The sequence below is a fragment of the Tenrec ecaudatus genome, chromosome 13 (assembly GCF_050624435.1).
Source record: "Tenrec ecaudatus isolate mTenEca1 chromosome 13, mTenEca1.hap1, whole genome shotgun sequence".
NCBI lineage: Eukaryota > Metazoa > Chordata > Mammalia > Afrosoricida > Tenrecidae > Tenrec > Tenrec ecaudatus.
The window spans coordinates 51,293,288-51,573,478 of NC_134542.1; the positions used below are offsets into that span (position 1 = coordinate 51,293,288).

Sequence of the window (280,191 nt, forward strand, 5' to 3'; positions counted from 1 at the left end):
CTGGTATCTCTAATCTCATTATTGGTCCTGAGGGGTCTATCTGTCCTGGATTCCCTGCGTTTCCAGCTCTTATCTGTACCAGTGTATATTCTCTGATCTAGCCGGATTTGTAAGGTAGAATTGGGATTGTGATAGTGGGGGGAAGGAAGTATCAAAGAACTAGAGGAGAGTTATATGTTTTATCAGTGCTATCCTGCACCCTGACTGGCTCATCTCCTCCCCACAATTCTTATGTAAGATGTGCAGTTGCCTACAGATGGGCTTTGGGTTTCCACTCCACACTCCCCCTCATCCACAATGATGTAATTTTTTGTTCTTTGATGCCTGAGACTTGATCCCTTCGACACCTTGTGATCACACAGATTGGTGTGCTTCTTTCATGTGGGCTTTGCTGTTTCTCAGCTAGATGGCTGCTTGTTTATCTTCAAGCCTTAAGACCCCAGATGCTATATCTTTTGATAGCCAGGCACCATCAGCTTTCTTCACTGCTTTGCTTATGCGCCCGCTTTGTCATCAGTGAGCGTGTCAGTAAGGTGAGCATCAAGGAATGCCAGTTTAATAGATCAAAGTGTTCTTTCATTGAGGGAGTACTTGAGTAGGGAGTCAATGCCCATCTACTAGCTTCATACTAAATGTATAAATATATGCACATATATTTATTTCCCCATCCTCATATATAAATTTATTTATGTATGTACATCCCTGTATTGAGACTCTATAAATGCCCTTTGCCTTTTTCTGCTCTTCTGATCAAAGATATTTCTTCCAAGGATCCAGGTAGTGAGAGTGAGAAACTACTGAAGCATGAGATTCAGAAACAATGTAACCTCAGTGGATCCTCCCTTTTCATCTACAAGGGATTTTAGCACACTCTTTTGTTTTGCCTTGTTGTGCCCTGAACTCTAGTAATTTATCTATTTCTCAATGTTTGCGATCTGAAATGTACTAAGTAGATTATATTTTATCTATTTCCAAATTTATAAAGTTGCTTGATTTACGGCCCTCGTGAGACTAGGAATTTTAGATAACATTTGGTCTACTTCTTCAATTTACAGCTGAGAGAACGTAAGCATGGAAGTATTACATGGCCTTTATTATTATATCAGTTTCAGGAATTACAATGTAATCATTATTCTATTCTATATATTTACAATCTTACCAGAAATGACAAAGAATTTCAAATTTATAACTTTATTCTTTGGTCCTGTTTAATATGTGTAATTACTTAAAATTACACACATGTTCTTTAAAGTCCATGTATGCACTTAAATAAGTACTTGTAAAACTACACTACAAACACACTCACAGGCTTAGTTTATGATACATACTTGTATGATAATTACATATATGTTAATTGTTTAAGGGGAAAAAAAGAAAGTACAGGATAATGTTTCTAAATCTAATTGTGGAAGACCAATTGGAAAATAACATCTGAGTAACAGAGTCCCAACTCTAGAAGAGGTAGATAATAGAATTAATTGTGATGGATGAAGTTATTAGTTTTGCATGGTCATTTATGAAGAAACACGTTAGAAAAAAAATGTCCCTTAATGCTTTGTGAGCTATAATTCAACACACACACACACATACACACACACACACACACCCATCTCTAACTTTGCATTCATTGAGCAGAATTCTGTATTCAGCCTTCCTTCAAATCGCAGGCAGTTCTGGTTGGCAAGTTCTAACAGAACACAGTCAAGGTGAAAAGCAGCCAGCCTCTACTGGTAACAATGTATTCACACAGCATATGCTCTCTTGTCTGTTCAGGCTGCTTCTTGCTCTTGTCTCAGAACCAGAAAGGAGTGCTGCTTTCCGAGGGTGTGCTATTTGAGAAAGAAAGTAACCTAACACTAACTGCAGGCGGGGTTAGAGTGATGTAACAGGAAGCGCTGATGTTTCCCTTCTGTTGCTGATCATTTACAATCTGACAACACTTCCAATCGACTCAGAACAGCCCTCTGTCCCAAGCGGAGTGTCACCTCCTGCTTTGGAATCCTCAGGCTCTGCTGACTGGAACCCACTCCGCCTGCAGGAGCACACTGTAAGGTTTTCACTCCTTCCCACCTTGCCTGCGGGAAATCTCGTCCACGGACTCCGAGACATTCAATTCCATCCTGACACAATTTCACAAAGAATCTCTTTAGGAGCTCTGCTGGGTAAGTGCACTATATAAAATAGATATATTTTTAGTTTTGGATATGTTATCATGTCACAGTCTAATAATGTTTTTACTATTGAATTTAGTTACTAATGAATTTAGACATTGCAATAATGTTGAAACATGTTTGCATTTATTTTACATGTTAAGGAATTATCTTAGCCCAAAATGTACATAAAGTGTCTTACTATTATTACAAAAAAATTAAAATCCCATACTTTATTTTCCGCGGTAGTCTGGAAAATAGATAACAAAGTAAAAACAACTTAAATGGATTAAAATGCATACTTCTCAGTGACTATCTTAATCAGGGGGTAGTATCTTATATATTAGCCTCATTGTTAACTAAACTTTAATTCTGACACCTGGGAAGACTTGTAGGAAGACTTTGGAAGTTTGGTTTTTGTTTTTGTTTGTGTGTGTTCTGGGAAGGTTTTTTAACACTTTCCATGGAATTTATCAATATTTTAAGAAAAGGATGAAAGAAAAACTACTTCTGGGATCTCAGAGGTTCCCTGCCTTTGTGGGTGAACACAATAGTGAGTTAGAGGGAAAGTAATCACTTTGGATTCATTTTATTTGACTTCTAGTTGTGATTCATCTCTATGCACATCTCCACTGAACTAGTGGAATTTTCACTGTTCATTGTGCCAGATGGTTTTAAGACTCTCTGTTGCTAGCCCTGGGTTATTTCCACTGTATTGGATGAGGAGACGAATTTCAAACAAAACTACAGCTGGAGTTGAGAAAATGTAGAGGTTATTGTAATAATTCTTAATTCAGAGTCCTTTAGTGGGAGCATGTATTACTTTAATTTGGATGGGATCTCTCCGCAGGATTTGGAGGGTGTAATCTAGAGATAACTGTGGCCTGAGAAACAAAAGAGGTTTCTAAACAAATATATGAAAGTATTAAGAAATCAAAGTTAAAAAAATAATTCCTGGGATAAATGTAATTAAATGTTGATAAATGAAACATCTATTAATGCCCTTTCCAATAGTACAGAATTTCCTGAGTAATTTAGGAAAACCTATCTGCTTAATAAACTGTGGGTATTAAGATAATACCTATTGGTTGCTAAAGGATATTAGATGTCAGATTGGTTGTCTGATTGTTGGTATGTTGATTAACATATGTCTACACCATATATTTTCTTACCTACATTAAATATATTCACTGCGCAGGACTTTTTCAATGGAGCATCCTGTACTTAATCTCACCCATAATCTGGCATATTACCTAGTTGGTTGGTTAATTATCCTGAATAACTTCTTGATAATTTTGCACCAGAGATTTTATTTAATGGAAACCTAAAATAACTCATACTTTTGATTCTCTAAAAAACAAAATCAAGTCAGATGCCCTACATCCTTTCAAGCTGTACTTCTATTGAGTGCCCTGAAGCATGTGTGAAACTGGGCGAATGATTATAAAGTGCGATTTTGTAAATAGCTATTACATAATTGGAAGAAGAAATGCAATAAACATAGTTAACACTTCACCTAATATAATAGCTAAGTATAAAAAGAAATTAATTTAATTTTAATAAAGATTATTTTCTTAGAAATACTGATCAAATTAGTATGCTTTAGAATGAGGAACTCCCCAAAGTCTTTGTTTATTTAATTGCACGCTACTAAAAATATTTTTTGCATAATATGATTGACTATTCATGACTATGCTAATAATATGGTTTATAGTAGTGATTTTCAAATTGTAATTTGACAAACACTAGGCAATGAACACAGAGGGTGATTTAACAACGGCTTATTTCATGAGTAAAGCCTAGTAAATTTAAAGGTAGAATTTATATTATTATATCCTAAAATTTTGTCCACTTAACAAGATATTGTTAGAATATCTATACATGTATTAGGTCATTAAAAATTAATTTACTTTCTGTATGCTATTTCTCTATAGAATCATAAAGCTAAGACATTGAGTCAACAGCCAGTCTAAATATAGAAACTAAAGCAAATTCTTGGAAATTTATGAGTAATTGCATTGAGATATGTTTTATGTGACATTTTCAATTGCATATGTAAGGTAATCATATGTTCAATTGTGTAAGAGACACTCTCCTTTATTACTAGTTTATTTTAGCATATGTCAATATATTATTTGATTGCTTGAGTATGTATATTTTAGGAATATATAAACTATTCATTTATTTTAAAAAGTCAGAGTGAGAGAAAAAATTAGAACAGCCTATAATTTAAGATCTTATTTTAGAAAATGAATAATTAAGGTATATATGCTTCCGTATTAATGCTTTTACATTGACTTATGTTTTTATACCATTTTCCATGATTAACAGAATTTTAATGAAGGATAATATTCAAAGAGAAAATAAAATATTTTTATCTCATATGCTTTATATTAAAGTGGAAAATTTATTTGATAATGATAAAAACCTACACTGTAGACAATATGGTCATATATTCCTAATTTAGATCGTGTTATATAATCATCATAACAATGCATTGCTATCCTTTGTATCTGTATCATAGTAATTTTATCATAACTTAATTTTAATCAATTATCTAAGCAATATGTAGGAATATAAAAATAAATAATTAGCAAGAGATCAAAATTTGCTTTTACTAAGCAGAACTTATATTCTAGTTAGAACCTTGGATGTAACTCGAAAAATATTACTATGTTAAGAAATATAATGATTATGTTGTCAACTTGTCAGAAGTAAAGATGTTGAAAAGATCACTTCTTTAGCACTATTCCTTATTTTTTGCCTTTTTGGGATTTGACAAGTTTATAATCCATAAGCACACCCCATCACTGTACCACCATTAAAATGGGGTTGATGAAAGACACCCTAAGAAATGTGTAAGCTGCTCTCAGTTCTTGACTCAATCCAGGCTCCAGAGATGTGAGGGGGACCATGAAGACACAGCTACTTAAAACATTATCTGGGCAGCACAAGTGTTATTCTTTCAAGAGAGTTCTCAGAATGCACTATTAAATTATTGAGAGAAATGCTCTCATCTTTTGTGGGAAAATGTTCTGTTCTAAGTAGATGGAGAAGAAAATCACAATAAAACAGAAATATAAGATCGGATCTACATAGTAGTCATATGTATCAATTGTATTCTTACTTAGTCACGTGTAGAAAAACCGTCTCCACCAATTTCTGTCACCATCAGTAGTGACACATCTCAGAGGATCTGGACACTTCTTACACACCAATTTTAGGTCACCTGCCTATGTAGTGGTATATTACTAGGAAGATATATGGTCATAATTATTGTAAAGGTTAAAAAATGGTAAAATACATTTAATAATTAGACTCAGAGGATAAATACAGCACTTAAAGGACAAGAAAGCAGTAGAATTTATGGATTAAATATATTATATTTAAATGAACAAAGTCCTCTTAAGAACAAGAAATACATTTGTATACATTCTGTTGCAACCTAAATTTAATGGGCAAAATCCTCATTAAAGCCAGATTAGTAGATGTTTATGTCTAATCTATTATTATAATATTGTTCATTAAATCAGATTAGATAAGAGAACCACTGCGATTTTCTATATGTAAGTAATCTTAAAATTAAATTGTTTTTTCTTACTCTATTTGTTTATAAATATGATAAATTTTAAAACTCAATTAAATCATTCTATAGTTGAAATACATACATAATTAAATCACTATGAACTGTGTTAGAGTCTATATTTATTTATTTTCCTATATTATTATCAAATGACAAATGGCAAGTATTTTTCTAAACCATGTTTGCCCAATATTTTTTCAATTAGTCTGGTTTCCTAAAAGAGAGCATATTAAAAACAAGCAAATAAATATAAGTAAAACCAAAAGAGTATGTTTATTTTAATGATGTAAAACAGTTTATCTTTTCATTTCTTTTTAATTGTATTACATACATTTCAATTAATGTATAGCATTTTTTTGTTACTCCCAGAGCACCAAACCAATTCAATCCAGAAGCAGTCATACCGGATTATTTCTGTAATATTGAGGCTATAGGTTTACATTTTATTAAGGTTATTAGATGGAGCCAATTTCCTAGAACAGTTTTATTGTCCATCATATGGAACATGACTTCTTAAGTAATTAAGAAAAGTTTGATGCTAAAACTTTTGTATAAATCTTAGCTATTCTCTTTTCTACTATTCTATGAGGTTTAGGGTAACTTGATCTTAATTGTTTTTATCCATAAAAACAGAATGAATCATTGACATATAGTATGTGCTGTATTATTAAATAGCAATATATACCAAATAGTACTATATTAAACAGTTTTCTTTATAGCTTAGTCATATACTAATGAGCACAACTGGCTTAAATTTCTCAACTAATCTGTGACACATTTTCCCTGAAACCAAAGGCTGATTTCATAAATTTACAATAGAGTGTTAATTTGAACTCATGTTCATTAATTGATCTAAGATGTATTACTATGCAAACATGCTGTGCACAACTTTAATTATTCCTCCTTCTAAAAATACCTTAAAGGGGAATGGAACTTTGTAAAGTACAAGAGAAGCATATATAACGTTTGAACAGAAAACTAGAGCGGAGGATTAAAACAGTGGGGAGAAGATGCCCTCAATATAAAGCTGCGCCTTTCCTTCAGTTCTATAGTTATGGACAGATGTCAGGCGAAATGCAAGACTTGGGTTCACTTACTTAACGACAACTTTAAATGAGAGTAACCTAATTAGTATTAACCTCCCATCTATAGATTTCTTCTGGAAATTGTCCCTTTTAATGAAAACTTTCCATTGGTTTTCTATCTTTCAGTGGAAAAGGCATAACAATGCATTCCCTAAGGCAAGACATCCATCATCCTAAGCACGTGTCTTTAAAGTTCAGATATAATTTTTGTGTGAAGCCGTTGCCTTTTTGTAATTCGCTCCTGTGTGTGCATATGGGTACATTTCTCAGTTTCACTCATGTTTCTTTATTCCATAAAGAAATTGGACATATATCTTAACATCATTCATTTAAAAAAAACAATTATGTCACCTCTTTTCTATATAAAAAGGAGACCCCACCTTCTAAGGTGAGAATTGACACACTGTAGTAACACAAAACTGCACCTTACAAAGGGGTAGCTTGTTGCTGCTGACTTCATTGTTGAGAGTTTGGACAGTGTCAAATACTTTAACAATCACCTGCACATTGATCCAGCTCATCTTGCCAGCAGTCCTGGGAAAGAGCGTTTTCCTCAGTTGATGATGAGCTATGAAACGGAGACACAAAACTTAACTTCTAAGTAATGTGCTACTTAGTCACATGGCTACTAAGTGACAGTAACAGGACTTGAATTCTGGACAGCTGGCTCCAGAACTCGTGATATGAACCACTATGCTTTCTTTTTAAGGAGTGACTAGTAGCTAGCTGGTCCCTCACACAGGAAAATTCTTAAAGTGTACAGGACGCCATTAAATTGACACTAAAGAGACTTTTAACAGCTTAGTTCATGAGTTTATATGCTCAGCAAGATTTTCTTTAGAGCGTGACTTCTGTTTCCTACCTCTTTCTTATCAATTGGAGAACAAAAATATTAGTTTATGTAGCTAAAATATCATAGTTGCAATGTTAGTTAAATTACAGAAGTGCAGTCTAGTGGACTTTGGATTCAGAGTGCCCACAAACCAAAGACCAAACTCACTGCCATTGGTTTCTTCAATTCTGCCTCACAGGGACCTTCCATGACATGGTAGAACTGCCCCGGGGGAGTTTCTGAGGTGAATTCTTTATAGTAGTAGAAAGCCCAGTCTTTCTCCTGCATAATGGCTGCTGCTGATTTTAAACTATGAACTTGCAGTTAGCAGCCAAGATGCCCACAGACGAGCCCAAATTTACCATCTGTTAATTCCTTTCTGTCACCTTTCACATGGAAGTGGAAGTGGTACAGTTTTGTAGGGCTTTGTGAGGAATCGGAAATATACTGGCAGAGATAATACATTGGCATTTAGTACGCAATGACCGAATTTTAGTGACCATTCTAAATCCTTTACATACAGATGAGTTCATAATTGCTTCTATTAAATAGTTCCTCTCCAATAACCCACATTAACAGGTTATAACACAGCCTCTTCCTAAGAGAGGAAGACTAAGCATGGTTTGTGATAGCTGTGTTCCCAGTGCCTCATGTGGCGGGGACCCCCAACCATAACACTCTTTCCGTTGCTACCGGATCACTGTAATTTTGCTGTTGTTATGAATTGGGTGACCCCTGTGAAAGTAATCACATTTTTGCTATCCTTGAATCCATGACAACCCAATAAAACTATGGCTCTCAACTGCTATTTGTGTAGAACTTGAACACTTACACAGTATCTTTGTTTTAGCAATTATAAAAGGTATATTAAATAGAAATAGTTTTTTTCTTTACATAAATATCAATGAAATACATAGTTTGTCCCAAAATCACACAGTGATTATTCACAAGCTATGCCTTTAAAGTAGTTCCACGGTGGCTCTAATTCCTAAATATTGTATGCCACTTGATTGCATATTATATACTAATAGATCCCGATTATTAACATTATGCAAAATCAAATAGGGGTAGGGACTCATCAAATTTAAAATCAAACTCTGAGGGAGAAAGTAGAGCTTACCTGCTCATCACACACACGCACGCACACACACACACACGCACATACACATACACACAACCAAACTCACTGCCATTGAGTCAATTCCCAACTATAGGGACCCTATAAGACAAGTTAGAGCTAACCTCATGGGTTTGAATAATGGGAATAGAAAGTCTCATTTCAAATGGAGGGGTTTCGAACTGCTCAACTTGCAGTTAATTGAACCCTACCGTACCACTCAGGCTCCGTGCTAAGAGTCAGTCTCAGAAAACCTGTGTCATCCCTGTGCATTGACACAGACTCCACGTACGTGGGTATCAAAATAATCAATTAAATCTAATCACGTTGTGTGAATTTTGTGGACTGTGCTCTCTAGTAGGGATAAATTTGGATGTTTGTTGAGATATTTAAAAGTTTCACTTCAATAAAAATTGTACGAGCTAACAATGAAAAGAAAATTAAGAAAGATCAAATTAAACTCAACTTAGACACATCCAAGTCTTTATGTTTTTGTTTTATTTTTCAAATATCTTTCTCTCTAAATGTTCTTACTATTGCTTAAGGAGAGAAGCCTATGGGCTCTTAGCCGTGGTGGTGTATGTAGTAGGGCCCGCGTTGGGCTGCTGTCCTGATGGTCGGCAGTTTGAAACCACCAGCAGCGCTGCAGAGGAAAGATGGCTTTTGACTCCCGTCAACAAATCCATCAAGGATATCCTCTTATGTGTTATATTTCAAAAGGTGAAAGAGTTTATAACGTGGTAGTAAAAGCACATTCAACTAATAGTCTGTATTATCTCATCTAATTTGTTTTGTCTTATATTTTGTAAATTAGGAACCATATTGAGAATTCAGTAGAAACTATTCACCCTTTCTCCATACCAACCAACTAAATGCACCTCTAAATGCATATGGTGCTACATTTTGACTGTAGTTTTAAAGGATTCAGGGTATCTTTCTCACAAAGGCTTGGACTCTCAGTTTAATAACTTATGTTTAATTAATAGAAATGGCAACCATTCTTTAGGCTTAAATAAATTTATAAGTGTGCATTTCAGATACTTTTAGTAAGGACGCCAGGACGGCACATTGTAAAAGCAGACAGGACCGCAGAAACAGTGGGGTCTGTGAAGATTTTAATCTACCAGAGCGCTTGACAACAGGACCTCAGGATAAAGTGCTAAGAGTAGGTAGAATCTACAGCTGGTACTTTCCCATCCTCCTGTCTGCCTTTCTTTCCCACTTAGTTCCTTACCGTCATTTACTCAATCCCCCCTCCAATCTAGCTACATTCCAGCCTCACAAGGCTGAGTTAGCGCACTTTCCTATACAAAGTGCCATCCAAACCAAAAAACAAACTGGCTGCATTCAGTCAATACTGACTCATAGCAACGCTATAGGACAGGGTTGCCCTTGAGAGTTCCTGAGACATTTTCCTCTAACCAAATTAAAATCTTTCATCATTGTCCTGTATACTATTTGACTAAGAAAGCATTCTGATTTCTATCTACACTAGAGTGTGATATGGCCAGAGATGGTTACATTTAATTCCTGATCATGATTAAACATAGCACCGTGTGGAAGGCACGGGGCACTCTTGTTCTGCAGCACATGGCCTCTCTCTGAGTCCAAGTCCACTCACTGACACCTAGCTGCAATGAAAACATGAATAAGCAGTATGGTCTTTAGGTTAAGAAGCACCTAGCACTTAAGCCAGGCATTGTCTTAAGGGACGCTTTCCTGTGGACCACCTCATCTCCATATCAATGCCAAAAGGTGAATTCTGAATTCACTTTGCTAGTTGCAGTGCTACCAAGCTGCCTTAAGCAGGCTATTTCCTAAAATGGCAATAAAGAGCAGGTGTTTTGTGAATATTGCTGCGTGCGTGGCGTTTGGGGAAATCTCAGGCACTAGAGGAATATACACACATATGCACACAGTGAAGAAAAAAATCCAGACATAAAGAGCATTCTAATGGATCTTACTTAATTCACTATTTTTTATGTCTCGGTTAATAACGTTGGAATAGCTTTTTTTTTCAACCACCAGTGGCTTTTAATGTAGCTCTTAACTTTTCATACTTAAAATAAAAGGTTTTCTTTTTATCTGTAAACACCATGGTTTTGTTTTACGCGTTATTCATTTTCAGGATAAATGTGGTTATATAAATGGATAGATTTAAGAATGAACCTTTAAAGAATAGTTGGGTTCAATAATTTGAACAGAAAGACTTTTCAAAGGAGACCTGAGCAAATATTAAGTTCCAAAACAAACTGAGAGTGGGGAAGCCCATTTTTTTTGTGTGTAAATTTCGTTTCAATTTTTCAATTAATTGAGTGGCTCACAATAGTCACTTACCTTAATTATTCTTGTTCCAAAAAATTTTCACATTATGTTCCTTCGTATCATACTCTAAATTATTGCAAAGGATTTAGATTAAAAACTAATATATAACTGAGTAGACTCCCACTTACTTTCTTACCCTGTATTCTCTACTGTTTATATTTGAATTCTTACAGCATCTGAATAAGAAAAGTGCTGATTTTCCTTTCTGTGCATCTACGCCTGCTGTAGGATCCCTCGTGACATAATGGGCGATGACCAATTCGAAGCGCCAGCCTCTCAGCTAGAGAGAGAGCAGGCTTTCTGCTCCCACAATGGTTTATAGCCTCACAGCCCACCTGGGGCAGTTTGGGGCCTGGAGGGCGACTAAGGAGCTCTGGTTGTGTAGTGGTAACACTTAAAACCACAAGATTGGCAGCTCGAACCCACCAGCCGCTCCAGGGAGAAAAATTAGGTTTATTGTCCCAGTAAAGAGTCACAATCTTGGAAACCCGCGGGGACAGCTCTTCTCTGTCCTATAAAGTCACGCGGAGTCGGCATTGACCAGATAAAAGGGACTTTAGTTTTGCTGGTTTCTGTTTTAGCTCTTCCTCATAACGCTCACCGCTGTGCACAAGCACAGATCCTATAAGTTACACCTCGCTGTGTGGCTTATTTTCCGGCATCCCACTGACTTGGAAGGTTCACAAGTTCAGGGATTTGGTTTATTTTTGTTTTCCACTAAACACCTGGATTCATGCCTGTACATAACAGGTACCGATGTGTTGCAATGAAAGTAACTAAATGAACCCATGAATGTTCCTTTACACCAAGATCCAGGTCACAGGTGACTGAAGGTTGTCTTGAAGTGACTTCCACGTGCAGCCCACAATAGATGCTAGAGCTAAACTTGGAAGGGGTTAGAATCAATGCACAATGCCAAAGAGAAAACACTGAGAAACTAATGACCATTTGATTGTTCTTAGGCCAATCTAACATTTATCCCTGCACTACTTGAGTAAAAGAAAATAAGTTAATAAAGAGGCTTGATGCAAAGTACTTGGTCTTCGGGTTTCACTGAATTCCGAGGAGTGGCCTTTCAAACGAGGAGAAGTGAGAAGGCTCCCCAGTGCTTTCAAGCAAAATGTTGAAGCCTTGCTCCAATGGCCAAACAATGGCTGGGATTGGCAGGGCCTCTTGTTGAAACTGGCAGACTTGCCAACTGTTTCCTCCCAACAAAAGCCTTAATCCATCACCATCGCCTTTCAGGACAATGGCATTGAGCAGTCTATAGAAAGAAGAAGGGAGGAAAAAGCCTGAGCAGTTAATTTTTTTTTAAATCCCTTTAACAAAGCACTGAAGTCAACATGTTGCCAAACCCTTCTACCTTAGTGACCCGTGTGGAATGGAAGGGAGCACTGGCCTGTTTGAGTCCGTTCTCACAGTCAGGTCTGCGATGGAGTGCATCTCGGAGCCATGGTGGAAATCCATCTCGCGACGCCTTCCTCTCCCCCACCTCCAACTCTATTTTTCAAGCATGTTGACCTACTCTGAGAACTCTTTCCCCTCCCCTGCCCATAACAGGTCCAAAGTATGTCAGATGAAATCCCAACATCCTCACTTCTATGAAGTATTTTGGATGTTGGTTCTTCTGGAAGTCCACGGTGTATGCAATATTCTTTTGCCAACACCATGATTCAAGTGCATCACCTTTGCATGCTCCTCCTCTCTTGTCCATCTTTCACACATGTGAGCCAGTGGAACTAGTATAGCTTAATTCTCAAAGTGACACCTTTGATTTTCAGCACTTTGCACAGGGACTTTCACAGTACATTTTCCAGATATAATCTGATGTCTGATTTTGTGAGTTCTGTTTTCATTTTTTTCCACTAGCGTGCATTGTCAATCTAAATAAAAAGAAACACTTGACAATATCATTCTTTTCTTCATTTGTCCTGACACGGCTTGTTGATAAAGTTTCGAGACCGTGTGTTCTTAGGTTGAGCTGTGACCCATCTTGAAGGCTGTCATCTTTGACCTTCAACAGTAAGTGCTCCGGACCCTCGTTGTGTTCGGCATACAGAGTCATGTTCTCTACATAGTACAAGTGGTTCATGAGCCCTGAAGCCAAGTTCTTTGTATGGATCAGCTTCTCGAGCCATGTGCTCAACATACAGATTAAAAAGGTATAGTGAGAGGTTACAGCTCTTATCACACACCTTTCCTGATTTTGATCTGTGCAGTATCTTGCTCTGTTCAAATAACTTGGTCTATGAAAAAGTTTCACATAAGCATAATTAAATGTTCTGAAATCCCCATTCTTCCTAATGCCATTGTTTCTCATAATGCACACACTTAGAAACCTATGCCCAGCCAAGGAAATTCAGGTCAGCATTTTTCTGTTCGTTTCTATTTTCATCCAAGACTCACCTGGCATCATCAATCTTCTGAATCTGGCTTTAAATTTTTATAGCACTCTATTGATGTACATCTATAAATACTTTTTAATGATGTTAAGCAATTTTTTCTTGCATGTGGTATTAATAATCTTATTAAATAAAGTCCTTGTCCGGTTAACCATCCTTTTTGGGAGAATGAGCACAGATATGGATCTCTTTCTGTTTCTTGGCTAGGTAACTCTCTTAGAATTTTCTTGGTATAGGCGAGTGAGTGTTTCTCAGTCTATTTAATTTTAAAGTTTATTTTTAAATTAAATTATTTACTTGTGAATTCTGTGTAATTACCAAGAAGTCAACTCTATTTCCTAAGTGATGAGATGTATGGTTTATAATTTATCAAGCTATTACACGTTGATTTGTAAAATTTTAAGATCATTTTACAGTGTATGTCCATTCTTAATGGGCTCTCAGCAATGTGTAGATTGGGTAGTTTCTTAATTAGAATCAAAAGGCTTTCTAAATTTAAATATGTAGTTAGAGTACATAAAATTATTTGTTGAGAGCTTCGTAGTGGGTCTTGACAAAATTTGTGCTCTTGGTGGCTGGCACAAGTCAAACTCATAATAATGGACCATTTTCTAATTTAGATTACCCTTTTATTTTTCACTCATACCTCGCTACCATCGAATTAAACCTGACTCTCAGTGAAAGTAAAGGCTACGGTAGAACTTCCCCGTGGGTTCCAAAGATTGTAATTCTTTACTGGAGTAGAAAGCCCAGCCTTTGTCCCACAGAGCAAATGGTGGTTTTGAACTACTGAACTTGCAGTTACCAACTCAACGTGTAACCAATACAACAACCAGTTCTCCTTTGACTCATGTACATGACTGCATTTTCTTTTCTGAAAACAGAATGTCTATTATTCATCCACCTAGAAATACTACATCTGAGTTTTTCAACTTTATTTGTCCTCCCTTTTGAGTGTAAATATATCTCTCATTTTGGAAAATAATCATAATTTTCCTTTGAGGGAAATAATTGATTTCAAATCATGTTCATAATATTAAGAGAAAAAAAGCATATGATGACTCAAAGATAAGTTTACTTGTACTGGTACTTCAATATATTCTTTAACAACTGACTAGATTTTGACTCATATGCAGCACATGAAGTTGGGATTAAATAACTTCTTATCCTAAACAAAATATTACTCAACACATAAGCATTGCACCAAAGTTTACCATCACCCTTTTCTGCTCTTTAACTCTTCTTCCCCAACTTTATGCCTTTATTCGATATGGTCAATTATAGGACAGTGAACTTATAATAAAGCTAGTAACATAAAACAAAACATAATAAAATTCTTAACAAAAAACATAATTAGTTCAAAAACTAATCTACATTCAAAATCTTTTTGACTTATTGACAAATGTAACAAGAAAACTCCATGTTCTACAAAACATTATTTGTGTTCCAAATAGGTTATGATGAAAAGAGAAAAATAAGATAAACTTGAAGCCAAGACTAATTATAAATGGAGAAGAGACTGGCAATTTTCAAAGTGGATTCACTTGATGAATGGGAGGAGGGGCGGGAAGAGGAAACATTTTTAAAATAAACTTTACATAAATGAATATCTCAGTAAAATGTTCTATTTAAATTTTAAGGGCAAAGATGATTAGTTTTTCATAGTGAGCAGAGATTCTCCACACTGTCTCTGGCAAGTTTCATTTGTATTGATGCAAACAAAGACAAATGGGACGCCTTGTATTCCTGCTAAGAAAAATGAGGTGCCAAAATACTTGTGAGCTCTCATCGACATTCCACAGAAACAACATTATTCTTGAGAGGTTTTCCCAGATTTCCCCTGTAGGACACAGAAAGGTTCCTTTAGAGTCTGAATTCATACACGTTGCTTCTCTGGGGTAAATCCAGATCTCCAACCAGGGTCTTGTCGCAGTCTGGTCCCAGGGCCATGAGCAGATGGCCAGATGACAGTCTGGTCCCAGGGCCATGAGCACATGGCCAGGTGACAGTCTGGTTCCAGGGCCATGAGCAGATGGCCAGGTGACAGTCTGGTCCCAGGGCCATGAGCAGATGGCCAGGTGACAGTCTGGTCCCAGGGCCAGGTGATAAGTTTGGAGATGTCATCTCGAAGTGGGTGAAAATGAGAACAAAATGAACAGGAATGCAGAGGGAAGCACCAATCAAAAGAAATTTGGAAATTCAGGAAATTCCCCACTGAGAGAATAGACACAGACAACTGTAAGAATATAATTAATGAGTAATTATTGTGAGGGATTAAACAGATGGATTTAAAACCAGAGTAAAGGAAAATTAGAAAGTAACACAAACTTGAAAAGGAAATTGAAAGAATAGAGAAAAAAACAGGTTCTGTGAAAGGAGAGGTTCTAAAAGAAGATAAAATAATTCAATAAAACATCTTTTGTTAGCCAATAAGGTTGAGAAATAAAACTTTAGCCCTGAATCACATCAACTAAGACACAAGGGTGTTTTAGATTAAAGCCATGGGCAAAAATTACTTTGTAAATGCCTCTCAAATGTTTGGTTTAAGATTTAGTATGAGAACATTTGATCTGTTCTTTTGTTTGTGAATAGGATTGTGTATTCACTGCAAGACTGTTCCTTGTGCTAAATATTTAGAAGTGCTTTTAGAGAAGATGTGAAAAGCAAACACCATCACCGACTGGTAATCACCGCTGGCATGCTCTGAACCTTGTAGCCGATTGGTCAATACAAAGACTTGACTTTTAAGTGGAAGGTCTGGAGCACTGGCTGCTGACTGACTGTTATTTAGTTTCTGGATTCCTGGACTATTGCTTTCATGAATGTTCATTGGGGATCCTTGTAGATTTTAATAATTTCTCCATTTAGTATGATGTTGCTGATTAGTTAAATTATGAGGAGTTCAGTTTTCTCTAACATCAAGTGTCACACAAATTCAATCGATATGGCAAAGGCGTAAAAAAAGAAACTTTAATATCCAAAATGACATTTTTAATTTTTGACATTTTAAAAATATCTGGTGCACTAGCTTTGCCCACTGCAAAACGCCACGCGTGCTTTCTGGACGGCCACCTCACACGTGCTGACTGGTGAGCGAAGCACAATCCAATCCTTGGCCCGGGATCCTGCATCCCTTTCTCGTGTTGTCTATTGTTCCGTTGGTAAGGAGCTATTGTTTTCTTTTTGGCACTTTTATTTTATTTATTTAAATTTTCATGTGGCGCCCTTGCTCTTTTTCTTTGCCCCCTTGCTCCGTCCTTCCCCTCCCCCCTTTCCCATTTAACCATCAGCAAAGAAGGGAGTGTCATCTGCACATTGAAGCTGGTCAGTCGGTGATCCTGCAACCCAGTGCTGGTTCTTCTTCAGAGCCCAGCTTCTCTGATGATGAGCTCAGCATCCAGATTGAATAAAGATGGGGAAAGGACTCAATCCTGACTCACAGCCACCCTGGCAGTTTTAATGACTGCTTTATGGTCCGTGTGCAGGTTCTGCATGAGCACAATGATGTGTTTTGGAATCTCTACTCTTTGCAATGTTCGCCATACTTTGTTTTGATTCATGCAGTTGAATGACTTTTCATAGTCAACAAGACACAAGTCAGCATCTTTATGAGATTCTGTGCTTTCAGTCAAGATTCAACAGACATACTGCTTAACAAAACGTTAATGAAATAAAAACCCCAAAAGAACTAGTCGACATGCAACCATTTCAAGGGACAGCATCTGATGAAGAATCAGAGACACTGAGGGCAGTAGTCCAAGATTAATGGACGCTAGTTGAAATGTTCTGACGAGAGGCTGAGGCCTGGAAGCATGCTCACTCATCTGTGCCAAGACTTTGGGAGAGCGCGACATGGCCAACTGACTAGAAGGTGTCCGCTTCTGTGCTCGGTCCCAAAGAAGGAGACCCAACAGAATGCACGGATTATAGAACAATATCGTTAATATCGCACGCAATTAAAATGTGACTGAAGATCATCCAGTAATGGTTACAGGATATGGACAGGAAGCTGTCAGAGAGGTGGGCTCGATGCAGAAGAGGCCATGGAACAAGGGATATCAATGCTGAAGAGAGATGGATTGTGGCTCCAAGTAGAAAATACTAGAAAGATGTTCACTTGTACTTTACTGACCGTGTAAAGACATTTGTCTGTGTAGGCCACAACAAACTACGATGGCCTGGAGAAAAAAATGGGAATTCCAGAACACTTCATTGTCCTCTTTCAGAACCTGTACAAGCAGAGTTATGCAGATAGAACAGGAGAATACACCATGATTTAGAATAAAAAAGTGGATGTGTCAGGGTTGAGTCCTCTCACCATACTCGTTCAGTCTGTATGCTGATCAAATAATCAGAGAAGGTAGATTATATAAAGAAGAACATGCCATAAGTACTAAAGGAAGGTTTATTAATTTAAAAAACCTACTACATGCAGATGACACCACTTTGCTTTCTGGAATTAGGAGGACATGAAACACTTGCTGATAGATCAAGGATTGAAGCCTTCATTATTAATTACAACTCAATGTAAAAGAAACAAAAATCCCCACAGTCCAACCAATAGGTAACATGATAAATGGAGAAAGCATTGAATTGTCAAGGTTTTTGTCTGCTTGGATCCAGTCAATGCTAACGGACACAGCAGTCAAGACATCGATGGATACATTGCATTGGATAAATCTGCTCCACAAGATCTCTTTAAAATGTTGAAAAGCAAGAAAGTGACTTTGAGACTAAAGATATGCCAAATCTAAGCCATGGTATTTTCACTTATCTCATAAGTGTGTGAAAATTAGACACTGATGAATAAGGCTGGGGAGGAATAGATGCATTTGAATTATGGTTCTGGCAAAAAATATTGGCAATACCATGGACTGCCTAAAGAACAAACAGATCAGTCTTGGAACAAGTTCAGACATAATGCTCCTTAGAAGCAAGGATGGTGAGACTTCATCTCATGTAATTTGGACATGTTATCCGAAGAGACCAGTCTCTGGCAAAGGGCATCATGCGTGTAAGATGAAGGGGCCATCAACAAGGAGACCCCAACAAGCTGGATTAAGCCAGTGACTGCAGAACTGGAGGCAACATTCGAACAATTGTGAGGACCAGCATTATTCGGTCCTGTTTACAGAGGGCTCCTGGGAGCCAGAGCGGACTCGATGGCACCAACCACTAACACGCCTAGAAGCCAGCTTTGAAAGCCATTGTGCTTCTCTCCTGCCACCCGCCCCAGCAGTGAGCTACTGCCCTGCACGCATCACGCCTTAACTTAATCACCCTTAACGCTCCTTGATGACTTTGCCACACACTTGTTTCTAAACACTGCTCTTTCATTTTGCTGCTTTCATTCCTGTTTTTATGAAGTGCAATCATTCTCAGTACAGTGTCTGATGATCCCCTTCGTTCATTCAAATTTGTGTTTAGAAATGTGTCACTGTGTGTGTGGGTAGTGCGGTTGTTTTCTTTTCAGTTACAGTGCTCCGTTGTCTAAATGTACAATAAGACATTTCCTTTTATCGCTGAAAGATCTTAGGCTGATTCAGCCATTTTGCTATTATAAATGATGACGCCATTAACTTTTCTTTAAAACATAGGTATATTTTGCTACACATATGTCTGAGTTTCTTTAAGTAGTGTGTTTGTGGCTGGCATTGCTGGACCTTATCAATTCAAAGTGCTTGTTTTTATTTATACTCCTACTAACAGTGCATGAATATTTCCATTACATCACACCACTTTCAATATTTTGAGTTATTGACTCATGCTTTGTTAATTTTTACCAGTCTGGTGGGTGTAACTTAGTATCTCATTTTGGTTTTAGTTTTAATTTTCCTGATTATGAATCATAGCAAATTTTGTATGTAAAATAAATTAAATTACCCATGGAAACATTTGTTTCTAATTGGTAACAATGACTTTATATTGAAGAATATTGCTGAGCTCATTTTTGCTAATGATTATGTATTAGAACTACATGAATTTTGCATAAGTGGACCAGGGATGGAAAGAACATGTTTTGCTTCTAATACTTGAAATAACAAAATAGCATTTCTCATCATAGATAACACAGCTTAGAAATACCTGGAATTATACAAGCATACCTAATTTTTTTTGTACTTTGCTTTGTGCACTTTTCAGCTAATTGTATATTTTACTATTGATGGTTTGTGGCAACCTCGTGTTGAGCAAGTCTATCGATACCATTTTCCAAATGGCATGTGCTCACTTTGTGCCACTGGGTTAGATTTTGAACATTCTCACAATATTTTACACAGCTTTATAATGCTATTGAATACTCTGTAGACTACAGTATAATGCAAACATAACTTTAAATGTACTGGGAACTCATAACAATTTATGTGATTGGGTTTATTGATATATAATTTTACTTGTGGCTCTCTGAAGCTGTACCTTTAGCTTTCCATTACTCTTTATTCAAAATTCCATCATTACCTAGCAACATTCATTTGAAAATATAGAAGGATTTACAAACAATAAACTATTGCATTCACAATGCTGTGTGCTTACCTGCTGAACACACAGAATCATTTGTGCTAGCTATAAATGTCAGGAAAGGGCTATGATTTTCTCTTGTTACTGTAGTGCAAAATATTCCTTGCAAGATGGTATAGAAGTCCTTGGATTTTACATAATTCTTATTTTAACCACCATTGATTTCTCTTTTGCCATCAGCTAAATTTAACCAATATCTTTCTTCAAGGTCTGATTTCCACTTAATAATTATTTCGCTTTGTGTTCTTTGCTTTGTGTTCTCTTGCCTTCTCTACATCAATTGTTATCATTTGCCATGGTAACAGGACATCTAGAAGTTTCATGTATTCATTTTATTTGCCATATTTAATTTCCGGGTTTTAAAGATCTAGATAATTTGGATTGTATTTTGTAATAACTTCAACCAATGATGATACTTAAGAACTATATAAATTTGGAATTTTCTCAGATATCATGATCATTTTTACTAGGGCTTTTATTATTTTCTTTGTATACTCTCTTCTTGGATATATATTTCTTTTTAGTATATAGTTTGTAACTATAAATATTGACAATTTTTCAGAGGAGCGTGGCAATAGAGGACACACTGTCATGTTATGAACATTTGCCCGGCATTCACTATTTAAACCCACATCATCCAGTGAACTGCCTTTTAGCAGTCACCGTTGACAGTCCCGTTTCTGCTCATTGAAATCACCGAAAGTGTAGAAAGAATCCGTCTTAGCGTCTTCAGCCAAGATGAAAAATAATAAAAATTCTAGGCCCATGCGACAGCAAAGCAAACCAAGCAAACAAAAATGCTTCTAAAATAAGTTCTGTTTCTAGTGGTATTTTCTAGCAAGTTGGGAAAGTATTCAAAACAAGCTTCACCTTTGAGCCTTTGAAATTCCACATAGATGCCAGTAAGGCCTGTGACTGACAAAAGTTTTTCAATTTGACAAAATAGCTTGTAGAAAATCCCAGATTCTGAAAATGTACTCGGATTATGACCCGAGTCGTGGAATACATTAGACAATGTGTACTGTAACCAATGCGTATGAATATAGTATATGTGTCCTACAGTACTGAGAACATAAAACTGTAAAATGGTAACAAGACCAATTTCATTTACAAAGTATTTCAAAATGATTTTTAGTTCACAACATATTTTATTATAGAGATTACTTTTAATGATAAGCTCTTCTGAACTCTTCTTAATGTTTGTACTTTCATAAAAATTCCTGTTAACTTATAAGCATCATTGGCAGCAACCTCAAAGATTACTGTTAAGAGTAGTAGCACAGGGAAAGATATGACAAAATAATAATTTATAAATTATCAAGGGTTCATGAGGAAAAGGGAGTGGGGAGGGAGGGGCAAAAATGAGGAGCTGATGCCAGGGGCTTGGGTGGAGAGCAAATGTTTTGAGTATGATGAGGGCAATGAATGTACAGATGTGTTTTACCAATTGAGGTATGTGTGAGTTGTGATAAGAGTTGTATGAGCCCCTAATAAAATGATTTAATAAAAAGAGTAGTAGCAAATGGATGATCAATATGGATAAAATAGATTAAAAAGCCTTTCAAATCCTAATATGAGTTAAAGAAGAGAAATAAATCGCAAATACAATTAGACATTTTTAAAATGCTACAAGGCCAAAGACTATTTAACTGAAAAATGGTGTAAACTGAACAATAACGACATCTTGTTTTCAGCATCAGTTGGGAACCTAAGCAGAGGCACACAAGCCACACTGATATGCGTTAACTTTTCGTTTACAAGTACACGGGCTTAAAGAGCTGGAAGCACCGTGTGTTCTACGGCAAGTGAACTCTTCCTGTTGCCCTCTTTACCCTCCCCCTCTTTCTTTCACACAGATCTGACCACCTTTCCCCGCACGCTCTCTCTTACAGCTCTTCGTTTTGTGAACCAGCCATCTAGTCTCAGAATATGTTAAGATTTCTTCCGCACTTCAAGTGGCTCAGATGCCACTCTTCAAGGAGGCTTTCCTCGGCTCTTCTCTTTAAAACACTCCTCTGGCGTCATGTCTTTTCACTGCTTTACACTGTTCTGTTTTTTCTTTTAACACTCGTGACCCAAGGACTATATTTACTCATGGCATCGTTTAACATAAGTGAGCTCTATGGAGGCAGGGGCTGCCGTATTCCCAGCACCTGGACCACAGCGGGCATCTGCGTTCCCAGGGTCCAATTCTTCAACAAGGACCATCTGCCTCCACATTTGTGCCTTTTGAAACCCCCATTCATAAAATGTGTATCTACCAAGAGTAAAGTTCTTTTTAGAAACAGTTTGGTAACCATATAACTCACGTATCATACAATTCAATAGTTCGATCACATCAAAAACTCAATCACAGAGGAACTGTCCAATCATCACTACAAGCAGGTTTGCACCATTTTATTCCTCCTTATACTCATCATTATTGGTTCCCTATTTCCTCCAAGTCTCCCCTTCCAACCCCAAAGGAGCCATTCATCCAGTTACTGCCTCTACAGCTTGACCTCTCCTGGAGTTCAGATATATTACAACATTAAAAATAAACAGATAAAAGCTAACAGCTGTGCCAAAGTTCAACAGCTAGAGACCTCCACTGAAAATTAAGCAGAAAATATTAAAAACTGGAATAAATTTACAATGAATCATAAGGGGGAGCAAATGGTGTGGTACTAAATTTTAACCCAAGTGCATCTGCAATAATCCACTTTCCAGTACATCCTTCTGAAAGCAAGGCTGTTCACACCCCTGTGCTGTGCTCAGAGGGGATTCACCAGAGACTTAGTCCATGCACATTCCCCTTCACTTTTTTTTTAAGCTGAAACAACTGTAAAATGTGTCCGAAGGGAAATAAATGATGCAACACTACACTGTCACCAGCTCTGTCTGCCCTGATTGACTTTACCATGCCCTCTGTTCCACCAGGTTAGCAGGTTGTCACCTAAACAAACACATACAACTCTTGTCACTGCTTCCTAGTTGTGTCTGACTCCGAGTGGCCCTAGAGGACCGAGTCAAACTGCCCTGTACATTTCCCCAGGCGGCAGCCTTGATGGAGGTTGTCTACTGCATCTTCCAGACAAGAGCTGGTGGGTTCAAACCATTGACTGCTCCATTAGCCGCGGCCCCAAACCACTGTGCCACCTGAATGTACATGGCACATCTCCTCCCGACATCTTAATAACATGTAACACTCAAAATACAGACATTTATGAGCTTAACAAAGAAGTACATTATTTTATACCATTAAATTTGTCAGTTCTGTAAAACCCCACTAATGCCAAATTCACAGGAATGTTCTCTTATCATACAGGGCCCTACGATGACACACCTACCATTTGTGCTGCCACCTGTCAAAGCTTTGGATGGTTCCACTTTAAGGTATTTCATAACGAATAAAAGAAGAATCGTGACCTAATGACAGTACCACAAAGCCAAGGACACTATGAGGATGCTGATACTAGTAAAGAGGGGCTTCACAAAATATTATGTACTTCTGAATCAAAGAAAACCTTAAACCTTAAAGAGGAATCTAACCAAACGGATGCAGATGCAATTAGAGAGGTCTGGTCCGCTTTTCTCGATGCCCTGGTGGCAGAGGGGGTCACACATTGGGCTGCCGGCTGCACTGTCTGCAGTCGGAACCCACAAGTCGCTCCGGGGAAGAAAGATGAGACTTGCTACATCCGTAACGATGGATAGTCTCCTGCTTGCTTCGGCGGCACGTGTACTAAGATTTCTAGTCTCCTAGTTCGACTCCGTCCTACGGAGTTGCTATGAAACTGAATTGACTCGATGGCAGTAGTTTGGTTTTGTCAGGCTTTGGCTAAATCATTCCCTTGGGATGATGGGGATTTGGGTTTCGCTTCCTCCCCTACTCTCCTTCCCGTGGACAGGGAACTCTGGCGATTTGGGGCATTCACTCGTCTATGCTGACTCATAGCAGCCCCGCGTGATAAAATGGAGCTGCCCAATGATGCTTCCTTGGCTCGAATCTTTATGAGGGGAGACCGCCACTGGCATCTCTTCAGTTTATACCGCAAGAGCAGCGCACTGGGAGTATTCAATGTTTTATTAGATTTTAATAAGTATATAGATGGATGATGATGGAACCATGATAGATTTGCTTAATCACACTACATTTTTGTATATTGAAAACACAAAATTAGTTTTAAATATTTTGCAAGAACAGGACTAAATTAATCATTGAAATTAAACTACTACCTTCCTCAATGATGACCATCCTTCCACTATATTGGTTGTTAGTCGCGTGTGGTTCAGAGGCAATGGCAACTCATCACGACCCTATGAACAACAGAACAACACCTGCCCAGGCCTGCTCCATCCTGACGTAGTTGCTCTAGACGGCCTATTTTGCAGCCAGTGTGTAAGCTCCTTCCATTGGGCGTCCCTCTCTTCTCCGTGGAATCGCCTTCACCCTGGTGGCTTAGTGCTGACGAGCTGAGCTGCAAGGCCCATTTCAACCCACCAGCCTCGCCACAGAACAAGGAATCTCTGAATCTCCCAGGCATGGACCGTTCTACCCGGTCTTCTAGGGTCGCCATGAGTCTGCATGGACTCGATGGCCGCGTGCTGGGTTTGGGGGCTTCTGTGTTACTAAGCATGATGTTCTTCTCCAGGGACTGGTCTCTCCTGAGAGTAACTTCAAAGTCTGTGAGACAAAGTCTCACCGTCTCTGATTCTGAGCATTCTGGTTGTATTTCTTCCACCTGCGAATTTGTTGTTGTTGTGGTTCTCCTGGGAGTTCATGATATATTTACTATACTTCTCCAACACCATTAAATATCGGTTGTTCAGTTTTCCATAGCCATTGTCCAGCGTCCTCGTGCCTACGGAGCAATTGAAAATATCATGGCTGGGATCAGGAACACTTGTGTTCCCAAAGTGGCATCTTTGAGATGGCATAAGCCCTCCTATATGCCTGTAAAAGCTTTTGGAAAGTGTTGTCGTTAAAGCATAAACAAAGGAGGAGGACATGAGTGATGAGTTGTTTTAAAATGTTAAACGGCTGTAGCTACTATTTTTAGGATTTCCTCAAAAAGCTGTTTTCATTTCCATCCCGGACATGAAGTGTAAGCCTCCGGGACATTGGTGCTTCTAAAAAGACATCTTTTGTAGGCTGATGTGTCAAAAAGTTTTGTTACGAGGGTTCCTGTCCACACATTAAATGTGTTTATTCTGCAAATATTTATTTAACCATGTCTCAACAACCAGTGACTGGCTGCAGACAAGTTTTATCAGTCTCGGTGAATGAAAACAGTCGGGCACTTAAAAGCCAGGCAGAGAGTCAGCTCACAGGGAAATGTGACTGGCTGGGGACACCTACCAGGGGTTTTCTTGATAGGTTTTCTCAAAGGTAACAGGTGACTTGGGGGTCCAGAGAAAAGGCAGGGAAAATGTGAGCCAATATTTTTTTCCCATTGGCCCAATTCCTTCTTCTGGCTCGCCAGGGCTGTCCAATCTGAGTGTCATAGAAGAAGCCTTCCCCCATTCATCCCACAGCCCTGGTCATGCATATTCAGATTTCCAAGACCCAGGAACAAATTCTAAGTCACACAAATGGAGTTCCTCAAAGATGCCCAAACTGAATTATTTAGGATTAGAAATGCTGCCTTCAGAAGTCTATAGATGGGTGGAGAATGTAGATGGAAACAATTGCCCACACTTTCCTAATTTTGATAAACAAAGGGTTTTATGATTTTGTAGTCATACTTCTGGCCTTACCCTTACATATACCAGGGGACATAAAGGGGAAATTGTGCAATTATTTCACTTCTCTGACAAATTATCTATAAATTTATTTATCTACAAAATGAATTTATCTTTAACCATTCAAGTCTTTGATATAATAGCATAATATGATACGTACAGGCCAGTAAGGAATGTTATCTTATATCAAAGCTAGGTAACATGATTCTTTTTTCTGTTGTTAAGCAGTGATTTTTACATTCCAAAACCCCATTGCTAGACCCAAAAATAGATCCTCTGCCATTGTTCTTTTCCCTCAGCATGTCTTTGGAAACGCATCATTGTTCGGTCCTTTCATGTGTCGGCTTCCGTTGCGCATTATAGTTCACGTGAGTCACTGTTGCTTACAGCAAGGTTTCAACAGTCAAAATATCTGCTTATAGTTGACAGCTAGATTTTTCTTTTTGAACTTTTTTTATGTGAAGCTGTTCCAGGTTACCTTTTTATGAATTCAAAGTTTATCTTACTAGAAACGAGCTGCTTTCTGCATCCACTGTCTATGTGCATCAGCTATGCTTGTGTGGGTGCTGTTATAAAAAGGGTTAGACAAGATTCTTCCTAAGAGTCTTTCCTACTTAAACCTGGTCATAGATATTTGAGAGTTTGAAGGAGGTGAATTGGAACTGGATAGAAAACAAAAAATTTAAACTTTATGGCAAAACTTTTTTATTATCTGAAGCAGCACTGCTCCCTTTATAATTCTTTTTATTTTATTGAAAACAGTGTAAGGGGAAATAAACTCAAATTTCAGTAAGCAAAAGGCTGGAAAGTCATATATACAAAAATATATGAAACTGAGGACTGGAATTAGAGGTTGTATCATATTAGTCTAAAACATTAATGCTTTAATTTTATGCAGTTAAAGAGGCACGGGCCGTGATTGAACAGTGAGGATCTTGTCTTTTGTTAGACATAAGGCAAATGGCTAACCCCTATCGTGATCGTGTTCCCACTTTACTTATCTGTACAAGGAACGGCTACTCTGTACAAAGATTCCTCTGGCCTTTTTCAAGTGTGAGAGTCTGGAATCTCTGACTTCAATTATCTTAAATTTAAGAGTTGGAAATAAAATGTCATTTGACTTTTTAAAGAACAAATGATCTGATTTGTAGCCGTTCATTTCCTCTAACGTTGAATGCTTGCTGTTCCTTTACTTTTGTAATCATTTATAGACTCTGTAACTTGTCAGATGAGTAAGAAAATGGTAAGAGGAAAGTAAAAAGGGACTGTCTCTACTGAGATGGAATTTTGGTGATCAAGGGATATGTTTCTTGTTTTCCCGGAAGTTTAATATTCTTACTATCGAGCAAGAGCGACCATTTGCTGGAGAAAGACAGCATGCTGGTGAAAGTGGAGGAACAGCAGAAAAGAGGCAGGCCCTCCACAGGACGGGCTGACACAGTGCTGCAGCAATGGGCTCAGGCATAGGAACCATAGGACTGAACAGTGTTTCATAACTTCTAACAACAATAAGAGCATAAAAATAAGTACATATTCATATAAGAAGTCCTCATGTTACTGTAGATTAGGCACTGGGCTCAGAAAACCGCAAAATCTGTGGTTAGGGGGCATCTAACAACAATTGTTGGGCCATCCTGACAATATGACTGAACTAAGATAGTAATCCTGAGAGCTTGAAAATGTACATTTGCAAATTTATAATTGTTTAATAGCCCGAATTTCACATTAAAATCTCCATCCAATTAAAATAGAATGGCAGATATGAACATTTTCCCCAAATGTAGAGGTACTATATCAGCCGCTAAATAGCTTGTCCTGGCTAGTCATGATTTAAACACAAAGTTAATCATGGACACCATTGCTTTGGACTCCAGTCCATTTTTCGTTGTGGCGATCACCGTGTCGTAATTTACTGGGTTGGACTGCAGGGTTACTTAGTTAGTTGTGACTTAGATTGTATTAAATTTAGGGGATCATTTTGTGGACGATTAGTATCTTTTTAATTTTTAGTTTTATATCTGTGTATAAAGAAATTCTATCTATTGAGAACTTACTTTGCATCTACCATAAGAATTGGGTTTCTTTTCTCTCCCAAATGCTCTACATCTGGCAGGGAGGTGGGGAGAGTGCCTGGGTTAAGTCAGACTTTGGCAACAAAGAGGAGGAGGATTTTCCCAGGAAACAGTTTGATGAATGCTTCATTAAATCATAGTGACTCCCTTTGGATAGAACGGTGGGAAGTAAATGAAAATAAATCTTTTAAAAGAAAAAAAAAGAATGAGTAGGTTTTACATTGAGCTGATGAATTTTAAGGTTCACAATATCTTACTTAGATAGCGCCTTTGAAAGGCCTGGTACACAACTTTATAGTTGTGATGTTTTTATTTTTCTTCAAGAGGACTTCCTGGGGTTGGTTGGTTTTCAGCAATCCATGAGCACAGCATGGGATTCCCAGACTTGTCAGTGATTTGGTAACTACATCCCATCAGGCAAAGTGCCAAGGAGAACAAGAATCGAGGCAGATGTTGGTGGCTAATACATGAGATGGGTCACCGGGAACTGGCCAGGCTTCTCATCATATTTCTGCCTCATAAAATTTTGGCCCAGGCAAGTCACACAGAGTTTGGTTGCCTCATCTTTACAATAGGAGAGAGAGAAAACTACATCGATGGATAGAGCTCTCTACGTACTTTCTGAGTCCACACTAAATATTACTCTTTCTAGCTTCACTGGCTCACGCTTTTATACCAATGAAAGCTGTCTTTGGTCCTTTAATTTGCATGCACACATTTCTTTTACCAGATACATCAAAGAAGTATCTATGGGTAACTATTTTAAACCTCTGGGAAATATTCCCAATAGGTCCCTTCTTATCAGAGTATCTCAATAAACGTGTGTTGTTGACTGTTTTAAGATACTCCAGAAAAAAATTAAGCTTTTAATGCCTAAGGTGTGCTTAATAGATCAATTTCATGATCTATTTCATGAACTTACTACCCTTCAAAATTTTCTAGCACAGTGTAACTATTGCTTAGAATTTTAAAAAGACATGCTTCCTCTGGTATGGCAGGCATAATTGATGGCTAATAAGTTTTATTCAATAAATCAAAATATGTACTTTTCTAAATGGAGCGTCCAAAATATCTATACTCGTATTAGTGTGTAGAGAAGAATATTCAATAAAATCAAAACAATGGATTCAAAAACAGGAGGTTAATATAATAGAGGAGAAATGAGAATTTAAGTTAGATCACGTGCATGTAGTTTTTATTTAGTCTAATTTTAGAAGAAGAAAGGGCTCAGAGTCTTTTCAATGATATCAAAGTTGTCTGCACAAGAAGTGAGGTGATCATGATGAAGCATCTGCTGTGGTAAAGACTGGTAAAAGAAGTCCTCGGGGCCAAAATAGCTCAAGCGTTCAGCTGCTGACCAAGGTGTCAGTGGTTGAAAAGCACTAGGTGTTTGCAGAAGAAAGAGGCGGCCAATCTGCCCCTGTAAAGATGCCTAGGCTTGGAAACCCTATTGGGAAGCTCTATACCGCCTTGTCATTGCTATTGTTATTAGGTGCTGTGTGGTCGGTTCTGAGCCATAGCGTGCCTGTGAACGGCAGAATGAAATGCTGTCCCCTCCGGCACCATCCCTGCAAGAGTTCCCATCTTTGAGCTGATTGTTGCAGTCACCGTGTCCATCCATCTCATTGAGGGCCTTCCTCTTTTTCTCTGCCCGGCTACTGTACCAAGAGTGATATTCTTCTCCAGAGACTGCTCTCTCCTGACAACATGTCCAAAGCATGTGACATATGTCCCCATCTTTACCTCTAAGGAGCATTCTGGCTATACTTCTTTCTGGACAGGTTTGTGCTTTGGGCAGTCAGTCCATGGTACTTTCAATATTCTTTGCCAGCACCTATGTATTTGACATGTTATCAGGTGGAACGAGCGCCTGGGAGAGGACATCATGCGAAGCCTGGAAAACTCTCCAGGCGGTAATTTGATGCAGGGCCCACAGTAACGGGCCCAGACATAGAGAAGACCACAGGGATGGCGAGAACTAGAATAGAAACCAATTGGTGGGTACAGAATAAAAAGAAATCTCTACAGAGATATTAACTCAAGGTAGATCCTACATTCATTCTGATTCCTTATCATAACCAATCAAAGCAGACATAGGGGTTAGAATTTATAACATGTTTGGTGGAGATATACAGGCCAATCGATGTGTAAGAGCTCATATGTTGGTCTCCCCAAATTCATATCCTTTCCATATGCATAACATCTTCACCCCTCATATCACCCCAAAAGTCTTAAATTCACTTCAAGTCCCAAATCTCATCTTCTGAATCATCTACATCAAATATAGGTGAGACTTCAGGCATAGTCCACCCTGAGTCAAAGTTTCTCTACATCACCAAACCTTTAAAATATACACTATCAGTTTTGTGCTTTCCCAAGCATTGACATTGCAATTGGAGATATTTAAAGGAAGAAGGGATAACTGGTTCCCAACAAGTCTGAAACACAGATACACTGACATATTCTATGAAAAAATCACAAACTCACAAAGCTTAAAAATAGCCCTCTCTTCTCTGAGCCCATCAAGGCCAGCCTTACCCCTCTGATCTCGGTGGTAGCCTGCCCTCTGCGTTCTGCCTTCCTCCCTGGCGCAGTGCGAGGGTACTTCTGCTGTCCTGATTTGGGTCAGCCCATTGCCCTAGTCCATCGAGTGGCATCTCCACCTCTTTGGATCCAGTAGAAACTTTCTGCTCCGTAAGTACCGAAACCTTACCCCCTTAGCTTGGGATGGCCCCACCCCCTGGCTCATTTTAAAAATGGGTATGATTCTTTGAAATCTACAAGACTATGGCCCCCTCCTTTGAGTTCCTAAAGTTGCTCCACCCTTTTAACCTGACGGCCTAATTCCCGTGCTCCTTCAGTAGTTCCGCTAATCCCTAAGCTGGTCCGGAGATGCACCTCTTCCTTTCTCGGAAGAGAACAGGTAACTTCTGTGGCCTGCTTCCTGTCTAAAGAATTCCACGAGGCAAGCCACAGTCTTTCTTGTTTTCCATTTCTTCAGACCCTTCAGTCTAAAATGATAGATTTTTCACTATTGTACTTGGTAAAATCCATCAGTCATAGGCTTACTGTCTTTAACAAAGAATTGGGTACCTCTCTTCTCCTACGAAACATGCTCTTAGTTTGCACAATAGAATTTTCAAAGTATTTAAGTTCTGTTTCACATAATTAATTTTTAAATCCATCTCTTTTCCTTTTGTATATTACTCTAAGTAGCAAGGAGAAACCATTAGCTTTCTATTTACTCTTTTATGAGGATATTTATATATATAAGTATATATTATTTTATTATTTTTCTTATACAAAATGAGTTATAATATCACTCATTTCATTATTCAATCCACTTTTTACCAGAAAAGTAGCCTTGTCAATTACCCATGATTTGATTACAGGAGGATAAATAGGGCCTGGGATAATAGTTTATCTCAATTTTATATATATATCACATGGTCATATGCTGTTGGTGCTCCTACTAAGCAGTTAAATAGAATATTTGGCAAGCAATGGTCAGCGGATACCCAAAAATCTCCCTTTGTATTGTTTATGATAATAAATTGTACAGTGGTAAAGAAAATTTCCTTGCAACTAAAGCTGTATAACTCTATATATGATTATGTTATAGAGGTGTCACTAAGAAATAATGTACTTTATTTCTTTTTATAATAAAGAACATTACATATTTGCAAGCAAGTAAGGAATTGTCAGAATTTATGTTGTCATAATATGTGGAAAAATTCCATATTTTCCCAAAATGGAATAACATAAAATAAGCCACCAGATAGACAAAGAATGCCTATAGAAAATGGGTTTATTAGATTCCAAAAGAGCCTTGATGTAGATAGAGGTTAACCATACCACCAAAAGACCAGCAGTCACCTCCCCCAGCCCTTCTAGAAGAAAGATGTGCAGTCTGAGTCTACAAAGATCCATGGCCTTGGGAACCTCATAGGGCAGTACTACTCTATCCTCAGGATCACTGCATAGAATCAACAGCAATAACCGGAGGGTTTAAATCTGATTCCAAAATATTTTTTCTGTGGAGACAGACTCAGGTGCACCATTAAAAATTAATGGTCTACATCTCAACCAGAGTCCATTTGGTCCCTGTTAGATTCTAAACAGATCTAAAATGAATTAGAATAGTCAATGGAATATGGATTTCCCCATCTCCATAGGAAAACCTTACATGAAAGAAAATCAAACAACATTGTTTTCCACTGTGTCTTCCAGGGAAAGCTTTCTGATTCTTTCCATGTAAACTCGTTCCCCTTGATGGAATGTATCCTTTTTGATACAATATTTTCTCTCCTGCAATATGCAGATGTCACTATGTGCATGACACACTAAAATTGTTGAGCTCGTTAGGCCACTATCCATTTGCTCCGGCAGCGTGGTAGATCAGGGCTAGGCAAATGGCGCCTCGAGCCAGATGAGCCCCATCCTATTAGCCTCTTTCCATCCGTACCTGTGGCTCTGAAGCAAAATTGAAAATGAAAATAAACGGATCCTAGTTTCATTTATAGAAGTTTAAAGGATATTATTCAGATAACGGTGATTTCATTCATGGAAATACATTTATGGTTCTCAAGCAAGCTTTCAGTTGTTGTTGGGATGGGCTCTTCCGTCCCAAACGTTGGCCGACTCTCATCACAGATAATCCACATTTCCTTAACTTCCATGAAGCGCTTCCAAAAGTCAATTTTCATTTCCAGGTACAAATAAATGGCCAGATAGGCAAAACATACCATCGACTGACTTGATGCATTATATAGATCCAGAAAATATATTTAATAATATGTCAGTCCTATGGCTCATAGTTATTTAAAAGAAATGAAAACAGTTTTGCATTTATAGATTCCCTTTAAAGCAGCAGTTCTCACTCTTCTTTTTTTAATTAATAAATTATTTTATTGGGGACTCTTACAACTCTTTTCACAATCTATATATACATCCATTGTGTCAAGCACATTTGTACATATGTTGCCATCATCATTTTCAATACATTTTCTTTCTTTTTTTAACAATTTATTGGGGCTCATACAACTCTTATCACAGTTCATACATATACATACATCAATTGTATAAAGCACAACTGTACAGTCTTTGCCCTAATCATTTTTTTCTCCTCTTTTCTTTTTCTTAATGCCGCGATCCTTTACTACAGTTCAAGTCATGGTGACCCCCAACCATAAAATGATTTCCATTGCTCCTTCATAACTGTCATTTTGCTACTGTTAAGAATTGAGCGACCCCTGTGAAAGGGTAGGTCGACCCCCAAGGGGTTGCGACCCACAGGTTGAGAACTGCTGCTTTAAAGCGACTACATTGCTACGAAAGTAGTGGAGAAATGCCTTGGACTTATGAAAACCAAAGGGTGTGACTTACACAGAAAATACGGTCATTTGCCGTATTTTGGCACGCAGTTCCTGCTGTGGCTAAAAGTATTTCGCTCTCAGACTACTGTAGATGTGAGACATATGAAAACCCAACAAAAATACTTGCAGTTTTCAATGCACTGAATCTTAAGCATCTCTGTCAATGAGAAACAGATCCCATTTCAAGAAAAGTAAAACTATGATTCAATGAGTTTGGAAAATCGACTTGCCAACAATTAAGCAAGACTTAAGAACTACTCTTAGATTTTTAAGTTTACATGAAATCAAAATCATGAGATGAGACTTCAAAACTTCTTCCAAATGTTCTGCCTAATGTCAACGATTCCCTTGACTGTAAGATAAGTGAATTTGAATAGCCAATTCTTAATTCAAATCACTAATAATTATTTCACTTAAATATGCACATTTTAAATCAAGTTTGAATAGTTTTAATCAGGATTTAAGCATTATATTCCTAATTATGTATCAATTACAGATATATGTATATATATTCAAGTAGATGTATTATGTTTAATCTTATTTGTACTATAAACTTGTTTTTCACATTTATTTTTTAATTAGTAACAAATTGTAACTTTAAATCCATTGGGATTTTATTTTACACAATTAGTTATTTCCTGAAAAATGTTTATTATTCTCTGTTTACTCTAAATTTTTCCAAAGCCTTCGGGCAAGTCAATAAAGGGTCCAGAGAAACAGCCATGACCATAAAGACCTCCAAGCCATTGGAAGCACACAACCCCAATGTACTGGAGAATAAATATCCTGTAATTAAAAAAGTGTTGGAAATCATAGCACATGTTAGAGTTCATATTTGCAGTCCCAGTAAAAATTCCCTCAGCCATATTCTATTACTGTAGGTGTCTAATTTCCTTTACAAGAGAAAGCAGATGATTGGATGATAGTGTAAGAACAAACATCTCAGATTTGGCATGCTGTTTGAGAGGATACTGGGTGGGAGACAATGTATCAATTTCCACAGACATGCATATAATTTTGAAGCATACTGACTTAATTTGAAAGTTATCTGAGTGAAAATGAGGAAAAAGTAGTGCATTTGTTCACATAAGTATAGTAAGTCCAAAAGAATGAGTCTTCTTATTTCCTGGTTCCCCGTTTGTGGCGGCTAGTTTGGAAAGGTCTGTCTCTCAGAGGCCGAATCCCTCTTCTATTCCATTCTACCAGTATTTTATACTCCGAAGGCTTTGCAGGTCAAGTTTACCTCTGAAAAATTTTAGTAGTGTCAATAAATAATATTTCTTCATAAGGAAGAGTCATGCGTTTCTATATGGTCCTATCTAACTATCGCAGCATGAATTGTCATTTCTTTTCTCTCTATTGGGGCTAAAGAGCTAAATTTCTTGGCTAGCTTGGTGTCGCTTTGGGCCACGAGTTTCTATTGCCGTCTTCCAGAGTAGATCTAGAGCATTGCAGCTCTAGAACATGTCTTCTTCTTTCAGTTTGTATACCAACGCAAACATTTTGGAGATGAAACACTGAGAAGAGGCACATTAAAAGACTGGTCAAAAAAAGGGGGGGGAACAAATGGTCTTCGAGCTGCGACGGGCACCCTCCCCCTCATATCTGCAGTAACATGCAGTTACTGACGGCTGGATAGAGTAATCACAAAAAGCCCAGGCAGATCCCTTGGGCTTATTATACACAATATTCACTTTTTCAGTCCAATTTAACTTTAACCCTTGTTCTTCCGGGCATTTCATTATATGTTAAACTTGGGAACAATGCATAATTACTGCAAAATTCTTAAAATTCGACAGATGTGATAAATATTCTCTTTCACAAAACCCCAAATTGGCACCTAGTCTTATGTCTAGATTCAAGAAACCAACCCATTTGAACTCATGTTTTAATCCATTCTCTATTCAATTTGTCATTGAGTTATTTTTTAACTGCGAGTATGTAATATCCTAGGTTATTTTCTAGTGCAGGAGAACTGCCCTGAGGATTTCTGTTATGTAGTCGTGGTACAAACCTTATTCAAATTAGCATGGTTGACATTTGTATTGAGGAAAAATGGTTTTATCAACTAACTTGATGAATGTCGGGTCAGTATCCAGACATAACAAGGACTCTTGCACACTGCCTTGGAGTAGATGGAGACTCACATCGACCAAGGCACAAGTGTGTACTTTGAGACTGTGCACCTACTCTTTATTCAGCGCATCTCGGGATTCCTTGTTTACTGTTGAGATAGTTGGGGATTAGGTCAACTAGATACTCCTGGTGAGGACAGGAGTGGAGGCCGACCTATCAATCTGGTTGCAACCTGGTGCCATTTCCTTGGGAATGTGGCCCTTTGCGTAAGAGAGAGACTGAATCGAGCCAAATTCTCATTGGCCCTCGCCTTCTATGGGAGTTGGGCCTTGTGTGTGGGTTCCTTGATGTCCCGAGTCACCCACCGGTCCCAACAGCCTGTGGTGCATTCATATGGCTGACAATGGAGTCATTTACTTCTGCCTCCACCTGCTTCCCCTTCCTCACCTTACACAGCTACACGGGTCAGGAAAGGCCTGATTTGCACCAGACTGAACTAACTGGAGGAGCCCTGGTGGCACAGTAGATAAATAGTGGTGGCATAATGGTTACACATTGAGCTGGTAACTGCAGGTCAACAGTTCAAAACCACCAGCCACTCCACAGGAGAAAGACAGGCTTTCTTAAAGAGTTACAGTCTCAGAAACTCAAAGAGATAGTTCTACCTGCCCCATAGGGTCACTATTAGTCGGGGCATTAACTTGTTGGCAGTGAGTTTGGTGTTGTTTTTCTTTCTTTCTTTTTTTTCCTGAAGTTACCTGTTTCTACAACTATATTAGCCATTGCTCAATATAAATTTATGGTAAACATAAACACACACAGATTCGCTGGTTTTGTTTCTCTAGAGAACTCCACCCAACACAATGGATTTCACTCTTGACGTCACAAACACGACTTACTTGGTGCTACAGTCTTAAGAGAATGCCTAGGCAACACGTTTCAATATCAGAAATATATATATATATATATATATATATATATATATATATATATATGCTTTGATTTAACAAACATGTTTCTAATCTCTTTCTCACTGCCTTACTCTCCATCCATTGGCTCAGAACATTTTTCTCTCTGGCCTCAATATCTACAACTGCAAATTAAAGGCACTGTAACAACTTGATCTTGCTTGTATTCTAACAAGGAACATTTAAACACAATACACAAATCATCCTTAAACAAAAGTCAAACCTATTGTCATTGTGTAGATTCGGACACATTGACCCAAGAGGACAGGGTAGAAATTCCCATTGAGGTTTCTAGGGAAACCTTATCTTTCCAGGATCAGAAAATCTGATCTGGGGCGAACAAGTTTTCATCACAAGAATAATTAAGGAAGAGTTTATTTGGATGCATTTGGTTAAAAAACATCTTTAACTAGGATGGGAACAATAATAGGTTTCATAGTGTTTAAATGCGAACCTATCTTCTGATTTCCTATGAGTCACCTGGAAATACTAAAGTTATTTTCAGACGGGAAAAATGAATAGAGCCAGTCCCACATGGGAGGTCTTGCTGATGATTTGGTAACCATAGTATTAATCTATTCCTGGCATAGATGATTCTACCTTTGAAAGGTAATCTGTCAGTTCTTGTAGGCGTTCATGGTTAAACCATCCAGAATTTTCAAATGCCCTTTAATGTTCTTCTCAAGAAAATTTTTAATGACTACCAAGCCTCTATTTTTTTCAAAACTCTTACAAAGTATTCAACTTTCAGTATGCTGTCTACATAGCATCAAATGCCAGAGTTGTGTTGTTCATTTTGTATAAATAAACCAAAACTAGTACAACGTTTATGTTATAAATCTTCTGTTCTTGACACGATCCTGCCTTGGCTCTTCTCCTCCGATCTCTTACAGGTACACTGTAAAATTCTCTTTCTTAAATATAAAGTAAACATACTTCTTCACAAGTTTAGACTTTCTATTAAATTGTAATGTAAAATTGTAATGTGAGTCTTAATGACTTATTTTTATCCCAGTAATAACTTATTCCTTAACTAGATCTAACACGTAACTTCAATGCGTTCTTTTAATAGGCTTTTCTCTTGTTTTGTTCTCTTTTTTGGTCAACCCTGAGCTTCACTGAAACTATAGACAAACAGATGACAGCTCACAAAGGCACCGTGCTCTACAATTATCTCTATTGCTGCCAAAGAAATCTAGCAATCAATCAGCAAAAAATTAATTTTGTGTTTTCTGGGAAATTAAACTCCTGGACGGATGAATAGAAAGTGGGAACAAAGCTTAAACAGTTCTCTAGCTGCCTTACATGGAAACAAACACACATGAGATAAACACCTATCCGGATAGAAGCTCTTCAGAGTTCGCTTTCAGTAGTCTCCGCTTCACAGAAACAATAAACTCATGATGCACGCATCATTTTTTGTCTCTTTTTGGTAGATATTGGTTATTTTTTAGGCCAGAGATGCATTAATGACGATTGCTCTGGCCGTAAAAAAAATAAACTGTATGTCGGTGCTTCCATAGATTTGTCTTCAACTTCTGTGGGTCCTCACACAGTCGGCATAACGATGAAATTGCTCCTCATGTATGAGCTCCCAGCATGATACCATAAGCCGCAAATCTGTATATGTAACTTAAGTTGTGAGAAAAGAAAGGTTGTGTTTTCCATTACTTATTACCTTGGCTGCCAATAACAATTCATACCTTGCTAAATGGTCTATGCCTTAGACTCGAAACCACAAATTTGGCAGTTTAAATCCACCAGCTGTCCGACGGAAAATATATAAGGTTTTCTGCTCTCCGAACTGCACCATCTTGGAACCCTGACGAGTAATTCATTCCGTCCAGTAGGATCACTGTCTGGTGAAATCGACCCCATGGCAGTTGGTTCTGGGAGAAATGTAAATGTGCACTTTAAATGACTTTATCAAGACATGTTGTTCACATGGGTTTTACAAATTATTATGTATTTTAAAAAATTGAATTACTACTGTATTTAAGCATGGCTGATTAATTTTGAGAAACTCAGGTAAACTCTTTTGTTGAAAATGTGCTACTTGACTTTCCCAAGCAAATAGATTCATAAGAAATCCTCATACCCTAATAAAAATTGGAAGAAAATTCGCTTTCCTCCCGCTGTTTGACTATAAAGTCTTAAGGATTTGCACACAAAATATTTGCTATGCTGTTTCAGTTTAGATAGGATGCTTTCCATTACTTCTACTGGGTGATAACAATTCATAATATTCAATATTAAAATTTTGCCATTATACTTTTAACTAAGATTGAGTACTTACTGCACCTCACCCTGGAGAAAATAAAAATCCTCAGAACTGTGTAGATAAACAACATCATTATAATAAATAAGAGAGAAAATGAAGTGTTCAATGATTTCATTCTACATAGATCCACAATGAATGTCTGCTATGGATTCAATTGGATCCTCCCAAAATTAGTGTCCCAAATCCTAACACCTGTACCTCATGCTATAACACTTTCTGGCCATGGCTTGTTAAGCTCACAGTATAGTATTGGTGTAAGGTGTGTCGTAAACCCATCTCTCTTTTTTTAGTGATAATAGAGCAGATTGAGCAGCACAGTGAGCGAGCAAGCTGAGATGAGGTTAAGTTACAGGTGAAGCCACATGAACTTATGTGAGGAGTACAAGTTGAAAAGAGATAAAAAAAATTTTTTAAACTTCCTCTAGAGTCAAAATCTTCCCCTAGAGTTGAAACCCTGAATTAGGACTTCAGGTTACTTGTGAGAAAATACATTTTTATTTTATTTTTTTTGCTAAAGCTGCCCACTTGTCCTACTTTTTGTAACCGCAACATTATTCACCTGAGACAATCACCAGAGGAGCAATCCGTACTCAAGAATTCAAAGGCCACATTACATTTGGGGAAATATGCTGCAGAAGACCTCTTTAAAATCTTGGAAAGATAAGCCAGCACTTTGATAACTAAGACGATCTAACCTAACCCACGGTCTTTTCAGTCACCTCCTTTGCAGGCCATCTTTCGTTGGTGAAAAAAAAGGCAGACAAAAGAGGGATTGGTGGGTTTGGACTGGGATGTTGATGAAGAACGGTGAATATGTGTGAACTGTCCAGAGAACGAACAACCTCGTTCTAGAAGAAATGCTGCCAGAATGGTTCCTTTGCATCAAAGATGTCAAGAATTGGTTTACTCACTTGGAGACATCATATTTGTTAACAAGTATGAGGAAAACCTCCGTGAAATGGATGTGCACCTTTGAGGAAGAGAAAATAGAGAAAAAAGACTCAAACATAGCAACCATGAAGATGGCATTTAGAGCAGGGCAATGCTGCGTTCTACTTTACATAGTTTGCCTTGAATCATCAACTCTTTGCGGTAACTAAAAACATATGCTTATTGAATTTAGTTTTTTTTTCTTTCTCAACTTTGAGGTAAAGCACATATCCCTTCTATTGTGTAGGATGGATTACTTATGCTGCTATGCATGCTGTTTCCTCCTGTGTCTCAGGAATTTTTATATCCCTGGTGTCTTGTATATATTCAAACTCTTCTACTAAAATGGATGCTCCTGTCAATATTTAAAGAAGCTCAAGTCACTCTCATCTAAAATTAAAACGCTTCCTTCTACAGGTCTCCAACATCTTCCACTATCGTTTCCACTTTCTCTTTGCCAGAAAAATTTTACTTAAAAGAATTCTTTATTATCATTATTTTCTTCCTTCACTCCTTAACATATTTGCATCTGAGTTTGTTCTCTTGAGCTAGACCAAACCTTTCTTATCAATTATTTGAAACAGATCTATCCATGTTGTAAGAGGAAAGTCCGCACATTCAAATGTATTTTATAGAGACCCCTTACTGTTTTCAACAGGACAAAGCAAGATGCAGACAGATCACACAGACGAGGCATAATGGTGTCCAAGTGATTCATGGTCTTGCAGCTTCATTACAAACTATAGGGAAAAAATGGAAAATGTCACAAAATCCTGGTTGGTGGCAAATCAGGTCAACACTATCCAAAAGTGGGACCATGATTCCACCTACATAAGCAATTACAGGTTTACAAGAATGGTTCTGGGACTCTCCAATCATTGTCTCTGATATTTGAGGGTATAACTAATGACCATGTGGTCTGACACCCCCATTTTTTAAGGGCACACTTGGCTAAGTTCCATGAGCTGACAATGCAGAATGACCATATTGGGACAGAGAAGTTCCTATGGCTTTCTGAGATTTTAAATCTTCATGAGGACTGACTGCTTCATCTTTCTCCTATGGAGCTGCTGGTGAGTTTGAGCTATGGACCTTCAGGTTAGCAACCCAGCATTAAACCACTACATAACTAGGTTCCCAGACTGGCTGGGTGAGTCCTAATATACATTCAAACACACCCTACTTCTGCTTCATGGTCAGATGGGACTAAACAGAAGCTGAATATACATTGTTGTGGAGGGGAAACGACCCAAAATTCAATTATATTTTATAGACACCATTTAATCACGTCTAAAACAGAACCAAGACAATACAAAGACCAAAAAATGAATCATTTGCATTGGGGAAACATTGGGCATTTGAGTCAGCATGTGAATGACCTCATAACAGTGTCAAGTCCCTACATCACTGTTGTTTAGTGTCCTTTATTCAATTCCAATTTACGGTGGCCATCTGTACAGCAGGACACACTGACAGGTACTGTGTTATCCTTACAATTGCTGTGTTTGTTGCTCAGCTGTCACTGTGTCAACCCATGCCATTAAGCACCTTCCTTAGTTTTTGTTTTTTTTTTTAATCATTTTGTTAGGGGCTCATACAACTCTTATCACAACCCATACATACATCAATTGTGTAAGGCACATTTGTTCATTCATTGCCCTCATCATTCTCCAAACATTTGCTCTCAACTTAAGGTCCTGGCATCAGCTCCTCATTTTCCCCTCCCTCCATTCTTCCCCCTCCCTCATGAACCCTTAAAAATTTATAAATTATTATTTTGTCATATCTTGCTCTGTCTGACGTCTCCCTTCACCCACTATTCTGTTGTCCATCCTCCAGGGAGGAGGTCACATGTAGATCCTTGTAATTGGTTCCCCCTTTCCAACCCACCCTCCCTCTAAGGTCCCAGTATCGCCACTCACACCACTAGTCCTGAAGGGATCATACGCCCTGGGTTCTCTGTGTTTCTGGTTCTTATCTGTACCATTGTACATCCTCTGGTCTAGCCAGACTTGCAAGGTAGAATTGGGATCATGATAGTTGGGGGCGGGGGGTGGGGGTGGGCAAGCTCTTAGGAACTAGAGGAAAGTTGTATTTTTCATCGTTGGTACGTCACACCCTGTCTGGCTTGTCTCCTCCCTGAGACCTCTCTGCAAGGGAATCTCCAGTGGCCTATAAATGGGCTCTGGGTATCGACTCCGCACTCCCCACCTCATTCACTATGGTAAGATGTTTTGTTCTGATGATGCCTGATACCTGATCCCTTCAACACCTTGTAATCGCACAGGCTGGTGTGCTTTTTCCATGTGGGCTATGTTGCTTCTGAGCTAGATGGCCGCTTGTTTACCTTCAAGCCTTTAAGACCCCATACGCTATATATATTTTTATAGCCAGGCACCATCAGCTTTCTTCACCATATTTGCTTATGTACCCATTTATCTTCAGCGGTTGTGTCGGGAAGGTAAGCATTATAGAATGCTAATTTAATAGAAGAAAGTATTCTTGAATTGAGGGAGTACTTGAGTGGAGGCCCAATGTCCTTCTGCTACCTTAATACTAAACCTACAAATTTATGCACATAGATCTATTTCCTCATCCTCATATATAAATATATTTGCATATATACATGTCTTCATCTAGACCTCTATAAATGACCTTTGCCTCCCAGCTCTTTCCTCTATTTCCCTTGACTTTCCTCCTGTCCCACTATCATTCTCAGTTCCCACCAGGGTTTCAGCAATTCCTCTTTGATACATTACTATTGATCATGCCCTACCAGGCCTCCCACACCCTCCTCACCACCAATTTGGATCTCTTGTTCTTCCCTTGTCTCTGGATTTGTTAACACCACTTCCTTTCCTCCCACCTTCCCCTCTCCCATTTCCCCCTGGAACTGTCGGTCCCGTTGTTTTCTCCTCCAGATTGTTCATCCAGTCTATCTTATTTAGACAGACCTGCAGAGACAACAATATGCACAAAAACAAGACAGAGCAAAACCAAGCAACAATATACAACAAAAAAACAACAACAAACCAATGACAAAACAAAACAAAGCACAACAAGAAAGAAAAGCCTGCAGCCAGTCCAAGGATCATTTGTTGGCCTTTAGGAGTGTTTTCATCTTTTTCATTGCTTTCTACTTCCAAGCATGATAGACTTTTCCAGGGAGTAGTCTCTCCTGACAACACACCTAAAGCCTATCAGATAGTCCTCATCCTTGCTTCTAAGGGTCTTTCTAGCTGTGCTTCTTACAAGGCTGATTTGTTTGGTCTTTTGGTAGTCTGTGGTATTTTCAATATTTTTCACCAGCACCTCAATGCAAATGCATCAATTTCCTGTCTATTTCCCATATTAATTGGCCAATTTTCACATGTATACGAGAAGATTGAAGATACCATGGTACACGTTAATGTTCAGAGTAACAGCCTTCCTCTTCAACAGACTGGGCAGCAGATTTACACAGTAAAGTGTGTCACTGGAGCTCGTGACTGCTGCTTTCCTGTGCACAAATTGTGGACCCAACCAAGATGAAATTCTTGACAATTTCCATCTTTTCTCTTAGTGTCATTTGGATTTTGTTATCTCTTGGTCTAGTTGTAAAGTTTGTTGTGTTGTAATGTTGAAATCCATATGCAGGCTGCAGTCCTTCAGCTACAATAGCAACTGTGTCAAGTCTTTGATTTTAGCAAGGTTAAATGTGCACATCGAAACTTACTAAACCTTCCTGCCATCCTGATGTGCGTTTGTTCATATAATGAAGTTTCTCAGGTTACTTTATTAGCATATGGGTTGAACACGAATGCTGAAAGGATTCAGGCCTGAAACACCACTTTCCTGATTTAATGTTCAGAATACTGTATCTTACTCTAATGCAAAAATTAGCAAACTAAATTTTTCGGTAAATCATTTTATCTCAGTACTATCCATAGTTGGTTATGTTCCACATAATCGAATGCCTTTATATATTCAATAAAATGCAAATAAACGCTTTTCTGATATTCTATTTTCCATCTAAGGTCAGCACTAATATTCTGTGTTGCACACCCTCTTCTGACGCTGGGATTGATTTCTGGCTGCTCTGTGCTGTTGATGTCTTGCTGCAACCATCATGAATCATCTTCAGCAAAGTTTTACTTATATGTGATATTAATGATATTGCTTAAATATTATCCTCATCCTTTTTTGTGATCCAAGTGTTCTTTTTATCTCCCCTGATTTTTAATGATCATTTGGTTTCTTCTGGTAGCATGTTCTTAATGTCACCCCACAGCTCCTCAAGTCTCTGTCTTTAGTGTTCAATTAATCAAACCTATTTTTGAGCTATTCTCAAAATTCAGGCATGATATGTTCAAGGTTATATATATATTAGAAGTGAAAGAAAAGATCTTATTGAGGGAAAAGTACTCCCGGACAGATTCCACAACCCAACAATTGTAGGTTAGAGAAGTCGTGCCTGGTGTTAGGGTGACAGGATATATATATATAGCTTAAAGTCATGTGGGCAGGTATGGAAAGTCATGTGGGCAGGTAATGCGATTGCAAGTTTCAGGTCATGAGATGACCTGTCAGTAAATCATCTTGTTCTCAGCAAACGTGCTTCCTGCAGCGCTAGGGAGAGGAGGCTGTACCCTGCCTGGGAGGTGAGCTCTGTGACATTCTGGAGGCAGGTACTGTGAAGTTCCGCAGGTCATTTGTCTTCTTGAGAGGCTCCTACAGGGGGCTGCCTGGTCCAGGCCTGGCCCAAAGTCTTAATAATTGTGATGACGGGCGTCGTGATCTATCTTTAACAACTTTCTGCTGAGGTTGGGTGACCAGGGGGTCGAAAATTAAGAGCTGGGATGTCTGGGGCCCAGGCCTGTTGGAAGCAGACTATAAGAGTGAGGTAAAATCTGGTAGAAGGTTAGGTTGGAGATGGCTTTCATCTGTTCCTCAGCCCCGCTTGGTGGTCCACGTGGAGATGAGAGACTGGAGGAGAGGAGAGAGTGGGAGGGGAAGGAGGACAAGGGGAAAGGATTGAGGACTTGGGGAGAAAGGACGGGAAGAACGGAGAGACTCAAGGTCATATTTTGCCTCTCATGAACTTTTTCAAATTTTCAACTGCAACTTCAACTTGAATTTCCATATGAGCAATTGGTGGTCATTGGCAACCCGTGGCCTTGTTTTCACTGCTAATGAGTTGCTCCACCATTCCTTCCCAAAGATGGAGTCAAGTTGATTTCTGTGTATTCCCACTGGAGAAGTGAACATGCAGAGTTACCATTTATGTGTGATTTAAAAAAGGCCTTTACCATGAAGAAGGAGTTGCGAAGAAGTTGGTCTTGCAAAAATCATGTGATCACCAGCATCATTTCTACTGCCAAGCCATATTCCCTAACTACTAGTATTCCTTCCTTTTTGTTTCCAAATTTTGCATTCCAATTACCAAGTATTATAAATGCCTCTTGGTTGCATGTTTGATCAATTTCAGACTGAAGAAGTTGGTAGAATTCTTCAAGTTTCTCATCAGTAGCTTTAGTGATTGGTGTATACATTTGAATAATAGTTGTATTAATTTGACTTCTTTATATGAGCATCGATATAAATAAGACAAGGAAAACAAAGGGAACTGTCACAAAATCATGATGGTACATCAATTTATCATGGACTGGAATACAGAGAGGGAACAGAACCTCGAGTGGGTTATATTCATGTTGTAAATTAGACTTTACTAGACTTTACTGGTGCAGTGCAGGACACTCAGATCACCTTGGTTGGGGTATGACCATGACCATGTAGTCTAATCCATCAAAGGAATGCTGAAAAAAGTTCCGCAAGATACACTTCCCCTTCCTGGGTTAGCCAGGGAATTCATAGCAAATACTCTCCGCCTGAGGGAGGACAAAACCTTTTACAGGTCTGTCTGGTCAGTGGTCAGAAGAATTCAACAGAACTTGAATCTACTTGGAGGCTCAAAATAGATTTAGCCTTCTGCAAATGTGGTGCTCAGAATTTAATCTCTATTACAATGCCAAGGCCAAAAATGGAGTTAAAGCTCTCACTGTGGTCCGAGGCCTTCCGCACACCAATTGCTTACAATTTAAGCTCTAATACACAGGGAAAAGGCCAAAATACTGAACAATGCACAAGGTCCTGCTTAGTTGGCCCTTGCCTACTGCTTTCTGTCCTCCTGGGTCTCTGACAGGAGATATTTGCACACTCTTGTCCAGCACCCCACTCCACTATCTTTGCCCAGTTAGCTACATACACTTCAGATGTCCCTAAGCATTCTGATTAGAACTCCAAGTTAAGTCTGCTTTATGTCTCCTCTTCCCTGATAGGAGTTGTCTTCATTTGTAATGTTGAATTTATTAATTTGATTATATAATTAAGGGTTATCCTTCCTTTTATTATTTTGTAAATCCTATGTGCAATCTCCTTTTTAAACATTTTTTTCATCATTATTTTTCCAGCACAGAGCCAAATGTCAGGCACTCAAATGTCTTTATCCAGACTCAAGATGACTCCACGTTTTGTGGTGTAGAAATGCCTGCTCCCATGAGGTTTTCAAGGCTGTCTATGTTCAAATCACCAGCATTTATTATTGCTAGTAGTAGAGTGAGTAACCGTTTAAATTCAGAGTCTCCTACTTGAGACTGGTACTTAAGAAAGGAAAAGAAAATGCTTATTTCCTGACAGATTCTTGGCTCACAGTAATATCTCCTTTATTGGTAAGAGAAAAATCTTGACATTTTACTAAGGTTATTCTCTGAATCAAAACAAGTAAGTTTTGAAAAGCTGATCCCCAGGAGAGAAAAAAAGACAAAGTTGTAAACACTTTCCCAGGAGGATCAAGGCTATTATCCATCATTATTTTGTAAACAGAGTCAATTAAAGGCATTAACATGTAAAACATTTCTTCACAAAGTGCTCACTGGGACGGTTGGAATCTTGGCAGAATCGGAGGAGGTGGGGGAATAAATGGGAAGGGAAGGGAAAGACTTTAGACCTTTAACAGCCAAGAGTGTGAATACTTTATGTCTCTGAATTTGTTCATGCGCTCTTTAAAAAGCAACTGCTTCTGAACCTGTGCTTTTCAATTACTTGAAAAATTGTGCTTCTTATTTACTGTATAGAGGGCAAAGCAAAGTAGTCAGATATAATAGGTTAAAGAAAAACCAACTTTAGATAAATGAATTTCCTTGGTCAAGCGATTCTTTAGTTGTCTCGGGGGTGTAACCATACTAAACCACGATACAATGATTTTAAATTACTTAATTTTCTTCTATTAAATTTTAAGGGAATGTTTTCTGAGATGTGAGAATTTGTACCCAGAATGTGACAGAGCCCGTGTTTCATGGCCCTGTATTTTTACAACACAAAGAAAAGGAAAACAAAGAAACAGAAAAACTCACAAAATTTTTCAAAAGAATCAAAACATAGGCATATAGACACACATACACACACGCACACACACGCACACACGCACGCACGTGCACACACACACGCACGCACAGACACACACACACACACGCAAAATTCCATAAATTCTTTTCCCAGGCAAGGAATCATAAGTATCTCTCAATTAGAGGGTGGTTGGAACTTAAAATCACTAAACTGTCCTCAAGTTTATCCACCACAGGCTTTTCTTACAGCTTCTAGTCTATCTCCAATTATTACCACTGCTGTGACTGCATAATGTATCGGACACCTTGAGTTTTACCAGATTTGTTCCTAGTCCAGAATCAAGCAAATAAAAGCCAAGTACTGATAAGCAAATGCAGAATGTTCTTTACCGTATGTTTGAGACAAAGCATAAAGCGTCTCAGCAGCCACTCCTTGGAAGAAAGATGAAACTGTCTTCTCCCATAAAGATTTACAGCCTCAGACACTTTCTATTGGTTCACTCACTCAAACAAACAAACAAAAACCCCTCACTGCTATCAAGTCAACGCTAGCTCATAGCGAACCCTTGTGGGTTTTATGTTTCTAAGAGTAGAAAGCCCAGTCTTTCCCCATCAGAGCTGCTGGTGGTTTCAAGCTGCCAACCATGCAGGTCACAGCCTAACACGTAACCCCTACATCACCAGGCTCCTCTATTTGGTGATTAGGAGTCCGAGTTAACTCCATGGCAGTGGGTGCCCTCCCCTCCCCACCCCACCCCACCCCATAGGACTCTTGCCTTCAAGACCTGAAGAGAAGAAGGGAGAGAAGAGCGATGGTCTTTATTGCAGCTCCTAGAGGAGATGGAAGGACCCTAGTGGCTACATTTCAGCTGCTAAGAGTGTGGAGGTTCAAACTGCTCAGCCACTACACAGGCAAAAGGCCTGGCAATCTGCCTTCATAAAGATTTACGACTCTGTTCACTGCTCCCAGTCGATTCTGACTCACAGAGACCCCACAGGACAAAGTAGAACTACCCAACAGTGGGTTCCAACAGTGTAAAGCTTCACGGAAATAGAAAGCCTTATCTTTTTTCCTAAGAGTGGCTGGTGGTTTGGAACTGCGGTCCTTTCAGTTAGCAGCCCAAGTCAAAACCCACAATGCCACCTGGGCCCCTTCCCTTCAAAAGTCCATACAGCCTTGGGACAGCCAATGGGACAGGGTTCTATAGCGTTACTGAGTTGCAATCAACTCAACAGTACACGAGAGACACCTTGTAACCATGCAAAACTCACCAGCGCTGTATGTACAGAATGAAGGCGCTTTGATAGCTACACGTCGGAGGAAGTGCCCACACCCACTTATATCATGATGTCTTTGCCAACAAAATCTTCCTTAATACTAGGGTGGGAAAGATGGCATTGTTATTATGCACATACAATATTACTCACAGGAAATTTGAAAGACGGCTACTTGGCCCACTGACTAAAGAGATCCCTATTTGTACCTACCCAATAAAGATGAACCAATATAATATTCAAATTATGGTACAATATCATTAATGTCACATGTAAGAAAAATTTTGCTGAAGATTATCCAACAACAGTTGCAGCAGTACTTTGACAGGGAGCTTCCAGTATTCAAGTCTAATTCAGAAGAGGTTGCATACCAAGGAATACCTTTGCTGAAGTCTGATGGATCTTGGCTGAAAGCAGAGAAACCTAGAAAGATGTTTGCTTGTGTTTTATCGACTAAGCTAAGGCATTTGACTGTGTGGCTCATAATAAACTCTGGATAACCTTGAGAATGGAATGGGAATTCCAGAACACTTCATTGTGCTCATGTAGAAACTACACATGGATCAAGAGTCAGTTGTGCAAAGAGAACAAGGTTATACTACTTAGTTTAAAATCAGGAAATGTGTGTATGAAGGTTATACCCTATCACCATCTTACTAGATATCTATGCTGAGCAAAAAAGCAGAGAAGTTGGATTAAGGCTGATTTACAACGTACTTGCTAGATGCTTGCTGAAAGTGAGGAGGATTTGAAGCTCTTGCTGAGAGAAGTCCCGGGTAGCAGCCTTCAGTATGGATACAACTCAATGTAAAGAAAACCAAGAGCTGAATCATAAGTGAATCAGTAAGTAACACCATGATAAACAGGGAAAAAAAAGAGGTTGAAGTTATCAAAGATTTCATCTTGCTTGGCTCCATAATCAAGATTCCTGAAATCAGCTTTTAAGAGATTAAACTGGGAAGTGCATTAAGTAAGTATCATGCACAAGATCTCTGTAAAGTGTTGAAAGGCAGAATTGTTATTTTTGAGGACTAAAGTATACTTTAATCGTTAGCCGAAGCTATAGTATTTTCAATTGTCTCAGATACATAAGTAAGATCAAAGAAGAATCGATGCATTTGAATTATGGTACTGTTGAAGAATATTGAAATTACCAGGGACTGCCAAAGGATTAAACAGGTCTTTCTTGGAAAAAGTACAGCCAAAATGGTGTTCTTAGATGCAAGGTTATGAGACTTCATCTCCTGTACTTTGGACATATTATCAGGAAAGCCTGATGCCTAGATAGAGAAGTACATCGTGCTTGCTAAAGTATTGGGGCAATGAAAAAGAGGAAGACTTTGGACAAGATGGATCGACACAGTGGCTGATCGATGGGCTCGAACGCCCGCACAATTGGGAGGATGGCAATGTTTCTTTTGGTTGCATACAGGGCCACTGTGATTCAGAACTAACTCAATGCCTCCTAACAAAAACAACAGTTTTACTCGAAATTTGTGTAAGTCCTGTAGTTGGCAGCAATAAAAGTAAGCCAAGACATTCCGATGATAAACCATAGGAAAGAGGAATTTATTAAGCTCCTATCAGTTCCCAGACACTGGGACAAGTTTGTACCAAGGTTATTTTATTTAAGTCCCACAATATGCTTTTGATACATTCATTATTCCCATCTGACAGCTAAAGTCTTCAGAGTAGATTTCTGACTAAACCCTTAAAGTAAGCACTGTAGTTGGTATCCAAAATCTGAGCTATTCGATTTAAAAATCGGTGTTACTTGGTGAGTGGTGTCTGAGATCTTAAAAGTCTGAGAGCTCCTAATATGAAACTGTTGGTCTCTTCCTGTCTGGAGCAAAGCACAGTGAAAGAAACCAAACACTCAAAGCAGAAAACAGCCCTCACAGGAACCACAGCCTCTTCCAGCCTGAGATCAGACAAACTAGCTGTTTCCTGGCTACCAACACTGAGAGGGGCACATAGGAAGGTCCTGGCTGGACTGGAAAGCCTCTGGTGGGCTAGGGGCTACACGCTCCGCTGCGAACCCATCAGCCTCTCTGCCAGAGAGAAATGAGGTTTTCTGCCACAGTAAAGACTTACAGCCACCCAAACAGGTCTCTTCGGCCTGTAGAGTCACTAGGAGTCATAATTGACGGCAGTAAGTGGGCGTGTGCTTGTAACAGGAGAAAACTGTAGAACAAAACTCAAATTAGTAAAATTTTAAAAAAATTTAAAGAACCACGCTTACAGGATTTATGGCGACTAGCCAAGTCCCTGGGACTGTCCATCTAAGACACTCTTTCAATGTGGAACTGAAACAGATCCTGGTTGTCAACTCTCGGCTGATTATTCGCATGGTCTATCAAATCTGCAGTAACACCCATAAAGAATGCGCTTCTCTGAAAGAGCAACTACAAGAGTCGGAATCGTTAACATTGATCCCAAAGCAAAGATGAGAAAGCAAGAAAGGGGCAGGGCGGTTGGAGGCGTGAAAAAAGGTAGAAATGATGAGAATGCTGATACGTTACATTGCAGGGGTTGGAACCAATGTCAAAGAACCATTTGTGTATGCATCACTGAAGCGGGATCTCAATTGTTGCATTCACCTAAAACAGTAAAACATTACAGAACACAAACCTGTGCTCTCTGCCCTGCTTCTTGCTTTCTCCTGCTTCTCTATCTTTTGTCGTTTGGGGCTTTTTTCCGTTTCACGTCTCCTACTGTGATGTTTTAAATCTGTTATCTCCTGCCAAAGGCAGGGTGCAGTTCAGATAGGCAGATTGACTCCTGCTCCAATAAGCAGCGTATGATTTGTCCAATCATAACCTCCACCAAAGCATCCATCAGACTTGGTTTATTTTTACTGACTTTCATCTTATTCTCTCTGCCTCACCAACTCCCCACCCCCCACCCCAGCTCCCTGACCCCTGACCTCTTTTCTTTTTAGATTGTCAATGTTATCGCTGCTCAGAAACACTTTTCCAAAAGAAAGCTCTTCCCTAGGAAAGGCAGGCACACAGCCCGTGGTAAACTTGAGGCAGTTTAGGGATGTACCCAGCAATGCCTGGGATGCGTCTTGAGATGACTTTGACAGACTTTTGGATGTTGCGATTGTCTTCGTTGCCACAGAAGATTGATTTTGTCGGACCTGGAGTCCCATTCAATATGACCATTTGATGATATTCTTCCAGGCTAATGTAACTTAAAAAGCAAGCACGAGAAGAAAGGCAGAACCAAGCAGTGTTGATTTCTAGAGACAGTTCTTAAAGTAAAAAGTTTCTGTTATTATAGATGCCTACCGCGAGATCGAGATGCACCTTTTTATAACATGCCTCGGGTTTGGAGGTTGGGCTGATTTAAATCTGGTGCCACTTTTGCTCCCTCCTGGTATTTTGCATTTTGATGAAAACGCGCTATAAGCTTTCATAAAGGCGGCGGGGAAGGGAGGGGGGCAGTCGGGTTAGAAAAATGTGTCACTGCTGCTGTCCGGGCCTGTGAACCGGGTCAAGCGGGACATAGCATTTCTTCCTTCACACATCCTGGTCCGGGGAAGCCTGAGAACCCGAAAAAAGTGCTTGGCACAACAGTTTCGCAGGAAAGAAAGCTATTTTAAAAGTCTTTTGGGAACATGTTTGTGAAACAGGAAAAAACATACAATTGAGTTGATAATAGCACTCCATAAAGGCTCGCTTCAGGGAGATGGGTTTGCCATAGCCTTTTCACAGGGAACGTGTTGTTCTTAAGCGGCGGTTCTCACTTAAGCAAAGCTTCATTCGGTGAGGAGCGCCTTCCTGTGCGACTTCTTTTGCACTGGAAAATCTATTTTTAAACAACAACCCAGACTTAGTGACAGGAGTAAATAATTTAAAATAAACTCTGTTTGGTGTGTGCACAATTAAAGCACATCACGGAGCGCATCACGGGTTGGTGTGCCTAGCAGACAGCTGGAGTCCTGCATCCAGGCTCCCACCCAGGATGTCCCCGAGGCCCCCCAGTCCTCACAAAGGGTCCCTTCCCCCGAGCTCCCCCAAGCGTCGCTCATTCCGCTTCATTTTGGGCGACCTCCAGACTTCCCAGATTCATGCTTTGCACCATCCACACTTTTGGTGATGGATGGATGCTTACAGTTGCGTCTTCTCCTTCCAAATGGCGCCCCATCAGCAAAGGGCGGTTCTGAAAGCTTTCTTCGTGTCCCTGTCATGAGATCAATTCTCCTGTGAGGGGGCGGTCCCCCTCCTTCCTGAGGCCCATTTTGAGGGCTTTCTAGCCTGAAGCGCTCATCTGCTGGCCCTGTTGCTGGCACTGCTGGCCTGCAATCCATAAGGTTTTCAGGAACCATTCTCTCCTCCTAACTTGTTCTTCGTGGAAGGTTTGCTGAAGCATGCTCACCGTGGGGGGGGAGGGGAGCATGTGAGTGTTTAAAATACTGGCCACCTGGCTTCTGGCGTCACTGTCGACCCAGTACTGAGAGGTGAGTGGGGAGAGCAATGTTACGGGGTATAAATCTTATTTCGTGAAATACTAGAAAACTCCATAGAAGAAACGTACCAGACATTTGATGATGTACAACTATTTAACTTAAAAATCCCAGCAGAATTGTGCGTGTTTCCAATTATATTGTGGAGGAAGAGCGGATATTTGTGGACATTGACTTCTGACTTTGTGAAAGGAAAGTAGGTGTAAAGCCCTAAGTGCAAAGCGCTGGAAGGATGTGTTTTGTTGCTGTGCTCTCTGAGCAATTAATTCTTTCCATATTAGATCTCCTGGAGAGAAAATGTTCCATCAAGTTCAAAGCATTTTTCCCAACCCCCCTCCACCTTTTACTAATTGCCTGAGACTTGGCCACTTGCCTCCTTCAAATGAAAGAAGCTTGACCAAAATCACCGGAAAATGACTAATTATGCCCACAATAGGAAAATTATTCTGATTAAGTACTTCAGACCATAAAATTAAGTTCCAAATGTAACTACAAAATTACCTCTCATTATTAATTATCCAACTATTCAAAGTGAACTGCTCCGTAGGTTAGTAAGTAAGCATAGAGTGATATAGATATATGGGATGATAAATGATCCAATATACTGTTAATAAAGGCTTTTATCAAGCAAACAGGCCCCCTACTGTCTAATCAATTTAACTCATAATGACTCTATCTGAACTTTATGAACCTCCCCTATAGGAGGGAGAAGGACTGTCCCTTTTCATAAAAGGTTGGAACTTTTATGAAAGCTGACTGTCACAGTGTTCTCCAGTACAATGGAAGGTGAGTTCAGATTGCCAACTTTTAAACTTTGTAGCCAAGATCTTTAAGCCCTGTCCCCTCAGGGCGTTTTATCCAAAGACAAAAGGAAAACCCAAACAAACCAACTCACTGTCATGGAGTGGATGCTGTCACTCTTTACAGGGGTAGAAAACCCCTTGTCTTTCTCACAAGGGCTCATTATTGATGATTTAAAACTAATGTCAAATTGGTGGGTTTTATATTGTTTTCAGTAGATTAGCGTGATGTGCTTTTTAAGGTATTTTATTATTTGATTTGACTATCTGATTATAATATAGTTTTTTTTAAATTATTAGAGCTTTACTTTATGTAGGCTCCATAGTGACAAAACCCATCCACTGCCATCAAGTTGATTCTGTGTCATAGACTCGTAATGGCTCCTTCAGGTCTGCAGGGCTGTGAATATGTATGGAAACAGATTGTTGCCTCTTTCTTCCCGGGAGGGAGCAACTGGTGCGTTTGAACCACTGGGCTTTTTGTTAGCAGCCTAATGCTCAACCCACCGCACCACCAACGACCCTTCACTACTGCAGTTAGAAATGTGCAATTAGATTGACATCATATCTGGAAATAGACTTGCTACCACTGACTTTATTTTTTGTCATTGATCTTACATGGCAATAAAAAACAACCATATTATTTCTGCAGATGATTAAAAAATTCAACATGTATTGGACAACCTCCTTAATATCTAGGGTCAATATTTTTTAGAGTGCTATTGAAGTTTGCAAATACATATCTCCTTACTTATCAATTTTCTTGGTTTCTGATATGTTGTATCTATAATAATATTTTTTAAACTTCATTGTTTTGTGCATTAATGACGTATCTCCGTCAGTAACGTAGAACATGGTTCGGTGAGAAAGTTCTGCTGGCTAGGATGGTTAGTTGTGTGTCAATTTGATTGGGGACAGTGTTCTTAGTGAGCTGACAGAGATGGGTGATGTAATTTGGTACTTACGTAAGGATAGTCATTGTACATTTTGTGTTCTGATGCGGTCGTCCTCTATTGTCATATAACATGATTTTTGCATAACGATCTGGACTTTGGAACCTAACTGTGCTGTTCAGTGATGAGTGGGTTTAATGTAAAGCCTGTACTTTGTTTTTAGCAGATGTCATCCTCTCTCCTTTTGACACCAATCACACCCATGTGACGGAGTAGAACTGTCCCAGGGGACCTCAGCTATATCCAGTGTTTCTACTAGTTGGGCTTAAACTGTGGGTTGGGTTTAGAGTGCCTGTTGCCTAACCATTGCTCTACCAGGCCTCCTAAAACCTGTATAAGTTTGTTCATATTTCTAAAATGATTTATGTTATCAAAATAGGTAACCTGTTGAGTTCCATGAGCTTATGAACATTAGGTCTTTTTGCTTTCCTAATAGGCTTTGGAATTAGTCACAATTTTGCACATCAAAACTGCACTTACAGAAGTTGACTAACATGTATGCCTAAGTTTTACAAAATGTACGTTGTCTTTGTAATCAACCAGTACAATGGCGACTGCTTTCAGTGCATCTTGATCTTCTTTCAGTATTAAGGGTTGTTGCTCATCTGCTGCCTCCTGAAATGGTGAAACATCGACTTGTTCTTTTTAGTACAGTGACTCTGTGTGTGTCCTTTCCATCTTCTTTGGATGCTTTCTGCATCCTTCAATAGTTTGCCCATGAAAATTCACTGCCGTGGAGTCAATGCTGACTCACATCAACCCCGTGAGGGTCTCCAAGATTGTAACTCTTTATAGGAGTAGAAAGCCAGTCATTTCCTGAGGAGCTGATGGTGGTTTTGAACTACTATTCATGTAGATTGCTGCCCAGTGTGTAACCACTACACCATCAGGGCTCCTGATTTGCCCATCGAATCTTTCAATATTGCGACTCTAGCCTTGAGCTTTTTTCTTCAGTCCTTTCAGTTTTCTGTCAGTTTGTCACACTGTGGTGGCTTGTGTGATGCTGGAAGCTATGTTCTGGTACCCTAAATGCCAACATAGTTACCCAAGGGAACAGGTTTCAGCAGAGCTTCTAGACAAAGAACTGACAAGGAGTAAGGAATTGGCTGCCCACTGCAGAGGAAGTAGCCACTAAAACCTTAAATATTAGTCAGTACGATGATATTAATCACCGGTTTTCATATCTTGTAGAAATCATATAGTTACTATAATTAAAGTCAGTTGTTGAAAGAATACTTTCTAAGGTTTACAACAATATTGATTGATTTAAACGTTGACTTAAATATTGGCTTAAATATATGAGGCAACTCATAAGACGTTGATGAATTAAATACAATGTTCTTTTTATTATGACATTGATTAGTTGGTTAGGTTTATGCATTGTTGAATTTAAATAATTTATTAGCATGCCCTGTGATTTCTATCACACTACACTTTAATAACACTTTCAGTTAACTTATCTTCTGTTCAATTCACATAAGATAAAAATTTGTGTATCTAAAATTCAGAAACCCTGGGGGTGTTCATCCTAGAAATATTCCAACAAGGATGACATGAAGTTTGCCTTAAGCTAGATGTACTTATCAGATTCCATTCTGTGAAATCTGACAAGGAATCTTATGAAGAAGTAGATTTGCTTTGCGAATGTGAATTTTCTGGAAAGGAGCAGGAAACTTTGCCCTAATGACCTTTCAAAAGTAAGACTAGTGCGAAAGGAGAAAGGACATACGGAGATGCAATAAAGATAAGTGGTTCACTGAGAAGAGGGAATTTGGATAATTTCCCTGCAGTTTCTGTGTAAAAGAGTAAAATTAACCTAGTCAAATTGTCTATGGTTTCACTGTCTTAGATTGGAACACGAACTCCTTTGGGCTATTGGTAAGAAGACATAAGGAAGGCACTCCTGAGCCAGAGAAAATCGTGTCAGGGGATGCTTGGTTGCAAGGATATTTGGGGTTTGGGTTGCTTGAAAGAAATATATTTTACTAAATAGTAAGCATTGTTTTTACTCACTTTGAACTCTATGCAATACTCAAATTTTCTATACCTTACTCCTTTGTTTTCTGAATGAGACACCTGCATATAATGTATCCAGATTCCATGAGTGACAGAGTGAAGACTGAAGTTAGAATGAACTTCGTGTCTTAAATATGGACGAATGAGATCACCCCTCCTTCAAACCCTTTGCACACCTTCTCGGGGTTGTACTGAAAAGCAATGGAATAGCCTTAAATCAGAATGAGAGTCTTACCCTCCAACCTCATAAATATTTCCATTGAGAACAGAATTTTTAATAGCAAGTCTATCTTCTGATGAAACAAGGTGAACATACATGCTTCCAATACATATAGTAGTATGATCAATTTATGGAAGTATTTCTTAATTTAAAAATGTCTTTAGAGGTGTTTCAAAAAAAGAGAAGTGTTTCAGAGTGAGATATATATGATATATAGCAATCCTATAGGCTAGAGTAGAAAAGTACCACAGTGATTCCAAGGCTGTGATTTTCATGGAAGCAGACTGCTGGATATTCCTCCAGTGGAGCCAATTTGAACTGCCAAATGTATTGCTTTAACCACAGCACCATCAGGCATGGTTTTAATTGTGCACCTTTTCAGAATGACAAGCCTGAGCCATGAAGCCATTTATTGATGGAAGTAAAAGAAAAAAACCTAGAAAATATCAGAACATCATTAAAATTAAAAGAAGAAGTTATATATATATATATAATTTGGAGACTATATATATAAGTATTTGGAGACTAAAAGTAAAGGGGAGGTAGAATACCTGAGTCAGCAAAGTATCAATGTGCCCAGCTGTTTTTAAGTTTTAGTTACTGAGTAATGGATGCCGTTGTCTGAGCCTCCACCTCTACCCCAACAATGGAACAATCTATTCCGCACAATGTAGAAACATATGACCATTTGTTGTACAGATTTGGAATATATAATTTAGAAAAGAATGCTTATTCCTTACTCTTATTCAAGGGCGATGTGGTCTATCCCTTATTCATTGCTCAATATGCCTTAAGTGACAGAGTCAGTATTAGATAAGAAGCACCCCAGTTTTGTTCGTATAAAAGTGCAGGATACCAAATGGCAATTGAGCTATGTGTGGGAAATACTTCAGCTACCCAACTCTCTAGTGACTGGATAGATCAAGGGAAAAAAGAATATGGCTCACGGCCTACACAAATCTAAGATATTTTGGAAACGGAGGATTGAAAAATGAAAGTTTTTTCCCCTTAATCTTAGGCTGAACACACATTTCATAATATCAGGGTAGTGAACTCAACTAAAAATAAGGATTATTTCAAGAAAAATTAATTCATGGAGATTTGTATAAGGATAATAAAAATTTGAGAAAATAAAGGGTATATACTTAAATATACAAAATTTGTATTTTTTTTCAGATTTGATTTAAAAGTTAATGTTAATTCAGTCACGCTTAGTCACAATTTTATTATATAGTAAAATATACTTTGATACTAAACAGTAAACCAAGGATATTGTCCCTATAAAACTGTGAATTTAGAACTGTAGATGCATTAAAAACAAAAATCAACCTGGTGGCCTAGTGGTTATGTATTAGGCTGCTAACTATAAGGTCAATAGTTCAAAACCACTAACTCCTTCAAGGGAAAAAGATGAGGCTTTATACTCCGGCAAAGAGTTATAGTCTCTAAAACTTCCAGGGGCAATTCTAACTTGTCCTATAGAAGCAACATTGACTGGATGGCCGTGAGTTTGTTTTGTTGCTCTATGTTAAATTTAGGAAAGAAATCGGAATAGTTTCCACACAGACCTGAGTGACTACACCTAGTCCCCTTTAGTCTTTTCTAACCCTATGCAGCAGAGTGGGTGGGGGTTTCAAGGGGGTAAGACATCCTGGCTGTGTACCGGTGCTTCTTTCTCCCAGAGGGCATTGGGTGGTTATGAGCTGCTAGCCCACAACAAGCTCCTGGCCTCTGGTGCCAGCCTTGCTCCCCTTCTTGAGTAGCTGTGTGTTCCCCAAAGTATTTGAAATTCTTCTTTCACCAGTCCTTTCTCTAACGAAATGGAACCATTTCACCTCAATGTTAAAGATTCTTTGGGCCAAAGCTTAGGGAATGTTTCTATTAAAAGTTCATTTGCATTCTATGGATGCAGTAAGGACTATTGTGCTTATTTTTCAGTAGCAGAAACAAATATTATACTATGTTCAGTCTTGAGAACTAGAATTGTGGTATTTATAATCAATGAATTAAGAAGTTAGTACTGCCACTGTGATGAAAAACTTCTCTAGGAACAGAGTTAGCGTCTTCCCAGTTTTTTAAGGAATCCCTTTTCTACCAAGCCATCTAATCACATTGGGAAAAAATCCACTGGCAGATCTAATCACTCAGTATGTCTTCTTAATTTACTAGGTCTTTCCTCAAAATTTAATTGGAAATACTTCCAGAGTAGGAACAGACTATGAGAAATAGACTGTCTGCTCCAAAGGCATTAGGCACTAAAAAACTTATGAATAGCAGTGGAACCTTGCCAGAGACTGAAAACCTCATAAATTGCAATGGAACCCTGTCAGATACAGCGCCAGAAGATGGGCCTCTCAGGTCAGAGGCTCTCACAACATGACTGAGTCAGAGCTGCCCTCTCAAAGCACAGCCCATTCACGGGACTTTCATTCACCGATGGGGAAAGACTCAAAACAAGACGAAACAGCTGTACACATCTAAAAATAATCAGAACTCGTATTGTAGGAAGTATGGAATAGTATCACTCACCATCCAAAAAGGACATACCAAGATCTGTCTTGAAGCACAATGCTATCAGTTAAAGGATAGTATCTATACACGTGCAAAAGAATGCAGTTAGTTCAAGTATTATTCAGATTTATGCACCGACCACTAAAGCTGAAAGAATTCTACCAAAGTCTCCAGTCTCATATTGATCAAATATGCGATCAAGATGCATTGATAATAATTCGCAATTGAAACATAAAAGTTGAAACAAAGAGGAAGGAATAGTAGTTGGAAAATATGACCTTGGTAATAGAAATGAAGGGGAAGATCACATTGTAGGATTTTGCAAGAGCAGTGGCTTGGATGTGCCTGATGGATACACAGAAACCAACTCTCCTATATCTCTTGGAAGGGAAGATGGAGAAGCTCGGCACACCCCAAACAAGGCCAGGAGTTGATTGTGGAATAATTCATCAATTTCTTAAGCTCAAGTTGAAGCTAAAGAAAAGTAAAACAAGTGTAGGAGAGCCAAAAGACAATATTGAGTATATTCCACCCAAATTTAGAGATCATCTCCAGAACATATTTGACCCACTGAGCACTGATGACAGGAGATCTGAGGAGCTGGGCTACGATGTTAAAGACGTCATAGATGAAAATGGCAAATGCTATTTAAAAGACAGGAAAGAAAGAGAAAACCCTGGTGGATGTCTGAAGAGACTGACATTTGCTTTGAATTGGAGAGTAGCAAAGGCAACGGGAAGAAATGGTGAAGTAGAAGAGCCGAACAGAGAAAGGCAAAGGGCAGCTCAGGAAGACAAAATGAATTATTCTAATTAAAAGTGCAATGACTTTGAGCTAGAACACCAAAAAGTGATTTTCCTAGACTCATAATTATTTACTGGTATAGAAAGCCCCATCATTCTCCCACGAAATGGCTAGTGGTTTCGAACTGCAGACTGCAGGTCACATCCCAGCTTTTCCAGGGAATGGTCTCTCCAGATAACATATCCTAAGTACATGAGATGAAGTCTCACTCACAACTCTCTCTCTCTCTCGCTCTCTCTCTCTCTCTCTCTTACCTTTGCTCCCTCTGTCTTTGTGTCTCTCTCTTTTCCATTTCATAGAAGAAAGCATACTAGGTAAGCAACAAAAATAAGTATTAGTGTTAAGTGTTGGGCTTAGGAAAGATCAAAATATGTTTTGAAGCACTTTATCAATTTTTGAGCCCATTCACATACTAAGAGTAATTTAATCTTGATTCATATGTAAGTCATCAAAGCATGATTTTGTAAAAATATGATTCCTAATGCAATAAGATTTTTATGTTCTTACTTGGCTATTGAAACATACACTTTAATGCACAAGTTATGAACTACTAATTTTTAAAACTACTAATTTGTATCTTCCAAATCCTATATAGTAAACTGTGCTTTATTTAATATCCAATAATTACAGAGGTTAAATAAAGAATAGGACCTTCTTTGGTATGAAAATGGATATACCGATACATTTGTTGTTTTGTTTTTCAATATTCAATAATCCAGATTCAGCACTGTCTAAAAATTACTCATAAGTAAAATGGCAATGAATTCATTGTTATAATTGGTGTTCTTGATTTTAATTTTAAGATCTGGAAATAATGTTCTGATATATTTATCTATGTATTCATTGATATAATCAACATTTATTAACAGCCGATCTCAAAGGATGCCAAGATCAATCAGATATAGTTGCTGTCTTTGAGAAGCATTATCACTGAAGGAAGTGTGCATTCATTAATATACTAATAATATGCTCAATAAATGATCAGCTGAGTATGTGTTCCTAATTTAAGTATAACTTAAAAGTCACTTTTATATTCTAGTTCTTTTAAACATTCTTAAAATATTTAAACTGCCCAATTTCTCAAACATCTTAGATAAATGAAAAATTTTTTAAGTAATTTTTTTCTATCAGAGAATAACAAATATTATGACGAAATTATAACTATATATTACGACTCCTATATCTGTAAAAAGTGTTTATTCATTTAACTGGCTTGCAATATTTTTGTAGCTTTTGGAACAGAAATTGCTAGAAAGGGAATCATATTTGTAAAGGTCAGTAAAAGTGAGGAAGACTCTCAATGACACAGTAGGCACACAGCAGGCACATACCATCAGTTGTGAGACACAGTCTACACAGTTCCAGGCAACCTTTATGCTTGGCATAAAGAAGATAGCATAAAACAGGGCGATGGATTGACACAGGGGCTGCAACAATGGACTGAAAGCAATGACTATGAAACACTAGCCAGTGTAACATTCTTTTGTACATAGGACTCCTCTGAGTGAGGATAGATTCATTGGCACTTAACAACAATCACAACAAAATAAGGAAACAGACCCCTACATCTTTTCCTGTTTCTATTCTTCCAAAAACTAACAAAACAAAACTCGCAGCCAACAAATCGATGCCAAATTGATAGCAGCCCTATAAGACAGGGTAGAGCTGCCCCTGTGGGTTTCTGATACTGGGACCACTGTGTGAATAAAAAGGTTTGTCTTTTTCCCAGGGAGTAATTTCAAACTGCAAACCTTGTGGTTAGTAACCCACAACATAACCACTCCACCACTGGACTGCTAGGAGATAATTAATGGAACTTTTGCCCTGTATGTGTGTGTATTTCCTAATTTATATTTTGGTAAAATACCTGATTTAAATATTTCATAATTTCTGTTAAAAAGAATATAATTATGCTTAAAATTCAGCAATTTTGTATGTAAAGACCATGTTCATTTTCAAAATTGTTCATCATAAGAAATATATTTATGAAGGGGCTCCAAAAAGTTCATGGAAAAGTTCCCCTATCTTTTAATCACATTTGTCCATGAACTTTTTGCAGCCCCCTCATATTTCTAAAACACATATGTGCTTACTATATAGCTTTGGTTAATGCTGAAGTATTATTTGTAATGAAGGTACTAATATGTAACAATTCAAATATAGCTTAAATTAAACAATTAAAAAATTCTAATGTCTACATAAAATATCATCTTGGAATTATGTAGTCTGACACTTTCAGTTTATCTTATAATTTTGGCTCATAAAACTAATACTAAATTACTATTTTAATCAATCTTCAGGTCATGACCTCTGGATTTAAGAGATTCTTCAAAACAATGTCAAATATGATCCAAGATAAAATGTGATTTGAGTCTGGAGACAATTGTACATGTAAGTATTGGAAAATGAGATTTCCTCATGGCAAAATGTAATATAAAATAAAACATCAACTCATTAATTACTTAATTGCAGAAACTGTGATTCATTGTTTGTCTTCTATTCAAAGGCTACATGCTACATTTTCTTACATGCTACATTTTTCATTTCATTTTAAATTAATACATTTCCTTCTGATTTTTGGGTTATAGTTTTCTTTTAAGGTCACTAAGAAGAACTCCGTGAAAGTGATAGAAGAAAACCCTAACACACAGTTTGTACACAAAGAAAACTGCTTCTAGGTAAGCCATGATGCTGACAAACACCGGCCGCGATTGCACGTGCTCAGTGCTGCCTCGGCTGCTGACCTGGCCATCAGTAGTTCAATTCATGAGCCCTGCATCAGTGGTGCTCCTGGTGCTCCCTGGGTAGGATTTTAAAAATATCAAGAACACAGCATATGAAATTGAATGTTTAAATTCTTACTCTAACATTAGTACTGTTGCAAAAATTATGACAAGCTTTTAAGCAGGATTAACCCTGTTTATAGTTCAAATATCTGACGATATAATGTTTATGTCTCCTGTGGAAAATATTTTGATTCACAGTCAATTAAGTGAGGTTGTATTTTTATGGCTATATGACAGTTCATCTCCCACCTGCGAGTACCGAGTACTGGCCTGAAGACTATTACCCATGGTACGCCATGCTTCAAGATGAAATGTCATTTGTCATTAGAAATACATATTCACAGTATATAATGACATACCATTTTGTGATGAATCACGGTGCTTTAATGATGTTCAATTTGTAACAATGAAAATACATCCTGCCTATCAGATATTTACGTGATGATCATAACAGTAGTAAAGTTACAGTTATGAAGTAGCAATGAAAATGATGTTGTGGTTGGGGGTCATCGCAACATGAGGAACTGTATCACAGGGTCGTGGTGTGATGAAAGTCGAGAACCACTGTTCTAGCCCTTTAATTCTAAAAGATGAAAATCCTTGAGGTGTGTGCCCTTTCACTCCCTATGAAGTCCATGAGTATCCGCATGTGGGCGGACCCGCCTGGAGAAGATAGAGGGGCAGCATCTTGGTTCCTAAGACCATCAGAAATAGGTGTTTTCAGATGGTCTTAGACGACCCCTGTGAAAAGGTCATTTGACCTCCAAAAGGGTCGTGACCCACAGCTTGAGAACCACTGGGCTAGAGGATAATATCACTTGCAGGCTGTTTTTCATTACCTCAAAATTGTATCTCCCATTAGAAATCTTTAAACAGAAATACTTTCATTAGGTGTTGTCCATCTACTGAATCCTCCTTTCAAGAATGTAGATGACCTAGGGGATTTTGCATATCCCAATTAAAACAAACAAAATAGAGCATTGATACTATGCAGTGAAGAATAATTTCTAATAAAGTATAAAGACATTTTTATGACATAGGAATGTGGATTCTCAAGGAACTGACATGAGAAAAATGAAGTCTTTAAATTACTAAGGGGCCATAAGATTAAAATTACTTTGTATAATAATAAAAAGCTTTATATTAATGTTCTTTCAAAACATTAATTTTTCTGTTTATGTAGAAACTTTTATTTTGATATTTTAATCACTTATCTCATTTTTGTAAAGGCAAATAAATACAGATGTTTTCCAATTACTTGAATATATATAAAAGGGGCTTTCCTATGTGTGAGGTTACTTAAATTTAGATGAAAATTTATTAATATTTTTAATATTTCAAACCATGATGCCATATGTCTTATGTATAAGAGTGCTAATCCAATCCTTAATATAAAATTTTGTTTCATTTTAAATTACATTTTCTGTTTAGACCCACTTATATGCTTTTAGTAAATATTGATGAATTTTTTCTTTTTCATTTTCTATTGCAGTTTGGTTTATATAGTATACTTTCTTTTGGCTTCAATGATGAAGAAAAAGTTTATCTTGAATTTTCTGTTTCTCTTGCCTATTTTTACGGTAAGCATACATTTTCTAATATATCTCCTGATTTATTTTGATTTCTGTTTTTAACTTCCAGTATGCTTCCAATGGCTAATGATTGCTAAAATTGTGTGGAGTCTTTGATGCATACATTAATTATACTTTACAATTTTGATGTGGCAGCTTTAATCTACTTCTTTCAGTGAATACGGGTTCTACCGGGTCATGGAGCAGAATGTGAGTGAATATATTATTCACTCTCTGCTGTGGAGTCAGTTCTGATTCATAGCAAGCATGCAGGGCTGAGTAGACCGCCTCTGTGGGTGCCCAAGGCTGTAGGAGAAGAAAACCTCTTCTTCCCACTCATGTGTCATAGTCATATACAACAGCTAAAACATCTCCAACAGAACCTGACTAATTTGCTTTAGGTTATTAAAAGAACAGATTCCATCCTACTGATATTTCTTTGATTAAAACATATTGACCCGAATGTAATTCCAAACTCTGCATAGTGTTTTCAATTATTTCTATACCCATACAGTCAAAACGTGTTACCTGTCACTCTGGGCCTGTGCTGGGGCTCAGTTGAGACAGTGTCTGTGAGTGTGTTTTCCTGCTCGGGAGCACACCTCTCTCTCTGCCTGTGAGGATGGGGCTGGAGGTAAAGGGTCCATAATGGAGGGCTCAAGTCAATGGTTTTACTAGAGGAGTTATATGCCTTATAAATGTAATTTTTATTTGTAGAGAGGTGCTATTTTACTCAGAGTTTTCCTTATTTCACACGAGAAACCGAGAGACATAATCTCCGCTGCCTTTGCGCCAGCCAATCGTTTTCATGCACCTTTTCCAAACAAAGCCCCAGAGTCACACCAGAAAAGTCAAGAAAAACACAGAAAACCTAAATGAGAGGGAGAAAAGTGAGACTGCATTCCTGGCAGCGTTTGTAGTTGAAAACATTCTCAAGTCTAGAAGCCGCCCAAATTCTGCACTTCTTAGATGCTATCTTACGTCAATAGAGGGGAACTCAGGGAGTAGGACTCCTGGAGCTTTAGCTCAGACCCTCCACTGAGCCTGCCAATGAACTACAGAGCCCAACCCTGCCTGCCCCCCCTCAAATTCGGTAACAGGTTAACAATCTGATTATTGTAATTGAATCAGAATAGAAGCAACCATCACCGCTTGTGTTGCACTTAGTGATTCACCGAAGGGAAAAGATCTTTAATTTACGCAACTGTAGTAAGTTCCCCTGTTCAGCAGAGCAAGTATTGCATTTTTAAAATACTAATTTTGCTTCTGTAAATCTCCATTTATTGTACAATAGAAGCGCTGCATAAACGTTTTCTTAGGACAGTAAGCCTGAGTGGACACGTGAAGATCACATGGTGGCTAGGCGATGGGGTATATTTTGACAGGCATTATGTACACTTTACCACGTCCAACTCCTGCTGGAGCGTTAAGAATAGGGGCAGGGTGATAATAGAAGGAACACGCTATGGAAGCTTGAAGGGGCTTCAGGCTAGTGGTCCAAGCACTTTTGCCAGCTATTCTGCTGGGGAAGTTGAGGCTAACTGCTCCCATGAATACTTGCAGCCCCAGAATCAATTCTATCACACTGGGTTGGATGGGGTGGGAATCAGTAGAAATGGAAGTGAAAATTATATATAACTCTGTGCTATTAAATTAGAATGGTGCACATATATAGCTAACCCCAAACCTTTAGTAATGATGAAGCAATACGATTCTTATTTACCAACCGTAAATGAACTTGCTATTATTTTGCTTGTCTAAATACCATGGGAAAATGGTAATACTCTTTTGAGTATTTTCAATGTACAGAAAACACTTTCCCTTTTTAAAATGTTTTCCCTTTTTATCTTCATTTCATTTCTATACCACTTTACAATTAGTAAGTAGAGATTTACAGAGGTTGAATAGCTTGCCTCCATTCACAGAGCAGGCAAGAAACTAGAGGTGGATTTTGAATACACTTCTGTCTGCATTCCAGAACACATTGAACTCTCTACTGGAGTTGTCTCCTAGGCTGATTCAGTGTCCAGCTCCAACATTGATGAGGGATGTCTCGTTGGTAGCTAGAAATTTGGCAAGGTGGAAATATTGATAGCATGAACATGAACAAACACTACAGATGAGGATTTTTCAGAAAACCACTTTGCCAGGAAAACACGCCATTTTACTTGCTGCTTTCCACTGTGACAGACTACCTTGAAAAAGATATTTTCACAATTCTGAACTTCTGTTTTTAAATCTTTTAGATTCTTGTCAGAGCACAATCAAAAGAGCTACAAAAGCATGAAGGAGGCATACTTCAGTTGGGCGTTACTCAAAATAAAATCATGACAGCTCAGTATGAATGTTACCAAAAAATTATGCAAGACCCCGTTCACCAAACTGAAGGTAAGTATGACTATTTAATCCGTAAATACATTTTGATGTATTGTAAAAATAAAACAATCTCAGTACATCTTTATGGGTTCTTAAGCTATATGCTAAGGATAAATATTAGTTTTACTAGTACATGAGTATTAATTCATTTGTTTTGAAGAATATTTAAGAAAATACATCATTTAATCCACTCTTTAAACAAAAGCTCATAAATAATATGATATGTAACAGTGAGCCTTTTAGTAACATTATTTTTATCACTTAAAATTACCCAAAAGTATGCTTCTTTAGTTAAAGCAATTGTGGACATTAGGGAATATGAATATATTTTTTTCACAAGCTGGTTATCTAGAACTCTGCATAGCAAACTAATGAAAATACATAATTTTGAATAGCACATTCTTTGTTTAAAGCCACTCAGTGCTTCTGTTTCCATAAGGCATTATTTTCATTGTTTTGTAACATTTATTGAGGACCTACTACTGCATTTTGCCTGGATTTCAAAGATAGAAAGATAAGTAAAAGAAATATAATTTCCTGGTATAGCAAAAAGAAAACATACAATTTTTTTAAAAAGATAGATATTAGAGTCTGATTATTGACAGGATACCTTTACAATAATTGTGGGAACAGTTTTTAGAAAAAATTTAAATTAAAAAAACAATAGTACTGTAACCAATGCTATTTAAATGAAATTTTAAAGATAGATTATTATTATTTGTGATTAGTATTATTTACAAATGTTGGTCAACTAATCAAAATCTAAGTTTTACTGAACAAACTCATGGTTTTTTTAAAAAGCTATTTGTGTTATATTTGTTCCAATACTATTCCTGTAAGATATTTTTTAGTTAAAACTATTTTTAAAATGATTCTCCAAAATGGCTATTCTCATATAGGTCAATACGTACTTTACTATATATTATAACTTAAAATATTTGTTTACAAATTCTGTATTAATGCACATCAGTTTTCCCATCAATCCATTTAATTCTATGTGTCACTGTTTCAGTAGCACTGGTGGTGTTGGAGGTTGGGGTGCTCAGCACATTGTCAATTCTGCCAACTCACCAACTGCTCCACAGTAGAAACGTGATGCTATTTACGCCCTGGAAAATGTACAGTCCCTTAAAAATGATGTTTTAAAGAATGTATATGTGTGTTCTGTAACATCATTGCAAATGATAGAGAAAGAAAATATATACCTATATACTTGAGTATAAGCCAAGTTTTTCAGCACATTTTTATGCAAACTCTGGTAAAATTAGGTGCCTCGGTGAATATGCAGGCGGACTAACACTCAAGTATATACGGTCCTTTCAGTCTTAAAACCCTATAGGCTAAGTGTGGTTAACTCAATGACAGTGGGTTTGGGTTTGTCATTATTTTATTGAATTAACAACTTGCTAGTCATTTAGAAGTATTTAAAAGTAACTTTCAAATTAACTTAACTATAGGAGTCTATATAGAAGAGTTTGATGATACCGTAATTCCATAGTCAAATAAGTTTAGGATCATGGTGTAACAAATTGTCTTGAAGTTTCTTAACACTTTCCATAATTCTAATACTCCAGCAAATTGGTGCTAAAAATCTGCCTTTATTTTAACTTAAGGTTTCCGAGTCTATTTGACCCCACAAATGTTTTTAAGGGACTACTTATCTATAATTAAGGTAAATTCGTAAAGATGCTTGATTTGCTGAACAAATTTATTGTTAAGAATTAACATTTAAGCTACATTGGCTAGATAAAAAGAGCCCAAGTAGTGTAGAATGTTCTCACCATGGGCTGGTAACCATAGGGAAAATGAACTGCTCCCAGGGACGTGCTATCCTCCTTAAGAGTTTCGGTCTCAGTGACCCACAGGGACAGTTGACTTTGCCCCACAAGGTTGCTATGAGTTGGAATTAACTTGATGACAGTACGTTTGTTTGTTTTTATGAGAAAGAATATAAATTATGGTCCATGCAATATTTCCCTATTCAATTCCAATGATATAAAATTAGTGGTAAAACAAAATATTTGGGGAAAATTGGAGAAAGAATTCTATAGTGTTTTTGCCACTGATAAAGAATAAGCTGAAAATGAACGAAAGATTGGAATACATGAATTCATTAATAAATAGTCTAAATTTAAGGAATGTGTTGGTTAGTTTCTCTAGAGAAGCAAAACCAGTGACACTTGTATGTGTGGCATATCAAAAGAAATGTACCTCAGGAAATAATTCACACAGTTGAAGAAACAGGTTAGTCTAGTCTGATTTTAGTTAGGCTTCTCTTTAACTCACGGAGACTGAGTAACAGGAAGTAAGATGCTGAAGCCAGAAAGCATGGTGCACAGGCTGATGGATGATCAAAATTCAGCCAAATGAATTGAGAGCCAATGGTGACTCCAGGGCTCGGCAGGAGACACAATAGGAGATGGAGGAACGATAGGCAAGATCCAGCTCCGGAAGAAGATGAAGAACCAAATTAGATTTGACTCTGCTCAGTCTCTCTTTCTTATACAAAATGGCTTATGACACCAAGGAGATGTCATCAGTCTGTGACATAATTGATAAAAATTAAGCTCCGCCCAGGAGTGTCTAGTTGACATAATCCCTAACCATCACAGATAATCCCTTGTCAACTTGACACTTGTATGTAAGTCTTGAACCCAATAACCACCAAAATCATGCTTGTGCCTAGCATGATACAATTAACATACAATATAGGCATAGCATGAGTGTTGTATATAGAAAGACCTTTCTATCAAGATTATATCAAGAAATGGCTTACCTAGTTGTACAAATAGTTAAGTATAGTCTGGTTCAAGCCAGGCTTCTGACTCATGGCAGCTGATGAACAGGAAGCAGGAGAATGAAGCAGAGACAGCAGACGGGTGCACACAGAGGTCCAAAGGCAGCTGAATGAATGGACCAGAGGAAGTGACTGACTGCTCCTGGGATCAGCAGGTGGCACAGCAGGAGACCTAGGAGCCAGGCCAAGCTGAGGAAGCAGAGACATCAGGGGACATGGACTGGTGAATGGGGAAGACCAGCGTCAGCAGAAGGAGTCCACCACTGAAGGCTTCTGAATCAGCAGGTGATGCAACAGGAGACCAAGGAATCAGATTCAAGATCTAGCTCCAGCAGAAGGTGAAGGGTCAAGGATGATTTGACTCTGCTTGGTCGCCTTCTGTTATGCAAAAAGGCTTATGCCACCAAGGAGTTTTCATCAGACTGCAATGCAGTTGATAGGTTGAGCTCTACCGCTACCTTTACCCAGGAGTGTCCAGTTGACAGATGCTTAATCATCATAAGGTAGAACTGGTTTTCTAGATTTGAATTAATTTTGTTTCTAGACTTCATAGAAGTCAAAAAAAGAATTTCAATATTTTAATTATAATTATTGCCAATCACTTGTTTTTTCTTTTAGATAAACTGTTCATCTAAGGAAGTTGTTCTTGTTGTTGTTAAGTGCCACTGGGTTGGTTCCGACCCATAGCAAACTGATGTACCATAGAACAAAACACTGCACAGTCCTCCCTCCTCACAATGTCCCTATGCTTGAGTCCATTGCTGCAGTCCCTTGACCATCCATCTTGTTGGAGGAGGGCCTTCTTCATTCTTGCTGTTGCCCCTCTAATTCACCAAGCACGAGGTCCTTCTCCAGAGACTGATCTCCCCTGACTGTGAGCTCAAATATATAAGATGAAGTCCCACCATCTATGCTTCTAAGAACAACCGTGCTCTTATAGATTTGAAGTCCAGGCTGCTTTCAATATTCTTTGCTAGCACATAATTCACTGATTTTCTTTTATCTTTTTTATTCAATGTCCAACTTTCGCATGCATATGAAGTGATTAAAAATACCATGGCCTGGGTCAGGTGCACCTTATTTCTCAAAGTAATAACCTTGCTTTTCAACAGTCTAAAGAGGTCTTGTGGGGTGAAGGGAGACATTGGACAGTGCAAGACATGGAAAAATAATCATAATTTATAAATTATCAAGAGTTCAAGAAGGAGGGAGGGAGGGAGAGAGGGGGAGAAAGGGGGAAAATGAAGAGCTGATTCCAAGGGCTCAAGTAGTAACAAAATGTTTTGATAATGATGAGGGAAACAAATGTACTAGACATGATGGATGGATGGATTATGATGAGTTGTATGAGCCCCCAATAAAATGATTATTTTTAAAAGGAGGTCTTGTACAACAGATTTGCCCAAGACAACACATCTTTTCATCTCTTGACTGCTGCTTCCATGAGCATTGCTTGTGGATTCAAGCAAGACAAAATCCTTGACCACTGTAGGAATAATTACCAGTCGTGATTTCTAATCTCATATTTATGTATAAATGCCCTTATAGGGTCTCCAAGGCTGCAATCTTTACAGAGACGGGATGTGAATCTTTCTCCTGTGCAGATGCCGATGAATTCAAAGAGATGGCTCTTCAATTAGCAGCTGTGTTCTCGAATCCTGGGCTACCAGGGCCTCTTGTTTTAATAACAACTGAAGAAGCAAACTCACTGTCCTTGAGCTGATGCAGACACTTAGCTGACTGCTGACCTTGCAGCTGGGACCTTAAATTCATAATTACTTCGTCAATAGGGCTCCTGGATTTTAATAAAAGCTAGGTGAAAGATCCAAGTACTTACTATGGATTCTACACCATATCTGTATTTTGAGTAGGAAGTCTATTTTTAGCCTTCATGAAACCACTCATAAAACTTTTATATCTTCCTGTATAGGTAGAGAGAGCGGTATAGTTATTCTTAACAAACGTTTTACCTCTCCCCTCTCAGGTCTGTACTGCAACAGAACCTGGGATGGATGGCTGTGTTGGAATGATGTTGCAGCCGGAACTGAATCAATGCAGCGCTGTCCTGACTACTTTCAGGACTTTGACCCTTCAGGTGAAAGCAGTATTTTACATGCAAATGTCCTAGACATCTACTCAATAAACCCTAGGTTAATTAAACGATCCTCTCCCTCTTTCTGCTTTTCAATAAAGAGAAAGTAACAAAGATTTGTGACCCAGATGGAAACTGGTTTAGACATCCAGCAAGTAATAGAACATGGACAGATTACACCCAGTGTAACCTTAACACCCACGAGAGACTGAAGGTAAGTACTCACGTGGATGAAATTTAAGGTGCACGCACTAGCTACTTAAAACGTCATTTGCCCAATACGGTATTGGAAAAATTTAGCCAGCATTCCATTCCTTTCTTTGTAAAGATGGTTCACAATGTATTTTTAGAACAATGGAATGGAAAAACAAACAAACCAAACAGCTTTAACAAAAGCAAAAGGAAGCAAGCCTGTCATGTAGTAGTATATTTACAAGTCAATGTCTCAGTGTTGAGGTATTAAATTTTACAAAGAAAACATATTCTAAACGGATGAGAAGAAGCCAAAGAACTTTTTATTTGAGGTTGAATTTCTAAAATTGCCTTCAGGAATTGGACTCAGGTAAACAAGGTTATCCCAGGAGGGCTTTATTAAGGTCAAAGTTGCGATTGTAAGGACAATGTCATTTATTTAAATATAGATTTGCACACACACATATATTATAGTTGCTACAGTGGTCAAAACTTTGAGTCTGACATATGACTTCAAGTTTCCCTTCCCTTATCAGTTGTCTGATCTGTGGAAGCTGTTTCACTCCTTCTAGTTGAGTCTAGCCCCTCCATATAGAATGGGGTTAACAATAGGATCCACCCTTAAGTCCCTAAGGTCAAGGGCTGACACAATACAAACAAAATACATTGAAGATCGCCACCACAGAGTAAGCCTGTGATATTAATAGTCATACTTAATATTATTCATGTATCCTCCACTTTCATCAGTGAAGCATTTAAAAAGTATTATAATAATATTAATAAAACTCATAGTAAATTATAAATAAACAGAATATAGGCAAAAATGTAAAAGTAGGAGATAGAACACATTTGTGCAGATCAGTTACCACATGTTTTTAAAAACATATTTAAAGGAATGTGTGTTTCTGAACAAATAGTATTATAAGTACTTATCATATGAGCTTTCATTTTTGTTTATGTAAATAAATTGTGCTTGATTTGTACAAATTATAGACTGCAATGAATTTGTTTTACCTGACTATCATTGGACATGGATTATCCATTTCATCACTACTTATCTCGCTTGGCATATTCTTTTATTTCAAGTAAGTACATTTAAATTATTTTAAATTTTTACAAATGATCTTTAGTGAATGCAGCATTGTATGCATGTCTGTATCATGTGCCAGTAAAATGGGCAAGGTGTAGATGAGTTATGATGCTTAATAACAATGGAATGTTAAACTAAATTAGCCTTACCTTTGCTTTGTAAAGATGTGGAGAGGAGGTTAATGAACCGAATATTACAAGATTAATAGATACATAAGAATGAAGTTATGTCATAATAAATATATTACTCATAATGGAACCAACACCAATGAAGTCTATATGCCTTTGCTATGAAAATTGAACTCTCAGATGATTGTTAGTTGCTGTGGACTCTGTTTTGAGTCATGACGGCCTCACATGCGCAGAGGAGAACACTGACCTTTTAGAAGCAGGTCACCAGCCCTGTCTTCAAAATTACCTGTTGGTGGATCCCATCACCAACCTTTTAAGTAGAAGTCTTCATGCTTAACCATTTTTATATCAAGGGACTTCATCAAGCACTATGTCATTTGTTAGGTGATTGCCATCGAGTCCATATCTGACTGGAGGACTCAGGCAGCACAGTTGTACCCTGACACACATGGGGTTGCCATGAGTTAGAGTCAGCTGGTTGAACTGATTTATTGTAATGCCTATAAGAATGGTTTTTATACCCTATAATTTAATAATATTCTCCTGGACTGACTCTATGTAATCGAGTAGAATTTCCCCATAGAGTTTTCTAAGATGTAATCTTTTCTTGGAGTGGATTAGTAAATTGTTTCCCCGTTAAATTTTGGGGTAGGTTAATACCTTCAGTCCTTTGGTAATCCGCCAAGCACTAAACCAGGTGTCTTGCCGTCAACTGCCATAAACTTCCTTAATTGAAGTTTCAACTTCGTGGTCAATTTAACTATTAGTTGTACATGTCAACTATTGAAACCGGGATTTTGAAGGAAAAGACCAGTGGCATGCTAAATATATAACTGAAAATGTAATGAGAATATAATCTAGAAGATTTATTTCTGGCTTTGAGGGTCATAATTAATATGGTTTAATTATACTTTCTAGTCTTACTAACATGTACATTTCTGTTTGTTTGTTTTGCATTTGGAAGCCAGCTCTGGTTTCTTCTCAATCAATCAATAAGTTATCTTTAAATTTATAGAAAAGTATGCATTGTTTTATCTACTGCCTTAACATGGTTTTCATAATCCATGCCTCCAAATTGTAGAAAGAAGTATGAAAATAGTAAATGGCTACATTTTATTGTACATCACCACCATCACTGTCACTATCAGTGCTAGAGTCGTATGTCACCACCATCAAGGTCATGGACCATACTGGACATGGCCAGCGAGAGAACGATGTGCAATATTAACACAACAGAATCATCTAAACCCAAATTAACGTTAGGTACATATATATCTGGATCCCTCAGAGTTCAACAAATATATAAAGTAATTAATTGCCTCCAAAATCTGTACATTATTTGAACCCCAATTTTTAGTTAATGAAATTGCATATGTAGTACACATGTACAGTTATTTACACACACAGGATAATTCCAGTGTATCAAATATTAGAAATATTTTTACATGAGGATGATTTTGTGACTAAGGATAAAATTGTTTAGCTGGTCTGACACCATTTGTCATATCAAAATCATTTTTCTCTTTTTTAATAACGGTATTTTATTATATTTTCTATGTTGCCACAAACTTTTAAATAAAAATTGTTAATGGCTAAATAGCATTTTATTTGGTAGGTTTCGTAAAGATTATTAAGCATTCCTCTAGTTTATTCAACGCTAACATCGCCGCCATTGCTTCTTCTTTTTTTGTTTTTTCCCCTTTTGTGGCTGAAGCACTGGGCTCAGACGTAACCGGCTGTGAGGACGCTGCAGGCGCAGGCGGTGTTTATTAGGCTGTACATAAGCTTGCTCTGAGGGGTGGCTCAATGGCACCCACCGCCAACGACATTAATAAAAAACACAGCAGTGGATGCTTTCAGTCATAATTCTTTTCACATGCCCCCCATTGTTTAGTCTACATTCCCCGTATTTAGGGTTTACTTGGTCAAAGTATATAGATCATCTCAAAAGTATCTCAAAGTCAACAGGTTTAAAATCAAATTCATAATCTCTACCCTTTCCTATCTCAAAGTTGTGTTTCTTCCAGAGTGATCCATTGTAGCCAATAAAATAGTCAGCAGCCCAGTCATAGTAGCTAGAATTTAGGAGTCATCTGGGCACCTGTTTCTCACTCTTCCTCCATATGTATCTGACCACGTGCCTTGTGTCCTTTGCCTCCTGAAACCCCTCGAATGTGCCTACGCCCCTACCTGCCACCACACTTGTTCTAGCTGGATTTGTATTTCTATTTAGTAAAACATGTTCACCTTCTGTTTAGTACAGACGAAATAATAGTTTCAAAGATTAAGTGAACATACAGACATTATTTACTGAATGGTTGTAAGTTTTAGTCCACCCAAAGGGACCTTAGAAGAATGGTCTGGCAAACTGCGGTCCAAAGAACCAGCCCTGGAGGACTCACAGAGCACAGTTGTACCCTGACACACATGGGTTGCCATGAGTTATATTCAACTGGTTGAACTGATTTATTGCAATACCTATAAGAATGATTTTTTTACCCTATAATTTAAGAATCTTCTCCCTGTCACTTCTTTCCCTGCCCTCTGGTCTTGTGAAATATACGCATCTCTCAGATCTAGTCTTTGGCATCATTTTCACGGTTAAATCTTCCTGAATTCCAAATTGCAGTGCCTCTGAATCTCAACCAATTGTACTGGATACAGTACGAACTTTCAATTACCACTTGGGAGAGTGACACCTCTGTGGAGATAGAGCTGATGTAGCCAGAGCTCCTACTTTGCACTTAGTAAGCCAAACTTTCCTAGCTCATTCCATTTCTGAAGAACATGAATAAGGAGGAAGACTATGGATATATATAGTTACATTGTTAGAAAATCGGTAGTCAGAGAAAGAGCAACGCTCTTCCATAATTCCTAGTCCTCTGGCCCAAACAAGATTTAATTTAGCCAAGATGTAAGTAAGTAAAGTCAGATGTAAAATTAGCAAAGTTTCATGTGAAAAAGTCCAAGATTTAATGGAACAAAAGCTCACTGTAAACTAATGAGGCAATCGTGTGAGTGCCAGATGAAAACAATACTGCAAGCCACACTACCAATAAATGCACAGCATCCAGATCTGCTAACCGCTGCTCCTTGGGAGAAAGAGAAGGCTTTCCTTGCAGAAAGCTACAGTCTTGGAAACTCACAGGGCCAGTTCTACCCCGCCTTAAAGGCCCTAAGGGTCACGCTGCGTGGGCATCGACTTGTTGCCAGTGAGTTTGGAGTTTTATTTATCCAAGTCCTGATCACTAATCAGGCTTCTCATTCATTTGGTACATTACAGATTGACTCTGTAAGAGAAAAACTAAATGTTGAAAATAATAACTACAAGAGTAGTAAAGGTACCAGTCATGTTAGGCCTAAAAAGAGAAAACATCAGGGGAGAGTAGAGGACTTTGAAATCCAGATGACTGTAATTGAGAAGACGTAGTATAAAGACTGGAAGTTGGTATCCTTAATGGTACTGTTGCGTACGTACTAGACAATGAACCACAAGTCCAGCAGTTCAAAATCACCAGCTTCTCCACAGGAGCAAGAGGAGGCCGCGCACCTGGGAAAGATTTTCAGGCTTTAAAACCCAACGTAGAGTTCTGATGAGTTGGACTCAACTTGACAACAGTGGGTTTTGTTGTTGTTATTTTAAAAATCATTTTATTGGATGCTCTTACAGCTCTTATCACAATCCACACTTACATCAATTGTGGCAAGCACATTTGTATATATGTTGCCATTTTTCTTTACAAAATATTTGCTTTCTACTTGGTATCAATCTAAACAAAATGGCATCAACCACCAATTGACTGATGAGCTTCTTGTCATTGAGGATTTCAGACAATGATTAGCTTTCAAACTATTAGAAGTACTGAAGAAGAGGATTCCTTTACTGAGTTCGTAGTTGGGCCTGAGGACCCCAGTGATTTTTCCAAGCCTAAGATTCTATGACTGAATCAGTACTTTAATAAAGAATACTAGAAAAAGTGAGTTATTTTTGCTTCAATGTGTAATTTCAGCAACAGGGAAACAGGAATTTTGGAAAGCATCATGGAGGCTGAAAACAATCTAACTGTACTTATGATCATTTAAGAACTAAAATCTGAAAACAATCTAACTGTACTTATGATCATTTTGGAACTAAAATCTGATTCAATATGCTTATACCTGTATTTATTTGTTTATTAAAATAAAGATAATTCAATATTATATGATTCTACTTTTATATCAAGACAAAATAAGTAGAACATCTAAGGTTCAATGGTAGTTACTAAAAATAGGTAGAAGAGGGAGGCACATTTAGTCTAGAATGCAGACACTTGTTATTTTTGGTGATGAGAAATTTTCACAGAATGTGGGTATAATGAGCGCATCATGATCAAAGCAACCATGCCAACCGTAACCAACAAATGAGGGTATGGTTACCGATGTAGTTGTCTAGGGATGTATGGGTAGGCACAGATGGGTATATATGTGATGTATAGCCCCACAGCCGTCAAGTTGGTTCTAACTCATAATGACCCTACATAGGGTCTGTGATGCTGTAAATCTTTTTATGAGATCAAATAGCTTCATCTTTCTTCCATGAACCCCTAATAGTGCTATTGGTAAACATTCAACTACTAAAAGAAAGGTCAGCAGTTCAAACCCACCAGCCACTCTGAAAAAGACAATTGAAGCTATCTGCCGTGAGAAAGAGTTGCAGGTTCACAGTCTCTGTATAGGGTTGCTCTGATTCTTTTTTTAAAAATATTTGTCTGAAATGTCTATAACCTCGCCCCGGAGAGGGTGCAGAGCGAGGCCTCAAACCGTTTCACAACTATTCTTGCAAGGCCAGTAGGAATGCACAGGGTCACTCCAGACCCAGGCATGCTGGAGGCTTGCGGGCTCTGATTCTTAATGAACTTGATGAGAGTGAATTTGTTTGGTTTTCTCCAGCAGAGTGAGTGGTGGGTTGAACCAGTTACCTTGCAGTTAGTCCAATGATTACCTGAAAGAGGCACCAGAGCCCAATAGAAATGTATGTATGATCATTCATAAAGGATACAGTACAGCCATTTCTCAGGTATAACCAAAAACCTCGTGGCGATGACTTTCTGGGTTTGTGGGCATGGGTACTTGACCTCATGGAGCAAATTAGTCAAGTGTCAGCACAAAGTGGACAGCCTGTGTCTGATTGCAGTGAGTAGCACCTAATGTCTTGGAAGCATAGGAACAGCCATCTCAGATACAACCAGTGGCCTCTACTCGGTAGGAGCAAAATGAAAGACATAAAGCAAAGGCTTGGAGAAGAAACCAGTCTGTTTAGAGTAGTTAGACTGTTAGACTAAGTGCCTGGGTAAACCTCCACCCGAGCTACCTTGGGACCCAAAGAACTAGATTTACCACTGCTGACAATTATGATAGGGGCCCCAAGATTTGGGCCCAGATAGCATGATAGGAAAATGAGGAACAGAACTCCAGTCTTATCAATGTACTGGACCAGTTCGGACGGGAGGACTCCCTGAAGCAATCGCCCTGGGAGATCCCTCCCCTCTTGACTGAAGCCTTTCCCCGAGTCAAGTTCAGGGACATAACACAGTGGCCCCAAAGATGAAGACTTCTCCCGATGGGGACAGCCCTTCACTAAAAAGCCATGGTAAAGGTGCAGGGAAACCAAAGTACTAGAAACAGAATAACCAGAAAGTGTTTACTAGGAAGTTGGAACACTGTTAAAAAAAATGTAAGCAATGCCACTGAACAACTTGTGCAGTAATTGTCAAATGGGAATTTAATCTGCTGTATACATTTTCACTGAAAATGAATAAGAATTATGTTATAAATAAAAAAGATCTCCAGCTTTTAGCAATGCTTCCGTAGAGTGGTTTCTGACTTGTAGTGACACCTTGTGCTTCAGAGTAGAACTGGTCCCGGGGGTTTTCCTGACCGCAATCCCCAGGGAGCGAGGCCGGCCCACTTTTCCTCTGCAGCAGCGCTGGCTAGTGCGAGGCGCCTACTGCAAGGCTAGCAGTGAAACTCTTATTGCTTCCCCACTCCCGAGACCAAGTCAACCCAAATCCATGGGAATTTTAATTCTAATTGAAGGCTTGACTTTTAAAACTTCAGAGTTAATTTATGTTTCTTATGAAAATCACTTACACATTGGGCTGTGTGTTTATACTCTGTGTACATTAGCTTTAAGGTACATGGTACAGCCCAAGAACAAAAAACGTTTTCTTGGTGTCTTGGTTTGTATGGGTGTTCCTGTGTTTGTGATGCTGATTCAGAAAAAATTGCATTAAATAGGCCACATCAGCTCTACTTGCTTATATATGGTTTTCCACTATATTTTCAGCTCCTCAATTATACTAACATACTCAGTTATCTTCCTAGTTTCAAACATGACAACAATTGAAACCCAAAAATTACAGAATAAGACAAAAAAGGTAAGAAATATTTGAAAAAGAATTGGGTATTAAGGGGCTTCCAAAGGAAGCTGACTACGGACCCATGGTGGCTAATTGGTTATGCATTGAGTTGCCCATCATGAGGTCATGGGGTTCAAATCGCCTTTCACTCTGAAGCCTTTAAAAGATTTAAAGGTTTGGAACCCCAAAGTGGCAGTTCCTCTCTGTCTAACTATACATTAGACTCTATTAGATAGCGGCGGGGTTTTTTCCTTTTGTTGTGTGAGGCTCTGCAATACACACAGAGACAGAAATATGGACACTGCAAAGCCATAAAATGGTTTGAGAAGAGTGAAAAAAAAGAAAATTGTAAAGGCACATACATATAGGGAAGATGTGAGGGCAATTTAAAGTGTCGGAAATATAAGACTTCATGACAATTTTCATAAATATTTTAAAGATCTAAATTTTCCTTCAAATTATACAGTAAACATTTCCAAACACTTTTTAATATATAAAAGACAGTGGAAAATTCATGTTAAATGTTTGAGCCATAGGGTTGACTGCAAGCTTCTTCATAAGAAAAGACATCTACCTTTTCTGTTAAGCATTTCTGTGCACAGTTGGAAAAGTTGTACCATCTTAATGTGGAACATTTTCAATGTAATGAAGATGTTTGAACTCTATCAGACCCATTTGGGGTTTCGAGACATTTGATTGCTATGGATTGTACCAAACTCACTACCAGCTAATCAATTATGACTGACGGCAACCTTACAGGGCAGAGTGGAACTTCTCTGATGGGTTTCTGAAGCCATAAATCTTTATGGGACCAGAAAAGCACAGTACCTTCTTGCTTATACAGTAACTCTCGCTTCTGGCTGCTTTTTAAGATAACAGCTTGGAACTGGCTTCTATTCAGGTCCTAATAACGATGAGTGGTACTTGGAGAAAATTCCAAGTTCATGTAATTTGCACTGTTCAAATGTATCTGCAGATCAAAGAACACTATGCGAAGTATATCTTGACCTAAATATTTAGTACAACACAAACGAATTTAGATAATATCAGCATGCATTTTCCTTTCTCAGGCTGGCTAATACTATACTAAAATATCCTGAATTTTTATGGGCAAGGAGAGTGACGAGTGCTAAATGGCATATGATCTGTATCTCAAAAGCTAGAGCTGCGAGGGGCAAAGTGGTGCTGTTCTTGTCAAATATACCCAAAAACGAGTCTAAAATTCGAGTCACCAAAATGTGTGTCAGCTAGTGTTATCATTCCAAAAGAGAGACCGGGAATTTTGTATTTTCACAAATACTGTCCTCATATTTCAGATAATGGATCCGCTTGTGGTTTAGAAAAGGAGGGAGAAGAAACGGGTTTTTAAAATGCAGACCATTCTATACAAGCAATGATATCGCTTTATTTACTATTGTTACATTGATTCTAAAAGGACATACACGTTGCATTATGGAAAGACATGCATTAGTCTGGCTAATGAGGAACTAAGGGAACATTTTCAGCTAAAGGAAAATTAACTTGGCTGAAGGGGAAGACGGCATATAAGAAGAAGGAAAGGAAAGGAAACTTGCAGTTCTCAACTGGTTACATTATGTTGTGAGGCTGGCGAAGAGCTGCATTGCTACAGCACCGCTGGCAGCACATGTCCGTTACCTCCTCGGTGGAAAAAGAAGCAGCATTTGCTCCCGTGAAGATTTACACATTGGAAAACCTTTCATCGGCTCGCTACGAGTTTGAAGCAACTCAATGGAGGAGGGCAGGGTAATGAAAATACTGAAAGTGCTCCCCTCTATATTAATACTAAAATACTAATGATTTTAATAGGGAATTCGTATGCCTAGTCATGATATTTGAATGCACAATATAATACAAAGGTTAAAAGATATAATAGATTCAAGTCTTGCCATCAGCACTTACTAATAGTATAGACTTGGCATAATTCTGCTTTCCAGTAAGTCTCAGTTTCTATTTCCCCAACAGTTTTATTGGCAATTAATTTACATATCACATAATGTAAGAGTTCAATCATAAGTTTCTGTATGATTGATAACAAGGTTGCTTGAAATGACCAGGGACACTGTACCAACATCTCTGGATCTGAGCAGTCTCTAATTTTATCATCAGGCTACACTTACGGATTTTTCTAACATAGTCTCATATAATAGTCATCCAAGAAAATTGCAACAACATATTTTTGTGCACCTACAAAAAAATCTTTGAGAACACAAATATTATTCTTGAGGGTATGATTCTTGAGGATAATACTCTTATTAGAGGAAGCACTTAAAATGGAGCCTTCACCAAGTAAAAATTATAAACCATATCAAACCATGAACTCAAACATCTCTTTTCTACTTATATCCTAAGTAATTCCTTTCTATGGTTCCTCTTCAAAGTATGTTGAAATGTAATGGTTAATGTAAAATCACGTTTAGATAGTTAATGACTATAAAAATTATTTTCCAAACAACATAGAAATAACTCAGAGCAGCTGATGTTTTGCATAAAATCAGTGTGTAGAAAGAGTATATGAACAACTTATTTCCAAACCTTCACCCAGTTCCCCATAATTGTTTTCTTGCTTAGTCTTTGGTAGAGGAAAATTATTTTTAAATAAAAGTCACTGACACACTGTAATAAAAATCAAAAGCCATCCAAAAGTTGATTTAGGGTACTGTTTGTTATTTTTTATTTAGAGAAAGAAAAGTCTGCTACTCACCCATGCTTTAAATTAGAAACAGGAACATTAAATACTATTCACCAGACATGCTTCAGCTTTCTTTTAGAGTCGATTAGAGGAAAGAATCAGGGCAGGAGATAAAAGGAAAAGCAAGAGAGGGAGAGAGACCTAACAGTGGGGTTTGCCAAACCCTGAGAGAAAAATGACTCTTACTCATAATCATCCTTGGGAAAATAAAGCAAAATGCTTTAGATAAAATTAAATAAATAAACTTTACTGGAATTAGTTATAAATTATATTTTAATTTCTGTTTAAGATCTGAGACCCTAGCAACATCTCATGATTACTTCCAACCAAGACAAAGAGCTCAGTCTTCCCACACTTAAAAGAAAATGTATACCTCCAAATTTGTATGGCGTGGTGGTGGCATATTTTAAAAAGCAACATGTCTTTTCTGATCACATCTCAGACACTGATACAAGCTGAATATTTACAACTATGTAGACTAATGATATCCTTTCTAGGTAGTTGTAAGGTCCAGGTTATTCGTAAGGCTTCCTCCAAGGCTGATGCTTGGTTCTTCGTATAGCCCAAGTTTTTGTATTATGTTCTCAGCATGCAGATTAAATGAATGTGGGAAAAGATAGACTTCTAAGGCTGCCAGTCCTGATTTTAAACCACATCCTCGCACGGTTCTTTTAAAATAACCACTTCTGGGTTTATACACAGGTTCCATGTGAGCACAATTAAGTGTTGTAGATTTCCTAGTCTATGGAGTGGTCCCCATCACTTGTTATGAAACCCACAATTGCATGTCTTTGCACGGTCAACACTGGTAAACATGACAACCTGGCTTGCAGACAGTGAAGAGGACTTGAAATTTCATGCCCGGTCAAGCACTACAGCCATCAGTACGGATTGTACGTCAGTAAAAAGAAACCGAAAAGCCTCATTACTGGACCAATGAGCAACCCCTGATAAGTGAGGAAAATATGGAATCTATCAAGTGAGTTGATTTTCTTGGACTCACAATCAGTTCTCCTGCAAGCAGCAGTCGAGAACGGAAGAGTGTACTCCATCGGGCGAATCAGTTGCACCAAACCGTTTCAAGTGCAAAGATGTCGCTTTGAAGACCAATTTGCACTTGATTGAATCCATGATATTTTCTGTTGCCTCAGATGCATGGGAAATGTGGACAATGACTACAGAAGAATTGATGCCTCCGAATCATGGTGTTTTCAAAGAGTATTTCATATATTGTCAGAAGAATTAGCAAATCTTTTATTGGCACAAATACAACCAGAGGGTCCCTTAGAAGCAAAGATGGCAAGACTTCGTCTCACCTACTTCAGACAAACTATTATGAAAGATCAATTCCTGGACTCGGACATCATGCTTTGTAAAATAGGGGATCTGTGAAAAGGTCGTAGGCCCTAAATGAAATAAATTGACCATTTATCGCACCCATCGCACCAATAGGTTTACACATAGCAACAATTCTTATAAGGCTCAGAGTTTGCAATCGGATTTTACAAGGGGTTGCTGTTGAAAATTCTTACAATTCAAAAATTTTTTTTAAAAGTTTTATCCACATGGTAGGCCAAACAGTTTCTCAATTTAAGTTACCAAAAGAATACGTCAATGCTTGTACTGCCTTCCAGGACATAGGATCAAGATGTAACCTTTAAGCTTAGATCACATTTGGCTACATTTATACAATACTATTAACTTTTCATTTTTTTCTTATTATTTCTCTTGAATTAAGCTCCAGATTTTTTAATATAGTATGATTTTCTTCTAAAAATTCTATGATCAATCTTTAAATCAGTTCTATACATGTTGAGAAGCTAGCTCATTAGAAAAATCTTAAGATAAAACTTACAGAATAAAGAATTTTGCTCTACAAATCATACTCTAAAAGTAACGGGTTGGGAAAGCACTCACTGCACTTAATGTTTGATTAATGTGTCAGGCTGCAAACCAAAAGATTGTAGGCTTAAGTGCACTCAGAGATCCCTGAAACAGCTCAATGATCCGGCTTCCAAAAATCAGACGCGGAAAACCACATGGAAGCACAATTCCACTATGACCTGCACGGGTCACCAGGGGTCAGAGCAGGCTGAAGGCAACCACTTTGGTTTCTTTGCTTGTTTTTTACTGACATGCGGCTACTTTCTGATTATCCAAATGAGACCGCTGCCTCGGCTGCTTTATAAATGGAGGGTAATCGTTTCTTTGTCCTTCTCATACTCAAAGAAACTGGTGTCAAGCGTAGACACTAAAATGATGCACGAAAAAATCATCTGAAAAGACTATGAAATGGATACCATTCAGATCTGCAAACCACATTTTCGATTTTGTGGTTATACACCTATAGAAAAGAATATTTTAAAATTCAAAGATGGGGAGGGGACAGTTCTTTTGTAAAATATTCTCTAAGCTTCTAAAATAATTACTTTAATACTGTGAGTAAAGTATGGATATTTAAGAATGTAGAGTGAGTAAATTCATTGCAGATTAATTTTCGGAAAAAGATATTGTAGTTTCACTTCAACAAACCACTGTGTTTACCAATGACACATTTTGGGGTTTCATTTACAAGTTGATTGTATTTGTATCCATCCTCTTACATATGTTAATGAGTATGCTTAGAAAGAAACTATGCATTGCTAGAAACCTGAGCCCTTCCTACCACTAGACATTGATGGAAACCATATGTCAGATACATCTGTCTGAATGTGTTTAAATTGCACAGGGCCTAGGGGCAGAAATGGAAGAAACTAAAACAATAAAGTAATATTTTAGACAGTAGGATGTAGTTGCACAACACAAAGTAAAATGCCTTGGCAGTGGCCCGATATTCTACAACAACTGGACAGCTAACCTGGGTCTCAGAATTTCCAAAGTGGGGTCTTTGGTTTGAACGATAGGAGGTGGATTATCGAGGTTGACCATTTTAATTGGCTCATTTTGTCAGACACTCACAATAAGCCCTTATGTTTATGGAATGAAATGATTCCATGTGCTCTCTTTAGGTATTTGCTTAGTTTGGTATTAAATATCCCATTAATTATAAATGCATTTCCTCCTATCATTTCAAAACTTTGCCCATAGTATAGCATTGTTTGGGTCTAAAAGAAGAAAATACTATCTCTTTCCTTTTATCATATAAAAAGAGAAGTCTTTTTTCCCTTCATTTGTGTGTGACTGCACTTATAAGAAAGCAGACACCAGCAGGTCAATTTTAGGTCTAACTTCCCATTCAGGTTGAAATAGCAGCAAGGTCATCAGAAAAGAGAAGTTTTGAGAGGAACAGAAATGAGGACACTATAATGAAGAGCAGAAAGTTTAAATGTACAAATGGGAAATTTTACAAGTTTTAATTAATTACAGTTAACATCATACATCACTTCATCCTAATCTTTTCGCATGAGACTGTGAAAATAATCATTGTAATTACGCTATAAAAATCCATTGCTGTTATGTTCCTCAGACCTTTCATCTGGATATTTTCGAAGCATTCTTTAACATTTGTTTTTCTTCCTCCCAATTTATTCCCTACAAGTGTTTTGCATTTGTTATCGAAGCAGATCTTCCTGTCCTGGGTCATAATTGCAGACTTGTGAAAGAACCTTGTTTATATATGTCTTGACCAATGACTCGGAACATAAATGTGTTCAGGAAAACGGGGCAGCATGGCCCAATTAAGGAAGACTTTGTTTTTCCCACAATGGTGGCTCACCTACTTGGGTCACTTCTGCCACTAAAAGCAATGTTTGCATGCAGGGAAAAGCAGTTCTCCCCAAATGTCACAGGGCATTTCACAAACACACGGCAAGCTCAAAGCAGTCATGTTAAGATAAAGTCATTTGGCTGAATTTCATACGTTCCTAACACTCATCATAGAAGGGTGGTTTCTTACACGAAATAAAGCACACCTAATATATATTATTGAAAGTGATATTCTCTCCCAGGCTTTTTCTCCTCTTTATCGCTTCTCTTCACTGCCAGTGAACTCAGAGCAATCATGTCATTGCTGTGTCACGTTAGCGAAAACAGGACCATATCTCTGCATATCCTTTGCATTTCCTAAATTAACAACACCTGTCTTCTGTAGGGCCTTTCCTGCCTCTCATGACTCCCCAAGCACAGCAAAAAGTGAATAACCCTACTATGAAAATATCAGCAGCTCCTTGTTGTGTTTTATTTGGACTCCAGCTATATTTCCACCAATGCATATAAGTATATGTATTCATTTACTCATCTACTGCCATCCAAAGTTCTATCTGATAGTGATGTTTTCCATGATTTTTTTTTCTTAAAAGATGTCCCTCAAACTAACTAGTTCCATGTGTATGGACAATCCATAAATGATGAGTGAATTAACTTGTAAATACTAGAGCTATATATAGAATTACTGGAAGAAAATTCATATCATAAAGACTAAATTCCACATTGCATTTTTAAAGTAGAAAACCTTATCTTCTCATCCCAATTATAATATTATGTGCAGACTCTATTGATAAAGGAGTACAGTGAAATTTTTCATAAATATCCTCTAAGTTTCCAAACCAGAAGTCTCTGGTAGAATGGTACAGGGGAATTATCTAGGTTGACCATATACTTATGGGATAATATAGTAAAGTACTCATCATAGGAGTTATGTCTCTTTAACAAAATGAGCTCTTAAAACAAAATATTTCTCCTTAAATATTGGTTGGGTTGTGACATTAAATATCCTGTTTCAAAGGATTCCATTTCCTGGTAAGCTTCCAAGAAAGGTGTCATGGGTGTCTTGGATGAGTGTGGACAAGGTGGTCGTCTGCCTTGATTTGATCCTGCAGTAGGAGTAAGGCAACTATGTACCAACGACCTTCTTGAGCATGGAATCATTCTGAAAGGAGGCAATGTTCATAATAATTTACAGCTTTCTGAAAGCTACTTCTATTTGCATTCCATCAAGCCAATGACTTTGTATTATGAAGAACTCCACCGTAAGGTGATGCCATTTTATACTGTTTCCATGGTGCAGATGAGTAAACTATTTGTTAAGTTGCTAACCACATGGCATCAGATGTTACCCACCAGTCACATGGAAGGAGACGAGGCTTTCTGTGCTTGTAAAGATGTACAGGCTCAAAAACCAAAGGAGCAGTTCTACTCTGTCCCACAGGTTTGGTGTGCATCAGAATTGACTCCATGGCAGTGACTGAGTCACATGGTTTGAGTGCCTGGTACATGATGGAATACTAAAAATGAGGCTGTTTGCTCCCATAAAGGTTTACAGCCTCAGAAAGCCTATGCAGAATGGCTTTGAGTCGGCACTCACTAGATGGCAGTGGGCCCACTTTAGTTTTGGTATGGTTGGGCCAACTGAAAATATACAGGAAAGTGAAAAAAAATTTTTTTCATTAATTTCTATGTCTACATGCTATCAGAAAATCTATTCTGTACAAAATATTATCTTTCTCATGGTTGCTCTGCCTAACCACCACAAAAATGAAACACTCAGGCTATGTAAATGAAGCAACCTTATTAGTCTGAAGAAAATACCATTATGTTTGCTAGAATCTGACTAAATATACATTTTAAGTTAGCTAGCTGCATGAGTTTTCAATCAGTTATCTAACTTCACTAAGTCTCAATTTGCGTAGTTTCAAGACAAATATAAGTATTTTGCAGAAAGATAAACAGAAAAAAATTATGTAGAGGCTTTATACAGAAAATTTTTCATACCTATGTATGCTTAATATATTGATGCAATTAATTTGTCTCTATGTTTTAAGAAATTATACATTTTTCATGATTAAAATATTAGCACATTAGCTTTCTGGAGCTGTTATGAATTTGAAATGAATCATATTTGAATAATTAATAATAAAAATACGATGATGTAATTACACGTTGGTTCTCTTGTCTTTTAGGAGCCTAAGTTGCCAGAGGATTACCTTGCACAAAAATCTGTTCTTCTCCTTTATTTGTAACTCCATTGTCACCATCATCCATCTCACTGCAATAGCCAACAATCAGGCCTTGGTGGCTCGGAATCCTGTAAGTCACCCACAGCTCTACTCTCAGGTTAAATGGACAGAGGCAACGCCTCGCTATTGGTACTGAGCATACAATTAATACACTCTCAGGTATATTTTAAGTTCTAACTGGTATGGAATATATGTAGCTATTTTTTGTCGAGCAAGATGAGTATCTCCCAACATTTTCAAAGATATAAAGCTTTGACAGGAATAAAAGTCTTTGGTTTTGTTTTGTTTTTAGTGTACTCTAGGCATATATCCATCTCGTGTTATGGGTAGACAGTCCTGCAGAGAGTAAGACACTAGGGTTGTGACTATATAACATTAATGCAACAGCAGTTTTAGAAACAGATCAAAGCCAGTAATGAAAACTCTTTAATTTAAAAAAACTGTTTTAGTATCAAATTGTTAAAGTCTGTAAAATGAAAAAAAGAGAAATGAATTGTACCCTGTTTTATATTTAAGTTGGTTAAGGTAAAATTTCAGAGGGATCTAGCCAGTGCTCATTATTTAAAGACATTGAAAAACTGTTTCCTTCCAGTCTATTGGAAAGCAGTTTTTTGTTAAGATGAGCATCAAAAGATTCACAAAAATAATCATAGAACTGTTCATAGCATAAAGACCACTTTTTTTAATGAGTTAATTTATATTTACATAAAGTTATGTATGCTACATGCAATTCATCAACTATATTTCAGTCAAAATATTTGTGTGTATAGCTTAACACACATGCTAACTTAAAAATCATGCTGACACAATGTTTGTAGTATACATATACAGATGCACATACATACTTATATATACATATCTGTGTACATATGCAATATATATAGTATTATTCTTGAAGGTTAAGATAGCTAGTTACTGAAACCAAAGAAGGGAAGGAATTTTCACTGATGGGTCCATAAAAAATACTCAATTATGTTTTATGTATTTTTAGAGCTTTTTCCAAATTCTCTGCATTGTTTGCACATGTGTATCCCAACTGCTTAGTCTTGTATAAAATCATCAGGACAAGAAACATACTGGAATATAAAAATATAAAAAGCTGACCGATGTCCTGATTTTAGACAAATCTCTAAAAGGCAAGGAGATGCACACTTTAGTCAGAAACTGCAAAGCAACACATTTTAATGTATTTACATACAGTGGTATTTTGTTTATCACACAAATTGCAAACGTGGTTGTAAGTATTTTTAAATATTTCTGTGGAGAAATGTATTGTCTGTTTATACCACTGGTGCCCTATTGCATATTTTTAATGCATTCATTAAACTCTTTTTATCATAACCGTTTATAGATTTTTAAAAGGTATTATAATCCCAGAGAGAAGAATGCCTAAAAATATCTTAAAATATTACATGATGTCAAAAAGTATTGGTACAGGGTTACAGTTCATTCATACCCAGGTTTGTTCCAAGCAAAACACGTTTAAACAGGAGTCTGGTCAGTGGATGGCTGCAAATAGATTCTCTCAATAACGTGCTTATCATCGTTACTCTAAGGTGCCTTTACAAAAAAGAAAAGGTCCAGTCAAAACACTGGCTTCTTAGGGGACTGACTGGACCAGTTCAAGTCAAGGCAGCTAGGTCAGCTCAGAGGTTAATGAAACTGTGGTTTGGTTTTTCAGGGGGGATAAGGGGGCTCATAGCAATTATTCTGAGATATTTAATTTTCAAGGGACACAGAATAATCTTCGGGGCTTACTATGAAGACGTTTTTAGAAACTGAAAACTGCACTGGTGAGAGCAAGGCCAGCAAACTTGTGCTAAGGCTATTTCCCCTGCTCATTCTGCAAGAGTAGCCTAGGTTATCCTGCAAAATGCCACTGGGAATCCTATCCCAGCCACTCTGCAGCCCTGGTCCTGCCCCTTCAGAACTCTTTTTATTCTCAAACTCCAAGGAATACTTCAAAGGAACCCAATTTGACTCCCTCGAGCATAGCCAAGTGCGATTGGGACATATTGTAAATGGAAGAGTGCAGCATTGTTGGCAGAGAGATGGAGAGATGGGAACACGGGCCTTAGAACTGGACACACCTAGATGAAACATGTCCTGAGAATCAATACCTTGCATTGTGATATTTTTTTATGTAATATGATTTCTATGGTTTTGTGCAAGAGAGAGAGAGAGAGAAACAGAGCTTTCTACTCCCATTAATAGAGTCTTGGATACTCACAGGGCAGCTCCACTCTGTCCTGTAGGGTCACCATGAGTCGGCATCGACCTGATGGCGATGAGTTTTGTTTGATTTTCCTGTGGTTTTGTAGCAATACTTTTGTCTTACTTCTCATGTACAGATGAGATTTGAACTGAAGTCTATCGTTTCTCTACACTGCATTTGAATAGCACATTTCTACCTTTGAGAGCACTTTGTTAATATAATGCTGTATTTGACATCAAGGTGTTCGATTAGGCTGGGTTATCTAGAGCCACAGAGCCAGTGGCATTCATATATGCATAAGAAAGAACTTTATATCAAGGGAACAGCCCAGCCGGGTCCAAATCATGTCCATATAGGTCAGATGCTCGCTGGTGGCCTCTTCAGACGCACACAGCGGTAGGTCAGTGAAGCGGGATGGCAAAGCAGGAAGCTGGGAGATGATGGGCTGGGAGGTGCAGGTCAAGAGAATCCAGAGTTGGCAAAACCCTGAAGGCCCCCTGGGGCATCAGGCCACACGAGCGACCAGCCCAGAAGGTCAAAAGAGGGAGCCCAGTTCTCCACAAGAACCCTTCTAAATAGACATCATTAAACTGTGACCGGATCCATAGGTTGAACTCCACCCATATTTCCTTATAGATGCACCAAGTTGACAGAAAAGGTATCCATCACAGGTGTGTCATTCAAAAATCTAATACTATACATTACTCAGATGCATTTACTAAAGAAAGAGGCTTTATTTATATCCATCAGAAGACAACATGTATCATGATGGAAACAGAATTGGAACGGCAGGACTAATTTTGGGGTGTAGTTTGGATTGCTAGTTCATGAACATTAGAAACTCATTTAACTTCTCCAATTTTATCTATTAAATACTTAAATAGTAGTAATGCGCATTTTAAAAAATTATTTTAAGAATTATGTAAGATCATATCTGTAAAAATATTTTCAAAGCTAACTTCCAGGCAAACATTCTCATTACCATTCTATGATAACTCGGGATTTACTTTCTAATCTGCTTCATTGTCGATTTTCTAGTTAATAAAAGAATTCATTAGAAATGCTTCTTGATATTTTTAAGTCCCAGATGTAATCAAACATAATTGAGAAGCTTTTAAATGATTACTTTGGTTGAGGAGTAAATTATGTCTCTTACTACTTGGATTTTCTTTACTTAATGTTTGAAAATTTTGCTTCTTATCTTCTTCAAGTAAAGAAGAGAAAGTGAGGATAAGAGGAAGGGAAACTACAAAATATCCTTCTATTTTCCTCTATGAAATGCTTGAGACTAATATTTGAACAGCACAGGGGTGGGTCTACAGAGTAATACTTTATAAATATTCTCACTGGTGTTTTAGAATCTGCAGGATTGCCTGTCATTTCAGCACTTTTAATGAATTGCTCAATAAAAAGGGTCTATATTAACATATTTTAAATAAATATAAGTGTACATGAAATCATGTGTGAAATTTTACACTTCCAATGAAATAATCATTAAAAATGAGGAAAATTATTATACATCTACTAAATATAATATATTTGAATTTATAAAAATCAAAGCCACTCCAAGCAAAATAAACTTGGCTGCATATATTTATTATATAAAAAGTATATAAGCCACTAGGTGTTTCTATGTTTTTGTGTTCCCATGCACATATATATTTAAATATGTTTTATACCTTTTAGGTATCCACTTCTCAGGCACATTTTTGACTCTTTGGAGTCTGTGGTTGACATCGTAGTGACACCACTAGATATCTATGACAACTAGAATTTTATAAACCTGAATCTTTGATGTAAAAAGTTGGTATAGAAGAGCAAAAATTCCTGGTCCCTATACAACTAAAATTAGTAGAACTGTTGATTTATATGTGAACTCATAGCAACTAAATATCAAATGCTGTTTCATCCCCTTGCAGGTTAGTTGTAAAGTGTCCCAGTTCATTCATCACTACCTGATGGGCTGCAATTACTTTTGGATGCTCTGTGAAGGCATTCACCTGCACACCCTCATCGTGGTGGCTGTGTTTGCAGAGAAGCAGCACCTGATGTGGTATTATTTTCTTGGATGGGGTAAGTGCCTTTACATATCTGCTACTTCACCTAATGCGAGATGTTTTTGAAGGACTCAAGTTTCCTGACACAATTGATCACTGAAGACAAATGTGTGCATGGGCAAATGTGGTCTTAAAGGTTTGAAGGTAAACAAACAGCCATCGAACTTGGAAGCAACAAAGCCCACATGGAAGAAGCACACCAGCCTGTGTGATCACAAGGGGTTGAAGGGAGCAGGTATCAAGCACCAAAGAACAAAAAATTATATCATCATGAATGAGGCGGGGGGGTGCGGCATGGGGACCCAACACCCATCTTTAGACAACTGGATGTCCCTTGAAAGGGGTAGTGGGGGGAGATGAGTCACTCGGGGTGCAGTATAGCATCGATGAAACACACAACTTTCCTCTGGTCCTTAAATGCTTCCTTCCCCACCCCACGTCACTATCATGATCCCAGTTCTACCTTACAAACCTTGTTAGACCAGAGCATGTACAATGGTGCAGATAGGAACTGGAAACACAGGGAATCCAAGACAGATGAACCCCTCAGGACCATTGGTGAAAGTGGCAATCCGGAATGGTGGAGGGAAGTGTGGGTAGAAAGGGAGAACTGACTACAAGGATCTACATATATTCTCCTCTCTGGGGGATGATGGATAACAGAAAAGTGGGTGAAGGGAGATGTCAGGCAGTGTAAGATATGATAAAATAATAATTTATAAATTATCAAGAGTTCATGAGGGAGGGGCAGTGGGAATAGAGGGGGGGGGAAGAAAAATGAGGAGCTGATTCCAAGAGCCCAAGTGGAAAGCAAATTTTTTTAGAATGATGAGGGCAACGAATGTATAAGTGTGATTTACACAATGGATATATGTATGGAGTGTGATCACAGTTGTATGAGCCCCCAATAAAATGATTTTTTTTAAAATAGAACTATTGCTATTAAGTTTTAAAGAAAATCAGGCATTTAATTTTTGCTTACGATTGTAAACTGAGATGCTTAAAGCAGATGAATTTTCACACATTCCACACATTATTTTCATTAATTGCAGGTCGGTTAGTAAAACAATGGGTTTTCCTATGAATTAATTCAATTAATTAATGAATCTTGACTGGATATGGAATAATTCAAAAAGTTGAATTTGATACATGAGGAAAAGATATAGCCTTTTGCACTGTTCTGAATCACCTTTTTCTTCACATATATAATAAGGGCCTTGACTAAACAGACAATGGAAGATAAATAACCAACAACAAAATTAGCTTAAGGAAAGCACTTGTTTTCCAAAGTGTTTTATTTTTATGTTGCATATAGGAACCAATGAATGAATAAAGGTATACGAAAGGTAGTTTCCCCACCCAGCTAAGGGCCACAGTACTGCTCATGAAGCAGAGATCTACTGCTAGCATCAAAGCGCAAAACATAATAGAAAATATAATAGGAGGAAAATAAATACAAGATGATTAGTTTCTAAAAATAAAACTGAAATGTCATCCATCTCTCTCCAGAGATATAGGTATACAATATAGATATATGGATTCAAAGATATATATATATATATATATACACACACATAAGCACACACTTGTTTGCAAATTTAGACTACCTTTAAGAATTTCATTTGTGTGAAAGACATGATTTAGGATGTTCAAAGCTAGGCTGAATCTTTGGTACAGGAACGATGTCTGCTTTCTCTCTTGTCCTCAGATAACGGCATCACTGTGCACTTTGCCTTTGACCATAAAGCTTCATAGTTAAGCTTCTCATTTCTGATCACCTCTCAAACGGTGACCCATTTCTCCCCACGGAGAAGTAATTTCCTCTAAGCCTGAGCGCTTAAATAGCACACTTAAGGGTTTAGACTGGGGATTCAGACCACCTGGTGCAAAATGACTTCGATTAGAACAGATGTCACACTTGCACAACAACGAAAACGTTGCCCCCTGGTAATTCATCAGAGCTGACTGTTTGACTAATACAGGTAACATTTACCTAACAAATAAAAGGATGTTTCCAAAAGGTTGTGAAAAAAATTCCCTTATCTTTCCGTTTCATTTTCCACAAACTTTTAAAAGGGCCCTCATGTATATTGAGCGGTTATTTTTTGTTCCTGCAATATATTTTATTTTCATGTTTCATGAAATATTTAGTGTTTCATCCATAAGGACATTCATTTGATACTTTTTTATTGATATTTATAGGATTCCCAATGATTCCTGCTTGTATTCATGCTGTTGCCAGAAGTCAATATTATAATGACAAGTAAGATAATTTCTCTTTATGATTTCTATTGACACTAAGTAAAAGGAAAATCTTCACCATCATTTCCCTGTGTTTCCCCCTAGCTGCTGGATCAGTTCCGATACCCACCTCCTTTACATTATCCACGGCCCAATTTGTGCTGCATTACTGGTATGTACGTTCACTTCTCATGGACTGTTAGAGCGCAGGCCGTAAGTGTCCAGTTTTGCCATGCGATACTTCAATTAGCGTTAGTATTCATTATGTATCAGAAGATAGCGGTGCTGTGTGTCTCAGCGATAGCTCAAAACTCCGTGCTGTTTGTCTTTTTCAGACTCTTTTTGTAAAGTCCCTTGCTTATTTTACTGTACTCGCAATGGAGCAGGGGTTCATGTCAGAAAGAGGTCAGCCCTTCTCCGAGGTGGCATGCTTGCTCAGAAGATAAGCTGTGGAAGCAGGCCGCCCGGGTTTGACGCTGCCCTCGCCGCTTCATGTGCAATCTTCGTGCATACGAGTAACTTCTCAGTTTCTTAGCCCTGTTTCCGTTCCTTTAATGGGGATTGAAGGATTTTGTGTGTGAAAAGGGCTTACCCTGGCATGTAACACGTGCTCAGCAAGCGCCCAATGCCTGCTTTATGCAGATGGACACCAGAGAGCCCGTTCAAAGATCAGCACATGGCATTGGTTACGCCCGTGGAAATGTTTAATATACCCATGACCATCGTAAGACGTTCAAAGGCAGAAGCACCTCCTTGGTTCCTCTCATACGATGAACGTGGGGGACACGCTGTGTACGTTGTGTCGTGAGACTGTCTGACTCTGCGTTCTCTGTCGTCAGAGAGCCAGTTTGCAGCCTGGCTCAACCACTGTTGGCGGGGTATGTGAGGAAAACATCTGGTGGGTTTTGTTCTGAACTCGGTGGCTTTGTTTTCTCATCTTCAATCATGGATCAACAAGAATAAATACCCCGGTGCATGTTCTAGAGATCTGATAAGATAGGTCTTGGCAAATTATTAGTACATGACTAGAGTTTCTTTTCGTGCAATCTCGGGGTGATACCGTGATTCTGTACTGAGGAGGTCTCAACAGAGTCGGATACACTATGTATCTGCGCTGCGCAAAACTTTTAGCAAAACACAAGACACAATTGTATGATGGATCTGACTGTAGAAGGAAGAACGTGATGCAGGGCCCTCGATCAAAGGTTCTGGAAGTCAGCAGAAGCATGAGCAAGTGAACAGGTGAAGAGCATTTAAGTCAAGCTTGGCACTTCAACCCAGTGGCTGCTGCCCGGGAGAAAGATGACGCTGTCCGCCATCAAGATGCACCATCCTGAAAGGCTGTCTGGGGACACTGGCGTCAGAACTGACTCCGTAGCAGTAGGCATGTTCTTTCAGTCACTAACAAAACCTGGCTCTATCAACTGTGGGAGGGAAGAATAAATGGGTAAAATATCATATGGATCTAAATCCCATCACGCTGCTCAATAAGAAAGGAAGTAAAATGTTACATGATTTGAATTTTTTTCCTCCTTGGCCTGAACAAGTGCCGCCCCTTTCCATCACGTTGTTTCTGACTCATAGTAACCTTAGAGGACAGACTAGAGTTCCTTTTGGGGCCTTCTGACACTTTGGGTCTTTCCAGACACAGACAACTTCATCTTTCCCCCACAGAGCAGTGGGTGTCTTTGAACCACTGGCTTTGTGGTTAGCAGCCCAACACTTACTGCACTGAGGGACCAGGGCAGCTTTGGAAAATATAAGAAGTCTTTTTTTTTTTTAACTAAAGTAAATTTTGACAAAAGCAGAAATTTAAGTTCCGGACCCTTTACTTTCCCCAGCCAGAATCCTGGGAAGGAACCCTAGCCACTGTCCATGTGACCACAGATTTTTGTGCAATTTTAGTAAGTAATATATTTCAATTGTGTTCAGTTTTTTTCCTCAGACTTCCTCTTTGCAACAGTTCCCTTTTGGTTGTGTGGCTTTAGCATTTTGCTATGGCTCGGGGGAAGTTAAGAGAAAATGCATTTACTGTAGGGCCGTTCTGTTTACAGGCAAATGATCACTGACTGTTCTTGTACACAGATTTCTTCCAGGCCTCCTCCCTCCCTGCACTGATTCACCCTCATTCCTTGCATGACCCAGAACGGATGACCCAGCACCCGCTCATGCTTGCTAACTCCCTGAATTTTGTAGATCTGAGGGGAAGGGAATCAAATTTAAAATATAGAGAGCCAGAACTGGTTTGATGGGAACATTTTGCAAATTTTACAACTCTATTAGAAAAAAATATTTTAATGTGTTATCAGGAGAAGGACACCATATTTGGTAATGTAGTGAGTCAATGAAAAAGAAGTTGACGTTGGGTTTCGATAAGAGTTGTATGAGCCCTCAATAAAATGATTGAAAACAAAAGAAGTTGATGCAAAAAGGCTGTAACAATAGCCTCAAATACAGCCACGGTTGTGAGGATGGTGGAACAAGAGTAGAACTACCTGTGACAACACCAAGATGACAACAGAAGAAACTGTATAAGGATTTTCCTAAAGACATGACAGTCCTAAAGCATTGCATTATTTTATCCAATAAAAAATATGAAATGAATTGAACTCTACCTTTCCATCAGTATGAAAAATAATTCTGAACAACTGTTGGTGGAACATTTGCAGTATGTTTCTATAAAAAGAATTGAGAATTTTTCCTAGCAGTGCAAACGAGCAAATATGCATCCAAGTCTACGGGCGACATTTGCCGGGCTCCTGGTGGAGGAAGTCTCTGGTGAACCCCGCTGGCCTTAGTCCAGGGCTGTGAATAACCTGGCTGCCAGTCATTGCTACCATAAAGGCAATTGTGGCAGACGTCCTTGCGTTTGATGCCTTAGATTTGATCAACCTTTTGAGCCATTTCACCCTTATTTTTGATTGAGGTTGTTTCCTGTTTTATGTAGTTGTTGTTCTTGGTTTTTTGCTTTGTTTTGCTTTTATTGTGGTTGTTTGCTTCCTGCTTGTGTTTTGTATGATTTTCCATATGTAAATCCAGGATAGATGGCTCTATAAATACAACAGCAGGATCAGTAATTACAGAGGGGCCTGGCAGGGGTGGGGTTGCGGGAAATGGCGAGCTAACAACATTGAGCACCTGAAGAAAATGCTCCGCAATCGATGTGGTGGTAAGTGTGCATCTCTTGTTAATGTGATTGAGTGACTAAATTGTATGACAAGTGAAGTACATGCTAATAAAACCTTTTTAAAAACTCACCAAAAGAGGAAAAGTGTGTAGAACACTGCCAAGCAGTTCAGTAATGTTTTCCCTAAATTTAGTGATGTGTTATCAACTTTTCCAATTTTTAATTTGCTGTGGTTTCTTATTTTCTAAAAAGATTCCCCTTTGAAACAAAGGTTGCGTTTATAATCTTATATTTTTCTTAAAGCAGATTTCCTTCTCCAAAATGTTTTTAGCATCTTGAATCCACCCCGGGTATTTGGCCCACATAGCTGCCTCCTCGCAATGGCAGCTGTAGAGAGATGCAAGGCTGGATGTCAGGGCTCTGGAAATACAAATGTGGGTGAAACACAGTTTGGAATCCCTTCCTGCGTGACTTAGATAACTTCTTGAATATTCTTAAGGCTATAAGTAGGGTCATTTTGAGTCATGATCGACAGTGAGTTAATATTTCTTTACATGTAAAATGTGAACCCACAGAGTGGGTTAGAAAGGAGGTAGGAGGAGACACACACAGGAGGTGGCAATGGGCCTTTCCCAGACATAATATATTTTCCTTTGGGGATGTTAAAATTCACCAAAACATGCTCCTAAACTTGCTGTCTCCGTTGCCTGAAACACTCTTTCTCACTTCATTCTGGTCCCCATATACCTCACCAGAGCCTTTTTTTCTGAGGAAGCGTTCATTCGCCTTCAATGCTTGGAATTCACCGCTTTTCGGATCGTGCCTCGCCCCCGACGTATGGCGTGGGAAAAGGTGCATGCTTGGCGGGACTCTTGTCTAGGATGGTGACACGACCAATATTGTTCACTTCGAAATCAGTGGTGATGCTGACTCACGGTGGAGGTGGAGGGATAGCTGTGTTGCCTTGGTCCCCTAGCTATGGCACGTGCTGAGTGAAAAGAATGGTTGCATAGTTTGCTCAGGTACTTTTGCTGCACTAAAGGCACCCAGGTGGCGTCATTGGTTATGCGTTGAGCTGCAAACTGCAAAGTCAGCAGTTACACCACCGCGGCTCCGTGGAAAGAGGACTGGACTTTCCACTCCACTCAAGAGCTGTCATCTGGGAAGCCCGCGGGATAGTTCCGTCATGAGTCAGCATCAACTCCATGGCAATTTTTTCCCCTATAAAATAATAACACCCACTATTTTCAGATACCAGCATTTAAAATTGGCTTCCTCCCCTATAAAATAACAACACCCACTATTTTCAGATACCAGCATTTAAAATTGGCTTCCTCGTTGCTTTTAATTTGGGTCAAAAATATAACCTGAATACATAATATTGTATTTGCATTATTAAGTACTTTTTAAAGAAAAAAACTTCAAATAAACCAGCTGTTCATTTCAAAATTGATTTGTCTGAAGAAATATACAGCTTTTCCAATTGTTTTTATTCTCGCACTAATATTCAGATGATTATTGGTTGTTGTTCTGTGTTTTCCTTTCAAAAGAAGCTCATAACCCCTAACCCCACCCACCCCACCTTTCACAGGAGCGTGTTTTAAACTCTCTTTAGAATGTGGAAATAAATCTTAAGCCTACACAATTATTTAGAAGTAAAGCCTGACAGTTGCACTGTGGCCGTTTAACTGATAGTCTTCTTGCCATCTTCAAGATTCAGAAATTATGCTCGCCATCATTATTTTTTGGATTACTGATACTTACATTTCCCCATTTTTCTTACTTTTTTGGGGTATTACCCAATCTTTTTATTTTTTAAATACAATAGTATGGCTGGTATGACCTCTTTAACTAAGAGGGATTCACCAGGCCTGAGAGGTGGTTATATAATTAACCTATGTCAACTGAGAATTGTAATTCAGTACGGGTGTAGTGTGGAGAAGCAGCACAGCGATGACAGGTGGCTAAAACAGCTCCAAGCCAAAGACTTCTCTATCCCTGAGATTCCTTGCAACTGCATGGCGACACAATGCTAGGAAGTGCACACACCATATTCAAATCCTAGTGGAAATGCTGCATGGATATCGTTCAAGCACGAAAAGTGGCAAGTAAAATCCATTCTTTGAAGAGGAGTGGGCAGAGAGAGTAATACTTAAGCTTTAGTCAATAAAATGACTATTAAAGCTGATAAATACCTGCTAGGTGTTTCCATAAAGTAACTATCAACAGGTATTTGGCTCATCTTTGCATTCACAATCATTACAATTTCAAATTGTGGGACAATTTCTCTAACAGCTGGGCCTCATTTCTTTGAAGTATTGGTGTGTTTGTGGAAAGTAGTTATAGGTTTTCCTGGTTTGGGTTGTAAAGCAGATTAGGAAATGTAAATTCTTTTGACTATTTAAAACTATTTCATTGAATTTTACTTTCATATTTATGGCTCTTGGTGGGTATAATTTTTTATTTTCTTGTCTATTTTAATACTTCAAAGTGAGGTGTCAGATGTAGGTTTCCAAAAGATATCTCATTTTTTTCTAACTGTTTTATTGGCATATATCATATTACTCAAAATCTCAATAGCTAGGCACTATCTAGTTTCTGTACCACACTTTGCTATAGCACCCATATCTTCAACAGGGCAATATCATAAGTACTCATTGTTCTTAGATGGGGGCTAGAATTAAGAGCAAGTGCCAAATCCATTCATGTATCCGTGGTCTACATATGTCTCTAGTTCACTTTCAAGACATCATTGTCATTTTGTGTTAGAAAGAGAACATTGTCAATCATCCCCTTCCACTGCATCACCTCCCTTGCCATCAGATCAGTGCTGACTTACAGGGACCGCATAGGGCAGGATAGAACTGACCTTGTGAGTTTTCTAGCCTGCAATTATCCACAAATAGAAAGCTTCATCCTTCCCCTGTGGAGCTTGCTGGTAGTTTTGAACTGCTGACCTTGAAGTTAGGAGCCCAGTGGTTAACCACTACACATTGACAGTGTCATTGTGTAGTTAAGCCAATAGTATAGAATTTAAAATATAGTTGAGAAAGGGAATATAGTTGAGAAAATACCATATAAAACATAGTTGAGAAAGTACCATGTAATGGTACTTCAATGATTTGTCTTTGTTGTCTGTGCTCAGATGGTACCTTTCAGAGGAATAATTTATATCTGACATTATCAATGTCATAGAATAAGACAAACAAAAATTACCTAATTTTATATTTGTTTCTGAACTATAAATATTCAAGGAGTTCTGCTTTAAAATGTGTAATATTCAAGTATAGAATATAATTTAAAATTCATCAATTTTCATTTGAAATAAATGAAAATATTTCAAGATATTAAGGTAAAATAATAGTATCAGCATAATTCTTTTTTAAAGATGCCTTAGGTGGAAATAGGATTAGAGAATTATGTACAAATCAATCCAGGACATCTTTTCATAGAATAGCTAACATAAGTATTAATCTCATTTTTAATTCTAGTTTTGAGTTTCATACTTTAAGTCAGATTTTCTTTTAATATGCTTTCATTTAGAACTCTCATAAAATGAGAATTGAAATGGCAACTTTGCTCTTGTTCCCTTTAGCATTTAGCTGATCATTGTACTTCTCCCCTGAGACTGTTAAGTAGTCTACACTACAAATGTGCAAGCAGAAGCAGATAAAAGAGCATTTCTGTCTCCCCTTCTCTGAGTTGAAAGTGTTCGTCACTTAATCAAAAAACACTTCAAACACTGGGGGTGCTTAGACAAGGACATGCTGTAACCAGGGAGTGACAGCTGATAAACTGATGAGCCAGGCTTCATTCGGACACCTGTTGATAAGACTATTGCAGATCTGTCGTTAGCAAAGGCATTCCCGCGCCTGCAAACTTTGTTTCCATGACGTCACCTTCAGGATTCATGTAATATACATTATTAAAGCGAATGTTTCATTGAAGTGTCTAAGAACAGGACTGGCTTATTTTTATGCTCCACTTATTTTGATAAGGCGTGCTTTATAAGAGCAACTGCCTGATATTGGCTCACTGTTTTCTATATTAAAAAATTTGTAACCATGTAAATTACATGGTTTCATGTAATTTGCAGTTTTCAGATGATCAAACAAGGGACAGTTCCTTCAAGTTGGGGCAGGTAATAATTAACCTTTAGCAACTCTCCTGTACTTAATGTTGGGAACCCTAAGGAAAGCGCCTCTGCTGGCACAAGGGTTAAGTACTTGGTTGCTAACAGGAAGGTCAGCATTCAAAGCCGCCAGTGACTGCTCCCTGAGAGATTGAAGTCTGGGGTAGCCCAGGGGCCAGCATCAAGTCGATGGCATACAACAACAGTCCCATGGAAGGCATGGACAAATGATAGAGCGGGAGATGCTAGACTTACATGGAGATAGAGAGAAGTAATAACTGAGAGGAGAGGAGGTGGGGAGCGGGCCGTCTGAGCAGAACACTGCCAGTTTCCTAGATGTCTGCACACAACAGATCTGAAGTTTTAAGTCTCTCCTCCAAGAGGCAGGCTACACCTGGAGAGCAAGTCTTCGAGCGCTGTAAACACGTGACTAGAGGTGGTCAGCCACAGAAGGCCTGGAGAGGACCAAAAAGGTCTACATTGTAAGATCATCTCTGCTGAATACCAATGGCTTAATTGTGTAACATAGTCTTGTCAGAGAACAAAGACAATTACAGTATTATCTTAAGAAGTTGTTATGAGAATTATAAACAGAAAGTGAGAGCTTATAAAAATGGTATATTAATGTACAAACTTAGTAAGTACCTAATTTAGATACAGAAGCGATGCTTAATACTTTTTAACATTTGTTATGAATTATTATTTGAGTGAAAGATCATCAAAAGCTCTAGTTTCGGGGTATGCAACAAAATCCAAAATTTGTATTAAACTGAAGTGATAAAAATTATCTCAAAATAAGGTATAGCAGTTTAAAATAATAATTATTTCTCAATGGGCTTCATCACATATCCATTCAACTTATGTATTTGTGAATAAATGAATAAATGAAAACTTCAGAAATACCAGTTAGCGTCTTACACAAATGTACCCTTTAGTAGAATACATTCTTGAACATAAAAAAGTGCTCTAAGGTTTATGGAAATTTGAGGTCCTTCAATAAGGATTTAGAATATGGAATATGAAATGAATTTTGTTTTCCTTCCAGATTAATCTCTTTTTCCTATTGAATATTGTCCGGGTTCTCATCACCAAGTTAAAAGTGACTCACCAAGCAGAATCTCACCTCTACATGAAAGCGGTGAGAGCTACGCTTATCCTGGTGCCGCTGCTGGGCATTGAATTTGTGCTGCTCCCGTGGCGACCTGAGGGAAGGACTGCGGAAGAGGTCTACGATTACATCATGCACATCCTTATGCACTATCAGGTACAGCTCGCTTGATGTCAGGACAAGCTGGTGGGAAATTTGCATACATCTTTGATTTTAGTGTTTACCAGATATGCAGTAGCTTGTTTACAAAGATGCATCTTTTTCCATTTGGAATCAGATCGTTCTGTTCTTATGTTACAGGGTCTTCTGGTCTCTACGATTTTCTGCTTCTTTAATGGAGAGGTATGGGAATTTATTTTACCTTTTTATCATTTTATATGTGCAATGTAATTTTTGTTCTTAATGAAGAGAAATAACATCATAAAACAGTATGGAATTTCTCCAGTTAAAATTTCAAAAGAAAAAACACCCACCATATCTCTTTCATAGGTGCAACTCAATTAGGTTTTTGCATACCTTTTCAATTAATATTATTAACTATAAACTTTGTCATAAGCACATTTCTTGGCAACCCTAAATCTCATAAAACATGCACTGTAATAGGAATGAGAATCAGCTAATTGCTCCTTTCTTCTTTCTTGACCACCCTACCACAGAGGAGGCAGCCTTGGAAACACTTTTCCAATGCATGAGACAGGATTTAAATGATGAACATTATACAGCATGGAAATGCATTACACTAGGAAAAAAGAGGAGAATAGAATTCATAACATGATGATGTACCCATAACTATTTCTTGATTTATATCAAAGGCTTTCCTAATTCAGAAGTGTCAAATGGATGCCATTCTTCTTATCCATATGAAGGGTGCTATAGCTCATGTGCTGTCCCTGGGGGATGTAAGCAGTTTATGCTTGTCTACTAAGTGAGAGATTTTCCTCCAAAACCCATCTAGTGAGACCCCAAGAGAAAAATCTGGCAATCTGCTTCCAATAAGACTAAAGCCAAGAAAACCTGGCTCTCTAACAAGTGAGATCAGTATGGCTCAGAATCCACTGGACATGCAAGAATTTTGGTTTTGTCCTGGTTTGAGTTTCAGGTTCAGGTTTTTGCTTTGTTTGATTTGGGTTTCAGGTTTTGGTTGTTTTATAGCTCTTACTCTGAGCTGCATTGATTTACCTCTTTATTTGCTATTAAACTGCTAGACAAATATAAACCTATAGGAGAGTTTGGGTGGAATTCACAGTTCAGGAATTCAAACAACTGAATGAAACACAGACCCTTGCTAACCATGACGTTATCACTAAGCCTCAGATTAAAAAATAAATACACGGAATTAGTCTGCATATATTCATGAGGAACATTCCTATAAAGCGCATTAACGTTGAGAGTTATGCACAGTATGTCACACTATGGAATATTATTTTAATGAAAGATAAGGCTTTCTACTTCTGTAAAGAGTTACAAATTCAGAAAACACAGAAATTTACCCAGTCCTATAAGGTTGTTATGAATCAGAAAAAACTCAAAGGTGGTGACATTGGTTTTAAGAAATATTTTAGTTCTTGCTCTTAGCATATAATAAAATATGCTTTACATTTTAATATAAAAATTTTAAATATAAGGAAAGAAGTGTCAAATGCATTACACTGTATTTCATACATTTAGGTAGTGCATTTGTGATTAGTCTGTAATACAAATGAGTAGAGGAACTGCTTTCCTGAAGTTACTGAGAAATGTAGGCCAAAAAATGTTATATTCATATTGGGAAAATCTTCTGCAAAAGACTACGTTAAAGTGTAAAAAAACCATTAGGTCATTTACAACCTTCTAGTTTTCCAGTTCCTGAGTTCAATAATCCATAGGCATGACCACACAAAATTTATAAAGAATATTCATGAATAAAGAGTTTATTATGGAAGTTAACAGGTTGCAAAGCAAGTGAGAAATGCTTAGGATATAATTTGTTCATCGGGACTTATTACATAGTTCTTTCAGAGCTACTAAAAAATGTCCAAGAGGAGGCCCATGCTGATGTAAATCTCAACACAGGACCTTCAGCTTAAACTCTGTGGATCACACGACCCGGCTCACTGAATTAACTGCCCAGAGACACCCCACTCCAGTGAGTCCCAACCAGGGAAGCATTCAGCTCCACCTCCATGGGTCAGCAAGCTTATCTCCACCAATAAAATATCCAGAGGCACCCTATTCAACCAACCCCCCCCCACCCCCCCAGCTCCAAAGCATTAAGCTTTCCTTGTTCCCTGGGCTGATTGGTCCACTGCTCTGTCTCATGCTCTGGCTCCATCTGCATGGGCATCTGGCTCTGCTGCATCTCTGATGTCACAGCTGCTTTCTGGATCAAGGGGGTTCATTATGCACAGATCTCATACATAATGAGATACACTCCACTCCTGGTTTTTCCTAGTAATGAGATCTCCTCCTGCTTCTCAGGGGGCTTATACTCCCCACCCACCCCCCACCCCCAGCAGGATGACTTTCTAATGAAGCCTGTTTACAATTACTCAGAGGTGAATCCTATCACTGTCTTCCCCCACTTCTCCAAACCCAGTTGCCAAACACATGTGAAAACTGGATGTTTAATAAACACGACTGTAGGAAAATTGATGGCATTGGCAGATGATATGGAATATGGAATGGAAGAACAAACAAATCTCTCATGAAAAAAATATAGCGGGATTGGTACTTACAAGCCAGTATGATAATACTTCTCATGTAATTTGGACATGGTATCAAAAGTAACAATCCCAGAATAAGACATCATGCTTGGCAAAGCATAGATTCATGAAATAGAGGAAGATATACTATGGGATAGACTGGCATCATGACTACATAAAAGGACTTACACATTGCAGGAGTTGTGAGGAGAGTGCAGGACCAGGCAGGGGTTTGTTCTGTCATACATGGGGTTATTCTGAGTTGGAACCAATTTGACAGCGCCTGACAACACCTAAAAATAACATGAGTGAAAAATAATTTACCTAACAATTAGGAAGAAATAAGGAATATATTGTTGTTATGATATAAAGATCAAATAGCATTTAGTGTACACATATACAAGTATATTATTGTATAAATGACATTAGATAATCCAATGTGCTGCCTATTGATAATCCAATATCAATAGAGTATTATCAAATTTGAACTACTTGTGTGGTATAAGAATGATACATTAGTAAAACTGCTCAATTGAATATATATGTTCAATATGTGTATTGAATATATATATATACATATATTACACCTCTGTACATACAGGAATCAATTTGGTACACCTCTGTGTGTACAGGAATCAATTTTTTAATACCAGTTAAGTTTTAATACCAGTTAGTGATTATAACACAATCACTAAAAAAATATTTTGTGATAGGAGACACTATAGAAAAAAGACACTGACACAGAGAAGCATTTAAACCCAAAGACACCACTTTCTTCCAGGCACTGATAACAACAGGCAATGTGCTGAGTTTCCTGGGGTCCCAGTGTCCACTTACTAGGGCAATAAAACATGCTCCTTAAAAGCCTCACCAGGACTGACGGGCAATAGAGAAGCTTAGGTTGTTGGCATTGCTCTTCAACTTCAGCGGCCATTGATTGCTGGTTGCCGCCTGGAGACTCCATGTACGCCGAGATGAACTACACGCCATCGGGGCTTCACGGCTGTCACCGTTCAGAAATAGATTGCCATTGCTTTCTTCTGAGGTGCCTGTGGTTACCCACTTTTCAGCTGCAGGCCAAACAATTAACTGTTTATACCTCTAAGATAACTCCTATCATCATTAGATAATCAGTGTATTATGGAGTATGTATTAGATTTATCAAATAATACACGAACAAATTAGAATATAATCATTTTGGAATCAAAATCTCAAATTGGCCCTTTTTCACTAGAAAGTATGTCTAAGAAATAACTAAGCCAATGCCTAGAATTCTAGTTAAACTCTATCTGTGTAAGCACTGGAGATCCAAAACTCTGATCAGCTGCCATGCTGAGAACATTTGGCATTAAAAATTACAATAACACAAAATCCTCCAGCCAGACTGTTGCCAAATCTTTCTGTTCGTCACATCTCTGTCTGTCCCCATTTTCTCATCCCCAGAGATACAATTCTTGTTTATGTATGATTCATTTCTCAGCTTAAGAAATACTATAATCCCTCCCTTTTTGTCCTTGTGCCTCTTAGTTTTCCCACTCTCTCTTTTCCCCACGCAGCTGCCAAATACATTTTGTGCTGTTCCAACTATGTCATGAACTCCTTAAAATCTTTCCCTTAGTTCCTTTCTTGCTTACCACATTCGGTCAACTATCTGTATTTCACTTAATGTCTCTGCTTTTTTAAAGCAATGCCTTCCCGTTATATTCCTCCGTAGTCGTAAACCAGTGGCTGGACTAGCAGGGAGGCACTTTAGTCATGGCTTTAGTCCACAAAGATAAATATGTACATTGTGGCCATGGACTAGAGACTCCCATCACCAGGAAGGTCCTACCCTCATCCCCTCCCTGCATTTAACAGCGCCGGAAAACAGATGTTTTCATGTAGTCAATGCAAAGAGTTTTGTTACATCAACTAAACCCATACTTCATAATATGACACGGACATATATTTTTGCCAAGGCTCTGTGTATTTATTTAATTTAAAAATCAGTTAGCTTAAGGAGAATAGCTCCTTTCCAGATGTTAGTGGACATAAACAGCTGTAATGTTGGATTCTATAGCTTCTTCCTGTGGTTGATATATAATGTCCATGCATAAAACACTGAAATACCTTTTCTTATCTTTATGGGATCAAGATATCTCCCCTTCCATTGGGAATTGTCCATTGCATCCTATTACCTTTCCCCTCCTCACAGTTAGTGTTTATGAATAGCGCACATGTTCTGTTCCACAAGTGTGACATTGCATTAGAGGAAGCAAATGAACGACACGGATCTTAGAGAGAAAAATCTAAACTAACAAAAGTCTACACGGTTTTAGGTCCCTAATTGACATTATTTAAATTTTAGTAAATAACTACTTGCAGTCCAGCAAATGGGCTCACCGTGGTTTCTCTGATGATTTGGGTGCAGAGAAGAAATAGGATGCCGACCTCAATCAAAGTAGATATTTCAAGAACAAACAAAATGTCAAAAGCCAATTTGGCTTTTAGAATTGAATTTAAGCTTTCCTTTTGAAGACTAAAAATATCTGAGAAAGACCTTCCTGTGAACATTCTTCCTGATATTTACACAGGATCTTTCTCCCTAGCTATTTGCAGGCAGCAACTATATAGTTTCTGTTTTAGTCATTCCATAATTTAGTGACATAATTCATAATTTATTTACATAATAAAGTTATTCTTGAAGCCAAATCATTATGTTTTAATAACATACTTTTAAAATGACTAAAGGAAAAATGCTAACTAAAACTTCTAACAATTCCTTTTGAGTTCTAACTAAGGAAGTCCACTGGATATCTTTTGGACTCTTCCTTTTTTCCTACCTGCTGAAAGGAGACAGTAAAACTTTGTATTCATTGAAAGTGACAGAGCATATGAGAATCTGACAGATCGGAAATGTCCCACATTGTTGTAGGTATTCTGAAAATACCTATTTGCTTATCAAATTCACTGCTATCCAGTTGATTTCAACTCATAGGAATTCTATAGTAAAGTATTGAACTGTGGATTTCCAAGATTGTAACTCTTTACAGAAGAAAACCTCTTCCTTCTCCCTTAGAGTGGCTGGTGGCTTCGAATGGATGACCTTGTGGTTAGCAGCCTAACGTGTCACCTTACTACACCACCACGGCTCCTCCTCTATGGGATAGCTATGTTTCCTTTCCATCTGAGACAAGTAAACGATTTAAAAACAAACAAACAAAACCCTCACATTAGCCAGGCCTATTGGGGGGCCTACTATTGCTTTAAACACATGTACATAGTGTAGAAACTTTTAAAAAAATGAATGTAACTAGTAGAAAGGTGATTATTTCATGCTCCGTGGACAGCAGTTCAAAACCACTAGGAGCTCCTCAGGAGAAAAGTGGACTTTCTACTCCTGCAAACAGTCCTGGGAACCCACAGTGAGAACACTGTTAAGTCAGCATCTACTGAATTGCAGTGAGTTTGGTTTTAATGTTTGTAATATGAGACGGCTTCAGAAATGGAAATGTTCCATTGTCTCTTAATTCTATATTATTTTTAAAATCCCCCTTATACTTAAATTATCGGAAAATAGTCTTAGATGCTCAGGCTTCCTTTGGGGAAGCAATCATGTGGTCAAAAGACAGCACACATGCTATGGGAGAGACGTTGTCAACATGGAGGCGGAGATTTCCAAAGCAGTCAGCTAACTCCGGAGACGGGAAATTCCCCAGTTACTCCCTTGAGATACACTTGAAAAGTCGTGCTTGCTTTCCACTTGTTGAATATTAGGCATTGGTTTAGGACCCTATGTTCAGTTAAAACCAAAGTCAGGGGAGATGACCTGCCTCGGTTACACTCCATTACTAACTTGATGCGATGCAATCCTCCTCGGTAGTACACGAAACAAGTCTGTAAAACCTGACCTGATCAAAATTACAGCCAAGGGGTAAATTTCTTGAAATAATATTTAAACCTTAAACCAAAAATGTCGCCAGAAGTCTTCATAAAACAAAAAGATAGTTTACTGAGTCCAAAGTGTCTGCCTGAAGCAGCACACTCCTTTAGGACATATCTATATCAGATACAATGGACGGCAGCAACTGAAGAGTAGCTGGGAATGTAAGGGGCCAGTGAATCGATGTCAAGAGATGGGAGGCATCTCAGAGAAGAGGGTGAGAATGGTTACATAATAGAAGAATGCAAGCATGTCCGTGAATTGTAATCGAACTGACAGATGCTTTTCTGTGTGCATTCTCAACAACAATGAAGTAAATAAAATTAAATGTGCATATAACTGACTGCTATCAAGTCCATGCTGAGGCGCACACACACATATATGAAAAAGTTGGGGTCACTGAGAGTCAGAATTGACTCCATAACCAACAGCAATGATAGTTCTCATCCAAAATCATGGCTTCCCATGGAGTGACTAGAAATTAGAGTCATTAAATGTCAAGTTATTTTTGCATGGGGTGAGGAGTAGGAGGGGGTCCAGATACAATACAATAGAAGGATGGTAATTTTAGTAAAGAGTTTTTTCCACAATACTGATCCATTTGTAATTATTTTTTCAATAACTTTTTCCCTGGTCAGTACAGTTCAGGAGGACTAAACCTCTGCTTTGTCTCCAGTCTGATTGCCCCTGCTGCTACTGTGAATAATGATGATTTAATAATTCATGAGCATAGTTTTTTTCTTTCATTCCCTTTTATTTCCTACTCTCACTAATTACTTTCTCATTCTCCTAATAAATGTATTAATATAAAATTAGGTGTTGGACAAACAATCTTGTAAATGGGGATCTGTTATAACTATTTGTTTAATAGTAATGTATACCTATTCATACATTATTAAGACTTCAAAGACATGGCATGAACAGAATTTCCAATGGCATCTGAAAATACAGCGTAATTGCAATGCATCTGCTAATATGATTTACTCATTTTAATGTTTTAAACGGAATAAAAAGAAATTAGCAAGTTAACAGCAAGGATTTCATAGTTATTATGCTATTAAGTTCAGCATCTTCGTGTCAATTAATGGATCATTCTTATTCTTTTTGCTTCTCTTTGATGGATAGGTTCAGGCCATTTTAAGAAGAAACTGGAACCAATACAGAATCCAATTTGGAAGCAGTCTTTCCCAGACAGAGGGCCTTCGCAGTGCATCTTACACAGTGTCAACAATCAGTGATGGTCAAGGATACAGTCAAGACTATTCCAGTGAATATTTAAATGGGAAAAGCATCCATGATATGGAAAATGTTGTTTTAAAGCCAGAAAATTTTTATGCTTGAAATAGATGGACCAGTGCGTAAATGTTTTGTACCACTAGCTCAAGGCCTTGATTTCATGACTTTATATGGAAATTTCAATATCAAACAAATTTATTGAATGCCACACATACAAACAAACCTAGGAATTCAGTCTTGTACTGGTAAAAGTTCAACAGCTATGTGGGAGGAAAAAAAAACACCAAAAAACCCAATACATTAAATTGTAGCATTTCCATGGTGTAAATACTTCCACCATGGGCAAATTCAAGCAACCAGCTTGAAACTACTGAAGGTGGAATTTTGAAGAAATGAACACATCCACTTCTGTGAGCTTGTTTGAACTAGCTCTAGCGCATCAACAAATTAATTCACAGATAAGATTGCAAAAGTTCATAACACACATTGGATATGATTCTACTCTAGTTTAAATATGGAGTTAAAATTAGCTAAACAATTGAACAGCAACAAGTTATCCCATATTCATTGGTAGACTTGATGTTGGGGTTTTTTTGCCTAAAAGACTTTCTGACCCTTTTTATAATCAAGTTTACAATGCAACAAATAAAACACCAATGAGTTCAGATGGTTTATCTGATATTTTCCAAGAAAAGCAACCAAGCAGAATTGCTATAGGCCATTCATTTACTGCTCCATCACAATTATAAACTGCGCCATGTCTGTCTTTGTGATTTGGTGATCAGGACGCATGAGATGCATATTTACATCTGTATCACCAAGGAGATGTCTTGGTTGATGCTATAAAACTCCTTATCAGCTACTTCCCTGTCCTACTACACAGATGGGAGGGAATCTATAAATAGAAACTTTACCTTCTCCGTTTCTGCTGTGTAAACATATTTAACATCATTTTATATGAAGGAAAATCAATGAAGACTTTCTTATCTACTTGGAACTTTGTGAAAAATTTGTTGTGAAAATGAACTTGTAAATACTGTTACTCAATTTTACGGTCTTCAGTCAAATGCATACCATCTAAGACAGGATTTTTCTAAGTGAATACATACTGCAATAATGTACGCATTTCAATATCTGATACTGTATTTGAGCTGATTTTATAACAAAATAGGATTTATAATTCTATATTTGGTGAGTATTTTGAAGACAATCAGATACCAGCATCAGAAGTTTGAAATCTAAGTGAAATGAAATATCTATGATAACATATACAATATTTATTTTTAAACATGAGATCATTTTTAAAATATACTAAACTTGTTAATTGACTTACTGACTCACACTTTTATAATAGGTGTGATTTTTTTCTCTTTTATTTTGACGATGAACTTGCATTCTAATCCAGAAAAGGTAAATAACTCGGGATCTGACTTCATTAAAAATACTACTTTACTGGCCTTTAGTATACACACACACACACACACACACACACACAGAGAAATACCATTTTAGAAATGTTCCAGTTTAACTTTAAAAAATAGAGAAACACTATCTATGGATATCAGTTACAATGTTTACATTTTGAGGTTTTTCAGAAAATGGAATATTTTAATAGAACTGATGTATATGACAATACAAATCCGTGAAGAACTTGAATGTAGTATTGAACATGAATTGTTCTCAGAATGTCTGAGGAATACTTAAATGAAGATGAAGAAAATCAGAAGAATAAATTCACTGGATATCTAAATAGAATTTGAATTTCCTTAAGGTAATTTCTGCAGGAATATTCAAAGAATAAAATGTTTTAATTTGTAGGAGTCAGTTTTAGGAGAAGAAATAATAGTGTATGTGTTTTTGAATTTTGTCATTATAATGGGCTAAAGTATTGACACCCATCATAGGTTTTTTCTTAAAGTCCACAATAGATGTTGAATCCAGAGGTTATTTGAAATCATCTGGTTAGTTATCTAAATCAATAAAAATTAGCACATGTCAATAAGCTCATCAATACATTTATAATGTCTTTACATGTAAAGTTACTATTAACTTAATTTCAAATGTATGGACTTCATAATAGTTGTCATGAAAAGGAACACTGGCTGTTCTGAACTTTTCCATTGTCTACACAATTAAAAGAAACAAACTCACTAGCTAGCTATTTATTATTCAAAGAAGCAGGTTCAACTGATTTGCTAACAGTGTGCAGACATTTCAGCATTATTCTAGACAAGCTGTCAAGACCACCTTAAATGACAGTACAAAACAGTGAGATATCAGTGTTACATGTCAAGATATTGTAATTTTTATATCTCTATGGTGATTTTATCAATGTTAGTTTAGATCGAAGTTCTTCCATAGCCAATGTTCGTCTATTGTACAGTCTGGATGTTTCAGCAGTCTCTGGTCATATATACGTGTAATATTTTTCAATGGCAGATTTTCTTAAAGCTGAGTTGCTAATTAATATCTTCTTTGTGTCTCATTCATAAAGAAAAAGTAAAATTTTATAATATTTTAAAACCAACTAATTTGGTATAAAAAACTAACTTGGGGGATTTTGAAATATAGGCTGGCTAATTTTATGCAGTTAGTGGAAAGAATGTTCATATAATTTTTTTGTTCCTGAAAGTATGCTCCAGTGTTTATATTCATTAAGTGTCCATATTGGAATTTATTGTTTGTTCAACTGTAGTCCAATGTACATAGTTGTAACCATGACAGTATATTTATCATTTATCATTTTAAATGTGAATATATTTTTATTTTATCTTGATTTTAATCTGCTAATAGAAACTGATATTTCTTTAATTTGTAAAACATTCTTAGGCTATTCTGGTCAATTAAAACCACTCTTGTTGTATCTACCAAAAGTATCTGTTTTTATTATACACAAATATTAAACTTGAAATTGATTTTCATTCATATTTAGTGTGATAAGTAATATAACTTATTACCACATTTTCTTAGTCTGTAGTATAAAGCTATCTTAAAATTAGTTAACATATCTCTATCTTCTCGAGTCTTCAATAAACCAATCAATAAATTCTACAAACCAATTAAGAAGGTATTAAGTTATATTTTTATGCTAGGAATGTACCTTAATGCCAAAAGAAGAGAAAGGGGCCCGAAAGCCAAAAGTTGTACAGATTCTCATTTTTCTATTGTATCATTTGGTAGCATATGGTTGAAAGAAAAATATAGAAAATAAGAATTTATAGTCATAATTAAAGAAGTGAATTATGACTTTCATACAAATAAAAAATATACCTCTACCAGTGCTTTTATCTTGTTAAATGCTGAGAAAGTCAGTAAACTGATACAACTTGTTAAGAGAATCAAAGAATCACATATAGAGGCATATAACGATTCAGAAATGTTTTTGTAAATATATACAAAATGTCTTTCTTTACCAGAGTAATAATCATTTTCATCTCACTGAGCTTAAGGAGTTTATATTTCTATAACTATATAACTATCCATTTCTACAACTTATTTGTAAAGTAGCATAAAACAATGAAAGGTAGAAATTGTCGAGAATAACACACTGGAAAAGACTTTCCAATCGAAATTATATATGCATATAAATTACATCTAAAAGGATAAGCCAAAAAGCAGTACGACAAGATCATAAAACCTTTTATTTTAAAAATAAAAACTGATGGATTACTGATATCTCCTCCAAAGCCTACACACTTCTGGAGACTGTGTCCCCAATGCTAGTAATTCTTCCAGAACTCCGTGCTTTGGAATGGCTGGTTTGCATCCTCAAGGGACTCCACTCATTTTCCTTTCAAATCATTTTCCAATCATTTTCCTTTCATTTTTTTAGTTCAGGATATGAAAAGGAAAATGTAGAGGTAGGATCAGCAGTGCAGGTTGGATGGGGTATGGTTTCCTAACAAAATTCTTCCTACTCTTGAAGAATGATCAGGTACATTCTCATGATAAGAAATTCAATTCCTCAGGACAGCTTTCCGACCCTTTTTTGTTAACCTCTCCAGTTTTCAGTTTCTTAAAACCTCTTCATAATAAACCCCTGTAGTCTTCCCGTGTCCTAAATAAAAATCTATCAAGATTACCCCTTTGGAAATTTGGCAGTGGCATTAAACTTCTGATTTGACCTCGCTGCCTTGAATTGACTTTTTTTTTTTAAAGAAACCCCAAACATGTGTATTACTAAGAAAACTTGCCTGCAGTCATCCATTGATCACATGTTTAAACACATGTTTTGTTTTGGTTTCTTTTTTATAAAAATTAATTTTTTATAAAACATATATCTATGCAAGTATAAATGGGGAACTCTAGTTGCAATAGAGTTGTATATAATGAGAGAACACTCATGTTCTATGCATGTATATAATACTCAGCGTCAATAGACTATATACAATGATGCTTCAAAAAGTTATGAACAAACAGAATTAAAAGGTAAGAGAAATGGTGCATAAACTTTTTCTCCCTGTGTTTGTGTGTGTGTGTGTGTGTGTGTATGTTGACTTACATACCATCACTCCCATGTTTTTTTACATTTCCTCTTGACTTCCCTCCTTGGTATTATATAATCACAAAAGAATAGTCATAATCAGTAGTAACACTGGTCTCATTAGGTGTGGCTTGATAAACTTAACAAGTATGTGAATTCATAATATAGTCTTCTGAGCTTGCTTCACACATCTAGAATCAGAGTATTACACAAACACTATGGCCTGGAATTGTTTATAAGAAATTTTGGATATATTTTTTAAGGTGCTTGTTGTTTGCTATCTCAAACTAGACAATCATCACTTCAACGACAATCTAGCTACCAGATTTCCCATAAATTTGGAAGTCTCTTTCATCAAGGCCTGTAACCTTGGCTCCCTTCGCCTAAAAAGGGGTAGGGATGGCTTTCAAACAAAAACTCAAATTCACTGTGTGGAGTCAATTCTGACTCAGGCTAGAACTGCCCCTGTGGGTTTTTGAGACTGTAACCCTTTTTTTTTTTTTCATTTTTAAAATCATTTTATTTGGGCCTCATACAATTCTTATCTCAATCCATACATACATCCATTATGTCAAGTACATTTGTTGCCATCGTCATTCTCCAAACATCTGCTTTCTCCTTGAGCCCTTGGTATCAACTCCTCATATTTTTCCCCTACCTCCTAGCTCCCTCCTCCCCGCTTCCCCTACAATTTATAAATTATCATTATTTTGTCATATATTACACTGTCAGACGTCTCCCTTCACCCACTTTTCTGTTGCCCATCCCCTAAGGAGGAGTTAATATATAGATCCTTGTAGTCGATTCCCCCTTTCTATCCTACCTTCCCTCCACCCTCTGGTATTGCCACTCTTACCACTGGCCCTGAAGGGATCATCAGTCCTAGATTCCCTGTTTCCAGTTCCTATCTGTACCAATGTACATCCCCTGGTCTAGCCAGATTTGTAAGGTAGAATTGGGATCATGATAGTGGGGGAAGGAAGCATTTAAGAACTAGAGGAAAGTTGTATGTTACATCATTGCTACCCTGCACCCTGACTGACTCATCTCCTTCCCACGACCTTTCTATAAGGGGGTGTCCAGTTGCCTACAGATGGGTTTTGGGTCTCCACTATGCACTCACCCTCATTTACAATGCTATGATTTTTTGTTATTTAATCCCTGATACCTGATCCCTTTGAGACCTCGTGGTCACGAAGGCTGATGTGCTTCTTCCATATGGGTTTTGTTGCTTCTGAGCTAGATGACTGCTTGTTTATCTTCAAGCCTTTAAGACCCCAGATGCTATCTCTTTGGATAGCTGGGCACCATCACTTTCCTTCACTACATTTCCTTATGCACACATTTGTCTTCAGTGATCATATCGGGAAGGTGGGCACCCACCGATATTATATTTCATTCTTTGATGTCTGATACCTGGTCCCTTCTACAACTTGTGGTCACACAGGCTGTTGTGCTTCTTCCATGTGGGCGTTGATGCTTCTGTGCTAGATAGCTGCTTATTTACCTGCAAGGCTTTAAGACCCCAGACACTATATCTTTTGATAGATGGTCACCATCATCTTTCTTCACCACATTTGCTTATGCACATATTTGTCTTCAGTGATCATGTCAGGAAGGTGTGCATCATGGAATGCCAATTTAATAGAACAAAGAGTTCTTGCAATGAGTAAGTACTTGAGTGGATGTCCATTATCCATCTGCTGCATTAATACTAAACCTATAAATATATGCATGTAGGTCTATTTTCCCACTATCCTATATAAATATATTTACATATGTACATGACTATATGTAGACCTCTATAAATGCCCTTTGCCTCCTAGTTCTTTCCTCCATTTCCTTTTACCATCCTCTTGTCTCACTATCATGCTCAGCCTTCATTTGGGTTTCAGTAATTTCTTTCGGTTACATTGCCCTTGCTTAATTCCTACCTGGCCTCTCAGACCCTCCTTGTCACTAATTTTGGATCACTTGTTGCTCCCTTGTCACTGAATTGGTCAATACCATCTCCTTTCCCCTGCCTCCCCCACTCCTATGTCTCCCCAGAACCATCAGTCCCATTGTTTTCTCCTCCAGATGGTTCATCCAGTCTATATTATCTAGATAGATCTACAGAGATCAGTTGTCTGTATGCTGATGTTTATCTTTTCTGGGTCTTTAGCTGTTTTCCATTGGTTTGAATATCTGTCCTTATACTAGTACCACACTGCTTTGACTACTATGACCTTATAATACATGCTAAAGTCAGGTAGAGCAAGTCCTCCCACTTTGTCCTTCTTCTTGAGGAGTTCTATGCTAATTCTGGGCTTCTTCCCCCTCCATATGAAGTTGGTAATCAGTTTTTCAATTCTTTGAAGAAGGATGGTAGTATTCATATTGGGATATCATTGAACTTATATAGTGCCTTGGGCAGAACTGACATCTTTATTATATTGAGTCTGCCAATCCATGAACATGGGATATTCTTCTATTTGATCAGGTCACTTTTGGTTTCTTGTAGTAGTGTTTTATAACTTTCCTCATACAAATATTTCGAGTTTTTTAGTCAGGTATATCCCTAAGTATTTTAATTTGTGCTTGGCTATTGTAAAGATTGTAAAGGGTACTATATTTTCAATTGTCTCTTCTGTGACCTTGTCTGATGTGTAGAGCAGTCCAATAAACTTCTGTTTGTTGATTTTGTATCCTGCCACTCTGCCATATTCCTCTATTGCTTCCAACACTCCGCTTGTGAAGTTTAGGGGATTTTCAATGTATAGAATCATATCATCTGTGAATAATGATAATTTCACCTCTTCCTTCCCCAGATGAATACCTTTGATGTCTTTTCTTTGTCTTATGTTGTTAACTAGAACATCCAGTATGATGTTAAATAGGATTGGGGACAAGAGGCATCCTTGTCTGGTCCCCTTTTTCAGTGGAATTGTTTTCATCTTTTCTCGGTTAACTACCACATTGGCTATTGGTTTTTCATATATGGCTTGTATAATATTTAGGAAATTTCCTTCTATTCCTATATTCTTGAGTGTCTTAAAGAGGAATGCATGTTGGATGTTGTCCAATGCTTTTTCCACATCTATCAATATTATGATGTGGTTCTTACCATTTTTCCTGCCAATGTGGAGAATAATACTGATAGTCTTTCATATGTTGAACCACCCCTGCATCCATGGTATGAACCCACTTGGTCATGGTAAATTATTTTTTAATATGCTTTTATATTCTATTGTCCAGTATTTTGTTAAGGATTTTTGTATCAATGTTCATTAGGGATATTGGTCTGTAGTTCTCAATTCAGGTGGGATCTTTGCTCACTTTAGGTATCAGAGTTATACTAGCTTCATAGATATAGTTTGGGAGCTTTCCATCATTTTCTATGTTCTGAAAGAGTTTGTGTAGAATTGGTGTCATTTCTTCCCTGAATGCTTCAAAGAATTCTCCTGTGAAGCTATCTAACCCAGGGGATTTTTTGGTTGGTAATCCCTTGATAAGCTTGTCTATTTCTTCCACTACTGTGGGTCTGTTGAGGTTCTTGACATCCATTCAAGATAGTCTAGGGAAGGATTGTGTTTGCAAATATTTGTCCATGTCTTCCAAGTTGTTGAATTTGTTAGAATATAGGCCTTCGTAGTACTGTGTAATTATCCTTTTGATTTCATTAGTGTCCCCTATTTCATCTTTTATCCTTGCAATTGTTTTTTTCCTTCCTTTCTTTGGTTAGGTTTGCTAACAGTTTATCAATTCTGTTAATTCTTAAATAGAACCAACTTTTAGTTATATTAATTTTTCCCATAGTTTTCTTGTTTTTACTCTCCTGTATCTCAGCTATGGTTTTTATTATATCTATCCTCTTGCTATTAGTAGGGTTGTTCTCTTGACTCTGCTTTAATTGGTGCAAGTTTTGTGCCAGCATATCATCCATATCTCTTCTTTTTTATGTGTGCATTTATTGCTATCAGCCTTCCTCTGATATATACTTGTGCTGCCGCCCAAAGGTTTGGGTATGTCTTCTTTTCTTCTCATTGGTTTCTAGAAATGTCCTGATTTCATCCCTGAAATGGGTCAATACCCACTCCTTTTGCATTAGAGAATTATTATCCTCCAATTGTTTGCTCTTGTTTGCCCCACCATCCTTCTGTTAAATTCCAGCCTTATAGCACAGTGATCAGAAAGCGACATCTATATACTCTCTATGTGCTTGAATTCATTCAAGTTCGACTTGTGTCCCAGCATGTGTTCTATTTTCAAATATGTGCCATGTGGACTTGAAAAGAATGTGAATTTTTTTGCATGTGGGTGGAAAGCTCAGAAGATATCTATCAAGTAAAGCCGTCCAATTGTGCTGTTTAGATCTATATTCTCCTTGTTGATTTTCTTTCCCAATGATCTCTCTTTTTCAGAGAGTCGTGTCTTAAAGTAACCAACTATAATTTTTGAGCCTGTGCTTTCTTTTTCATCTGTTGGAGTGTTTGATTTACAAATTTCACGGGTCTCTCATTTAGCGATTATATATTTATTATGCTCACTCTTTCTTGGTCTACTGTTTCCTTGAGCATTATATACTGCCGCTCCTTGTCTCTTGTTATAGCCTGTATCTTGAGATCAATTTTGTCAGATATTAAGATCGCTACCCCTGCTTTTCTTGTGTTGCCATTTGCTTGTTATATTTTTCTCCAGCCTTTAATTCTAAACCTGTTTTTGTCTACAAGCTAGAGATGTGTCTCCTGTAGGAACAGATTGATGGGTTATGTTTTCTGAGCCAGTCTGTTAGCCTCTGCCTTTTCATGCCTGAGTTCAGGCCATTGATATTCAGTGTTATTACATCCATCTGTGGACTCTGTGATGTTATCTTGTACCTTTTGTGTTGGCTATTTTCCTACCTTACCTATCTTAACCGCGTGTGTTGTTTATGTGGTTTATGTTTGCCTTCTTTCCACTATTGAGCCAATGCTATCCTGGGACCTGTTTTCTCTTTGTTGTCCTATTGGTGGAGTTGTTCTATGTGATGGTCTCTTATTTTCCCTCAATGAGTCTTGATCTTCTGCCCATGCTGGATCAGCAAAGATCTTTTGTAGGGCTAGGTTTCTTTTTATGAATTCTTTGAGTTTTTCCTTGTCTGGGAAGACTTTTACTTCTCCATAGATAATTTGGCCGGGTAAAGTATTCCTGAGTTTGCGTTGTTTTCCTTCCATTTTTGGAATATGTTACTCCATTCACTCCTTTTCTTCATCATTTTCGCTGATAGGTCTGAACATACTCTTATTGGGGTAACTTTATACGGGACTGTTTGCTTTTCCTTGGCTGGTTTTATGATCTCCTTTTCCTCATAATTGGATAAATTGACAATTATGTGTCTTGGTGACTTCTTCTTAGGATTCTGTCTGGCTGGTGTTCTTTCAGCCTCTTGTATGGTTGCCAAATTTTCATTTTTTAAGCTGGAGAAGTTTTCCACTAAGAATTCCCTTGCTGTTTTCACTGTTGACTTCTTTGTTGTGTCTGTTCCGGTAGTCCAATTATTCTAATATTGTTTCTCTTCATAGCATCAGACATGGCTTTCAAGTTTTCTTCAGCTTCTCTGATTGTCTTATTTGACTGATTTTCCCATTTGCTGAGGTCTGCTTGGTTATCCTCTAGATCACTGGTGCGATTCTCTGGCTCCTGAAGTCTGTTGGCAAAGTCTGTCAATTTTCTACTGGATTTTGTTATTACATCCCTTAAATCTTGTATTTCCCTTTGGTGTGTTGTCTTTATCTCCTCTATCATTTCATCCTTTTTCTGCATTGCTTCCCTCATATCCTATATGGCTCCAAGCAGCATTCTGAAAATTTCTTTCTGTGGGAGGTCATATTTGCTTCTTCTTTGGACATCGTTAGGTTCACTACTTCTTCCGGCATTGTCTTATGTTTCACCTGCTTTTTAGTTGAGGCTATTAGAACTGGTTACAGTGTACATGTTGTTTTAGTGGAGCCTGGAGCCATCTTCCAGAGTCAAAGAGAAAAGGACTGTTAGGACTGGTTACTGTGTACATGTTGTTTTAGTGGAGCTTGGAGCCATCTTCCAGAGTTGAAGAGCAAAGGGCTCTCTCTAGGGGTACTCATATGACTGATTCTATGAACTATCTTTCAGTAGCTATACTGAGGTTTCAGGCTATCACTTTATCTTCTTGTGGTTTCACTTTTACCTAGCCATCCAATATTCCATTATTTGGAATGTGAGCTGGATAGTCCTCTCATGTGACACTGGTCAGGTTTTTGTGGACCCAAGAGTGTGTTGCTTCACTAGCTCATTTCTAAGTAAGCCTCACAGTGCATGGAGCACCTCGGGTACTGTGGTGTTTCCCTTTGCAACTAGAGTGCCGAGGAGAGCGTGTAGGTGTATCCTCCTTGGTGTAGAGCTCTGTAGCTGACAGGGGAAATTACCATAGTCAAAGAGATTGCCTTGGAGGTTGGGTGGATATCCCTGCAGTAGTGTGGAGCCCCACCAGTGGTGGTCAGGAGTTTCCCCAGCCACTTGTAGGTCCTCAGGTTTTAGGCTGGAATTCTCCCCACTGTTTGAAGGGGAGAGCCCCCTGCTGCTTGGTGTATGGAAGAAGATTGGCATGATTTCCCCAGCTGCATGTAAAGCCAACCAATGTGGGCAAGAGTTCCCCAAGTTGGGCCTTCCGAGTGCCCTAGACGGAGGGGAGTGGCCTGGAGCCTGCTAGTGCCTTGTGAAATGAAAGAGTGAAAGGAGAAGAAAAAGAGAGAAAGAAGAAAACAAACACTGTAGGAACAATGCCAATCAAGCTAACACACACACTCTTTCTCTCACACACACAAATAAAATGCACAGACTAAACAAAAGTGAAACAGTAAAAAAAAATGGGGAACTGAATCTGCTGAGACTGTGGCAGTAAAGAGAGAAGAAATAGAAGAATAGCAGAAAAGAAGAAAAGTGAAAGAAGAACAAAAAGAAAGAATGAAAGAGAAGAAAAAAGAAATCAAAGGAGAGAAAAAAATTTAAAAATAGATAAAGATATAGCTGAACCCTGTACCGTGCTGTATGCAGCACTGTGGCAGGGGGCAGGCTGTAGCTCTCCCCACAGGGCGGGCAGATTTGCCCTACACAGAGCATAGGGGTCTGGAAACCAACAGTGCCATGTGCTAGGAAAGAGAGGGAGAGGGGAGAATCATAAAAGGAGAGAGAGAGGAGAAGAGAATAAAGGGAAAAAAGAGAAGAAAGAGAAAGAAGGGGAAAAACTCAACTGTGCTCAATAAGATTGGCTGTGATGGTAAAGTGGGAAGAAAGAGAGAAGGAGGAAATAAAAAATAAAGAGATAGCTGATCCCTGATTGGTTGAATGTGGGGCCAGAGGGGTTTAAACCCCGCCCCACGATGGCAGGTTGGTGTGCACGTTTAATGCAGGGACCCAGTGGTACCGGGCGGAATTGCCCTAGTTGGCAAATCACCTTAGAGGTCTGATGGAGCTTTCCTCAGCAGCGCAGGGTGCTGTAGATGGCTGTCACAGCTGCCTTGTGTGGTGTCCAGCACTCCCACAGAGGGCCGGCTGGAGTTGCCCCTGCTATTTGGGTTGAGTTCCAGGGTAGTGACCTGGAGGCCAGTGGTGGTGTGTGGTAGGAAAGAGAGGGAGAGAAGAGGAATAAGAGGGGAAAAGAAGAAAAAATAGAGAAAGAGAAAAGCAAACAAAACAAACCTGAGCTCATTGAGACTGATTGCGGTGGGAAAGATAGAAGGGCATGCGAATAAAGCAAGAAGAAATAGAGTGTTAAATAAGGAGATAACTGAGACTTGATAACCTGTCCATGGGGCTGGAGGAGTTCCAACTCTTCCTCAAGGTAGCAGGGTGGTGTGCCTGCTTGATATAGGGTTCCACAGATGCAGGGTGGGATTACTCTTAAAGGCAAGATCGCACCAGTGGCCAGGGTTAGTTACCACCGCAGTACTGAGCATTGGAGTTCACTGGTATACCTGTCTTATGCTGTATGTAGCACTATAGCAGAGGTGGAGGGGGGTGGGGTGGGGTGTTCCCACAGCCTTGTGTAGGGCCCCAGGACAGGCAGGACCTCCCTAGGTGTATGTAGAATTACTGAGAGGGAAGGTGGGCTTATTGGCCTATCTAGACTGCTGGTGACCTACTAGATCAAAGGATTTTTTTAAATGCCTCGCCCACCTTCCCCCCCGCCCCACCACCAACCCACGGCCAGCTAGAATAGAATCAAATTAAATTGTCTCTCTGGCTCTGGGCTCTAGCTCTGTCGAGACTGTAACTCTTTACAGGAGTGTATAGCCTCTTCTTTCTCCCACAGAGCACCTGGTGTTTTCCAACTGGGGACCTTGGGGTTAGCAGCTGAATGCATAACAGCTATGCCATCTCATTTTCTATGTGTGGGATGCCAGTTGGAGAACCAGCGAATCTACCTCATGTGTGGTCACCACCAATTTGTCAATGGAGGCTTGTGTGCTGTTATGATGTTGAACAGATTTCAGTGGCACTCCCAGACAAACACGGACAAGAGAGAGAGGCCTGATGATCAAAGTCTGAAAATTAGTCATTAAAAATGTGGACTGCCATGGTTGAATCCACATTGAAATGTGGATTGTGCATGAACAGACAGAAATTTTCTGTATTATGTATGGGGTAACCATGTGTCAGGGTTGATTCACTACAGCTAATCACGTTTCAGCTGAGAACTGTAAATTAGGTTAAAGTCCACTTAGCCTTGGAGAGTTTTGTAGGCTTTGGCCCCAAAGAATAGCCTAACATTGTTCCCCTTAAATGACCATCATTGGATGATCATTATTTACAAATCCAGCATTCCACCTAATTTGGTGCTCACTCTATTTGTGCGAATATATACTCGGCTGTCTATTCCCGTAAAAGTTACGGTTTCACACTCCCTCTATGCATGAATACCTTCTTTTATTAAATTGGAACTCCATGATGATCACTCTCCCGACACAACAGCTGGAGCCAAAATGGGTAAACAAGTAAATGTGGTGAAGAAAGCTGATGGTGCCCGGCTATCAAAAGAGATAGTGACTGGGGTCTTAAAGGCTTGAAGATAAACAAGCGGCCATCTAGCTCAGAAGCAACAAAGTCCACATGGAAGAACACACCAGCCTGTGTGATCGAGTGGTCCCAAAGGGATCAGTTACCAGGCATCAAAGAACAAAAAATCATATCATTGACTGCACACCTCCATGATAGGATCGCTGAAGACAAATGGGTGCACAAGCAAATGTGGTGAAGAAAGCTGATGGTGCCCGGCTATCAAAAGAGATAGTATCTGGGGTCTTAAAGGCTTGAAGGTGAACAAGCGGCCATCTAGCTCAGAAGCAAATAAGCCCACATGGAAGAAGCACACCGGCCAGTGCGATCACGAGGTGCCCAAGGGACCAGATATAAGGCATCATGCAAAAAAAAAAAAGATATAAGTGTGTGTATGTATGTGTATATATGTGTATATGTATATATGTACGTGTATATATATATTATATTAAATGAAGGGGGAAGTGCAGAGTGGAGACCCAAGGCCCAAGTGTCAGCCAATGGAGATCCCCTCATAGAGGGGCTTAGGAGAGGAGATGGGTTAATTAGGGTGTGAGGTAGTATCGATGAAGAACACAGCTTTCCCCCAGATCCTGGATGCTTCCTCCCCCCAACTACCATGATCCGAATTCTACCTTGCAGGGCTGGATAGGACAGAGGCTGTACACTGGTGCATATGAGGGTTGGAGGTACAGGGAATCCAGGGTGGATGATACCTTCAGGACCAAGGGTGTGAGGGACGAAGCTGGGAGAGTGGAGGGTGAGTGGGTTGGAAAGGGGGAACTGATTACAAGGATCCACATGTGACCTCTTCCCTGGGAGAGGGACAGCAGAGAAGGGGGGAAGGGAGACCCCGGGTAGGGCAAGATATGACAAAATAACGAGGTATAAATTACCAAGGGCATATGAGGGAGGGGGGAAAGGGGAAGGAGGGGGGAAAAAAAAAAAAGAGGACCTGATGCAAGGAGCTTAACTGGAGAGCAAATCCCTTGAGAATGATTGGGGCAGGGAATGTATGAATGTGCTTTATACAATTGATGTATGTATATGTATGGATTGTGGTAAGAGTTGTTTGAGTCCCTAATAAAATGTAAAAGAAGAAAAGAGAAAAAAAATGATTAGGGCAAAGACTGTACAGATGTGCTTTATACAATTGATGTATGTATATGTATGAACTGTGAAAAGAATTGTATCAGCCCCAATAAATTGTTAAAATAAAAAAAATAAATAATAATAAAAAAAAAAGTTACGGTTTCAGACACCTCCAGGGGGTGTGGCTATGAATCAGCACTGATTTGATGGCAGTGAGTTTGATTTTTTTAATAAGAAATATATATTTCTACTGAAACTACCCAAATAACTATATTACCATAAAAAGTAAGAATATTGGGAAAGTTGTGTTTTCTTATGCTTACCCACCCTCCCTAAATTTTGAATACCAGTTAGTACCTAATCTTATTTTCAAATATTTTCACCTGGGAAACAAAATTTATCAAATTGTGGGTTAGATTTCTTAAAATTAAAATGATATTGAATTATATATCTAATTAACATTAAAACAAAATAAAAAATTTTCCTCACAAATTCATATAAAAATGGGTCTTCACCAGTTCCTTCCTTTCTAGGTAATTTTTTCTGCCAGATTTCAGATTTTAATATTATAAAGACATCTCTTGTATAACTAAAATATTGTCCTCAAAATTCTAGTTCATGCCATGAGAACAGTCTGAGAGTTTAAGCATCTATTCTTTGAAATGTCAGTAGTTTGAAGTTCCCAATATATTTCTTTTACAGGATATTGTAAGGGTATCCTGGGTTGAATACAAACTCTGTACAATCATTTCCAGCAGAATCTTGAAGTAAACACCAGGGTAAAAGAAAACAAAGTCCCTGCGTTATGGAGACGTAAGCAATTGGACACCCCCTTACAGAAGGGTCTTGGTGAGAGGATGGGCCAGTCAGGGTGCAGTATAGCACCGATGAAGCATACAGCTTTCCCCTGGTTCTTTAATGCTTCCTTCCCACCCACTAGCATGACCCTAATTCTCCCTTACAAATATGGCTAGACCACAACACGTGCATAGGTATACATAAGAGCCAGAAACACAGCATATCCAGGACAGATAAACTCCTCGGGACCAATATTGAGAGTAGCCGTACAAGGAGGGGAAGGGGTAGGTGGGGGGAGAAAGGAGGACCGATGAAGAAAATCTATAACCCCCTCCCAGGGGAATGGACAACAGATAAGGGAGTAAAGGGAGACATTGGACAGTGCAAAACATGAAAAAATAAGAATAACATAAATAATCAAGGGTTCATGGGAGAGGAAGGGAGAGGGAAAAATGAGGAGCTGATACCAAGGGCTCAAGTAGAAAGAAAATGCTTTGAAAACAATGATGGCAACATATGTACAAATGTGTTTGAGACAATGGATGGATGTATGGATTATGAAGAGTTGTATGAGCCCCCAATAAAATGATTTTTTTAATGGTGATAGTTAAATTGTGTGTGATGATTTTCACAAGTTCAGGTGAGGATAAATAACAGGAATAATACAACTGACAAGGAAATGTGGTCCTTGTATGATAAAACAAATGGAGAAATTCCGAAAACAATACGCAAAATGTAATCTATGCAAAATGTAATCTTGAACTATAACATATAATAATCTTGAGACATATTTACATAAGCATATCAAACAAAGTGATTAAATAAATTTGGAACATGTGTTAGATATTTGTGCTTTTAGAAAACTTCATGGATGAATCTAATATGCATCTTCAGCTAAGGATTTGTGATCTAGAAATAATACATTCAGACTAAAGAAATAAGACTGTAGCCAATCAGCATTTTAAATAATGACTGAAATTATGGTGATGACACTCCCCTGCTGCTGTCTAGTTTCATTAGGTAAGGCGCTACAAAGACACTAGCTATTAAAGAAAACCTTGGCAGACTTCATCATGGTCTCCCCAATTAAAAGTATATTATAAGGAAGCAAGGACAGGACAAGCTGCCCAAGAATTTACCCAAAGCTTACAATCTCTGAAACTGTCTTATTAAGTTTCACCTGCAGAAATTTAAACGAGGGAAGACTGGGCATTCACAATTCTCGTCCTGATACTTTTCTTTAGACCATATTCAAATTGTGTCATCTTTGAATCACACAAGCTGGTGTGCTTCTGGGTGGATTTTAGCTAACTCCTCAAAGAAAGTTCTATGTAGAGAGATTACACAGAAACTACAGATTACATGAATCAGTAAACCAGGCAACCTGATTTTGAGTTCAAGTAAAATAAAAAACCCATGCTAAAACTTTCCTATAGTTCCCAGCTACTTTTTAGAATCAGATATAACAAACCAGGGGATAAATTCACTTTGTGTTGCCAACCGTTTATGTTCTTTTACATTTTACACAATTAAAAGAAAACCCTTTTTTGCGTGTGAATTGGGTAAAGGTCTTCACAGCTAATCATTGGTGGAACATCTAACAATTCATACACATTTAATTTCAACTCGTCTGTCCCAATCCCTTAAATGTACCATCATTTATCATACATCCTCCTTGTTTCTTTTCCTTCTGTCTAACTCTCTGAACTTTGTCCTAGGATGAATGCTTCCCTTTCAGTCTCAAACAGCTGACGGCTCTGATACGGAGGAAGTTCCTTCCAGACTTGAAGAGTGACTATGGGGTCGTGCTGGATACCCATTTTCTATCCAACAAGTAATCTTGGTCTCATTTGTTATTTTGAGTTTGGGTCCACGTTTTCTCCCACTTTAAGCAGAACGTTAATGTCCTCCTTTTGAGAGGTAGCTGGTAGTTGGCAGAGGTAGCTGGTAGTGGTAGCTGGGCACCATAGCATCCTTCTCTGTTATGTTGGCTGCTGTTTGTGTGGTCCAGTTTTCTAATTCTTCTCAGGTGTCTTTCCATTTTCATTCCTCTTCTCCAGACAGAGAGATAGCATAGATGAACCTTAGATGGACCCCCACACAGACACGCACACACACACACCACAAAAGCCCCATTGACTTTTAGAATGTATTTCTGAGCACCTAGGCAAGCGCAAGCACTGCTGTTCCTATGCAGGCGCATAGGTGGACGGTCGGAGGTAGGCCACCTTTGAGGTACTTTTCTCTAGCAAGGACGTTTGCTTGGCTCCATCAGGTGAATCCACTAGTAAATCTTCTAAACTTTTAAAAGAAAACTGATGTCAAGGAGTTGAAGAAGGAAAAGAATGTTTTGAAACTGATTGTGGGAGCAATTGTACCATACTGCTCGATATGATTGGACTATGGAATGATATGCTAACCATATTAGCTCCCAACAAAATGTTTTGAAAAAGAAACTTTTCAAAGATAATTTCTAGAAGCCTATACTTATTACTCTCTCATAAATATAAAATGAACACACTTCAAATATAGTTTAACTCATTAATTTTTATTATCTTAAAACAGATATTTAAATAAAAATATTAAACAACTAAAGTATATCTAACATCTATTTTTAAAGCACTACAATGGAAACATCACAATATATGATGACATTTCTCCATAGGTATTTTATCATCTGAGTGGGTTTTATAATTTAATGTGTTTCAGTTTACTTTTCTTTTTTAATCATTTTTTTGGGGGGGCTCATGCAACTCTTATCATAATCCATACATATGTCAATTATGTAAAGCACATTTGTACATTTGTTTCCCTATCATTCTCAAAACATTTGCTTTCTGCTTGGGCTCTTGGAATCAGCTCTTTATTTTTCATTTTTTCCCTCCTTCTCTGCTTCCTCATGAATCTTTAATAATTTATAAATTATCATTATTTCATCCTATCTTACACTGGCTGACATCTCCCTTCACCCACTTTACTGTTGTCCATCCCCCATGGAGGAGGTTATATGTAGATTCTTGTGATCGGTTCCCTCTTTCTACCCCACTCCCTCCACCCTCCTGGTATCACCACTCTCACCACTGTTCCTGAGGGGTTCATCTGTTCTGGATTCCCTGTGTTTCCAGCTCCTGTTTGCACCAATGTACATCCTCTGGTCTAACCAAGTTTGTAAGGTAGAATTGGGATCATGATAGTGGGGCAGGGAGGGAAGCATTTAAGAACTAGAGAAAAGATGTATGTTTTATTGATGCTACACTAGAACCTGAGTGACTCGTCTCTTCCCCACTACCACTCTTGCGAGGGATGTCCAATTGCGTACAGATGGGCATTGGATCCCCACCCAGGCTCCCCTTCATTCACAATGATATGATGTTTTGTTCTTTGGTGCTTTATACCTGGTCCCTTCGACTGCTCGTGATGCCACAGACTGTGGTGTGCTTCTTCCATGTAGACTTTGTTGCTTCTGAGCTAGATGGCCGCTTGTTTACCTTCAAGCCTTTAAGAACCCAGATGCTATGTCTCTCGATAGCCAGGCACCATCAGCCTTCTTCACCACACTTACTTATGCACACATTTGTCTTCAGCGTTTGTATAGGAAAGGTGAGCACACAATGGTGAATGTTGTTCTTTGGTGTCTGCTACCTGACCCCTTCAACGCCTGGTGATCACACAGGCTGGTGTGCTTCTTTCTTGTGGGCTTTGTTGCTTTTCAGCTATATGACCTCTTGTTCACCTTCAAGCCTTTAAGACCTCAGGCACTATATCTTTTGATAGTCGGCCACCATCAGCTTGCTTCACCACATTTTCTTGTGCACACATTTGTCTTCAGCGATCGTGTCAGGAAGGTGGGTATCATGGAATGTCTGTTTAGTCGAGCAAAGTGTTCTTGCATTGAGGGAGTACTTGAGTGGAGGCCCAATGTCCGTCTGCCACCCTACTACTAAATCTATAAATATATGCACATAGATCTATTTCCCCATCATCATATATAAATATATTTACATATGTACATGTCTTTATTTAGGCCTCTATGTATGCCCTTTGCCTCCTACTTCTTTCCTCTATTTCCTTTTGCTTTCCTCTTGTCCCACTACCATGCTCAGTCTTCATTTGGGTTTCAGTAATTTCTTTTGGTTACATTGCCCTTGATCACTCCCTACCAGTTCTCCCAACCCCTCCTAGCCACTGGTTTTGAATCACTTATTGTTCCTTTGTCCCTGGGTTGGCTAACACCACTTCCCTTTCCCCACCTCCCACTCTCCCTTGTCCATGTTTTCTTCTCCACATTGTTTATCCAGCCTATCTTATCTCAATAGACCTACAGAGATAATAATATGCACATAAAATCTTGACAGCACCAAACAAAGTGACACATAAAAACAAGGCAACAACAGCAACAACAGACACAAACAAAAGCCAATGACATACAAAATATAAAAGAAGAAGAAATGGGGGTAAAAAAAGGAAAGAAATGGTTCAAGGTCTGTTTGTTGACTTTTAGGAGTGTTTTCTGGTGGAGTCTGATGGGGTGCCACGCCCTAACCCCAAAGTCTATTTTTGATACTGCCTCGGAACTTCCTTGTTCTGCTCCCCTTGCTGTTCTGTTGCACGCCCTTAGTGTTTTGCCTCGGTGTGGTGGGGTCAGCTCAGTCAAACATCCCACATTGTGTCTCCAGTGCTATCCCATGTAGGGCGATGGGTCAGTGCAGGATGTCGCATCTCGTATTGGGACTGGCCATACGGTCCTCTCCATGCATTGGCTGCTCTGAGCGGGCTATTGTCCTTTGTGCTTGGTGGGCCAGGGTGTGCTCCACTCCCTTTTTCCCCCTTCATTTGCTTCTGCTTCCTTCTGGGTATGGCCGGTCAGTTCCTTTCCCTCACCAGAGGGTCTGTTGTCATTCTCTGTGGCACATCCTTCCATGGTGGGGGTCAGGCTGATTCTGGTTGGGGTCGGGCATATAGTCCAGTCTTTTAATGAATTCCTCCGTGTGTTATGTTGCCCTCATGGTTTGGCGCATCATGGTGAGGTCTGTACGGACATTCCAATTCTGTGGGGACACAATCAGTATTCTCCCCCTGGGTGGATTAGAGACCTGTTCCCCCACATTTCTGAGTCTTTGAAATCTTTTGCACAATGCAAGTTTATTTTAAACCGAGGAAAGCTACAATTCAAAGGACACAAACAATTGCGTAACTTAGCTCATGGCGGTAGATGCAGCAATTAAAAAATAGTTGAATTAAATCTGGTGTCATCGATCCCTTATGAAATGAAATTTTCTGTATTACCAAGTTTTGATTCAGAGACAACTCCCTTGGATCAAAATTCTATCCTCTGAAATTGTTGTAAATATTAAGCTAAATAATTTGAAACCTTTAGCACTACTTACAGCATGCGCAGACAGGATGTGATTTTGGAAAAGCCAAACCAAACCAAACAAAAACCACAGTGACAGTTAGTCACCTGTTTCTCTCTGCTGCACTTGCTATGTGTGTGGCCAGGACACTACAGTACTCTCAAGAGAGTCACATTTCTCTCATTTCAGTGAGTTTCCTGAACTCCATATTTCTGGCTGCCCATCCAGGCTACACAAAAGCAGGACACTCCCAGCAAATAAGCAATCTAACCCAAGAACCAAGGGATTTTATTTATTTTTGTCTTTTATTTCTTGCTCTTATTTTCAAAAAGCACAGTGTGGCAATAAGTAAGCCCTCTTCCTAGGGTTTCATTTAATCATCTAGCAAACATTTATTGTATAGAAGAAGTAATATTTTAGTTTGGGTGATCAGGAAAATCCCCTGGTGGGGTGACATTTAAGCAGAATCCAGGATAGAAGCAGAATGAGTGCCAGACCATGTGTTTATAGGGGCTGAGGAATATTCCTGGAAGCATGACTAATAAGTACAAAGGGTTTGGGGCATTTGGAAAACCACAAGGAGACTATACAGTGGAGATGGACACCGGAAGAGGGGGGAAGAAAATATCAGAGTGACACATAACCATATCTAGGACGTCATGGTGCTGTGTTTTTTATTTTTCATCTCTAGGAGAACAGGAATCTTGGAGGGAGTCTAAGGGCACAACCCAAGACTGAAGTTCACTTCAAAGGGTCCATTCTGACAGATGGATGCAGAAGTAACCTAGCATCACAGTCAGTTGCCGTCAAGTGGGCCCTCCGGTGGTAACCTAATGCATGATAGACTACACTCCTGCCCAATCTGTAACTGCATGATCACTGGTAGGTTGGAGGTCATTGCTATAGGTATACACAGATTTTTCTAACAGTTTCACTAGTTTTCACTTTCCCGATGCCAGACAGAATGCCCCTTTCTGGAGATCTGTCTGTCCTGATTATGTTAAGCACGTGGAAGTCTCAACATCCTCGCTTCTGAGGAACATTCTTCTAACAAGCCTTCGTTTAAGTTTGAGTGAAGGTTAGGGTTGGACTTGGGGTTTGAATTCAAGCTTCTTTCAGTATTCAGGATAGAGTTCGTTTAGGGACAGGCATAGGCCTATAGACTAGGTTTATTGGTGCTAGAGCATCTCAGTCAGTAGTTGGGCTAGGCCTATATGTAGCTCTTGGTCTAGTACCAGAATTTGCTTCTCAGGAGTGTTCTGCTAAAACTGATTCGTTTGCTGCTCTGGTAGAAAATAGTATATTATTAATATTTTTAAATAAAAAGTACAATCCAAGTATATGGATTCTTCTGTGTTCCTTTTTCATTGTCCAGCTTTCACAGGCATATGAGACAGTCCGAAATGCCATAACTTTGTCAGATGCCCCTTTGTCATCAAAGAGATAGCTTTATACTATTGTTGTTAGGTGCTATCAAGTTGGCTCCTGTATGGAGGTCACCATACTTGGGGAGAGTTAGTAGGGTCACATAGTCATTGGGCAGATTCATGAGCAGGCCCTGTCTGGCTCGCTCTGACTGCCATAGCCAGAAGGCCCCAAACCCATCTTGTAAATCCTTCTATCTACCATTGAACTTGTCCCAATTGTAGTCCCGTCCCCTGCTTCTGTTGTCCCACCTGTAACTGGGATATATTGATCTGCCACCTGTCATACTTTTGTGATAGTTTCCTTTGCCCACTCGTGCCCTTTCTCAGGCCTACGAACTTTGGGGTGCCATTTCAACCTTGAGTCCGTGGTCTCTCTCCTCCAGGAAATGTGTCTGTGTCTTTGTGTTGTCTTTGTCTCTTTTAGCACTAATAAATCTCTTTAAATTATATTTGAGATGGAGTCTCTTTTGTACCCTAAAACAGTACAATGAAATGTTATGGAATTTCCATTCTTCTCAAGGTTATCCGTAGTTTGTTTGTGACCCATACAGGTGAGTGTTTTGGCATATTTTATAAGACAGAAGTAAACATCTTTCTGGAGTGCTCTGCTTTCAGCCCTTCTGAATCTGATGTGAATCTCTGACAGCTCCCTGTCAACGTACTGCTGCAAGTGTTGTTAGAGGAATAGCAAACAAATGCGCCTGCCCGTGATATCAGTGATATCATTCTCCAATTTAAGTATTCTGTTGAGACACCTTTCCTTGGACTGGTTAAAAATATACTTCCTTCCCAATATCTTGGCGTCCACAGGTTAAGGGCTTCCAGTGTTTTATCATCTTGTTGAAACATTCCAGGTGATATTCCATCAATTCCCGGAGACTTGTTAGTGGCTAATGCTTTCATTTCAGCTTGAACATCTTCCATCAGCACTATTGGTTCTTGCTTATGTGCTACCTCTTGAAATGGCGGATTGTAGACTACTTCTTTTTTGTACGTGACTGTACGTTCTTTTTAAAAATTTTTTCCTTTTGGCAGTCCATGGTATCTTCTTTCTTTTTTTAATCATTTTATTAGGGGCTCAGAGAACTCATCACAATCCATACATACAATATTTATGTAAAGCACATTTGTACATTCATTGCCCTTATCATTCTCAAAACATTTGCTCTCACTGAAGCCCCTGGCATCAGCTCCTCATTTTTCTCCTCCCTCCCTGCTCCCCCCTCCCTCATGAACCCTTGATAATTTATAAATTATTATTTTGTCATAGCTTGCCCTGTCCGACATCTCCCTTCACCCACTTTTCTGTTGTCCGTCCCCCAGGGAGGAGGTTGCATGGAGATCCTTGTAATCGACTGCACATTCTTTACGTCTTTTAATACCTCCTGCACCAGTCACTATTTTGCTCACAGACACTTTCAAGACTGCAACTTGAGGCTTGAACATTTGTTTAAGTTCTTTCAGTTTAAGATATGCTGAGAGTGTTCTTTCTTCTTGGTTTCCTAGCTGGAGGTCTTTTCACATCTCACTGTAATATTTTACTCTGTCTTCTCAAGCTGCCCTTTCAATTTTTCTACCCAGCTCTTTGATGTCATCATTTCTTCTGTTTGCTTTAGCTACTTTATGATTAAGAAAATGTTTTAGAGTCTCTTCTAACATCCGGTTTTATCATTTCTTTCTTTCCTGTCTTTTTAAAGACATTTTGCTTTCTTCATAAAGGATGGTCCTGGCGTCTTCCCACAGAGCACCAGGTCCTCTGTCACCAGTGTCCGATGCTTTAACTCAATTCTTGAGACGTTCTTGATATTCAGATTTGGACTTGTTTTCTTTGTCTTCAGCTTTAACTTGAAGTTACATATGAGCAATTGGTGGTCTATTGAACAGCCTATCCTGGCCTGGTTTTAGCTGCTGACATTGAGCTTCTCCGTCATCTCTTCCGAGTGATGGGGTCAATTTGATTTCTATGTATTCCATTTGGAGAAGTCCAAATGTTGTCTTCTGGGTTGTTGACAAAAGGTATCTGTAAGGAACAAGTCACTGGTCTTGCAAAATTCTATAATACTATATCTAACTTCATTTATGTCACCAAGTGCATATTTCCAACTACTGTTCCTTCCTCTTTTTTCCAACTTTTGCATATCAATCTCCAATAATGATTAATGCACCTTGATTTACACAATTGTTCAATTCCGGGCTGATGATTTTATGGAATTCTTCAATTTCTTCATCATTAGCTTTTGTGGGAGGTGCATAAATTTGAATAATTGTTTGTTAGATTTCCTCAAAGGGGGACAGATTTTTTTTATTTTTAACATAGATGCAATTTATTTTTTATTAGTATTACAAACTTTCTGTCTATTTTGATCACCAGAGTTCATCTATTAAACAGAGGTTTCGAGCTGTCAATCATCTCTGCCATCTTTGGGCTTTTCCTTATCCCATAAAATACCAAAAGAAAATTCAATAGCACTCACTCTACCCATAGCTAAGAATAGTAGAAAACAGTCAGTAAAAGACTTTCAAATCTACAAATATTCCACTGATGAAAAATATACCTATATCAATAAGGAAGAGGTATATATTCAGCTTAGCACCTGTCTGTCAGTTCGTTGGACTGTGGTGACTTGCTGTTTCTTTTTTTTTTTTAATCTTTTTATTGGGGCTCATAAGGCTCTTATCACAGTCTGTACATACATCAGTTGAGCAAAGCACCCTTATACATTCATTGCACTCGTCATTCTCATAATTCACCTTCCACTTGGGTTCCTGGAATCAGCTCGGTTTCCCTTTTCCCCCCCATCCCCCTCCCTCCCCGATCCCACCCCTGGTCCCTTGATAGTTTATAAATAATTATTATATCTTATCTTACACTCCCCGGCATCTCCCCTCACCCGCCTCCCCATTGCCCATCTCCCAGAGAGGAGGTTACACATAGATCTCCGAGATCGGTTCTCCCTTTCTACACCCCCTTCCCTCCTGGTGTCGCCACTCCCACCGCTGGTGTTGAGGGAGGGTTCGTCTGTCCTAGATTCCCTGTGCCTCCAGATCCCCACTGAACCGCTGTACATCCTCTGGTATAACCAGGTCCGCAAGGCAAGGTAGAATTGGGGTCATGATGATTGGGAGGGGAGGAAGCGTTCAGGAACTAGAGGAAGGTTTTAAGTTTCATTGTTGCTACACTGAACCCTGAGTGGCCCATCTCCTCCACACTACCCCTCTGGAAGGGGTGTCCAGCTGTCTACAGATGGGCATTGGGTCCCCATCATGCACTCCCCCTCTTTCATGGTGATGTGATTTTCACCACCACCCCACCTTTGTTGTTGGAGACCTGGTCTCCTCTGTCCTTCACGGTCACCTATGTTGGTGTGCTGCTTCCGTGTGGGCTCAGTTGCTTCTGGGCTAGATGGCCGCTTGTTTGCTTTCAAGCCTTTAAGTCTCCAGACGCTATATCTCTCAGTAGCCGGGCACCATCAGCCTTCTTCACCACACTTGCTTATGCACACTTTCGTCTTCAGCGATTATGTGAGGAAGGTGGACAGATTTAATGCTGTCACAAACAGCACTGTACTTCCAGACTGACTGTGCAGCATCCTGTTTGACAATCAGTGCAATGCCGTCCCTTCCTTTTAAAATGGCTAATACCAGTCAATTTCAGTTCACTACTACCTGTGATATTGGTCTTCATGCATTGTATTTCACTCTTGACAACTTACAATGTTCCTAGATTCATACTTTACACATTCCAAGTTCCAATCATTAGCAGATTTTTGCAGCTGTTTCTCTTTACCCAGAGCCCCACCCATCAGCAGATTAACATTCTGAAATCCTCCCTCTTGGTTGACTGCAGTCCAAGGAAGCAGTTCCTTCTCAGTCAAATGTCGAGTTCCGTCCACCCCAGGAGCCTATCACCCTGGACGGTCTCTGCAATGGTTTTCTTGCACTCATTCGGCCTTCAGTAGCTGATAATATTTTGAAAACATGCACTGGGTTTTCAGAAGCTACTTCCTCCGAAGTGAATAGTAGGTTTCTCCTTTGTTGTCTGTTCTTAGTTTTGAAGTTCCTCTGAGACCTGTTCACTTCAGGTGACCCTGCTGCCATGTGAAATTCCAATAACGTTGGCCACACACAAGCCTCCAGAGTACACACAACAAACTGACCAGCAGATGATGGAATGTGTGTCAGAGGCGTCATCAAAGAGATGAAGGCAAAGCATGATAGAGGATGCACCAAATGAGAATGGTGTCCCCACTGAAGAAAGCATTTTTAAAAGGACAACGTAGTATGTCCTAGTACATGCTTTTGAGGTATGAGAGAAAACGCAACTGAAAATCTCTCTCTCTCTCTCTCTCTCTCTCTCTCTCTCTTGAGAGAGAGAGAGATTATTGACATTGACAAAGGAAGTTTCAGAATGTTTTAGACGCAATCATGACTTTTAATTCCAGCTTTACCGTTTTTCCAAAGTTCACTTTAAATCCTTTATTTTTTAGCACTATAACAAGAGTAAATAGCCTCTAGGTTTTTAAACATTGAATTAAACATCATCATTTATCATTTGAGGGGCAGCTGTTCTCACACCAAATTTATTGGTTCTCAGGAAATCTCTTCTTTTAGAGACTCCCTACATTCCCAACAGTTTATACAAATCTGGCCCTCAGCTTTGGACTAATTCTCTAAATGTTGATATTATAAAATTAACAGAAAATGCTGCTTCTGCTCCTCTTTCGCCTACAACAGAGCTTCCTCTTGTTGTTCCACAATAGAAAGATTGGTTTTTATCTCCATCTTTAATTCTTTTCATTTCCATCTGCAACTGCACGCAGATCTTTCTACTTCCCTAACAAGCTAGCGGGGAAAACTCAGCAACTCACGTCATTAAAATACTTGGTTTACTCCGGCTGATACGACTGAACGTTCAAGGAAGCCTGTGAGCAGGCTGGAATGCTTGCTAGGTGACCATCTGACTTCACTTGTTTAGTGGAGGTGGGAGACTCTCTGCTCACACCCTGGGAAACATAGCAGCCGACAAGACACGTGGACCCATCCTGAGGAAGAGACCCCTGCTAGTGCTGAGATGTTTCCAATGAACTGGGTCCAAGGACTTTCTACCCACTGGCCTATAATCTTCTACATTCAGCGTCATTGCATTGGTTTTGTGAGTCTGAAGAGTACTTTATAGATTGGTATTGGACATATGGGCTAATATCAGACTTATGGACTTGATCTGGACTGGGCTGAGATGTTTTCCCAATGTTCAATTGCTCTTGTATAAAAATCTCTTTCTTATACACATATGTGTGTCCATGGGTTTGTTTCTCTAGTCAACCCCATGTCCTGGTGTCACTGTTCTGCCCACCTTCATTATAGCTCTCTAGCTCCATAGAGGAAGCGCATTCCCCTTCCCTGAACCCAGTGCCTCATCAACAACATTACTTTCTCTCCAATATTAACTGTGTCATCTATGCTATTAAAGTTTGGCGTACACTAGACACTCAGTAAATGTCTCTGTATCTCTCTCTTTCTCGTATAGATATGAGACCAAAAAAAAAACAATGACACCAAACCCCGGAAAGCTCATCTCAGTGGAGTTTTCATAGTATGCATTTCTCCCGCTGGGAAAGCATCAAGCAACTTGCTCTGAGTTAATGTACCCACTGGCATCACCTGGGAAGGTCCTCTCTGGTCACAGTGAATTTTTTTGTAAAAGCAGTTTTGCTCAAACCTCATTTTTTTGTAATAGCAATTTAAGAGAACAGTGTGCAGTTGTGAAATTTTGTTTCCTGCTCAGGAAAAAATGCTGCAGAAACTGTTGTGATGTTGAACACAGATTACAAGGACAGTGTTATGGGAAAAATTCAAATGTACAAGTGGTTTCTTATTTTAAAAAGGTGAAATGTTGATCAATGACAAACCTCATTCTGGATGTCTCTCAACTTTCCAAACAGATAAAAATGTCAGCTCATAGTTTGTTATATTTGGAGTTTGTTCCACCAGGTGGAATTTTCTATTTAGAAGTTATGAAAAGATTGCATAACAGTGCGTGAGCAAAAACACCTGATTTGTTGCAAATGAGGGACTAGTTTTGCCACCGGGTCAATGCACCTGCTAATGTAGCCTTCTCAGTGCTCCAGATGTTGGCAAAATACAGCCTGCCTCTCTTGCCCCACAAACCTAACCTCACTCCAACGACTCCTTTCTGTTTCTGCAAATGAAGGACATGAAAGGATAGCTACTTGATGATGTAGAAGAGGTGGAGAAAAAACAAGGAAGGTGCTGTCAGTCATCCAAACAGATGAGTTTTTAAAATGTTTATATTGGATTGTATGTATTATCTATGTATATTTCTGACTATATGATACATATATGTCTGTACATGTATATATGTGTACATTTTGTAACAAATAGGGGTTCACATCTTTCTCGTTATATGACATATAATTATTCCATTCTGCTTATATGCCATATATATCATATGTATATGTATGTCATATAATCAGAATTGGTCCCTCAGGTTGGAGGGCACTTGAACTTTGAGTAGGAGCTGCTTTGTTGGATCGACCAAGGTGGCCTGAGTGGGGTGGGTAAACACTGTGGGAGTGAAGACTTCAGAATACTCCTCTGCTGATTGGGCAGGACTCAAAGTAAAGAGCAACAGCTGCAAAAGGCTGCTACTAATTGGAACTTGGAATGTGCGAAGTGTAACTATAGGAACATTGGAAGTTGTCAAGAATGAAATGGAATGCATAGAGTTCAATATCCTATCATTAAGATATTGAACCTATCCTAGGCATCACTGAGCTGAAACTGACTGGTGTGGGCCATTTTTAATCAGAAAACCATATAATTTACTATGTCGGGAATAACACAATGAGGAAGAATGGCATAACACTGTCAAAAATGTATCAAGAAAGAATTTTTGTATGTATATATAATCAGAATGGAAAATGCAAACCCTTACTCTCTACAAACCATTTTCCTAGACTGCTTATCTAATCGTTGTCAAGGTAAGTTCAGCCAGGAGTACCAGATTCCACCAGGATTTCAGCCAAGAAAGTCCTATGGAGTATGGAGACATTCTAATATATAGGGTTGCCATGGATCAGAAATGGACTTCACAATAACTAATAACAGGACAAATAATTCCTTTGAAAATACTTATATGTGTCCAGGTTATACTACCTAAATATGGTGTTAAGAATAGAAGTTAGTGCTTCTTTGAGATAGCCAAACTTTGTAACATAGAAGAAAATTATTTTATAAGAAAGTTTCTCTACAACTATATCAATGGAAATGAGGGGTTTGACCCAAAGCTCATCTGTAGATAATTGGTTATGCCCCCACAGAAGGGTTATAAGTAAAGGATGATACAACCAGAGTGGAATATAGCACCGATGAAACACATATCAATCCTCTAGTTCCTGAATGCTTCCTCCCTCCACTACAATGACCCAGTTCACCTTAAAAATTGGGCTAGACTGGGGAACACACATTGGTATAGATAAGACCTCTGGACACATGGGATTCAGGACAGATAAACCCCTTAGGAACAGTAGTGGGAGTAGCGATATTATGAAGATAGGGGGATGGTTGGGGAACTGGAAGGGGGAGAAAGGGGAACTCATCACAAGGTTGGATATATAACCCCCCACAGGGGATGAATAACAGAAATGTGGGTGATGGGAGACAAAAGGCAGTGTAAGAGATGAAATCATAACAATATATAATTGATCAAGGATTCACAGGGTGCGGGGAGGGAGAATTAAAAAGAAGAGCTTATATCAAGGGCTTAAATAGAAAATGTTTTGGAAATGATGATGGCAACAAATATGCTTGATAAAATTGATGTATAGAATATTGTAAGAGCTGTAAGAGCCCCCAATAAAATGATTTTCAAAAAGGAAAGAAAGAAAATTAAGCAGACAAAAAAAAGTTTGAAAATGACCTCTGAAAATATGAATTGTCAGGAATTATCCTACAAAGTCCTTTCTGCAAAAAGAGAAAGTATTTCATATCTGATGGTTTGTTTTCTCTTCTATCTCTTAATGAAAGGAGAGTCACCCTTTTTTACTGAGATTATTTCATGTTTGAGTAAACTATTGTGTTAATCTTGGTAGACCAGAGAAACAAATCCAGAGACACATATATATGTATAAGAAAGAGCTTTATATACAAGAGCAATTGAATATTGAGAAGACATCCCAGCTCAGTCCAGATCAAGTCCATAAGTCTGATATTAGCCCATATGTCTAGTACCAATCTATAATTTCCTCTTCAGACTTATGCAACCTACACAATGACACCAAATGCAGGGAGATTACAGGGCAGTGGGTGGAAAGTTTTGTGGATTCAGTGTCAGGAGAAGCATTTCAGTGCTGTCATGGGTCTCCACATGGCTCCTTCAGCTCCCAGGCTCTAGCGTAGCTCCATGTGTCTTGCCCACAGGAATGTTTTGCCGGGAGTGAGCATGTGTCCCGCCTCCAGCAAGCTATTTATCTCCTTCGTGTCTCCAAATGAAGTCATCAAGTGGTGACCTGACTGACAGGCTAAACTCCACCCCTTCACTCTTAATACGTTCAAATTGCCAACAGAGTATGTAACTACCACAGCTGTCAACAGTGGCTGAAATGGAATATGATTTTTGCTTTTCCATTCCACTCAGATTGTCACTCAGCTCTCTCAAATGGTAGCCACGTTGCATTGCATTGGCTGCCTGCCTCTCTGCAAGCGTGTCTACCCGGGCCAGTACAGAGGACCCTGTGCATGGAAATGAGCAGGCGTACTGTCTCAGAATTGTGCACCAAGGCCTTGAGCTATTTGCTTGATCGTGGAGTATCTGCTTCCTCAAATGGGGATAGCTGTGAGAACTTGTATGAGCTGAAAATACTGTTTTTCCAGTGGTTCTGATAGACTGAGATGTGCCAACTAAGACAAAAGTCACAGGGAGAGCTACCCAAGGCAGGTGGAAAGAAACCTATACTGACTAAAGAAGACTTTGTATAACGAGGAAAGAAAATATGTAGCAGCATAAATCTCAGAAAACTAATAGATCAGAATTCAAAAGCTCTAGGAACTTGAAATCAAGGAAAAGTCATATATTTGTACTCATTCACTTCTGACTAAATTTCCGTATCTGCTTCAGTCACAATGTTAGGTCCAGAGCATAATAGTATTAATAATGTGTACAACTTTCTCACCCATATACATTATTCATATCACCATATAGTTGATTTGTAAATTTATAACTATTTTTGCCCAATATATTAAAACTATATTAGCTATGAGACTTATCCATAGAACTTGTTAATGATGCATATAGAAAAAAGCATATATGCTCTAGCACATATTTTTATTTAATATTTGGATAGCTGAATCTCAATAAAACTTTTCACTTTATTTTATACATTTCAAAAGATTATTTTGACAGGAAATCTGTTGATTTTACCATGCTGCCAAAGGGTACGAGACATACAAGACAGAGCAGTGCCCATACAGTAGGTTAGAATAACAATGATTTGCAAGCTGGAGCTTGGAATAGAATCACCTGAAGCACACTACTGAGATCTACACCCGAGCTTCTGCTTCAGTTAACCGGAGAAAACTGAGGACTTGCATTTGAAAAGGTCTTAAGATAACTAGTCTGGGGATGACCTGGAAAACCCTGCAACAGCCTTGCTCAGAAGAAGAAATGAAGAGCTCTTTATAGCTAAAGTTAAACCTCATCTTAAAATAGTATATGGGTGCTGGTGGGTTCTGTCTCAAACAACATGCTCTTTATTTTTGTCTCGATTCTATTGTTCATTTCAATCGCCACACAGTACTCAAGACAATATTGATGATTAAAGGATTTATTAAAGAAGTTATCAGGTTACAATGGATGGGATAAATGCTTGGGATATAGATGTCCAGTCAGGACATCCTACAAAGTTCTTTCAGGACTAGTAATAAATGCCCAAAGAGCATGCCATCAACCCAAAGTCACTCAGCTCCAGTGAACTCAGCCCCATGAATTAAGGCCCAGAGGTGTGCTACTGAAGGAAGCTTCAATCCCAAGGCACTGAGCTCCACTGGTCAGCAACCCCAACTCCGCCACTTAAGTGCTCGGAGACACCACAATAGGCAACTCATTTCTATTGAACATTTTGGCCATGCTCCTTCCAAGACATATTTGTTTGTTCCTGATCAGTCCATGATACATTCAATACATGTCACGAGCAAAAATTACAAATCCAGCCATTCTCATTTGATTTCGTAGACTATCACATGCATGCGAAGCGGTGAACATGTATGGCTTGAGTCATGACACGTTTGTTCTCAAAGTAAAGTTTGCTTTTGCAGCAGTTGGCCCATTTCAACACGTTATTTGATTTCCTGACTCCTATTTTCACTGGTATCGATGTGGATTTAAATAAAATGAAATCCTTGACAACCGCAACTTGTTCTTCATTTACCGTGCTGTCCATTGGTCCAGTCGCGAGGTGGACTCCCCACTGAAGGCTGTACTGTTTGACATCCATCAGTTTGTGGTGCAAGTTTTATTGGCTTTCAGCAAACAAATGTTGCATCCTGTGCACATCATAAATTGTGAATGAGTTCAACCTGATACCATGTTCTTCCTATAATACAGCTTCTTGGATTATTTGCTCAATGTACAAATTGAATAAATATAGTGAAATGATACATTTTTGAGACAAACTTTTCATGATTTTAAACCATGAAATAGTCTCTTGTTCTCTTGTACAGTTTTGGAATGCTATTTTCATGATCCACACAAATGAACTTCTACACAGTTTTCATGGTCCACACAAATGAACTTCTTTGCAAAGTCATAAATATGAGTGAACATTTGTTTCTGTATTCTTTGCCTTCAGACATCAGCTAAGATAGCCCGAGTTTCATATCCTCTTCTAAATCTGACTTGAATTTGTGGCACTTCTATTTGTGTTATGCAGGGTTTTCTAGAAAATGAAACCAAGACACTTGTGATTATATATGAAGATAGGTTTATACAGCACGAAGGCATATACCAACTAATTAGTCTACACAGCAGTACAGAGGGCTCAATTCAACTCACTTCCTTGGAACAGTTAATATTCTGGACGTGCTTCAACTCACCAGGGCTGCCAGGTCCACCGGTCAAGGAAGCAGACAGCTGAGTCTTCCCTCAGGCAATGCAGGCAGACTCCACCCATAGTCAGCAAACACCTGGACTAGTCACCAACAGTCAGTAGCTCAGGAGCTTAGCGAAGCAGGCACGGGTGGGATATCGAACTCAAGCAATGCAAGGCAACAGGATCCTCCAGCCTCAATGTGTAGACATGTATACATCAGCAGCATGGTGAAGCAGGTCTTGAAGGAGACTCAAGCTCTAGTGACACAATCCATGGGAACTAGCTAAAGCAGAGCATACTGGTCTGATCACCAGAGAGTGAAAGAGAGGCGGGCAGGCCATGCAGAGTCATTTACCTCTCTGCCCTCTAATCAAACTGCAACCTGATTAATGCCACATGCTCCTATTGGCCAGGTTGGCACCATAGAACTAGCGATCGCATCTATGTTGATATACTGCTGCAAACATTTAAAATATATATATTTTCAGCTTTTATTTGCTTGTGACCTTAATGGTATTGCTAGATAATCTGTGCATTCAATTGTATCACATAATTTTTAATAGGCACAGTTTTAATGGGCATAACATTCTATTGGATCGCATTTTTTAATGGGCATGACCAAGAATCTCCTCCTGTCAGTTCCCCAGGTTTTCCACATTTGTTGGCACAGATAAGTGAGCACTTCCGGTAATGCATCAGATGTGGAAATGTACGGTCTCTCTCTCAGGGCTAGATTCCAACCTCAGTCCTTGGCTCTCCACGAGAAAGATTTCAGCCGAAGCCGGGCTCGTGATCCAAGTGAATTTAATGAAAGTTCAAAGAAGCATCAGGTTTTACGCGGCACCCATAGGATTCCTTTGACCATGCGGCCTGGCAGAGACTGCTCTGGGTCACGCAAGGATCTCTCTCCTCCCAGGAAGACGACCAGACAAGCCAAGCAAGACCCCTCTCCCTCTCGGTCCCTGCCTTTTCAAGGGTTCCCGGGGGAGGCGTGGTGAACGTCCCCAGGTGGATCCCATTGGCTGAATTGCAGCCACCTGGCCCAGGTGGGCTGCTCCAGGTGTAACGCCCATCTGAGCCCACCGGCGGGAAAATCCAGCTTTGTCCTTTGCTGGCTCTCCTGGGCATGTGTAAATGGACTTCCCAATTACCTAGGCTAAGCTACCTAACAGAAACACCTCTATCAGTATTTGGTCAATCCCAGAATTCTTAAATGTTCCCAATGTCTCCATTGCACCTTGGGCTTCTCCTCTCAAAATCATTGGTTCTGGTTCCTATTCTGCTTCCTGAAATGACTGAACATCCCATTGCTTTCATTAGAGTGACACTGTCTATTCTTTCGATCCTGCAGGATTCTATTTTCCCCAAGGCTGTTGTTTATTATTAGGTGCTGTCAGGCTGGTTGGTTCCGATTTCTCGTGACTCCTTGTGCAACAGAATGAGACACCGCCCGTCCGGCACCATCCTCACAATTGTAGCTGCTTGAGGCCATTGTTGCAGCCACTGTGCCGATCCATCTCATGGACATGCTTCTTTTTCCTGCTGACCTCTGCTTTACTGAAGAAGCATGATGTCCTTCCTCAGGGACCGGACTCTCCTAACAATATGCTCAATTCAAGCTGTCTAATATCAGTCCACTGAAGTTCACGAATTCCCTGGATGTAAAACGGTCATTGTTCTTCTTCGTTTGAGAAAACGAAAAACTTTCCTATATTTACATTTCATACATGCTATGTTCAAATTACTAAATGGATGTTTACAGCTGTTTTTTTCTCTTTCTGAGTCATGCCACATTCAGAAAGCAAAGTCCTGAAAGCTTAAGTCCATTTACATCATCAAGGTCAACTTTGAGTGCCTCCTGAGGGGCGCCTCTTCGGGCACTATATCAGATAATATTTGACTGGCATTCATAAGGTGTTCACTAATGACTTTTTCCCAAAGGGAGACCATCAGAGCCCTCATCCAAGCTGTTTCTAATCTGGAAGTCCTACTGAAAGTGGGACGGCCCTGATGATATGTCAAATATTAGTGCACAGCTCCCACATCGCAACAACATAAAAGCCACAATGGTAGACCAAGTTGACATAGGAGTTTTGATTTACATATATAATTGATTTAAGTTCTGAAGATTGATTTTGCATTTTAAAATTGGAATTAGTCATGCTGTTGGTCCAAATTAGATTACCTACCTCTGAGGTCTTCAAAATATGGTTAGCTGTCTTCCAAAAAAAAAGAAAAAGAGTTTTTAAAAGTCATGTGCTATCAAATGTTCTCATTTTATAACTCTCCCCCTCATTCCCGTAAGCCACAGCTTTTCAATGAACCTTCACTACTGGCTTATATATGTATTTACAAACTAGTTTATGTATTTAGCAGTCTTTCTTAGCAAAGGAAGAGAAAATACACTACATTTTAACTACAAAAATATAGTTAAGATTATAAATAAACATTTGAAGGGGTTTAGAACATTTATGGAAATATTAAGTTAAAATATAATGAAATTTGTAATGAATTTTTTGAAACTCCCTTGTACTCTCTACATATATATTCTATAAATGGATGTCCAGCTCAGTGTTCTGTAATCTTTCCATTCTTCTGTAACCAATATATATACTTTCTTTGTCTATGCAACCATTTACATGTCTATGACTGTGTACAGAAGGAGACAGAATGAGGAACAACCTGGAGGTAGAATAAGGGTGTGTGTTATCTAAAGGAAGATTGGTATATGCCAACAGAGCTTAACGTGGAGCTTCATTGCTAACCATGTGGGAAAAATCAACAATTAAATAGGCTTAGTCAAAAGATAAAATGTAGATTCTTTATTGTTAACCACTATTTTTTATACACACACCAAAAAAAGCAGCAGGGAGACTGATTGAAATACACATGACAAATGATAGATGATTTTTTAGTTTCCTTCCTTTCAAAATAAATAAAATCTCTCATTGGCATCCAAGTTCAATACATTTCTCTTTTTTTCCTACTTCAGAGAAAGATCAACTGAGAAGGCACTGGTAGAATTATTATCATCTCTGAACTCTCAAGTATTGTGTTAGTCTGGGTACTTTAGAGAAACCAATCCACAGAAACTCATGTATAAGAGAGAGTTTTATATAAAGGTTAAGTGCACATTAAGAAAACATCCCAACCCAGTGCTGCCCAGGCCCACAAATCCAAAATTAACCCATATGTCCAACACCAATCAACAAAGTCCTCCTCCATCTCACAAAACACATGTAATGATGCCAACCGCAAGAGGTAAGCCGAATCAGTGAACCTGTAAGCATCTCAGCTGGCAGGGATCTCCACACGGGTGCTCCAGCTCCAGGGCTGCGTAGGGGTAGGTCCATGTGGCTTCTCCTCAGGGTTGTCTTGCAGGAAGTCAGCCTTGCCAGCTAAAGCAGGGAACTGGCTAAGGCAGCTGCACCCTGGTCCGACCATCAAAAAGCAAGAGAAAGGCGAGGCTTACTGAGCCATTTATCTCTCTGCCCTTCAATTAACCCCATATGTGTTGATCGGCCAGGTTGGCACAATAAACTTTAACTATATCAAGTATCAAGGAAAGATGAACAATTTTTATTAAATAAATTATTTGATTCATCTGAACTACCATGTTTCATCTGGACTATCTACCCTTTCCAGCTAACATTCACGTGTTGCCTCTAACATTTAATGTTTGGAAGAGTAAAAGCAAAAAATATGTGCAATGCAGCTATGAAATATGTTAAAATTGATGGAATTATCTATAGTTTTATTAATAGCTAAAGCAATAAAGAAATGTTACTAGTTTATTAAACTACTATTTCCGCTCATTTCTCTGTGCAGAGTATCCACATTTTTAGATTGATTCACTTCAGCTGAATAGAGAGAGAACTACATAAATTTAACAGAAGAAAAATAGAAGCCAAATCATAGTTAAGAAAAACTAAACATGAATGGAATAGGCTTTATAGATTTGGCAACCATTAGAGAAATCATAATTAACAACCTTTCAGGAAGGTTTGTGACACTAAGATTAAGAGACAATTCTAGAGTAGTAGATAGAATTACTACTAAAGTTTGTGTTTTCAGGCACCATAGAGTCAATTTCAATGCATAATGAACCTGTGGACTAAAAAGACTCTTTTTCCTTTTCCCCTTTATTCACTCTAATTGAGTCAATTCTGACACAGAGGAACCCTGTGTTGGATTTCTGAGGCTGTAAATTTTTACAGAAATAGATAAGTTAATCTTCCTTGTTGCTGTGGGACAAATTCATGTTTATTATTTTCATTTTTCTTTGACCATTTCTTTAGGAATGGCCAGTCACTAGAAAAGTATATCCTGCTTGGAGAAGCAGGTCAGTGAAAACAATGGAAACCCATGAGATGGACGGACACCTTAGCTCCAACCATAAACCAATAAGTCTGTGGCCAATACTTTATGGCAGACTGCTTTTCTTTCACGACGTCTTTTCATTCCCATTCATTCCTTTATTTTAGAACTTACTTAATTTGCATTTGTTTCCCTTAAATTGATATCAGGCAATGAGAAAAGCAATTGTTTGTTTGTTTTTGTAAATTTTGAGTATGTGTGTTCTCAATTACAACTATGCAAAGCCTTTCCATCAAGATTTTTTATTCATGAAAACTTCCCATGCAACTGTGCTTTGAGAGTTGTCTGAAATTTACATACACACACACACATATATATAGATATGCCTCCCTCTTGATTATGATATAAGAATCAATAAGATGATTTAAAACAAGAACCATGATTTCAAAATCAAATTCTTCCATGCAATAATCCTCTTATCTTTCCGAATGACTGAATGTGATGAAGGTCAACATATCATTGCTTTCAAAGGGGAGTTTGAATATACTTTTAGTGACATCCTTTTCAGGGTTGTCATGGTTTACTTAATACATGAATTATAGCTCCTCTTTCCTGGAATCACTTCCTGATAAAAAGCCAACACAATAAATAAATAAATAAATAAATAAAAGCCATTTGTGAATTTAAGGCTTCTTGGCAAGTCACCATTGGTGTGTTGTTATCTTGGCCTGGGGACACTAATCATAATTACTTTTCTCTAAACAAATAAATCCAATGCAGCTCAGAAATTAAGATTAGCAAAAGACCCAAAGGCCACTGGCATAGCAGTTTTTAAGTCTTTGCTTTCCCCTCAGTCCTTTCTCATTTCATCAAGTTGGAATCACTCCCACTTTGAAGGAACCACAGATCAAATTGTGCTTTCCCAGCCGCTGTTGGTCCAGGGAGTTAAACAAATACACATGCAGTGAGAAAACATCATCTTTCCCTTTGTTCTTGTGGCGTGTTAAAAAATAATGTAATTTTTTTACTTTTCAAAACAATAATTTACTATTGTAATGTAAATTTAAAATATTCACTACTGTACAATAATGACTAACAATCCTAATGAATCTTAAAATCACTAGAGTTATAAAATCAAATTGAAGGAAAACCTGAAGGTAGCTGATGAAATAGAAAGAAAGAGAAATAATTATATTGCAGGGAAATCTGAGGAGTTTGAGGTCATTGGCAATAAATTTCAAATGTCAAGTCTAAAAGACATATGCAGGGTAAGTGAAGAACTTTATCAAAATACAAAGGGATATTGATTTGGGGAAAAAGGCATGATGTGACTAATATTTCCACCAGGGATTAGTCTACTGGGATAGATCAGAGGGGATAAATTAAATCAATTTTTTCTCAAAGGAATACAAAAGAATATTTTGCAAGAATTTGATTTTGTAAAGAGTGAGAGAAGGAGGAGTGGTAGAAGGCTGAAATTTCGTGCCCAAGGGCCTGGAAAGACGATAGTTGAAGTCATATGAAAGAAAAGACTGAGGGAACATTTAAAGAGGAACAGATGGGCTCAGGTCAAACACTGAGACTTGTGGAATAGGGAAGTTATCGAAGCAATTATAAAGTTATAATATGCATGTAGTCTAGTTTGTGTCACCCACATTTTATATATGTATGTATGTATATACACATATATGTAATCTATGTTTGACTTGATAGGGAAGAGAAATGGCCATCTAAAAGCAGGGGAAAAGTATCGGTCAACTCATCCTCCCCAAAAAGCAGGTTAATGAAGCAGAGGGGCTTTTCCGAAATAGCAACAAAACTTAAATTTCTGGCCCCTATTTCCTGGGTCAGGGCTGTGTTCTTTATGCTAAAAAGAATTCAATACAAAATGACTCAAGAAGGTAACAGGTAGGGGTATATTCACTATGTATGTCCTCTATAGCAGGGACTGTCCGAAATTCTCCACATTGAATCTCTACAGTGCTTTGATATTACAAAACATTCACCCTCATTTGTACACCAAAGGATGTACTTTGCAATGTTTCCATCACTCATCTTTTCCACCCCGTTAATAATGCATTCTATTAGGCTGTTTGGATTAGTTCTCATCATTATTGATGGCATATTTCTCAGTTAGCTTTTTATTTGTTCACATGTTAATGGTATGTGTGCTTCCTTTGGAACACAGGTCCATGTTGTTTCTATGTGCCTTCATGTCAATTCCAACCCAGAGGAAGCCTAGATGGGAGACTCTAACTTCATCGTGGGGTTTCCTAGGCTGCAATGTCTGAGAGCAGGTGGCTGGGTCTTTTCGCCCATGTAGTGGCTGGTGCGTCCAACAACCAACTTCTCAGCCAATGTTCTATCACGTAAACACTGTCCCACGAGGACTCCTTCCGTCTCTATATGAGAGGAGGCATATTCTGCCACGTTGACTGCTGTCTCTGCTGGGTCTACTGGAGAGACTAAGACATAAGTGTCAAGGAACATTCCTTGAATAAGTGAATAATAAAAATACCAGTTGATGACAATGATGTAGGATATTTACTTTTTCTACCAGTTGATGACAATGATGTAGGATATTTACTTTTTCTAAAACCAAAGGTAACCAAACTCACCATTCTCAACTCAATTTAGACTTATAACTGCCATAAAGAACAGAAAAACGGCTCTGTAAGATTTCTAAGGCTGCAAAACTTTATGCTAGACAGTTTGCTCTTCCTCCTGTAGAGCAGCAGCTAATTGGAGTCGCCAACAGCCCGGTGCTTAACCTACTGTGCTACAAGGACTTCTTAATTATTTCACGTACCTGAAATTGTAGTTTTCTGGGTGTTCTCACAATTTTATGACGTTATTCTTGTTTGGCGGCATCAAGTCAGTTCCGATTTATAGCCAACTTACACACAACAGAATGAGAGACTCCCTGGTCCCGCACCATCCTCACCACTGCTCCTTGCCTGAGCCCATCAGTGCAGCTGCCCTGGCAACCCATCTCTTTGAGGCCCTTCCTCTTTTTCACTGACCCGCAACCCCTACTTTAGCCAAGCACACTGTCCTCTGCAGGGACTAGTCTCTCGCGACAGCATATTCAAGTCTCTAAGACAAAGTCTTGCCATCCTTGTCCCTAAGGAGCACTCTGGCTGTACTTCTTCCATGACGGGTCGGTGCTTTCAATATTCTTCTCTAGCACCACAATTCAGAAACATTAATTCTTCTTCAGTCTTTCTGATTGAATGTCCACCTTTCACATGCATATGAAGCAATCAAAACTACCATGACTTGAGTCGGGTGTACTTAAGTCCTCATAGTAACACCCTTGCTTCTCAATACTCCACAGAGGTCTGGCCCACCAGATCCACTTAATGCAAAGCACCTTTTGATTGCTTTACTGCTGCTTCCAAGAGTATCGATGGTGGAGCCAGGCACTCTGATCCCCTTGACCATTTCAATCTTGTCTCCATTTATCATGATGCTTCCTATGGTGCAGTTGCAGATTACACCATGGCGTTGCAATCTGTCCTGAAGGCTGCAGTCCTGGATCTTTATCAGCAAGTCCTTTTAATCCTCCCCACTTGCAGCAAGCAAAGTTGTGTCTTCTGCATATTGCAAGTTGTTAAGAAGCCTTCCAATCCTGATGCTGAGGGATCTCATTGCTGGTGTTAGATGGATCTTGGCTGATAGCAGAGAATACCAGAAAGATGGTTACTTGTGTTTTATTGCTTAAAGAAAACATTCGACTTTATGGATCATAACTATGGATAACCTTGAGAAGAGTGTGAACATGTAAATTGTACTAATGCAGAACGTGTACATGGATCAAGAGTCAGTATTACGAACATAACAAGGAAATACTGCATAGTTTAAAAATCAGGAACGAGGCATCAGAATTGTATCCTCTCGCCACATTTATGCAATCTGATTATATGCTCAAATAATCAGAGAAGCTGAATTATTATTTTTAGATTTACTAAATATTGAGGGTAACTTATAAAGGTGTCCTGGCACCTGTCAGGTAAGATGTATATCAATACAATAATAAAGACTAATATAATGGATTGAATTATTTTTAAGGACAAAATTGACCTTGTCTCATACTGTTGATATAAGTCAGCATTGACTCAATGGCAGTAAGTTTGGTTCTGAGTTTGGCTAGATCTCTAGGCTATATGCCAAGAATTCGAGAATGTTGGATTGTTAGATTTCTCAGGTGGGAAATACCTCGGTTCTTGGCTTAACACAATAAAGAATTCACACTGAAGCCTGCTTGGTGATCCAAGTGGTTTTTATAAAGGACGGAAGATGTTTCAGGTTTTACAGGCACTGAGCCGGGCCCCTCGTGGGTCTGCGCACCCACACATGCAGCCGGAAGCCTGAGAGACCACCGAAAGCAAAGAAGCAACCTAAGAAAAAAGGGGCGGGGGCACTGGTCTCCAGGTTTCAGCCTTCAGGACATTTGGTTGAGAGGCATGGTTGATGCTACTGATTGACCCCATTGGCTGAATTAAACCCACCTGGCCTATTTTGGGCCCACCTAGGTGTACTGCCTCCCTGGCTCAAGGGCCTGAATTTGGAGCCTGCCCCTTAGACATCCCATCTTCTTGCTACCAAACAGGATCGTGTGGTATTTCCACTTCCAGCTTCTTAAGGAAGCACTCTAATATTTCCCATAACGGTTGCATAACTTTACGATCTCCCTTTCCATGGTGCAGGGTGTCAGCCTCAGTCTTTCCATGCTCTGGCCAGGATTTCTTAACTTTTGTAGTTGATTTGTTGCTGTTGTTTGTTTTTTAACTTCACTATTAATGGCGGAGTGAGATAGCTCATTGTTGTTTTATTCACAGCTATCAAGGCAGGCATTGGTCTGCGAACGGCAAGCTCAGCAGGTCAAACTCCCAGCCACTCCACAAGAGAAGGAATCTGCCTACTGCTCCCAGAAAGATTTACAATCACGAATCAGATGGATTGGATGGCAGTACATTCATGACTAATGAATGATGGTATCTTGTCAATATTTTTGCTGGCTACCTATGGTTGTTAAGTTTTGTATCAACTTGTCTGGTCTCACAAAGAAGGAGAATCAAGTCCAAGGCCTTTGCCATCAGGCAGAGTTCAGACATGGCTCTCCACCCTCTCTCCTTGGGACCCGCTTCTGACACCAACCACTCCTCCCTGGCACGCTCCTCTCTCCCGGGTTCCATCAAGCATTACAGTGACCGCAAAAAAAAAAAAAAAATTCACAGACAAGGCTCACAATCATGGGGGGTTATTAGGGTCATTAACAGGTTACCACAAGCCAGGATCAGTAAACATTAAGGATGTAGTCTCAAGTGCAAAGAAATGTCTCTCCGCAGCAGGCAGTGGAACTACAAGTAACTACTCTCTCTGAATGTTTCAGACCCCCTATTTGCATGGTTCCAGCTAATCATTTGGTGGGAGGTAGAGATACATGGCTCCCACAGAAGAGTCATACTAAGAGATTTCACTGCACCATGGTTGTGTTTATGTTCTCATTTGATTCAAGGAGTATTTTCATTTCACTTTTTATTTCTATTGGTTTCCCATTTTTAAACAAGATTTATTCAATTTACATTTCCCGTTGATCTTCTCATTGCTGATTTCTAATTTCACGGTGTTGAGATCCAAGATGACGCTTTGTAGTATGGTGATGATTTTGCGTCCTGGGGCTTGCTTTGTGGCTTAACAAATGGTCTCTTCTGGAGAATTTTTCGCATGTGCAGGAAAAGAATTTTGTTGGAGAGATGGTTCTGTACGTATATGACTATAAAGTTAAATGGGTTGATTGTTTTGTTTAGTTCTGTGCCTTTCTTGAATTTCGTTCTAGTCTTTCTGTCCTTCATTGGCACTGGTACATTGAAGTGGTATATTATTAATTTTTTTCACAAGTGTAAAAGTGTTTGTTGTACTTTGAAATTGATTTGACTTTCTCTCCATTTCTGTAATTCTATAATTACCCCATTTAGTTATTTTGAATTGACTTCATTTAGAAATCTATATCTCTAGTTCCCAATTTTCTGTCTTGTAGGTTTGCTTTATATTGATACCTCCATATTTGGGTTCCCTTCTGAGTGGTATAGTCATATATACTAATTTCAGATTGCTTTCTACTGCTATTGGGTCTTTGTTGAAAAACTTGCTATAGTATTTCCTGTGAGGTTGTTCTGGTTTATACATATTCTTTAAAGTTCTGTTCATCTAAAAATGTCCCGATTTTAACAGTATATTGTGAGATATTTTTCTGGGTATCTAATTCAGATAGGCTCCCCTCCCCTGGAATTATATGTATAACCCCATCATTACCTTCTTGCCTGTATGGTTTTTGCTGAGAAACCAGAATTTAATCTTATTGGTTCTCCATTGTGGACAAGTTTTTGTTTTTCCTTAGCTTCTTTCAGGATTCTTTCTGGTATTGGGTTTTTAACAGTTTGATTAGAGTGTATGATACTGAATTTCTTTTGGGGTTTATTCTCTCTAGGAATTGTTCAACTTCTTAAATGTTTATATTCTTGTCATTTAAATTATGGAAGTTTTCTTCCATTAACTTTGACAATTTTCATTGAGATTTTTTGTGTGTCTCTTCCTGTTCTAAACTGCGATTATTATGTGGTCTCTTTCTGTTTGAGAATTCCAGTCACACAAGTTATTCCCTTTGATGGTGTACCTCATAATTTGTGGGTTTTCTTTATTTGGGGGGAGGTGTTCTTTTTTTAACATATATCTAGCAGATTAGTTTTGAGAAACTTGTCTTCAATCTCGTTAATTCTTTTATTGAATCAATTATATTCCTTTGTTCTTTCACTAAATTATCTATTTCTGAAATTTCAGTTTTAATCTGTATTTCTATTTCCTGTTTTTTATATCTTCTATGTTTGCATTTATTTTATCAGTTCATTCATGAAAGGCTTTTTCTGAATTCTTCTAAAATTTTATCTGTGTTTTCTGTTACTTTAGCTTTCTTAATCTTTCTCTAAAGTGATTGAAATTGAAATTGCCTAAATATTATTTCATTGACTTTCTTTGCAGGTAGATTCGAGGCACCCTGGGGGCATTTCCAGATAAGCAATGAACTGTTGATGAGAAAGTGGGCAGTTCAAACACATTAGTCACACCACAGGAAAAAGACGAGGCTAAATGTTCCTATAAATATTTACAGCTTCAGAAACTCTGCTCTCAGAAGGAAGTCTTTTAGACCTAGAGAGCAGCTGGGCTGGGTTATGGCAGAGCAGCTGCCCACTCCGGGGTGGCCTGGAGCAGGTCATCCATCCAGCATTGTGCATTCTTCTGCTCTAATGTGGCAGTGCTCTTTCATCGCCATAAGTAGGGGAGATGTGCACCTGGCTTCTACAATAGAACCCCGGACCTCCATGTTAATCCGTGTTAGAAGGAGCATTGAGATGTGATGCAATCGAGTTCTGAATCAATTTTTCCCAAGAGAAATAACTGAAAATGGATTAATCCATTCTTGACCAACACATTTTTACTTCAACCTTGCCTTTCATACAAAACATTACACAGAAATTTCAAAGTAAATTTCAGAGTTAAGTAATATATTTGAAGTGAGAAACACAACATTTAAAAAGTTTTTAACGACAGTATGGCCCATACCTTGAGATGGATGAGGATCTGGATTTTTGGACAGGAATGTGGAGAGGGTGAATGGAGAGAGTGGCATTGTTTGGAAGAGAAATATCCTTCCATAAAATCAACTATTAAAGGAGATTTTTTGGTTGTTTGTTTGTTTTCCCCCTTTGTTGCCTTTTTTCACTAGGACCTGGCTGGCTTTCTCTTAAGAAAAAAAAATGTCTAAGGTGATCTGCTGTTGGTGTTTCCTTAACTGTTTTCTGAAAGGGTTTACTAAATTATCATTAACAATATCGATAACATGGCTAATCAGTTCCTTATCATGATGCTTCTTTCAAAAAACTCTTTCTTAGAACCCATGGTTTTTTATCTAAAAACAGTACAAAAAGCCTAAAAACTACAAAAATTATAGCAAAACGCTTGGAACACAGCCCAAAAAGGTTTAAACAATGTGTACTAACAACGCCAACTAACGCTGTGTCCACACTTCTCACCGCCAGGAGGGATGTGGACAAAGTGGAGGATGACACTCAGCTGATCACCAACCATGGCTTTGTGTGTCCTGGGCCAGTTGAACTGATTGTCACGTCGTTGTCCCTGCTGGACCCTACTAGTGAAAGTTCAAAGGGCTGAGCTGTGTCGGGCCGGCTGACACTCATCTGTGCTTGGTCTCTTCTCCCTCCATTTCTGTTCAGCTGCTTCTCCTGGTCAGTATTCAGTACATTTCTCTCCCTTTTCCGCTAAAGCCAGGGGCATTATCTAGAAGTATTTCCTCCGGTGTCTTACATCTGTGTTGTAGCGTCTGGGTAGCATGTCTACTTAATTCACCACATTGCTCAGTGGGTTATCAATCATCAAACATGCAGGTCATACCCAGTGGGGAGCTTGTTCCAAGAAGAGTACTTCCAAATGGAAATTTTAGTAAAATTTGAAATCTACTAAGAAATATATAATGAATAAACAGCTCAGTGTGTTTAAAACTAAATAATACCCAGTTACTACAGCTGACTGTTCTGACCAGCATCACAATTAATGATCTAGATAAAATGAGAAAGTTTACTACAAAGTAGAACTCAAATTTATATTACACATGAAGCAAATCAGCAGCTCTGGAACAGGAGAGAACAGAGGACTCCCTGTGACTATTGACCAGAGACACTCTCTGAACCTAGAACCTACCCTAGTTCCTAAGTTACTTTTAAGCAAATTATTAGAGTAAATAGCATGTAAAATATACCATGCTTAAGATCAATGCTCTACTGAAAAAAACTTCAGTCTGAAACAAAAAGTCAACAATTACAAGGAAAACTGAGAAAATAAGAAGGCGGGGGAACTAGAGTACTGGAAATGGAACAAATAGTAAACAACTAAAGAGATTGTTGACATGTTGTGATCAAAGTAACTGTTAGGAACAATTTGTGCAGAAATTGTCCAATGGGAACTTAATTTCCTGTGTAAGCTTTCATCAAAAACTCAACAAAGCATTACTTATTAAAAAAAAAAGATTCCTTTAAATTTCATGTGTAGACACAGTACATCATAAGATTTCAAAAAAATTTTCATAAGTACCTTCTGTGTTAGTCTTGCTACTTTAGAAAAACAAATCCACAGAAACTCATGCATAAGACAGAGTTTTATATCAAGGTTTAGTGTGCATCAGTAAAACATCCTAACCCAGTGCTGCCCGAGCCCACAAGTCCAACATTAACCCATTAACCCTTATGTCCAACACCATTCCAGAAAGTTCTCCTCCATCTCTCAAAACAGGTGCAATGATGTCAACTGCAGGAGGAAAGCTGAGTCAGTGAGCACATAAGCATCTCAGCGCTGGTAGGGGTCTCCACACGGCTGCTCCAGCACCAAGGGTTGCATTGGGGTAGGTTTATGCGGCTTCTTCTCAGGAATGTCTTGAAGGAAGTGAGCCTTGCCAGCCGAAGCATCGAACTGCTAAGGTAGCTGCACCCTGGTCTGACCATCACAAAGCAAGAGACCCGAGAACTTGAAAGGCGAGGCTCACCGAGCAATTTATCCCTTCTCTCTTCAAATAATCCCACATGTGTTTATCGGCCAGGTTGGTACAATAAACTCATCTTCCAAACATCTTTCAATAAAAAAGTTTGTAAGTATGACAAAATAGTGCTTTTTACCTTATTGCACTATGAAGAATCCATAGCCAAAGGATCAGGTAGTGATATAATTTTAGAACATCAGTAAGCTTACTTTTATAAATAAGATGCCTCAACTCTTTCAGAAATGAACTTATGTTTTTTTGTTCTTTTGTTTTTAAAGGTAGGATATTAACACAGAATGCCCACAAAGCAATGGTAACATTAAAAAATCCATTTTAAAACCAAAAGTTTACAAAATTAGTCATTTGAATACCCTAGTATAAGAAAATAGGTACTTTCTATTTATGTATCATAGCCCAAATAGCCAATAAAGAATCATAGCCTTAAGCAATGATTCAAATGAGGCATTTCTATTTTTAGAATCTTTCCAGATATCATAAGCACACAATTTTCAGTAACTAATAAATAAATATTGACAGTGGTGGGAAACTCTTCTTTATGAACTCTTTCCAGATGGAATTCCTTCTTATGAAAATATAAATATTTTAATGAAAATTTTATTATTCATGTCATGATTTAATGTGAATAAATGCATTGCTCTTGTATTACAAATTATCAATTTAAAATAATTATTAATCTTCCCTAGAAAGTATTAAGAAAAGTGGAAGTAAAGTTTCCAAATTTTTCAGTTTGGGATAATATAGTATTAAAATGTAAGATTGTTCTTGCAAAAGGATACAAAGGGCTGATTTAATTATGAGATGTCTTTTTTGGTCATTTTGCGATGATGTGGGAAATATATCTGAAAATGACACTTTTGAAAAGGTAAATATATTCCTTAAATCTATGCTACAGAAACTGTGTTCCTCTGAGAATATTTTTGGTTGGTTTATCTTCTTTATCCTTTATGATTCACATAAAAGGAGGCTTTACAGTTCATTTGGGTTTGTTTTTTCATTCCTTTTGGCTTTGAGAACTAGGGCACCTTGCAAAGATGTGCAGCTGACTGCTTCTTTAGCTAATGAATATTCATCACCATTGGCAAAGACAGGACAGACAAGGAAAACCCTCACTCTTAATATATGACTGCTTGGTGCACCCTCAGAAATTACTTCCTGCTTTTGTACATTGATGGCAAATAAAAACAAGAAGAGAACCCAGAAGGAGAGGTAGAGCAAAGGAGCTGGAGGGGCATAAACTGTTTTAATTATAAACATTTAAGAACTTTAATTTTTAAAAATCACGAATTTCAAATAACAATCTGAAATTGCATGTTCATTCATTAATCTACTTTTGTGAATTCATATTAGTAGATATTCGTAATGAATTTTTGGATGAATGAATTTTGAAATAGGCTCAAGGAAGGGTTGCTTTGACTTTAGTAGAAGAAATTACTGCTATTTTTTTTAAAAGAACTAGTTTACTCTTAGAACATACTGATATTAAAACTCTTCTTTGCCTTGCTGAGAATACAGTAGTCTTTTCAAGGTAAATCATGATGACTGGCATCAGTGGAGAAGTTCTTTAAAGACTGCGTGGATATTGCATTCAGCGTCACCGAGGCTGTTAGTTAACAATATTACTGGTTTCAAAAATACTTCTGTTATTATCACATAAAATGTAGTACAATTTCGTTTAACTAAATACAAAGGAGCCAAATAGCAATAGCAGAAACCTAAACATTTATGAATATAAACAAGTTCTCTTTTTTCTTTTGTCACCAATCCTCTTTCCTTTTTTATTTAAAAGGTATTAAGAGTACATGACCACTACAAAGTATACAATGAAGCATTAGAACATGACTTGTAGACTTGGATGTTGGTTTACCTAAAATATGCAAAAATGCAGCCTACACTAAAAGGGGGGAAAGTAGCTTTAAACGTTTAAAAAATCTAACCTAGCCACAATGCCATTGTGGGAAGCCTTCTTGGATCTGTGTTATATGTTTTTGTCTGTTTTTCGGTATATGAACTCCTGGGTTGATGAGCCTTCACAGAAAACATAAGCGTTTTCTCTGTAAGAGTTCCTTGGGGTATTGTAAGTGAGATGCAGGGGGAGAGGAGCTGGTAACGTGGAGTTCAAGATGGAAGGAAAGGTTGAGAGACTGATTGTGGTAGCAATTGTACAATACTGCTTACTATGATCGAACTATAGGATGATATGTTGTCTGAATTACCTCTTAATAAAATTGTTTGGGGAAAAAAATCTAACCTAATCATTCTTGTTAAAGTAGTGGGGCAGCAAAAGAGGAAGACCTTCGACAAGGTGGGTGGACACAGAGGCTGCGTCCATGGACTCAAACGGCACAGCGGTGAGGCTGGTGCCGACCGGGCCGGGCCTCACGGCGCTGCGGGCGCCTCACAGCAACACCAACTCATGTCGAACAAGGTTATGAAACTGTTTTTAAATCTGTCTAGTTGTGAACAGAAAAGGCTGAAATTCAGTGGGTAAATCTTATCCTTGAGAACTGATAGTGTCTTTCAAATCTGTGGTGTCTCAAATATTAAAGAATTTTTCAAGTGCATGGCCATTCTTAAGCAATATTGTGAGGCTGTTAAATGTTAAGCACACACATGAGGTCTTTAGGCTTTCCTGAAGACGACAACAGCAAACTATTTTAGTTCAGTCATTTTATACTTCAGAATGCTATTTTTAGAGTGAATCACATCCTGGTCTTCCAAAACAATGGGATAAAACTAGGTACTAAAAGGGCAATATTTCCATTGTGAAAAGGGAAAATGTCTGTGTGTGTGTGAGTGTGTGTGTATGTGTGTGTGTGATGTCTCATCAAAAATGCTGTCAGTGATTGAATAAATCCTCTAGTTTATAATCCATATTATACAAGAATGCTGTGCGACCAAATGACCCAAAATGATGCATTTGTAGCAACTTTTTAGGGTTCTTCAATAAAGCACACTACATATTATTGGCTGCTGCATTTTGTTGCTAAAGTATGATTCTTATTATTATCATCAATTTGAGGGGTATTATGTTCCTAAGGACACACCAATTTCTCCTTTTGGACACCACTAAAATTATTCTTAATATCTTAGAAAAATTGGGAATTGTGGTTCAAGGCAGCTTTCAACCAGAATAAAGTCCTGCTGCTTTTGAACTTCTGCCTGCAAAATTAGTTATACACAGAAAAGCACACTCTTCGATGGTCACTTGTTTATGTTTCTCTAAATGGAGATGTTTTTTATTCAGATGTATTTTCTAAGTGATTTTTTTTGTTGCTTTTTACAAAAACACAAAGAAGTTTTGTCCAATTGAAGCTCTAAAACTAATACAAATTTCAATGCATGGGTGTTTGTTTCAATATAAAGATGACATCTGCAATGTACATTTTTCATAATAAAAGAAAAATATTTCTATGAAAGTTGCTAATGGAGCGTTAAGGAGAATACTTTGCTTTCTTTAAGTCTATCCTTTATTTTCAACTAAAATTATTTTGATATGTGAGAACTATATTACTAAATTATTTTTAATTAATATTTTAAAAGTATCACTATAAAATATTATTATAATATATTATTTTAAACATCGATCCGTGTAAATGTGAAAAAATAATGGTTTATAAATTATCAAGCACTCATGAGGGATGGAAGGTGGGGAGGGGAGGGGAAAATGAGGAGCTGATCTCAAGGGCTTAAGTACAGGGAAAATGTTTTGAAAATGATGATGGCAGCCGATGTGCAGATATGCTTGACACAATGGATGCATGTATGGATTGAGATAAAAGCTGTATGAGCCCCCAATAAAATGATTTATATATATATATAATTTTACTTTGTAATGCCCTGTAGAAATTTACTTGTTGGCAAATACTTTGACTTGGTTTAATACAGTTATGTCAAATGGGGAGAAAGTAGTGGAACTAGAAAGGGCTAAATAATGTGCACACCATTCTCAACTTGAAGGGACCTTGGGACAAGTCGGACAGATGCTGGGCTGCTTACTTCAGGTAGGCTGTTCCAACCGCCCACGTGCTCAGATGGAGAAAAGTAGTATCTGCCCCCGTAGAGATGTACAAAGCCTTGGAAACCCTGTGTAGGGTCACTTTACGTCAGAATCAACTCTCGGGTGCATTTGCAGTGTGGGGCTTATTCTCAACTTGAATGGCATGCTTGCAAGTCTGGGCAATAAACAGTTGTCAAAAGTTTTGTTTCCACAGGGCAAATCTATAAACTATATGAAGTTTCACACATTGATCTTGCTCATAAAAAGTAGTCCTTAGCCAGGAGGACTGAGATCGAAGATGTCAAGAATGATCCCCACCACCCCTTTGGGGAAGATATCATGAATCTACACTCGAACCTGTCTCCTTGGACTGACCTTCAGTTTCTATGCCTTAGCTTCTGAGGCTTGGACCTCGCTGTTAATTTTTGTTTTCTAATTTGAAAACTGACTGATTCTGCCTCCTGCTCATCTGCAGTCTCCATGTGCGTTTTAGGTGGTGTCTTAGTTGTAGAGAGCTGCTATCATAGAAATGCCTCCGATGGATGTCTACAATGAACAGAAATAGATTTTCTCCTACTTTGGGAAGCTAGAAGTTCAAATTCCGGTGGCTGGTTCTGGTTAAATTGAACAAACCCAATAGTTGTTGAATTGATTCCAGTGCAAACTATCTGATTGGAGAGAATAGAAATACTCATAGAGTTTCCAAGGCTGCAAATCTTTACCGAAAACCTTTGCCACAGCTTTCTTCCATGAGAGGAGATGCCCCGCTGGCCTTTCAGTGAGCGGCTCCAGGTTTGATCCATCGTGCCTCCACGCCTCTCAGTGCCCAGACGGTGCTATTTCTTTGTAGACCCTGAAGGAGGCTCCTATCTCTTCATACAGGCTGGCGTCTCTCCCCATGATCTCTGCCTCTTCGCGTCATTTCATCTCCTGTATATTTTTTTAAAAGGTTGATTGAATATACTCCCTGTACTAATATTGTATCGTTCATAAGACAAAGCAACCTATTTCCGAATGAGACGATAACCATGGTCATAGAGGTTAGAAATAACAATACGTAGTCTATGAGGGCACAATTCAATGTGTAACAGCTGGAATATCGGAGAGGAGTCTTTCCTAGTAGTTTTCCTCTTGGGCAAATGGTTTACCTCTGCATACTGCTTCCCTCCGTTGGTAAGTAGTACCTGCAACCCAGAACATTGTCCGCTATTGTGCGGGAAGACGAGTCCCTCTGGACAGAAGGCACGCAAAACAAGCCTGGGGAAGAGCATCCTTGTCAAAGAGGAGCCGGTCATACTGCAGTGGACGGAGGACAGCTTTCAGGACTTTCGACTGCTGGTGGGAAGGAATCAAATGGAGAGGAAGCATCCATTATGAGAATTGACATAGTAACTGCAACAACGGGCTCAACCGTCCGAGCAGTGGTGAGATGGTGCTGCCTTCTCTTGCCCAGAGGGTGGCTCTGCGCTGTAAAGGGCTCGATGGCACTTCACAACGGCACTGATAATGGGGGCTAAAACTGTATTACGTTACCTTCTTTCCATTGCATCGATTCTGCTAGCTCTTTAGCTGTTACAAAGTCAGTAGACTGGTTTCTTGGGCTGTCTACATCTCTCCATTGCTAAATCTTACACTCATCCTACAGAGATCTCTCAGACACACCCACTACCATAGAGCTGGTTCCAACTCATAGCAACCCCGTAGTGTCCCTATACGACACAGTAGACCTGCCCCTGTGGGTCTCTGAGACCGGAACTGTTTGTGGGAGGCATAGCCTCGTCTCTCTCCTGCAGAGGCTGGTGGCTTCATATGACGACCTTGTAGTAAGCAGACCAACACTTCACCACCAGGCCACCAGCACACCCTTCATTAACTGACATCTTTTGGTGATTAGATTTCTGGGCTGGGCTGCACGTTGCTGCCCTCTTCTGACCCATGCTCATCGTGGCGTTATGATCTGGCAGAAAGTAATCGATTTTCAAACTTTTTCTGATATCAGTTCTTCGGGATCCTATTATTGCCATTCCTTATATGCCTAGCTGGAGTAATTCAATCTATTTCTATAACATTCAAGCAGGCTGAATGTGTATGTAATTATTAGATGGGGCACTGTATACTTAGCTACAATGAAATTAATGGTAGCAATAGCAGGTCATCTATTTCCATGATCATCTCAACTGTGCTAAATTATTAGACATGATCTATAATTAAATGAATATTTACAATAAAAGCATAACTATAGAGACACTAAATATTTTAATATCAAAATATCAATTTCTTAATTTGGTATTTGTAAAAAGTGCATTATGACAATGGATATGTCTATTCATCCATCCACTCAGCAGATATTTATGGTTCTTATGTATGCTCACTCTACTATCTTCACTGATCGACCCCTCCCACTACACTTCCTTTATACAGACCTGGGCTCCAGTACCTGGAAGTGCCTCATCACGTGAGGCTGTGTCACTTCTATTCACCTCAAAGCTGAGATGTAGAGATTGCTTCCATGCCCACCTCTTCTGCCTCCTCCTGCCATTTAATCATGACCACCTGCCACGGTTGCAGCTCTTGTGAACACTCCCCTGGGTTTCTCACCCTCCATATTCTGCTCTGAGGATCTTGGTTCCATCAATGCCTCCATTGCCTCAATTACACAGTACCCCTGCTTCTAAGCCACAGCACCTAGAAGCAACTCGAAAAAGCAGTCAGGTGTGCAAAGTAAAAGAGTCACATGAGCAGAGTTAAGCATGCAGGCACTGAAAGGGCATTGTCATTAGCCTGTCTCCTTGTCTTCCTGTGGAGCATAATGGCTGAGCAAGTGATTCAGGATTTCATTAAGCAGATTGGGTTGAGTGAGAAAAGTGCACTGCTAAACACTACAAAACTGATTCAAAATAGCCTTAGTAATACTTGTTCTTAGAAATCATTTGGTCAGTCTACTCTTCTGTATTATTTTCTTTAAAATAAACTACAGTTTTATCCTTTTTAACTTACAAGAGAAATATTACCATATGTTTCAAGATCAATGTCGTATAGGAGCTAACCTTATTTTTCCCCAGATACGACATGATTTGATTAAAATCAACCACTAATTATTAAGTAGGGACAGCTACTGTTAAAGTAGCATATGCAGTTTATATATGCATGTAAATTAACATATGTTAATTGTAAATTTTTTAAATTTTAGTGTAAAGGTAGTAACAGATTGAATCTTGAGGGTAACTAGTTGCATCTATTAATGAACTTTATCACATATTTGTATGTTTTATAAGGAAGAGCACTGACTTAATTTACAAGTGTCCTAAGAAAGGACTGTCTCCTTGCAGTGCCGAGTCCCTTTAAAGGAAGACTTGAATTTTTGTCTACGTATTGCTTTATTATTTTTAATTACTAGACTAATTTGGATACTTAGCAGTGCACACTCCCACTGCGTGGTATGATTTAACCTGATTATTGAAGTTTTCTTGGAAGCTATCCTACTCAGTAATGTAACCACCCCCCTACTGCTCTCAATTCTGACAAATGGTACCCCTTTGACAGGATTTCTGAAGCTTTCCATGTGCCTGGGGAGCTTCCCTCTCTCCCATAAAACCACCATTGGCTTTGAACTAATGACTTTGCCATTACTTACCTGACAGCATCACCTTAATCAGCCAAAAAGAGGGAGACCCTCAATGAAATGGGTTGGCATACTTAGGGCAGCATCAATAGGGGACTCAATCATTGGAATAATTGAGAGGATGGCATGGTGCCTGTGAAGTTCCGGGTTGTCCTTTCCCAGGCACTGTGAGCCCGTGATGTGATTGAAAATGCAATGGTGTGGTTTAGATTCATCTTAGTCTTTAATCGGTTAGCAATCTTAGTCTTTTAAGACTTTAAAGAGATGATTTGCAACAGATTTGGATAGTGGAAGATATCTGTTCAATGTCCTGACTGCTGCTTCCATGGACGTTAATTGTGGACCTAAGTACAATGGAATCTTAAACAACATTGATCTTTTCTTCAGTGTTCATGGTGTTGCCTATTGGTCCAGTTGTGAGCGTCTTGTTGCCATGTACTCCCCACTGATAGGACCATAGATAGCAATAGGAGTGCAAAGGATAAGAATCATTACATACTTAAAAAACTTAAAAGTATAGTTTTGAATCTGAGAATGCTGAAACCAATAATTGAGATATCAGAAGCAGAGACATATTTTGAACTCATGAAACAAAATTAAAAATTAGCAAAATAATAAAGAATCAGAACTCTTGGAAATATTCCATACCAGAACAGGTGCACACAAATTTCTAACTCTCAAAGACATAAATCTCAAATATGTTGAGCCAACAGCTTTAGCTAAAGTTTATCTGATTTTACCTCTGCCCATTGTTGAAAGATTGTTTGTAGATTTCCAATTACCTATCGACAAACAGACTTTGGGTGTTCAGAATGCCTTAAAGTGTGTTCTCACTTTACTCTTTTTCCCTTTCCCATCAGTTTGTGTCAGTCAATGTGGATTTCAAATTTTTTATTAAGTCCATTATTCTAGGAACCTCCTTCTTTTCTTTCTGCACTCTCCATTCATTGAAACTCTATCATTTTTCCTTGAAGCACTTCAACATTCCTTTTTTAATCTTGAACTTACGGTGTGCTGCTGCAGGTGATCTCCTTCTCCATGTCACCATGCTGTCACTCACCACCTTGCGGCTATGTTATAATGTTGTGCTTCCCTAACTAACCCTCCAACGCCTCACTACGATCTGCCTTAAGACGTGGTTCAGGGAACTCTTCCTTGTTTACCATTTGACGTTCCTAGCATAGGACTTGATCCTGTTGTTGTTTTTTTCAAAACCTGACAACAAAGTGAGAAAAAGAAAAAAAGAAGAGATGAAAGAAAGAAAACCTAAGAATAGTATCTAATGCTCTTAAAAATTTGGGGAAAAAAACATTTCCTAAGATTAGGTTAAGACATGAAATGTTGGAATAAAGATCTGCGTAGGAGGGGGCACAGAAGGAGGAGGGGGTGATGAGTCAAGGGGTCCAAATAGAAAATGATTTTTGAAAACTGGTTGTGAGAGCAAATGTACAATTCTGTTGGACATGATTAAACTATGGAATGATTTAATATAGGTTAATCCCAATCAATAAAAAAATGGGAAAGAAGAAATGAAATGACTTTGTTGGCTAGAGAGTTTCATTGTTTTGATTAATAAATCCTCATCCTAAGACCAAACCACTGCCGTTGTATCAATTCTGACTCACAGTGAGTGCTACATAGGGGTTCCCAGACAATAAGTGTTTATGAGACCAAACATCCCTCATGGAGTGGCTGGTGGTTTTGAACCACCAACCTTGCACTTAGCTGCATCCCATTAGATACTTACAGCTACCAGAATAACATTTGATGGAGCAGATCCTATAATAAACGAATTTACAGAGAAACTAACACCTCCCCCATTAGGCAGTATTTTATGCCACGTAAAATCCTGTATATTATATGACTGTAGCTCTATAGATTGAATGCAATTAAAAGTGAGTTATATAAGAAAATGTTGAAAACAAAAATAAAATAATAACTATCTTGTGAAGATATCATTTAGAACAGGTTCCAATGTAGCAAAAATTGAAAACATGATGTTTCTGTTATGATAAAATGATACCTTTGATGAAGGAACAGAGAAATACATTCTCATACAAGAACAAAGAAGCCCTAGGATACCATCACGTCACAGTGATGTGCCATTCAGAAATTGTTTTTCTGAGTCTCCTGCACTCTCTCCTGCGTTCCTGAACAGCACTAGTAGCAGGAGCTCATTTTGCTGAGGTATATCTCAAAATAGCCTAGCTGAAGCTGTTTGTTTCTATTTCTCTCCCTCCCCTCGCCGCTCTTATTCACAGATATTAAGAAAATTATAACATGTTATTGTGTTCTCTTTCTATTTTAGTAGTTCCACGAATGAAGAAGGACATGAAAGGACAGTGATTTGACGACATAGAAGGAATCAAGAAAAAAGCAAGGGAGGTGCTGTCAGTCATCCAAACAGATGAGTTTGGAAAATGTTTCCAAGAATGGAATTTCAGATTTGACAAATGTATTAAGTGGAATGAAGAGTACTTTGAAGGTGATAAGGTTGTTTTGTAAAAAAAAATTAAATGCTTAGCTATGAAAAAAAATTCTGTTTTTGGGGGGGTATCCCTGCATATTTGGAGTTTAATTTAGTTGTAACTATTAGGCATATTTTAATAAGTAAAAGATAAAACATATCCTCTGATAATAAATAAGGTTACTTATTTTCTAATATTTCATCTGATATACCAAATCATAAATGTGTAAGCTTGGACCTCATAAAAATTATGATTGCATCATTTCTTTTTTAACAGATAATATAAATTATACAAATCTTGAAATGTAGATTCTTCATTAAGTATACCTGGGCACTAATATGGAATTGCAAATTTAGAATGAAAAGCAATATTATGTATTAATTACAGATTCAAAAGTGTATTAAAATATGGCAAGGAAATCATAGAGCCCAAGCCAATTTGTCATTTTGGAAGAGAGAAGAAGGAGTAAAGTGATGAGGTTTGAATTGTCTGTCATATTTCAATCCCTAAAAATGAGGCAGAACTGAAACATGTCATTAAATATAAAGAACTGATCACTGAATGCTATGTATTTGCAATAGCCTTTATTTACTGTTATTTTGAAGTCCTTTATATCGATTAACACAAACACCTATAAATAACATATTACTCTCGTGTAATATTTGTATAATAGTAGCTGAGACAGGAAAGTAAACTGTCCAAAATTGCACAGCAAGTAACGTTGAGTTAGGCTGTGTCCAGTTTAGCATTTCGTCTCTAGAAGCCATGTTCTTGATCACTAGTGCCGTCAGTGCGATCAAGTTGGTTCCGACTCCCAGTGAGCACACTGCAGAACACCACTCGAGCCAGTCTTGTGCCACTCTTGGGATTGCTTGAGCCTACGGTTGTTGCCACTGTGTCATTCGGTCTTGTTCAGGATCTTTCTCCTTTATGTTGATCCGCTACTTTACCAGCTCAGGCCCCTCCATCATGCTGTCTTACCATCTCCTGCTGAGAAACATTCTAGCTGTACTTCCAAATCAGATTCCTTCATTCTTCTGGAATTCTATGGTACATTCAATATTCAGTTTTTAGCCCTAGGAACCTGCTATATTGCAACTCAAGACTTGGATATTTTCTTCAATTCTTTCAGCTCGAAATAGGGTGCATGCGTTCTTCCTTTGGCCTCCTAACTCCAGCTCGTCACACATTTCATTAGAATATCTATCTCTGCCTTCTTGAGCTACCCTTTGAAATCTTCTATTTGCCTCCAAGCGCTCTTCTCAAGGTCTCTGATGACATCCGTTTGGGGATATTTTCCCCCTCCCCTATCTTTTTAATGAACTTTTCCTTTCTGCATGGATTATGTCCTTGATATTCAGTAATTCTGTAGTTTCTCTGTAAAATTTGTTTATTGTAGGATCTGCTCCATCAAAGGTTATTCTGGAAGCTGTAAGTATCTGATTTCTACTTATTGTACTCTCGTGGACAAACATGCTGTGTTCGCACGCCCTCTCTCTGTGCTGACACCACACCAGGCTCCTCCTGGCAGAAAACCAGGCAATTGTGAAGCTTATCTTATTCATTTCCTTCAAGTAACTTCGTCTCATTACTTTTCTGTTCAAAATCTGGAAACAGCTATGGCATATGTTTTGTCAAGCATTTTCATTATTTATGGAAGTCTGCCGTGCGATCCTGTCTGGAAGCAGATAGTGCCATTAATAGATTTGAAAAAAAATCAGAAAATGTCCACTCATCTGGTATATATGATGTAATGTTGATTAAATTAAAATGATAGAATGATCAATATATTTTTATTAGTTGGGATTTAATACATATATCATATCATTCCATATTTCAATCACGTCCAGTAGGATATACAATTGTTACCACAATTAGTTTCCAGTCATTCTTTTTATACATTCTTTTTATATCATCTCCCTTTCACCTTTCCTCCACCACTGCACCGCCCCCCCGGACCCACTGAACCCCTTATTCTACTCATTGTCCCTACAGGTTCATCAATCCTGAGTTTCAAATACCAGAAATTGGAAAAGCATATAACACAGCTTCAATAAAATGACCTTTATAATGTGATAAACACTAGTCTTGGAGATACAATATTTCTATTAGCTTTCTTTTTCCTTTAAAAAAAATCAAGATACTTATGCTTAAAGTAGTTAAAAGCACTTGCCCAAGACCACACAGACAGGCTTGGAACCTAAAATATTTTTATGCTTCTTTCTGTGTTCTTTCCAAAACAGCACAATGCCTCTTGAAAGGAGGGACGTAAAGAAGGGATCCAGGGAATTAGGGAACATCTTACTGTCCACACAGAGCTTTGGCAAGCTTTTACCTCAATCAGACACTCATATTCCATCATCAGCCTTAATTCTGACAAGTTAAGCTACAGAAGCCATCTGGAAGAAAGAAAAGAAATTTTCCCACCCATAGCTTCCCACTGACTTTAATATGACACATGAACACTGTTAACAATTACCAGCTGCTGTGATTTGGTAGAACATTTAACTCCTTTTTGTTTGTCTTAGCTTTTTACCATGGCTTAAGAAAGGAAATGATTTGAACTCAATGAACATGCTGATATAATGAGCTACAATAATTAGTTTTATTTTCTTGACTTTGAGCTCTTCAGTGCTATGGGTGTAATTATACATGTAGACTAAGGATGTCTGCAAACAAACAAAAAGAGCATTGCTGAAGATAAAAGATTATAGCCATGATATGGTATCAAAAATATACTCTGGGTCTGACAAAAGAGAAACTGCATTCCACAGTGAATAAAGCACAGCTTGGTTTTTGCTATAGCTTTGTTTACTAGGTTAGGAAAAATACAAAAATCATCCTCTTAGTGTATATTTGTAATGTTTTTTAATTCTTTATAATATTTTCTGTCTTTCAACTGAGTAGGTTGGATCCTTAAGTCATTTGGTGTGCTCATGATTTATAATCCATAGAGAGAGAGATTTCCATGAAGGAAATGATTCTAGCATTTTTATGTACCTTTTCACCTGCCCTTTGATCTTTAGTCAGTAGATATACAGAGAGACCTAGACTTCACTCAAAGACATGTAAGCTCAAGAGTCCTCTCCTTCATCAGGTTTCAGCTGGTCTTAGGTCCTTCACTGGGAAAATGAGGGAGGGAAATAATTGTACTTGTAAAAGTGTGGTTAGTAGGATGTACAATTGCTTCCACACTCAGTTTCCAAACACGCATGAGAATGGAAGCCCTCTAGAGAACCCCTCAGACCATAATCCAGGGAATTGAATAGGCTGTTGTCAGAGTATTTTAAAGTCAATTAAAGCAGTTGTAGTTAGGTTAAAATGTAACACATTAATAATTTGATCTCACTTTTGAACCATTTTAACTTGTTTTAATTTTTAACATGTTTTCCTTTTTTATTGAGTTTTTTTATCATCATTGTTTGTTTCTTGTTTGAGTTTTTTAAGGTATTCGGTATATAAAATCCAGGACATGTAAATCTATAGAGAGAAAAGTTGGATTAATAATTACCAAGAGGTACGGCAGGAGTAGAGGTAAATGGGGAACAAGAAAATGACCCCAAGAAAGAAGAAGATGTTGTGAAACCATGGTAACGGTTACACAGCTCTTCCACATAGTGTTGGACCACTCACTTGTGTAATATGTAAATGATAAGCCTATAAATCTATTTTTACAAATGCTAAAAATAAATAAATACATAGTAAGGACCAACACATAGTAAATAGATGAAAAGAGTTGTGATTATGAGTCTAGTTAATACCTAAATTATTTAGAACATCGGTTCTTTAATGATTACTTAATCAATAAGCGTTAGATACCATCAGACACGAGAAAGAAAGTTCTCTTTTGAACTGCTCTCTTCCCGGAGTTTGGAAGTCTGACTTCCAGTTAGGAAGCATCACGAGCTGTGGCCGGAACATGGGTTCAGACATAACCATTGTAAACACGAGGCAGGTCTTGGCAGGTTTCATGCTGCTGTACACAGTCACCATGAGTCACAACAGACTTGATTCACCAGGCAACAACATGAATTATAATTTGTGAATTTCTTTTCAAATAACATTTTCATCTCATGCAGACTCTAACAAAGCAGTGCAGTTTAAATTTTAGTAGCACATTTTATGTATCATGCTCTGTTACCGATTTGGTCTTCCGGCTAATGTAATCATCTTAAGCATTCTTTTTTGACATTTATTTTTATTTCCTTTCTACAGATTAGGTCACATTATATGGGGAAGTGGACTCGCCCACTCTTTAGTCATTCTGTCTCTGCATGCCACGTAGGGATGTTCCTCTGGTCTTTCAAATAAGAAAAAACACAAAGGAATCCTTGAGCATCGATGGCAAGATAATCAGAATGGCGAAGGTAGACTTCTACCAAGTTGGTTTAGTATTATAAATTCCGGCGTTTAGATAACTGGTCTAGGTGAACTATTCTTACAATGGGGTAGAAACAAAGAAGCTGTTGGTTTTTCAATTGTACAGAATCTCTGTGTAGTCTATTCATTCCAAAGAACTCTGCTCATCGTCAGTGGTCTCTGAATAATTAATACAATAAGATCAAAATATGTTTATTTGGTTCTGAGTACTTTTTTTATTGATATAAGAGAAATGGAACTTAGATAATAAATGTCCATAATATCTTTGGGACTTTATATAATATCGCCGTGTTCTCTAACACGATTAGGTGTGGACCTATTTTTATAAACATGATTATTCTTGAACTTCTGAAAATGTGGAAGACATCAAAATTAGGATTGAAAGAATTAATTTTGAATGTGCTAAAGTGGCTCCACACGTTCCAATAAAAGTGGCCCATGTTGCAAAAGCTGGAGAGGGATGTAGACCACCCATCCGTCTGAGGAGGGTCCTGAGGTGAACGAAATAAGACAATGAAGAAGATAGTAGTAGACATAAGTTACGTTGGGGACCACATTTTATCCAGCACAGAGTAGATTCATTTAAGGAGCTTTACAATCTCTGAATATTTCTGATATTTCCCATCTTGTTATTTAACTTGGAGTAGGAAGAAGAGATTAGCCAAGGTTTTCAGAATGAGGTATAAATTGATTTATTTCTACAGCACATTAGAGATGGGAGTTATTGGCATTGGTATAACTAAAAATAAAGTGATAATTTTTTTCCTTCCCATTCATTATTATTTGTTGGGCTATTTTAGAAATGATGTCAGGAGATATATGACTGTAAACCAAGATTAAGATAAGTCAGAAGTCTCGTTTAAGCTGGCTGTTGTTAGGAGCAGTGAGTGGGTTCCACCCCATAGCGACCCTGTGCACAACAAAAGCAACACTGTTTGGTCCTGCTCTGTCCTCACAATGGTTCCTGTGTTTGGGCCCACTGATGTAGCCAATGGGTCAATCCCCTTGTGCAGAGATTTCCTCTTTGTCACTGCCCTCCATTTGACCAAGCATGATTTCCTGCTCAAGGCGCGGTCTCTCCCGACTATATGACCGAGGTATATAACATGAAGCCTCAGCATCCTTCCCTTTCAGGAACCTCTGGTTGCACTTCTTCCACGACAGATCCGTCTCTGCTCCTGGCAGCCCGTGGTGGTCTCGTCAACTTTTCTTCATCCTTTTCCCCTCAGTGTCCAACTTTCACACACATACACGTAATTAAAAGGACCATTGTTTGAGGCCGTCACACCTTACTTAGCCTTTGGAATAGCACCCCTACTCTGCAACACTTTTAAGAGCACATGGGCAACAGAGTTACTTAATGCACAACAAAAAACCAAACTCACTGCCATCACGTTGATGACGACACGTAGCTACTATATAGGACAAGGTAAAACTGTCCCTTTGAGTGTCCTAGACTGCAATTGATTACAGGAATAGAAAAGACCCGTCTTTTTTTTCACAGTGGCAGGTGGTTTCGAAATGCTGACCACGCAGATCTCAGCCCAGTGCCAAACCACTGTGCCACCCGGGCTCCTAAGGCAAGGCGCCGTTCAATCCATTGGCTGCTGCTTCCATGAATATTGATGGTGGAGCCAAGCAAGATGAAATGTTTGATATTTTGAATCTTTTCCTCATGTATCATAATGCTACCTACTGATCCCTCCTTTGACTTGGGTTATATGGATGCCAATACCACGGTGACGGATGATGGCGTGCTTCTTCCGGGTGGAGTTGGTTGGCATCTCGCTGGGCTGTCTCACCTGTGAGAGAATGTGGGGTTTCTTCACATTGAGCTGTAATCCATGCTGAAAGCTGGCAGCCTGGATTTTCCGCAAGCAAGGTGGTGTCATTGGCATATTGGAGCTTGTAATAAGCTTTCCTCCAATCCTACTGCCACATTCTTCTTCACATCGTGCAGTTTCTCTGAGGAGTTACACAGCATACAGATAAGTATAGCAAGAAGATACCTCTTTGACACACACTTTTCCTTATTTTAAACCAATGCAGTATTCCCTTGTTCTAATTTTTTTCAGTTGGGATTTAATACACAAATCATATTATTCCATATTTTAACAATGTCAAATAGAATTGTACAATTGCTTCTACAGTCAGTTTCCAACTACTCATTTTCTACCTGGACTCCTTGACATTGTCTCCCTTTTACCATCACCACCACTGTACCCGACACACACCCCTCATCCTGCTTGCTGCCCCTATAGGTTCATCAATCCTGGGTTTCATATACTGAAAAAAGGGAAAAGCATGTGACACAGGTGCAAGAGGATGACCTCCATGGACCTAACACCTTTGAGTTACACTCGAATACGAACAAACAAAATCCAAACAACACAATACACACCCAAAATATAGAAAATTTTGGAAACCAGATCAAGTCTAGCCTGCATCACAGGGGGATCTACTGACCAAGCTGTAACTGTTCAGGTCAGACCTATGCCTTTGATCTTATGTACTTCTCTCTCCCAACCAGTATGTTTGCTGACCCCTTTGCTCTCATCCCTCAACTGTAGACGGGAGTTCTCCGCAGGCTTACTTCCTGAGGAGTTCCACAAATGGCTCCCACTGCCATCCCTCCCCTTCTATACACTGGATTCTCACAGTGTAGGCTCTGATACTGATCCCGTATTCAACTTAAGATTACATGGATGCCAATACCGCGGTGACGGATGATGGCGTGCTTCCTCCATGTGGACTTCATGGACATCTCCCTTAGGTGGCTGCTTGTTTGGAGACAAGCCTTTAGACCCCAGATGCTATTCTATCTGATAGGTAAGCACCATCTAAATGCTTCACTACGTTTTGCCACAGCACCCATGTCTTCTGTGTTCCTTTCCTGAGGGTGAGGATCGAGCAGGGCCGTGATGTAAGAACTAATTGTTCTGAAGTTGGAGCTGGCATTTAGTGTGAGCCCAAAGCCATTCAGATATGTTCTATGTTTTGGGGTTTGTTTTTTTCTTTTAATTTTCTGTAATGGGGGTAATGCATGTGGCATCTCATCCCATAGTTCAAGCAAACAAACAGAATTGTACAATTGCTACCACAATCACTCTCCTAACACACTTTTCCTTCCTGGACTCCGTGATATCATCTCCCCTTTATCTCCTCCAACCCTGTGCATGCCCCCTCCTCCTGAAAAACCCTTGTTCTCTTTGCTTTTCCTACAGGTTGAACTTCCCTGGGTTTCCTTTACCAGCAGAAGAACAAGTAACACCACTTCAAGGGGGTGAACCCCCATGGCAACACACATCCGAGGCACACCCTACCCTAAACAAGCATCTCCGCAACATAAAACAGAATGCTTGTCACAGGATTGCCGGAATAGTACACATCCTAATTCAGCATTTAGGGCATTGATGTAGCAAGGCTGTTTGCCCGCCGACCAACAGCACAGCTTTCTTGGCACACTGTCTTCTGTACACCGTGTATTTTCCGACCTAAGTTCTAAGGTCACAAGTGTGTCTTAGGTAGAGTCTCGTTTACCAAGTGCATTTCCCGCTTGAGGTCTCATCTAAATACAGCATCTGTAGCATGCTGTGCCCCCCAAAGATCCAGGATTCGTTGTCCCAGCATTCCAAGACACCTGGCTTTGATTCCCAGGATACCCCAGGATGCCCTAGTTCAATGTTGCCCACCCACTGCATTCCACCAATGTTCATTCCCCACCTAATAATCCCCAAAGCATCCTCAGACACTCCTTCCCGCACGTGGAGGTCAGCCCTCCCTCCCTTACCCGCAACAGACATGCACCTATGTGCCTCCAAATGTGCGGTTCCATCTCCCCTCTCCCACCCTGCCCCTTCCATCAGTAAGCCTCGTCTCTTTGACAGGGCCACCTCCCTCTCTGGGGGGACTCACCCCAAATCCACATGGCAACCTTACTCAGCTGACAACACCCCCCTCCCCCAACCATTTGATCCCAGCTGTAACATACACTATCTTAACCAGTAGCAGATGGGCCCAGGTCCGGCTCTTTTCCAGGCTGTCTCGTCCCCGGCCAGAAGACTGGATGGCCTGCAAGCTTGAGCTCGTGTCTGTTCCGCTGCTTGCTCCTACCTCAGTAGACTCACACAGTACTTATCCATTTGTGCTTGACTAACTTCACTGGGCGTACCGTCTTCCAGACCCCTCCATGAGTTGAGATGCTCCATCGTGTCATCATTATTTTCAGGGATGCATAGTATTCCATTGTGTGTACATACCAGAGTTTTTAATCCACTCTTCTACTGATACAAATTTAGGCTGTTTCCAGGTTCCTGCTATTGTGAAATCTGCTGCAGTGAACATGGGGAGCAAGCATTTGTTCATGATCTGTTTCTCATTTTTGGGGGGGCATATGCCCAGTAATGGTATGGCTGGATCAATTGCTGGTAGTTCAATCACCATCTGTTTGAGATATCACCATATCGCCTTCCACATTCCTGTACGTGTTTAACAGTCCGCCAACAGTGAATAGGAATCCCTATCTCACCACACCCACACCAACATGTGTTTTTTTCAGTCTTTGAAAATTGGGCTGTCGTTATGGGCACTGGGTGGTATCTCATCGGTGTTTTGACATGCTTCTTCCCAGGTGGCTGTTGACCTGGAGCATCCCTCATGTGTTTATCAGCCATTCAGGTGTCATCCTTTGTGAATCATCTGTTCATCTCGTTTGCCCACTTTCTCAGAGGGAAAAGTTTTTTCTTGTGGTAAATTGTAAAATTCTGTAGATTTGAGTAATTAGTCCTTAGTCTGTTATGTAGTTACTAAATATCTTTTCCCAGTCTGTGTGCTCTTTTCACTCTTGGAATGAAATATTTTGGTGTACACAGTTGTTGTTTTTTAAAATATAGGTCCCACTCATCTACTTTATCTTCCACATAGTGTGTTTCCTATTCTAATCCTGCTAGCCGTCTATGGCCTGCACTGGCCTCCTAGCTTTGACCCTGTTTTCTCATGATGACCCTGAGAGATATGGGTTTTACAGTTAGGTGTTTGAACGACCTGGGGTTTGTGTTTGTGCTTGGAGTAAGATATGGATCTTGTTTCATTCTTCTGCACGTGGGTAGCCAGACTTTCCAATGCCCTTTATTGAAGAAGGCAGCTTCTTCCCACTGAATGGTTCATGCACTTTGTCAAAAATCAGTTTTCTCTGAGCAGAGGTTTTTATTTTTAAACATTTTATTAGGGACTCATAAAACTCTTAGCACAATCCATCCATACATCAATTGTGTCAAGCACACCTGTACATTCATTGCCCTCATCATTTTCAAAGCATTTGCTCTCCACTTAAGCCCTTTGCATCAGGTCCTCTTTTTTCCCCTCCCTCCCTGCTCCCCTCTCCCTCATGAGCCCTTGATAATTTATAAATTATTTTGTCATATCTTGCCCTGTCCGACATCTCCCTTCACCCCCTTTTCTATTGTCCGTCCCCCAGGGAGGAGGTCACATGTAGATCCTTGTAATCAGTTCCCTTTTTCCAACCCACTCACCCTCTATCTTCCCAGTATCACCCCTCACACCCCTAGTCCTGAAGGTATCATCCACCCTGGATTCCCTGTGCCTCCAGCTCCTATCTGCACCAGTGTACATCCTCTGCTCTATCCAGACTTGCAAGGTAGAATTCAGATCATGATAGTTGGTGGGGAGGAAGCATTTAGGAACTGGAGGAAAGCTGTATTTTTCATCAGTGCTACATCGCACCCTGACTGACTCATCTCCTCCCTAGACCCCTGTGAGGGGATCTCCAGTGGCCGACAAATGGGCTTTGGGTCTCCACTCTGCACTTCCCCCTTCATTCACTATGGTAAGATTTTTTTTCTGATGATGCCTTATACCTGATCCCTTCGACACCTCGTGATCGCACAGGCTGGTGTGCTTCTTCCATGTTGACTTTCTTGCTTCTGAGCTTGATGGCCGCTTGTTTACCTTCAAGCCTTTAAGACCCCAGACACTGTCTCTTCTGATAGCCGGGCACCATCAGTTTTCTTCTCCACATTTGCTTATGCACCCGTTTGTCCTCAGCAGTCGTATCATGGAGGTGTGCACCCAATGATATGATTTTTTGTTCTTTGATGCCTGATAACTGATCCCTTCAGAACCACATAATCACACAGGCTGGTGTTTTCTTCCATGTGGGCTTTGTTGCTTCTGAGTTAGATGGCCGCTTGTTTACCTTCAAGCCTTGAAGACCCCAGACACTGTCTCTTCTGATAGCCGTGCACCATCAGCTTTCTGGGTTTTCCGGCCAATATACTGGTCTGAGCAGTGATCGGTGTACCAGCAGCAGGCTGTGTTGACAACTGTGGCTGTGCAGTAGGTTTGAGGTCAGGTGGGGCAAGACCACCTACTTTGTTCTTCTTGAGGAGTTCTTTGCCGATCCTGAGCTCTTCCTTTTCCATTGGAAGTTGGTAATTGGATTTTCCATTCATTGAAGAATGATGCTGGAATTTGAATCAGGATTGAAATGAATGTGTAGTGGCTTTTTAGGTAATATTGACATTCTCACAATATTGAGTCTTGCAACCCACAGACATGGGATAATCTTCCATTTGTTTAAATCCCTTTTGGTTTCTTGTAGTAATGTTCTGTCGTTTTTGTCCTATAGGTCTTTTGTTTTGTTTTTCCACTCCCACAAGTCTTTTTACTTATTAAGCCAGATACATTTAAACATTTTCTGCCTCATAAAAAAGAACCTGTTTGAAGTTCTTTCTTCCCGTAGTGCTTCGATGCTCTAAACTCTAGATCTTTTGCGTGTAATCACATTTCAAGGCTGTTTTACTAGCCAGCTCTACATGGAAGCTGATGGAAAACTGGACTTCCTTGTCCAGATCCTGGAGAATGTTATAAGAAAGGCGAGTGGCAGCTGCAGATCCTTTGCTGACCTGAGCTGTCCCAGTCTCTGCAGGTTGCCCTTGCCTGCAGTTGGAGACCAGATGGCCACACCAGCCCAGAGCTTGGGAACATGCTGTAGGTCTTTTAGGTTTTTTGGTTAGCTTTATTCCTAGGTATTTCAGCTTTTGTGTGACCCTTGTGAATGGTACTTATTCCTTGATATCATTTTCTGTATTCTCATCATTAGGGTATAGAAATCCAATTGATTTCTGATTGTTAATCATATGTCCTGCTACTCTACTAAGCCCCCCTATTGGTTCCAGCAATCATATTGTGAACCCCTGCGGATTCTCAATAGCTAAAATCACACCGCCTGCAAATAGCGGAAGTTTCACTTCTGCTTCCCCCAAATGCATATCCTTGATATTTTGCTGTTGTTGTAAGGCTAAAGACATCTTTGTCCAGTTCCCTAATTCAGTATAAATGTTTTTAGTTTTCTCCATTGAGTGTAATATTGGCTATTGTACCGAGGATTTTCCCTTGTAGTCTTATCTTCTTGAGAGTCTTTATTAGAAATGGGTGTTGGATGTCATCAAATGCATTTTCTGCATCAATTGATATGATCATACGGTTCTTGTACTTTTTCTTGTTGATGTGATGGATCACATTAATTGTTTGTTGAATGATGAACCATTCCTGCATGCCTGGCATCAATCCCACTTGGCCAAGATGTCTTACTATTATTATATATTGTTGGATTCTATTGGCCAAGTTTTGTTGAGGATATTTATACCTGTGTTCTATATATAAACAGGTATAAATATATATATTTATTTATTTATTTACATATATGTATGTACATATATATATATATTTAACACAGGATATATATGTCCTTATGGAGACTTTGCCCAGTTTGGGTTATGCTGGCTCTATAGACTGAGTTTGGGAGTTTGCTGTCCATTTCTATGTTCTGGAAGACTGTGTAGGATTGGTCTCGGCTCTTCTCTTAATGCTTGGAAGAATTTTCCTCAGAAACCATCTGGACTGGGGTTTTATTAGCTGGGAGTGTCTTGATGACCTTATCTATTTCTTCTTTTGCTATGGGTCTGTTTAAGTTCTTAATGTCCATGTGTGTTCATTTGGGAAGAGAGTGCTTTTCCAGGTATTTGCCCACATCCTCTAAATTATTGAATTTGTTGGAGTACAGTCTTTCATACTACTGCACTATTTGTTTTATTAGGGTCTGTTGTAATTTCCCCCATTTCATCCTTAATTCTTGATATTGACATCTTGTCCTTCTTTCCCTTTGCTAAGTTTGGTATTGGCTTGTCAGTTTTGTTGAACCTTTCCAAGAATCATCTTTTTGCTTTGTGGATTTTTTCCATTGTTCTGCTTCACAGTCCCTTTTTCTCCGGTTGAATTTTTATGATTTCTATTCTTTTGCTATTGGAAGACTTATGCTGTTGACTGTTGTAACTGCTGGAGGTGCAGAGCACAATTCTCTCCTCTTGCTTCATGTGTGTATTTATTGCAATAAAGTGACCTCTAATGACTGCCTTTGCTGCATCCATAGGTTTTGATTTATTGGATTTTCATTCTCACTGATTTCTAGGAACTTCCTAATTGCCTCCCTAATTTGGGTTATACCCATTCTTTGTTGAGAAGTGTGTTACTGAGTCTCCAAGTATTGGTCTTTGTTTGTTTTGTTGTCTTATTTCCATTGCTGAGTTCCCCTTTATGGCACCCTGGTCAGAGAAGATGGCTTGAATGATCTCTATGTGTTTGAATTTTCTCAAGCCTGCCTTTTATCCCAGCAGGTGGTCTATTTTCAAATATGAGCCATGGACATTGGAGAAGAAGGTATTGTTTTGCTGTTGGTTGGAGAGCTCTGAAAATGTCTAGGAGGTCAAATTGTTCCCTTGGATTTCCTGCTTTTCATTTTCTTTATTGAGTTTCTCACATGTTGATCTATCCTTCTTTGAGAGCAGTGAACTAAAATTACGTACTATAATTGTTGATCTGGTGATTTCTCTTTTCATCTCTTTGAGGATTTTGTTGATGAATGTTGAATGTCTGTCAGTGGGTGCATATATGTTTATTATGTTTATGGGTTCAGGGTCTATTGATCCCTTGAACATTATGTAATGCCCATTCTTATCTCTAGTTCTATCATGGTCCTTGAGGTCTATTTTCTCAGAGATTAGTATTGCCACCCTACTTTTAAAAAAATTGCCCTAAGCTTGGCAAATTGCTCACCATGCTTTGACTCAGTGCCTTTTTGTCTGCGAGCTCGAGATTGTCTCTTGAAGGCGGCAAATTGGTGGGGTTTTTTGTCTAATCCAGTCTGCTACTCTTTATCTTTTAATTGTGGCATTTAAACCATTAACAGTCAGTGTAGTTAACTCTAAGTGCAGATTAATTGCTGCCATTTCATACTGTTTGTATTTGATATTTTCCTTTGTTCCCCTTGTATAGGGGGATATGTGTTAGGAGTTTCTTCTTGTCTTCATTTTGACATTGTATCTGTAATGTTTTGGGTACTATTTTCCGTATTTCATTTTCTGGGTGGTATTACACTCTGGGGTAGTTTCACATTTGTGTGATGCGGTGGTTGGTTTTCGGCCCATAAAAGACTAGAAAGGATGTTTCGTAATACTGGTTTTGCTTTCTCAAATTCCCTAAATGTTTCCTTATTTGGGAAAACGTTTATTCCTCATTCAAATTCAATGGAGGGCTTTGCTGGATAAAGGATTTTGCAATTGCAGTTGTCTGTCAACTCTCAGAATACATTGCTCCAATTTCTTTTTCTTTCAGGGGTCTCCATGGAGGGGTCGTAGCTCACTCTTGTCAGCTTCCCTTTATATGTGACTGAGATTTTCTTTCTAGCTGTTTTCATCATTCACCTGGCCCTTGAAATTGGATAATTTAACTACACTATGCTTGATGTGAGGTTTTCTTGTTTGTTTGTTTCCATTTGGTTTCATCTAATTGGTGAATGGGTATCATTTCCTTTTTTGTGATATTGAGGACATTTTCTTCCAAGAATTCCATTAACATTTGAACTCTCGGCTTACTTATTTCTTCCTGTTCAGGCATTCCAATAATTTGAATATTGTTTTGCTTCATGGATCCCACATCTTCCTCAGGCTTTCAGTTTCTTTTGCTTTTTCGTTTGATTTTTTCTCTCCTTTGCTGAATTTTGCTTGGTTGTCTTCAAGATCTCTGCTTCCGTTTTCTTCCATTCTATTGATGACATCATTCACCTTTTACAAATTTTTGCTACAGCATTCCTTAACTCCTGGATTTCCCTTCAATGTGAAGATTCTAGTATCTCTATATTTTCATCAGTTTTTAGGATTGATAACCTAATTTCTTGTATGGACCTAAACAGCATTCTCGTATATTCTTTCTCTGGAAATCCAAGGGCTATTTCTTCTGTGTAAACTGTTGGGTTTTGGTCATCTTCAGTAATTAACTTTTATTTCTCTAGATTTTTTTGTAGCTGCTGGTGTTGACTGTAGTTTGTGTCACATCTTGGTTGATCAGAGAGAGCTGTATAGTTTCCGGGATGTGTAGTGGAGGAGGGGCTGCTCTATGGATTAGGAAAGGACCAGATAGGTGCTGGAAACATGTGTAGATGAGGAGGGAGTGTGAGTTGGGTGAATAGGAAAATTAGGGTATGGTATAGGTGCTTGGGAGCAGGTTTTACGTGGTAGTAATAAATCATAGGAAGCCATTCCGTTAAGCATAGTAACTTGTAATAAGTTGAAGTGAGGGTTGTGGGAGATGTGATTTTACTTATTAAGTTAAAGGAGACTGTGTGTTACTGAGATGGAGGGAATGGGTTCTGGAAGTTATGGTGGTTGGGGTAAATATCCATTCGCACAGTGAATTCTTCATGTGAGTGATCCTACATCAGCACCATCTTCCTGGAATTCCACTCCCTTTTCTCTTTGCACAACTACACCTTGATCCAATTACAGGTTCTGCATGAGCACTATGTAGTGTTCTGGAATTCTCTTTCTCAAAGCTATTCATAGCTTTCAATGACCCACAGTCAAATGCCTTTGCAAAGCCAATGAAGCACAGTAAATATCTTTCTGGTATTCTCTGTTTTCAACCAAGATCTATCTGATGTCAGTACTGATATCTCTTGTTCCATGTCCTCTTTTGAATTTGGCCTCATTCAGATGAACCTCTGAAAGCTCCCTGGTAATGTACCAGAATAATTGTTGTTGGATGATCTTTAGTAAAATTTTACTTGCATTTTATATCAGTGATACTGTTCTATAATTTGTGAACATCATTGGGTCATCTTTCTTTGGAATAGATACGATCTGGATCCCTCCAGTGAGTTTCCAACGACATTATCTTCTAAATTTCCTGGCATAAACAGAGTGCGTGCTTTCAGTGCTCCATCAGCTTGCTGAAAGATTTTAATTAATATTTCATCAATTCCTGGAACCTTGTTTTGCACTGTTTTCAGTGCTGCTTGGACTTCTTTCAGTATCATTGGGTCTTGATCATATGCTACCTTTTGACATGGTTGAATGTCACTAGTTGTTTTCAGTACAGTTCTCCTATATCACTGTACATCTCCTTTGGGTGTCTTCAATAATTTGCTCAGAGAATCTTTCAAGATTTAACTTGAGACCTCATTTTTCCCTGAGTTCTTTCAGTTTAACACAGGCTAAATGTGTTCTACCTTTTTGATGTTCTAGCTCTAGGTCTTTGCACATTTCATTATATTTGACTTTGTCAACTTGAGATGCCCTATGAAATTTGCTGTTCAGCTCTTTGGCTTCATCATTCCAGTTGCCTTAGCTACTCTATGATTAAGAGTAAAATTCAGAGTTTCTGCTGATATCCACATTTTCTTTCTTTCCTGTCATTTTAATGACTCTTTGTCTCCTTCATGTACGATATTCTTGATGTCATCCCACAAATCAACAGATGTTCTGTCATCAGTGTTTAATGCATCAACTTTTAAATTTAAATGTTCTTGAAATTTGGGTGGGATTACTCAAAAGTCGTATTTTTTGCTCTTGTGGACTCATTTGTTTGAATATTTTTCAACTTCAAACTTCATCAATGGTCTGTTTCACAATAAGCCCCTGGCCTGGCTTTAGCAGCTGACATAGGCTTCTCCATCATCTGTTCCCACAGATGTAGTTAATTTTATTACTGTATATTCTGTCTTCAGTAGTCCATGTGTATGTTATTTGAAAAAGTATTTGTGATGCAAGCCTTTGGTCTCTGTGATGCAAGCCTTGCAAAATCCTATCATGTCATGTGATCACTGGCTTTGTTTCTATCATGAACACCATATTTTCAAGTATTGTTCCTTATTCTGTTTTTCCAACTTTTACATTCTAATCACCAATAATATCAATGCATTTTGATTGCATGCTTGATTCATTTTAGACTGAAAACACTAGCAGAATTCTTCAATTTCTGTATCATTAGCTTTAGTTGTTGGTGCATACATCTGAATCACAGTGGGTTGATGGGATTTCCTTGTATGCAGATAGACATTATTCTATCACTAGCAGCATTGTACTTTAAGATGGATCTTGAAATATCCTTTTTGACTGTGACTGTTATACCACCTCTTGATTGTGTCATCCCCAGCATAGTAAACCATATGATTTTCCCATTAAAAATGGCCAATACCAGTCCAATTCAGCTCACCAATGCCTGAAAATTATTACTTATGAGTTCCATTTCATTTTTCCTGACTTCAAAATCTCCTAGGTTCATACTTCATACATTCCAAGTTCCAAATACTAGGTGATGTTTGTAGCTGTTTCTTCACATTTGGAGTCATGCCCCACCCACAAATTAATGTCCTGAAGTCTTATACCAGGTAAGCTTTGCTCCAGTCATGTCTGTCATTATGGTCAAATCTATTCTGAGAATGCAGCTCGTTCTCGGTCATATTTTGAGTGCCTTCTGACCTTAGGGCCTTGTCTTCCGGCACTGTCTCAGACGGTGTTGTGCTTCTGTTCATTAGTTTTTCTGTAACTGACATTGCTTCAACACTATCCATTGGGTTTTCAGTGGCTAATTCCTCTGACGTGGGCAGTTTATTCTTTCTTTGTATTCTGTTCTTAGTTTGGAAGCTCTGCTTAAACCTGGCCCCTTTGGGTGTCCCTGCTGGTATTTTAAAGGCTAGGGACAAAACGTTCAGCATCAGAGCAATACAAAAGACCACACAGAATTGCAAACTGACAGATGAGGTCTGAATCCCCCATCTAGATCCATATAATTCTAAATGTCTAATCCTTTCCCAGAGAATTATATGCTCTTCTGTTAATATCACATCAAAATGTCAGTTAGGATCCTAGAGGAACTCAGAACATGTTCCTTTGAAATGCACTTTGAGACTGGGAAACAAAAGTGTTCTGTAGGGGTAAGATTGGAACTGCCCATACCTCTCTGGAGTCATTTCACATCAAAGTGTCAGTTTATATAGCACTGATCACTCTATGAAACAATGATACAATGGAAAGGGTGTATTTATTTCAATAGTATAGTCCAGCAAAATAATAAAATATGGAATTTTAGTAAGAATGCTTTATCAAAATGATATTGACTACACTGCAGCATCAAAATATATATGGGTAAAAGATAAGAGCTACAAGACATTATACTATCTTTTTCTCGGCTCTTAGCATCGTGTTTACCAATATAAACACTACAGCAATGTGTATACCACTGAAATATTATTTTAAAACAAAACACTGATCTGTAATTATCAATAATATGCTCGCCAATAAATCCAGCAACATGTCAAACATACATATTTCACCATGTTCAAGTGTGATTCATACCAGATTTTCAAGGATGATTCAAAATTACCAAAAAAATGTTATCCATCACTTAAGTAAAACAAAAAATATGCATAGTTTCCTAAAAGGCATTTCACAATATCCCAAACCCATTTATGATTAAAAAACAAAACAAACACAAAACACTCTACAAAACAGAACTAGAAAGGGAAATTCTTTAAACAAAATAAAGGCTATATATAAAGAAATCAATGGCAAACAACATGCTTAATGAGGAAAAACTGAAAGCATTTTCCCAGAGAATAGGAATCAGACAAGGGTGGTACCTATCACCAATATTATTCCACATCATGCTGGAAGTCTTACCCAGAACCAGCAGACAACAGAAATAAATCAAAGGAATACAGCCGGGAAAGCAAGGAATGAAACTCCAGCTACTTGCAGATGATATGATTTTATAAGTAGATAATCCCAAAGTCTTCACAAAAAGACTATTAGAAACAATTGGGTGGAATTGGTAAAGGTACAAGGCATGAGATAAAATACAGAAACAACTGAGTTTCTGTGTGACAGTGCTGAAAGCTCTGAAAAAGACATCAAGAAAACAATTATTTACAGTAACCACACAAAGGATCAGCCGTTAGTAATAAAACCAACCAAAGAAACAAAGGACTTGTACAAAGAAAACGACAGAACACTATTACAAGAAAGCAATAGATACCTACACAGGATGTCCCATGCTCATGTATAGGATGGATTAATGCTGTGAAAATGTCAACATTACGCAAAGCAATCTATAAATACAACACAATTCTGATCCAAATCCCAACGTTATTCTTCAAGGAAATGAATAATTACCAACTTTATATGGAAAGGGAAAAAGACCTCGAATAAGTAAAGAACTCCTTTAAAAAGAATAGAATAAAGTAGGTCTTCCACTGCCTAATTTCAAAATCTACTACACAGACATACTAATTGAAACATCCTGGTGCTGGTACAAAGACAGATCCATACACCAGTGGAAGAGAATAGAAACCCAGAAATATCCACTTACATGCAACTAATTTCTAACAAGCAGTCAAAAAGAATTAAGAATTAAATAGGCCTGCCACACCCACCTCACCACCAAATTGGATCAGTTGTTGTTCCCTTATCCCTGGTTTTGTTAACACCACTTCCTTACTCCCCCGCCACCCCCCACCGAACTCCCCTATCCCAGTTCCCCTGGAACTAATGAAGAGGTATTACTGAAACCCAGGTGGGGACAGAACATGATAGTGGGACAAGAGGAAAGTCAAGGGAAATAGAGGAAAGAGTGGGAGGCAAAGGGCATTTATAGAGGTCGAGACAAAGACATGTAATATGCAAATATATATATATATATATATGGAAATAGATCTATGTGCCTATATTTATAGGTTTAGTATTAAGGTAGCAGAAGGACATTGGGCCTCCACTCAAGTACACCCTCAATGCAAGAATAATTTCTTCTATTATATTGGCATTTTATGATGCTCACCCTCCTGACACAACCTCTGAAGACAAAGCAGGTGAATAAGCAAATGTGGTGAAGAAAGCTGATGGTGCCCAGCTATCAAAAGATATAGCATCTGGGGTCTTAAAGGCTTGAAGGTAAACAAGCAGCCATCTAGCTCAGAAGCAACAAAACACACATTGAAGAAGCACACCAGCCTGTGCGATCACGAGGTGTCGAAGGGATCAGGAATAAGGCATCATCAGAACAAAAAAAAATCTTACCATAGCGAATGAAGAGGGAAGTGCAGAGTGGAGACCCAAAGCCTGTTTGTCAGCCACTGGAGACTCCCTTGCAGAGGAGTCTAGGGGAGATGAGTCAGTCAGGGTGTGATGTAGCAGTGGTGAAGAATACAGCTTTCCTCTAGTTCCTAAGTGCTTTCTCCTCCACCCCCCTCCACTATCATGATCTGAATTCTACCTTGAAAATCTGGATAGAGCAGATGATGTACACTGGAGCAGATAGGAGCTGAAGGTACAGGGAATCCAGGGCAGATGATACCTTCAGGACCAGGGGTGTAAGTGGCAATACTAGGAAGGCAGAGGGAGAGTGGGTTGGAAAGAGGGAATTGATTACAAGGATCTACATGTGACCACCTCCCTGGGGGATGGACAACAGAAAAGGGGGTGAAGGGAGACATCAGACAGGGCAAGATATGACAAAATAATAATTTATAAATTATCAAGGGCTCATTAAGGAGGGGGGAGCGGGGAGGAAGGGGAAAAAAAGAGGACCTGATGCAAAGGGCTTAAGTGGAGAGCAAATGCTTTGAAAATGATGAGAGCAATGAATGTACAGATGTGCTTTACACAATTGATGTATGTATGAATTGTGATAAGAGATGTATGAGCACCTAATAAAACCTTTAAAAAAAAGAATTAAATAGGAATGAGGCAGCCTCTTCAACAAGTGGTGCTGGAAAAAAATTGAATCTCCACCTGCAGAAAACTGAAACAGGACCCATGCACACAAGTACACAAAATGGATCAGACTCATGTAAGATGCAATATTTTAAGAATTATCAATGAGAAAATTGGAAGATTAGGGGCCCTTCTGCAGGACATATACTTATTACCAAATATATTAAAAGAAAGACAGTAGAAAACAAAATCAATGACTGGTACCTACTAAATATGATAGTTATTCAGAATATTTCATCAAGAGAGCAAGAAGAGAGCCCATGAACTGGGTAAAACTATTTAGCAATGGCACAATGGGTAAGTGGATAATTAATAAAATCTATAGAAATCTGCAACACCTCAATGAGGAAAACAATAACAAATAATCCAATTAAAACTGGGAAAAAATGAACAGTTTACAAAAATGGTACTCAAATGGCTAACAAACACATGAAAATGCTCATGATAACTAGCTATCCTGGAGATGCAAATCAAAACAGCAATGAGCTATCCTCTTAAAATGATGGTCATAACTAAATTGAAGAAGGGAAAAGCCCCCGAAAACAACAAATGCTGCAGATGGTGCAGCGGGGTTGGAACACATACCCACTGTTGGTGGGCGTGTAGAGGATATGCATTACCAAAGACAAAGAGGGACAGAAGTAACTGCCGCATCGTCTTATTCTATGATCACTCCAAATCACCAGATACTACTACTGGGGGCCTTTTGAACCTTCATGGAAATTCAAGTCTATAGATTAAGGGGGTGGGGCATGTCAACATTGAAAAGGTGATTACACCTCTTTGGGAAGCTAAACCAGGTGGAGCAAACTATCATTGGGAAAAAGAATGCCTAACAATACTTACATAGGGGAGCATACACCTGGTAGTATGTTCCTAATGGGACACTATTGACACAGTTTCTATGCAACCCTTGGTGATTGAGGTCTTACAGATATACTTATAGACAACCAGGACATTAAACTTTGTCCTTTTGAGCTATGCAGTATCCTTCACAGGCCACACCACATGGCTCCAATTTGGAACCCCCACTAAGCGAACAGGATTGTGCCTTCCATTTGCCTATATCATAGCTAAGGAACTAAAATACTTGCTTGGACATAAAGCTGAAACTCTCTATTGTGAGAAGAAGCAGATAACTACTATCCCAAGGTTATGAGGTTGAACTTTGATTTGGATCTCTTGCTTTGAGGAGACCCAGTGAATGCTGTCTCCGCACTACCACAGATGTGCTATTTCTTGGCTCTCTTTGCTTTTTTATGACATGTGCCACTCAGTCATAACTGCACTAAGAACAATTAGTTGTATGGCATGGCCCTACTTTTTCACCCTCATGAAGATATCACTAAAGGTAAGGGTGCTATAGCACAGTTCAGTGAAGAAGGCAGATGGTGCCTGACTAATGTCTGGGGCCTTAAAAATTTGTCTAAATCATGGAGTGTGTTAGTCTGGGTACATTAAAGAAACAAATCCACAGGAACTCATATGTATAAGAGAGTTTTATTTTTTTAATTTTTTTATCGTTTTATTAAGGGCTCATACAACTCATCACAATCCATACATACATCAATTGTGTAAAGCACATTTGTACATTCATTGCCCTCATCATTCTCAAACCATTTGCTCTCCACCCAAGCCCCTGGCATCAGCTCCTCATTTTCCCCTCCCTCCCCGCTCCTACCTCATAAACCCTTGATAATTTATAAATTATTAGTTTGTCATATCTTGCCCTGTCCAACATCTCCCTTCACCCACTTTTCTGTACTCTGTCTCCCAGAGAGAAGGCCACATGTAGATCCTTGTAATTGGTTCCCCCTTTCCAACCCACCCTCCCTCAGCCCTCCCAGTATCACCACTCACACCACTGGTCCTGAAGGGATCATCGCCCTGGATTCCCTGTGTTTCCGGTTCCTATCTGTACCTGTGTACATCCTCTGGTCTAACCAGACTTGCAAGGTAGAATTGGGATCACGATAGTTCGGGGCGGGGGTTGGAGGGGGTGAGGGGAGGAAACATTTAGGAACTAGAGGAAAGTTATATTTTCCATGATTGCTCCATCACACCCTGACTGGCTTGTCTCCACCCCAAGACCCTTCTGTAAGAGGATGTCCAGTGGCCTACAAATGGGCTTTGGGTCTCTACCCTGCACTCCTACCCTCATTCACTATGGTAAGATTTTTTTGTTCTGATGATGCCTGATACCTGATTCCTTAAACACCTCATTTGCTTATTCACCCATTTGTCTTCAGTGATAGTATCATGGAGGTGAGCACACATGATATGATTTTTTTTTCTTTGATGCCTGATAACTGATCCCTTTGGCACCTTGCAATGTAATGAAGAAAGCTGATGGTTCCAGAGTATCAAAAGTTATAGCTTCTGGAGTCTTAAAGGCTTGAAGGTAAACAAGCAGCCATCTAGCTCACAAGCAACAAAACCCACATGGAAGAAGCACACCAGCCTGTGTGATCAAGAGAGAGTTTTATATAAAGGGTAAGTGCACATCAAGAAAACATCCCAACCCAGTGCTACCCAAGCCCATAAGTCCAACCTTAACCCATATCTCTGACACCAATCCACAAAGTCCTCCTCTGTCTCACAAAGCACATGCAATGATACTGACTGCAGGAGGAAAGCTGAATCAGTGAAGGTGTAAGCATCTCAGCATTGGCAGGGGTCTCCACACAGCTGCTCCAGCACCCTGGGCTGTATTGGGGTAGGTCCATGCTTCAGTGAACTAACCAAATAAAGAATTAGATCCTCTCTTAGCCTCTCTTGCAGAGACATTGAAAAAAGAATCTGTGCTTAGGGGTCCCATATCCAGAAACTCAGACCAGTGTAATGTTACATTTTGTGCACCAGTATCCCACACTCTGGTCTGACCATCACAAAGCAAGAGACCCAAGAACTACAAAGGTGAGGCTCACCAAGCCATTTAACCTGCGCCCTTCAATTAACCCCACATGTGTTTATTGGCCAGGTAGGCACAATAAACTTTAACTAACTCATGGAGCCATCAAAGTTAGGTGACAGTAAACCCAACACAAAAGAAGCACACCGACTGGTGCAGTGCAAGGATTGTAAATAATAAAATCCCAGACCAGAGGAGGTAATAGTGTTAGAACTTAAATTCTGAGCAACCAGTTTGCAGAAAGCTCTGCATGTCAGTGAAAGCCCAAAATCGATTTGCAGGGTCTCTACTGGATTAAGTCTCTGTGAATCCCTCTAAACAGTGACCAGCGAGATGAATAGCCTGGCTATCAGACAAAGTGCATAGGAAAGTAGACAAACTCAGATATGGTTAGGTTAAAATTTAACACCTTATCTTAATCTCCATTTGGCTCATTTTAAATTCGTTCTAGTTTTTCATATTTTCAGTTATCTGTTATTGAGCTTTTCTGTGTTTCATTTTGTTATTTTTGTTTTCGTTTGGGGATTGTATGCTTTTCTTTATATGAAATCTAAAATAAATCTATAATCTATAAAGACAGTAACTGGATTAACTGTGTCTTCAGGAGAGGTTGGGGGAAAATAAGGAGCTAATAATAATGAATAAAAGAAAGAAGAAAATGTTCTAAAATGGATTATGGTGATGATTGCACAAATCTTTTCAATATGTATAAACTACTGAATTGCATTATATGTAAATTATATGTCAATAAAACTGTTTTAAAATCCATTGGTATGTGGTTCTATAAAAGAAAAATATGGCTTGCCAGAGTACTAAAAAAAAAAAGTCAAAGCTCCTTCTAAGAGTATCAATGACATTTTTTGGTGTGGAAATGACCCATTTTTCTTTTATATGAAAAAAAAGCTAGTATGAAAGATCTCAAAAAAAAAAAAAAAGAAAGATCTCAGCTATCGATGCTGCTGCTATGAAATCCATGGGGAGCATAATAAAATCTGCGTGCACAGTGCATTATAATAAGTGTACAAGAGTCAGAAGGAAAGGAGACCAGTATTCAGTGAGCTGCAGTATATTATACAAAAGTATAAAATGGTATAAAGACTGCCTTAATTTTAATCAACTAGGCCTTGCTCAATGTATTTAAAATTTGCTGAAACTATAATTTACCAAAATATAAAAAAGAAATAAAAAACATTACCTACTAAAAATAGCTAGAGAGTGGGTGTGGAACTTACATAATCTGTTGTCAATTTTAGACTTAAGAGTGAACGGGTGGAGTTTAGCCTGTCAATCAGGTCACAGCTTGATGATCTCATTTGGAGGCACTAAGGAGATTAATTGCTCCCTGGGGGTGGGACATAAGCTCACTTCCTGAGAGACATGTTTGCTTACAAGACATATGGAGCTACGCTAGAGCCCTGGAGCTGAAGGAGCCACGTGGAGACCCCTACCAGCACTGAGACACCTCTACCACCACTGGATCCACAAGACCTTCCAACCACTGGCCTGTGATCTTCCTACATTTGGTGTCATTGCATGTTTTCCATGAGTCTGAAGAGGAATTTACAGATAGGTATCAGACATATAGGCTAACATCGGACTTATAGACTTGATATGTAACAGGCTGAGATGCTGTCTCAATATTCAATTGCTCTTGTATATAAAGTCTTTTCTTATACACATATGCATGTTTATGAATTTGTTTCTCTAGTCTACCCAGACTAAAATGATGGGTGAGAATCCAATTCTGACATCTCTAGAAGAGCTCCACACTCAATTTCCTCTTTGAGGCTTTCAGGAAAATTAAAACAAGACATTTTATGGGGGAAAAAAATCCCACTAAAGTATGTAGAGTATGCTCTTCCAAAGGAAAACACAGCGAAACTTTATATGTTTGCAAAGTTGCCCACTTAGGTAAGCCCTATACCTGGAAAATATCATGTAATATCTAATAGGTTTCATTTCAAGGCATGGCATGTAAATAAAGTATATAGAACTTTATGCAGATTTTAGCATTTTGTATTCAGTTGTACAAAAATAGCCCCACTGCACAAGATAGCTTTGGTTTAAGCAAGGCGAAGTGTTAGGAGGTTCAGTTACAGTAAGAAGTTACATAGAATGGCATTTAGAGGAATTAAGACTGTACTCACTGCCATCAAGTTGATTCTGGCTGGGGGACCCTTCAGAACAGAGCAGATGCTCCTGTGGGTTCCCAAGACTGTTAATCATGTAGGAACAGAAACCTCCTTTTCTTCCATGGAGGAAGCACTGTTGCTTTTCAACGACTTGTGGTTAACAGCTCAACACATAAGCTGCTAAGCTGCTGCAGAGTAGACAGCAAAACTGCGTGTTGATTGGTTTTTAGAACGAGTGCCTTCTAAAACCCTCTAGTCATAGATGACAAACCGGCGGAGTGTCTTTGAACATGCCGATAAGGAAGCGAATCTAATAAATTCTGAGTAAATGGAGCCAGAGGAATTAAAAGTGTCGCATATCTTTTCTTTAATTCAAAGGAAGGGAGAAAAAAAAAACGTTCAGATGGCGATTAGGCAGCTCCTAATGAGTTTTAGCATGTAGGTGTACTTAGATGACAAAGTATTATGAACCCAGTCAATCAAATTTCTTTTATGATTAATTTATTTGAGAGAGTATTGCAATAGACCCAAAATATTGAATCATCTTTATTCAGCTAATAAGTTTTGAGAAGAAAAGCATTAGCTCATGCTTACTGTGACAGAGTTTACTTGGACACTGCACCTACCACAGGAAAGGTTAACAAAGGCAAAAGGATTACGGAGCCAGGATTTTCCCATGATTCTTCTGACTCTGTAAGTCCCAGTGTCCCTTGCTATAACGAAAACAAATTGTTTAAAGATGAGAATAAAAAAGAATTGAACTTCCCATCTTATAAACAAATGGCAAGGCATTGTTCTCAAGTCGAGTTTTTCAAGTGCCCTTCCCTTTCTGATGCAGTTTGTGTGAGGCTTATTTTCCTCACAGATGCGTAGGCTGTTGGGAGTCAGAATGGATTCTGTAGCTGAGAAGAGAATGAATAAGCAACATGAGTTACGCTGGATTTAAAAAATGCCAATTGATTTCAAGAAAAATTTTAATGCAATCCAGTTGCATGAATGAATACCTTTTTTCCTATATAATATTAATCTGGCATTTCAAGTTTATTTTAATTACTATGAGGTAGGTATACTTATCTTAGGTTTACAGAGAAAGTATGTGGAATACCAAAATTAAAAGAGATTTTTTACTCAGATCATGTAACAGATAAAGCAGAGGCAGGGCATGAACATGGTCTGCGATTCTAAACTCAGGATTAGTTCCGTCCCACGGCATATTCACAGCCATATGCAAATAAATCATTCTGGTGGTATCGGGGGTTATGCCTTGGCCTGCTAAACTCAAGGTCAGCAATTTGAATCCACCCGCCACTCATTCAGAGAAAGAAGAAACTTTTGACTCTTGCAAACAGTTATTCGGTGTCATCTAATTGATTCCAACTTGTAGAGACCCAATGTGCCACAGACGGAAGCACTGCCTGATCCTGTGTCACCTCAGAATTGCTCTTAATGTTTGGGCTCGTCTTGGCAGCCATTATGCCACTCTATCTTCTTGAAGGCCTTCCTCTTTTTGTTTTCCCTGCTACATTACCAATCATGAAGTCTTTCTTCAGGGACTGGTTTTTCCTGACAATTTGTCCCTCCAAAGCAAGCGATATGACGTCTCACCACCCTCGCCTGTAAGTGCATTCTGGCTGTATTTATTCCAAGACAGATTTATATATTCTTTTGGCATTTCAAGGTACTTTCAATATTCTTCTCCACAATTCAAATGCATCAGTTCTTCTTCAGTCTTCCTGATAGAATGGCCAACTTTCACACGCATATGAGGCAATTGAAAATATCATGGCTTGGGTCAGGCACACCTTAGTTCCCAAAGTAACCCCCTACTTTTCAACATTCTAAAGAGATCTATTTAATGGAATTATTTAATGAAATGCATTGTTTGATATCTTGACTGCTTCTCTGAGCATTGATTGTGATTCCAAGCAAGATAAATCCTTCACAACTTCAATCGTTTCTCTATTTATCATAATGCTATTACTTGTCTATTTGGGAGAATATTCATTTTCTTTATATTGCATTGTAATTCATACGGGGACTGCAATCCTTGATTTTCATCAGCAAGTGCCTCTAGTCTGCTTTACTTTCAGCATGCAAAATTATGTCATTGGCATATTGCAGGTTAGTAATAAGCCTTCCTCCAATCCCGATGTCACATTCTTCATCATTGAATCTAGCTTCTCTAATTATTTGTCAGTATGCAGATTGAATAACCATAGTGAGAAACTACAAACCTGACATGTTACTTTTCTGATTTTAAACCATTCCCTTGTTCTGTTCACACAACTGCCTCGTGATCCCTGTATACACTCTGCCTGAGCACAATGTCGTGTCATGGGATTCCTATTATTCTCAAGTCTATCCACAGTTTGTTGTGGTCCACAAAGTTGAATGCCTTAGCAGAGACAATAAAACATAAGTAAACATCTTTCTGGTAGTCTTTGCTTTCAGCCAAGATCCATCTGACATCAGCAATGATAACCCTTGGACAAATCCTCTTCTGAAACTCTGGCAGCTCCCTGTCAATGCACTGCTGCAGCCATTGTTCTATGATCATCAGCAAAAGTTTACTCAAACGTAAAATTAATGATATTAGTTGTTCTAAAATTTGTGCGTGCTGTTGGGTCACCTTTCTTTAGAAGGGTTACATCTATGGATCTCTTCCATATAGCTGTTTTCCAAATTTCCTGGCCCAGAAGAATGAGTGCTTCATCAGCTTGTTGAACCATTTCAATAGGTTAGCGCCCTCAGTACTTAGCACCTTGTTTTTCAATAAGGCTTTCAGTGCAGCTTGAACTTGTGCCTTCAGTATCAACCTTTCTGACATGGTGTGCTGACTAGTTCTTTGGATCCACTGACACTATACTCTCCACATCTTCTTTGATGCTTCCTGCATCACTCAATAATTTGCCCATCGAATCTTTCAATATTGAAACTTGAGGCTTAAATTCTTTTCCATGAGGCTGTTGAGTGTAAGATATGCTGAGAATGTTCTTCCTCTTTGGGTTGTCGAGCTCTGAGCCCTTGCACCTCTCATTGTGCTATTTGACTTGGTCTTCTTGATCTGCCCCTTGATGTTACCATTTCTTCCGCGCACCTTACCTACTCTATGGTTAAGAGCAAGCTTCAGAGTCTCTTCTAACACCCATGCTGGTCTTTTTCGTTTCTTTTCTTTTCTTTCTTTCTTATCTTTTTAATGACCTCTTGTTTTCTTCAGGTTTGAAGAAACATAGTTTGTTCGGGTCCAAACAGTTGATGAAAATACTAGTCTTGTTCCACAACAAAGTGTGAACTGAATGAACAAACTGTTATCAGAGTTACTCTAGTTTGTATGATATCCAACTCCAGGCCATGGACATTTTACTGTTGTGGTGGTGGCACGTACACAGTTACAGTCTTAAAAACCCACAGAGTAAGATATACTTTTCCTACCCGGTTGCTATGTGTTAGAATTGACTCTGTGGCGGTGAGTTTTGCATAAAAAGGCCGCAGTGGCCGCATCTGACCTCCTGTGGCTTTCCTATTGCTATAAAGCAGGGATAGACATGGCTCGACACCCATCTTTCATGACCTATCAAGAGACCACCTGTTCCTCTTATGTAGTCTATATCTGTAACTATGGCAACTTACTAGGGAAGTTAATAGGTTACCAGCAGCCAGGATCAGTAAGAACTAAGGATACTGTCATTGGTCCACAGCAGGCCTTCTCCTGAGACAGTAGCTACATCTTTCTCCAGTCCTTGTCTCTCAACCATGCAGTCCTGTGTTACCTGGAAGCTGATCTGTCCCTCTGCCTCATAGTTCAATAATCTCAGCGCCCCGCCTCTGTTCTATTCCATGACTTCCTTGCGTTGGCCCTGGTCTCAGCCTGGCTTTTCTGGTCTCTGCCACCATCTCTGGTTTCTCTAGTGTCAGCCTCTGCCACTTCCAACAGAGGTGGTGAACACGTTCTTCTTCCCATGGTTCTGAAATTTCTTTCTGTATCTGAGATGGCTTTTATACACAGAGGAAGGACTCCAATGGAGGTATGATTTTTGTCTTTTAGGAGACCACACCGCCAAGGAAACAAAAAGTATGACTTATCCCACCTTACGTATCGAACTCCATCCAAAATGGGATTATAGCCATAATCACAGAGTCCAGAATTATAATACATCATATAGTAATTGTGGCTAGAAGAGCAATAATAAATGAACACATCTCAATATGCTACTCCAATTCTAACTATAGACCTATTTTTAGGACCTATTTTTAAAATAATTTTATTAGGGGGCTCATATAACTCTTATCACAATCCATACATACATCAATTGTGTAAAGCACAGTTGTACATTCATTGCCCTCATCAATCTCAAAATATTTTGCTCTCCAATTAAGGCCCTGGCATCAGCTCCTCATTTTCCCCTCCCTCCCCACTCCCCTCTCCCTCATGAACACTTGATAATTTATAAATTATTATTTTGTCATATCTCGCACTGTCTGACATCTCCATTCGCCCATTTTACTGTTTTCCGTCCCCCCCCAGGGAGGAGGTTATATGTAGATCATTGTAATCACTTCCCCCTTTTCACCCCACCCTCCCTCCACCCTCCTGGTGTCTCCACTCTCACCACTGGTCCTGAAGGGATCATCCACCCTGATTCCCTGTGTTTCCAGTTTAGGACCTATTTTTCTGGGCTTATTTTTCACATGGATTTTTCTTCTTCAAATTGAAAACATTACAAAATGTGTTTGCTTTCTTAATTGTAAAATATGTTTGCCTAAAAGTTGAGGGGTAGGTACAACTAATTTTCTGGGTTGATTAGAATTTTATATAATGTTCTAACCTCATCATTTAAAATCTAATCAGTCACAGTTATATTCTTGATTTTCAAATTTCAACTTAATATAGTATCGATTTAAATATATTAACCTTGAAACTTAGCACATACTACTTTTTCTTTTCAGAATAAAAAAAATGGGGGGGGGCAGACAAAGTTTATACGCAATTATCACTCCTTTCATTTGAAGAAAACTATCTCAACTTGGAAATTTGAAATTAAATTTTGGGATCTGTTATTTTCCATGTTGGTGCAGAATGTTACACTCTTTTGCCCATCATAGACATGTGAAAATAGAAAGTGCTCTCACCACTAACATGGCACAACTTCCAGTTCTGCCAATGATTCACTGAGAAAGTGAATTTATCACTCTGTCCTTGATTTTCTTTCCATGTCTCAGGAATAGGAATGGATGTTATTTGCATTCATTAGCTATTAATCTCTTCATAACAAGGAGCCACTGATGGAAATATTTGCATGTATAAAGCAGTTTGAAGTTTGCTATCACATAATTAAAGATGTGAATTACATTATCATTACTACTAACATGGTAAATCTAAGGACAACAATAATTTAACTATGAAAAACAATATTCCAGTGATTAAAGCTGTATCAAGCACAGGCCATGAAATTCTAAAACCACTAGATAAAGTTCAGTTGGAATAATACTCCTTTTACCTAAATTTTCTATTTTTTTCATTTCACAAAAGCATAGCAAGACCCCATTCGAGGTAACATTTCCAGTATGGGGCAAGCCCCTTTTGTGTGGTGTGCTTCCTTAATGTGTTAGTCTGGTTATATTCGAGAAACAAATCTACAGAAACTCATATGTATAAGAGAGTTTTATATAGAGGGTAAGTGCACATCAAGAAAACATCTCAACCCAGTGCTGCCTACGCCCACAAGTTCAACATTAGCCTGTACATCCATCACCAATCCACAAAGTCCTCCTCTGTCTCACAAAACACATGCAATGACGCCAACTGCAGGAGGAAAGCAGAACCTGTGAGCATGTAAACATCTCAGCGCTGGCAGGGTAGCGCTGCTCCAGCACCCAGGGCTGCATCAGGGAGGTCCATGTGACTTCTCCTTGGGGATGCCTTGCAGGAAGTGAGCGTTGCCAGCTGAAGCAGGGAACTGGCTAAGACAGCTGCACCCTAGTCCAACCATCAGAAAGCAAGAGACCCGAGCACTCTAAAGTCGAGGCTCATGGAGCCATTTATCCCTCCACCCTTCATTTAACCCCACATGTGTTTATCGACCAGGTTGGCATAATAATCTTTAATGATCTCACTTATCTAATAAAAGATGAACAGTAAAGTCTAAAGAACAGGAAAAAGTTTGCTATTATAAGAATAGTTCCTTTCATTTTCAGTTAATCTTTTTATAAGATTATAAACCAAGCTCACTGCCAGCGAATCAATTCTGACTTCTGAAGACACTTTTGGACGGAGTCGATCTGCCCTGCTCATGGCACCATGGAACAGCTCTTCTCTCCCCCGAGGGGCCACCTGGTGGTTCTGAACTGCCTGTCTCATCCTCTGCAGCCCAATGTGTAGCCCACTATGCCACGAGGGCTCCTGGATAAATCTATATTAAATTGAAAATACTTACATTTTCTAATTTTGAATATTGTATATTCTTTCCTCTGTAATTTTCTGGCCTTGTGAAATGTGGCGGGGGGGGCATTTTATTTTTGGTGCCACCCTTAATGACTTGGAGTTGTATATTATAAAAACAACAGTAACTCCAGACTGGAAACTATTTCATTTATGTCATATTTTGTGGTATAACAAAACTTTATTATCTTCTCTGCTACATAAATGTATTTATATATTTAGTAGACAGAATTTATCTTGTAAGAAAAATGAGCAGTCTGCGTTTATACTAAGGGAAATTATTGTCTCCAGTCTCTCACCCTGTTATTTTCATTGTGACCTTCCACATTTAGGATTTAACTAGGATGCGAAACAAATGGGCTTACATAATTGGTTGCAACTGTTTCTATGCAAATTTGATAAGTCGGTGGTTTGCCCTTACCTGAGCAAACTATATCAGTGATTGGTTAGTTTTCCATTTCAATTGATTATGTAGGAAAATGCAGCTAATTCTTGGTGGATTTTTTTCTACTTTCTTTGCATTATGATCTAGGATATATGAGCACATTTGTGTTGGTGTTACATGTTACTGAATCTATTTCTTTGTGTGTGTGTGTATATATAATAGAGAACTTTATATCAAAAAGTAATTGTACATTAAGAAAACATCCCAGCCCAGTCCAGATCAAGGCCATATGTCCAAAATTAACACATATGTCTGATACCAGTCTAGAATTTCCTCTTCAGATTCTCGCAACACATGCAATGACACTGAATGCAGGAAGATCACAGGCCAGTTGGTGGAAATTCTTGTGGATCCAGTGGCGGTGGAAGCATCTCATGGCTGGCTGGGGTCTCCATGTGGCTCCTCCAGCTCCAGGGCTCTAGTGTAGCTCCATGTGTCTTGTCAACAGGAAGACCAAGCAGTGAGTCTTTATGTACCTGGCCTCCAGTAAGCTATTTATCTCTGTAGCCCCCTATTGAATTTATTTCAATGCATATCTATTCCACATAACACAGTTGATCATCCCCTTAGGAATTTTTTGTTTTGTTTTGTTTGTTTTGGCTTAATCTTTATAGGAATAGATGTTCAGGTCTTGCTCTTCCATAGCTATTGAATATGGTTAAACATCCAATATTTTGGTTATGGTGAAGCCCTTAACCATTAAACCATCAGGGACTAAAAACATAGATTTTTGAACTAGGGTTTGCTTTTTAAATAATTGAGATACAGTTGTACATTTTATACTCCTGTTTTTATCATTTGACTTTTTTATCCTGTCCCTCATTAGCATTTTGTTTTATTATTTTTCATAATTTCTTGTTTCTTTACCAGTCCATTTGTAAAACTGAAGCTGAAATAGACTAAAAACAAATGAATGGGTAAGCGATATACTACCTTAATGTAAATTCTGAACTCTTTCCAGAATAGATAGTAAAATTGGAAATAAGCTTGGGAAAGATAACGGAAAAGGCACATTTCTCTTTAATGATGGGGCATTATCATAAAAGATCACCCCCAAATAACCCAGGATATGGAAAAATAATCTCAGCGGGGGTGTGGGGGGCAGAATCTGGGGTTTGTGTGCTTTTGTTTATTTTTAAACCTATGAGCAATTGAGCAATATTATTTTTTATGACATAACCTTCCTGAAAGCAGTGTGAGTGACTTGCCTTGGGGGGGGGGGGGTTAGGCAGAAATGTATGTCTCAGGAATAGAGTCCAAGTTTGTTGTGACACAAAAATCAAAATAAAAAATAATTCTTTAACAAGGCATATATAGGCAGTTCCCAAGTTACCAACTTCTGATTTACATTGAACCTGTAGTTATGAACTAACCTTATAAACCTATTGTATTAAAATCTTAGGTACTTACAATGCAATAGCAAAGGAGCTCTACTTTGTGGTCCAATAAAAATGCAATTGACATTGTTATTGTATTATTATGTTCAAGATGTGCTGATGATTCTGAAAGTGTTTCTTTAATATTTTATGCATAGAAAGGTACACTATGTACTGCATACTAAGATAAACACTTGACTGGCATTACTGTACTGATTTGTGTACAAATTTGATTGACAGATTAGGAATATACTTGGTTCATGATTCAGGGACTGCTTGTGCTATGTTAAAAGTTACCTGCAATTCCGAGTGACTATATTCCATAGCCAAAGAATGTGTCTACAGAAAACAATCAAGGAAGACTAAAAAAAATACTCACCCTTCTTATCACTTCAATTCTACTCCCTAAAATAATTCCTGTCTCCCTAAAGAATAGTATCCTGATATATTTATTTATCATCAATGCTTAGTACAGCACCTGTGAGGTAATAAGTTCTCAACAAAAGTTTGTTTGGGAAAAAAAGAATGAAATTGGAACAACAATCAATTCAATTTAGAACGTTTCTAGTTCGCGCTTCATTTTGAGTGTGATTTGACTTTGAGTCTTGGAGGAAGAAAAGCTAAATGAACCAGTTTCAAGTTTCATTTTGAAATACTAATTACATATCTCCCTCATACTAAATTCAGGAGCCTGACTCTCTTACTAATTTCTTTCTATCTAAGAAGGGGTCTACTAGAGAACTTCTTTTCGAATGTGGATTGTTTCTGAGTTGGATAATTTTTTCTTCTCATGATGAATTCTTGAATGCCTTATATATAACTCTGGACATATTTCTTTGACTGCCCAAAGGTTAAATTCCAACGAGTAGAATTTCTGAAAGAAAGGTATCAGAAACTCATGTTTTCAGTGCACATAGGGTTTGCAAAACCACTCTATACTTTTCTATTTCAGCCAGCAGGTAAGGGAGATAAAACCTAGAAGAGGTACACCGACTGCCTCTAGTTACCAGAGTGAAACTGGTGCTTAGCACCTCTGCATTTCACTTCCAAGTTCTCTTGTTTATATATGCATTCATTTATTTTTAATGATGAGCAATTATCTGTAGTGTTATGGATCAAAGTATGATTTAAGGCAAGTAAAAATATATATATTTTATCTAAACTAATTCAAACTTAAAATGTGTACTACTGTCGCTGGACTCTATGTAAATGGTATTTCTTCTTTAAATTGGTGAATTTCCATCTTCAAAATGTTTAGAAGTCAAAAATGGAGACAGTCCATTTTATTAGTATATAGCTATATAGGGTCATTATGAGTCAGAATCAACTTGATGGCAGTGATTCAGATTTTTGCTTTACTGTAATCATTTGTAGTACAAATAACATAATGTGGCAAAAATAAACATAATTTAAAACAGAATTAAAGTAGATAAGAAGAGTGAGGTATCCTAGCATAGCCAAACGACTCATGCATGGGGCTGGCTTACTGGATTAAAACGTTCAGAATTATAGTCTCATGGGACATATTAGTCATTTTTCATAATATGGTTCAAGATAATATTCTGTATCCTAGCTTGGTTGAGCAGCATCTCGGGTCTTAAAAAGCTTGGGAGCAGCCATCTACGATACAACTGTTTGTCTCGACTCCTCTGGAACAAAAAGGAAGTGGGAAAGCAAAGACTGAAGGAAAACTTAGTCCGCAGAACAAATAACTTATGTGAGCCATAGAGTGCTCCAACCAGAGACAGACACGGCAGGATGCACAGATACCATTCCTGGTCGTTTGAGCAGGAACACAGTTAAAGGTCCCGAACAAAATGGGAGAAGATGTAGAATAAAATTTAAACTCCTACCTTTGTTAATGAGTGTTATTGAAAGTTCTGCCTTCTCATTGACTTCCTTTGCTTGTGTAAATAGTGTCCAATCACTTAAGAGTTTAATCGTACAAATAAACAATTCACATATTGCCGTTCATAGGCAGCCTGCCTTTGTATAATTTTCCTCAACAGTGATTCAAATTCTTTACCTTTGGCTAAATGAATGACACTATCAATAGGATCATCCTATGGCCTGGGGAGACAATTGCTCATGATCCCTATCATCCAATGATAGTGATGTCTCTAAAGTGAACCAGCGACATAGATAAGCCATAGATATATGACTAGATTTGGGCATGAACTTCATTCTAGCCCAAACTCAGCACAATCATTCTTATGACATGGCCTCGGTTGAGGCTCGCCGGCATGAAGACATCATTGGGAATAGCTGCGCTGCCGCACAGTGGGTTGGAGAAAGCACCTGGTGCCCAGCTATCAGAGAGACTAGCGTCTGCGGTCTTACGGGCTTTTCTTCAAACAAGTAGTCATCGACGTGAAGTGTCACTAAGTGCGCATGAATGAGCAACACTAGTCTTTGCGATCCGGGTCCTGTAAATAGTAAAATTCAGATCTGAAGGCCAGGAGGGTCTCGGAACTTATGGTCTGAACAGCCAGTTTGCAGAAGGCTACGGGTGACAGTGGAAAGGCCCTAATCCATCTGCAGGACCCACTCGTGGATTACAGGTCCAGGAAGTTCCCTCAGAGCAGAGGGCAGGGGAGCGTCTAGCCTTGCTGTCAGCTAGCAATATAAAGCCAATTACAGCAGATGCCGTTAGGTTACACGGAAGCACCTTAGCATTTGTTCTCCCTTTAACCCATTTTTGAATTGCTTCAGGTAAAATTTTTAAAAATGAAAGGGAAATAAATTGGGCTTCAGTCTCCGGTGAATCCACTCTGACCATAGACCAGGGATGGGAATAGTCATGTTATCATGCAGAACACATTGGAAAGCGGATTATTGAAGATGCAGTTAACATTTAACACCTTATCATTTTAGCTCCCTTTAACCCATTTTAAATTTGTTCTAGTTTTTAATAGTTTCTGTTTTCTTTTCCATGGAAAATTTTCTTTGTTTTATTTTATTTTTTTATTATTGTTTGGTGGGCTTTTTTGTTTGTTTTAGTATGTTATTCTGCACATAAAATCCAGAATAGGTAAATCTATAGTGATAGTAACTGGATCAATGGTTTCTTGGGGCTTATAAGGGGAGGTTGAGGGAAAATGGGTAGCTAATAACTAAATATAAAACAGAAGAAAATGTTCTCAAATTGCTTGTGGTAATGATTTTATAACTTTTCAAAATATGAACTATTATAATTTATGATATGTGTTATACATCAGTAATATTTAAAATAAATAAAAATATTGGATGAAAAAGCTTAAATTCATTTAAAAAGATTAGGCCTAGTGGACTGATAGAGATGACCATTTAAAGATACTCTTTGAATTTGGAAATGAAGCCATTTCTGGAGGTGACCATTCTGCGAAATAATAGATTGCCTTATAAAATGTACAATATCACAACTGAGTAATAATATGCTCTTTAACCATCAACTACATGAGACCAATTGGTCAGCATTTTCCCCAAAATAAATATGAGAAGGCACAGAAAGGAAAAGAAGTTGGAGGAATAGAAACAGAACAAATTGAAAATAATGAGAATATAAGCATATAAATGAAAACTAATGCATACAAAAGAATAATTTTTATAGAAAACATTAAATGGGAACCAAAATGCTTTGAAAATCTCACCTGAAACAGTGAAACATTTTTTAAAAGAATAACCAGTAAAAATTGAAGACAATGTATCCTGTCTACTGTTTTAACACAGGAAAACAAGACCATAACCCAGTGTACCTTGTTTTGCTTTCATGTTTTGCTCTTTCTGTTTATATTTGACTGCTTTAAAGTTTTTAATAATATATAGATGCATTCAGATAAAATTAATAGGAGGATCGAAGCATTTACTGATGAAGATCAAAGGTTGCAGCCTTCGGTGTGGATTACATTTCAACATAAAAGAGACCCAAATCTTCACGATGGGACCAATAGATGACAACATGATAGAAGATGCTAAAAGAAAAGATGGAAGTTGTCAAGGATTTTTGTCTTGCTGGGACACAGGCAGTCCTCATGGAATCATCAGTCAAGAGATCAAAAGCCCCATTGCGTTGCGTAAATCTGCTGCACAAGACCTCTTCAGAGTTCTTAAAAGCAAAGATGTTAATTTGAGGACTAAAATGTGCCTGATCCAAGCATGGTATTTTCAAATGCCTCATATGCATGTGAGAGCTGACATTCAATAAGGAAGACTGTCGAAGAATCGGTGCATTTGAAGTGTACTGCTGGAGAAGAATATTGAAACTACTATGAACTGCCAAAAGGACAAAGAAATCTGTCTTGGAAGAAGTCAGGCCAGGGCTACCTTAGAGGCAAGGAGGGCAAGACTTAGGTCTTACATATTTGAACAAGTTTTCAGGAGGGACCAGTCTCTGCAGAAGGACATCGTGCTTAGTGAAGTGGAGCTGGATTGACAAAGATGCCTGCAACCCACAATTGCTCTTGTGTTTGATCCCCTTCTTGCAACCTCGGGGCCAATCCATCTCAATGAGGGCTTTCCTCTTCTTCACTTTCCATCCACTTTACCAAGCATGATGGCCTGCTCCAGGGACTGGTCTCTCCTGACAACATGTGAGACAAAGTCTCACCCTCCACCGTGTATCTTGGATGTACTTCTTCCAACAAAAATCTATTTGTTCTTTGACAAACCATGATACTTTCAAGATTCTTCACCAAGATTATAGTTTGAATGTATCCATTTCTCTTGGGTTTTAATTAGCCAATGGCCAACTTTCATCTGCCTATGAGATATCAAAAATCCAGTGGCTTCGGTCAGGCACAGCTTAGTTCTCCAAGTAACAGCCTTGCTTTCAACACTTAAAAGAATTCTCAGAGCTCTTGGCTGGTGCTTGCATGAGCATTGATTGTGGATCCAAGCAAGACCAAATCCTGGGCAACTTGAATCTGGTGTGTATCATGATGCTTCCTCCTGGTACAATTGTGATGATTTTGACTTTCTTTATACTGAGTTGTAATTCACAGTGAAGGCTGAAATTCTTCTATCATCTATATATTTATCAACAAATGCCTCAAGCCCTCCTCACTTTCACCAAGCAAGGCGGTATCACCTGCATATCCCAGGTGGTTAATCAGCCTTCCTCCAGTCGTGCATTCTTCTTCATAAAATCCAGCTTCTCTGAAGATTTGATAAGCATACAGATTGAATAATATGGCAAGAGAATACAACCTGATCCCCAGCTTTTCTGATTTCAAACCACAGAGTCTTCCCTTGTTTGGTTCCCACAGCTGCCTCTTGATCCATACACAGGTTCTGCAGGTGCACAAATAAGTGTTCTGGAATTCCCATTCTTATCAGGATTATCCTTCATGTGTTATGGTCCACGAGCAAACATCTGCATGGTGTTCTCCACTTTCAGGAAAGATCCATTTGTCAACAGCAGTGAGATCCTTTCGACAACTTCTTCTGAATCTGGTCCGAACCTTCAGCAGCTCACTGTCACTATGCTGCTGCAACCCTTGCTGGATGACCTACAGCACACGTTTCCTCGCCCAGGATTTCCATGACACTGGACTCTAATGTCGACATGGTTTTGTCACATTCTTTGAAATAGGTACAGATATGGACCTTTTTCAGTCAGTTTACAAAGTAGCTTCTTTCAAATTTCTTGGTATACATGAGTGAGTGTTTCTAGTGCTACATCAGTTTAATGAAACATTTTAATTGGTATTCCATTGATACCTGGAATGTGGTTTTATACTATTTCTTTCAGTGAAGCTTGTACTCATCGCAACTCCACATGAAAGTTGGATAGTCAGGAACACGGTGGAAGAGTTGATGCACTTGAATTATGATGTTGGTAGAGAAAATTGAGTATGCCATGGACTCCCAAAAGAGCAAACAAACTTGTCCTTGAAAAATTACAGCTGACAGGCTCCTTCTAAAAGATGATGATGAGCTGTACGTGCATTAACAAAATAAAAATCATCTGCTAAAAGGAAAAATATAAAGGATGGTAAGGCTTTATCTAACATACTTTGGACATGTCATTGGGAAAGACCATTCTCTGGAAAAGGACATCATTACTGATAAAGTGGAAGTTAAGTGAAAAAGAAGAAGACCTTCATGGAGATGGATTGATACAGTACCTGCCACGATGGGCTCAAAGATAATAATTGGGAGTATCAAAGACTGGAGCCATTGGTCTGAATACAATTTAATGTAAAGAAATCAAAAGTTCTTGCAACTTGGCCATTAGGAAGCATTATGATAAATGGGGGGAAGGGCTAAGCTGTCAAGGGTTTCATTTTACTTGTATCCATAATTGAAACTTATAGATATATCAGTCAAGAAATCAAATGGTAGACTGGGCAAATCTGTTGCACAAGATGTCTTTCAAAGGGTTAAAGAGGAAGGATGCCACTTTAAGAACCAAGTTGTGCCTACCCCAAGCCCTTATGTTCCCAACTGCCTCCCTGCACGTGGAGTCTGGGCACCGAATAAGGGACACCACAAATGGAGTGAAGCATTTGAATCACGGTGCTGGTGACGAGTATTGAAAGAAAGACGAACAGAAAAATGTTCCCTAGACTTAAGGGAGGTGAGACGTTGCTTTCACGTATTTTGTACATATTACCACGGAAGACTAGTATCTGGAAAGGTCACGAAAGGATACGGGGCAAAGTTCAAGATTAGCAACAGAGAAGACAGACAAGGAGCTGGAGTGACTGACACAGCGGCAGCAACAAGACGCTGAAGCATCAAGCAGGGTGCGGGTGGGACAGCGCCGAGCGGCGTTTCCTCCCGTTATCCGCGGGATCTCTGCCGGTTAAGGACAACAAGCAAGTCCAACAGGACAGGCAATGCTATCTGGCTCTGGACGTTCAGGCTTCTTGTTTTAGAAAACTACGAGTGAGTGATTGAAGGCAGGGTGTCCTAAGCGCCACACATGTACTGACTGGGACAAACCATTGCTGTGTTTACGTCTAGAAGCTATAAACACTTTCTCTCTTTCTTCCCCTGCACATTGTGTACATCTTTCATCTCCGGAAAAGTGAGCAGTTGGAGATATCCTATTGTAGAGTTCTCATGGGAAAATAAAAACTTTAGCCCAGTGACTTAGCGAAGCTAGATAAAATGATTACAATTTATTGTATGACTCACGGAGTCACCACGGTTATGCAATGGAACAGGATATCACATAAGTATACAATGCACTTGGTATTTAGGACGAGAAACATTTTTCTGTGATGATTTCAAGTCCACAGACAATGACAATTCAAGTGTGTTTGCTTTCCCGTGTGTATCTGAATATATGCACAAAGATTATTAGAAGAGATACTGAATTAAGTCAATACGTATCAGAAGGTCTAAGTGCTCAGTGGTTACAAGTACTTGGCTGCTAACCTCAGGCCAGCTGTTTAAACTTCCAGAAGCTCTGTGGTGCAGTTCTAGGCCCTTGAAGAGAGTGATTAGAGTTGGAAATGACTTGATGGCCCTGGTTGGGGTTTTAACAAGTTCAAATGTCATTGTTGTTGTTAGGTGCCACTGACCCTCAGCCACCGTATGCACTACAGAACGAAGCACTGCACGGTCCTGTCATGAGAGGGCTTATTTCTTTTGAAACTATGAATGCAAAGCTTTAGAAATTATATTGGCTATCTATTAGTGGTCTTTCGTATTTTAGCACTTTAAAGAAAGATTTTCTCGGCCCACAGTGGTACTCAAGTACTTTTCTTTAGGACTGTAAGGTGAACGCTCTACATTCACGTGAGTGGAGTGAAATACTTTTTCAGTTTAGAAAGTCTCCATGCAAATGCCTCTCTAAGAAGCATCAGATGGAATGAACAGATTTTTCTATCATCTGCTTTGAGTTGAGTTAAAAAATCTGTGTTTTGAGTCCCTGCCAATGGCTACTGTACTAGGCTACCTGAGAGATGAATGATTGACACAGAAATTTTTAAAAAGCTGTCCTTGAAAACCCCCAGGAGCACGTGCTGGGCGGACACATAGTTGGGTGGGGGAGGGGTGTCTACACATCAAAGTGGACGCACAGCAACTGCTTTGTCCTCTTTTTTGTGGAAAAGATACTGTTTAGTGACAAACATTTTAAGTCTTAAGAAATTTCGTGTGTTTTGCAAAATGCTGTTTCTAAAGAAGCTACGTTTTCTATAGTTTTAAGTAAATAAAGTATTAACTGGTAATTTAGAATTAATGCCTACAGTATATAAAAAGTCATTTTAATTAAGTTTTTTAAGGGGTATCAAAGGTGGGTAGAGGGACTCAGTAAAATAAATCTCAACTAACTTCTTACTAGAGATGTTAAGTTTATAAGAAAGACACATTTGCAGCCTAATTAACAAAAGCTGGACACAAAACACCTGGTAGAGCCAAGGACAGACTCAACAGAAATCTTTGAACTAGTGCTTGTTTTTTTTTTTTAATAATTGAGATAATTCATGGTATACTCCTATTACCTGGTTTTTAAAATCCTTCTCCTTATTACTATTTCATTTTTTTAATTTTGCTAACATTTTATTATATTATTACTTCTTTAGTTTTACTTACAATTTTTATCACCTTATAGCTTCAGTGTATCAGGTCCTCTACAACCCACTCTTCATTCTACTTTTTTTTTCCTTTATGACTTTAGCTTTTCAAGAGAAAGATTGGGCTGTCTGCTTCCATAAATGGTTACATCTTAGAAATCCACAGGGACAATTTACACTGACCTATAGCGTTACTATGAGTCAGGATGAACTGGATAGAAGTGAGATTATTTAGCTTTTATTTCTATTCGCCTCTTTGTGACCTTGGTTCAGTCTTGAAATTTAGTACCACAATTATAAAAATTGGACTAGACCATCTCAATTTACATGCCACATATCACAAATAAATTTTTAATCTGAGGGTTGGCTGCACTTGGAATATATGTATATTCACGCCTGGTTCAATCTGCCAAAGACCCTGGATTATGTGGTCTGAGTCTGTGTTAACAGTTTATCATTAAGGGAGCTAGATGCTTTTTCTTTAGGACAAATTATAACTTTGGCAAGAAAACTCATTGTTACATATAGAAGAAAAGGCTCTATCTTATAAATACAAAAGGACTGTACTCAAATATTGTGCATAATTATTTCATTTACATTTTCTTATGTGGCTAAATTTTTGAGTGAAATGTATATTAACTATGGAAAATATAACTATGGAAATATATTAACTATATATTAACTATGGAAATGTAAGAGTAAGTGAAATAGTATTGCTACAAAATCATAGAAACATTTATTAAACAGAAATATCAAAATGCTAAGCTATTGTTTTTCCACTAGCTTCTTCTTAAGTCCCTACACTCACATATGTGTGTTACTGGACTTGTTTCTCTAGTCAGCCTGACGTAACACAATGAATAAGAAGACTTAAGTTTGAGGTTATTAAAATACATTATCAATGATGCTGACTCAAATGTTTGCCAAAAGCAGGTAATTTTCTCCCATATTCTGATGATTATAAGATGATTAATCATTCACACTTATCCTCAGGAGCATTGTTTGCTGGCCTGCATTTATTTCTTTTGGAACATAACCCTAGTTGACTGTATTCTGGGATACATCAGGGACACACTGTAATTGCCTTTGTCCAGCAGGAATTATAGTTAATTCAAGTCAAGGTTATATTTGGTATATTTAGAAATTATTATGATGCTAACAATTTTATTCTCATTTTAATTCCATAGTTTTTCCATCTTGAGATGTTCTTGGTTCTCATTGAAACTCAAAAATCCTTTGCAATAAATGAATGGCATTCCTTAATGAGACTTAGTTACTTGTTTCCTATAAAGTGTGTGATATGTATTATTCTGCTTATAAGATTTAATTTCAAATAGCTAATCTATACAGTTTTAATTTTATGATCAAGTAGCATATATGAGCTTGGGTCAAGTATACCTAAGCCTTCCAAGTGACATCTTGCTCCTCAACATTTTAAGAAGGTCCTGTGTAGAATATTTGCCCAATGCAAACTTTTGTTTGATTTCTTAGGTGCTATTTCCATGAGCATTGACTGTGAATCTAAGGAAAACGAAATCCTTGACAACTTCTATATTTTATCCGCTGCTTATCATGATGTTTTATGCTGGTCCAGTTGTTATTTACATTGAGTTGCAATCCACAATAAAGACTGCAGTCCTTGATCGTCATCAGCAAGTGCTTCAAGTCCTCCTCGATTGGGGGGAAGCTAGTTAATCACCTGTGAGATGCAGACAACACACATTGCTCCCCGAAAGGGCGATTTGAGTCCAGGAAGTAGTCCAAACATTGCATATAGAACATTCAAGACACTTGACCATCAGAGTAGGGCAGACATATGAATACCTACTTCTCAGGCACTATCTCATTATTCAACATTTTATATTTATGAAAATAGAAAAAAATATAATATGTGACATTTTGCACATCAGACCGAAGTACTAGGGAAAAGTAATGGCGGCTGTGAGGAAGCGGCAGTCTGACCCTCTCAGAACATTATATCATTCCCTCTGTGATGCCCTCACAGGTAAATAAACGAGGCACTTAGGTCGGTATGTAATGATGTGATTATTCTTCACTTTGAGATATGATAGGGTAATCCTCCATTTTAAGACAACCTGGATTTGGGATCTTAATAATGTTGGTAATTAAAAATGGGAAGATAGATACAGAAAAATAAAAAAACTGGGATAACCTTATTGTTGTTTGGTTTTTTCATTGAAATAGGTGAGCAAGTTTATACAAAATAACTAGAATGTTTTCTAAAAAGAGGAAAGAATGATTAAAAAGGAGAGAGATTGAACCTGGGAAAATTTCACGCTGTCGAGTTGACATTATACAAACTTGGAAGGTTACGTAGAGATCAAGCATTTGAAATTGAGACCATATACCCAATGCTGTTTGTGGGACCTTGGAATGTGACTATTTGTTGTCAGGCAGGGTTGAAAAACTGTTTTAAATGGAGCTTTCCAACCAGGTGTAGTTTTTATCAGTGATATTTATGATTCAATTAGCATCACAGAGAGCATGGTATAAAGTTTTGAGGTTTTATAACTTGCTTCTGTTTAAAGTTTTATTCTATAAAGCATTGTTTCTAAGTTCAGAAAGTGCTACGGCTTCTTATTCTTATTAATCACCTCTGAAAAGAAGTGGTTATTTCCCCCTATCAAGTATGTTTTCTTCTGCTTTTCTGTTGCTTGGACAATTTTCTGTTGTCCTTCCCAGTTTGTTCTCATTAAATTCCCTTATCTTTTCTCACATTTGTTTCCTTGTGATAAGGTAGAAAGCTCAGTCTTTCTGGTTCCTTAAACTGCTAATTAGTCTATTACACTTCTTTCACTGAAATTCCTTTTTTTATTTTAAATTTAGTGGAGGATGTTAGGGGATCAAATAAAAGAGAGAGAGAGAGAGAAATAAGAAATAGTGACTGGGGAATTTTATTATTAGACTTTCATTACTTCATTATTAGACAACATTATTGTTTGTCAATTTCTTATCTCCCATCTCAGTGATGACATTTTGAAAAAATTGGAAAGAATATTTTTCATGTATTTTTAATGGGTACTTCGGTAAATTAATGATTAAAATACTATAAATTAGAGAAGTTAAATTGGAGGAAATAATTCCTTGGTCAGACTTGAGAAAATAGAACTTTGTTTTAATGCCAGAAAAAAAAGCCTTGTGTGAAAAAGGAAAAATTATTTTGTGAGATGTAAAGGAATGTGTTATAGAAGCATGACAATGATATGATGGCGATATCACAATCGACTTAACATTATACAATAAGAAAGTACAATGGAAATATACTGTGTGAGTAAAGTCAATGCTAGTAAGAAATTCTAAGTTAATGAAAATAAACAGATTGAACCACTGGCCTACCTAAAAGGAGAGAGAGCAGAGATAACAATTGAAAAGAGTTTTCTAAGTAACAATAGAGAAGACTACACATGTTCACTGATGTTACTGCAGGACCTCTAATGAGGACCTAAAGAAGATTAGGAGGGGCCTGTAGTCAACATGACACTGTAAAGCATGCTCTCTGAAAGTCAGCATGTGGGAAGGCTATTAGCCTAATCATTTCATACCGATCTAAGAGAAAATTTTGCTTTAGATTTTCCCTTTATATAACTGACTTTAGAGTTATGTAAAGTCCATTCTGAAATGTCTCAACTGGAAAAGTTGGCATTCGTTTTTGTGTTCAACTAGAAGTCATCCTGGATCAAGCTTAATGAATAAAGAAACAAAGTATTATAAAATTAGCTAGCTTATAAAACAAACATTCTAAAAGGTTATTCAAAGGTTAGGGCATAAAAATATTGCTCACAGCAAAGTTTTCAGGGATGATGGCTTCTTTTGAAAAAGCATACAAATTCCTAGGATGGAGGACTAATTAAATGCGTGTGTTACATCATCAAATGTATTACTTCATAGTATGTGTATTCTTGATCTTTACAAAACTCTCCATCCATTATAAGATGTATCTCGACTTCAGAGGTATGACAATCTTAACAAAGCAGGGAAATGTGTTATTTGTTTAATGACTGAACAAATGAGTCATCCTTATATCTGATAAAATGCAGCCCTTTCTTGTGCTAGCCTGTATCAATGATGGCACATCCGCTTGTCATTTAAAGCCTGATGATCTTATATTTAAACATCCTATCTGGTTATAAATATATACTCTTTTAGAGAAACAGGTTTGTATTATGTCAAATAAAAGAGTCTGCCTTGCAAGAAATGCTATCAATGTAATCACCTTGATGCCAGCCATGCCATTCTAGCTTTAAGAATGCCTGAAATAAAAGCTGAATCAGTGAGTACTCTTTGGGGGGTTGTTTTCACTCAACTCCAAAAGAGATAAAGACTATACAAAAGCACCCACAGCCTGAAGAACTCACCAAGAACCCATTTAATTTTCCTAGGGGACTAATGGTCTGAAATGTAGGACTGCTTCCAGCGGCAGCTAGATGGACAGACAAGTGTCAGCTGACAGTTGTTCTGGGGGCTCTCATTTATACAGGTAATGAGGTAGGCCGAGGGTAGGCTACCCAAACCATTGAAACCATCAATACCATAGCATCAACACCCCCAAATGCAGATAAGCAAGAGGTTATCTCCCAGGGAAAGGTTATCCTTTATGTGGGCCTAGGGCTTCAGGGAGAGTACCTGTTGAGCTGAAGTTGTCATTTTGGAGCATTCTGTCCCTAGATTACATCTCAAAACCCTGACAATGGCCCTAATACCACCTATGCTCCACATTCTCCCTCAGCTCTGGGCAGTGGGAATTTGCAGCCAGAGACTGCAAAAGCAAGAAATCTGACCAAAAAAGACCACTCTGAGCGAGAGAGTTCCAAAGACAGACAAGAACACTTTTATGTGGCGGGTAAAGCGTTAAACCGGCTACAAGACAAGCCGCTGGACAGGCCAGTGAGCTTTAGAAGGACAACGAGGGCCGCCCTCAGTCTGCCCAGGTGCTAGGATCGGCCAGAGCCACTTGCCACTGCACACTGGCGGCTGAAGATGTTGACATTTCTCAAGCATATTTTATTTCTCATATCAGCGATCATTGTGACCGAGCTGTCAGAAATAAATTATTGGAAACAGTAGAGGTGGGAAGACAGAGAAGTGTGAGGCACGAGTCCTGGGAAACTGTGACTGTCAAGCAGAGCACATGCAGTGACAGAGCCCCGGACTGAGGCTACCCCCAGGCTGGCAGTGCCCTATGGATTGTCCTGGCATGCCTTCGGAAGAAGGGGGGGCTCTGTAATCCAATTCCAGGACTGTAATGCCCCAGTCTTAAAATGGGCATCTTTTTAGCAAGCTTGCCCTAAAACTGGGATTAGTTACCTGCAGGCTTGAGGGAAGTGCTGAGTACCCCTGCAGTGATACTTGCCACCCCAACTCCAGCCCTTTTCTCCAAAGGGTCAAAATATAGAACTACCAAGGACAGGTTTACCATGTCCATGGGAGAGAGAACAGCCCTCCCACGGGCGTAAGTCCTCATCTGTGCCAGATACTTGAGTTATCATTGTCATCTTTGGACTTTAAGTTAGGAATTGATAGGTACTGGTTTCACTGGACATTAGCATGCATTGGTGCATGGAAGAGCCTCTGGAAGTTGCTTGGTCCATTGCTCGTACCTGGTTAACCAGAGTCCCTGGTTATTAACATCTGTCTGGATGCCAGAGGCACTGGAAAGAGGACAGAGCATTTTGCGACCCACTAGCCCGGATAGGCCTTCAGCAGGCCAGTTTCCATTCACAGAGAACATAAATCCAATTGTCAGAATTAGGAAGCATCCCAGGTGATGGACTTGCCACTGTTAGGTGGGGGTGTCTGCATAGGGTATGTTGCCTAGCAGCAGGGCACAGGCTTGTCCATTATCTGTGAGCAGCGAGGGCAGTCTCTTAAAGTGACTTTGATGGCTACAGAGAGAGAAGATCCCTCTCTTTAGTGATAGCCCGGAGGGTCTACCGGCCTTTATGCTTTTCCTTCTGATGGAGCCACTTTGCCAACCACTCAGGGGGCGTCTCCTGTAAAATGCACAACAGAGAGGCCATCTGCTTGGGTATTTCCAGGTGGGGTGAATGGGCTGTAGGCCAGTATGTGAGACATGACAATGTCCATGCTCTGTATGCAAGTACAGCCCTCCAAAAAGTCACCCCCCATTCAAGTGGCCCTTAGCTCTGCCCATTGGGTCCCCGCCCTTCCCCACTGTTGACCTACCTACTACCTGTAACTGGCTGGATAATCGCTGTTGTCCCCTGGGGAGAGCTGCTTTGAGACAAGCCCTGTGTGTACCAGGATGCCTCAGGTCGAGGCCCTGCGGCCTCTCACGTGGGCTTTTCCACAGGGACAGCTATGTACTTTGTGGGTTTTCTGTCTCCTCAGTGACATGTATTGCTGGCCCAAGTATCTAGTACTATTCAGCCCTCGGAGTCCTAGCTTACTGGGTGTCTCTCTGCACCACTGAGGCTCCTGTGGCGACGTTCCCCAATAGCTGGAAAAGGCTTGTACACAGCACAGAGTTGGTTTCGGTAGGGTAACCTGGTCTCTGAGGGAGCACTGCAGGCACTCGCTCGTCTATGCCAGGAAGGTCGGAAGACAGCTAGTTGACCAACAGACTAGAAGAGATCCATATTTGTGCCCATCCCAAAGAGAGGGGGCCCAGGAGAATATTCAGACTATGAGATGACATGATTGTTATCGCACACAATCAATTCCCGCTTGAGATCATCCCACATTGTTACAGCACAGCATGGACAGGAAACTCCCAGAACATCCGGGGAGATTCAGAAGAGAACCTGGACGAAGGGATATCATTGCTGATTTCAGATCGAGCTTGGCTTACAGAGGGAATACCAGAAAGATGTTAGCTTGCATTTCATTGACGATGCAAAGACATTCGATTGTGTGGACCGTAATAAACTGTGGATGACCTTCAGGAGAATGGGAACTCCAGAACACTTCATGGTGCTCATTCGGAACTATACATGGATCAAGAGCAAGTTTTGTGAACAGAACAAAGGACTGCTGCCTGGTTTAAAATCAAGAAAGGTGTGTGTCAGGGTTGTATCCTCTCAAGAAAGATGTGTGTCAGGGCTGTAGCCTCTCAGCATACTTGTTCAATCTGTATGTTGAGCAAATCGTCAGAGAAGCTGCCTTCTGTGAAGAAGAGTGTGGCATCAGGACGGAAGGAAAGCTTAACCTGGCTTGTTGAACATAGGAGGACTTGAAGCACTTGCTGGTGAAGATCAGTGATTGCAGCCTTCAGTGTGGGTTATAACTCAACATAAGGAAAAGCAAGATCCTCACAACTGGACCAATGGGAACATCATGGTAGTTATCAAAGCTCAGCAAACTCTCGGATGCTGTCACGACGCTGGGCTAATGATCTCCCTCATGCAGCTAATATATCTCTGTCATTATCTTGTTCCTGTTCCATTTGGGTCTTAATAAACAGTCTCTTTAAATAAATAATAAGAGTAAATAAACAATAAGAGTAAGAATGTCTGCACTCATTTTCAAAGTGAATCAAGGTGGTTCCTTTTGATGTCTTTGGGCTGTTGTTCTTGGTTCTTGATCTGAAATTAATGACATGGTTTCACTTCCTGAATAATTTAAAATGGGATTTCCCTTTTCAAAATGCAATTTGGAAATTTAATTTGATATGTTATTATTTTCATAGATTCTCTTACATATGTAAAAATCAAAAGATGGATTTGAAAGTCTTCAAATACAAAGTCTTTATAAAATTGATTTCTTCTCCTCCTCCTTTGTCCTCCGACTCTATTTTCTCTTCATCCATCAGCTTCTTTCTCCTTCTCCTCCCTGTGTTCACACAGAGGACAGCTCGGTGTTTACCAAAACCACTAAACTACAAGCCACCTGAATAACACCATGCTCAACAAAGATTAAAATTGCCAAGGCTTTAGTCTTGCTTTGACTTGCTATCAGTGCTCATGGAAGCAATAGGCAAGCGGTCAAGACACGTTGCATTTGGTAAATCTGCTGCACAAGAACTCCTCCGAGTATTGAAGAGCAGGGATGTTTCTTTGAGGCCTAGGATGTGCCTGATCTAAACCACGGTCTTCTCCATTGCATCATATGCGTGTGAAAGTTGGACACTAGAAAAATTGGTGCATTTGAACTGTGTGCTGGAGAAGAATATTGAAAGTGCCACCGACTGCCAAAAGGACAAACTAACCCACTTGGCAAAAGGGAGGCCAAAGTGCTCCTTAGAGGTCAGGAGAGTGAGATCTCGTCTTACCTACTTTGGACATATTGCCAGGAGGGACCAGTACCCGGAGAAGGACATCAGGTAAAGTAGAGGGGCAGTGAAAAGAGGAGGACCTTCAGGGATATTGATTAACACAGTGACCGCAACCATGGGCTCAAACATGACAATTGTAAGGATGGCCCAGCAGCAGGCTGTGTTTCACTCTAGTGTCATTATGAGTCAGAACCTACTTGACAACACCTGACAACATTTCTATCCCCATCTCTATATCTTCATATTTATATCTAGAGAGATGGAGTATATCAGAGCTATGTATGTAACGCTTTTAATGTGATCCCAAGCTATAATTATTTAAAATCTTTGTTTAAAGAGAAGATGTACATGTACAAAAACTCATGCATATAATAGTATAAAATGGAGGGCTAACTTTTTAGTAATTAGAGAATCAATTATATAACACGTACAACAAATATTCTTCAGAATAGACAATCATGAATTTCAAAGAGCTGGACAATTTTGTATGGAAAAAGAAAATAAATGAGAAATCAATGAAAAGTAGAAGACTTTTTGCAGCTAGAAAAAAATACTAAATAAGAAAAGTACTATGACATAGAATTAAAAAAAACCCAATACTTTGTATGGAGATGTATAAAATAAATCAAGCTGAATAGGAAGTTTAAAAATAAAAAGGATTATTAATAATCTAGTAATCTTTACCGAGATCATGTAGACAGAGTACATATTGCTAAAGGATAAAAATGCCTTTTTAGCAACATGTCCATTATTAATTTTCTTATTATTTTTGAACAATTCTGCTTTTTAAAAACAGAGTGTGCCTGGTTAAATTGAATACTTTCTGGTTAAACTGAATATTTGTTTTCTTAATTTTGTCCTGGTGGCACAGTGGTTATCCACTGGGCTGCAATCTGCAAGGTCAGGAGTTTGAAACTACCAGCTTCTCCGGAGCAGAGTGCATTTCACTCCTGTAAACAGTAGCCGTTTCGAAACTCACAAGCGCTCCCTCTCCTCTAGGGTCATTGGGAGTCAGAATCGATGTGATGGAAATGAGCTGGGTTTCTTGGTATTTTGTGTATTGATTTTAGTTAAATCTTGCCTTGATGTGAAACTTGAAATAGCATGGTATTGGTTGAGTGAATATATGAAAAATGTGATTTGAGACAGATTTTGAAAGCAGCAATTTAGAGTATAAAAGTGTGAAATGAATCGGAAGCTTGCTGTTATACTACTACCTACAAAAATCTTAATTTGTAAAATAGATTTGAGCGTTAAGGTCTAGTTTTCTTATTTTTGCTGTCCATGGATTTCTGGAAGGCCAACTGCTTGTACAGCATCACGGATCGGCGTGGAGCTCACGCTGCCGTCGCATCGTCACATTGGTATTCTCTCTGTGTCTGCCTCTGCTGAGACCTTGAGAGGACAGAAAAGCAAGTCTCAGAGACGAGGAGGCACAACCGCGCCAGCAAAGGACAGTGTCAGGCCAAGCACGGAGAGGGTGTACTCCCTTCCTTCTCTGGAGACTGGGGCTGTGTACCCTTGAACAGCTGAATCATTTGCATAGATTACATGTTTTTCTGAAACAGAGATTCATTCGGAAGCTCATTATACATCTTATCACAATGCATCTTTTTGATAGCTACGGTCTCATTATTATCAAATAACTTGATTTTAAAGAGCTTAGGCAATTAAACAGACAATATTAATTTTCCTCTGATTATATATATCATTTTCTTCTGCCTTCATAGTGTGAGAATCGATATGGTTTTTAATGGCTTTGAATCTACTGACTTCCAATAATTGTATTGGTTTCTGGTTTTTTTTTTATTTTAAAGGAGGTATCCTGTTTAAATTCAAGAAAGGCTAAAATTTCCTGAAATTATAAAAGATATGTTGTAATTTATTAACAAAAACATTTATATTTTTAAAAAGTAAATAGACGGATTTATTTTTTCCTTTTCACATTTAGATTATTCATGTATACATAAAGACTCTGATATAAAGCTACATGTATAAATTATAATATTATATGATCCTAAACCACATATTAGCAAAATAGTTGAGGGAGCATAAGACTTATTCTTATTTAAGCTTTGTGCTAACACAGCACAGTCTTATATAAATTTTTTAAAAATCACAGATCTGTCTCCAATAATGATTGTCCATTAGTTTACATGTTTACACATGATGAAGCCATTGATCTTGATCTTGAAATGTAAATTATTCATAATTCAGATTTTTAAAAAACATAATTACAATATTGTACCAGAAAAATGCTTTTATTTGAAAATTTTAAGATACCTTAACTTACTGGAATGCTGATGTTTCTGGCAATTAATAGCACAATTGCTAATTTCATTGAAGAAACCCTGATGGCCAGCGGATTACAGCACTCTCTGCTACTACACACAAGGTCAGCGGTTAGAACCCACCAAGTTCTTTGTGAAGACAGATGAGGCAACCAGCTTCCTGAGAGATTTTTAGCTGAGAAGCCTGGTGCACAGTCTTCTCTGTCTTACAGGGTCTCTACGAATCTGGCTCTGCTGCACTGGGTTTGCTCTGGAATTGTATTGAAAGTGGAGGTTTGTGTTTGTCCTTGGGATTTCGTTTGGATATTTTGTTATATTAGAATTTTCTTGATTATTAGTAAGAGGCAAATAAATAGACAATAATACCTTTTGCTTTACTGTTTGTATTCCATTCACCCCTCCTTCAATCCCCTCGCCCTAAACCCAGTGATCTTTAAGTAAGATAACCTCAATTCAGACCAGTTGTTTATAAAAATATAGACAAATGATTTGCAGCTTAAGTTGAGAAAGAGTTTTGGTCACTTGACTATTAAATAGGTAGTTACAGACAGTATAATTTTAAGATAATAGTTTTAAACATATCTAATGTCTTTCTACTCTTAATTCATAATAAAAATGTGTAAGACAAAAAAATCATGTAAAAGAAAGATAATAAAACTGTAATATCTTATCTCAGGAAAATATTTTCTTTTTATTATTTTTTTTCTCATTTTATTGGGGACTCATGCAACTATTATTGCAATCCATACATGCATCCATGTGTCAAGCACATTTGTACATTTGTTGCTGTCATCATTTTCAAAACCTTTGATTTCTACTTTAGCCCTTGGTATCAATTCCTCATTTTTCTGTCCATCCCTCATAAATCCTTGATAATTTATAAATTATTTTTTTTCATGTCTTACACTGACTGACCAATATTTACTTTCAACCACTTTTCTGTTTTCTGTCCAGGGAAGGGGTTCTATGTAGATCATTTTGATCGGTTCCCCTTTTTTTCCCCCACCTTTCTTTTCCCTTCCAGGTATTGCTACTGTCAATATTGGTCCTTACGGGCTTATCTGTCCTGGATTCCCTGTGTTTCCAGTTCTTATCTGTACCTGTGTACATGCTCTGGTCTAGCCAGATTTGGAAGGTAGAACTGGGATCTTGATGTGTGTGGTGGGGGAAGTATTAAAGAACTAGAGGAAAGCTGTATGTTGCATTGGTGCTATACTGCACCCTGACTGGCTCGTCCCTTTCCTGTGACCCTTCTCTACAGGGATGTCCAATTGTCTACAGATGGACTGTGTGTCTCCACTCCACACTCCCTCTCGTTCACAATGATATGATTTTTTGTTCTTTGATACCTGATACCTGATCCCGTCAACACCTAATGATCACACAAGCTGGTGTGCTTCTTATATGTGAAATGTGTTGCTTCTAAGCTAGATGGCCACTTGTTTATCTTCAAGCCTTTTGGGGGCTATATCTTTTGCTAGCCAGGCACAATCAGCTTTCTTCACTACATTTGCTTATGCACCCATTTTGTCTTCAGTGATCATGTCGGGAAGGAGAGCATCATGGATGTCAGGTTATTAGAACAACGTGTTCTTGCATTGAGAGAGTACTTGAGTAGAGGCCCAATGTCCATATTCTACTTTAATATTAAACCTGTAAATATGTGTACATAGATCTATTTTCCTATTGTTATATATATATTTGCATATGTGCATGCCTGTATTTAGCCTTCTCTAAATGCCCTTGCCTCCCAGTTCTTTCCTCTATTTCCTTTTACCTTTCCTCTTGTCCCACAATCATGTTCAGCCTTCATTTGTGTTTCAGTAATTCCTCTGTTACATTGCCCTTGATCAATCCCTACCAGGCCTCCTACACCTTCCTGGCCATCAATTTTGGATCACTTGTTCCTTTGCCCCTGGGTTTGTTAACATCCACTTCCTTTCCCCTGTCCCCCACCCCGGCCCACGTCTCCCATGTGCCTCTGGAACCATCAGCCCTGTTGTTTTCTCCTCCAGATTGTTTAATCAGCCTATCTTATCTACATAGATCTGCAGAGATAATAATATACACAAGAAACAAGACAGAGCAAAAGAACAAGAACAAAAGGGTGGGGAAAAAAGAAGCAAGAAAAGCCTGTAAATAGTTCCAGGTCTGTTTGTTGACCTTTAGGAGTGTTTTCTGGTTGAGTCTGATGGGGTGTCACGCCCTAGCCCCAAAGTCTATTTTTGGTATTTTCCAGAGACTTCATTGCTTTGCTCCCCTTGCTGCTCAGTTGCATGCCCTAAGCATATTGCCCCGGAGTGATGGGGTCAGATCAGGCACAATTCCCTCACTGTGCCTCCAGTGTTATCCCTCAAATCGCTATGAGTCGGTAAGGGATGTCGTGTTTCATGGTGGGGCTGGTTCTATGGTCCTCTCGACATTGACTGCTCTGAGCAGAAATATCGTCCTTGGCGCTTGGTGGGCCACGTATTCCACTCTCTCTCCTTCCCTCTTCTTTTGCTCCTGTGTGCTCTGTTCAGATGTGTCCCTCTCCCTGAACTGTAGCTTCAGTGCTGTCCTCTAAAGTGAATTCTTCAGGGGAGGTGGGGGGTTGTCCAGATAGTTGGGATTGGGCCAGCCCTGCAGACTTCTCTTGCTTTCCTGTTTCATGCTGGTATGTTACATTCACGTCTTGGTGCACCGGGGTGGAGTCTGTTCCCTTTCTTCAAGAGAATATTTTCTTTGATAGAGACTATGAGATATTTAAATGCAAATATTGGCCAAAGTCTTATTCTCATTTCAAATATTGTCATCTACAGAAAGTTTTAACATCACTTCAAATGTTGACAGATCTAATCAATGGATTACTAAATTGATTAAATCTTTGTGTTCACATGACCTTTTATTGCATTGATAATATGATTATGTAGGTATTTGTATATCAATAATATAAGGTACTGCATTTTCATATTATATCATATCTTTTATATAAAATCAAAGAATAGTTTTATATTCAATTAAGAAGCATCCTTCAAGTAATAACTTGAAATGAATACCTCATGTTTGTGTGTGCGCATGTGTGTGTATAGATGGTGTATATATATATATGGTGTATATATATGGTGTGTATATATATATACACACACACACATATATGTATTTCAGTGAAACAAATTTGTCACTTTGTCTAATGGAAATGTCAGAAAAATTTGCTTTTCTATAGGGAAAACATGAACAATGAGTTAGAAATGTGAAACCATAATGACTATAATATAAAATGATGAGTTGTATGAGCCCCAATAAATGATTAAAAAAATAAACTTTAACTCAGCTCTATACCTGAGTACTTAACGTGTTTCTATAATTTCTGAATTGATGAGACTAACAGAATATCAGAATTTTTCTAGGTAACCTTGGTAGTGTATTGGACTGTGCTTAGGCTGCTAACTGCAAGGTCAGTAGTTTAAACCCACCAGCTTCTCTCATTACTTTTCTGCAGGAGAAAGACGGGGTTTTCTGCTCCTGGAAGATTTACAGACTCAGAAACGCTATATACATTTGCTAGGGATCAGAGTTGACTTCAACAGCAGTTGGTAGATTCATCTATTCCTAAAGTGAAAATTTTATTTACATGTATAGCATAACATGATATATTATATAACTCTAATAAAGTAGCAGGTTTACATTTTAAAAAAGAATAGTTTCATATATCTCAAGAACTAAATAATTTAACTGGAAAGGTACTTTTTAACATAAAATTTTTATTATTTTACTGAAAAATATTAAATATACTACAGTGACACTGATTCATTGGATAAAATCAACAGGATCTTCTAGGAAATACTACAATGGCTTTATCTTATTAATCTGCTATGTTCGCCACAAATGGCATGTAGAAATATGTTGGCCATTTACCACACCTTATCTAGAAATGCATTAGGGGGAGACTGTTATAGAAAGCATTCATTCACTAAGGAAATTGTTAAACAGTTTATACAAAGTGTTTTCCCTGTATAGTTTCCCACAAACAATGATGTTTATCAAGTGTTTCTAATGATAACTTGAGGCACTGTGTTATATTTTATCAGTTTGGGAAAAGGGCGTAAATTGTTGGAGAACATAGTGTACAATAATATGCTTTTCCTTGTTTAAAATTGAATGATCAATCTCTTAGTTAGCCTTTGTTCCATCACAGCTCCATTCTGTATACTGAATATTCAGTATACACAATGATTTCAACCTTGAGACTTTACATATTTGTCTAGAAATATTATCTCATAATATGTTCATATTGGGAAATCAAATATTCTTCATTTCTCCTTTCCATCTAATAATATTTCATTTCAAGGGCTTTTAAAGACAGTTCCACTTATATCGAAATAATGTATACACACAAATTTGGTTACAAAACAGGTCAAAACTATGGACAGGGAAACATATTTTTCCTTTAGACCAGTCTGGTGCACAATAGGCTCAAAGTTGTAGGAACAAGTTTAATCAAAATGGGAATAATGAGAAATAATTATATACATAAATAAGGCCTTTGCTCCATTCCATATGACTCGAACATATTTAAAAACAAAATGAGAATCCAATTTTTTCGTATCAAAACATGCTTTTCTATGAATATAATTCTGTTGATGGTAAGAAAGACATCAAATAGTGTAAGAACCTGCCAAAATATATCTCCAAACTATTTTTTCAATTATACAGGCTATGTAAAGCCAATGTAGCTGTCAATGACATAAATTTCTAAACTTGAAGCTGCCTATTTCATTTTGATCATGAACATACGATAGCTACTATCTATCCAAAGGCATCTGGAACTGAACTGAATAAAATCTAAAATTTGCACCCAATCCAGATAAACATAGCTGAGCCCAGCCAAGATCAACCAATCTCCAAGATTCAGTCACCAAAAGATATCTAAGGTTTAAAAAAGGTCACTGAGATTCTGTCCTACCATCGTTGCTGTTGTTGGAAGGTTCCATCCAGTCCGTTCTGACCCATAATGCCCCTGTGCACAGCAGAACGAAACCCTGCCTGGTCATGTACCATCCACACAATTGTTCCTGATCGTTGCAGCCATCGTTGCAGCCACTGTGTCAATCTATCTTGCTGAAGCCTTCTCCCATTTATTCTGGTGCCCCTCTATTTGACCAACCATGATGTCCTTCTCCAGAGACCGGTCTCTCCCGACAACATCCACAATTTGTAAGGTGAAGTCTCACCATCCTCATCGCCCAGGAGCACCCTGGCCCTACTTTTTTCAAGACAGATTAGTTTATCGTTCTAGGAGTCCATAATACTTTCAAGATTCTTCACCGCCACCACAATTCAAGTGCGTTCATTCGCTTACGCGCTTCCCTATTCGATGCCTAGCTTTCACCTGCATATGAGGACCGTGCCTTGGGCCAGGCACAGCATAGTCCTCAAAGTCACATCTTTGTTGTTCACCACTCTGAAAAAGTCTTGTGCAGCTGATTGACCGAGTGCATTGGGTCTTTTGATCTCTTGACTGCGGTTTCCATGAGCATGGAATATAGACCCAAGCAAGAAAAAATCCTTGAAAACGTCAACCTTTTCTCCATTGATCAGGATGTTGCTATGGGGCCCGTTGCGAGGGTTCTGGTTTTCCTTACAGTGAGTTGCAATCCGTACTGAAGGCTGCGGTCTGATCTTTAACGGCAAGTGCTTCAAGTGCTCCCTTTCAGCAAACACGGATGTGCCGTCTGCACATTGCAGCTTGTTGATAAGCCTTTCTCTAATCCTGATGCTGCATTCTTCTTCATATAACCCATATTCTCTGATTATAAATGCGGCAGAGGGATTGAATAAGTATGGTGAATGGGTACAACCCTGATGCACCCCTTTCCTGATTTTAATCCAAGCAGTAGTCCCTTTTTCTGTTCCCACAACTATCTCTTGCTACATGTACAGGTTCTGCATGTGCATAGAGAAGGGTTCTGATTCTACTTCTTCTCAAAGCTATCTACAGTTTGTTCTGATCCACACAGTTCACTGCCTGCGCATAGTCAGTAACACAAACAAACATCTGGGTGGTATTCCCCACTTTCAACCACGATATATCTGACATCGCAGTGATGTCATCTCTTCATCTAAGGCCAATGGGAAAAAAGGTGCGGAACAGAACAGGTCAAAGGGCAACTGTAGGACACAAGTAAAAGTTATCAGGAAATGGGCAGGAACCTAGAGGGAGGAAAGCACAAAGGCAGAACACACTCAGGATATCTCAAATTGAAAGAAGTTAGGACAATTTCCAGCCCTGACATGAATTTTGGAAGATTTTATGGACAAAACATTGAGTGATGCAAGAAAAATGCATGGGGAAGGTGGGGAGTCGAAAGGAGGAAAGGGGAACTGATTGCAATGACGGACCCGTAAACATACACCGCTCCAGAGGGACGGACAACAGAAACCATGGGGGGAGGGGAACACTGGTCGGTGCAAGATATGCAAATAAAAATAGTTTATAATTTATCAAGGGGTCACAAAGGTGGTAGGGGGGAGGGAAGGTAAAAAGAGGAGCTGATACCAGGGGTTCAAATAGAACATAAATGTTTATGAAATAATGATGGCAACATATGTACAAATATGCTTTATTCAATCGACATACGGATTATTATAAGAGCTGTATGATCCCCAATAAAATGATCATTTAATAAAAAAAAATTTTAAACAACATTATCTCATGCTTTCTGAAATTGAAACTGCTTTTTTTCATCCTAGCAAAGATAAACTTTCCCTTTCCCCAACATTTTTCTATTATTTATATTCAGCTATAATAAGGAGGCACATCCTAAAACTCCTTCCCCATTGCTCACCCTCATCCAGGTTGACACTGATTCAAGTGTTACTGGAACATCATTTTCTTCCCACTGTGTAGTCTCTCTTTTCAACAAGAAATGTACTGGTTTAAGGAGAATAAAATAGATCACAGAGCTCTCTTTTTTTTTCTTTTAAGGTTTGTCTTGTTTCATATCACATACCACATATTCCTTATTACTGAATAAAAGTTATCCTTTAGTATTTTATATGCTATAGCGTCAGTATATTTGATAAACCCCAACATGTTACACTATTCCAATAACAAAATAAAAGACAGAAAAAGCAATATCTGTTTCACTCCACACCCTCAGAAAAATTTTAATATTTAAACATCCTGAGAAATAAACTCTAAAACTCAATTCACGGCAGTAAATCAAAATAATAATGAAAAATAAGCTCCTAAATGGCAAACTTCCTAAAAAAATTATTAGATTTCAATCATCTTGTGAATTTCTTGTGATAGAGCAAAGGATCTCAGCTCATGTCCTTTACAGATGATAAAATAATCTTCAGACACCAGCTGGCTTTTGCTTTATATTCTTTCTTCTGGGGTGCACTTTAAGGCAGTTTTTCCCAGATAGCACTAATCTTTCAAGATGGTTTGTGAGATCAAGTTTCTTTGAACAAATGTATTTGGGAGCTGTGTTACAATCTTGAAAATTCCTAGTGGACATTAGCATTGTAAGAATATTGAAGAGTGGACTCATTTTAGCCAACCAAATGTTACCAGTGGAAAACTTCTTGAGAGTATACATCTAATCTGAAAATGTCAGAAACTAGCAGATGCTACTAAACTATCCACCCAAGGGGCCAAAGACAGCAATTATATTTCATGGACACATCTCTAAATCTTGATGTGCTAGGCACAATTCTAAAAGGTCCGGCTGCCACAGACTCTTTGATAACAGACTCCAAGAGGGGTAGGACGTCTCAGATTGCACAGGAGGGAGATTCTGCAATGTTTTGAAGATAACAAAGGCACGTGCTAAGAAATATTAGCAACTTCTATGAACTGACAGCCTGCAAAAAGAGAGTGGCTTCCAGTGTACAATCCCCAGGTAGGTGATTCTCCTAGCAGTTCAAAAGAGTTTGGAAGTGGATTGTTTCCCCCATAGCCACCAGATGAGATCAATACCTTTGATATCATTGCAAATATGCTGCTTTAGAACTTCAATAATCTTTTTTTCTTTAGAAATGACATTTTTAAAATCCTTAGCCCAAATTCTGTCAACCTATCTTCCTTCACTCCATACCATTTTCTTAGTTTCTGCACACCAATTGCATTTATACAACCGTGTTTTATCTATTTCCTGTTCCCTTTCATGGATTGTTCTGTTTCCTCTCTCAACCCCCATTTTCCAGAACAAATGACTTTTAATTTTTCTTTAATTCTCGTAATCGTTCTTATATATTTTTCTACATTATTTTCTCTACCTATTTTTTTCAACTCCTATTCCACGTGTTGTGGAGCTTTAGCAATGTCCTCTATGTCTCTTCACTTTTCTGCTGTGCTTACCAAGGTTTTTTTCTTCTCCTTTTAACTTCTTCTAGGAATTAGAGTCACGCCGCTTTTTATAACAATTCATTTTGGCAATTTTAAGTATTTTTCTTTGTCCTTCTTTCTACTCTGAGTTTTGCTTCAATGATCTCCAATTGGCTCTCTTTCTGTGCTGGCCTTCTACATATGAAATTTGGTATCTTCTTTTGATTGTGCAATTAAGTCTCTTTTATTATTGCCTTCAAATGTTTCAAATTAATTGTTCTCAAAATTCGTATTTATTTGGTTATAGGAGGATACCTGTAACTGAAATGACAACATGGATATTCTGTCATAAAATTGAGACTTTTCCTTGTATTTGAGAGCGGGGTTCTTTCTTCACCCTACGACACTAATTTTGGGGGCTCTTATCCACATTTTCAAACTCCCTGCTTCAACGTGTAAATAAACATTTCAACATAATAATGGTTGTAACTGGAAGTACAAATAAAAATCTAATTTATGTTCTTTATATTCATGTATGCTGTTCAATGTCGTAGAACTGGGACAATCCTCTTGTGTCTCTTACGACACATCTGAACTGACCCTAAAGCCACAGCCATTCTCCAATTCTACCGTTAATTAATTTAATAGGGCTATGATTTCACCAGCAATACATTTCTTTTAATATTATTAGACAGTATAAAAATTTTATTCCATTGAAATTAAGTAATTTTAGTTAGATTTATTAAAATAGTCACAGTCTCAGTACTCTATGCTGTTAAAACTTAACTACTTAATATTAAGGAAATTGAGGCATATGATGGAGTTTGCATTCAAGGTGAAATATTAAAAGAGATGTATATGAAACTCTCCTAGCCTATGGTTCTTAAGTTTGCAAAAGAAATTTTGGATGTATGAGCCCTGATCGTGAAGTAGATTATGCACCAGGTTACTAACCAAAAGGTCAGCAGTTTGAACTCACCAGCCATTCCATGGCATAAAGATGAGACTCTTTAGTCTTGTAAAGAGTTCCATCTTGGAAACCCATAAGGGTAGTTAGTTATACCCTGTCCTACTGAACTGCTATGAATCAGAATTCACTCAATGGATGTGTGTGGAGTGAGTTTTTCAATATATATGTCACTCAGCTCTTTTCCTGAAGAAGTGCTAGCAATGTTTCAAATGTTAGTTCAGTACCTACAGAATTCACACAATTTTTGCTTTATAAAATTTTATTCATAATAGAAATATATTAATAGAAAAAATAATTACTGTCAAATGACCCCAGAGTCCTAGAATATTTTAAGTGGGAAAACGTTTAATGTTATACAAGGAGAGCACTAACACTCTCAAAGAGAATTAGTTATTGTCAGCAAATAGCTTCAGCAATATTCTTTTTCATTAGAAAGTTAATAGAGGAATCGAAGTTTATCATGCTATTAGCTGAACATTTTAATCACAATCTGCAAGTTGTTTTATAAGAAACTTGAGAGGAAAATTACTCTTTGCCTCAAACTGACAACCATCCTCTTCAGAATTCTTCAGCAAGAATATTTACTGCTGTTCAATCAAGTCCCACTCTCATCGACTACATGTGAAAGAGATGAGTTTATTCACAGGGTTTCCAAGCATTCCTACTAAGACACCCTACTCATGTGACTGGGTTCCAGAATTCATTGCAATAGTCACACAAAACTCACAATGATGGACTTATTAGGAAAATTAAGAGGTCATAATTCAGGTGAGAAATTTTCAGGATAGAGTTGTCCAGACCGAACTGTTTCTTCTCTGCCCTGCCCACCATAGGACTTTCTCTGCCTCTTGACAATTCGACCAGGCCTCTACAATGTTACAAAGCCCTTTTACGTATGTCAACCAGAGCCCAAAGTGCCTGCTACTTCACTGTAAGCTTCAACCTGAAAACCCTCAGCTCTAGCTCCATGAGTTTGCAAACCCAGTTCCTGCAATTGGAGACCAGAGTGAGGATAAAGTTGTCTGCTCCTTAGGCAAATGGAGCAGGGCCGCCACCTTCCATGAGTCGTGGCAGGTGGGAAAGTGCTGATGGTTCAGCCACGGGAGCTGATGAAGCAAGGGTTAGCTTGTTTCTCTGTTACGATAAACAGACACTTGCCTCTTATTCCCTGACTAAAGCTGCAGAAGGCAGCAGTCTGCAAACTTAGCAGTTCAATTACTTCATGTCTCCAGCTTCATCCTCCTCTCTTATCTATGAATAGCTTGGCTGATGTGTTCATATATCTTTGTAAACCTTCAAAGAATTGTGAACTGTCCTAATGTGTAATCCTGTCACACGTTGCAGGCTACATGCAGGAAAGGTATTTAAGGCCGCCTCTAATAAAGTTAGGGGCGCTGGAGTGTCAATATTGCAGGGACCCCTGTGCCTCAACTTTGACTATCCTTTTTGTATATAAAATTTCTCTTTTTTTACATTTTATTAGGGACTCATACAACTCTTATCACAATGCACACATATACATACATCAATTGTATAAAGCACATCTGTACATTCTTTGTCCTAATCATTCTCAATGCATTTGCTCTCCACTTAAGCCCTTTGCATCAGATCCTCTTTTTCCTTCTCCTTGCGTTTCATACCCTCTCAAACCCATCCAATTTGTAAGACAAGAGCTAACTCCATACTGTCTTACAGCAGTGCACTCCACAAGTCAACCTCCTTCCCAAACCTACTCAGCGCTTTTTTTGTTCAATGTGTTGGGAGTCCCACTATTCTTTCTCATGCTCTGACTTTTGATTCTGCTGTTACTGCTTCTCTGATGTCAAAACTGTCTCCTGGATCAAGGAGATTCAATTCACAGGGATCTCAGGGACCAATAGACATGCTCCACTCCTGGTTCTCCTCTCTTTCGAATAGGATGATCCCCTTCCTCTTTTCTGAGTTGGCTGATTTTATACCCAGCAAGATGACCATCACAATGGACCTGTTAATACTCACAGGCTAATTATATAATTCAATTAACATCTGCCCCACTTTTTTATTCAAACTCTTCAAGAAAATCAAAGTCATTTAGTGGGAGTCACAGAGGCCACGGCTATAAGTATCAGAGCCTTCTTACGTCATCCACAGCATTGCATTAACTTGAAATCTTTCATATGTCAGTTTGTCATACTGTCAGAACAGGACATGGTGTGAGGGATATCATTACTGATGTCAGATGGATCTTGGTAGAAAGCATAGAACAACAAAAAGTTATGTTGTATTTACATTTGTTTTACTGACTATGCAAAGGCATTCAATTATGGAGCACATAATACCTTACTGTGTTTATGAAAAATGTTAAATAATGCCAAAAGCACAATTTTCCTTTCAGAAGTACAATGCACAGAATTAAATTAATAATGACAATAACAATTCATAATTTTCAGACAAAAAGTATAATTTTTTAAAATTCCAGTGCAGACTAACAATGATATTTTATGGAAATATAATTATAAAAAGCCACTTAAGGTATCCTAATTCATTAAAATAATATGTAAAAATACTTTCTTGCTGTAAGATACAGAAATTTAATATTGGTGCTTTTTTATAACCTGGGTTCTATGGTGACTTGGGACTTTGGTTTAATGGGGAATACATATTAATCATAGCTTCCCCTATACGTGCTCAATGAGGGTACATTCACTCCTCACTTACTACCATGATTAGGTTCAAAGACCGGGTCACTATGCAAAGTTGGGATATGTGACTGATCTCTCCTGAAAACATGTCCAAAAATGGGAGCTAAAATCTTGCCACCATCCCTGGTTAGGACCATACTGGCAGTCTTTCTTCCAAGACAAATGTGTTTGTTCTTCTGGGCAGTCCAAGGCATGGCCACTAAAGCTTCCATTCAAATGCAGCACTCTTCTCAGACTTACTTATTCCCTGTCCATCTTTCACAGACAGATGAGGCAACTGAGAATACTTGGGTCAGTCAGACCTTGGTCCTCACAGTGACATCCTTGTTCTTCAACACCTTAAAGAGGCCTTGTGCAGCAGAGTTGTCTAATGCCACCCATTGTGTGACTTCTTATGCCTGCTTCCCTAAGTATTGATGGTGCATTCAAGTATATGACATCTTGACAATTTTGGTCTTTTCTCCATTTACCAGGAAGTTGTTTATTGGTGTGGTTGTGAGGATTTTTGCTTTCTGTGCCTTGAGTTGCAATCTACATGACAAGTGTGGTCTTTGATTTTTTCTTTTTTTTGGTCTTTGATTTTCATTAGCAATATGCTCTTGCTTTCAGTATGGAAAGTTGTATCATCTGTAGATCTCAGGTCGTTAATAAGCCTCGCTCTAATCTTGGTACCTCATTCTTCTTCATATACTCCAGCTTCTCAGATTACTTGTTTGCATACAAATTGAAAAATTATGGTGAGAGGATACAACCCTGGTGCACACGTTTCCTGATTTTAAACTATGCAGTATTCCCTTGCTCTATTAAAAAAGCTCCCTCTTGGTCAAATTAGTACACTTTTCAAGAGATACAATTTTCAAAATTCTTGGAAAAGACTAGTGAGTTCTTCCAAGGATGTATCAACTTGTTGAAACATTTTCATTAATATTTTGTCAATTCCTGTTTTTGCCTACTGCCATCATTGCCACTTGGAGTTACTTTTTGATCATATGTTATATCAAGAAATAGTTGATTGAAATGACTGAATTTCAACCAATTTTTCTTGATACTTTCTCGTCATTTTAATGCTTTCTGCGCATTAGATATTTTGCCCATAAATTCCTTCAGTTTTGAACACTAGGCTATGATTAGTAGTTGGAAAATATGGCATTGATGATAAAACATAGCTGGAGGTCATATGACAGAATTGTGCAAGCCTAAAGACTTCTTCATCGCAGACAATTTTATAAACATAAATGGTAGCTATACACATGGACCTAACCAGCTTGGATAAACCTTAGTCAAAATGACTGTATCTTGGAATAGACAATGGAGAAACTCAGAAGTGTCAGCCAAAACAGTCAGGGATTGACTCAAGAACAGTCCATCAATTGTTCATATCTTTCAAGTTGAAATTGATGAAAATTAATTCCATGAAAGCCAAAATATGAACTTCAGTATACGAAGGGGTACCTCCTAAAAATCAGAATTGTGCTGGGTGTAACCTTCATAGAGTGCATTTTTCCCTCTAGGTGAGCAGCAAACAACTCGCTCGGAGTTAGTGCACCCAGGGGCATCACCTGGGAAGGTTCTCTGTGGTCACAGTGAATTTTTTTGTAAAATCAGTTTCACTCGATTCTCATTTTTTGTGATGACCATTTCAAGAGAACTGCCTATGGCTGTGAAATTTTGTTTCCTGCTTAGGAAAAATGACACAGAAACTGTTGTGATGTTGAACACAGCTTACAAGGACAGCACCAAGTGAAAAACTCAAATGTAAGAGTGGTTTTCTTGTTTTTAAAGATGAAATACTGATTGATGATAAAACTTGTTCTGGACATTCTGGACATCCATCAACTTCCTGAATAGACAAAAATGTTGACTCGTAGAACATTTGGAATTCATTCCACCAGGTCAGACTATTAATCAAGCTTTCTATTTAGAGGCTCTGAAAAGATAACGTAACAGTGTGCAACAAAAAAGCCTGATTTGTGGCAGATGGGGGCCTGGTTTTGCCACCATGACAATGTACCTGCTTATGCAGCAATCTCAGTGTGCCAGTTTTTGGCAAAAAAACAGCATTCCTCTCTGGCTCCATGCACTTTACTCACATAATCTCACTCCATGTGATTTCTTTTTGTTTCCATGAATGAAGAGGGACAGATATAGAAGAGGTGAAGGAAAAAAAAGAGGGAGGTGCTGTCAACCATCCAAACAGATGAGTTTGAAAAAATGCTTCCAAGAACAGAACTACAGGTTTGACAAATCTATTGAGTGTTATGGAGACTACTTTGAAAGTTATAAGGTTGTTTTGTTTTAAAAAAAAGTAATTTAAACACATAGCTTTGAAAAAAATATTTTTTTATAAATCTGGGTTCAAAAACATACACTAATAAGAGAAAATCTGACTCTGACATGTTGTAGGATGACATCAGGATATCATAGATATCATATATGATGAAAAGTGAAGGTCTTTAAAGAGAAAAGAAAGAAAAGACAAAAGTGAATGTCAGGAGACATTCTGAAACTAGCTCATGAACACAGAGTAGATAAGCACATGGAAGACAAGAGAAAGTAAAAGAATGTAATAGAACATTTGAAAAGGCAGCTCAAGAAGACAAAGTATATATGAAATGTTCAAAGACCTGGAATTTGAAAGCAAAAAAGAAAGCGCATTCTCTGTATATTTCAAGTGGAATAAAATGAAGAAAGTAAGGAGTAGGTGAAATAATCTATTTTAGAAATAAGTATGAAAGCCAAAATTTACTATTTGTTAGTCACTGAGCTAGGGACATTTTTATTTTTAATATAGATTTCATAAAAAGAGAACGTTACTATTTTTCCATATTTTTAAAGGCATGACTGATCGTTTTAGAGGTTAAGTATCATATCCATACCTACCAAGTTTAGAGATGCCAAGTTTAAACTCAGATTATTCTTGCTCATTACCTCTCCCATTATCTAGTGTGCTACAGGTATTGACTTATGAATGAGAATTTCTACCCTTTCACAACTTGTTTCTTTTTAATTGTGAAAGCAGAATCATTATTTTTTTTCTTAGAAAACAAAGCAATTAAAAAATCAAGTATTCACAGAGTGGGTTAATGCATAGCACCATCTGTTGGATACCTGAAGAAAAATAATAATTTTATTAACTGGGGTGGTTACATAATCTGGTGTCATTTTGGGACTTGAGAGTATTAAGAGTGAAAGGGTGGAGTCTATTCTGTCAATCACGTGATAGCCAAAGAGACATCTGTTGGGCATGGCCTTCTCCTTAGAATTCTGGGAAATCCTGATTTTCTTCCTTGGGGCTGGGAGACACTTTCTCTCTCTGCTCACTTCCTTGGAGACGCTCTACTGAAAAGGCTGACTCCCTGTAAGACATCCCTGAGGAAAAGCCACATAGACCTGTCCTGAGGCATCCCTGGGAACTGAAGGAGCCACATGAAGACCCCTGCCAGTGCTGAGATACTTACAACGCCACTGGATCCAAAGACTTTCTACCCACTGGCTTGTGATCATGCTGCATTTAGCGTCATTGCATGTGATTTGTGAGTCTGAAGAGGACTTTTTAAATTGGTATTGGACATGTGAACTAATATCAGACTTACGGGTTGGATTGGACTGGGTTGGGATGCTTTCTTAATGTACAATTACTCTTTATATAAAACTCTCTCTTACACACATATGTGTCTATGAATTAGTTTCTCTAGTCTACCCAGACTAACACATTTTAATTAAACACTTAAAGTTATGATATTAAACTAGATTTGGTTTCACACCATTTCTATAGCTTACATAATTCCATATAAATTGTTTCTAATACATTGTCAAGCTTTCAAAGCTCTTTCGTTTATAAATGTATATATATATTTAACCAGAAATGTGTTTTAATAAAAAGTAGAAAGCAAGGTTCTCAAAACCTTTTTTAATAAGTAGGCATGATGAATCAGGCATCATCAGAACAAAAAAATCATATCATTGTGAATGAGGGGGAGTGAGTGCAGAGTGGAGACCCAAAGCCCATCTGTAGGCAATTGGACATCCCCTTAAGGAAGGGTCACAGGAAGAGATGAGCCAGTCAGGGTATAGTGTAGCAACGATAAAACATACAAATTTCTTCTACTTCCTAAATTCTCCTTCCCAGACCCTCCCCCCAATTATCATGATCCCAAGTAAACCTTACAAATCTGGCTAGATACAGATAGGAACTGGAAACACAGAGAATCCAGGACAGATGATCCCTGTAGGACCAGTTGTGAGAGTGGCAGTACTGGAAGGGTGGAAGAAGGGTAGGTGGAAAGGGGGAACTGATTACAAGGATCTACATATAGCCTCCTCCCTGGGGGCGGGACAACAGAAAAGTGGGTGTAAGGAGAGGTTGGACAGTGCAAGATATGACAAAATAATAATTTATAAATTATCAAGGGTTCATGAGGGAGGGGGGAGCGGGGAGGAAGGGCAAAAATGAGGAGCCAATTCCAGGGGCTTAGGTGGAGAGCAAATGTTTTGAGAATGATGAGGGCAATGGATGTACAGATGTGCTTTATACAATTGATGTATGTATGGATTGTGATCAGAGTTGTATGAGCCCCTAATAAAATGATTAAAAATAGGCATGACGAACTCTTCTTAAGAACTCCCAGAGTATTAAACATAGTTGTGTTGAATAACTCCCCAAGGATTGGTAGTTTGAATGCACCTAGAGGTGCCTTGGAAGATAGGCCTGTCGGTCTGCTTCTGAAAGGCCACAGCCTTAAAAGGCCAGGGAACACACTAGCTATGTAGGTGTGGACCCCAAGAGTCTGAAATGACTGTCCACAGATAAAATAATCACCGGAGCTAAGCGAGACCTGTGGACAGTCACCTCCTTTGGACCTGCCACGACAGACTGAACAGTGCAAAGGCCTGGTACCGGGAGTCGAGTTGACATCACTGACTTGCTGCTGAACTCAATCACAGGTCTTTTCAAAGGCTACCTCATGTTAAAGTAAATGGAATCGGTGTAATGGCTCTAAGAACTTTATGTGTAACCTTCTATTTGGATGGAAATTCTTTCTTCTTTCTAACTGACCTTTCCTTCTTTCTAGTCCATCCAATACTTTTAGTTTTTCTTGACTTTCTAGAAAATATGATTTCAACTCTTTTACATGTCTTTCTAGTACAGAAATCTGGAACATATTTTCATGTGAATTTGGTTCATTATGTATTTGCTCGTATCCACATATTATAAGTAATATCTCTGCCAACTATTTTGATATTTTGGCAAACATTCAAATATTCAAATCCAGACAAATATCATTGACTACAAAGATGATCAAGAGGTTTCCATTGACTCTTTAAAATGATAATTATTTCTCTCTTTAAATGCTTTGTTGTTAAAACTTCATGTTAGTCTTTCTTTGTGATAAAATATTGTAAGAGAAAGCTAAAAAATATTGCTTTCAAGTACATTCCATAATCCTCCAGGTAAGGAGTTTTATTCTGTTTTCATAGGTTTTCTATTCTTCTTTTCTCCTAAGTAGTTTTATTTTTCTATAATTACCCTCAGTCACATTTTTAAAATCTTAAGGTATCCTCCAATTCCACCTCTTTTCACTCCGTAGGGTGGATTCTGGATGCCGAGTGTAAACAACAGGTGGGGTTGCCCATCTAACTACAAAATTATCTACTTGGAATACTTTAATATTTATGGGGGTGGGAGAATGGTACTTCATATTACTTAAAAGAGTAAATTCTAGGAATTTTTAATCCTTGATGAGAAAATAAGCCTTTCATTTTCCCAATCGATTTTTTGTTACTAATAATTCATTAAAAGACCCTCCCCAAATTAAGCTGAAACATGTTCTGGGCAGCAGAGTGTGTGCTAATTGACATGTGCTGCTAGAACACATGCAAAGGCAGAATTACTCTGAGATTGTGCAATTTTATAAAAAAGGTTCTTCCTTAAGCAATGAAATGCTGCTGCACATACTTTAGGACAAAGAGAAAATAAGTTGAATGTGAAGTCTAGCTTGGTTGTTATGTTATTTTTGTTTTCTGAGTGACCTGTCATTTTCAGGATATAGCTGAATTAAGAGCTGGCTGGATGAGCCAGTCTTATTCTTAGGAAGCCATCACTTAATGTTCAATGTTATATTATATGTGATAACTTTCCATTTAAAATCTTATGAATAACAAAATTTCAAATAAAATTAGACTCCTCGATTTTTTTAAATAAAAATTGTCATTGTTCAGTTTCCACTGTTGCTATTTCCCTAGATTGCACTGTCTTTCAGGTAGTCCTGTTTCATAATCATAGCACAGAAATTATCTGCCAAGTCTTAAGTATTTTTCTTTTTTCCTATCTATTAAAAGCCAAACATCATGATAAGTATAAAGCCCTAACTTAGCAACATTTCCCATAAATAAAGGAAATGGTGTCTCATCCCAAGTACTTCATAACTGCTGTTAAGGCAATGGAAAATCTGCAGAGGAAATCTTCTGGAACCTCATTACTAGCTGCTTTGGGTGGAGCCCTGGAATAAAGTACTATCTTACTATATTGATTTTTCAGCTGAGGAACTTGAGATAAAATGCCAACTGTAATATTATAAAATGCTGTCCTTGTAAACATGTATCATAATCAATTATGTGTGTATATTATTATGTATACTTACATGTATTTATGTATGTGTCATGCCTTATATACCCCAATTATATAGATTCAACAGCAGGAGCTAATATTTACACTAAAATCAAAGCATATCTTTACATTGTTTAAGGTTACAAATATTATTCTTTTGTACTATAATGAAGTGGTTCCACCTATAGCCATGTCTTATAAAGAGGGAACTAGAGGTAACAAGTCAATTTATTTATTCTATTATGAATTATTACATTGAATGAAGAAATATAATTCTTAACAAATTAGACATCTGAGATAAACAGGCAGTTAAAATGAAATAAAATGTAATGTGATACATTTTTCTTAAATGACACGTTGTTTTATAGATAATATTTTGATTGTTTAGTGGTGGTAAAAATCCTGTCTTTAGTGGCTCTACTTCAAAATGTTCCACTTAAGAGGTAGTTTCAGTTTGCTTTTTAGTTTGCATTCCCAAATGAGTTTTGTGTCATCTTAGTTATTTTATATAAAGTAATTGCTCTTCTGACTCTATAAGGTTTTCAAGAGAATATTGAGAAAATTTAGACTGCCAATAACATAATTTCATAAGGAAGTTAGCTTGTTGCTTTTCTCTTATGTCTCTTACCAATAAATATTGGAGAGATGGGGATAGTTTTTATCCTCTAATATTTTCTGTCTAAACTCATTCCTTATGTGATATTTTGGAGTCGAATGGATTTAAATTACCTCTATACTTTGACAACACACACACACACACACATCTGATCCAGGGCATGCCTAGGAACTTGACTTCTATATCCACATGGCCAGTTGGCACCTGCACGTGGATATTTGTGGGTCAGGACAAACTTAACTACTCTAAATGGAAAATAAGAGCCGATATTCCAGCTTTCTCTCCAGAATCTTTTCTTCATTTCAGAAGACAGCACCTCCAACTTCCTTTTTCTCAAGTCCATGGCTTTGGATCATTCTTGAATTCCCTTTTCCTTATTCTCTATCCAATCCTCATTTCCCGTCTGCGCAACCTTCAAAATATATCTAGAAACAACTACTTTTTTATGACCTCCATTATTAACACGTTGGTTCAAAACACCATATCTCTAACTAGAGTACGTTAGCAGTCTTAGTCTCTTTTAATTTCCTTTGCCTTAATAGTTAATTCTATCAAAATATAAATCCAATCATGCCCATTCCTGCTCAATAGTATCCAGTGGTTTCTGGACTTTCTGGATTGTCCTAAATTTTATTCGTGGTGCTTGATACTCATGAACCAACATATGCAGGACCTGGCAGTGTTCCATCTTGTAGGTGATGTGGCTATGAGTCAGAACCAACTCAACAGCACCTAACAACAACAAACACATCCAAGTCAGGTTATCATGCTTCCAAGGTGTTCTTCATATCCAGTAGTTCCCTTTTTTAAAATGTCCGTTAAGTGGAAAGTTTACTCTGCTTGAAATCAGTTTCTGGCACATATGTCTCTGCCTACGATATCAATGTTCACTACTATTTTGTACAATTATTTTGATGTCAGGAAGGAATTAGGTAGACACGGATAGTTTTATAAAATTCTTCTGGTTTAGCTAATTAAAATGATGACCCATCATCATGAACGTAATGCAGCACTCTACGACAGGAGCATCGGACAAACCCCACTGCAGGACACGCTGCACAATGATCGGGTATCCTTGAAGCTACCAAGTTTAGTGAAAGCAACGAAAATCTGAAAGACTCACAATAAGGAGAGGATCCTAGCTATCACACAGGGACTGGCCCAAATTTTGTAAGAGTAAATGTATTCTTTTACTGAGCAATTATTACTATTACTGATCAATCTATTCCTGTCACTAATAAATTAATCTTTTATCATAGATGCTGTGTAATGGTACAAAAATAGAACCAACCTTTAACATAGCTTCAAGATTGTGCTTAATAACCAAAGCAAACACTTTCAAATTTTTATTTCCTTGAATCAGCATGTTTCAAGCAGTTTATGTATCTGACATTATTGTTAATCTTAAAGTAATGCACTCTTTTTAATTTGTTAAATTCATTATATTAGAATGTTCAGTTCTTTCCAGTATACTCTTTAACCAGTTATGGAAAAACAATGTGGTCATGATTATCAGGGCCAGTAGATAATTTCCCTAAAGCATATCTTTAGGAGAACTTTTATGTACATATTTCCTATACTGGCCTTTAAAATAGATTTTTCACTAAGAGCCTGGTACAGGAAATCAAGAAAGACAACTTCCACGCGTGACATTTGATTCTCAGTGAGCATTTTGAGGAGGATGCCATGTCAAGGAGAAAAGGCATTAACAAAGGGAAGAGTTGATTCAAAGACAAATATGCCAAAGTTTATGTGAGGGAAATCAGAAAAGTTCTGAGAAAATTCTATTATCTTTAATTCCAGTTTCACACAAAATTTTGAAGCCCATGACAGCGACTTCCTTTTAGTGCCACTCATTTATTCATTTTATTTAGAGCCCACAAAATCCTAGGTATAGTGCTAATTTTTCCTCAGACACTTTAGAGTCAGGAAGTAAAAAGAAGGCAAATTATAAAAATCACAGTGCTGGAGGGACCAGATCAGTTACTTAGTCCAATTTTCTCACTTTGTAAGCGAGGCGAGTGAGGACCAGAGTGGCTAAGGGACTAAGGTGACATAGTTGCTGGCTCACAAATCAGATTATTTCACCCTCCCATAACCAAAGTACAAACTGGAGCTAAGTGATTTTGTTTTTAAAGCTCTCCAAAGATCCTAAAACGTGAAAGAAAGAAGCTGAAACCAATATGTAGAATATGTTCACAAGCAATTCTATCTCCCAAATGGGTCTATTACCAGTGTGTCGCTCCTGCTGAACTTTGCCATTGAAAAAAAGGTGGGAAAGTGTGATATGCTTATTAAAAAATAAAATACCTACAATTAAATTGCAGGCAAGAGTGAAAACACAAAGAAGTAGATCATGACAAAATGAATCCCAACACAACATTTAAGTGAGCATGTAAACAGGAGTCTTAAGTATTTTATCAATAAATCATAATTTAGACTTTCTTGCATGCTTTACCATTTATTAAATACCATTTATCAAATCATGTTTTGAGCAAATCTGTGCAGGGAACATTTTCTAATGAGATAAGAAAATAGGGAGGGAGACCTCTTGGCTCTGCCTGGAGTGAGGAATGGTTTTAACTATTACAAATAAGTAGTATCAAAGAGGAAATGCTTAGTAGAAACTACACTAACACTGGAGGAGTCTCTGATCTCTGACACTTCCTGCTATTGTCATGTTTCACCAGCAGACTCGAGTAAATCAAGGCTGGTCCAGATGTTATGGTGAAATACACGCTCTTCGAACATGCTGCCACGCAGTCAGACACATTTTAATATAGGCTACATTCTTAAATGTATTTTTCCAGGATGAAAAATTTACTTATAAGTTAAAAAAAGGAGTAAGATTTTATTTTTCTGTTCACAGATGTTTCCTATCATGTTTATTATGGGATATGAATAATATATTTATGTCTAATTGTAATAGCCCTGCATTATAAAAGATGACCTATTTGCCTCAGAAAATAGATTAAGTAATTAAGGTTTCAGATGAATTATATATGTCATTTCACTGATAAAATTCCACAGAAAAATGTGAATGAATGTCTGTAAGCAGTTCTTAAAGAAATGTTTTTGACTTCTGTTGCCTCATTTCCCCTCACCCCAACTCTTCCCTTGACCTCTGCCTTTCAACCTCCATTTCCATTCACCCAGCACATCAAATATAAGGAAGGGAGAAAAAAAAACAACCAAGAACCTCTCCCTTTTATTGTTACTGATTCTTTGCATTTCTGAAAAACTTTTGTTTTAAATATCGGTTTTCTGCCAAATATCTTTTTTTTTGCCTTGAAATTCATCTTCAGATATCTTGTTCTCTAATTCTCTTAATTTGAGGCCAGCTCCAATCCACACCCACCAACCCAGACTTCATTCTGGATTTTCTATTTAATTTGGCTTCCCATCTGTACTCTAGAAAACTCAGGAAAAGCTACACAAATTTCTGCATAATACAGCCAGGAAGCATATTTTTATGGAAGAATTTAGACTGTCTGTATAAGGTCCCTAAGAGTTGAAATGACCTTGGTGGAAATGAAACTTTGTTTTTTAATGTAGATAATACACACACACACACACACACACCACCTAATTGCTCTCTCCAGCATTAATGTTTTGGTAAAACAGAGTTGAAAGCAATCCCATAAGCAACATTTTCATTTTCCTCCTGATAGTCACCAGAGATTTAGATCAGGGGTTACAGTCATTGCAGTTAAAATCATCAACTCAACAACTTTCATCAATTATATTGTGAAAACAAGATTGTACTTAAAAAAAAAGTTTTCTTCAAATACTAAGAAGTTGCACCCTGCAGAAAAGGCTTCCATAAACATGTGCAGAGCATTCTACCACTGAGAAATTGAAAATGTGTCTGGGTACACATGGGACAGTTTACATGCTTGAAAACTGTAATATTATTTAAATAACTTTTCATGTGCATATGACTAAAAAGTCAATCTAGACAATTCGAGTCATTTTAGGTAAGCACTTTAGAATCTGTAAATGGTCCCGATTTTAGTGCTCCACATATGTGAATTAATGTCTTTTATCTAAATAAGGCTGCTGCAGGTCATTGGCACTGTTTGCAAACTTGTACTAGCCTGGACATTCAGGAACTGTGATTCTGTTTCGGTGATTCCAAATAAACTATGTTTGTCTCACCTAGAATTCTAGAGCCGGGGATGAGTAGTGGATTACGCTTCGGGCTGCTAATTGTAAAGCCAGTTGTAAACCATCCAGCTTCTCCTGGAAGGAAAATGATGCTTTCTGATCACATGAAGATTACGGTCTCAGAAACTGAGGCTACTCTGTCCTCTTGGGTCCTTATGAGTCAGAACCAGCTGGATAGCAGTGAGGAGTGGGTTTCTTTGGTTTTGTTTTGATTTGGGGTTGTTTATTAGGACTCTTGTTAATACAGCAATAAGAAGTTAATAGAGTTCCCATATGTTTCACTATTTTGTGGCTGCCAGTCAGGCAATTCTGGTTACGTTGACTTGACTGTCCATTCTGGTGACCACATGAGGATTAAGTGCCACGACTTGGCTTCTGCAACCCTGAAGTTCCACGATTCCCATTGCATTTCGAGATCACACTTTCAGGGCAGCAGTTTCCACCGTAACTTGTAAAATACCGAAAAGAGTTACCACAGAGCTGCTCAAATATGCTGGAGCTTCCCACCCAGATTTATTTCTCATTGTCATAGGGTCCTCTAGACCCTTCCAGGATGAGTTAAAGGCCTCGCAGGATAAATCTACGTTGATAGTTACATAATGTGGTGTCAATTTGGGACTTGAGTAAAGGAATGGAATCGAGTCTGTCAATTGAATGAGGTCTCTCTGTGAGCATGGCCTTCTGAGAATTCTGGAAACTCCTGTATTTTTCCTCCTTGGAGGTGGGAGACACTTTCATTGGCTGCTCACTCCCTTGGAGACTCTCTACTGACAAGACCCTCCCTGAGACATGCTTTACTGATAAGACACATGGCACCAAGCTGATAGACCCTGTACCTGGGAAGTTGTGGGGCCACATTGGAGACCCTGCCAGTGCTGAAATGCTTACAATGCCACTGGACCCACAAGACTTCCCACCCACTGACATGTGATCTTCCCGCATTCAGCGTCATTGCATGTGTTTCCTGAGTCTGAAGAGGACTCTATATATTGGTATAGGACATATGGATCTGATCTGGACTGGGCTGGGATGCTTTCTCAATATTCAACTACTCTTGCATATAAAGCTCTTTCTTATACACATATGAGTGTCTATGAATTTGTTTCTCTAGTCTACTGGGACCGAAACAAATCTAAGACCCTTAAATAATTTCTTCTCCAATACACCAAAGCAAATATGCCTTTTCATTATCACTTAATGTAGGCTGTAGGTGGGTCCAGATTACAGCCAAACAACTAATCTATTCAAGTCCTAAATACTGAATCCAAAATATTTGCCTAGTGATTTCATTCCAATAAATTCATCCTGATGTATCTTCATATTTCTGCCACATTTATCTCATATCTTTTATGTTTATTCCCACTTATAGTCACCATATGGTGCCTTTATAAATTTGGGAAACAATGTGGTTATTTTGTGTGCAGTGAGACTCTCCCTCCATCAATGCTCTAACGGAAGATACCCTGCAAGACTGGAAATTCAAATTTTGTTATAACCCAGCCACTGAAAAGATAAAACTCCAGGTTTGCTTTTCATAAATCTCAGCCATATACCTATAAGATATAATATTTTTCTTTTGATTTTAGGGCAGATGTAGGCCCTTTCCAGTCATTAATGCAAAGCTTGATCTGATAATTAAAATCCTAAGCACATCCTTTAATTTCCCTACATTTTCCAGCACAGATGAGTTTATTTTGACTCAGAAATACCATGTAGAGCAGAGTGGAACTGTGTCATAGAATTTTCTACAGTCATAAATCTGTACAGAAGCTGACATCAATATTCTTCCAGCCTTCTTTCTCCTCATTTCTACTTTGGGGTTCTTGTTTCTGTGTACTCTGGTTTTGTTCCTGTCCCTTCTTGCTCTCATAACTTTATCTTTTATGCAAACCCTGCCCTTTTGGTCTCAATAGTTTCTTGAGTTTTGTGAGAAGCCTGCTCCTCTCATGTGTTCCTGGTCACATTACAGGCTATTTACCTGACTGACAGGTGAGCCTCAAGAGTGAGCGTCAGAAGAGTAGATAAGGGCCTTCATCCTGAGGCCACCTTTAGTTTCGACCATAGCAGTAAATCTGGTGTTTTTTTCTTAAATGATATGAATTTGAATTTCGTTCTACCATAGAATTTTCAATTGACATCTGGAAGCAAATGACTAGAGCTTTTTTCTAAGATACCTACTGGTGGATTCAAACTTCTAATGTTTTGGTTAGCAGCCAAGTGTATTATTCATTGTACCACGCAAGGACTCCTAAAATTAATCAACTCTCTGAAATAAGTATTATGCAACAATTATTGTACTTGATCACACTATTTCATACAATCATCTGATAGTATTTTTACACTTATTTTTCAAAAGAGAAGAAAATGAGGCAGAGATTCTCTTTTCTCCATTGTGTTAAACTCCTAAATGTCAGGAAAGCTAATATAATTTTCTCTGATTGTTGCACAGTATAGAGGCTTTCAATTACATGGCCAAAGTTAAGGGGAATTTCTTACAGCCATATTTTATTATATTTCTTTCTCTTATGTTATCTGTCTCTGACATGCATTTGCTTTATCAAGGGGTGATGGGGTTGGGGTGGGGAAATCAACATAGACTTAACATATTAACTTGATGAAATGGAGTCAATTCTTTAACGTAGCTTTTCAGACCACTGCCCTTGTTCCTTCCTCCAACCAACCTTCATTTTTTTTTTTTTATGAGGCTGGGAAACAAGGTGAGGAAGACATTGATTGCAATATGTGATTTAGCTGTGACTGGCTGTTCATAGTATTAATTGTGTTTACATCCAGTTGAGTCTAAAGTGAGCCATCCTAGAAGACTTGGGGTGGGGGGGGGTTATACTACTACTTGACTACTACTTGATCCAAGCAGCAGAAGAGTGAAAAAGGAGGAACAGCAGCAGGACTAAGAGCTGGATTGTGAGACCGAGCCGTGGGCATCCCAGTATTGAGAACGAATAAAGCAGGAGGCCGGGAGGCTGGCTTGCAGGGTCTGGGTGCCACTGGAAGCTTCATTGAGGGTGTGCACTGTGCCTGCTTACCTAGGACAATGGAACGGAGTGCTTCCAGGGTGAGTGTGAGAGTGGAGTTGCATGTCCTGGGAACACTTATCAGGAGTCAGCACAAAGCTTTGTACCATTGCCTGAGCAAGAAGAGGGGCACGGACAACTGGCTGAGGGCCAGAGAGAGACCTGCCTGAGTGCAGAGTCAGGAAGAAACTGTCCTAAATGAACAAGTGCCTCTTGAGCATTTCTCACCTGGAATTAACTAACCACTAACGACCTTAAGAAGCCCCATAATCTTGAACATTGATCGCAAGTTCCGTGAAGCCATTACAATCTATTACCTAACCCAGCAACAGAAATGGAGTGCAATGGGAGAAACCGTGAGCGTCAGAAGAAGGTAAAGAGACAGAGGCTGAGGCATGCCTGACCTCAGGCTCAAAGAAATCAACCTTGAGTGATTTGTCCATCCCCCTAGTGAAGTTGAAAATTGGCTGTGCCAATTGGCTTTAGCATTTCCTCACTTGAGTAGAGTCATTGCTATAATACTTTTTGTTATTAAAATAAAGGTCCAAGATAGTTAGTATGCATTCTTTTGCCACCTTCCTTTATTACAAAAAAAAGCCGTTGGTATTCAAATCTGTATCAGAGAAAAATGAGATTAGGGAATCATACATAAAATAAGCAAATGACAGCAAAATCTCAATATGTCGACTTTTGCCTATTCAAGTTACTCCTCATTGTATATATGGAAAATATGAATATTGAATAATTTATTTTAACTGAAGATTAAGGTTTATGAATATATTGGAAACTAGACTGATTTAGGACAACTTTTCTAATTTGAATTTTATGCTGAAAGTTCAAGATTTTATGCATGCCTCTGGGGAGCAATTAAATAGCAAGTTATCAAGGAAACTTATAAAGCATAAAAACTTATAGTTGCTACAAATATAAAATTAATTTGATTATAATTAATTAGCAAAGAATTTATCAATGTATATTTATTTTTTAAAAATAAATTAAAAACCTGTGAATTTAAAGAGTCTGCAAACCATGCCTTCTGGGCACAGTAACTATAACACCATTGGTCCCAATCTTCCATTTTTCTACACTCATCAAACTGTGCAGTATTTGTTTAATAATGTAATCTGTAGAATTGTCTGAGTTATAAATGAATTAAAACATTACATTCACACATGTTGATACAAAATATGTATGGGTTATAGAATGTAAAAACTATAGATCTACTATGTAAACATTTCCTTAATCCACCTACATTGTTTTTAACTGTATGAAGCAATATGATGGGATTTTTCCTCTGCATAGATGGGATTGTCCTGATTCAGAGATGAGGTGACAACGACTAGCAATAGGCCTTCTATGTTCTAGCTATTGGTTCTATATTCTGCCTAAAGTGAGCATTTCCTACACAGCACAACTAGTCCTGGAATTTATTTTGTCTTTAGAGGACATCTTTTTACAATTAAAAAAAAAGAAAGAAAGCTCCACTAGTTATTAGCAAAAAATAGAAAGAATGAAAAAACCTTGTTAAACCCAATTATCACTTTAAAGGGAACTAAAATGTCCTCTTTTTTAAAGCAATTTTTAATTATTCAAAATCATTTTCTTTATTAAAAAATACATTACTATTGAATATTAAAGCAGAAAAGTTTAAAACGCTATTAAATGTGAATTTTAAGCCTGCTCTTGATGACTTCTGGGAAAATGGTGAGGGAGTGACACATGCCAGAGGGACTCCACAGAATTCAACCAAGGAGAGCTGTTTAGAGGGAAATTTAACACTGCTGGAAGAGGGAGGAGCATCGTAAAGATAAGCAAGCACAGACCCACAGGGTTTTAAGGGGCTAGAGGCTTTTGGCTTAACTCAGTGGAGGCCACCTGGAACTTAACCTTGGCCCCAACACTGTCTCTGCCGGAGCCGGGACCATTTGGAGCCTGTAGGGTGGCTTGGTCTCAACACAACCCCAGTTTGCCACCACCTGTGTTGGGACAGGGACTAGACCATTGCAGTTCCACTGGCAGGGATCAGGACTCAACTACATTGTTGCTTTTTTCCCCTCTCTTTACTATATCCCCCACAGGCTCAGCAGGCTTATTTTTTAAATTTTATTTTCTCCTCTTTGTCTTTTTCCTGTTCTCTCACACTCCACTGCTGACCTGAAGACCACTCCCCTTAGCCTAGGGCATTTACACCTGTTCCACACCAAAATAGATGAGCTCCACCCTTTGTAGGTAGACAGAGGCATGAGAAATTCCTGCTGACTTCCACAAGGGGATACTCTGCCCAACTTCTTACAGGGAAATTCCTGCCAGTGTTCCTGGGGCCCTAAGGCAGTTCGGCCAACGCTCATCAACATCCCAAGCTGCTGCAGGAACCTCTGCCCAACCTCCATAACACCAAAATAGGCAAACCACCAGCCTTTGGAGGCACCCCCCTGAGAGGGAAGCCACAGGAGGATAAAGTGGTAGGTTAATTCCATAGTGACATTAGCTGTAGGCAGTTCAAAGAAGCATTCCTATAAGCCTCCCAGAGAAAGCCAGTGCTCTTCGACAACCTGGCAGATGGCACCTGGCTCCTCTAAAACAACACAACGCAAACAGCCATCAGCCCCAACAACCTCAACAACAAAAAAAGCAGGAGAACCAAAAGGCAATGGCAGACGATATCCCGAACATAGCAGCATGCATTGAAGAAGCAGACATTGACCTGCAACAGAAAGACATTTTCAGAATGCTGCTTCAAGTCATATAGGATATGAGGGAAACAATACAGAAAAAGGATGAAATGATAGAGGAGATAAAGACCATACACCAAAGGGAAATACAGGCACTTAGGGAGGATATAACAAAAACCAGTAGCAGAAACATGGACCTCGAGAATCGACTGGAGGAAGCAGAGAACCACATCAGTGACTTGGAGGGCAGCCAAGCAGACTTTAACAAATGCGAACCAAAATCTAATAAGATCATCAGAGAAGCTGAAGAAAACTTAAGAGCTATGTCTGACGCTATGATGCGGAACAGTATTAGAATTATTGGCTTACAAGGGGAAAACACAACAAAGAAGTCATCTGCAACAATAATGAGGGAATTCTCAGAAGAAACTTTCCCAGCTTAATGAATGGAAACCAGGCAACCATGCAGGAGGCTGAAAGAACACCAGCTAGACTAAATCTCAAGAATAAGTCACCAAGGCACATAATAGTTAAACTATCCAACTTTGAGGAAAAGGAGAAAATCATGAGAGCAACTAGGGAAAACCAAGCAATCACATATAAAGGTTCCCAAATAAGAATATGCTCAGACCTATCAGCAGAAACTATGAAGAAGAGGACAGAGTGGAGTAACATATTCCAAAAATTGAAGGAAAAAAATGCAAACCCAAGAATACTACCTAGCCAAATTATCGATCAAGAAAGATGGAGAAGTAAGTCTTCCCAGACAAGGAAAAACTCAAAGAATATGTTAGAAGAAGCCCAGTCCTACAAAAGATCCTTGCCGACCCAGTATGGGCAGAACAACAACACTCACCAAGCATAAATAAGAACCTGCCACATAGAACAACCTCACCCAGAGGGCAACAAAGAGAAAACAGATCCCACGACTGGCTAAAGGATGGAAAGAAGTCAAGAATGATACACACATGCACACACACAACACACTAATGAGAAAGGAAAGTAGGAAATCACCCAACACAAAAGGTATAAGATGACATCACAGAGTCCGCAGATGGAGATAATAACCTTGAATATCAATGGCCTGAACTAAGGCATTAAAAGACTGAGAGTAACAAACTGACTTGGAAAATACAACCCATCAATCTGCTGCCTAGAGGAGACACATCTCAAGGCTACAGACAAAAATAGGCTGAGAATCAAAGGCTTCAGAAAGGCATATCAAGCAAACAACAATTCAACAGAAGCAGGGGTTACAATCCTAATCTCAGATAAAATTGACCTCAAAGTGCAAACCATAAAAAGAGATAAGGAGGGACACTCTATATATAATGTTCATGGGAATGATAGACAAAGAACCACTAAGCACTATAAACATATATACCCCAAATGAGAGACCCACTGAATACGTCAACCAAACACTCCAAAAGATGGGGAAAAAAATCACAGCCTCAACAATTATAGTGGATGACTTCAATGCACAACTTTTTGAGAAAGATAGTTCACAGAAAAAGAAACTCAACAAGGCGGCAAGAGACCTAAACACTATAATTCGACAATTTGACCTGATAGATATTTACAGAGTTTCTCATCCAAATACAAAAAAATTCATATTCTTCTCAAGTACACATGGCACATATTTGAAGTTAGAACACATGCTGGGGCATGAGGAGAATCTACATAAATTTAAGCACATTGATATTATACAGACCTCTTTTGCTGACCACTGTGCCATAAGGCTGGAAATCAACACAAGGAAGACAAAGAAACCAAGAGCAAACAATTGGAGGATGAATAACTCTCTACTGCAAAAGGAGTGCATACTGGTACAGATCAGAGATGAAATTAGGAAATTTCTAGAAACAAATGAAAATGAGCATACAACATACCAAAACTTATGGGACACAGCAAAGGCAGTTTTCAGAGGAAGTTTCATAGCAATACATTGACACCTGAGAAAGGAAGAGAGACGTATGATTGATATTCTGGCACAAAAGTTACAACAACTAGATCAGAGTCACAGGACAATACTACTAATAGCAAAATAAAATAAATTATAAAAATCAGGGCTGAGATTCAGGAGAGAGAAAATAAGAAAATTTTGGAAAAAATTAATGCTGCTAAAAGTTATTTCTTTGAAAGGATAAACAGAATTGACAGACCGCTGGCAAACCTAACCAAAGAAAGGAGGGAACAACTTTCAATTGCAAGAGTAAGGGATGAAAGAGTGAAGCTTACAACAGACTCTAATGAAATCAAAAGGATAGTTACACAATACTACGAAGGATTTTACTCCAATGAATTCAAAAATTTGGAAGACATGGAAAATTTCTTGAAAAAACAATCCCTCACTAGACTATCCTCAGTGGACCTCAAGAATCTCAACAGACCCATAGCAATAGAAGAAATATACAAGGTTATCAAGGGATTACTGACAAAAAATCCCCTGGACCAGATGGCTTCACTGGAAAATTCTACCAAGCATTTAGGGAAGTACTAATACCGATCCTACACAAACACTTCCAGAACATAGAAAAAGACGGCAAACTCCCGAACACCTTTTATGAAGCTAGTATAATTATTATACCAAAACTGGACAAGGATGCAAAAATCCTAAACAAAATACTAGCCAACAGAACACAAAAGTATATAAAATAAATAATTCACCATGACTAAGTGGGATTCATACCAGGAATGTAGGGATAGTTCAACATATGAAAGGCCATTAGTATTATTCATCACATTGACATGAAAAATTATAAGAACCACATGATAACATTGATAGATGCAGAAAAAGCATTCGACAACATCCAACACCAATTCCTGTTTAAGACACTTGAGAAGATAGGAATGGAAGGAAAATTCCTCAAGACAATACAAGCTGTATATGAAAAACTAACAGCCAACATAGTTGTCAAAGGAGAAACGACTAACACAATCCCACTGAAAAAGGAACCAGACAAGGGTGCCCCTCCTCCCCACTCTTATTTACTATTGTGCTGGGGGTTTTAGCTAACAGCAGAGGCAAAGAAAATACATCAAAGTTACTCATCTAGGGAAGGAAGAAGTGAGACTATCATTATTTGCAGACGATATGATTTTATATATGGAAAATCCCAAAAGCTCCACAAGGGGAGTACTGGAAACAATAGGGGAGTTTGGCAGAGTGGCAGGATACAAGATCAACAAACAGAAATCCATCCGACTGTTACACACATAGGATAAGACCACAGAAGAGATAAAAAAGGTGGCACCCTTCACAATAGCCAAACACAAATTGAAACAACTAAGGATATACCCGACTAAACGAATAAAAAATCTATATGGGGAAAACTACAGAACCCTATTACAAGAAACCAAGAGTGGCCTCAGCTAATGGAAGACTATCCCATGCCCTTGGATTGGAAGACTTAATATAGTCAAGATGTCAGTTCTGCCAAAGGCACTATATAAATTTAATGTCATCCCAATCCAATTACCCTCATCTTTCTTCAAGGAAACGGAATAACTGATTACCAACTTCATATGGAGAGAGAATTAGCCCAGAATTAGCAGAGAACTCCTCAAGAAGGACACAGTGGGAGGGCTTGCTTTACCGGACTTGTAAGTATGTACAACCACTATGAAAATTGATCTAGCAATATCTGGAACAGATGGAAATGGAGTTACATATGACCCAGCAATCCCTCTACTGGGCATATACCCAGAAGAGGCAAGAAACAAACCAAGGCCAGACAACTGGCTCAAATGTTCATTGCGGCACAGTTGACAATTGCAAGGAGTTGGAAACAACCCAAATTTCCATCAACTGATGATTGGACTAAAAAGCTATGGTACATTCATACAATGGAGTACTATGCTTCGCTAAAGAGCAGTGATGAATGAATGAAGTGTATCGCTGCATGGGAAGAAATGGAGGAAATCATGCTAAGCGAAGTAAACCAAGCACAAAAGGACAAGTACGACATGAGTCTGCTGAGGTAAGCATTAAAAAAAAATGAAAAAGGGGCATAGGGAAAAAGCTACTGTATACAAACATTCCTGGGGTGAGGACCAGGTAATATGGCAGGATCCAGACTAAATACAGGGATACACATTGTAGACAACTAAAAATGAAGTGAGGAAAGGAAAAAATAATAATAAATATAAAAGAAATGGGTAGCGGGGCACAGGGTATTAACCCATCCCAAGGGGTGGGTCTTGTTTATATGTCCACAGGGAAAGAGGGACCAGACTTTAACCTAGTTCTCCAAGATGCGAATGCTACATGCTGGCGTGGAGGAGGGAACCAGTGGAGAGGTCTGGGGGACCAGCCCCAATCCCAACTATTAAATGGACACCTGCTCCTACCCACAGAAGAATTTATTTCAAAGGACAGCATTGAATCTGCACCTCCGGGAGATGGACAGATCTGATCGGAGCACACGGGAGCAGATGAAGGGGGTGGAGGAGAGAGTGGAGCACATCTTGGCCCACCAGGCTGTGAGGACAATGACCCCAATTAGAGCAACCAGTCCACAGAGAGGACCACATGGTCAGCCCCACTATGAGACGTGACGCCCCTCACTGACTCATGGCCCTGCGGGGAGCAGCACTGGAGATACAGTGTGGGAAATGGGCACGATCTGATCCCACCACACTGAGGCAAATCACTGGGGGAGTGCAGCGAACAGCAAGGGAATGAAGTGGCAAGGTCCCCAGGGAATGCTGAAGGTGGCCAGGGCATGGTGCCCCAACAGACTGGACTGAAAACCACTCCTAAAGGCCAACAAACGATCCTTGAACTAACTACAAACTTTTCTTTCTTGTTGTGTTTTGTTTTGTTCTTTGTCAGTGGTTTGTTGTTGTTTTATGGTATATTGTTGCTTGGTTTAGCTCAGTCTTGTCTTTGTGCATGTTATTATCTCCACAGGTCTGTCTAAATATGATAGGCTGGATGAACAACTGGAGGAGAAAACAACGTGACCGACAGTTCCCAGGGAACATGGGATAGGAGGAGTTAGGGGAAAGGAAGTGGTATTAACAAACCCAGGGACAAGGGAACAACAAGTGATCCAAATTGGTGGTGAGGTGGGTGTGGGAGGCCTGGTAGGGCATGATTATGGATAATGTAACCAAGAGGAATTCTGAAACCCAGGTGGGGACGGAGCATGATAGTGGGACAGGAGGAAAGTCAGGGAAATAGAGGAAAGAGCTGAGAGGCAAAGGGCATTTATAGAGGTCTAGATAAAGACAATACATATGTGAATATATTTATATATGAGGATGGGGAAATAGATCTATGTGCCTATATTTATAGGTGTAGTATTAAAGTAGCAGAAGGACATTGAGCCTCCACTCAAGTACTCCCACAATGCAAGAATACTTTTTTCTATTAAATTGGCATTCAATGATGCTCACCTTCCTGACACAATGCTGAAGACAAAGCAGGTGAATAAGCAAATGTAGTGAAGATAGTTGATGGTGCCTGGCTATCAAAAGGGATAGCATCTGGGGTCTTAAAAGCTTGAAGGTAAACAAGCAGCCATCTAGTTCAGTAGCAACAAAGCCCACATGGAAGAACACACCAGCCTGTGTGATAACAAGGTGCCGAAGGGATCTGTTATCAGGTATCAATTTAAAAAATCATATCATTTTGTGCTCACCTCCCTGATACAACTGCTAAAGACAAATGGGTGAATAAGTAAATGTGGCAAAGAAAGCTGATATAGATATAGTGTCTGGGGTCTTAAAGGCTTTCAGAAGCAGCAAAGCACACAGGGAAGAAGCACACCAGGCTGTGTGCTCACGAGGTGTCGAAGGGATCAAGTATCATTAGAACAAAAAATCTTACCATAGTGAATGAGCAAGTGAGTGCAGAGTGGAGACCCAAAGCCCATTTGTAGGCCACTGGACACCTCTTACAGAAGGGTCTTGGGGAGGAGATGAGCCAGTCAGAGTGCGATGTAGCACTGATGAAAAATACAACTTTCCTCTAATTCCTAAATGCTTCCTCCTCCCGCTACCTCCCCCACTATTATCATGATCCCAATTCTATCTTGAAAATCTGGCTAGACCAGAGAATGTACACTGGTACAGATAGAAACTAGAAATCCAGGGAATCCAGGGTGGATGATCCCTTCAGGACCAGTGTTGTCAGTGGCGATACTGGGAGGGTAGAGAGAGGGTAGGTTGGAAAGAGAGGAACCGACTACAATGATCAGCATGTGACCTCCTCCCTGGGGGATGGACAACAGAATAGTGGGTGAAGGGAGACATTACACAGTGCAAGATATGACAAAATAATAATTTATAAATTATCAAGGGTTCTTGAAGGAGGGGGAAGTGGGGATGGATTGGAAAAAATGAGGACCTGATGCCAGGGGCTTATGGGGAGAGCAAATGTTTTTGAGAATGATGATGGCAACATATGTATGTTCTGGTCACAATTGATGTATGTATGGATTTTGATAAGAGTTGTATGAGCCCCTAATAAAATGATTTTTAAAAGAGTCTAAAAATAATAATAATTTTAAAAACCTGCTCTTAGTGAATTAATCATCTTCAATAGTCTCACACTTGAATATATCCCAGATGACTCTGGTTTTTAAACTAATTGGCACAACATCGGCTAAAGCCAACACAAAACAATAATTCCACTAGAAACACAGATTGACTGAAATTTTGTGAAATTATTCATTCTTAAGGAGGCTCTTCCTGCTACATGCCACCATCTTCAATTTACAGTCCTTTTCCTCTTCTCTCTTTTATTGGGTTCATAGAAAATTTTCTCTTTTTATCAGAATGGACTAATAATTGTTTGCTACACTAAACTTTTCAGTAATTCCACTTTAAGGGAAAAGATCACAATTAAGTCTATTATTTCATGCTACCTCTTCGGGAACAAATAATCCTATCATCAATTTAGATATAATGTCTTAACCACCGTTGAATTATTGAGATGAATCATACAGTAATTCTTAACCTTTTCTGGTTTTCTTTGCAGTCTGATAAAACTAAGCACTTCCCCACCCCCAGATAAACATATGTGTACACAATGACACATATTTTAATAAAATTTGAAGTAGTTTTTAAAACATTGCTGTGACTCAACAGGTAAAGTAGGAGTGTGTGGCCATCAGATGATTATCGGAGTTGTTCATCTCACAATGGGTCCAGTCAGTCCCTGAACACATCATGTAATTTATTTCTCCATTTCCAGAATGCATAATTTAACTTAATTATGCACTTAGTCAGCAACTGGCAGAATCCCCATATTGAATCCCTGACATGTGGACGCTATCAGAACTGCCTCTACCTGGGAAATTAACAAATTAAATGTAATCTTTTATTCCTTGCAGGACTATAGAGAATAGTGGCACTATCACGGCTTCAATCTCTGAAGGATGCAGAGGTAGTACTTCCTATCTCATCAACATTAATTTGCCATTAGCCTATGGGAGAACACACACACACACACACACACACACGCACACGCACGCACGCACGCAACCCAGAGTATGACAGAGGATTATTGTAAACGTAACCAGGTGTGCCCCTAGTCGCAGTTGATGTGGTTCCAGTGCTTGAGAAAATTAGCATATCTCCTAGTACCTGGCATGGAGCTATTTATTGATTAAGACTATGCCTTTTTTTTTCAATCCTAATTTTGAAGGATCACCAGAACAGTATGGCTTTACCTGGTAAGGCCAACAACACACTCTAACGGCCCTGCCTCAATGATCTATCAATTCTGTGGCACAATGGCCTAATTTAGTCTGCATGGACCTTGATCATATATCCTTCCACAAAACAGCACACATTACATCGATATATTTAGCTGAGTGTTCCTAGTAGGGTAGACATAGCAATCACTTTCTAATTCTTGGTAGGACTGCTATTTGTTCAAACAAAGGAAAGCAAACCCCATTGAGCTCATTGACATCAAGCCTGTTCCACCCCATAACAGTCCTATAGAACAGAGTAGAACTGCCCCCATGGGTTTGCAAGCTTGAAAATCTTTAAAATCTTTATAAGAGTAGAAAGGGTAATAAATTAGTTCAACAAAAATTCAAGTCCCTTCCTCTTCATTGAAATATTAGAGATCCAGTGGTGCCGAACCTAGTAAGCTGTCCCTATTAACGTGGGGGATATGTGACAGCATTTGGCCCTTCCCACTCCTGAAAACGAAGCACAGTTCCTGGTAGGCCTCTTAGGAGTTGGGAGACAACATATATCTCAAGCAGATGTGCACCTTTCAACTATTGATTAAGCCACTTGAAAAGGCGTTAGCATTACTGGGGCTCAGAACAGGAGAACGCTATGAAACAAGGTCCCGTTTCTGAGAAAGCCCCTCTGCCACTCTGGCCGTATGATCCAACTGATCCAATGGTGCCTGAAGTGTCGGTGACCGAGATGCAGTGTGGCGACTTTGGCAGCATTCTTGGTGAACCGCAATGCAGAACTTGGGATTTGGGAGCAAAGCATTGCTATTTTCTGCAGATAACTACTCTCCTCCTGGGAAAAGAAACTTTTGGCTTTTACTTGATGTTAACAGACCCTGAATCACTAACGGTGAGCTACCAAGACACCACTCATCCTGAGCTGCCCATCATGAACCAGATGTTGTCTAAACTACGGAGTCAAAAAGTTTGATGTGTACCCCATCATTGATTAGAAGTGGATGGCTCTCCCTGATGGGCAAGCACTGGTCCAGGCGGACACCAGCAGCAGTGTAGTCCATTCTGGGGCCTCGCTGACGAGTAATGGTGAAGAGTAATCCTCCCAATGGGCAGGACATGGAGTAGTGCATCTGTTGGTTCATTTTGCATAGAAGGATAAATGGCCAGATGTGCATCCATATATTGATTCATGGACCGTGACCAATTATTTAGCCAAATGGTGAGGAATTGAGAAGGGATGTGATTGAAAAACTGATGACAGGGAGATTTGGAAAGGTACATAGGTACAAAGGTTCCTTTCCTACGGAACCAAAAATGTGAAGTATTTTGTTTTATGTGTGTGCTCACCCAAAGGTTACCTTGGCAGAGAGGATTTTAGCAACCAAGTGGAGAAGATGCCAAGTTCTGCGGAAGTCAATTGGCATCTTTCCCAAGCACACCTATCATTGCCCAATGGACCTGTGATGGCGGCAGGGCTGGAGGTTATGTACCGGTTCCGCAGCACGGCGGTTAGCTTGGCTACGGTGACTGCATGACAAGGAAGCATTCCGCGGACAGGCCGCCCACAGCCTGGTGGCAAATTGACTGCGTTGGACCCCTTCCACCATGGAAAGGGTAGCATTTTCTTTTTCTTGTGTTAAATCATTTTATTGGGGGCTCTTACAGCTCTTATCACAATCCATACATATATTGTGTCACACATCTGTACATATGTTGTGATTATCTTTTTCAAAACATTTTCTATTTGAGCCCCTGGTGTCAGCTTCTCGTTTTTCCCCTTCCCTTCCCCACTCTTCCTCCCTGATGCCCCCTTGATAATTTATAAATTATTCTGAGGTTTTGCATGTCTTACACAAGCTGCTGTCTCACTTCACTCACTTTTCTGCTGTCCGTCCCCCTGGGATTGGGGCCATACATCGATCATTGCCAGTCATCGTGATTGGTTCAACCTCCCCTCACACCCTTACCCTCCTAATGTCGCTGCTCCCCTTATTGGTCCTGAGGTGATTATCTGTCCTGGATTCCCTGTGTTGCGAGCTCTTATCTGTACCAGTGTACATGTTCTGGTCTAGCCAGATTTGAAAGATAGAATTGGGGTCATGGTAGTGGCGGGTGTGAGTGTGTGTATGTGTGTGTGTGTATTTAATTATTACTAGAATAGATACTAAGGAACTCTGGTGACATATTGGGTTACTAGTTGGACTACTAATCACAAAGTTCATAAAGGTTTACAGCCTCAGAATCCCCCAAGGACAGCTTTACTCTGTCCTATAGGACTGCTATGAGTCAGAACTGACTCGATGGCAGTGAATTTGGGGGAGAATAGACCCTTCTCTAGATATGGACTTACCTTCTCTTCATCGAATGTTTCTGCAATTCTACCACATGGAGACTTAGAGAACGCTTTATCCACCATCATGGTATTCCACACAGCATTACTTCAGCTCAATTTGAAGTAAATGACCTGTGACAATGGGTCCATGCTCATGGATTTACTAGTTTTACAAGGTCCTCCCTCGTGCTTAAGCAGATGGGTTGTTTGAACAATGGAATAGCCTTCTAAGCACATAATTATGGTACAAGAAAGGTGAAAATACTTTTCATAATTAGACAATGTTCTCCAAGAGACAGTATATGCTCTACATCAGTGTCTAATATATAGTACTGTTTCTTCGATAACTATGATTCACAAGTCCATAAATCAAGGGGTAAAATTGGGAGTGGTCATATTACTTGTGCTGAATCTTTAAAAATAAATGTTTGCTTCCTGTCCTTACAGTCTAGGAAAACTTCCACCTGGTTACAGAATACTGATTTATTTGAACTGGCTGTTCAAACTGCCCCCTTGCTATTTGGGGCTCCCCATGTTTCTGGATTAATAGGCCAAGGAGAGAGATAATCTGTTGGGCGGTGTTATTTATGCTAATTAATAGTAGAAAATCATATTTATATTACAGATTGAAGTAAAGAAGGATATGTCTGGAAACTAGGACATCTTTTAGTATTACCATGCCTTGCGATGAAAGTCAATGGTGGATGACAGCAACCCCATTCTGATATGCCCACTAATGGCTCAGACCAGTCAGGAATAAAGGTTTGGGTCATGCCACCAGGCAAAGAACTAGAATAAGTTGAAGTACATGGTGATGGCAAAGGGAATACAGCATAGGTTGTGGAAGTAGGTAGGTCAAAATACCAGCTCTGACCATGGGATCAGTTACAGAAAGGAAGACAGTAATTATTAGGGGTATTTCCTCATGTATATATACATTAAATACATTTGTTTTATTCATTTAGAAGATATGGAGCTATTTTGTTTCTAACTGTCACCAACTTAGTGATACAATGTTCGTCACAAGTGTGGCATCATTACTGTCTCCATTTAGAGATTAAGTATGGTTTCAATGGGAGCCCCGGTGGTAAAGTGATCACAGGTTGGGCTACTAACTGCAAGGTCAGCAGTTTGAAATCACCAGCCCCATCAGTAGAAAGACAGAACTCTGCTTCCATAAAGTTACAGTCTTGGAAACTTCCAGGGCAGCTTTCTGCCCTGTCCTATATGGTCACTGTGAGTCAGCATCCACTCGATGGCAGTGGGTTTAAGGAGATGTGTCCAGGTACCAAACTGACAAAGGTGGATTTTGATAGTTAAGGTTTGATCTCAACTTGGCTGGCCCAGGGTTCTCAGTGGTTTGGCAGTTAACATCTAGTAATCCTTCATAATATAATCTCCTTAAGGTGTGGGCTGTTCCACTATAAGATGATGCTGTGGAAATGCTTGCTTTCTGCTAGGTTTGGATCCAGTATCTAGTTCCTCATCACATTTTCGGTTCTTTGGACTTGAGCCAATGGCCTGCTTCATAGTTTGCTGCTTGTAAGAGCAGTTGCGTCCTGTCATCTTACCTATCAACACTATATTCACTTGCCTCTGCAGCTAGACACGCGCAGCCTGGCCCGCTCAGCTCGGGTTCATTAGCTGCTGCAGCTCCACGCGTCAGAAGAAACCTGTAGCTTGATGCCACGGCCTTACCCTCCTGCATGACTGTGTGATGTAGACCTACCTCTATGTAAACATACATAACCGTCACTAGTTTTCCTTCTCTAGAGAACTCAACCCAAGGCACTGCCTGACAAAGTTAATAACCTGTTTTGCTGTACAAACAACAAAAACATTCTGCTACTATGACTGGCGCCTAATCAAAAGTCTACTACAAATAATTTCATTTTGAATATGTCACATCTTGTTTTCCTTTTTGAACTAGAACATTTTAAATGATCTGGAATGTGTGATATTTCCTATTTAAAGAACAAAATAAAATATGGAAATCATGGAGCTACTGTTTTTAATGCTCACAGAAGGTCTATGTGGTCCTTAGATGATGTTATGTCAATTGAGTTTTTACGAACGTGCAGGGGTTTCGTCCAACCTGTCGGTCAGGTCACAGCCTGATGGCACCTCCTTGGAGGTGTGGTCTTTGTAAAAGTCGGAAACTTCTTTTCTCTGCCCTTTGTTTCCTGCTTGCTGGGACTCCAGCAGTGCCCCTGAGAGCTGTTGGCACCCTGCCAAGTTTCTTTGGATCCACGTGAATCTGCACCCACCAGCCTGTGATCTCCCCCTCTCCCAGTTCACCATGCTGAATCACCAGCTGGCAGCAACGTGAGTCTGACCCAGCTGGGATGCTTTCTTGCTATATGATTACATCTTGAGATAAAGCTTTCCTATACATTGATTAATGTCACTGTATTTGTTTCTTTTAGATAACCAAGCCCAACACAGTGTGTTTTCTTTGTGTAAAATCTTCTAAAAATAACTTCTATGTAATCTCATACAAAAATTCCATTATTAAATACTAAACTTCCGTGTCGATGCATAACACCCAATGAGACTAGAATATTTAGAAAGCAAAACATCAATGACCTTCAGATGAACTTGTTAAGGAAACCGCATTGTGAGTCAGTATAAAAGTTGATGACTGTGGATGTGTTTGCTGTGTTGAATCAAGAGAAAAAAGGCTTAACCTGGAAAGGTTTATTATTTATTATAGAAGAGTACAGCTATGAGGTTAAAACTCTGGTTTCAAGAAATTTATTTTAAATTGGATAAATTTGATCTCTGACATTTAAATATTATATTTAATATAACATTTAAATCCTACATGTAGATAGCCTCAGTACATTTCACTTGTGTCCTTGGAGTCAATTCCAACTCATCCCAGTGGGACAGAGAAGACATAACCGTAAGTGACAGAGTAGTTTCCAAGATCTATGGAAGCTGACTGTCATATCTTTCTCCCACAGAGAGGTTGATGGGATAGAACCATGTTCCTTTCAATTAGCAGCTAAGCACTTTAACCACTGCACTACCTTTCCCCCATACACATTAGATATATTAAAATAACCAGCTCAAGAATAGTTATCTCTATATATGCTATAATATAGATATAATAAAAATTATTTGTATATTTGTGTTTCATCCAGTCCAAGGAAAACCTATAAAACTGTAGGTTGTGTGTTCTACATTGAATAATCACAACCCTAGTTCATGTATTTATTAATATCAAAGTAAATCTTATTGAACATAAATAGTTAAATCAAACCACAAAGGCAGTCAAGGACAAATATCAGTAAAAACCAAGTCTCTGACTTTAAAATATCATAATTTAATTAATAGCAACTTGAGAACTTTACATATGTATGTTGCATGTTCACTTTTTAATCATTTTCTGCATTTTAGATCATTTTCTTGTATAATAGCAAGGGCCATTTGGGAAAATTATGCTGATTTCACAACAATATCAAAGGAAGGAAGTAAAGTAACTTCAAAGGGGGTGGTGGCATGGGGAGTGGGAGTGCAGGAAGTGTTCCTGAACAACACAGATCAGAGTTACTCCATGTAAAATCAGTCATCGTTTAACCCTTTATTTTCACTGCCAGTGAAATATGGCCCCTCTTCAGGGAGATTGAAAACTATGAATCACAATCACAAGAGCTAGCGAATGTATCTTCACACTATTGAAATAATATAACAAACAATAATAATCTATAATAATAATTGATTCAGTGTTTTTTTGATTAACAGCCATTGTTTCCAATCCTCCAACTGGCCAGTTTGAAACATTAATTCGGCTGTCCCCTTGCGGGCATTGTCTCTGATTCTCAAAAGACATAAAAGGGCCTCCTACCCGACTGCTATGTTTAGAGAGAGTTTAGACAGAAGGGGCTCTCAATGGAGCCGACTCTCTCTCTCATTTCCTGTTTCTTTGTCCTGGGAGTATAACATGGTAACTGGATAACAAGCATTTTAGTTGAAGGATTTAGATAAAGTTCAACTGAATGAATCCCTTCCAAAAGATGTTCTCTTCATATTTTCAGTCTCAGCTACTGACGGTCCAGAACTCGATGTTAATATTAGAAGAGCTGACTTGTTATTACAAAAGAAATTACTCCCATGGAATGGCTAACCGAAATGTAAGCAAGGCAAACATTATTTCCACCTCTTCCTTCCCCAATGATTCTTTCATTCTCTGACACACCAATGTTTCAGTGACTGACCATCAGCAGAGTGTGATTTCCCCCCTCTGACCCATACCTTCCTGGTGACCAGGGAATAGTTACTTTCCACTCCCATCTACCAAGTGTCCCTGCATGCACAGCCCCTAGTCCACCTGAATTTAGAGGAGCACCTGCATAGTTCAAGTACAGTGTGCACATCACCCTTTGTCTGGAGCATCTGCTCTCTGTTTCCTCAGACTGACAGAATGCACAGTGCCTGACAGATGACCTGCAACCAACCATGCTTCTGCACGGTCAGGAACAAGTGCCTAGATACCAATGACCCCGTAAGAACTCCTTCTGGGAGCAGGTGCTATAACCCCAGATGCCCTCTAAGCTGGCACAATCCCCTTCAGGGAAAAGTACCTTGACTACAGATAAATTGCAGACCAGCAGAATCCCCAACCAGGATAAAGCACCCCTTCCATGACCACCTTGACCAGCAGAGGATGCCAGCCTGTACGGAAGGCTTTGCTCTGCTGTTTTCTTCTATTGCCTTTTCTTTCTGCATTTCTCCTCATTTTCTTTCTTCTGTTTTCTTTTCTTTTTCCCTCCCTTTATTTCACTCTTTTATTAGTATTTTGTTTGCTGTTCTCACCTCCACCCACCCCCAACCGGCTTAGATTTGTTTATTGTGGTTTTACTCTTCTTTTTTTTCTTTTCTTCCCCTCTCAGCTTTTAGTTTCTTTTATTGTTTTATTTTATACATAAAATTATATCTCTTGTTTGCTGTTTTTTCTCTTGTTGCTAAAATATATAATATATTATTTTTCTATGTGTTTTTCCATTATTTTGTGTCTCACTTGGAACCCCGGTGGCTTAGTGGGCCATGTGTTGGGCTGTCAACCACAAGATCAGAGTTTCAAAGCCCCAACTATGAGGCTCTGTGTGTCTTACAGATTTATAATCTCAGTCTACCCGGTCATGTAGGGTTGCTATGAGTCAGAATTTACTTGATGGCAGTGAGTTTGGATGTGTCTCCCCCACCCCACCCGGGGAAGGCAGCAAACACATCCACCTGGTCCAGCTCCATCTGCAGCCTCACCCACTGGGAAAAGGTCAGTATCCACCCTGTAGAGCCTAGTCTACAGCAGATGGTGGCAGTGCAATCTACCGTCATCATCACCACAAGAACAACCGAGAATGGCACACATGCTTCCATTCTCTCACACTCACAGGACACAGATGGCATGGGCCTGAGAACAAACTCACACGCAATCACTAATTAAGTACAAATGCAACCGAATCACGATGTCTCAACAACGCTGGACAGTTTCCATTCACATGAAGACAAGAGAAAGAGAGGCCCAATTACACAAACCAGAACACTCTCCTGAGGAAGAAATAGCATTGGAACTGCCTGATAAGGAATTTAACAGAATAATATTTAAGTAACTTCAATAGATTGAGAGAAAAATCAGGAAATGTACAGATGAAATTCAACAAAAAATCCCCCAAATTTTAAAATAATTGAAGGAGATACTACAATAACAATCAAACAAAATAAATTGAAAAACTGAAACATATTAAGACAGAAAATAGAAATACAGAAATTTTAAGACCAAGACTTCTGACATATAGCATGCATTGAAAGGATAAAGGAATATACTTGAATAAATATAAGACAGAATTGGCAACATTGCAGACAAATTTCTCAATACCAATCTGCTAGAGGAAGAAAAAAATAAAACAGAAACAAAAATCAACTTGCAGAATGATATGACTCTATAGTAAGAAGAATGACATGTGTGACCAGAAAAGTTCATGAGAAAAGGCACAGAGAAAATTATTGAAGAATTGTTTGAAGAAAACAGCCCTAATATCATGAAAGTCAAAAATATATACATTCAAGAAACTGAAAGAACTCCAAACTAAGATAGATTCATATGAAAATAACCAACATTTTATCATAATCAAGCTTTCCAACATTAAATACAATGAAAGAATCCTGAAACTTGTAAAAAGTTAATCCTAAAATATGGTAAAAATTGAAAAGTTACAGACAAAAAGAGAATCAATAAAACTAAGTTCTGATCATTGCCACAAAGAATCATATACCCTGGAAAATTGCCCTTCAAACATGGTGATAAAATTAGGACATCTCCAGAAAAATAGGAATTAAAGGAATTTGCAAAACCTGGAACAACTTTAGAAGAAATATTAATGAGAATTCTTCAGATATAGAACAAAGAATTATAACCCAGAGACAGAATTACGCAAAGTAATATAAGCCTATAAAACAGAAAATCGGAAGTTAGACATACAGATCGGTAAGCAAAGACAAATACAAAGTAAAAAAAGGAATGCATTGTATAGTTACAGATTTTCCAAATGGAGAGGAAATCAAATTGATATAAAAATAACAGAATGTTTACAAGTTGAGAAGAAATTGATAAGTGACAGGGTGGTCTCAGGGAAAAAATTTTAAAATGTCACCAAAATAAGAAAGAGGAAAACTATTTAAAAATTAGCAAAACAGCAACAGCAAATTATAAGAAAATTCACAAAGAAAATTAACTCAGCACAGAAAATTATGTGAAACAAAGAAACCAGCAGCACCAAAAGAAACCAAAATTGTAGCAAAACATTGATGCTTATTGATAATTCCAGGAGGTCTAGTGGTAGAGGAGTTATGCTTCGGATGGCTAACTTCAAGGTCAACCATTCTAAACCATAATAGCTCTGAGAGAGAAAAGTGAGCAGTTCTACTTCGTAAAGAGGTAACATCTCAGAAATTCACAGGGAAAGTCTACCTTGACCTATGGGGCTTCCATAAGTCAGCATCGACTTAATGAAAGTGAGTCTAGTTTTTTGAGTTGATCATTACAGTGGATGTTGCGTTAGTCCGGGTTGACTAGAGAAACAAATTCATGGAATCTCATATGTGTATAATAGAGAGGTTTATATAAAGGATAAGTGTACATTAAGAAAGCATCCCAACCCAACCCTGTTCAAGCCCATAAGTCCAATATTAGCCCTTATGGCCAATACCAATCTATAAAGTCCCTCATCGGACTCATGAAACACATGCAGTGATGCTGAGTGCAGGAGAATCACAGGCCAGTGGATTGAAAGTCTTTGGGTCCAGTGGTGTTGTAAGCATCTCATCACTGGCCGAAGTATCTATATGGCTACTCCGGCTCCATAGGTCTGGCTGCATCACGGTAGGTCGATGTGGCTTCTCCTCAGGGATGTCTTGCAGGGAGTCAACCTTTTCAGTAGAAAGTCTCTAAAAAAGTGAGGAGAGAGACAGTGTCTTCCACTTCCAGAATTCTCCAGAGAAGTCCATGCCCCACAGGGGTCTCATTGGCTATGACCCGATTGACAGAGAAGACTCCACTCTTTCACTCTTAATCCTCTCAAGTCCCAAATTGACACCAGATTATGTAACTACCACAGATGTAAATAGATTAAAAGCACCAAGTGAGAGTAGTGGATTGGATAAGGAAGCAATACTCATCAATACAACTGTCTATACTATATGATAATTTCAGTCCATTGAAGTAGAAGACATAAATATCTATGCACCCACTGAAAGAGCCTCAAAATACATAAATTGTAGCTTCCATAAACAAGATGTTGTTGTTAGGTACCATCAAGTCTGTTCCCACTCAGATGTACAACATAACAAAACAAAACAACATCCAGTCTTGCACTATTGTCACATTGTTCTGATGTTTGAGCCAGTTGTTGCAGCCACTGGGTCAACCCATGTTGGTGGTCCAGGTCTTCTTCCTTTCTGATGCCCTTCAGCTTTATCAAGCTTGAAATCATTTTCCAGGGACTAGTCTTTCTTAATATCATGTCCAAAGTATGTAAGAGGAACTCTCACCATTCTAACTTCTAAGGAGCATTGTGGCTATTCTTCTTCCAAGACAGATCTGTTTATATATCTTAAAAACTCATCAAGAGAGGATTTGCAACTAATTGAATGATTCAGTAAAGTGGAAGAATGCAAAATCAACATATAACAACCAGTCCAATTCCTTTATGCTAACCAATAAACTAGGGGGGAAATAATCAAACAATGCCATTTACAAAAGCCATTCCCAAATTAAATACTTAGTAGTAAATATAGGCAGAGAAGGAAAATATCTATACAAATGACACTACAAAACAATTTAACCGGAAACAATACCTAAATAAATGGAACACAACACCCATAGATAGAAATATTTAAAATGTGCTTGACACAATGGATGGATGGATGGATGGTGATAAGAGTTATACTTGCCCCCAATAATATGATTTCTAAAATATTTAATATCGTGAAAATGTCAGTACTATCCAAAGTAGTCTATAGATACAAACAATCCTGACCCAGATTCCAATGTCTTACTTTAAAGATATGCGGGAAAGTATCATCAACTTTATATGGAAAGAGACCCTAGAGAACAAAACACTGCAAGAAGAAAAATGAAGTTGGAGGACTCACACTTCCCTATCTCAAAACCTTCGGCCCAGCGACAGGCTAGTACTGCTGCAATGATACAAATAACCACACAGATATTAAACTTTGCCTGAGGATATTTGTGTAAACCTTTGCTGCAAGTATATCCAGGAACGTGGTGGAACACACAGAAGGCAGAGCACTTCTTAGACATATCCAAACACTTTGAGGAACAAATAATCAAAACCAGGTAACTCAGGACCATGATCCCAGAGGACCCTGAGGTCAATTGGCATAACACGGTCCACAATGGCGATGCCCTCAGGCTTGCTTTGGTGAGTAACACCTCTGGTTATAACAGCTTAGGAGCAGCTCTCCAAGATTCCATTTGGGGGCTCTCCTTGTGCAAAGGACAGAAGAGTGATGTAATGTGAAAACACATGGAAACAATTACTGCCCTAATTGACCACTCAAACATTAGTGTCCACAGTCCTAAAACCCCAAAGAACCAGATCATGACCTGCTATTGCTACCAACTGTTCTTACTTGGATTACATTAGAAGTTTCTAGAGAAAGTGGGAGGAAAAGGTTTATAGAAATTAGAAAACTGACTAGTTTTCCTGGTCAGATAGAGGCTGGTGGAATCCCAAGATTGTTGTGTTTAGTTGTGTAGTCACTGAACTCACTCTGGGGCTCAATTTTCAGTCAAGCAATAGATCGGTTTATAAGTGAAACTATAACCATAGTGGGGTGATTTGTTTTAGAATAACCAACCATTTGAGATCTAAAGGGCAGCATTTACCCTAAGACGATATTTGGAAAAGCCAGGAAAGAAGGAGGAATTGAAATGGGAAACACAGAAAGCAAGTAGAATCAGTGATGCTACATTGTGTACTTTGCAATCAAGGAGAGAAAACAAAGTGGGTATGCATTGTTGTTTGCATACTTAATTGCTGTCTAAACCTTCGCCCAACTTATATTAAAGAGCTCAATTTTTACAAAGTAAAACAATATGAAAACTTTAAGTTTAGCTAGAAACACTACTTTTCAAGCAGGTTGAAGAAGGCTTGTATGATGACTTCATATGCCTGGCCCCAGTAACTCCACCTATCATCACCCAACATCTGTGTTTACAAACTAAATCTGGTGTTAACTTTTGGCTAATGGTTTTGTCCACAAGTGACATTTTACTTACAAATCTGTTCTTGTTTCTTAATTTATTTTTATTTCTAAGAGGGATTTCTTAAAGCAGATAATTTTCCAGAGAAAACTTTAGAGTTATGAAAAAGAAATCATTTGCAGACATTGAGACCATAATTTGAAAAAAAAATCACATAAAGATTTTATTTTCTTTGAGAGTTCCATGAAAGAAACTCTGGGAGGTGTTCACAGAATGAGCGATTGTGTTTACTCTGTGCATGTGAGATTTTTTTGCCATATCATGCATATGCTTTCCCTAAAGCAAGAGAATAACATGCACACACATACACACAAACACATGGTAAGACAAATGTGTAACCAACAGAGTGATGATCAGAATCACAGGTGAGTTGCTCCACCTAGGGAAGTCATCTGTGAGACCTCTGGGATAGCTTTCCCACAGGGCTCCTGGACAGGTGTCCATCCAATAAGATCCAGTAAGTAAATTGAAGAAGGCAGTGAGATGTTTTGCTTTTTTTGTAGTTACATAGCATTTTTAGTTATAATCCTCATGTATGCCTCAATACTTATCTTAATATTTTTATTTTAACTGTTTGAAAATAAAATATTTCCCATTGTTTGCATCATTGCCTAGGAGATGGTGGTGAAAGAGGAAGGTCAACAAAATGAGAACTGTGGAGAAAAGCGAACTGTGTAATTTTTTTCCTGTTAATTTAGAACCCTAAAAATATATAACAAAAACAAACCAAAAAAAATCAAAGTTCAAGAGGAAGGTCAAAGCATTATCCTGAGGATGTAGCAGCAAAAAGAAGACTTCAGTAAAATTAGGTAATATCAAGTACTGAAAATAAATTTCTTTTATATTTACAAATAAGTTAAATTATAGACACTTAAGCTGGAGATTTTATAATACTATTTCTAATTTAAAGACACACCTTATATAAAAACAACAACAAAACACTGTGATTGTGTCAATTCCAACTCACAATGTCTGCATAGGTATGGTTTCCTAGGCTTAGTAAATCTTTACAATAGCAAACAATCTCATATTTCTCCCTCAGATTAATTGGAGGGTTTGAGCTGTGGGGTTACCAATCTTATGCTAAAAGTGCCAAGGGCAAGGTAACTGAGAGGAATTACTGAAACCAGAATGAAGGCTGAACATGGTAGTGGGACAGGAGGAAAGTGTAAGGAAATAGAGGAAAGGAGTAGGAGGCAACGGCATACATAGAAGCCTAAATACAGGCATGTGTATATGTAAATATGTTTATGATTATTGGGGAAATAGACCTAGGTGCATATCTTTATAGGTTCAGTAGTAGGGTAGCAGGTGGACATCAGGCCTCCTCGCGCACACTCCCTCAATACTACTGGCTGCCTGGATATCATCTGTGGTAAATTGTTTATCTATGTTTTGTGTTTACTTTTCCTTGTTAAGATGTAATTTTCTATAGATTTTAAAGATGAGCCCTTCATCTGACCTATTACTGCTGAATGTCCCCATTCGATGGGTTCCCTGTTGACTCTTTCAATGGAGCATTTTGATGTGCAGAAAGGTTGTATTTTCAGTAGGCTGTAGTTCTTCATGTTGTCTTCTAGAGTGTGGATCTTTTTCATTATGTTCAGTAGTGTGTTTACAGTTTGTATTAGGGCCCTTAAGTTTGTCCTATTTTTTCATTAATGTTCTTTATAATTGTATGATTTATATTTAGGTCTGTGATGCATCTTGCATTTGCTTTTATACATGACATGAGGTGTGGGTCTTGGTTCCTTTTTTTTTTTTTTTAAGATAAAGATCCAGTTTTTCCAGCACCATATATTGAAAAGGCTATCCTCTTGCTCATCTAATGTGTTTTAGTTGTTTATCAAAAATTAAGTGTCTATAGATATTTACTTGTATTATGGGTGGTCAGTTCTAATACATTGGTCTTCATATCTTTGTACCAGGACCAGTTTATGTCGATTACTGTGGCCATAAGGTAGGTTTTAAGATCTGGGAGTGAAAGTCCTCCTACTTTGTTTTTATTTTAATAGTATTTTATTTATCCTAGGTTTCTTTTCTTTCCACATAATATTGGGAATTCATTTTTGAATTTGTGTGCAAACTTGTGGGATTTGGGTATGAATTGCATTGAAATTGTAAAGTATTTTGGTAATATTGATACTTTCAGGATGTTTTGTCTGCCTGTATAGGAACATGGTAACTTGTTCCATTTGTATAAGTTTCTTTGAGTTTATTTAAGGAGTATTTTGTAGTTTTTCTTGTTTAGGTCTTTTATTTCTCTGGTAAGATTTTTTTCTCTAGTTTTGTATAGTCATTGTAAATGGTTTTTTTAATGTCTTTTACTGTATCATTATCCTTAATATGCAAGAATACACCAGATCTCTATATGTTGGTCTCTTGAAAAAAAAATGTTATCTTAAAATTTATTATTAATTGGGAGTTCATACATATATCTTTCCATAGTTCAATCATTTCAAGCAGTATTGTACAGTTCCTACCACAATCAGTTTCCAAGAATTCTTTTCCTGCCCGTAGTCCTTGGCATCATCTTCCTTTAACTCCCCATATGTTGACCTTATAGGTGGAGTGTTCTACATAGGATAATACTGTCTTCAAATAAAGAGATTTTTATTTCTGGATACCTTTAGTTTATTTTTGCTGGCTCATGCCCTAGCCCAAACTTCCAGGACTATGCTAAATAAGTGTTGAGAAAGTGCCACATTTTCTAGTTCCCATTGGAAGAGGAAGTGAGATCAAGGCTATTGGTTTCACATATGACTTTTATTATGTTGGGAAATTTCCCTTCTGTAACTATTTTGTTGAGTATTTGTATCAAGAATTGAGATTGAATTTTATCAAATGCCCTTTCTTCATTGATTGATATAATCATGTGATTCTTCTTTATTTTATGAGCTGAATTACATTGATTGTCTTTCTAATATTAAACCATCCTTGCATATTTGGTATGAATCACACTTGATCGTGATGTATTATTTTTTTTACCCTTAGTTAAATTCTATTGGTTAATATTTTAATGAAGATATTTACATCTGTATTCATTAGAGATATTAGTCTATAATTTTCAATTCTGGTGATTCTCTGCCTTTTTTAGGTATCAGAGTTTGCTTCATAAAATGAGTTTGGTAGTATATTATCCATTTGTATATTGTGAATCTAAAATTGGTATTGTTGTCTCTGAATGTTTGATAGAATTCCTCAGTGAAACCAGCAGGACCTGGAATTTTTGATGTTGAGAGTGCATATTTTGAGTGGTATAAGTTATGACTGCATGTGCCAAGCGAGGAGGCCTGCTTGTGTAGTAGTTAAGTGCTTGGCTTCTAACAGAAAGTTCCACATTTAGAAGGCACGAGCAGGCTGGAGCAAGCAGCTGCTCCTCTAGAAAAACAGAGAAGACTGTTTCCATAAAGATGTATGGCTCTAAAAGCCCTATGGGGAGGATACAGCCTGTCACACCGGAACTGTGAGGTGGACTTGGTTCAATAGCAATGGCGATTTATAGTATGTGTTGCCTCAATTTATAGTATGTGTTGCACCATGCCTCTTCATCTCTGTTTCCTGTTTCCATTCCTCCTCCTTTCCTGACCCTTCTAAATTGTGTTCTTGTGTAAATGTTGCCCCTTTGATTTTCATAGTCTCACTGTGTATAGTTTGATCGAAAATTGAGACCCAGTTTTAATTCCAGTCACTTCACAGTTTCCACCAGTTCTATCCATCCAGTAAGCCTAGTGTCTTTTATGATTTTGAGTCTTATTTCACATTGTTCTCCCATTTTCTACTCAGGACTTCCTAATGTGTTCTTTTTCAGAACAATTCGTAGTGGTAGCCTATTATATTTTAGAAGATCATTGTGGTAATTTGGCTTTATGTAAACTTGGCTGGGCCAGGATTCTCCCCTGACATGATCTAGCATAGTGTGGTTATACATGATGGGATCTTCTGTGAAATAGCCAAACAGCTGTGGAAAGAATGGGGTGCCTTTGGCAAAATGAGGCTTCAGAAAGTGACAGACTGCCGAGTGAAGTGCTTCCACAAGCTGCTGAAGCACTGGAAGCGCTCACAATCAATGCCAGGAAGTTTGGACGACAGCTACTTGATTAACTACCTGGAAGAGATCCATAGTTTTACCCATTCTGAAGAAAGGTGACCCCTCAAATGCTTAAATTATAGAACAATATCATTGATATTACATGCAAGTAAACTTTTGCTAAAGATCACCCTTCAATGGGTTAGAATTACATTGACAGGGAGCTGGCAGAGTCTCAGCCCCGATTCAGAAAGAGACGTAGAACATGGGCTGTAACTGCCTTTGTCAGATGGATCTTGGTAAAAACAGAGAATACCAGAAAGATGTTTCCTTGTGTTTTATTGACTCTGCAAAGGCACTCAATTGTGTGGGTCATAAGAAACTGTGGAGAATCTTGAAAAGAATGGGAATTCCAGAACACTTAATTATGTTAATGCAGAGCATGGGGCAAGCGTCACTTGTGTAAACACAAGGGAATTCTGTAAGTTTTAAAATATGGAAAAGTGTGTGTCTGGGTTTGATCATCCCACCATACTTATTGTGTTATTCTGGGTACTTTAGAGAAACAAATCCACAGAAACTCATGTATTAGACAGTTTTACATAAATCTTACTGTGTGTCAAGAAAACATTTCAAACCAGTGCTGCCCAAGCCCAAGTCCAACATTAACCCAGTAGCCCATATGTCCAACACCAATCCACAAAGTCCTCCTCCATCTCACAAAACAGACGCAATGATGCCGACTGCAGGAGGACAGCCGAATCAGTGAATGTGTTAAGCATCTCAGCGCTGCCAGGGGTCTCCACATGACTGCTCGAGCACACTGGGCTGCATCGGGGTAAGTCCATGTGGCTTCTCCTCAGGGATGTCTTTCAGGAAGTGGGTCTTGCAAGCAAAAGCAGGGAACTGGCTAAGGCAGCTGCACCCTGGTCTGACCATCAGAAAGCAAGAGACCCGAGAACTAGAAAGGCGAGGGTCACTAAGCCATTTATCTCTCCGCCCTTCAATTAACCCCACATGTGTTTATCGGCCAGGTTGGCACAATAAACTAACTCGCTTATTCAGTGTCTATGCTGAGCAAATATATAGAGAAGATGGATTATATGAAGAAATATGCAGTATTGGCATTGGAGCAAGGTTTAACAGCCTGTGATGTGCAGATGACATAACCTTGCTTGCAAAATGTGAGGAGGACTTGAAGCATTTGCTGATGAAAATCAAGAATTACAGCCTTTAATATGGGTTACAAACTCGATGCCAAGAAAACAAAAATCCTCAAAACTGGACCAATAGATAATATGGTAAACAGATAAAAGATGGAAGTTGTCAAGGATTTCATCTCACTTAGATCTACAATCAATGCTCATGAAGGCAGCAATCCAGAAAGCAAACAACACATTGTATGAGGTAAATAGGCTACACAGTGTCAAAAAACCCCAAAGTACAATGGATGCATTTGAACCCTTGTGATGGCAAAGAATATTAAAAGTGCCATGGAGTGTCAAAAGAACAAATAAATTTGTCTTGAAAGAAGTCCAGCCAGAGTTCCCTTTACAGGAAAGGATGGCGAGACTTCACCTAGCACAATTGACACATGTTGTCAGGAGAGACTAGTCTCTGGAAAGGGATGTCATGCTTCAGGAAATAGCGGCAGCGAAAAGAGGGGACAAATGACCTTCTCAAAGGGTCACCTAAGACCGGCAAGGAGACCAATTATTTTAGAAGCAAAGCTGATGGACTCAAGAAAGCCAGACTTGACACTGGTGGCAAGAACCACAAACAAAACGTAGCAGCCGTTGAAGCTTCATATTTGATGGCACCCAGAATAGCCAGAGCTATGAAACCTCACACTCTTGCTGAGGATTTACTGTTGCCAGCAGCCAAAGGCATTGTTCGAGTTATGATTGGAGATGAATTTGTTATTAAACTGAGTGCAAATCATTATCTAACAATACTGTCTACAGAAGAATAGATGACATGTCTGATGATATTCTTGATCAGGTAATCCATGAAATTAAATCTGCTCCACTTCCAATATTTATCATCCAGCTTGATGAATGTACAGATGTTGCAAACTGTTCACAGTTACTGGTTTACGTGAAGTATATTAATTATGGTGACTTTAAAGATGTGTTTCTCTTTTACAAACCTCTTGAAACGTCAACTACTGCATGTGATGTATTTGACATAGTTGCCTCATTTCTGAAAGAACATAAAATCTCTTGGGAAAAGGTTTGTGGTGTTTGCGCAGATGGTGCTCCAGCAATGCTAGGATGTCGATCTGGAGTTTAATGTTTGGTACTGAGTGAGTCACCAGAAGTCATCGGAACTCACTGTATGACTCATCGGCAAATATTAGCAACGAAGATGCTGCCACAAGAGTTACAAGAAGGAATGAAAAGCATCATCATTTCTGTCAAGTTTGTAAAGGTGAGCACTATAACAGTCGACTGTTTTCACAACTGTGCAACGAGTTAGATGCACCAAACGATGCTCTGCTATTTCACACTGAAGTGAGATGGTTGTCAAGAGGAAAAGTTTTAAAACGTGTTTTTGAGCTTCATGATGAACTCAAAACGTTTTTAATCGAATCACTTTTCAGTGATAAAAATGAATTGTATGAAATAGCTTATTGGCTGCCACCTTTGCCATCTTGAATGAGTTAAATTTATCACTCCAAGATGCAACATGCCTTGATTTGTCTGAAAAGATCTGATCATTCCAAATGAAACTTCACTTTTGGCCAAAAAAATTAGGTAAAAATAAAATTTACATGTTGCCTAACTTAACTCCTTTCTTTGAGAAGCATGACATTGAACCAGACAAAAGATTACAGTGATGATTTCTGTGAAAGAACACTCGTACATGCTTGCAGATAAAATTTCATCGAAGTTTCCAAATCTACCTGACACCTTATTTGCACTTGCCAGAAGCCCATTCACAATCAAAGTTGAAGATGCTCCTGACACAGCACAAGAAGAGTTCATTGAACATATTAACAGCCATGCTGCGAGAACTGACTTCTCTACAATGTCAGTTACAAAATTCTGGATCAAGTGTTTGCAGTCAGATCCTGTTCTGTCTGAGACTGTGTTGCACCTTCTTCTTCCATTTCCAACAACATATTTTCACCCTTCGCTCTGACATTGACTTTTTACGCACACCACTGCAAAATGTAGTGATGTAGTTTACCTTTGTTATATTAAGACTGTTGCCCATGTTACACCATGCTTCAAGGCAAAATTTCATTTACTTGTAATTGGAAAAAAATATCTCACAATATACAATTACATATTTTTGTGATTAATCCCTATGCTTTAATTATGTTTAATTTGTAACAATGAAAATACATCCGGCATATCACATATTTACATTACAATTTATAACAGTACTAAAATTACAGTTATGAAGTAGCAATGAAAATAATTTTATGGTTGCGGGTCACCACAATATGAGGAACTGTATTAAAGGGTCGTGGCATTAGGAAGGTTGAGATCCACTGAATAAGGGGCGGTCATTTGTGGTGTGGCATACTCTTAGCACAGATTTACACTGTGAGGAACCTAGCTTATTTTTACTGAATCTGGATCCTCCCTCGGGTTCATTGACCTCCCATCATACTGCCTGCAAGCCCCAAAAGCCATCAGCAGTTCCCTGACCTTGGATCCATTAGGCCATACAGCTCTGCATCCACCAGTGTGTGGTCTTCCTGCTTTGCCTTTCTGCTGTCTGGTTCATCACCTGCTGAAGCCACTGGGGTCAAGAGATGGCTCCCATTTACCATTGGACCCGAGGACTTGAACTACACTTGACCTACCAACTGCTACAACTGGTGAACCAGTTTTTTACTGTGAAACTCTTTCTGTGTGTATCCACATCTGTAGCTGCTTTTGCATCTCTAGAGAGCTTGGTCTAACAGAGTCCTGGACATGGATGTTTGAGTGGTCCATCTGTCCACTGAATGAATTGTTTCTCTGTGTCTTCATAGTTCATCACTCGTCTTTCCTCTGGACAGGGAGAGACCAGTAGTTTCACCTTGGACAGCTGCTCATGAACCCAGTTGATATTCACCGAAGTAGGATGTAGAGCATTATCTTGTGGAGTCTTTTTGACCAATTGATCTTGATGTGCCCTGAGATGAAGGTGCTGAGCCACCAGGCCTGATGACTCTTTGCCTTGAGGTGTTTGCTTTCCTCCAAGAAGTCTTCATAACTTGCCTTCTGTATATCCCATCATATCCATAGATAACTTTGCACAAAGGTTAACACATGTGTACAAATATCCTCTGTCAATCTACATATGACTGTGGGTATTTTCCCCCACACTCTTCAATACCCAGTCACCTGGCTTGCCTGTCCATACTTTTATTCACAGATCACCTTTATTTCAGGAGTGTGATTTGATTAGTGTTTACCTCTGCTGTCTTTAACTATTGCATATCCCTCCCCTTGTTTTACTCCACCACCATCAGTTTGGGCTAGCCTCCATCTTACTGGATCCTACCATCCCCTTGACCCCATTTAATACCTGGCTCCTTTTATCCAGGGAATTCCCCCTTCTGTTTCCACTCCTAGTAACCATCAAATAATTTTTATTTGATCAGAAAAACTTTTTCTTGACATTGTAGCCTCGTAATATTTGTTGTGATTGACGTATTATACTAAGTATAAAATTCTCCATATGAAACCATGCTGTGAGTTATTTAGAATGTTAGTTATTCTTTACATTGTATATTTTCCCTTGAGGCTCTGTACCAAAATTCATTTATCCATTCTTCCATGGTGGGCATTTAGGTTGTTTACATCACTTTGCCATTGCTCACAGTGCTTCACGGACATGGGTGTGCATCTACAGGGTCATGTTTCGCACTTGCCTGAGCTGTAAACCAAGTCCTGAGATGGCTAACCTGCATGGCACTTCTATTTTTAAGCTTTTAGAGGAGCACCACTCAGCCTTGCCCTGTGGTTGCATATTTCATACTCCCACCGCAGTCCATGGGGGTTCCAGGCTCCACATTCCCTTGGCAGCATTTCGTGTTTTCTGTTTGTTTGGGTTTTTTAATTTTGCTCGTAATGCTAGAATTAGATGACATCTAATTGTTGTTTTGATTTGCATCTATCTAAAAGCTAAGAACCCCAAACATGTTTTCTTCATATTTTTATGGCCCTCTCAATGTCTTCTTGGTGAAGTGTCTATTCATATCTTTTATGCACTTTTTAGTTGGATTATTTAACTGTATCTTGTTGAAGTGATAAAATTCTCTATAAATTTTCAAGTTTAGTCTCCTGTTTGTTATGTCATTGCTAAATATTTTCCCAGTGTGTAGGTTATCTTTTTACTTTTTGATCAATTTTTTTAACAATTTATTGGGGCTCATACAATTCTTATCACAGTTCATACATATACATACATCAATTGTATAAAGCACATCTGTACAGTCTTTGCCCTAATCATTTTTTTCTCCTCTTTTCTTTTTTTACATTTTATCAGGGACTCATACAACTCTTATCACCATCCATACATATACATACATCAATTGTATAAAGCACATCCATACATTCCCTGCCCCAATCATGCAAGGGACTTAAGTGGAGAGCAAATGCCTTGATCAATTTTTTAAAATGCATAATATATTTTAAAGACATAAAATAATGAGCCAGTGGGTGATGCAACTGGTTAAGCATGTGACTATTAATTGAAAGATTGGTGAGTCAAACCCACTCAGAGGTGCTGTGAAGACAAGCATACTAACTCTTATTCCAAAGATCCCTGCCTTGAAAACCCTTTGAAACAGTTGCAAGCTGTACATGCACATACTCCCAGAACCCAAATGCACTTGAGCACAACGAATACAAACAGCAATAGAACAATAACACCATGATGGAATTCGCCACAGGAAATGCTTTTAAGTTATTCATGGGATACATGAATAAGACAAAGTGAATAAAACAAACGAAAAATAACCACAACAAAAAAATCACCACCTTTGAGTCAATTCTGACTGCTAACAACTCTCTGAGACAGAGAACTGCCTCTGGGTTTCTGAGGTTTTAACTATTTAAGGAAGCTGGAAGCCGCTTCGCTCTCCTGGTTCAAAGCGCTGACTTTGTGGTGACACCAGAGCCCCGAGAAGTAAGCGGCGAGGAAGCATTTGTTGAGACTTACCGTGACACCCAGCGGTCCTGTGACACAAAACTTAAGGGCACAGTTGCTAACTGAAGGGTGACTGGTTCAAAACCACCCAAAGGTTCCATGACAGAAAACCTGGTATAAAAATTATACAGACCTGCAGCCACTGAATTGGTTCCAACTCATAGCGTCCTGATTGGCTAGAAGCCCTGCAGAGCAGCTCTAGTCTGTTCCATGGGTCACTACAGGCTGAAAAGGAGTTACACCGACAACAGCACCTGAAAACTGCAGCACCAAGTATAAGGGGGAGC

The 280,191-nt window shown here is 38.6% G+C and overlaps 1 protein-coding gene and 2 non-coding genes across 4 annotated transcripts; 1 reads left to right on the plus strand and 2 right to left on the minus strand.

The window, feature by feature from the left end:
• The first annotated feature begins 1,877 nt into the window (after positions 1–1,877).
• CALCRL (calcitonin receptor like receptor) lies at positions 1,878–113,599 on the plus strand. Of its 2 annotated transcripts, XM_075529549.1 has the most exons (16): positions 1,878–2,162; positions 23,318–23,385; positions 62,169–62,259; positions 62,457–62,546; positions 64,147–64,234; positions 66,472–66,613; positions 71,383–71,493; positions 71,592–71,704; positions 72,676–72,767; positions 87,909–88,035; positions 92,100–92,253; positions 94,440–94,500; positions 94,584–94,650; positions 102,783–103,001; positions 103,146–103,187; positions 110,574–113,599. In XM_075529549.1, exons 5-16 carry the CDS (start codon positions 64,181–64,183, stop codon positions 110,787–110,789), a joined length of 1,398 nt encoding a protein of 465 aa, XP_075385664.1. In that variant the 5' UTR covers positions 1,878–2,162; positions 23,318–23,385; positions 62,169–62,259; positions 62,457–62,546; positions 64,147–64,180; the 3' UTR covers positions 110,790–113,599. The 2 variants fall into 2 exon arrangements, with proteins under 2 accessions (XP_075385664.1, XP_075385663.1); XM_075529548.1 differs by lacking the exon at positions 23,318–23,385.
• LOC142425233 (small nucleolar RNA SNORA9) lies at positions 77,646–77,780 on the minus strand. The gene has a single exon (XR_012779582.1). It is a non-coding gene; the product is annotated as a small nucleolar RNA SNORA9 (small nucleolar RNA).
• A 65,690-nt stretch (positions 113,600–179,289) lies between the features above and the next one.
• Positions 179,290–179,418, minus strand: LOC142425215 (small nucleolar RNA SNORA44). Its single transcript, XR_012779568.1, has one exon. It is a non-coding gene; the product is annotated as a small nucleolar RNA SNORA44 (small nucleolar RNA).
• Positions 179,419–280,191: the final 100,773 nt, after the last annotated feature.

Excerpts from the sequence above, each read along its gene's own strand:
- CALCRL (XM_075529549.1), top strand. The coding sequence starts at position 64,181 with ATGATGAAGAAAAAGTTTATCTTGAATTTTCTGTTTCTCTTGCCTATT. Across the intron at positions 66,614-71,382 it reads CCCCGTTCACCAAACTGAAG|GTCTGTACTGCAACAGAACC; the intron begins GTAAGTATGACT and ends CTCCCCTCTCAG. Across the intron at positions 92,254-94,439 it reads GTATTATTTTCTTGGATGGG|GATTCCCAATGATTCCTGCT; the intron begins GTAAGTGCCTTT and ends TGATATTTATAG.